At 44.1% G+C, this 288358-nt stretch overlaps 4 protein-coding genes across 4 annotated transcripts; 1 reads left to right on the forward strand and 3 right to left on the reverse strand.

Annotated features, from left to right (window-relative positions):
* Positions 1-8449: 8449 nt before the first annotated feature.
* Positions 8450-12925, reverse strand: BAK1 (BCL2 antagonist/killer 1). The gene is made up of 5 exons (XM_056844819.1): positions 12832-12925; positions 11716-11851; positions 11462-11605; positions 8969-9149; positions 8450-8574 (listed from the first exon to the last, which is right to left on the reverse strand). The coding sequence occupies exons 1-5, from the start codon at positions 12923-12925 to the stop codon at positions 8470-8472; spliced, it is 660 nt and encodes a 219-aa protein (XP_056700797.1). The 3' UTR covers positions 8450-8469.
* Positions 12926-88340: 75415 nt separating this feature from the next.
* On the forward strand, positions 88341-214395 carry ITPR3 (inositol 1,4,5-trisphosphate receptor type 3). The gene is made up of 58 exons (XM_056845363.1): positions 88341-88434; positions 122014-122084; positions 133773-133894; positions 148753-148839; positions 149916-150074; positions 150957-151055; positions 151183-151266; positions 152510-152656; positions 154900-154995; positions 159719-159763; positions 160578-160720; positions 161514-161613; positions 162529-162689; positions 163711-163852; positions 165959-166120; positions 166362-166534; positions 167783-167902; positions 170621-170803; positions 171908-172159; positions 172428-172572; positions 173984-174131; positions 176449-176645; positions 176804-176933; positions 177248-177305; positions 177570-177735; positions 179339-179503; positions 179938-180006; positions 180407-180532; positions 180806-180928; positions 181558-181758; positions 183274-183525; positions 184982-185107; positions 186144-186269; positions 186893-187013; positions 187421-187605; positions 188920-189068; positions 189512-189620; positions 189907-189997; positions 191322-191491; positions 193510-193684; positions 194390-194574; positions 194778-194978; positions 195191-195301; positions 196390-196485; positions 197364-197465; positions 198729-198815; positions 200126-200236; positions 202052-202244; positions 202860-202985; positions 205187-205359; positions 205689-205853; positions 206342-206534; positions 208110-208214; positions 208707-208831; positions 209858-210023; positions 211597-211757; positions 213060-213221; positions 214314-214395. Exons 1-58 carry the CDS (start codon positions 88346-88348, stop codon positions 214380-214382), a joined length of 7998 nt encoding a protein of 2665 aa, XP_056701341.1. The 5' UTR covers positions 88341-88345; the 3' UTR covers positions 214383-214395.
* Positions 214396-231045: 16650 nt separating this feature from the next.
* Positions 231046-236491, reverse strand: LOC130473698 (ubiquinol-cytochrome-c reductase complex assembly factor 2). The gene is made up of 4 exons (XM_056845267.1): positions 236315-236491; positions 233466-233540; positions 233017-233086; positions 231046-231168 (listed from the first exon to the last, which is right to left on the reverse strand). The coding sequence occupies exons 1-4, from the start codon at positions 236450-236452 to the stop codon at positions 231074-231076; spliced, it is 378 nt and encodes a 125-aa protein (XP_056701245.1). The 5' UTR covers positions 236453-236491; the 3' UTR covers positions 231046-231073.
* A 2691-nt stretch (positions 236492-239182) lies between these two features.
* Positions 239183-257523, reverse strand: IP6K3 (inositol hexakisphosphate kinase 3). Its single transcript, XM_056844453.1, has 5 exons — positions 257202-257523; positions 246122-246332; positions 243190-243368; positions 241319-241494; positions 239183-239706 (listed from the first exon to the last, which is right to left on the reverse strand). Exons 1-5 carry the CDS (start codon positions 257398-257400, stop codon positions 239245-239247), a joined length of 1227 nt encoding a protein of 408 aa, XP_056700431.1. The 5' UTR covers positions 257401-257523; the 3' UTR covers positions 239183-239244.
* Between the last annotated feature and the right edge of the window lie 30835 nt (positions 257524-288358).

Here is a 288358-nt window from a genome sequence, read left to right on the forward strand (position 1 = left end):
TGTGGGTCTTTTATTGGTGCCTGCTAAACCTGCTATGAGACAAAGAGATTAAGAATAGACCGTGATCTCACTCAGCACCTTTGTGCAGAGCTCATTTGCCTGCTTGGCATGTGTACAACATTGTCATTATTAAGAGATGGGTTTGGTGGTTACCAGTGGGCTCATTTGCTGTGCTGTGACCCACTGCTTCCTGCATGGAACTCACCTATCAGTCTTGGCAGAAGAATGTAGTAAAGGTGTGTGTGTGTGTGTCTCTGCTGTTGTCTCAGAGACGTCTGTGGCCTTTGCAGAAATAATTCAAGAGTTTTCCTAAACCATTAATCAACGCTGCTCCTCCAGCATTACTTGGCTGCGCTGACATTCCATTAGTGCAAGGGGCATTTTAAGGGAAGGTGGTCAAAGTGATGGTTTAGACCAGGGGTGGGGAACCTTTTTTCGGCCAAGGGCCATTTGGATATTTATAACATCATCCGCGGGCCATACAAAATTATCAACTTAAAAATGAGCCGACCAAGCCCCAAGCAGGATGCCCTAGATGACCCCCTCCCCTGCACTGGCAAGCAGTGAGGACACACTGGCTAAGAACTGCCCCCCCGCGCATTCTGGCCCTGCCCCCTTTAACCCCTCCCTTGTTGCCACTTCTGCCCCTAGCCCTCTTGTAGTACAGAGGGAATATGTTTCTCCATGGCCCAGGTGGGAAAGAGTTAACACAATTTCTTGGACGGTCTTAGCAGCTCCATAGCTAACGACTCTTCTGCAAGGGGGAGAAAAGTTCCTTTTCTCAGCAAAACAAACTCACATCTGCCTTGAATAGAGGCTATTCCTGTCTGCGGGTGGGGGAGGATTGACAGTCTTAGATCCTTCTGAGCTAGAGATCTGCCAGGACACACAAAGGGCCAGACCAAATGATTTCGCGGGCCTTAAACGGCCCCCGGGGCTGACGTTCCCCACCCCTGGTTTAGACATTTGAAGTTCATGTCTGTGTGCCTCCCAAGTTTCCCCAGATTATTCTCTGATGTTTCCCAAATCTGCTTTGCTGTGAAGTTTTGGGAATGAGCACAACAAAGCCTGGATGGCTGCTGTGGGGGGTGGGAAAGTTTAGATTTGCACTGCGCTGGCAGCAACACCAGCAATGGGGAACCACACAAGCCTGCCCCCCATGCGGAAAGCATCTCAGTATGCAGGAGATGAAAATCAGGTAGTGCAGAACGTGTGTGCAACGATAACTTCGGTCACACACATACCCATCAGGGTTCAATTCCCCCCCCCCCCGCAGAAAAATGGGATAGTTGTAGCCTGAACACACTAAGCAGAACTCCCATTTCTGACTATGGATTACACACACACACACACACACAATTAACTGGAAGAGACAGACTTACAACAGCAATTGCCCTACCAGGCCTTGAATAGATCCAGAGTGTAATAAAGGCACACACTGGTTTGAAACTGATCAGGCCTGCAGTTTTTGTCACACATGGAGTGACTTTATCAGAATGACATTGACATTGTCTAGTAAAAATCTCCACAATTATTTCTGTTCACCTGGGAGTTCTCGTCAGCAGCCAGCACCATTTTATGGCTGTGCAAGTTAACTGCCCTCATTGATTACTTTTCATTTCCAGTTTCCTTTGATGGCCTCTGCATACCAGCAGTGTGAGATCCTGATTCTTAGAAGAGAAAGGCAGGAATGACATCTGTACTCCTGCAGTTCTTTCAACCGACCTTACACACGTAAGAATACACTCCTCCCAAATCTTTCCCATTTAGAAAAGCTTTGCCCCTACACACTTCATGCAATCCTGCATTTCGACACTATGCCTGTCTGGGTTTTTACAATATTTTCAGCCCTTTTGCAACATTTTAGAAGCGAAGACAAGGAAACAAATGGTGCATAAGGTAATGAATTCTTTAATAATTTTTGCTGCCCCTAAGTATTTTGCGTTCAAGCTTCGTCAGGGGGAATCTAATAAAATGGGGGGAAAACACATAATAATAATATAAACATATGTGATACATGATTAAAACATTTTTAAAAATATTTAGAAAAATTATACATAGGACAATTCACAGAGCATGGACAAAGTGCAATGTCTAATTACATTTTCATATTGTGAAAAATAAATAACAATGTATACTGTATTGTGAATTCGTTTCCCTCTGCACCATTTGTTTCCTTGCCTTCGCTTTGCCTTGGTGGCCCCCCCTTTCTTCCATGTTTTAGGACAACAGTTGAATTTGGTTCAGTGAAGGCTATCTAGCCAGATCACGACTACAACAGAGGCCACACACCTGATGTGCTAAGTTACATTGTACAATGTAGCATAAACATTACCTGCTTTTCATCTCTCACATACTAAGTCTGGATGCCAGAGTGCGCTAGTCACTCCCACAGGTGCTACTTGGCTCTGAGAGCATCTAGACACCTACCACGTTGGCTACAAATCAGAAGATCACACTGCCCTCCATAAAGCTTGGTGCGCACGAAGGAAGAAGAGGTCTTCCAAAAGAACAGCTCCGCTTTCCCAGTAATGGATCAACCTTTTTCATTACAAAACATAACTTCCTCTCTCAGCTTTTTAGAGCAAAAGAAAACCTTTGAAAAATCTGCTCAGCCAGAACCAGCTTTGTTTGCATATATTTTATTTGGAAATATATATTACAACTGCTACTATTCAACATTTCTTTATTGCCAAGTGTGCTAGGCACCGTACAGTTTAAGTACATAAAAGATGTCACTCTCCAGAAAGACAACCCAGTGCATTCCCCATGGGTATATTGTGCAATGAATGCTTAAGACTGGTCCTTTGTCTATATATAAAAAAGGCTAATCTCACATCCCCAAGGGCAGTAGCACCACGATGCCCCCCAGTGGAGGGGTCATTTCCTTTCTTCTCTGATGGAGGTAGAACAGCAAGCGATTGTGTTTTCCTCTGATGCATAAATAAGGCTTGTTCTTGTACATCAAATTATTTATCCGAGTCTACTTGAAGGGCTCCCTCCTCACTTGGTGTTTTGAGAACAGAAGGGGAGAAAAATAACTGCTAGAAGTGCATATTCTGTTAAATATTGCAGACAAGTAAAATTTAAAATCTTAAACCAGTATTCAACACTTCTCCCCAGCAAAGTCAAGAACCAATTGTCCAGAATTCTAGCCATTTGTTAGCTGTTATCCCTGTGACTGGGGCTGTGGCTCAGTGGCAGAACATATTCTTTCCATCCAGAAGTTCTTAGGTTCAGTCCCTGGCATCTCCAGTTAAAAAGGTAAATTGATAGATGATGTGAAAGACCTCTGCCTTGGAATGCCATTGCCAGTCAGAGGATACAACCTTGATATACCAAGGGCCGGGCTCAGTATAAGGCAGTTTCATTCACAGTTGCTCCTGTGACATTTAGCCAATAATTAATTTATTATTAATTAAAATATTTATACCCCAACCAAAGGAAGCAATTCAAAGACTGCAGCCCTGAAGTGCCTCCAGGAGATGTTTACTGCCTCCAGAGAATCACATGATTGACAGCTGTTTTGGAGTTAGGCTAAGATACCACAAAGACCCTGCCTGGTTTGGAGCTATACAGGGGATAGCTAGGTTAGGAGTGTGGTGTGCATTCAAGTGTTTCTGCATTGAAATTATACCCAAAACCTGTTCCTTTGTTTTAGCTCTGGGATATCTGAAAAACAAAAAGCATCCCTAAAATTCTGCATAATGATTGGATTGGGGTGGTGGTATTTCAACCTGGGTAGAACTGGCACCTGGACTCCAAAGAGCCCTGCCACAGTTTTCAATGAGCATTTCAGGAGCATTGATATGTTTTTAGAATCTGTTTTAGATGATGTGGAGGGGGGTCAGGAATATCAGGTATCAGTAGACCAGTCCTCCAGCCACAGTTTGTGGCTAGAGGACTGGTCTACTGATACCTGATATTCCTGACCCCCCTCCACATCATCTAAAACAGATTCTAAAAACATATCAATGCTCCTGAAATTCCACCCTTCCTGAAATGCCAGAATGAAATTAACACAGTTTTAAGCGTACACCCCTAATCCAGTCCACTGGAAAAGTAAAGGTGGCAGTCCCTTTGAATTCCTAGAGGCAAAGTTAAGCTGGTTACACTATGTGGAAATAAGCAGTCTATATAAATAAGATACAAAGCAAGGGAAACTGACTGATAACTACATTATGGTTTCAAGTACATAGGTAAAAACCAAACAGAGGCTTCCTCCCGAAAGACTTCCCATGTACCTCAGGTAGATCTGGCTGCTGGGCCCTCCCACTGGCTCCTTCATCTGGATTCAGAGCTGCCCCCAAAGTGTCAACAACAGCTCTAGTGGCTCGAAGGGTAGGGGACTCAAGAACCTCTCACAGAAGTGGCTGGATCTGGGTTATCCCAACTAGTGTGCTAATCAATGCCTGTAAAGTAGAAGGTGGAGGAATTCAATTCGTAGCTAGCTAGGGACAATTCAAATGGCCAGTCCTCAGCATTTGTTTCCTTCCTTTGGGGATGTTCACATGCTCAAGAGGATAAGTGGAATTCCTCAAACCAACATATTACGGCCCAACATGGAGGCCTGAGCCCCCCCTTAACTTGGGTGTACTCCAAGCATTTAAAACATTGTTATGCACTTGCCTAATCCAAAATCTATACCTTTCCCAGAAGTTGAATGCTGGAACATGTATATTTCATGCAAATTAAGCAGATCTGCACAACTTATTTTGCGTAATTTATTCATAAGGAAGGGCTCAGAACTATACAAGGTATTCACCACCCTCCAATCTCCAGAGGTCTTATTTAGCCCCTTTTGTGGCACCTGAGGTTCCAAACAGCCATTGTGCACCAAGAGCTTTGCGTCATAAAGGCTAGATTCTTGCTATTTTTTAAAACGAAAGCTGGGATTCTCAGGAAGCTGCCTTCTGTATCCAGTAGCAGTTAAGTTGTTTAACAGCTCACCCAGCCCACCTGTACTTACTGCAGTGTTGGAGATACTTCTGGAGACAGTAAATGCTGTTGTGGTCCCAAGTAACCAGAGACATAAAACAGGACAATACTTAAAATATATCTATCTATCTTATTTTAAATACTTCTTAACCCTCCTCTTCCTCCTACAACAGGACCCAAAGCAGTAACTCTGGAAGGAATATGCAAGCTTGTGAGCTGCAAATAATTCTTTGTTGGGTCAAAACAAAAAGGTCTAAGGGTATACGAAGATTTATCAGAGCAATTTCAATTTCTTCTACCATGATTACTATTAGCGGTTTCCCCTGAAGAAGAGCCATTTGCTGAAAATGCACTGCTTCAGTCAATCTTTGCATGCACATAGGAATTTCGTTATTACTTGTTCTAGGGCAGAACTGTCCTCTTGTTAGAAACAGACTTTCTGCATCTTTCTACTTAGTGGCATCCACAGTGGCTGCCAGGCTTGGCAAACTGAGTGGGACAGCTGGTGCTGTACCAGGTCTGCCTGCCAGACTCGCTTCTCCTATTAAGCTATTGGGGAACAGCAAAAAATCTTCTCAGCCAAGCACAGAAGTACCAGCTTCCTTCCTTAGTCACCCCTGAAAGCCTGCTGCAAGCTCCTCCCAGGTAACAAACACAGTATCCCTCATGTGTTCTGCAGCAATTCCATCTCTCTTCCAGACAGTACCACAGTAGCTAGTAGAATCCCAATAGCAGAGGTTTTCAAACTGTGTTTATGGAACCCTGACCGAACAAGCTTGCTTGTTCACACCAGAGTGCCGCAGAAAATCTTCAAATGGTACAAAGATTTAAACAGAATTTAGAACATTATATGCGGGTAATGGCCAATGGCACTCCTGCAATTTCCCCGTTTTGTACTCTCCTCTACATATGAGGAAGGGAAGCTTTTTTTATGTCCACTTGCTTCTTCCCCAAAGCAAAGTCAATCCTGGCTTTCCTCCACTTCACTGAAGTAGAAGGGATTTCAGAAGATCCCAGGAGGCAACATCTTTGTGACAGCGGGGAGCACCAATGCAGACACCATCTGTCTTCATCGCAGAATAATGCTTGGCTTGGAACCTCCTAACATAGCGTGGAACCTCCCTAGCAGTTGGACTCAGTCCCCACGGCAGCCATTTTATGGTTCTCTACCTGTTCTCAAAATTCCAAAAGCGGCTCACGGTTTCAACTAGGTTGGGGATCCCTGGGGTACCCTCTCATTGAGGGATATGAACTAAGTGAGCCACACAGTCCGTTTTAATGCATGGAACTTTAGACAGCATTCCTTTGAAAGGTTTTCTTGAAATAGCTTTGCTCTCACCTTTTAAAAATACAAGAAACTCTGACATTTTAAGGTGCTGCAATCATACTCAATGGGAACTCCACTGGGCTTGTGTGTGTGTAAAGTGCCGTCAAGTCGCAGCCGACTTATGGCGACCCCTTTCTTGGGGGATTTTCATGGCAAGAGACTAACAGAGGTGGTTTGCCAGTGCCTTCCTCTGCACAGAAACCCTGGTCTTCCTTGGTGGTCTCCCATCCAAATACTAACCAGGGCTCACCCTGCTTAGCTTCTGAGATCTGACGAGATCAGGCTAGCCTGGGCCATCCGGGTTAGGGCCCACTGGGCTTACCTCTTGAGTAAATTTCCACAGGAGTGGGTTGATATCCTGGGAATGAAAAGACATGCCTGTAATATAGACTCTATAACTTCAAATATTAATAGCCAAATTACAAATTTAAACAAAACAAAAATATTGCTGGAGGCATTTGAAAGAAAACCCAGGCAGAGCAACTTTTAAAATGTAAACTTCCAGGATGGACAGATGAAACCTGGGTGCTTCCAAGTCTCCCACTTAAGAGCTTATGGTAAAAGAAAGGGAGCCGTGAAAGAGCTGCTAAGACGCTCTAAATACTAACATCCTTATGGCTTTGTAAAGCAAGGAAAAAGAATCAATTGCAAGTATGCGTGCCCCTGGCTTGCAAGCGAACACACAGATGTGCATTTGAAATCTCGGCTCCACTGAAGTCATCTGATGTTTTATCCAAGATTTCAACACAGAAATATCTAGCAACAGGAAAAGCAGGTTTAGAAAAGATGTGGAATACAGCTAGTTTTTAAAAACCAAGATAACTTCAAACACAAAACTGTTGGGGGCTAGACTCTTTACATGATTGTATCTCATACGTCTCAGGATGCTGCATTTCCACAAAAATGGTTGATGCAAGAAGAGCTCCAATTAAGTGTGATGCAGCCCCTGAGCAATTCCAAATCCCTCTGATTTCAGTGGCAGACGTAAGCACATGCTTAACACTCCTATTGAAAATAATGGGACAGGGCAGCCCACTCTTAGGCTTGTCTACTCAGAAGCAGCTCTTACTGATAGACTCACTATGTTTGCATAGGAATGCAGCCTTAAAAGTGTGTGTTGGCTGAATCATGTACATGTTGTCTGGGGGGAAAGTGACATCCTAAATCAGGGATTAACAGGAAAGAGTTTTCCCCCCAATCATCTGTATAAGGCAAATCTAAATGCCAGCTAGTGATTGTCAAAAGGGCAAACAACTACAACCGTATATTTGAAAAAAGCAACAGTCACCCCTCCGTTCTTTGCCATGTTGCTGTTCATCTTGAAAAGGCACAGATAATGTTGCTGATGCACAGGAAACAGAGTGGCATCCTCAAGATTAAAATTGGAACAGGCTCTATACAAATCCTTTCAAAGCAGCTGGCTCTATCCACTAGCTGAAAGACAAGGACCAATGCAGAGTAATAAAGAGGAAGACAATACAGAAAGCCACTGGTAAGGACCAAGTGCCATGCCCAGGTGAGGAAGTACTCTGTACTAATAATGAGAACCCTGAAGCCCACATCCATTGCTGTATCACCGATAGGATCTCCCCGCCCCCACAGAATATATGAGGTCTGAATGTCCACTCAATGAATGTTGCTATACTCCTCATAACTGTTGACCTGCTAATAAATCAAGGGACAGGTAGGAGGATTCTCCCAATCAGCTGAATGCCACACGATTACAACAGCACCAGAAAAGTTCACAGAGATGGGAAGAAGTGATCCAAGCACACATATGCAGAACACGTAACGATGCCACACACGGCCCATCATGCTTCTGCTTTCCATGGGGATGGGATTGCAAGAGGTTATATTAGAACTGGCCCTGAGATTGTTCTGGAAAAGGATTTGTCGTTCATAGAGACTTCCTGGAGGAGATGCTCCCCTCCCCCTTCTCGCACACAACATTGTGAATCTGCCTTGAGCAACTGTTGGCCCCTGCGGCCTCCAGAAATAATAAATCCTCTTCCATGCTTCTTTTTAATACTACACTGTGGATTCCCTGCTGTAAATACACTGGTGCCACGCTGGAATTGATGCCGCCAGTTGCAATGGAGTTTTCCTTTGGTTATTTCTTGAGTCCATCTTTCATTGAAAGCATCACCACAGAGCAGCACATCAGTAGCTGGCGTGCGTGTGGCCACCAGCATGATTCCCCTCAGTCATGGCTTGAAGAAGCGACGTACCACAAACTGGCCCAGGAGGATCAACGCTGCCAAAGCGATCATGTACTTCAAATAAACATTGCTTAAGTCCATTGCTGCCACCTAGTGGGAGAGAAAGGTGATGTCACTTAAAGATTTCATGCATCTGTCCTCAGAGATAGACCATGTGTATTAAAGGAAAAATATTATTCCATAACCAGCTTGTTTCTACACCAACTGTACGTGTTCTGGGAATCCACAGCCAATTTCAAGTTCCAAGCACAAAGATGTGTGCATCACTGTGGCATGTTTTCTTCACTTCTTAGGAAGAAAAGGGTTAATGTGACTAAAAGATCACAGGAAAGAGGCTGAAGATGCCAGGGGGCCTAGCAGAGGAGCCACACAGCTTTTCTATCAACAGCTAAGGGAGGAGATCCAGTGGTGGTCAGATCAGATTTAAGACACTTTCACATTAAGATGAATAATTATGTTTTAAAAAAATGTGTCTGGGACTTACCCATCCTCCTTGCTGGGCAATCCACCGGGCGATGCGGTTGTGAAGCACGAAGTCTGCTATGAAGCGGGTGATTCTTATCAGGAAGCCAGTCATCCCATGCTGGTATACATGGATGGCCATCCTGTAGCCAAAGCCCAGCAGTGCTATTACACGACCCCAGTTTATACCGCTGTCAAACAAACTGTGGGAAAGAGGAGACAGAGTTTGGGCAGCCTTTCATGGCTGGCTATTTGCTGTCTTCTACGGGGACTTTGCTCGTTCATCTTCTGCTGGCAGCAATGAAGCATCGTTTGGACACACCACTGTGCAATAGTGTGCTGGTGTGTTTATCTGCACACTTAAGCAGCACCAATAAACCAGACCATTTCCGGTTCGGGTGAGAGTTGGAGCAACACCTTCAAACTGAACCTCCTCCGTGAGAACTGTACTTCTAATATAATTTCATTCAACCTGGATACTTAGAATCTCAGCAGATTACTTTGAAGTTGCTTTAAAGAAGTTAACTTTGAATTACTGCTATCTGAAGAGGAGTACTCTGGAACTTAAGCAGCACCAATAAACCAGACCGCCCCTTTGCCTTTATGCTGTCAGGGAAGACAAACCATCTACACGAGCATACCCTTGAAAGACATTGTCTTGTTCAAGATATTCCTTCTCTGATGGAGCAGCAAATACACCTGCTAGTGGAATTCAGATACTTCCCTGTGTGTGTTAAGTGCCCTCAAGATGCTTGCGACTTACGGTGATTCTATTAATGACCTCCAAAACATCCTATCATTATCAGCCTTGCTCAGGTCTGGCAAACTAAGGGCCGTGGCTTCCTTTATAGAGTCAATCTATTTCATGTTGGGTCTTCCTGTTTCCCTGCTGCCTTCAACCTTTCCCAGCATTATTATCTTTTTCAGTGAGACTTGTCTTCTCATAATGTGACCAAATTACAATGGCCTCAGTTTAGTCAATTTAGCTTCTAGGTACTCCCCTACCACTTGTCTAAAGGTAAACATGCATTTCTTAGAAAGCAAGCTAGATGTGCTTTTCTCAAGGGCTGATCTTGCTCTGGAACTTGCAAACTCACGTTCAAATAGGGCTATGGCTCAGTCACGATACAATTTCATCTAAATGGAAAACCACACCTGCCATACAGTCACAAGACCAAATCATGTTCTCATGTACTGTGAACAGTCAGCGCTTGTGTATCAAGCATTATTACCAGTAGTGGATGCTTGCAGAGTCTGCAATCCAGGACCTACAAAGCCACTGACAGAGGAACCCCCAATTTATATTAGAATGATCCAGTAAGCAACCTGACTCTGTCCTTTGCCCTACATGCAGGTGAAGTGGCAAGGGGAAAGGAGGGGAAGGCAGAATGCTATTCAGCTCACTCTCTACTTATCAGCTTGCTGGAATATTTCCAAGATTTTTCATTTAAAAAAGCTGGTTGAAAGCATAGACTTTGTACGCGCGCACACACACACACACACACACAACTTTCCCAGTATAACACACAGGCTCTATGTGTTTTCAAATGTGACTCTACTTTTGATATATCCTTTGGGGGTAACTAGCAGGGCCTTTTCTGTGGTGGGGCCCCATGTCTACGGAGGTTTACGTTCAGAGGCTTGTACAGACAGCTCACCCAAATTTATTAAGGAAGGTATTTTGTTGACTGGCCAATGCTGCCACTGTGATTCGTTCTTATCTGTGATTCTAGTTTTTTCTTTAACACATTTTAAAATGTATTTTATTAACTGGTTGTTAGTTGCTTGGAGATCTTATTTGGCTGACTGATGGGACAAGCATTTTAGAATAATCACATAAAAAAACAAAATAGGATAGCAGTATTATAACACAGATACAAAATTCACTGCCTTACATGAACTTGGAAATCCACACACAGTAACTGGGAGATTTAGAAGGCCTAGCATGGAATGTAGAGAGTTAAAAACAGAGGAAAAGAAAGCACCATAGGTTAATTTACCTGGTTGCAGAACATTGACCACAATGCTGCTTGGCTTCCCAAGGAGGGGAGAGCAGGAAGAGAGGACAGAAGAGACAGTTAAACAATATTCACAGTGGACTGTCCCCAGGTAAACTTCAAACAATCCGGGCCAAAAACAATCTCAAGCGTAATGCAGACTGGAGCAGTAAAGCACGATTAAAACAGGGGACAGACTGTGGAACCCAGGTGTGTGTATGTAGAGGGGTGTCAGCAAGTCTAGGGAACATCTAAGAAGAACTGCGGGAGTGTAATGGCTTACGGCTACGGGGAAGCAAGGAACTGGGATTCAATTAAGTGTTTCAAAACAACGGATGGTATAGTAGGAGCTTCAGTAGAAGCTTTGGCCTTCACTTCAGTCTTTAGCCTTCACTTGCCCTCTGATAAGGGGACCCAAACAGGGCTACACCTGGCAACTCTGGATGGTGGAAACTGAACCCAACTTAACTATGACACTGAGGACGGTAAGAATCTGGGTGGCTACCTGCCAGACTTACCTGGAGGCTATTCTGGTGAAGTACTCATAGGCATTGTCCCTTGTCAGCTGCAGGGATCCCAGCATCTCACAGAACTCTTTATCATACCGCGCATTGATGTCATCGCCAATGGTGGCCAGGCGCCTCCCCACAAGGTTGCTGGTACTGCCAGGAGACAACCAAAATGTGTTAGCCAGGAACGTGGATGGAGGCAAGGCATCGACCTTGCCTTGGATTCAGGGAGGGAACCGGGGTTAAATTCTGCAGCACTCTACCTGCCTGGCTCCTGCTGGATTGCCGCGATTTCCGGATCTATTGGCACATCTGCCTCATTCTGCTCCAGCTCCTGCTGGTATCGGTGGTAAGCATAGCTCCGGAACACTTCCTCTGTCTGCTGGGCCACCTGGTCTTCTGCAGAAGAAACAGAAATAGGAAGAGGGTCAAAGGCAAGCAGGCAGCTCTAGTTAGAGAATATATTCAGTTCTTGTATAATGAATGAATAACATCTTGGGGGAGATAAAGGTCTTTTATGCATGAGCTGGATCTCCCTGCTTGGACATGGGTTCATTGCACATTAAAGTAACCCGGGTTGGGGGAAACTGTATGCATTGGCTTGAATGATCAGGGACGAAACTGTGTGCTAATCGAACCATGAATACAGAAAAACAGTCTCCCAAGCTCAAATCAAGTCCCACCCCTTTAAATGCTGCTCTGTAATTGGCTTACTGTGAGAGAAGATATCCTTCCCCCCAAACCCAACTGCAGCATAAAAAAGCATTTTAAGAACAAAAAACAAAAAAAGGAGCAATCTGAAAGGGGGGGGGGAGAAATCAAAGCCTTGTTTTAAAAAAGCCTTTCCTTTGCTCAGAAAGAGCTCCAGGTAGCAGGAAGCACTGGAATCCCTGCCTCTTTACACACTGCTTCGTGATTGGCTGTGAGAGAAGCCAATCTTCTGTGTTTCCCCCTAACGCAGTATGCACGCTCTGTGACTCCGGAATGAGCCAGGATGAACGGTTTAATTCGGGCCAGAAGAGGAATGGGAAAAGCTGGGTTTGTTTTGCATCGAAACAGCGTTGAGCTTCCAAGGAATGAGATAGCATGCATACAGAAAAATTTGATCCTGGTTGAAACAGGGAATAAAGGAGGTTAACGCGACCATGCACAAATGATCATAGGTACAGCTTCAATTTAGCATTCTCTAAGCCACTTGACAAATGTGAGTGAACCTGATCCACAGCTAGATGGCAACCCCCTTTTTGACTGAAGCACAATATCAACCACTTTCATAGTGACCGTGGCGCTGACCTACAGGAGGTTAAGAAATCTGAGGATTCTAGATGCAGCTTGCTTAACTCAGAACTAAGACTGGGTCAGTTTGCCAGTCATGGTACCTGGGCCACAGCACTCTCTCCCTACTATTTCTCTTACTGGGGAAGTGGCAGAGTTGGCTGACATGTTCAACAGCACAGACATATCAGAAGCCATGATAACTAATAATGTAAACTGTATTTTCAAAGACAGGATGGGATTTAACCCCACCATCACCACCCCAGGTTGCTGGGGATTAGCGGTGAGGGATGAATATTCCCAGTTCTCATTCTATTGCCTTGAAGTGCATATTGGTTGGGAAAAAAATGTGGTTTGACCATTCCTGCAGATGAGCACCTTATTTCAAGGTCCAATTGAAGGAGCAAGCAATTACTTTTAGAGTCTTAGAGGAGCTTATAGTGGCTGATTTAATTGGTTGATGGTTTGAAGGTTGCCCATTGTTAGCTATGGCTAACTATGATTAATTATTTTAATGTGCTTATTCTTAAATTGTTGGTTTCAAACTCCTTTTGTATGCATGCTTGGATCCCGCTGGAAGAAAAGCAGGGTAGAAGATTTTAAAATAAATATAGATGGCTTGGGGCCAGGGAATCCGAAGGAGGCTGCCCATCAATTAAGATCATCAGGAGAGACCCCGCATTCTGTGGTCCCCAGTGCTGGAGGGACAGAACCTTGCAGTCATGGAAGCTTGGTCACTGAATTTCCATCCCAAAGCAACTCACCTGGTGCCCAGCTTATCTAGTTTTAAATACCAGGTGAAGATTTTGTTTAGCCAGATCTTTAGTTAGAATTTGTGTATATTTGTGTATGTGAGTGTGCCTTTGAATATCTTAGATAGCTGGCTGAATGAACACATGAAGCTGCCTTATACTGAATCAGGTCCATCGAAGTCAGTATTGTCTACTCAGACCGGCAGAGGCTCTCCAGGGTCTCAGGCAGAGGTCTTTCACATCATCTACTCGCCTAGTCCCTTTAACTAAAGATGCCGGGGATTGAACCTGGGACCTCCTGCATGCCAAGCAGTCACTCTACCACTGAGCCACAGCCCCTCCCCGTTATGTTATAATTTGCTCCTTGCTCTAATCTTACATTTTAATGGTAGTTTAAGGCTGTATTGTTAGACTGTTTATGTTTTGCAAAGTATATTTTATGTATTACTGCTGCACACCACCTTGGGAGCAGTTTGATCAGGAGGACAACTTATAAATCTTGTCAGTAAATTTCACAAAACTTACTCCTGTATGGGGAGAAAAAAGCTTTTGATCATGACCACAAGAGGGCAGCACAAAACAAAACCAAGTAGACTAGGAGGAACATTTGAATGGGGAACATTCAAAAGATATTAATGCAGAGGCTTGTACCTGTTAATCCACTACCACCTACTAAGTATGCAACATCATAATCAAATGGCCCCAAGCCATTTATGTCCTAAAAATTAGGACATAAAAACAGCACTCCAGGCAAGGCAGCTATTTTTAGAGGCATATTTATAGTCTATGCCTATTATGCACACACATTTAATGCGACCCTTGTGACTGATGGCTAGGGTTGCCAGGTCTGTAGTGGGAGACCTCCCAGCAACCTGTTTAGTTGCCCCTTGGTGCCTAAAATGCTGGCAGAAGGAAATGGGGGAAGGGGTCCACCAGTGCACTGTCACGGCCAGTGAAAACCATAGAGTTGCTGCAAATCCTAGAGCGCCCCCGATGGCATTCCTAGTTTTCACTGGAATTGATGTTAGCGTTCCTGTCCCTACTCCCAAAATGCTCAGGGTTTGCCAGCTGCAGCCTGGCAACAGTACAAGTGATGGCCATCAGACAGCTGCTTAACGTTAGGCTTGATTGTTGCGTGTCACTGTTATAAGTACCTGGGGAAAAAATCGAGGATCTAGGATTTTATCCTCTGGGCAAGATGAACAGTAGGAAACAACTCTCCTCCACTGGCTCTCAGAAGCCACTGGAAGAAGGATAGGGCTTCTCATGGCTACTAGTAAAAATGGATACTAGTGCATACCTATTATCTCCAGGATCAGAGGAGCATGCCTATTATATTAGGTGCTTTGAAACACAGGCAGGATAATGTTGCTGTAGTCGTCTTGTTTGTGGGCTTCCTAGAGGCACCAGGTTGGCCACTGCTGTGAACAGACTGCTGGACTTGATGGCCCTTGGTCTGATCCAGCATGGCTTTTATTATGTTCTTATGGGGGGAGAAAGGCTGCCTAAAATCTTAATATTGGGTTGGATCCAGGAAGCTATGCAAGGGGGTGGGTGGGAGGTGGCTGTCTGTCCCATCTACTGCTGTGGTGTTGCACCACTGCTGACCTGGTGGTATTTACTTCTGCTTGGGCCGATCAAAGAGCACAGTAATGAAACAGAACTCCAGGAAGCAGCACTAGGTAAAGTATTTCTGCACATGAACTTGCAAGGAGGAACAAGTCCCTACTCAGTCCAAGTCTGATAGTGTCAAATTTGCATGTGAATTCCAACTCAGCAGTTTCTCCCTGCCTTAGACATTTTTTTCTACTGAAGCACTGCCAGCACTAAGTCATTATATCTGAAGGCCCATAGAGCCTGAAATGCTCCCCCCACTGGTTTCTTTCCATTTTTAATGTCTGATTCGTACCCATTTAGTCTCTTGCATATACAGTGAGGGTAAAAAGTATTTGATCCCCTGCTAAATTTGCCCATTTGCCCTCTGACGAAGAAATGACCAGTCCATAATTTTAATGATTGGTTTATTGTAGCTGTGAGAGACAGAATAACAACAGGAAAAACCCCAGAAACCCAGAAGACAAAAGTCAGAGATTGATGTGCATTAAAGGTAAAGGTCCCCTGTGCAAGCACTGGGTCATTCCTGACCCATGGGGTGACGTCACATCCCGACGTTTTCTAGGCAGACTTTGTTTACAGGGTGGTTTGCCAGTGCCTTCCCCAGTCATCTTCCCTTTACCCCCAGCAAGCTGGGTACTCATTTTACCGACCTCAGAAGGATGGAAGGCTGAGTCGACCTTGAGCCGGCTACCTGAAACCGACTTCCGTCGGGATCGAACTCAGGTCGTGAGCAGAGCTTTTGACTGCAGTACTGCAGCTTAGCACTCTGTGCCACGGGGCTCTTCGATGTGCATTATAATGAGTGAAATAAGTATTTGATCCCCTATCAACCAGCCGGGTTAGGGTTAGGGTTCTGCTGTCGACAGAAGCAATCAATCCATCAGATTCCAAACAAGACCAAAGAGCTGTCCAAGGATGTCAGGGACAAGATTGTAGACCTGCACAAGGCTGGACTGGGCTACAAGACTATTGCCAAGCAGCTTGATGAGAAAAGCAGCCGAAAATGAACAGTAAACCTGAAGCACCCGGCAATGAAAAAAGTGGAGGCACAGAAACTAAAGAAACCCATCTGCCAAAAGTTTGGGGCAACTGTGTCTGGCACCTACAGAACAGCAAAGATGGCACCAGATCCTAATTTCCAAAGGCACTCACTCTGTGTAGCCTCTGGGAAAGACCTCACCTTATCGTGAGGTTCCTCAGGAAGAAGGGGGTTCTTCAGACATCCAGTGGGTCAGACTGTTTAGGAGTGGGGAAGGGGAAGATAGAATTTGGAAGGCAGAAGCATTGGGTGGGGGTTTAACTCTTCTCTCAGCCACTGCCAGTCCCCTCTGCTTCCCCCCCAGCAGCTGGCAAACACATGACTTGGAATCCTGGCTGGGGAAGGGGAGTGGGAGGCAGAAGCAACAGAGAGGGGAAGGCTTTACAACCCCTTCCCCCAATCCACTGTTTCTCTCTTCCAGACTGAGCTTTCCTCCCATTGCACTGTAGATATTCAGTACAGACCAGCCTTCCCAGACCCTTCCCACCCTTTTCCCCAAGGAGCTTAGGGCAGCATATGTCACCCCCCATTTTATCTTCAAACCCTCACAAAGCAAAGAACGGTAGGCTGAGAAAGAATGACTAGCCCAACATCACATAGTAACCTACAGGACAGAGTAGATAATTCAGTCTGGATTTTCCCATCCAAAGCCAACACTCTAACCACCGTACAACGCTCTCATGTAACATTGCAGAGAGTTGGCTGTGACTCAGTGGTAGAACATCTGCTTGGCATGCAGAAGGTCCCAGGTTCAATTCCCTGGCATCACCAGTTAAAAGGATCAGGTACCAGGTGATGTGAAAGAACATAAGAACATAAGAAAGGCCCTACTGGATCAGACCAAGACCCGGAAGCCACAAACAAGATGACTGCAGCAGCACCATCTTGCCTGCGTTCCACAGCACCTAATATAATAGGCATGCTCCTCTGATACTAGAGAGAATAGGTATGCAGCATGACTAGTATCCATTTTAACTAATAGCCATGAATACCCCTTTCCTCCATGAATATGTCCACTCCCCTCTTAAAGCCCTCCAAGTTGGCAGCCAACACCACATCCTGGGGCAGGGAGTTCCACAATTTAACTATGCATTGTGTGAAAAAATACGTCCTTTTATCTGTTTTGAATCTGTCACCCTCCAGCTTCAGCAGATGACCCCGCGTTCTAGTATTATGGGAGAGGGAGAAAAACTTCTCCCTGTCCACTCTCTCCAAACCATGCATAATTTTATAGACCTCTATCATGTCTCCCCTCAGCCGCCTTTTTTCCAAGCTAAACAGCCCTAAGCGTCCTAACCGCTCCCCATAGGATAGCTGCTCTAGACCAATACCTGAGACACTGGAGAGCTGCTGCCAGTGCGTGCAGACAGTATAACCGTGATAGACCAATAGTCTGATTCAGCGCAAGGCAGCTACTTAGGCATCATTAATTCTGGCCTAAAGAGCACGTCAAGGTCTTCACACAAGTGCAGTCAAGCATACAGACTGTCAAATGAGAATTCCTTGTTGTCTTTTCAGTTTCTCTCTCCCATTTGGGGTGTGGACTGACAGACGCGCATAGCTCTATTTATTTTAAACTCAACACTTTCACTTCAGGTAGGAGGTTAAGTGGGGAAATGAACGGCATCCACCCAGTCCCACAACAGAGGAACAAGAGATTTCCCCACACTGCACCAGAATGAGTATAAATTCTGCAAGCGAACTGGAAGATGGCTCTGTTACCCCCAAGCCAGCTAGTTAGTAAGCAAATGTTTATCAGTGTAGTGTAGTGGTCAGAGTGTCAGACTAGGATCTGGGAGACTCAGGATCAAATCCCCCCTCTGCCATGGGAGCTTGCTGGGTGACCTTGGGCCAGTCACCCGCTTTCGGCTTAACCTATTTCACGGGGTTGTTGTCAGGATAAAATGGAGGAGAGGAGAATGACTTTACCTCCTCATTGAGGAGAAGATGTGGTACAAATGAAGTAAATAAATCACATATTTAATTGTAAACTGAGCTGTAGAAAGTGAATTAAAAGATCAGGAAAATAAAGCTAGGGACAGACAGAGGAATTTCTCTACACACCCGAAGGAAGTCCCAAGTTTGTTGAAAAATCAGACATCTTAAAAAAGGGGGATTAAAACACCCCAAATTAATAGAAAAACACTTGCAGCTTTAAGAATGCCCCCTGAGCTCTCAGTAGCCCTTTTGGAGGTTGTAGGCAACAACCATAATATTGTTGAGCTTTCCAAGCCTTCATTTCTGTAAAGCAAAACCATGGAGAGGGGAGTAGGGGGTCCTGGAGGACAAACAGCCCTCAAAAGGATCCTGACTCCCTCTCGTCAGGTCCCTCGCTGCACATAGGGTTGCCAACCTCCAGGTAGTAGCAGATCTCTTGCTATTACAACTGATCTCCAGCCGATAGAGATCAGTTCGTGTTCTCTCTTTCTCTCTCAACTGAAAGAGCCCATTAAGTCCCTCCCCAATGCCTGTGTGTGTTCAGGTTCTTCACACTTCCATATGGCAGGCTGCAGTTATTCAACCAATTAGCCTATTCAATTCAAATGAACACTTGTTTCACTGATCAGTATGAGCCAGTATATTCTAATCTATGCTCCTCTATGCACCAAGTCACAGCTTTCACCGAGATAACCTGAGCGCACAAATAGTTCATGGTTGGCAAACCTTAATAGTCCCCTGACAAATTTCATGTTAAGAAAATAATAAGACTGTATTTCAAAATAAGCAATTCTCAAGCATTTCCGAGAAATCAAATGCCAAAAATTGCCTTCCACTAACGAGGGGGGGGGGGGGAACAGAAAATGAAACAAACTGACTCATAGTTTCAGTGTGCACAGAAAAGCAAGCAAAAATGAATGTGGCAGGAAAGGGTTGCAAAAATTCTAACCACCCAATGTTGTAAACAGCCAGGAAAAAAAATCAACGCCCATATCATTAATTTTTTAGAGCAGCCAATGCTATTTAGAGCAGCCATCACCTTCTGGATGGAGGAGCTCCAAGGGCATTTTGAGAAAGATGCTCCGGAGATTTATCAAGTCTGAGCAAGTCAAAACTCAACGAGACCAAGATCTCCTAAACATCACAGAATGCTATCAAAGACTGGCTGTTTTCAAAAGTGTCAATTCAAGCCATGACCCTTTTTCTCCTATTAAGCAAAGGAACGACCACAATAGGACCTTTAAGGAAGGTGATCTTGGGGAAAACTGATCATGTGTGGGTCTCCTTCCAGAACAATTGTGCAACCAAGCTGCTTCAAGACACTGCCTTATCCCATCTAGTTCGCAAAGCAATGCTAAAGCTTGCCAGTGCAAGGATCCCTTTTTAAAAAACATGGACACAATCATGGTATCTTAAGATATGGAAGTTGTTTGTTCAAAGATAAACAGCCACCAAATAGAGAGAAGGCTGTGGCTCAGTGGTAGAGCATCTGCTTGGCATGCAGAAGGTCCCAGGTTCAATTCCCGGCATCTCCAGTTAATGGAACTAGGCAAGCAGGTGATGTGAAAGACCTCTGCCTGAGACCCTGGAGAGTCACTGCCGGTCTGAGTAGACAATACTGACTTTGATGGACCAAAGGTCTGATTCAATATAAGGCAGCTTCATGACCTACACTCAGTGTCTGTAAGGCTATGCAACTATGATGACAGATACACTTAAAACAAACAATAACAAAGGTTAATAAAGCACCTACAAAATGTTCAAGGACTCCCTGCTCAAGAAACAACTATGCTGACATTTCCTATTTTATTCCAGGGCTTGATTACACGCAGAGGCTGTACTGAGACATCATGAACAGCAGACGTTTGTCTGCAACAGGCACGAGCACAGTTTGTTGTCGTGCTAATGTGGCGCCCTTGCACACGGAGCACAACCAAAAGCTTCTCGCTTTGAGAAGCCTTGAACCAAACTCCAGTTTTGCCATGATGTCCAAATAGCAGGCACCTGGATGAATCAGGGAGTGTCCCCTCCCCTCCACACACCAGGATTCTAAACTTTAATTTAATCCCAGTTTAGGATCCAGGTTTAGGACTGGTGGTGGTGGAGAAAAGGGGACAACGTCCTGTTCATCCAGGCACCAGCCTTCAGATGTCACAGTAAACTGGCGATTCAACGGCGCTCTGTGCGGAAGGGGAGGAGCAAGAGGATGACGCAAGCACGACAGGTGGAATTTGAGCCTGTCCCATACGCTATCAGACATGATGCCTGCGTGCAGCAGGAGTATTTCTTTATTTGAATGCCTACTTCCGCTTATTTTCAGGCACGTTACAATTTAAAACCACATAAAAATGGTCAGCTATAACAAGCCACTCTGGAGGGACCACAAAACTGAACATGCACTAGAGCTACACAGGTGAATGGGGAGGGCTATACAGGTAGGAACAGGGTTAGTTTTTAATGCCCTCGGATAAAGTGAAAAAGCTGCAGTCAGCAAGAATGGGGAGCGGGTGGGGGGCGCAGTTCAGTGATGGAGCACAGGCTTGCATACATGATGCCCCACTCAGTCCTCTAAAGGGAGGACACAAGACTGGTTTATAAAATTACAAGGAGGGGGGTTGTAATGTTCTGGTTCTAAGAAACTGCCACAGGCTGTTTCTCAGGGCCAAACTACATGTATGTATTTTAAAAAGTTGGGTCCGGGTTCCCTGGAGCCACACAGCAGTGGGAAATGGCTGTTAAACAATAAAAGCAAGCAGGCTGGGGCTAAGAACACCACTGCTGGAGAAAGAAGGGCTTCAGCCCCCCCCCCCCCAAGCCATTTTCCCATGCCAAACCATCACTGTGGTGGAATTATTTCAGTTTTTTCTGTCCTACATGCACAGAATACTCCACGTAAAGCAGCAAAATCGGGGAAATAACCCCCCCCCCATCTTGAGCTTTCTTGGGTCAGGAAAATGGCTTGGGAGGGAATGCAGGAGCCCTTCTTCCCCCACCACGGTGGTCCAAGTAGGGGTGCCAGCCTCCAGGTGGGACCTGAGTATCCCCCAGAATTACACCTCATCTCCAGGTTACAGAGATCGGTTCCCCTGGAGAAAAGGGCTGCTTTGGAGGGTGGACTGTATGGCATTGTACCCCACTGAGGTCCCTGTCCTCCCCAGGCTCCATCCCCAAACCTCCAGGACTTTCCCAACCTGGGTCTGGCAACCCCACTCCCCCATTGGTGGCCAGGGGGGACCTGGCAACCCTAGATCCAAGCCAGGTTGTCCTTTATTTTTTAAAAGCCATTCCCTGCAGCTGCTGTGTGTCTGGGAAACGTGGATCCAGCTTGTTAAACACAGTAGTCCTCAGTAGCCTTTATCCATACAAAGAACACCAGAACAACTTCTTTAAAGGTGCAACTATATGCATGGCAGAGGAAGAATGTACCTTGAGGCACAAAGGGAGGGGGGAAACAGATGAAGTACAATGAAGCACACTTCCCCCCACATCTTTTTTTGGGGGGGAGGGGGAACAAACCATACAAAGACATTCCTCAGCTTTCTTACTTGAACTCCAGCTTCTTCCTCAGTTTCATGTATTCCACTGCAGCACTTTTATTTTGATCTACCGGTATATCTCTGACTCAGCCAACGCTGGGCCATTTCCCCTCAAGATGACCTAGCTGGATGATAATTGTTTATTCATTGGTGTCTGTCAGTGAGCCAACACAGCATGACAAGATTTATACGTGCTGGAGCCCAACGTATTTGAAAAATACTGGGAAAGAGAGGGTTTGAAGGGGGAGATGACAGCCTTAAAGTAACTAGGCAACAAAAGTACTTTGGGCTTAGTTGAGTAGAGCAAAAAAGGCAGAACCAACTCACTGGCCTTTAAACCAAATTAGCTAACACCAAATGTACCTTAAAAAAATGGAAAAAATATTTCCACCTTACACAAACCTTTCCAATTTCATTTCTCAATTTTAACACTGCTTAAAAACGCTAGACTCAATCCACCTGAAACTTTTCTTGTACAAGCACCACAGACATTAATGGGAACAATGTAAGAGCAGAGCTGTAATACACAGCAACGAACCACTCCACAATTCGGTCAGAAGGATGCCTTGGTCCTTACCGTGAAGGCTCTTTCTCTTCCGAGGCGAAGGGCATCTCAGGATTGGGTGTTTTCCCGCTGCTTCCAGGAGGCAGGACTAAAGGAAACTTCCTGTCTCCTTGGCGGGAAGACCGCCCACTATCCTCAGTTACTTGCTTGCCTAGCTCCTAGAGAATTGCTAAACAAGGCTGAGAACAGTACACATGTAAGGAAGGAAACAGGAGTGTTAAAAACATTGAACAGTGAACCTAAATGACCCCGGAGGGTTAATTGGAAACTGGGCCGCCAAAACGGGCGGAAAAAACTTGAGAACTTCAAGTCCAAACGCACTGCTTGAGCGTGAACAATCAGGTGTTGGCCGAGAGAGCGCCGTGCATTTCTTGATCCAATAGACAGTGGAGTCAGGAGCAACCTGGTCTGCAAATGAGTAGATATTCCATCCGGGTGGGCCAGATGCCCTTCGCCTCGGAAGAGAAAGAGCCTTCACGGTAAGGACCAAGGCATCCTTCTCCTCCGAGGCAAGGGCATCTCAGGATTGGGACCTTCTAGAGCTCCCAGAGAGGGTGGGTCAGTTCTGTTCCAGCACGTGTTGGAGGACCCTGCGTCCGAAGGCCGCCTGAGCAGAAGACCAGGTGTTAATTCTGTAGTGCTTGATGAATGTGTTAATAGAAGACCAGGTGGCCGCACGGCAAATTTCGTCAACTGGGGCCTGTCGGTTGAACGCCGCTGAGGTCGCCGAACTGCGAAGGGAGTGAGCAGTGATCCCTTCTGGAGGAGTGACCTTAGCAGCTTTGTAGGCTTCTATGATGCACCTACGCAGAGTGTAGCTTATGGAGGCGGACGACATTCTTAACCCCTTGTTGGGGTTGGAGATATTGATGAACATCGAGTCAGACTTTCGGAACTCTTCTGTTCTATCGATGTAGATGCGGATAGCCCTGCGAAGGTCCAGGGTGTGCCATGATTTCTCGGCCTGACAAGAAGGTTTCGGGCAGAATGATGGAAGAGAGATGTCCTGGGCTCTGTGGAAGAAGGAGTTTACTTTTGGAAGGAAGGCTGGATCCAACCGTAGGACGACCTTATCCTTATGGAAGGTGCACAGGCCCTTGTGGATTGAGAGGGCTCTGAGTTCAGAAACTCTGCGGGCTGAGGTGATAGCCGTTAAAAATAGTACCTTCATCCGAAGGAACTGAAGGGGTATCTTCCTCAGCGGCTCGAATGGGGCTGAGGTGAGAGCCTTTAAGACTAGGTTCAGCTTCCAAGTGGGGAAGCGGTGGATGGTCGGTGGGCGCATGTGTGTGACACCTTTTAGGAAGGCAGAGATGTCCCTGTGTTGAGAGGTGGCAACGCCCTCTATAGAAGGAACGACTGTGGAGATGGCTGCGATCTGACGTTTGAGAGTTGAGGCTGATAATTTAAGCCTCACGCCCTCCTGTAGAAATTCCAATATCTTGCTAACTCCTGGATTTAAGGGGTTCACTTTCTTTCTCTGTCCCCATCTAACGAAGGCCTTCCAGGATGCAGTATATATTCGTCGCGTTGATGGCTTGCGAGCTTCTAGGATGGTAGCCACCACCTCTTGTGAGTATCCGCAAGCTAGGAGTCTTGAGCGCTCAAGAGCCAAGCGGTCAAGCAGAACCACTGGGGCTTTGGATGAGTCAGAGGGCCCTGCTGAAGCATGGTTGGAGAGGTTGGGATCCTCCAGGGCTCCTGGATGGAGAGGTTGCGGAGTGTCGCAAACCAGGGTCTGCGTGGCCAAAAGGGGGCCACTAGAAGGACCGTGGCCCTCTCCTGTCGAATCTTGCGCAGGACCTTGGGAAGAATTGGAATCGGTGGGAAAGCGAATAGCAGTCCCTGGGGCCAGGGGAGGAGGAGAGCATCTGTTCCCTCTGCCCTTGGGTGGAAGTACCTGGAAAAGAACCGAGGGGTCTTGTGGTTGGAGGCAGACGCGAAGAGATCTATTACGGGATGACCGAACTTGGCTGTGATGGTCTGGTAGGTCATCTGGTCTAAGGACCACTCTCCCTCTTGCACTGTCTGTCGACTTAGCCAGTCCGCTTGCGTGTTCAGGACTCCGCTGATGTGCTCTGCCTTCAATGATTGCACGTTGGCCTGTGCCCACTTGAAAATCAGGGACGTCTCCTGGTGAAGGGCCGAGGACCTGGTCCCTCCCTGCTTGTTGATATACGCCTTCGTGGTCATGTTGTCCGAGCGCACGAGGACGTGATGGTGTTGAATGTCCTTTGCGAACGCCCGCAAGGCCAGCCGGACCGCCCGAAGCTCCAGAAGGTTGATATGGAGCCCCTTTTCCTGTGGTGACCAACGACCTTGTGCTACCTTGGAATTGAGGGTTGCTCCCCAGCCTTCTAAACTGGCGTCCGTGAAGACTTGCAGCGGATCGTCGTGGAGGTACTTCAGAGCCTTGCCCAGATTGGATGGGTTGGTCCACCATTGGAGGCTGTGCTTCACAGAGACTGGCACTTGGATTAGTTTGTGTGTCTTGCGGGTGATGTGTCTTTGAAAAGGTCGGAGCAACCACTGGAGTGGGCGAAGGTGGAATCTTGCCCATGGAACGATGTTTATGCACGAGACCATGTGACCCATGAGTTTTGCTAGCGCCTTTAGACTGGATCTTCTGTTCAGTATAGTGGCTCTGGCTAGGGTGATTATCTTGTGGATTCTTTTCCGTGGTAGGGAAAGGCTGTTGGTAGTTGAGTTTATGTGGACTCCGAGGTGGATGATGTTCTGGGAGGGTTCCAGGGAGCTCTTCTCCAAGTTGAGGACGTATCCGTGATCCTGTAGGATCTGTGCCACTCTCGCGGTATGCGCCAGGGACTGGTGTCGAGATTGTGCGCAGATCAGGATGTCGTCCAAGTAAGGGTGTACTTGGATAGATTCCTGTCTGAGGGATGCCATGATGGTGATGAGGATCTTGGAGAAGACTCGGGGCGCTGAGGAAAGACCAAAAGGGAGTGCCCGGAACTGGTAGTGTTCCCGGGCATAGGTAAAGCGGAGGAAACGTCTGTGGATGGGGTGGATAGGAATATGAAGGTAGGCTTCTTTTAGATCCAGCGCCGTCATGTAGGTTCCTGGTAAGAGGGATTCCACAATGGAGCGCATTGTTTCCATCCGAAAATGCTTCTTCAGGATCCTGCGGTTGACAAACTTCAAATCCAAAATTGCCCTCCAGTCCCCATTTGCTTTGGGGACTGTAAAAAAGATGGAATACACTCCCTGAAACCATTCTTGGTTTGGGACCATCTCTATGGCTGCCAGTTTTTGAAGATGGAAAATGGCCTGAAGAGTTCTTTGATGTTTCTTCTTGTTTGCTGGAAGTGGGGAAGGAATGAAGCGATCCGGAGGTGGGGTAGAAAATTCCAGGAGGTAGCCCCTGGAAACAATCGGCATGGTCCAGTTGTCGGGGTTCGATTGTTGCCACCTTGTTGCGAACGCTTGCAGTCTTCCGCCGATGGGGAGGGAGCTGGAGTCATTGGGGGTTAGGTTTAGCAAACTTGTCGGATTTATCTGACCGGGTTTGCTGGCCTTGCCTAAGGAATCTGCCGCCCTTACGAAAGGTTCGGGAGTTGGAACTATTGCTGCTCCAAGACCCTTTCCTGGACTCTGATCTGTATCTGAAGGGAGCTCTGGGGGCACGAAAGGACTGGTATCCGGATGGGCGATTGTCCTTTCTCAATTGCTTAGGCATCACGTGTCTCTTGTCCCTAGTTTCCACTAGGATTTTATCCAACTTCTCTCCAAATAACCTCCCCTCTTGGATAGGATAGGCCATCAATGTAGACTTGGCCTTGAAGTCAGCAGGCCAAGCTCTGAGCCACAGTGCTCTTCTGACTGAGGTGACCGAAGCCATGGATTTGGCTGAGAAGGAGATAGCATCCAGAGAAGCATCAGCCATTAAGGAAGTTGCCTTAAGTACCCTATCCAGTCCAGCAACCACACGTTGGTTCTCCTGAGGAACCAGCTGGATAAGTTTCTTTATCCAGAGGTAGGAAGCTCTGGCAAAGATGGAAGTAGTTGCGTTTGCTTGGATCGCCATGGCAGCAGCCTCATGAGCCTTCCTGGTCAGTGATTCAGCTTTCCTGTCTAGTTGGTCTTTGATGGAACCAGCGCCATCCTCAGGAACTAGGCCGGGGTTTTGAAGGTCAATAACTGGAGCCTCCACCAGGGGGACCTTGAGGAGGCTCATTGCATGAGGTGCTAGGTTGTAATTCTTTTTAACCCCACTAGGAATTGATTTCCCTGAGGTGGGGTTGTCCCATTCGTCTGTAACCGCTTGCAGAAAAAATTCTGGAAATGGTACCGTGTTAGTCTGGGGCCTTTTCCTAGGAAAGCACTCCTGCACTCCCCGCTTGCGTTTTGGGGAAGGATCTTCTAAGGCTTCCTGATCCTCCATGAGGTCCAGTGCCAGAAGGGCCTTAGCTAATAGACTCTGAAAATCCTCCCCAGAAAACAGCCTTGGCTGTTGCTCATCTGGAGGGGGAATGTCTTCGTCTGAGTCGTATTCACCTTCCTCGCGCTCCCCTAGATCCGAGGACTGATCCTCCTCTGAGGAAGGGTCCTCATCTTGAAGCCCTGTGGACTGAACTGTGGCCTTCTTGGCCGCCTTAGTGGGCCACTTAGCGGAGGTAGAGGGGCCAGGACCTGGATCCTCTCTATCAGTGCTAGCAGGGTAGGAGGAAGAAGAGTGTGGGGAAGCTTGTTGCACTACCCAGGGGAAGGAGGGGGGAAGCCTCATCTGAAAGGCTTGGAAGGCTTGCCATTGCCTCTGTAAGGCCAGGTTGACCAGGTCACTAGCCTCCTCACTGGAATAGGTCCGCCCCTCACTCCCAGCACTCAAGGGGGGGGGGTTGCCACCTCCCGCCTGGAGCCCTCCTACCGGTAATCCGACGAGGTTCAAAGGCTGCACCGAGGTATCAGGCTGAACTGGGGTCGTCTTTTGGGCGGACGATGGAGCAAGCTTGGAAGAGCCGACCTTCAGCTTGCTGGAGCGCCTCTTTCTTCTCTGTGCGCCCGGGAGCGGCGCCACCTTCGGCGCGGCTTTTCGCGCCTTTTTCTTTGAAGGCGCGGGCTCCCCTTCCTCGCCCGATAGCGTTGCCGCGGCTGCCTCCCTGTCCGATGATCCGCCGATGCGGTCATTGGAAGGGGCCTGGGCGGAGTGGACCAGCCCGCCAGCCTGAAAATCCTCGACGGAGAGGAGGTCGTCCTCCCTCTCCGTTGTTGCGTCGGCCATCTTGGATGAGTGGCCGGCTTCTTCTAGTCCCTCGCTAACCCGCCCTAGCGGGAAGGGGGGGACGAAAAAACGAGGGGGGGGAGACTAGAAATACGAGGAGACAAGGGAGGACGAACAGGCACAAAGGGAATTTTTTTTTTTTTTTTTTTTTTTAAACGAACTAAGCTAGAGCTAGAGGAGGTCGCTGCTCTCCGGAGCAAGGCAGGACAAAGACTGAGGATAGTGGGCGGTCTTCCCGCCAAGGAGACAGGAAGTTTCCTTTAGTCCTGCCTCCTGGAAGCAGCGGGAAAACACCCAATCCTGAGATGCCCTTGCCTCGGAGGAGAAGTGCTGTTTTCGGAAGTTAGAAAAATTAGTGATGACTTTAGGAACATTTAAATTCATTAGAAAATTGCATTTTAATAATACCTAAAAATGATGCAGGTTTTACTCCTTTGTCTCGTTCCTAAAAAGGAGCACATGGGAAGAGGACACCACAATTTCTGTCCAGGGAAAAGAGAAGTATTTCCTCCCTGCTGATGTGGATGAACGTCCACCAATCTAGGATGGATTCCACCAGGATACCCTGAAATTACAGCAAATACAGGAAGTATTTCTGCATTTGTTTGGTGGATGTGGTCAAACACAGCTGTGGGAAAGACAAAGTTCCAGTATTAGATCAGGTACAAACTGCCAGCTCATATGTCCACACTCAGGCTGTATTAACCATATTATCTAATCATCTTGTAACTTCTTTGAATGTGTGTTATATTTTCAGCATGCTCTTTCATCAAAACAAAGCAAACATTCATTTTATATAACAATTTATAATGTTCACTGTTGATCCATAACCTGGCTCCAAATTTGTAATGATGAGGCACTCATGACTATATGGAGTGTCCTAGATGGTGATTATCATGCAGTAGGTGAACTAATACTTTCCACAGTGTGGTCTGTTCTTTTCTCCTTACGTCTACACCTCATACTGACCACATCCAGATATTTCTTCAGCCAAATGTGTCCTCTGCATTGCACTACTGCTTGGTAGAGTTCAGTTCTTCCCAGACTGCCAAGTCCAAGCTCTTTTAAGGACCATTGGACTCCAAGTGTTCAGACAACAAAAGGAATGCCAAAGGTGTATTTACTTGCTAAGGAGCAACAGTATGTCACCAATGCAAAGCCTCCAAGCTTCATCCACCCATGAGATACTATCACTGATGATACACACAAACTGGCCATGAGAAAGGTCTTCAAGCACTCTCAGTGATGGGAGAGGAACCCAGTTGCCCCTTAGCACAATAAGCTCTAGAGAGTTTGGCATGGATCAGTTGTCAAAGATCAGATACTTCTGTAACAAGCTGCCTGACAAGGGAAGAGGGATACTGCCACGCCTTTAGGGGTCAAGGAAACCCAGCCCCATCTAAAGGTATACTTGCTTTAATTCCCCTCCTTATTACAGCCCCTGTCCTATGTGGCTTTTTCCATCTAGGCCCCGTGATCCCTACCCAAAGGGGACCCTTCCTTTCTCACCAGCAGAAAAGCTGGCTGGATATGACCCACTGCTGCTTCCACATGGCTGGAAGGAGCATTAAAGGTCCACATTAGTTAACATCATCACAAGAATTATGATAGTCAGCATGCAAATCCTCTGGTAGTGATCTGGCACATCCTGTGGATGTTCCTATGGAAAATCCATGATAAGACTAGCAAGCATGCTGCCCAAAGTCTGTTGATTTATCATCATACCCAAGCAGAAGGACTGTAAGCCACACACAATGAGAAACAGGGCAAGCTTCAACCAACTTATGTTGAGTATTCCTTTAATAAATTTCTGCAACTTTAGACCAGTGTCTTTCATGATTCTAAACTCACAGATTTGATGAAGCAAGTTTCCCATTTTGTAATTTAATTATTTTCTATTAGTACGAATTGGCTGTTGTAACAATAATTAAATAAAGCCATTCTAATTATGCATATAGCCTTAAACATCTGCTCATACAAGCCTCATGCCCTTTGCACTATATCAGCTGAATCAGTTTGGAGGAAAATGCGAGCAACAGTGAGATTAATCAGTTTGTTTGGCTCACTATACACAAAACAAGATCACCTATTTGAAGACCACACAACACAGGGCAGTTATGTGAACAAGCCTCATTCTCCTAAACTTCCCCACTGCACGATGCAATCCAGTTCATTACTTCATCTTTTCTACAATTCTAGCTTGCCATTGAGGCGCTCAGACGATTTCACATGCATCATCTCAGTAAATCCTTCCAATAACTCTGTGAAACAAAAATTATCACCCTATATTGCAGACGTTGGGCTGGGAGAGAGTGATCTATCTAAAGATCAGTAGCAACCAGTGAATTCATGTGTGAAGCAATATTTCAACTGAGTATTTCCCATTGTATTTCACTCCATACACATTTAGCATGAGGCAAAGTCCAGCTTCCTCATATGCCATTAAGTACAATGATCTTGCTTTGCAACATGCAGTGGTCTGTACACAGGATGCAGGTATCTACATGGAAGCAGCATCCAGCATACATGAGCTTTCTTCAGGATTCAGTAAGGACAAGTGGGGGACCTGTGAATAGCTCAGGGGGGTTGCAAAATCCCACCCTTGTGGGCACCAGTCCTGCCCCTCTTTCAACCCTGCCAACAGCTCTGTCTTCTCTCCTTTTCCACCACCTCTTTCTCCCTCCTCAGTTTTCCCACTGCCATCTCTTCCTCCTCCTTTCTCCCCCCCACCAATGACCTCTTCCTCCCCAGCTGCTGCTACCACCTCCTTCCTCTCCTTTTCTCAGTGAAACCACCATTGCCACTTTCCCCTCTCAATAGTGGCTTCCTTTTCAGTTGCTGCCACCACCCAGTTTCTCTCTCTCCCCTCCCCCTTTCTCACTTGCTCCGGCCTCTTCCTCGCCAGCAATGGCTGCTGCTACCACACAATCCAGCACTGTTTATTTGGGTTGCTATGCAAAGTCCCAAATGGCAGCTGAGATCTCGCAATGTAGCTTTGCGAGATCTTACTTTGGGAATTTTAACATCCCTGCTACTGTTCTTTTTTTACTTTTCAGATTTTTCTGCAAACCTGTGGGTATTTTTTGTAGAAGACCTCAATTATTGATTTTTTAAAAACACCCGAAAGCACCCCCCCGGTGGTTTGTGTGCAGCAGTGGTGGCCGAGTCAAGCAAACGACATGGAAAACTACCATATAGCTGTTCCCGTGGTCACTCTGAAGTGGGTCGTGCCTTTAAAGTGTCTAGGCTCATAAAAAGGACCACTTCATGAGAAGTGATATGTTATATTATTCAGCCAGTCACCTACTAAGCAGGACTCAACGACTTTACCTACTTTAAAAAAGCAAGTCTTTTTATTGATGTACTTCTAGTAAAAATGTATAAATATGTGTATATGCAAGTATTACAAAGTCTTACATTCAGTTACAATGTATTCAGTTACAATGTATACAGTAAAAGCAAGCAAGTTCTACATACTATTCAGTTTTAAAATCCAACTCTTAAAATATAACAGTCAAATAAGTCTGATTTAGTTCAAAGTATCTAATTCACATTATCTAGAATATTATATTTGTAAAGCCATACATACTAATAGCCTTCTTCGAGATCCTCTGAAAGAGGTTAGAAATCTAGCCTTTCTGTGCCTGTATTTATACTGTTTCAAGCACATTTAATAATGTTGATCTTGAGAGAATTAAATTCTCCTTCTTACTGCTCACGCTCAGCAGCCTTCCTTCCTATTACCAAATATGGGCTTTCTTTCCATCAGTCTATTTTGTTAAAACTATAAACAATCAGTTTTGAGCTTTGTGATCACTCTACATAATCATTTTTAACATCATTCTCATCTCCAGCAAAATACGCTTTGATTAAACCCATTCATGAATCAATAGCATCATGTTTACATGTTTAAATCATAAAATACAATTATTGCTTACATTGCATTATTACATCTTGGTTAGTATATCATACCATCTGGATAGCTGTTTGTTTTTCAGTAAAAATAATCTCTCATGAGAATTAGTTTGCCATGAGAATTAAAATGTCATGAGAATTAAATTGCCATGATATTGTACAACACAATATCATAGTTCATATGGTGTAATATGTCAGAGCCTGTGACAACTCCAAATGCCTCTGCAGTTGTTGTGACCATGAGAGTTTCAGAGAGTATAGAAGCAACTATTGTCTTCTATGGGGGATCAACATTTTCTTCAGCATTATCAGGGATCTGATTGTGGAGTGTAGGATGCAAAGTTGTGCTTGGGATTCCTATACACCGCTGCAAACTCTGATAATGATTTCTTAATTGTCGTTGTCTGCATCCTTATCAAATGGGAAAAATCAGCAAGTCATTGAAGATGTATGTGATGCACTGGCAACAGAAATGAAAATACTTATGAAGTGTGTTTGTGGGGGGAAGAGTGTCAGTTCTCCCGCTAAGACATAAAATAAGGCACCTTTGAATTGTGCAGTCCTGGCACCAACAGCTCCATATTTGCAACTGTTTATGCAGTTAATTTTACTGTCTCTTTTCAGAGAACCTAATGATAGTGGTTGTATGAGAATCAATATATTTCAGAGCTATTTTCCTCCTGTTGATCAATTTTTTTTGCTGAGTGGCTATATCTGCTTTTACAAACAGCCAGAATGATTCTGCAGTAACAGATGTTAATATGACAAGAGGTATTAACAACCAGCAGTAACGAAACCATGTTGATTATGCATTTGGTGTGATTCTCCTAACTTCCTTGGTACATGACCATTGATGATCATGGACATGCTAGTCTATGGACATAATCCAGTTATCATCTGTTGTATCATCTTGGGCTTATTCACCAATAGGATATATGCCATCGTGCATCAATAGTGCCCTTCTGCTGTCTACATAGGACAACCAAGTCCCTTCCTATGTAGGAAAATAACAGGTCATTTCACATAAAAGGGCAATAGTTAAAAAAATAAAAATTGGGGGAGAATTTGTCTCCCTGGACACACTGTTGCTGAACTCAGAGTCACCATTCTTCTTCCACAACATCAAACTGCACAAAGGGAGTTCCAGTGTAGAACTGCCAAAGTAGCATTTATCAAGAAGCCTAAAAGCATCTTCCAAAGAGCAGGAATTTCTTAGCCATTATAAGTGCCCATTAGCTCAGAACTACAGAAATTGTATTATTACAAATTACTTCTACCACGAGTAGCGTTTGTACTTTGCTTGATCACACCTGAATTTTACATAACTTTATCTCACCATATATGTTCTGCATTTTTAAGGCTTTTGACTCTGCTCTTTACAACCTTTCCCCTTCAAAATAGGACTCATAATAATAGGTTTAAATTATGGGTGGAAGGGCGGCTGGATATTAGGAAACAGTGGAATCGGCTTCCTATGGAGGTGGTGGGATGCCCCTCTCTGGCAGTCGTCAAGCAGCGGCTGAACCAATATTTGTCATGGATGCTCTAGTCTAGGCTGATCCTGCATTGAGCAGGAGGTTGGACTAGATGGCCTGTATGGCCCCTTCCAACTCTATGATTCTATAATCTGGAGGTTGTGTGTGACTGCTAAGTGAGGATATCCCTCATATATTTGGCAATGTAGACTGCTGACCATAAAAGCTTACGCTGGAATAAAAATCTTGTTGATCTTTAAGGTGCCACAAGCTAGTGGTTTATTTTAGCTGCAACAGACTACCACTTTGGGAACTGTTACTGTGGAGTTTGTGTAAACACTTCCAATGTCATTGGTGATCTACTAACTCTTCTACAACTACTTTAAAAATGTTATTTATGCAAGATCAGGATAAATTAATGGTGACCAGGCAAAGGCCTGAAATCTAAGATTTTGCTTTAGTGGGTTAAATACAGCCTTAGAAGATCTGCTAACATATTGTTATCTTAGAATTACCAGGGTTACCAATGTTTCATTCACACCAGCAGAAACAGGCATTAGCTCAACCTTCACAGACTGTATGCATTATATTTTAAGATTTCCTATTGAGAGTTTATATAGATCATTACAGTTCACATAAACTCCACATTTTTGTATCACACACAGACACGCATAAAATGCATTCTTAATCAAAATTAGATTTCAGGGATAGATTCTGCAATCATTATTCAGCCATTATCATAGTCAGCCTAGGGAAGGAGTAATCTAGGGATTTCTATGCATCTTCAGTTGCAGAGATAATTTATATTGTTCTTTAACTTTTCTACTGCGATGCAGAGACACAGGAACCATTCCATCTTTTCTCATACATTACCTTCAATACTTTGCAAGACAATGACTCAGCTCAAACCCAACCTCTTTTGACTATATATTGCTCTTCCTACACACTTGACACTGAGAGACACTGTCCTTCAGTGTTACTCCTCTGAAGATGCCTGAAACAGCTGTGGGCGAAACGTCAGGAAAGAAAATACCAAGACCACTGTCTCACAACCTGGATAACCTACAAGAACCAATAATTTATATTGATGCAACACCCAGTACCCTCACAGTTATAACTCCATTTTACCTGCCAGGTACTACTGTGGCACAGATACATAAAATAACCCTGACTAATGGCAAGGCAAATTTGTGGCAAACCCTGACTAAATGGCAAAGTATTATTAACAGAGTTGCAATGACGTCCAAACATTCTCATTCACAGGTCCAACAATAAAACAGCTTATAAAGGCATTTGTGCAAAAAAGTTTTATAGCACAGTTTTATTGCGCTGAGGTATGAAACATGAAGAGCATTGTCTTTTCCCTTGCAGCTCTGGGAGGATCCTATGCAAAGTTCCAAAGGCTAAGCTTCTGAACAGTGTTTTGCACCCACAGGGCTATTTGTGCCAAAGTGAAATTTAGGAACTCACTGCGAGTTGACTGTGCTAGATAACAGATACTGTCAGACAAGCCCAAATTGTAAACACAACGGTATTATACAGTTCCGCAGCTTAAGAGACTGAGCTACAAATCAGAAAGTCCCCTATTCACACTTCTGCCACAAACTCACCCAGGGGTCTTACTACTCTCTCTCAGCCTCCACCTGCAGGGGTCTTACTAATCTCTCTTAGCCTCCACCGGCAATATGTGATAACAGCGGCCCATGAAACAGGTTTGTTGTAAGGGACGCAGCAATGTCATGCATGTGAAGCACCTCACAGTGCAACCTTAAAAACGCTTTCCTGAGAATAAGCCCCGCTGCAAAGAATGGGAGTTACTTCTGAGTCGACCTGTTTAGGATTGGTCCCTTGATTGATCAAAGGCACTAGATAAACAGAAAGTACTAACTGTTGCAAGTGTTTTGTTTGTTCAAGAGAAGAGATGACCATGGCACCACCCCATAATTCTAATTAGAACTCCTTTTGACACTCTTACCACCTTACGACCTTCATGCTACTAAGCCCGCAAAGGAACTTCAGGCCTTTCCTGTAGCCTTTCCACTGTGCTAACCTTGACTCAAGAGAGATCACATGACATCGCTCAGGAAATATTAAGAACCAGACATACAATTTCTGTATGAGAAGGTAAGGTTTGTCTGGCAATCTACATTGGGACGGTTGTTTTCTTTAAAGATGTAGTATCGACATCCTAAATTTGGGAGAGAAAAAAATGCCACAACTTTTAAATCCCACAACTTTACCCTCTCTTTAGATTTTATGTAGAAGACATATATGTGTGTGCTTTAATGAGTACTGTCAATAGACTACAACCTGGAGCCTAACCTCCTTTTCTGTCCATGGATGGATTATGTGCAATTATTGGCTCTTCCTCCTTCCCGCTGCTGATGTCCACTTCACCTCCCCACCCCCACCATTTCAGGATTCCACTCCCCCCCCCCAATGATTTCAGAGGACACAGCAGGCTGCAGGGGAAGGAAGGAGGCAGGAATTTTACCTTTCGTCTAGTGCAGACATGCTTGCACTAGACATGATCCACACCTATGTATTGAGATTCCGAATAGCTGCTGAGGAGAACTTTAGTGGAAATACTTCCATCATTTTTAGTGAAATTCTATTTTGGTAGTTTTAATTAAGTTAATGACTACTGTGGATTTTCTTTTTCAAGAGCTCTTAGAACAGCTGCAACAGCCACAGTATACGTCAATGTCACTGAATTTACTGTGATATGCAGTAATAATATCTTACTGCATTGAAGATGATTTAAGAATTAAAGTAATTGTTAAAGATCAAGTCAGCGTGGTGCAGTGGTTAAGAGCAGTAGACTCTAATCTGGAGAACCGGGTTTGTTTCCCCAATCCTCCCCATGACCTTGGGCCAGTCACAGTTCTCTCAGAACTCTCTCAGCCCCACCTACCTCACAAAGTGTCTGTTGTGGGGAGGGGAAGGGAAAGCAATTGTAAGCCACTTTGAGACTCCTTAACAGAGGGGTGGGGAACGTCAGGCCCAGTGGCCATATAAGGCCCTTGAAATCATTTGGTCTGGCCCTTCATGGGTCCTGGTAGATCTCTAGCTCAGAAGGATGCTGCCCTGCCTGAATCTCTTGGGCCCAGCTGGGGACAGCAGAGCTCAAAAGCGAGTCGCTCTATGTGGTAGACACTCGGAGCCGTCTCTGGTCATGCCTCTTGGCTAAATGTTTGACCAAATATAGCAGGCTAATTTTTAAGTTGATAATTTTGTATGGCCCCTGAATAATGTTATAAATATCCAAATGGCCCTTGGCAGAAAAAAGGTTCCCCACCCCTGCTAAAGGTAGAGAAAAAGTGGAGTATAAAAACCAACTCTTCTTTTTCCTTTTTTCAGTACATTGCTAAAACTAAGCAAACCTATGCTTGGAGTATTTAAATGGGAGGCTTGCCCAACCAAGAGCCGCCGCCCCACTACTTCAAGGTTACCAATGGAAAATAAGGATAGCTACAAATAAACAGCATTGCTGCTAACATACACAGCTCATGGCTGCCTTGGCTAAGCAGAAAATGAAACAACCTCATCCTGAATAGGTAAGAGGGAAAGCGGTACAGCAGATGGAATGCACATGAGCATCATGATATTTGGATGGGACCAGCCTAAACAGTACAGGGTAACGGTTCAGATCTTGAATGAGAAGTACAAATCTTTGGTTAACTATGAACTCACCGGCAGGCAGCCAGTGACTTCATGGTCAGCCTGAGATCTGAAGCGGGGCCTTCTCACTCAAGTCACAGCCCTTCATCTGTAACACAGAAAAGATAACAGCGCTAGCCTATCTTTCAGTATTGCTGCATGGAGCACGGACTCCCTTGAGGACTTAGGTAAAATATTATACATATGACAAGCGACTGTTATTGAACTCAAATACCTCTGCTAACATTCAGCTTGCGAGTGGACCTGTAGCATGAAAACATTAATAACAGCCGTGGCTGGAATGAATGAATGATTGCAAAGCAGACTGCGCGCTAAACAATCCAATAAAAATAATTAGTAATGATTTCTAATCTAATCCACCCCTCTGCACAACAGGAATTGCAATGAATGATCTATTGTTGTCAAAAAAAATTAAGCCAGACAGATGCACCTCAGTCTAGAGTCCTAAAGACAGCATGAATAGGCTTCCTTATTAATTTCTCTTAAGGGTGAAAGAGGGAGAGGGCTGTGAAGATGGAGATCAAAGAGCTGGACTTACTTAGCTCATGCAAAAGTATAAAGGTATGCATGCTGCATACCTCCATTGTCACAAGAGGATTTTATTAAATCACAGGAATTATCCAGCAAGAAAACATGTAGTTCTGACCTAACAATGTTATTAGCAAATCTAACCGTGCTAACAAACGACGAAAAGGAACAGATTTGCAAGTTAAGCTTGCCATGTGGCTAAACTTTGGCAGTCAGACAAATTCCACTCCTCCTCTTCTAAAAAACAAACAAATACAACCCAAAATCAAGCAAGCAAAGACAGGAACAAGATACAAATCCCATCAAATGAATGTAAAGGACCTAGAGGGTTTTTACCTGATTCAAACTGCTGTGATGATCGTCTCTCTAACCTGTCTGGTGGATCACTGCCATTCCCTGAGGCCATAGTGGAGTGGAGCTTCAAGAGATTAGCGTTTGTCTGCAAGAGATGAGGAAACAGACGAAGGGACCAGTGAGGTTTTGGAGTTTGAATCTGGATGCTAGAAAGGATCTCCGATTACAAGGCACTTCCCCCTCTGAGTGATATGAACAGCTTCCTCTTCCCTTAGTGGTGGCTCCACCTCTCAGTAATCTGACTCTGCTTTTCTCCCCCTCACCCCACACACACACACCCCGCAGCCTTAAACTGCCTGAAAAATTTCCCACAGAAAACAATCAGGTCTCGCCTTCCTTCCCCATCACTCTCCAAAACAAGTTAGCTGAAAAAATTTCCAGCAAAGACCGGATTTCAGTGTGTTGCCAGAAATGAAATACAATGAGATTCTGCTAAAGTATTTCTAAAGACATTTCTCTCTCTCTCTCATATATCCACAATCCAGATAGGTTTGCATACGCAGCAAAAAATATCTTTATTTGGCTCCAGAGTTGCTAACTACCTTTCTAGCCTGCATAATTTTCAAAACTGTTAGATAAACCAAATCCTCAAAGCCCTCAATCTTAAAGAAGCACCTAGAACTTTTAAAAAGCTGATCAGCAACCAGGGTTTTAATATTCATATTGATTTGCTTTTTAAAAATTAGGTTCATCCCAGCCTTTTCCTAAGGAGCCCAGGACAGCGTCTCAGCACACAAGGAATTGTGGGAACATGTCTGGCAGCTGCTTCAGATCGAGGCTGAGCTTTTGTTTCCCTCTGTCCTCTTGCAGTTCTTCATCCTTAGGGTTGCAGCCTCCAGGTACTAGCTGGAGATCTCGTGCTATTACAACTCATCTCCAGTCGATAGAGATCAGTTCACCTGGAGAAAATGACCACTTGGGCAATTGGACTCTATGGCACTGAAGTCCCCCCCCAACCCCACCCTCCTCAGACTCCACCCCAAAAACCTCCAGGTATTTCCCAACCCAGTGCTGGCAACCCTATTCATCCTTGGGTGTGGCCTCATAGCCCAGTGGCCTTGAGTTACTGGCCCAGTGGCTCTGCTGCCAGCCTAGGTTGTTTTTAGTGTACTTTAAAAAAAAATTCAGTTTGATCCACCAGACCATTTCTGTAGATTGAAGGATTCCAACTGTGGAGGATGACTTTCTTACCTCCCCCCCTTCCTCTGCAGCCTAAACTGCCCCCCCAATGGTGTTGCTGGGGGACAGGGGACCCCAAGGATTAGCATTTGAGGGACATTTGTGGCTGCAGCAGGAGGGGGAGGTGAGAGACGCACTCTTCTGTCTGCAGAAATGCTCTGAAAGATCTCGCCCATGCTATGAAAGCTGCTTTGGGTCCCCATAGCGGAGAAAAGCAAAATAAGAAATGCACTAACTACATTATCCTCATAACAGATTTGGAGCTAGATAAGATGAAAGCTACCAACTGAAGTACCAGTCTGAAGTAGGGCTGCCAGCTCCAGGTTGGGAAATACTTGGAGATTTTTGGGGCGGAGCCTGAGGAGGATGGGGTCTGGAGAAGGGAGCGACTTCAATGCCATTGAGTCCAATTGCCAAAGCGGCCATTTTCTCCAGGTGAACTGACCTCTATGGGCTGGAGATCAGTTGTAATAGCAGGAGATCGCCAGCTAGTACCTGGAGGTTGGCAACCCTAGTCTGAAGCAGCCTAGTCTTGAATCTAGATTCAAGTCCTTAGAGATGAACAAGATTTTTGGGGTATAAGTTTTGAAGAGTCAAAGCCTATACCCCAAAAATCTTGTTGGTCTCTAAGGTGCTACTGACTCGAATCTAGCTCTTCTACTGCCAACCAACATGGCTAGCTACCCTCTGAAACAAGCTCAGTCTGGGAAGCTCAGTGGCAGAAAGGAGATCAGACCTCAACCCAGCTCTCCCCTGTCAAAATATGAATACGCTAACCACTACAATGGTAATCACAAAACACTGGAGAATAAATAAGAGTAATAAGAAAAGGAGCCTTTTCCTAATCCAATTTGCCCCTATGTATAGTTGAGAATGCCCTGACCTAGATGGCCCAGGCTAGCCTGATCTCGTCAGATCTCAGAAGCTAAGCAGGATCAGCCCTGGTTAGTATTTGGATGGGAGACCACCAAGGAATGCCAGGGTTGCTGTGCAGAGGAAGGCACTGGCAAACCACCTCTGTTAGTCTCTTGCCTTGAAAACCCCAAAAAAGGGGTCGCCTTAAGTCGGCTGCGACTTGAAGGCACTTTACAGACACACACACACACACACAGTTGAGAATAGGCCATATTGAAAATTCTAAACAGTTCTGCATAAATCAAAACCAAGAGGGAAGGCAGAATATATAAGTTTTAATAAATGAATAAATAAAAGTTTGTGCATTTCTATACCAATAAAATGACGGACCAAAAAGAACACTTATGCTGTAGCTCTTTTGTGATGCACTTAAGAGGACTGCAAGAGACTGCACATTTATGGGTGAACTTGAAAGCAAAGCAAAGATTCAAAATAAGTTAAGCAGGAAACAGCAAGGAATTCTCACAGTCCTTTTTGCAGTATGACAGAAGGCCCACCTGATGTGATTCAATTAAGGTATATTCCTATCCCAACAGAAAACAGACCAAACAACAACAACCCACTATCACCTTCGGTCCATTTTGGACCAGTCCCACAGTAAAGCTAAAATATATATTTATCTTGCTTATTCATAATATTGCTTTAAGTGGGGTAACTAGTCCATTAGTTTGCACCACTTCTGATGCTGGATTCTTCTCAAAGCATTGTTTAACTTGCACATGCTTTTCAGCATAGACCTGTATCTTTATTATGGCCAGTGACCTAAATTCAGCACCCAAAATGGTACACTTGTGTGCAATCATCTTTAAATGCAACATACAAGGATAAAGAAGTCTTTATCACATCCCAATAACAACCAACATAACCCCTAAAGTTCTCACTGGAATGTATTGGTATGACAACAAGACTATGATCTGTATATATACATAACTTTGGCACAGAAAATAAATGCCCTGTTTTCTCCGTTCTTCATTGAAGGGGTCACATGCAAATGATGGGCTTTTTTGGTAAATATCTGTTACCGCCCCGCCCCACTTTGAATCAGCAAAACAACTGCTTTTGTATGGTCAGCAAGGACAAGTAAGTGGGGAAGCTCCTGCTTGTCTCAAAGTCCACAGAAGAAGAACCTGGGAAAGTGGAGAGTAAACACTGCAGGCACCATTATCATCCACGAGTACCTCATGCATATGGTAAAAGTCAAAATCTTAAACCACAAATATTCACAGCTGGAAAAACAGGCAGTGCTACGTATCATAGTCATAAAAGAATGTAGTGCCTCATTTTTGTTTTACCAACCTCACAGATGGGTGTTGCCTGCAAATCTCTCAGGACAGGTGAGAACGGCAGTTAAAAACTGCACCTGTTGAATATCTGCCTGTTAATCTTTTGACAAGCTTTTGGGAACAAAATAGTGGTTTAGCCTTAGTATCTGATCAGAGTAGATGGGTTTGGCCTGGGGGTGGGGCTGGAGCCAAGGCCTATAATAAAAAGTTAACAGTCCTTAAGACTGTTGAGGATTCCCCTATGACAGGTAGTGATAAAGAGATATTTCCCCAATCATCTGTTCAAGTATCATCAGAGGTTGACATGAGACAGAGACATATGAGAGCGAGAGAGCATGAAGAAGTAGTAGCCTTCATAGATCCCAGGAACATGTCAACATCCATCATGGAAATTGGATCAAAGTGGTCCATAAACAGAACAGGCAGTGCATTAGTCAGTTCTTCCAGTGGACCTATGTTACAATCAACAACTAAATCAGAGTGCAAACTTGATATTTTATCAGCAACAACCTTTGCGAAAGAATCACAACTAATTGTCTCGTCCTGATACAATAAAGGCTCAATTCTGGGGGTCAGCAGATGCTGTATATCCTTAAACAATTGGGATGGTTGTGAACTAGCTGATACAACAGTAGTAGAGAGGTAACATTTCTTAGCTGCCATCACCATCGCTTCATAGGTTCTACAGTGAGCTCTATTACACGATTATCAGATTCAGTATGAGTTCTCCACCAGTGCTGTTCTAGACATCTCCCAGCCCTTTTCAGATTACCCAGTTCTGTGGTAAACCTGGGGGCTGGGTTTCATCCCAAGGGTAGGGGAAGTCATCAAGGGGCCAATTTGACAATAGCTTCAAGGAGCTTCACATTCCATGCTTCCACTGCAACCTCACTAGAGCAATCCAGTAGGATTCATGAGCCTCTGTGGGCGGGCAATTCTAACCAGGCCCCCACTACTGTGGGGTGTCAGAGTCACATTGACCTTGGCTTTGAGTAGGCTGTGGTCAGATCATGGTTCAGGGTGAATCTCCAGTCCTGAAACCAAACCTTCCCTCATAGATTCAGTGCAAAATATTAGGTCCAAGGTGTGACTGACCTCTTTCACGTGTTGGGCCAGTCATGATTTGGCAAAGACCCAAGGCAGACAAAGAAGCTATAAAATCCTGGGCCAGCCCTGGTGAGGTATCCTTGGCATGAATGGTGACGTCCCCCAGAACAACGCGTCTGGATCTCTCTAGCACTACATCTGAAACCACCTCTGCCAATTCAGACAAGGTGCTCACTGGAGAATTAGACAGCTAATCTATCCTTAGACAGCTATTCTCGCCTTAGTCTCTAACATGAGGAGCATTCACATTTATTCAGCAATATGTGTTAAGAACAATATTAAAACAATTTTAAAATGACATATTAATATGTTACACTATGTGAGTCTATTACAGGGAGTAGCTATCCCCCACCCCCAGGAACTTTTAAGGATGACAGGCAGAAATTCAAGAGGGCTACCTTTTCCAAAGCATAGAGATTAAATGATTGGAATGGCATGACCTATTGAACGTTTGCCCAACTGTAAAGTACAGGATCTCCCTGTGAAGAAAAAGGTAGCACCTGAGTCTTGGTAAAAAGGGGTATTCTTCAAAGAGCAGAAAATATGATCTAGCCTGAAGCATGCTTGTTTGTTTATTTTACACAATTTATAGCCTGCTTTTCTGCCCTCATAAGGGCCACCAAGGCAGCTAACAAACATACATAGTAAAATCTACTTAAATACCATCAAAACCAAGAAGACATCATTATAATAGTTAAAACCAAAGCTCAAATACACATACAAAAAATCAAAACAACAATCTTAGTCAAATAAAAACAAGAAAAAGTTGCATGTCACAAGAAGGAAAAGAGCGAATGAAGAAGAACCAAGCGATTTAGATTAATTTCAGGGTTTCAGTCAACCAAAGGAAAGGTTATCACCATTTTTTTCCTGACAAGAACTCTACTTAAAATATATTTTAAAGTGGCAAAAGGGAGAACTGGAAATATATAGACCTGTTAGCTTGACTGTATGGGATGCTGTAACGCAAACAGCTATACAATCAATTTGTAGAGAAAATGGGGAGATCATTACTAATTAGCATGGATTTGGCTGGTGAGATTAAATCATGCCAAAGTGCCTCTTGCTTTAATCGCATGTAATTGTATTAGCAAGAGACTTGGAATAGATATAATGGACTTTAGTTTCTGTAAGATTCAGCTCATTGCCATGTACCATCGTGAGCCAATTCACACAACCACCAGAAGTGGCAAGTTATTAAGTGGTAAGTTTGTGGTTTTCTAACGGTGAACACAATGGCCATTTTATACCATCATGATGTTGTACAAAAGTGAATGCCATCCGGTGATGAAATTAGTTGTTTTTGATCTCTTTCAATCAAGATAAATAGGAGTTAGAGAGTTAGAATGGGAACAAAGTAGGCATAAGCTCAAAATTAAATTACTATGAATCACACTCTGTACAAATGGTTTCTCAAGGGCCATTCTTGTTCGATAGTACTATTCCTTTGACTAAATTATATCTAAAATATTTGTAAATAACATGTATCTGGAAAAGAGAGTGTAAGATTAAAATCTTAAAAGGCAGGAGAAACAGAGGAAAAAGTGGAGGTCAGCATCCTCTGCAGGGAGTTTAGTACTACAAATTGTCTTCAAATTGAGACCTTCTTCTGATAATCAAAAATATCTGTGCTTAAAATACATCTATTAGTATTTTAGTTATGAATCAGTGAAGATCAGGATCTGTTGTTAGAAAGTTTTCTATAAACCAACTCCTTAGGTTTGTGTAAATAAGACCCTAATTTGCTTAATACTTATGGCCATAACTTCACATAGTTGGACCTGGGGTCCCGAAGGTGGTGCCCTGCCAGTGGGTTTCCTGGTGCCCATCTGCTCCTTTCCCCCAAACAAACAGCCAATCCTAGTTTTCCTCCAGCTCTTCAGAGCAAGAAGCAAATTACTTCATTGTAGGAAGATGCTTGGCTTGGAATGTCCCAACATTTTGTGATGTGCCCCGGTACCCCATGACAGCCATTTTCTGACTGGTCCCAGCCCTCTATAGCAGCCATTATATGGTGGTATCCATTCCCAACTCTCACAATTCCAAAAGTGCCCACAGGCATAACAACGTTGGGATCCCTGGATTAGACAAAATTGCAAGGAGCCATTTTGGTTCAAAACAAAACCCAAAAACAAAAGCCATGCAATCTTTCTATTAGAACTAGCCAAAAGAACATGAACTTTTCTGTTAGAGTTCTGGAGAAGTTTAAAATTTACATGTTTTGTGTTGCTTTGGTTCGTTTCTAACAAAACATGGTTTTGTTTTTTGGATTTCACGTGAATTAATTACCCATTCTGTCACACATACGAGGATGTCTCCAAATCAATAAAAGACTTTCCTGCACTCCAGTCAATGCATGTTTCTGGACAAAGAGATTTAGCGTTTCTGAATTCAGTAGCATGGGAAGGTACACATTTACAGAGTAATTGCACATGTTCCACAAGAATATGACTATATACAAGATGTGGCACCCAGTGAATGAAAAAGACAGAAGACTGAGCCTTTTCAAATCTTTGGTTAATCTCAACTATCTAGGAAAAGGTTAATCCACTAGACACCATGATGGGCAGTAGTGAAAGAGTAAATCCCCAAGGACCAGGCAATGGCACAGGGATGAAGCAGTGGTGCCACAGAGACTGCGTACCTGCTTATCTTTATAGAGGGTGCGTGTCTGCCTACTCAGTTTCACTTGTAAAATCGACCTTTGCCTCCACTGTGTTTTCAGCTCCCACAGTATGCAATATAGGTATCCAAGAACATGCTTCTAGAGCTACCCTCACTTCCTTCCTGCATCTTTTGGCAACATCCTCTTTGTCAAAATCCAGCCTGAGACTCTCTTATGAACATGGTCCATAGGAAAATTAGGACCAAATCTAGGGCTGCCTGTCCCCCAGTGGGGACGGGGGATAACCAGGAGTACAATAAGTGATCCTGGGTATTTGGTTAAAGCACGGGTCCCCACGTTGGTGACCCTTCAGATACTTTGGGAATTTTCAGAAAGGATAGTGGAGCACCACCACAAAATGGCTGTTTTGGAGAGGCAGGGCCAGTCACAGAAAGTTGGGAGGTTCCAAGCCAAGCATCTTCCTACCATGGAGGCAACTGCCTCTCAATGGATGCTCCCTAGAGAAAAAAGGTGGGTTTTTCTGCAGCATATTCTACATCAAGGGAACAATCTATTTTTGAGGAAGAGATACTGTTTGGTTTCAGTTTCTAATGAAAGGAAAGGGTTTGCTCCCTGGGTGCCCAGAGTCCTAAGAAAACTCATCTGTACCCAAGCCAGTACACACAGCTGTTACACATCTGCTTAGGGTGAGTTCCACAGTCAGTTAGTTATTAGGAAGTGATTGGAAGCGCCTTGATTTTTTTCCTGTTCCATTCAGGATTCTTTTGGATTTTATCTCCAAGTCTCAAGCAAGTAAGCAGATGCTGGAAAACACACCAGTGGGCACCATGATTTCCATGGGTACCACACTGGGGATTGCCACCCAGTGTTAAACCATAGGGAAGGAAGTTCCAAGACCCATACATGTGAAGCTGCTAAGCAGTTCTTAGGCTAAGAGCCTGCACGCAGTTCCAGCATTCTGGATCGATTTCATTCCCGGAAACCAAAGGGACATGTCTGTGATTCTGCTCGGATAACTACCAGATTATTGTATTGATAACAAAGATTCCAGAGGGGTAGCTGTTCCAGCGCAACTCGCAGCAAGTCCTGTAGCACCTTAGAGATGAACAAGGTTTAAACTTCCATGGACTAGACATCATCAGATGCATTTAGGTAGTCCTCACTGGGCAGGCGTTCATTATGGGGTTATGGGAAAAAAATAAACAGCAGAGTCAAAGGGCCACGAAATACAGAAAGTACAGAGTTGAATATCATTATGTAAAACTGAAATGTAATCAAGAAAAATTAAGCAAGCTTTCACAATGGCATTAACCAGCCATTTCTCATGTTTTGCCCAGCTAGTTAATACCTGTAATGGCTGAAGAGTACCTGCTTTCACTTTCCTAGAGTATTGCTGGGACGCTTCAGGGATAACTCACATTAGCTACCTTCAAAGCCCTCGGGCAAGTGACAGCACCAGATCTATTTATAGCTCTCCTTGTTTGTTGGGAGTGACACTTCCCCTGTGAGGCACTGGTGCACAACCCATTTCTAGAAATGTATATACTTCCTTATAGGAACCAGTGGATGATGCTATCACATTTTTATCTGCACCTCACCAAATGGGCTTTAGTCGACAAAAGTTTATGCCAGAACAAAAAACGTGTTAGACTTTAAGGTGCTACAGGACTCCTGTTTAGATTTCCTTTGAGGAAACAACCCGTCAAGTCTGCCTCACGTAGCAGAATTCAGAGTAATAACTTTCTGTATTACTCTGCTACCCCCCCATCCCTGATCCCATTATATTGGGGTTCCAGTAATCATTTACCACATATATCCTAGGAGTGGTTTGTCACAAAAGGCAAAAAAGGAATGCAGGTAACATAAGCAAAGTCAGATGCCAAATTTTCAAAACAATTCAAGAACCTAACTTGACTTAAAAAAAGATTTCTACTTCTTTCAGACTCTCAGAAACGCTATGAAGAGCCTGGGGGGAAAAGTAGAAGTCATTTTGGAAATCCAGACAATCACAAAAGAATGTATATTCTTTACGTCTCCATTCTTTGATTCATAGAGAACGGAAGTGAACTTGTTCTCCTAAACCTAAAACTATCCCTTTTAACAATGGAGACCCCATTTCTGTGAATGAGCAACAGAACAAAATATAACCAAACATTTCTTCCTTCCACGAGGCCACTGAATACAAACCTTTGGTGTGTGGTGGCAGCTTTAAAAGTGAACGAGCAGGAGACCCCACATTTGCAGCGAGTAGCTAGTGAGAAATGATTGCCTCGTACAGAATGGGGCTATCTGCATACCCTGGGTTTGGTGGCATGCCAAACAGACTGATTTTGTGCATGGCAGCCCCTTTGCAAGATAATATGTCACAAGCTGGGAAATGGTACAATCAGCTATAAAGGCACCATCACCCACAGGCATAGGATGAGTCTCTCTCAGCACTGTATTTCTTGCGGTGAGTTGGTTTACAGAAGAAATGCATTCCGGGGCGCTTTCCACCACCCCATCCCGCTGAACTAGCTTCAGCACAACACAGCATTAACATCCCAAGACAGTCCTTTGTTTATAGTCACTGCATGCACAGGAGCTATTGAGCAGCTACTGCTCTTGAATTTACTTCACTTATACCCATTTTTTCTTCCCAAGGGGGACCCAAAATGGCTTACCACTTTCTCCCCTCCTCCATTTTGTGGTGGTGGAAAGTACCATCAAGTCACAGGTGACTTATGGCAACCCTGTAGGGTTTTCAAGGCAAGACACGTTGGGAGGTGGTTTGCCATTGCCTGCCTCTGTGTGTGCTGAGAGAGTTCTGAGAGAACTGTGACTGGCCCAAGGTCACCCCAGCAGGCTTCATGTGGAGGTGTGGGGAATTGAACCTAGCTCTCCAGATTAGAATCAGCCACTCTTAACCACTACACCACGTTGGTTCTCTCTTCCACTTTATCCTCACTTCTGGTTCATGCAGCTTGCTTTAAGAAGTAACCACATATACACTGTTACCAGGATATGGCTGGCGGGCTCATGATACAGCAAGCCTGCTCTGAACAGGTCTGGGACTGGTCAGTGCCTTCTGAGAACCCCATCTATTCCACCATGAGTTTCTTCCATGACAGATCCATGGCAGGATAAAAACATAAGAAATAAATAAACCAAATAAGCACCACCACAAATGACTAGGACGTAGGAACAAGGCTGGAAACCCAATTCAATAGCTGGACTTCCATACCATCTCCCTCCCAAAGGATGCTGGGAGCTAAAATGTTTTCCCCCATCCTTGATTCCAAAATGCATTTGATTGACATTTGTATCTAATAAAATGAAAACAAAGCATTAAAGATAATGCCTCTAAAGAACATTAACCAGTAAAGAAAACCAAAGGCAAGCATCTGCTGTCAAAAGATCACAAATGTATTTTTTGTCGAAGGCTTTCACGGTCAGAGTTCATTGGTTCTTGTAGGTTATCCGAACTGTGTGACCGTGGTCTTGGTATTTTCTTTCCTGACGTTTCGCCAGCAGCTGTGGCAGGCATCTTCAGAGGAGAGAGTGTTACTCCTCTGAAGATGCCTGCCACAGCTGCTGGCGAAACGTCAGGAAAGAAAATACCAAGACCACGGTCACACAGCCCGGATAACCTACAAGAACCAATGTATTTTTTCTTGCCAAAAGGACTCCTGCTAGCAGATACATCTTGTTTGATTCTGGGTGCCCACACACAAAATACCCCTTGGCTCCATACCCACAAGCAGCAATTCCTAATTCCTAAGCTAAAAGGCTTTTGCAAAAGAACCAAAGAACTAGCATTTTTACATCAATTATAGAACTAACTGACTGTTATGACATCAATTGCCGTAAATGAAAATTCTTTAAGAAATACATATATGATATAATGGTAGTTAGCTGTATATGCAGTCGCAAAGGATCTCTTGCAAATGAGAGCTTTAATCCTCAGCCGTTTCTACTGCAATTATTTTAAACACAAATCTTTCCCCCTTAACTTCCCAGGAACCAAAACTGGCACTAACCCAGACATTCCCTACACCTCTGCAATTTAATTAGATTGTGCGGATCTAATTAAAATGATAACATTATACATCAGATTAAAATAATAAAGCAATGCTTCTAGTTCAGACTGTCAAATCTCTGCTTTACTGATGAAGGAACTGAAGCACAAGGAATCAAACGTAGCTTGCGGAGTGACTTTTGGCGAATTGAGCTCCACCCACCACTCCCCAGATTAGTGCATTAATTTCTAGAGAACACTCCACCTACCCACTTAGGGAGATTTAGCCATCAGAAGGCAAGTTCCCACAGAGGGAATGAATTATTTTTCTTCTGGTTTTTCCAACAAGCCCAATCCCATACTTCAGTTACAGAATGGTGGATGTGGGGGAAGCAGCTCCCTATCTTTATTTGATAGTGCCCCATTTCAGGAGGCTGTGGTGGCGGTACAGACGTATGATTTGGTCATTCACTAGCCCCCTACCTTTTTGAGTACTGATTCAGCATTACAGCCCAATGCAAATAGACAATAAATATTTTTATTCTTGATGGCATGAGCTTCACAAACTGTGGTCAATCTGATTTAGATTCCACCGGAAAACCCAGTAGTAGCAGTAATGCATGACCCAAAGAAACCAGTATTAATGTTGCAATCCTATGCACACGTACTCGGAAACAATACTGCCATTCTGAGCATGAAATATGGTAGGGGAGAAAGTGAATGAATAGGAAGCCCTCACAGCATCAGTCCAAAACAAACTGAGCTATGTACAGGCGATACCCGAGGATGGACTAATACAGACTGAAGCTGCAGTTGATTTATGACTTGCTGAGAGCCTTTGGACAAGTCACTCTCAGCTGCAACTCTCCAATTCATTGAGATAAACAGTCATTCACTTGATACATTCAAAGAATTTATATATCGTTCTTACCAATAGAGTATGATAGGGTCATTATTTAAGCAAAGATGGCTAAGCATTGACTCTCCTGCCTTACACCACATCACATCTGGCAATCAATTAATTTAGAACAACTTCCACCCTGCAGTTCCCAATGACAAGCTGATAACCCACCAAGGGCTACTGAAAAAGAGGAAGAAGAATTGGTTTTTATATGCTGATTTTCTCTACATTTTAAGGAGAATCAAACCGGCTTAGAATCACCTTCCCTTCCTCTCCTCCACAACAGACACCTTGCGGGGACTGAGAGAGCTCTAAGAGAGCTGTGACTAGCCCAAGGTCACCCAGCGGGCTTCATGCAGAGGAGTGGGGAAACCAAACTGGTTCACCAGATTAGAGTCCACCACTCTTAACCACTACACCACGCTGACTTGACTTTCGCTTTCACTCTCCCTGAATGGGAACACAAGAGAGTGCTTAGTGGGTGTCAAGGTATAACCCGAGGGCTCTTCGTGATCTTAAGAGGGCATGTTCAAACAAGCCTGACGGGCAACCTACCCAGCTCATCCAGCCAAGTGACCGCTGCTCCTCGGGGCATTAGCTGTCCAGTTCCTCGGACTGGCATACCACTTTAGTGGATCGAGCAGTAGAGCCTAACCTGGGGTCACCCAACCCTTTGGGGGCTGTATAAAGTCCTATTCCTCCCACAGGCAGCTGTGCGTGGCATAAGGAGCTGGGAACCAGGAACCAGCCGTCAATTAGGTCCACGTGGCAGCTTGCAGAACAGCATCTCCACGGGCCATCCGAAAACCCGCGTGCAGACAGGCCGAAGTTCCCCGGGCGCGCGGTTCTTTTCTCGCCACTCCCTATCGAGCAGCCTGGAGAATTGAGGCATCACCATTCCCTTCCCCCCCCCAAAAAAAAGATTTTTTTTTTAATTCTTCAAATTTCCCTCCCCGACGTGGGAAGAAGGAGCCGGATCGGGACCGGAAAATGCCTCGCCCTCCCAGAAGATGTTCCCAAAAGATCCTCGGGAGACTGTCCCCCCTGCATCCTCCGGGCTGCGTTGGCGGGGACGGGCAGCCGTTGTTAAGGACTCACCCGGCTTCTGGTCCTTGGTCGCGCCCCTCGCAGCTGGCAAACCTTCTGCTCGAGTTAGAAACGAACGGGTGCGATTGAGCGCAGCCGTCCTTCCGAGCGACCTCCGCGGCGTCTCTCCCCCCCCGCGCCTTCCTGCTTGGTTTTCTGCTTCCTTCTGAACTAGGAGGGAGTCAGGCAAGGCTGGAATGTGAAAGGAAGGGGTGAAGCCCGCCGGCCATAGATGCAAACCAGGGGAAAGTGATGCTTATGCTCCCTCTAGAGGTTTTTCTCCTTGGAACAGCTGAGCGGAAACGAATGACCATCCTAGCGTCCTCCAAGTTTTTCACAATGTGTGTTGTGTGTAAAGTGCCTTCAAGTCGCAGCCGACTTATGGCGACCCCTTTCTTGGGGGGTTTTCCTGGCAAGAGACTACCAGAGGTGGTTTTGCCAGTGCCTTCCTCTGCACAGCAACCCTGGACTTCCTTGGTGGTCTCCCATCCGAATACTAACCAGGGCTGACCCTGCTTAGCTTCTGAGATCTGACGAGATCAGGCTCGCCTGGGCCATCCAGGTCAGGGCGACCTATTTTCACAATAGTTGGCTTCAAATATTCACCATCTATTCACCAAACATTTCATTAGTTTATTTATTTGTATTGCATTGGTCTCCCGCCTTTCTTACATGGGGCTCAGAACAGAGGCAGACACCATTCTCTCCCTCTTCCATTTTACCCTCCCAATGTAGTGACTTATTAACTTAGTTTTATAGGGAAAACATATATTCTGTCACATATATATGCATATTCACATAACATAAGACACACATACATATATATATTCTTATACACAAGTCTAGAATCACTATGCATTATGGGTAACATGTATTCTTTGGTCAACAGACATTTCCTACTGTAAGGAAATGGGTCAGCTTGACCTGCAACTGTTTGCAGTCAGCGGAAAGTGAAATCATTGTTTCTCTGTGTCTTGGATGGTACAGGCAGCCTCACTAACAGGCTAGTGATTGATGAGACCATTAATGTCATCCTAGAATGTGAAGGGATGCAGATCTTTATTACCAGCTAAGGTGATGCCTTAACAGGATTCTTATAGGATATGTAAATATCTGTTCATACGTTCTATGTGATCAGTGGCTCAAGTCCTCTACGCAATCATCATTAGTGTTGACTGTTTAATGACCTATAAAACATGTTGTAATCCTTTGTTCTAGGTGGAGAGCTCTGACTTTTGAAAAGAGTCTCTTCCACGTGCGCTCTGCTCTTTTATTGATCAATAAAAGACCTGCTTAATTGTTAACCTCTGTCTTGAATTACTTGATTGAATGCTAAAGTAATTAAGACATTACACCAGTAGGAGGTACCTCCAGGTACTGAAGTGCCCTGGTTGTCTTATAGAGCCCAATGAAGACAACTAGGAGGAGGTTAAAAAGAGCAACAGTTCTTTATTTAGCTAAACAGAGACCCTGGGGGTGAAATAACCCACAAATAAGATGCAGAGTTACTCACCTGAGAAACAAAGGTAAGTCAGTATCATTTATGCATTCGCATGGGGCAGGCCCATGGCTGCTGACAAGCAGATTGATACACAAAAGCACCAATGCACATTACTTTACTCTAATTAGCATAACCTATAGATATTGGCCAAAGGCATCACGTAGTGAGTGCCTGATCTTGCGAGCTCTGTAACCAGAAACCACATTCCTGAAGATGAACGTAATTCAGAGCTCTCTACTGGTGAGAGGCCGTACCAGGCACAGAGAGCATGATTTGTTGGTTCATGGCTCCCGGATGCCAACTTCCCAAAGCTTCCATGTGTGTGCGTATGAATACATAGTGTTCTAAACCAGCCCTTATATCTGGGCATTACAGTACTAGCTGGAAATCTCCTATTACAACTAATCTCCAGCCGATAGACATCAGTTCACCTGGAGAAAATGGCTGCTTTGGCAATTGGACTCTATGACATTGAAGTCCCTCCCCTCCCCCAAACCCTACCCTCCTCAGGCTCCGCCCCCAAAACCTCCCGCCGGTGGTGAAGAGGGACCTGGCAACCCTACCTTCCAGTCACAAAGGGTTGCCAAATCCAGGGTTGGAAATTTCTGGACATTTGGGGGTGGAACCTGGGAAGGACAGGCTTTGGGGAGAGGAGGAACCTCAGCGGGGTATAATGCCACAGAGCCCGACCTCCGAAACAGCCATTTTCTGCAGGAAGTTTCAGAGGGTAGCAGTGTTGGTTTGCAGTAGACAGGCCAGATTAGAGTCCATTTCTCCCTCTACCACTGGGGGACTTTTTACTACTATGTTTTCATTTTCTATAGTAAATATTGTAATGCATGCGGTACCGAACAAGGTCTCTCTTTGAGCTTGCTATTTCCCCCCCCAGGCTCCTCCGCCTTCGCTTCCATTGGACCATGGACTCTAACCGCCCAATCACAGACTTGGGGGGCGTGGCTCCGGGTGGTTGGGAATGACATATAAGCAGGATGTTGTGCGTTGACAGTTCAGTTCTAGGTTGTTAATAAAGCGGTTGTTGTTGGAACTCCGTCTCCGCTCTCATGTATCACCCACACATACATAATAAATATAGCCTAGCAAACGGAGAAAAACCCATGTGGGTATCCTGTTGCTATTCCAGATACCTTTTTCACAGCAGCAATGAGAGCAGAATGGGGAATCATCTCCATGCAGAAGCAACATCATTGAGGCTGCAAGAGAAAACTGCTAGACCATAGTCATCCAGTGAGTTTCATCATGGCCCAGTGGGGGCTTGAAGATGGGTTTCCCAGCAGTATCAGACTTGCACCCTAATCACTACAAGTATTATATACGTGTCAATATTTTACATCCACGGATTCTTTATTTCAGTATTTTGTATTTTAATTTTGATTGCTGGTGTTGGGTAGTATGCAAGTAGCACCGTATTTTATGACGTCTGACCACTGTCATGTTTAGCACATGAACATATAAAGTACCTTACACAAAGTCATTCAGCCTAGCTCAGTATTTTTGTCTGCTCTGGCAGCAGCTTTCCAGGGTCCCAGGCAGAGAACAGCATTTCCCAACAGCTGCTACCATAGATTCTTTAAGTGGAGATGCCAGGGACTGAACTTGGGACCTTCTGCATGCAAAGCATGTGCACTATTGTTAAACTCAATCCCTACTCATAGACAGCCAACTTGTAGGAAAAACATTTTCATGGTTGACATGCAGAAGCCTGGAAAATGTTCTTTTAAGTTTATTAAGTAAGTGAGCCATAGCAATATCAGATAATGCACAATAGGAAATGCAAACTAAAACATTCATACCAAAACCAGATCATATTCCAAAAAAATATAAATCATCTTAAAAACCTCATATTATAATTGTAGTACATTTGACTTGCAGTATACAAGAGGCTAAAACATTAGTCATTTCTGGTAGTATATTATTATTTAAAAGAAATAGGTGAATATTACATAGTATCCCAAACCAAGAGTTTAGATTTAGTGTGGGACATAATGGTCAGGATGAAACGATATAAACAGCGTGCTCTGCTCACGACCTGAGTTCGATCCTGACAGAAGTCGGTTTCAGGTAGCGGGCTCAAGGTTGACTCAGCCTTCCATCCTTCCAAGGTCGGTAAAATGAGTACCCAGCTTGCTGGGGGTAAAGGGAAGATGACTGGGGAAGGCAATGGCAAACCACCCCGTAAACATAGTCTGCCTAGTAAACGTCGGATGTGACGTCACCCCATAGATCAGGAATGACCCGGTGCTTGCACAGGGGACCTTTACCTACCTATATCCTTTATATTGGAAATATACATAAAACCATGGGGCAAATTCCAGCCAGTATGCTGAGGATTAGTGGAGAAGGAAGAGTTAAAAAGCTCCATATGAACACGAGGGGATGGATCATGCTCTGAGGCTGCAAGCACAGTTATAGCTTGCTCAAATCCATGTCAAACATTAATTTTATCTTGCATACTTTAGAATGATTGCACAGAATGGAATATTCCACAAAAAGTTAAGAAGCGGTAGCATTCTTCATGACAGAATTAGCTGACATGCTGTCAACTTTTGACAGCTGAAGTGCAGGTATAGTCAGCATTTGACAGCTAAACACAAAAAAGAAGGAAATGTAGGTAGCCTTAGGCCAATAGTATGACATCATAAAGGGATAAAAAGTGGTGATCAACACACAATCTGCAAGACACATTATAATACATATACACACAATCTCCAGTTAAAGGATCAGGTAATAGGTAATGTGAAATATCTCTTTCTAAGAATTCGGAGAGCTTCTATCCGTCAGATCAGACAATACTGGCCTTGATAGACCAATAGTCTGACTCAGTATAAGGCAGCCTTATGTGTTCGTGTGAAGAAAAGCGTTAGAATGAAACTGCTTGGCAGAGTCAAGCAGGAGACTATGATGCACATGTACTGAACTTTAACTGATCTACAGGGAGAAGTAATAGGGAGACTGCTGCAGTTAATCACAGATGGCTCTGGATTTTTGGCATATAGTTCCCTTGTAGCTTTCTCTGAAAAACTCACGAATAAGATGTCACACCAGAATAAGTCTATAGACTGGCATTCTGTATATGAGAATACAGGAGATATATGACATGTCATCAGACAGCAACATGTGTTCCTTGGATATTAGTGCTATTGTGTGAGCATTTAAAGGTGTTTATGATAAAGAACCCTTTAGTACTTTAAACACTAACAAATAGTTTGTGGCATGAGCTTTTCTAGACAAGAACAAACTTTGTGAGATGAATGACAACTTCATGTATCTAAAAATGTGGGTCCTAGCCTACGAAAGCACAAGTTACAACATATTTGTCAGTCTTTTGAGTGCAACAGGCATTCTTGCTCATAAATACTATGTATTTACTACCTCTTCAAGGAGCCACAAGACTCTTGGTTATTTCAGTCACAACAGACTAGTGGTTTTCAGCTTTTCCAGACCCAGGACCCACCTTTAACTCCCAGGAGCAGGCATGGAACCACCGAGCTGCAATCACGTGACAGGAAGTCATATGACACCAGAGCAGAATTGCCAACCTCCAGGTACTAGCTGGAGATCTCCTGCTATTACAACTGATCTCCAGCCAATAGAGATCAGTTCACCTGGAAAAAATGGCTGCTTTGGCAATTGGACTCTATGGCATTGGAGTCCCTCCCCTCCCCAAACGCTCCCCTCCTCAGGCTCCGCCCCAAAAACATCCCGCCAGTGGTAAAGAGGGACCTGGCAACCCTACATCAGAGTTCCATGGCAGGAAAGAGGACTGGCCAAAATAATTACTTAACCAATGAGGTGGTGACTGCATGCTACAAGTACACATGGAGCAACGGAGCCCCAAATGGCAAGGGAATGGGCCATGGGGGCATAGCTAGGCTGTGGAAAGAGAGACAAAGAGAGATTTTGGATGTAAATGGGGCATTGGAGGTTGGGATTAAGATTAGGGCTGGTGGAAAGTGGCTGGAGCAGGCCAGGTTAACCACAGGGAAGAGAGAAAACCCGAGAGAGCATTTGCAGGGAGGAGGAATCTCTGAACCTGCCTGTGCTAAAAAGGAATGCTCTCTACTCCTGAGTGACTTTAACTTGCCACCCTTGGGGCTCCTCTTGGCATTTGTGCACAATGAGGGAGTATGTGTGGCAACCTTGCTGACTGTGTGTGCACACTTGCAGCAGGTCCTTCAAAAAGTGGCAAAGAAATTGCATTGCTATAGGGGCCTGTGATCCAACAGGTCTAGCTTGCCAGGTGCAGTTTTAAACACATGAAGCTGCCTTACACGAAGACCATCATCTATCAACATCTGTATTGTCTTCTTTGGCTGACAGCAACTTGCCAGGATCTTGGGTCAAGATCTTTCACATCACCTGCCTTCTGACCTATTTAACTGGCAATACCTTGGGATTGAATCCTGGGCTCCTCGGCCTGCAGAGCAGATGCTTTACCACTGAGCCACAGCCCCTCATAGGAGACTGAATTATAGCATTTCCTGACATGGTTAAAAATACCATACAATAGTGTCATATTTTGAGGAGGTAAAGCATTTAGTAGCAAGCGCAGGATGGTCTTAGCTACAGAATTAAACAGTGTATTAATTTTGTTCGAATACCGTGAAAATACAACACTGTATACTGGTTTTTGGTGGATAACACATTCAAATATAATTTAATCTGTGTCTGTGCTCAGATTGAAGAGTGGTAGAAGGGTGAAGTCTATGTACAGTGGAAATTCATACCTTCATTAGCAGTTAGGACAAAACCAGGGGAAAAAATCATATTGCTTCGCTGAGCTTGATTTTCACTAGCACTGCATCTTTTACCATCACTTATACTATTGCAAGATGCCACTCTATCAGAAAGTTGACGTTTCATGCTAATTTTGCAATGTGAATACAAGCTACAAAACCAGTGGAAATTAAGGCTCGATGCACATGCTTATTTATGGGCACTGTGGGTCATCATAAACATTTTTTTCATTGGCCCACAAGAAACAGCGATGCTGACATGGGAACTTCTGGATGGTCTGCCTATCCTATGTCATATCTTTGTTCATATGTAACTGGAGTGGCATGGGATATAGCTGTGGGGAAGCTGATGCCACATCTCACCAGTAGTCTCACTCTGTCCCCCCCTCTAAGAACTCTAGAATTCTCAGAAGATTCTGATCAGTTAGGGGTTTCAGTTTGAAACCCTGATCCCAGTCTGTTGAGAAGCACATCCAGGCAGCTGCCTGACCTGACCAAACCAGATCCATAAGGCTGTCCTCAAAGTGCGAAATCTATGGATACTCTTACGGAGTCCTCTGTTTCCAGCAGGCCTTGGGTGCTCCAGTTCTTTAGAAACCTCTTTGGGAGCAGCAGGCATGTGAGACAAGAGGGACAAGGGTCCAAGGCAGACACAAAAGACAAAGAAAGTGTCAAAAGTGAGCTCCTGGATTCTCCTCTGCCTGGTACTGAAGCAAGGTTGTCTTTCAAAAACACAGAACCAGACAACACTTCTTTCAGTCAGGGGGTGATGGATAGCTATACTGAAAAGCTACCAGGACACCTGAACGAAATCAGTCTTGGAGACACCATCTCTACAGCTGAGAAGACCTTAACCACTTTGTTAGAGTCAACTGGGTTGGAAATGGGAGACTCTGATGGCTTTGCTGACTCCACAATAAGTAAATTGGCCCATGGCCTAACTGAAAAGGTTCCTGCCTCAGGCGAGAAGAAAAGTCATGGAGGAACACTGGGAAAGTGAGCGTTTTGTTAGCAATGTTGGGGCCAAATTCTGGGATCACTGAAATGTTTAAAGTCCCAGTGTTTCTTAAGATCAGTATCCAGGGAGCTGTGGAGAATGTGAGATTGTGTTATCCAGGCGCCTCAAACCTCCTGGGTTATCATGGGCAAACTGCACAATCTCTCTTTCTAACAGTGAAATAGGCACTAGCCTAGCCTAGCCCCGACTGCACTTAGAGGAGAGCAGTAAAGACAAATCTTTAAGTATTATGAAACCATGTGTTAAAATAGCTTTTGGCTATGTGGTAAGAAGACTAGTTATAGAATTATTTGTGTGAATACTCTGGTTATTACTGGATAAGAATGGCTGAAGGTATTACAGTGTGTCAATTTTTGCCCATGCTGAGATGTTACTCTGGAAAATCTGTGTGGGAAAAGGGAGTTGCCTGGATTAGCTACCAACCAAAATTTAGTAGCATAATTTTGGTGGACTGCCAGAATTACAGGATGCTGGTAATTTGTGTTGCTTTTGATATTATTTTAAATTATCTTTGTAAACTGCTTCAAGAGCCATTTGGTGATGCAAGATGCTGCTGCTATCATTAGTACACTGGGTAACGGACTTGATAATTTTAGGACTTGCTGAAACCTTTTCTGTGGCTCATCTATATTGCTGAATTCAAAACTGTGTGAACTTTAGTAGAACTTCACATTAATAAGCTTTCCATATGCACCAGTATCCATAGTCTGTTTTACTGGGAGCAGAAAAGCATGGAAACTGACTCTTTGGCCTAGTAATTTTTTTGGATACAGTCAACCAGAAGGCAGGTTTTTAGAACTTTGTAGAATAGTTATTTCTACTGCTTGTAATAAATGGAGCAACAATGTGTGTGTGTGTGTGGGGGGGCTTTATTGTGCGCTAAGTAATTGTGTTTTGGGTTTAGGGATGAAATCTCCCAGGCCCTGTGTACAGGTGATGAAGAAGTTTCCATGGCTACACGATCCTTGGCAGTTGCTGAGGACGGCAGTGCTGAAGAGGAGAGAGAGCATCTGTTGAAAGGTAAATACTGGGTTTGGATGGAACAAGATGCCAACTGTTCCATTTGACCATCACTGTATAACAACATTTCCCAAATCACATCCCATTTGGTACCTGAAGTCCAAGGTGTCATAACTTTATTTAAGACAAATAGGAGACAAGCATTATAATTAGGAATACCCTGAACTGGGTTAGATGGCCATTCAAGATGGGTAAGAAGTATTTTATTTATTTACTTTATTTATATCCTGGCTTCCCCGCCCCCCAAAAAATGGAACCCTAAGCAGCTTACGTTGTTCTTCTCTCCTCCACTTCATCTTCACTCCTCCACTTTATCTTCACAACAACCCTGTAGGGTAGGCTAGGTTGAGAGTGTGTGATTGGCCCAAGGTCACCCAGCAAGCTTCCATAGCAGAGTGGGGATTCAAACCTGGGTTTATCCAGATCCTTATCCAACACTTTAACCACTACAGCACACTGTAGTCCTAAACACACTTTCTTGGAAGTAGGGTTGCCAGCTTTGGGTTGGGAAATTCCTGGAGATTTGGGGGTGGAGCCTGGGGTGGTTAAGGTTTAGGGAGAAGAGGGACCTTTGTGGGGTATAGTACCATGGAGTCTACCCCCAATGCAGCCATTTTCTCCAGAGGAACTGATCTCTGTATTTCTAGGAGATTTCTAGGCCCCAGCTGGAGGTTGGCAACTGTACTTAGAAGTAAAATTCCTTTGCAAGACTCACTCGGATCCCACAGTTTTGCTACTGTAGGCAACAATTAATTCTGCTCCCCCCCCCCCCATCTTCTTTGCATGCTGCGGGGATTTTGTTATCTCATTTTCCCAATTGTTCCTTTTCCCCATAAGTGAATGGAGTAAAGGGAGGGGGCTGCAGTGGGGATAAAACTGTGGGACACATCTGCTCTGTCCTATGACCCTGTTCTTCCACATGTTCAGAGTAGGGAAGGAATTCTTTTATCTTATACAAATGAATGGAGCAAAATTATCCTTTTACTTTCATGGAGTGAGAGAAGGGACTTAAACTGGGGAAACTGTGTATGGAAGTTGGGACACATCTAGAATTGCCAGCCAGTGGCAACTGGTGGGAATCGGGGCGGAGACATGGGCGGGGGGGGGGTCACTGTTGAGTGATGTCACATCTCTCTAGGAACCACCAGAAACTCTATGGTTAAACCTAGAACAAAATGATTCCTAGAACAGAATGGTGTTTTTACATTACTTTTCTCCCACTGGCTGCAGGAAATGCAGTGGGAAACAGGAGCAAGCCTGGACACACGACCTGCCCCTCCTCAGACACTGCTGTTTCAAGGGCCAGGCTGGAGTAGAGAATTAATCCTTCTAGATTTCCCCCCCCCCCTTAAATTCTGGCTGCTTGAAGCAGTTGCTTATGGTCTCTAGGCCGATAGAACTATATCATTAAAGTAAAGGCTGCTCGAAGCAGCTGCCTAATGAATTAGGCCAGACTTGGATTTACTTCCAAGTAAATAGGGCGATGCTCTCTTGCATTCTTTGCATTTAACTTAGGAGCTCTTTTGAGGAATGCCCTAAGCAAGGTGGCCTAGTCATAAATTCACACAGTGTCCGTTGCAGCCGGTTTTCATTTTTTTGTAGGTGAATTTAGTGTGTTCTGTTGAGTACAATAGAGGATACATCTTCATTTCGAATCAAGTGTCCCCCAAATGGTGATAATTCCTTATGTTTTAATACTTTCACGAACTCCAAAGTTAGCTAAGAGACCCACGGAGACTTCAAGACTCAGTGATGTGGCTTTTCTCTTAAACAGAGGATGTAAGAGTTGAGCCTCCAAAAGCAGAGCTCTCTCGCTGGAACAGACTCATCAACATGTACAAGCAGCGCCGGAGGCTTCCTGCTTCTAAAGTGGTAATTATATGACAGGGAAAAGCTGTCAGAAAGTTATTTTCCCTTCTCTGCTGAGGCACTTTCATATGGCAAACAGGGATAAAGATGTGGCCCTACTTAAGCGAATGAAGGTAACAAAGCATTTGTGGTCACAAGTTGCCAGGTCCCTTTTTGCCTCTGGTGGGAGGATTTTGGGGCGGAGCCTGAGGGCGGGGTTTGGGGAGGGGAGGGACTTCAATGCCATAGAGTCCAATTGCCAAGGCGGCCATTTTCTCCAGGTGAACTGATCTCTATTGGTTGGAGGCAGAGGCGGATCTACTGTGAAACTAATGAAGCTTAAGCTTCAGGGCCCCTAATCCCGGAGGGGCCCCCTGAAGCAAATTTTTTTTAATGAGTGAATCAATGGAGTTTTTTAGTGATAGAATCATAAGCCAATGGGTTGGAGTAGTTAATATTGACCTTAGAATATGCTCTAATACTCAATTCATATGGCCTCGAAATAGGGTTGCCAACCACCAGGTACTAGCTGGAGATCTCCTGCTATTACAACTGATTTCCAGCCAATAGATATCAGTTCAACTGGAGAAAATGACCGCTTTGGCAATTGGACTCTATGGCATTGAAGTCCCTCCCCTCCCAAACCCCGCCCTCCTCAGGCTCTCTCCTCTTCAGCACTGCAGCCGTCCTCAGCAACTGCCAAGGATCTTGTAGCCATGGAAACCTCTCCCTGTAGATCATTTATTCAAGTAGATTCAGTTCACATTCAGGTTGCAGTCAAAAGGAGAAAGAGAGTCCTAATCTAAAGAGTACGTTCCCTATCACAAATGGCCAGCTAAATCCAGCATCATGTGTATGGAAATATGAGGGCATTGTTTCTACAGGAAAGACCTATAGAGACTTGTGACTCCATGAACAGCCATGTGAAGAATGGGGTAGAACAAAGTGCACAGAGAGAGAGGAGGGGTCAGAGGACAGCTCCCAGTTTAAGACAAAGCGAGAGACATCCCATTCAAGGAAATAACACTTACATACACTTAGAGTGATACAGCGCCCCCCAATGTCCAGGCATACTGAGTCACTCACTTGATCAGTTATTTCCATATTACTTTCTGTTTATCCAATTTTGATGTAACTGGCATGCACAACTTGTATGTTACAAGTATAGGTATAGTATCTGTACTAAGGTTATAATGTACACAACCAATCATGGTTGGTTCCACCTACCATATTGTGCCACTATATCCACCCTACTTGGATTTACAAGCTGGCAACTGAGTATGTTACTCTAGGATTTCTGTCTCTACACTCATTCCCACATTCTGCATCTAAATCTCACCTGGATCTCAAAGCTGTCTCTCATTAGTGAAAGCCGGGTGAGTAGGGATGGAAACTGGCACCTTCTCCTAAGGAATGACATGTCTAGTGTTTGATTTTGAGTCATGGTGCAACAAAAAGCTTTACAGTGCACCATGAATTTAAAAAGTCACCCAACATGCATCATTACAACATATATGAACATATGAAGCTGCCTCATACTGAGCCAGGCCATTGATCCATCTAATTTAACATTGTCTACTCAGACTGGCAGTTGCTGAGGTAAGAAAGGTTTTGTCCATTGCCTTTAGGGTTGCCAGCCTCCAGGTCGCAGCAGATCATTTGCTATTTCAACTGATCTCCAGCCAATAGAGATCAGTTCACCTGGAGAAAAAGGCCACTTTGGCAATTGGACTCTATGACATTGAAGTCCCACTCCTCCCCAAACCCCGCCCTCTCAGGCCTCCTGCCTGTGGTGAAGAGGGACCTGGCAACCCTAAGTGCCTTGCTGAGATGCCAGGGTATGAAATTTGAACTTGCTGTCTATAAAATATGGTCTCTTTCACTGAGCTACAGCCCCTTTCATTTTCTCCTTATGAGAAAGCAAGGGCCAATTGCTTCCTGTTTGCCGCTTGCTGGTGTTTTAAAAGGAAATACGATAATTTCTACATGTGTGTTCTTCATATCTGACATGTTATGTTACACATGTATTTCATAATTACGTATTTGTTTGTACCCAAGTCCAACACTTATCGTAAGCTGTAAATCACAGCCCTTGTGAGTGATGCAGATGATAGCCTTGCTGATTCAGTTCTTTATACCTAAAAGACTCTCCATCTTTTATCCTTCTTATTTGCTGGCACAGTGGTGCACAGAATGAGCTGTTAGATTATATACACACACCCAATAGAGGCTGTTACCAGGCATCTCTTCTGCTGGTGCCTCAGTATATGTTAAATAATAATAGTAGAACTCGTACAGGCAATCGAGAAATAACTTGAAATATAGTATTGACAAATGGCAAAATTAGTTCAAGGTTTCCTGTCCCCACCTAGGCCACTGAAATGCTTGAGCTTTCGTTCTTCCCACCACTTGTAAAGAGAAGCTCTAACCTAGATGTCATGAATCTTAATGAGCAAAGCCCTTTGAATAAGAGAAGCAAGGGTGATGGAAGTGTCCAGAAGCCTTGTTCTGGGAAAACCAAAGGGGTCTGCAGGCAATGGAATCTATACAAAACTGAGACAAAAATCCAACTCTTGGGAGAATATAAATAGAACATGACAAATGCAGTGATAAATAACCTTGGTTTCCTGAGTTTCATATACTTGTGGGTGCTAGTAAACTAACAGCTAGGACTAATGTCCCTGTAAATACATATCTGGTATCATTTGACATCTTAGAGCTGCAAAAGCTTATGTAAGGAAGGCTTTGTAAAATCATACAAGTAATCATCTGAACTGTGAGACCCCTTTTATGCACCAGATACAGCAGAGAAAATAAATACGTCTGAATATTCTGTACTTTGTTGAATATTGTAACTCTCAATTCTATTTTGAGCAAAACTTGGCATCTTGTTCTTGCGTTTAGCTATGGTGAGTACAACAAGTGCATGTTGATGTCTTCATTATTAATGCCATCCCTTTCCCATAGAGGTAAAGCCATGTGCCCTGTGTGCTGCAATCCCATCCTACGTCCTGGGTAGCATCCTTTGCATGACTAGAACCTATGCAAAATTTATTCTCTATGTTTTGCTGAAGGTGTAATATCACATCATTCCTGTTTTAATAGATTTTAAAGGAAATGTTGTTTGGAGCCCTACTTTTGGTCTCAGTGAGAGGAAAAGTTATAGAAACAGGCTATGTTTTACTACCAAATTAAAATGTTTTACATTGATAAGATTTGCTTCTTTTGGTACTTTCATTTTTGCAACACCAGCCTGTGGCTGACAGTAATAAAACTGAATGGACTATTTGCAATTCCATACAGAAACGGATTCCAGAGGTTAATAACTTTTTAAGTGAACACTGCAACCATGGACCATTTGTGAATTAGTCAAATACAGGTTCAAAAATACCGTTCTAATGTTTCAGTCAATACCCGCAAATGGGCAAAATCAACCATTGCCTGTACACATGCTTTCTCCATTGTGGCCCCCACTGTGTGGAACGGCCTGCCTGTGGTGGTCAGGAAGGCTCCCGCTCTCCTGGCTTTCTGCAAACTATGCAGAACAGAATTATTCAAGAGGACTTTCCCACAAAGGTAGTAAAGTTGTACTGTGCGAGAAGGGTTAGAAAGCTAATTGGGTAAAGGTTTAGGTCTGAAGTACTGTGTATAGCTTGTCCTGCTTGTTGTTGTAAGTAGAATCTGTTGGGGGCAGTGGAGACAACACCATCCTGCCTCCTTCTCAGCCCCCTCCCACAGGGGCCAGCCTGGCATCCACCAGGCCCAGTAAGGTGATTGATGCACCTTACATAGAGCCGCATACTGGCCAGTTGGTCAATGGTGGCTGGCCCCTTAAGTCTTAGGCACCTGGCTCTTTGACAGCCAGCTTTTTGACAATCATCTGTTGGGAAACTGTACCCTGGGGATGGGAAAGGAGAGTAATGAGGCAGAAATTGCTTAGGAGGTGCTATTGGTACCTCATTGGCTAAGCCACACCCCTTTAAGGCTTCTGGATAGAGGGTGGCCACTGGGCATGCACCACACCTGGCTAGGGCCTTCAAAAGGCTTGAGGGAGGAGGCTGAGGAGCACAGACCAGGTTTGGCTCCCAGCTCAGAAGGGAGCAGAGCTAAGGGAGAGGAGGTAGATTAGAGTAGTATCCAATCCTCACCTTTCTCTGTCTGAGGCCAAGGAAAGCCCCGCCAGCCGAATTAAGCCCTGGTGCATGATGACTGGGGCTGGGATTTCAACAGAATCCTACTATGTTATTTTTGCATTGTTTAATGCATCATGTTAATATTTAAGCTTTCATTCTGTTTTCAGATTTCTGGTTGGTTCCAGATTTCTACAATTCAAATTCTATTGCATTGGATGTCCCAACCTGCTGAATATATTGACTTTGCATAATCTACCTTGAGTCCCAATGAAAAAGGTGAACTATAAATAACAAAAATAAAATAGCTAGGTAAAGCTTGACATGGTTTCCTCTTCTCCCCGCTCCCTGTTGTAGTCTCATCTCCAGCCTATTCCTGCACAGCCACAAATTGAAGATGTGGCCACGGTGGATCTGATGATCTATGGACTGGCCACACCCAGGTCCCATGTCAATTTATCAGATTCTCCTGGGACTGCCTGTGTCTGTGGGTGAGTTTTGTGGTGCTCTGCACTCCTTCTGTCTCTCAGACTCTGCAGCATTTAGTAGTTGTCCCCAAATATGAAAGAATATAAAATGTTAACATGTTGAAATGTCAGAGTCAATGATGTGTAGCATAGGAGTGTGTGGGCCCAGACAAACATAGGTTCACCTTGGGCCAGTCACTCTTCTTAACCTACAAACAGGGTTATTGTTAAGATAAAAGGGAGAAAGGGATGACTGTGCATGCCACCTTGTGCTCTTAGAAGGGCAAGATTTAGGGGGGGAAAGCAATAGGATGAACTGAATACTCTGTGAAAATGCTTCCAACAAATGGATACTTGCACTGTCTATGTTTAATATTAAGAAATAGACAAGTGCTGCCTTGAGGAAATAAATCTGGATCCTGTGCAACAGAGGAGTAACAGCTGTTAATTTATTGCACAAACAATTTTATTTACGTTATTTCTAGTCTGCCTTTCTCACACAATACTATAATACTATATAGGACCAGTAGGTGGCAGTGTCTAGTTTAAAATAAAATTCTTGAAATGTAGTAGGGTCCTACTTAGGGTGGCAGGTGGTATATGGGCTGTACACAGTAGTATAGATCTAAACCTATACCCAAGTAGCTTTCTCAACCAAAATGTGGATGGAATAGTGGTGCTTGGCAAGCAGGAGAGGACTGGGAAGTAAAAATTGTCTTGAAACAAGTGGGCCTTGTGCCACTATAAAAGCCAAGGCTGCAGCAGGAGCCACTCAGCCCAGCAGTTCCGGCAATGGGCATTAGCTTATCCATTGCTGCTTCTTTGAAAGTGATAACAGTACAGGAGACAATGTGTCAGCTGACACCAGGTACCATTGCCAGTGATCTGACCCAAGTGGCCCCTCAGGTGCAGGCAGAATTACTGGGGTTTGGCTATGCTTACCCTTGGCCACCAGTGGCCCTCCAGGGCTGTGGCCCCACTGGAAAATTTCCCTATATATGGCCAGTCCATTCCTGTTGGCAAAGGAGCCATGGGTAAGTCCAAAATATTAGAAATGCCACTCTTGAGGGTACACAGTGCAATTCCAGATGAGTTTTGGTGTGATTTTTTTACTTCTTGTCTACTAACCAGGGGAGAAGGCAGCAGTGCAGTGCAGGAGAGGTAGACAACACAGGCCTTAGAGTATGGGTGTCTTAGCCAGACTCATGGGCACTCCCCCCCCCAATGGCTTTTCATGGCATGGAGCTAAATATTGTACGCATTAGTAATCATTGTTTGCAGTTATCCTGAAGGACAAGTCCATTAGGTTCATCTAAGTTCAGTATGAAATAATACAATATAGACAGGAGCCTTAGACAAGTGACTAGATTTTGTTTTAGTATATTTTGACTGAGCTATTTGATATACAGCTGCAAGATTTTAGAGAAGGAATTGAGATATGATTTTAGTAAAATCTTACTACTGTAAACATATTCTGTAAAATGAGAAAAGGCAAACATTTGCACAGCTTCAGCAGCATTAAAGATTCTTGTAAAATGCATTTTTCTCTTCTTTTTTAATCAAGGTTTCCTGAAAACGAGTCTGGGGATTTGGGTGGTCATTGTGAGATAGCAGAAGGAGGGTCAGGATCCAATGATGAAGGAAGCACCCTAGAGCAACCTAAGGTATTGTGGAGACTAATATAGCTCAGTAGTAATTTGGGAGGAAACTGATAGTGCTTCCCCACATACCTGATGGGTCACTGCAGCAAAAGCCAAGTACACCTTTCCCAGGAACGATCCACCCTCAGCCTCAGAAGCTATCAATGTGGGCTGTTCAGTATATGATGATCACATAATTTCCTACCAGTTGTATGGGCTATCAAGGAGCTTCTGTGGATGAAAGCATCTAGTATGGCTGGACTGCAGAGGTTAAATGTGCTGATTTAGTATCCCATAACCTTGAATTAAGGCTGATGATGTTTCCTATGGATATTTCTCATCATTCCCTGTTTGATATACTATAATGAGAGTTCAGGAATTGCAGGTACTTGAAGGCAGCCAGAAGCCCCACCCCCACCCCCTGCAGGTTTCCAATGACAATACTTTCCTCTCTAGATTTCCTCTGCATTCACATCTGATGAGCACAGGCTGAGCTTGTACCCTCTGTAATATTCTTTTGCATCAGGTAGGCCAGCAAGCCCTCAGTGTGGATACATATGACAAGTGTCTCACCATATCAGGAATCTTTCCAAGAGGTTTTCCCACAGTTTGGGTGCCTAATTGCTGTGGGTTTTCCTCCAAGCTTCCTTGTCTTCCATTTGTCACCTTTCTGTGGTTTCCTTGTCATTTCTTCATGATTTTGAAACTATCTTTGATCTGAGTTGAGAAAGCATGGAGAAATCTGGTCTGACCACATATTACTAGTCTGGTAAGAAGAAGAAGAAGAGTTGGTTTTTATATGCCAGCTTACAATCACCTTCCCTTCCCCTCCCCACAACAGACACCCTGTGAGGTAGGTGGGGCTGAGAGAGCTCTAAGAGAGCTGTGACTAGCCCAAGGTCACCCAGCTGGCTTCATGTGGAGGAGTGGGGAATCAAACCCGTTTCTCCAGATTAGAGTCCACTGCTCCAAACCACCGCTCTTAACCACTACACCACGCTGGTAAACAGCCAGCCATGGTATAGCAACTAGCATGAAGGCCACTTGGCTTTGGTGAAGGAAACCCAGGTTTAAATCCCCGTTGAGCTGTAAAGCTGTCCAGGTGGCCCTGAGCAGGTCATATCTGTAAGCTTCAACTATTCCACAGGACAACTGTGAGGCTAACCGCTCAGACTCGTGACAAGCTTGCCAAGCGCCAGTCTGAACTCTAAAGAGGAAGCATGGGACACAAATAGAGCAGAGACATGATAATGAAACTGCCTTGTGATGGCTGGAGTGCCTTTGTAAACCTTTTTCTTTCCACCCTTTTTAGAGCATGTTCTGAGAAGGCTTGGCTGGAGTTGCTTTGAGTCTGCCAACACTGACCTCCTCTGCTTTGCTCACTGGAAGATGGTCTCCTGAGAATTCTTCGGTCGCACCCACCAGGACTGTTGCAGACTCACTACTTTTGTTCTGAGGCTTGCTCCTTTCTTTAATAAGTGTGTATGGCTGTTGCTCTCTTTCCCCTGTTGCTCTGTGAAGTTACCTTGTGTTAATACTGCAGACTTGGTTTTGAGTGTGCATTTCCAGTTGATGGATTGCTCTGTTCCCCCAAAATGTGATGGACTCTTTCCCACCCACCCCTCATTAAATGGGAGTTCTATAGTCAATTTCTGTTCTCTGCGCCTTGATTAAAAAAAAAAACTTCCTGTATTAAAAGGCAAGTCATAGTTTGAGCCTCTCTAGACAAACACATGGCAGAGACACATCTTTTGGTGGAGAGGGGTGTGTGTGATGTAATTCTCCCTCCTGGCAACCCAAGACTGATGTATTGTGCCTTCTCATTGCACCAGAAGATCCTCCAAATGGAGTGGCCTTTCCATGCCCTTGAACAGATGTTCTCTTCAACCCATCCCCTTTGCACTAAGGACACTGGGATATCTATTCTAGGTCAAAGAGAGCCCTAGATTACAAATCGTTCAACGTGTCTTACTTCGAGAGCTGAAATTATTTTTTTATTTTATTAGATTTTTATCCCACACTTTCCCTGCTGGAGCAGGGCTCAGGGCGGCTCACATTCAGTATCAACATACAATTGATCATAAAATCAGTAGCGTACAATATAACAATAATTAAAACTATAATATAAAAAGCCATTAACGTCAAAATTTTAAAATGTGGATTCTGTCCTCCACATTGGATAATGTTTGAGTTTGTTTCTGCTTTACTGCTCAGCAATTCCATCCTTCCCACTGTTTTAACATGTTTGAATCAGTCTCTTGTATTTTTTATTGAGCTCCACTCTAAGAACTAATGTAGGTGAAACAGCCTTACAATGAGTCAGATTATTGGTCTACCTGGCTCAGTATTGCCTACTGTACTCCACCTAGCAATGGCTCACCAGTCTCACCCAGCCCTATTGAGATGCTTTAATTCTGTTTCAAGTAGCATTGTGGCTTTGGACCAGGGGTCTCAATGGACTGTGTGCTTCTCCCTGGATTTTGAGCCGCTGCTAAGCAGGAACTCAAACTCAGCCCCTTTGGACCACAAGCTGTGTGAATTGAGCTGGGACCGTTCTGGCAGCCCAGAGCCCCTGCTAATCTGGGAATTCTATGAGAGGAAGCCCACACCCAGCCAAATGCCAGCAGACAAAGTGGTGAACATACATGCTGACTCCCAGGGGGTTCTTATATAGAGTAATTACTATTTGTATACAGATTCTGCTGATCCTTTTCCAGGGTCTGAAGCTGCTTTGCTCATAATTTAGCAACATAAGAGCACCTGGAATCCAGGATTTGGCTAATGTACCTAACAGGACGTGACAGGATCCTTATCATGAGTTCCTATCAAAATCCTCACAGATGCCACTTCTTGTCTGCTAGGCATATGCAAAAGCCTCTTAAGTACAACTAAGACTGTTTTGATAGTTGCCACAGAAGAAGAACCTTATAGATATTATATACAAAGCAAACATACAGCCTGAAACCAGGCTTAACACAAGCTTAAAGAGGGGTGAACTGCTAGTGGAGGGGCTGTGGCTCAGGAGCAGAGCATGCAAATGGTCCCAGGTTCAATCCCTAGCACCTCCAGTTAAGGGATCAGGTCATAGATTATATGAAAGACCTCTGCCTAAGAACCGGGAGAGCCACTGCCAGTATTGACTTTGATGGACTAATGCTGTGATTCAGTATGGCAGCTTCATTTGTGTTCATGTGTATTCCTCTCAACACTTACATATTTACAGTGGACCAACCAATGGCAACTCAGATCACAGTGACAACATATACAGTTTTGGATAAGAACTAAGCTATCTGGAATGGAGATATGGCAGGTAGAGAAGTGTTTAAATGTCTCCTCCCTCCTCTTTGCACTCCAAACATACTTCTAAAGTAGTTTTTCATTTAAAAAAATGGCGTGGGTATTTAGTTCCATGATTTGGAATATATAGGGGTTAATCTCTTGGAAGTGAATTCAAAACTCATGAAGAGTTGATTTTTATACCTCACTTTTATCTACCATAAGGAGTCTCGAAGTGGCTTACAATTGCCTCCCCCCCCACACACAACAGACACCTTGTGAGGTAGGTGGGGCTGAGAGAGTTCTGAGAGAATGGTGACTAGCCCAAGGTCACCCAGCAGGCTTCATGTGGAGGAGCAGGTTCTCCAGATTACAGTCCGCCGCTCTTAACCACTACACCATGCTGAAGCCCCACAGAATTCTAGTCAGTTTCTGCATTTCTCAGTCTTACATCTGCTGTTTATAAGCAAGTAATTTGTTTTCCTACCTCTCAAACCATTATATACTTTAAGGAATGTCCTCAGCTTTACCATGTTTGGTGAAAATTCTGACCTCCAAACCATAACGTTTTTCTGAGCCCTTCCCTCTGCTATGGCTCAACAAAAAATAATGAAACCCCACTCAAACTGAGAAGCATTCTATGCATTACTACAATATTCTGCTTATGAATGAGAGATAATTTTACTTTAGCGAATTAAACCTCTGACATTTCTTTCCCACGTTGCACACAATACCTGCACTTTAGTCAAGAAGTATTAGCATTACTGTATGGAAAACAACAAGTATTGTTCCTCATCACTTCCACAGATGTCATAGTTTTGTTTATTTTATTCTACCAACGGATCTTACAAGATTTTAGTATTTAGAAAGTGAGAGGTGGCAACACCATATCCATCAATTCACTGACCTTTTCTGGCATGGAATTATGTTTGAAGAGTTCACAGTAATAACTAGGTCTGTGCTAAAATCTTGTTTTATTCACATCAAGGATGGATCACCACGCTAAATCCCAAGTTCATCACCATGCTAATTCACTATGACCTCATCATCTCTTCACAAACCTTCCTAAAGCAAACTGAGCAAAGGAACGTGGCAACATGAAGCATGTGATCCTGCTTAAGCAAACATATAAATGCTTCACCATGAATACAGAAATCATTATGAGCACAGCACTCTCAGCCATAACATGTCCGAACAGTTCTACGATGGCTCACACTGAGCCAACCAAATATGTGCTATTGGTATATAAGTGAGCGTCAATATTTAGGTAGACTTTAGCTTTGTCCTGCTCAAAGCTGAGGTGTGGGCATCAAGGCACTGGATCCAACGGCACTGCATCACAAGTGTTCTTCCAGCAAAGGCAGAGGGTGAACTGAGTCCTTAAATACTACTGCAAGGAGGTGGGGATACTGGCAGCAGATTTGTACTAAGCTGGTTGGCTTGCAGTAGAAGTGGCGCACAGCCTAGCTGTAGTGCTAAAAGACTCTGCATCATTTGACACCACCCTTCCTTTGAGTAACTCTACATAGAATTGCACAGTAAATAGAGCTAATACAGGAGTGATATTGTAGTACATGGTAATGTAAGTAGTCAAACAAATGTGGTTAGTTACCCTTGGGTATATCCTCAGCAGAACTTCCTGCCCCCTTCCTTTACTGCTGCAGCTTCTGAACACAAGCACGCATGGCAAACAGATTACTTGTGCTAGTTTAGCACACAGCCGTGTGCAATTTTTTTCTGCACCTGTGCCAGACAACTGTGATGTGTGAAGCAGCCTTCCATGTACAGTGTGGTTGGGAGGAAATGGTTAATGTTTCCTTATCTGCTGGACAGCTGTACTGCCTAGCCTGCCGGCTCTTTTTATTGGGTTCTGGTGCACCGTGCAATAGGAGCAAAAAGGAGTCTGACCGCGGAAGAGGAAATATTTAAGCACTTGGCAGATGCTTTTCCAGATAATTTTAAAAAACCCTTTTGATTGGCTAATTTTTGATTGGTTGGTTGGGAATTAAAATGAACTCCCCCTCTTTGAACTACTGCACATGTTGATTACCAAAGTTGAAAATAAGCATGGGCTGTAGTTTGAGATCAACGACACTGCCTCATCTCTCTTTCTCTTGCATTTTTACTCACTATTTTACTTTCTGTGCATTCAAACAATAAAAAGCTTGTATTCATTCTCCATGAAACAAAGGAAGAGCTTAATATATCGATGATAACAGTTGCATTCCTGAGTATGGAAGTCACTGGTCTTTGTCTTGTATGTGTGTTTAGGGTCAAGATATAAAAGTGCATGGGACAATGAAATTTATGTTTTCAAATCTGAACATTTTTCTTGCAGAGAAAGTGTGTTGAATTTTTAAAAAGTAATCATTAGAATAAACACCAAAGCACAGCTCTTTTGAAAGCACCCAGACATGAAGCCAAAATGGCAGGCATGTTGGATATTACCTGTTATGCAAACCATTCCCTCCCTTACATGCCCTTGATAGGCAGAGTTCTCCTACTATGAAGGTTGCTGATGGGAGATTGGGCAGCATGTGGGGACTGGAATAGAGAGAAAGTATGTGGCCGGGGAACGGATGGTCCACAATATTTGTAGCATTTATAAACAACATAAAACCACTCAGTACGGTGTAGGATACACACAAACACACAACCTTATACAAGGAAATAAAAATGAACTTTTTTTGGGCTGTCAAGTTACAGCTGACTTATGGCGACCCTGTAGGGTTTTCAAGGCAAGAGACATTGGAGGTGGTTTGCTGTTGCCTACCTCCACGTTATGACCCTGGTATTTCTTGGAAGTCTCCCATCCAAATACTAGGGGGTTACCACATTATATATTCCCAGCGATGTATTAAGAGTTTGAAAATGTTATAAAAACATCGCTTTAAAAGAGTTTTTGGATACCACGGCTAAAATCTGGTTCTCCAGATTAGAGTCCACCACTCTTAACCACTATACCATGCTGGCTTTCATGGCATTTGAAGCAAAATCCCACTTGTTAATCTTAGAAGTTGCAGAGATCATAGAGGAATGGGTGTTCCCATAGATATCCACAGCCCCAGGCTGTTTTAGGGCTTTGATGGTAACAACCTGCACTCTTTGAAACCGGGCTTTGAAGCTAACTGAGAGACAAAAGAGGAGCAATATGTTCTCTGTGCCTGATTCACGATATAAGCCTTCTTGGCAGGAACTTCACTTTGGCGTAACTCCTGTATTCCACCCTATCCCAAGGTTAGGGAGAGACCCCATTTTAGAAAAGGTAACTTCATAGTTGGCTCACTAGGGAAATTTTTGTCATTTCTATTGGAGAAGCAGACTAGCAAGATCCTCCGTGACATGGAAAAGAATTTTTTTTTTTGTAAATGTACATTTGTGTTACTACAGTTTGTGGATTGTCTCTTCCCCAGATAATTTATCAATATTAGTTGGTTTAGGAGAGGTATACATAATAAATCCCAGGTGAAAGATACTTGAAACAGCATCCACATGACAAGTGGACAGAGACACTAAACACTACACCAGACATTAGAACTAGCAAAAGCAGCCTGTAACTAACTAGCAAGAGCAGAGACTGTTAGTTGTTCCAACAAGTGAGCAAATCTAAATAATAAATCTGTGTAGGACTCAGGGAGTATCATATGGCCCACTCTAACCTAATAGTCAGATTTCCTTGGCTGGTATAACGTGGCAGAAGATAAGTATTGTAGCGCACTGGTTGATTGTGAGATCAAAATGGGTAACCTCAAAGTGGTGACAAATGCTTTAGGACATTAAATATAACCTCAGTTGAAGAAGTCTTTGTGCTGTGAGGCAAAACCAGAGTGATTAAAAATGCTGAATAAATAAAAACGGACAGGTTTTGGAAGTGGAGACTTGGACATGAGAGCAGAAAGGACCCAAGGTTTCCTTCCTCCTCCTCCTGCCTTCTTGTAGGAGCAACTGCACCACGACTGTCTTGTTGCTTTAGCTTCATTAAGCTGACTGATCTTGACAAGAGTTAGAACAACAGCAGAAGCTCTATAACTTTGTTGGATGGGGAACAGCACTGTACACTCAACGAGATCTTTTGTTATACCACTTCTGGTGTTAACTGCTGCAAGAGAGCCTCTGATATCACCGTTGACAATCTTGAAATAGGGTATTGGATGAAGTTATAACTTCTTGGAGACATAGATATGTAAGGAATAAAGAAGAAAGATCACTACTGAGTGTTGGTGGGAATTTGTCTCATAGTCAGCTTTTATTCATCTTCCATGTAAGCTCTGACTGTATGTCTGCTTTTGACATAACTGAGGCAAAAACAATTGCACGTTAAGCAGGATTCTGGGCAAGCTGCCAATGCAGTTCCTGGTAATTCTGAATGTAGGGTGTCCCCAGTCCAATTGTCTCATCTAATCTATATGGGGCTGAAATCTCCATGCCAAATGAAGCCGGCGATTACTTCCGAAAGCTCTTGGCTAATGCTTAGGGTTGCCAAGTCCTTTTTTGCCACCGATGGGAGGTTCTTGGGGTGGAGCATGAGGAGGGCGGGGTTTGGGGAAGAGAGGGACTTCAATGCCATAGAGTCCGATTGCCAAAGTGACCATTTTCTCCAGGTGAACCAATCTCTGTCAGCTGGGGATCAGTTGTAATAGCAGATCTCCAGCTAGTACCTGGAGGTTGACAACCCCACTAATGCCCGTCTGCTTTCCCCAGCCTTTGTGCTTTTCCATCCAGTTGCAACCTCTGCTGGCCCAGTGCTGCTAACAACAGCATTAATTGATTTTCTGTTCTGTGCTATATTTAATTCCTCACTAATTTTCACCCTTCTTAATCATATTTTAAAAAAACCTGAATTTCCCAAGGGAAGGTTATGGCCTCAACGATGGAAACTTACCTGCAAATCATACACAGCTATGCCAAGAAGAACTGAATATATCTTTAACCCAGAACTCAAAGTGACTTTATTTTTGAGATCATTTAACTCCTTATGACATGGGAAATGAGAATTTGGGTGCCTTTTGTTTCCTTCCTGATCTTAGTCTATAAATGGAATCAAAGTCACAAAGTGATAGCAATTGGTTAATTAGCTGCGATGTATTTGCAAACTTTTTTTGTGGCTAAAGTCTCAAAGCTCCGACAGGACCTCTCCGCTAGTTTTAATGCAAATAGAGTGATAAGAGGCTCCAAGGGCTTCGTCTGGTCTGTTTTTGGACCACTTCCACCTGCTCTCTTTGTTGAATGTTGACAGGGTTCTGGGTGTTGTAAACAGAATTGCCAACCTCCAGGTACTAGCTGGAGATCTCCTACTATTACAAATGATCTCCAGCCGATAGAGGTCAGTTCACCTGGAGAAAATGGCTGCTTTGGCAATTGGACTCTAGGACATTGAAGTCCCTCCCCTCCCCAAACCCCACCCTCCTCAGGCTCCACCCCAAAAACCTCCTGCCGGTGACGAAGAGGGACCTAACAACCATAGATGTAAAGCCATCAACCTGCTCCTTGGATCCCTGCCTCTCCTGGCTGATTAAATCCTGTCAGGATGTGGTAGGAGGCCCCCTAATGTTCATATGTCTCTCTTTCAGGGCTGCTTCCCTAGTTCCTTGAAGGAGGCTGTAGTTACAGCTCTATTGAAAAAGATCTCTTTAGATAAAAAGGACCTAACCAATTACTGCCCTGTTTCAAATTTTCCATTATTGAGAAAGGTAATTGAGTGAGCAAAGGTTGAGCAACTCCAGGCTTTACTGGATGAGACCGCCGCACCTGACCCTTTCCAATTCGGCTTCAGGACTGGTTTCAGGACTGGCACAGCGCTTACTGCTCTGGTGGATCGAGGCTGTTATGGACTGTTGATTTTATTAGATCTATCAGCAGAAGTTGACACAGTTGACCATTTGGTCCTGGTCAACAATCTGGCCTTGCTAGGGGCCCAGGGGACTGCCTTGAGGTGGTATTTCTCACTCCTTCAAGGATACTCTCAGAAGGTTGCCATCGGGGACTAAAGGTCTTCCATACAAGCTCTAGATTATGGTATTCTGCAGGGTTCAACGTTGTCCCCAGTAATTTTATTTATACACACACTCACATATATGTTGGCCCTGGTTAGTATTTGGATGGCAGACCATCAAGGAATACCAGTGTTGCTATGCAGAGGAAGGCACTGGCAAACCACCTCTTTTAATCTCTTGCCTTGAAAACCCCATAAGTGGTAGCCATGAGTTGGCTGTGACTTGACAGCACTTTGTGTGCTCTCTCTCTCTCTCTCTCTCTCTCTCTCTCTCTCTCTCACACACACACACACACACACACACACACACACACATCCAGTCGGGGAGCTCGTCAGGAGGTTTGGGGTTGGGTCCCATCAATAAACTGATGCGAGCCAACTCTTCCTCCTGCTGGATAAACCAGAGACAGCTTTCTTGGCCTTGAGCCAGTGCCTGGATGCTGTGGTCAGATGGCTGAGAACTGGTTGAAGCTGAATCCATCAAAGAGTCATATGGCTGGGGAGGGCTGGGACTGGGTTGATGTGGGGGTTACAGCTTCCAGCTATTGACGAGGGTCCAACTGTCACCCGTGGGCTCCATGAAAAGATTGAGTGTATGACTTGATGCTTTCACTGGACAAACAGGTGTCCACAGTAGCAAGGTCTGCATTCTTCTATCTTTGCCAGGCCCCCTATCTGTCTCAGTCAGATCTGGCCACCGTGATTCATGTTATGGCCACCTCTAGATTGGACTACTTCTATTTGCTCTACCCAGGGCTGCCCTTGAAGACGCTCCAGAAAATTCAGGTTATTTGGAATGCAGATGCTAGGGTTTTGACTGATGCATCTTGGTCTACACACATACAGCCAATACTGAGGCAACTTCACTGGTTGCCAAATGGTTTCTGGATCAAATTTAAGGTGCTATTTTTAACCATGGTCTGGGACCATCATACCTGCAGGTTTACCTGTCCTGCTACAATCCCTCACATTGCCTGGATTCTTCATCACACAATCTTTTGGTGGTGACCTGCCCTTTAGTGGCTCACCTCTCCTCTACCTGGAGGAGGGCCTTCTCTGTGGTAGCCCTGTCCTGGTGGAATGCTTTATCAGAAGACACGCATGCCCTGCATGACCTTGTTCCCTTCTGCGGGCCTTGCAAGACAAAGCTCAAGTTCCAACAGGCTTTTAATTAGTTGCTGAATATGCCTTGTGATTCTTGCACTGTTTCCACTCAGTCATTTTACTGTTGGGTTGTTAGCTGCAGCGATGTTCAACAGGCAATTTATATAGCTGGTTTTAAATGGTCTTATATATTATTATTATTGCTTTTAACACTGTTTATTGAATTGTATCATATTTTGATGTAAGCCACCCCGAGCCTTGCTTGTCAACAGATGGTGAGAATGTGATAGATAGAAGCCACACTTTCAACCCATAATTATTTTTCTCAGTGTGACTTTGCTACACCCTCCTCTAGTCCCCTTCCATAAATGTATGCACTGTGTTTGTGATAGTCAGTGGCAAATGAGTACCTGTACTATATTTGTAAAAAAAAAAAAAAAGCATACATTGTTTGTCATAGGATGTATAGCTATACCGTAACTAATAGGTGCCTAGGCCTATGTCAGTCCAATCGTAGCAAAACTAGGTCACTCAGAAACGAGACAGAGGTCTCCATAGTCTCAGGGAGATCCCCAGGTATGCAGGAAAAAAAATGACATTCTAAATTAAATGAAAGAGTCTGTATATCCAGTCCCCCTCCGATGATGAGAATACACTCCAGATGGCACAAAATGTTGTGAGCAGTTAAGAGAGTTGAAGGGGGGGGGGGAAGAGGGAGAGAAAATTAATTTGCTCAAGTCCCTGAGAAATTATAGAGTCCTGGAGGGGGAGATTATGAGAAGTAGGATGAAATGGGATTTCCAAATCCCACCTGCAGCAATTCCTTGCAGGCCCCTGGCTTGCTGCCACCAGATAGAATCAAGCTGGCAAGTTCTATATAGGTTTGCAGTGTGCTAAATGTTGTTAGATATTGGACAAGAATGAGCACAGACAAAAATGCAGACCAGCAAGTGTTGAGGACTGGGACAGGAAAACCTCTTTGGAATGGGAAGTTCCTCCTTCATAATATCCTTTTGTTTAGCAACCGGGTGACTGGCCTGTTTCCCAAAGATTAGCAAGTGGCAGCACTGAAAACTCAATTCAGATGTTGGCCTTGCCGAAGACAAACAGCTTCAGCATAAATACTAACAAACTTCAGTGAATACAGGGTCTCTGACTCTGTATAACATATGCCAGGTGTTAACTTTGACTTTTGGCTATTCCTATAGGTGAAAGTTAATTTCAGCCAGTAATTCAAGTTAGGTGCTAATAAAGGGCGTTCAGAAATATTTTGCTTTGGACCATGCAACCTTTTAGAAATCCCAGGATTCTTTGGAACACAACTTCAAAACCTTTAATGTCATAACAAGCTTCATTGCACATGGAAGTACCTGGAAGCATTTTTTTAAGGAAAAAATGCTTTTGGGGAGGGATGGGTAACTAATTAAGAGAGAATAACATGGAAGAGGAGGGATATGTAACCTTTTTTCTGTTTCCCTCCTCCAAATCACCCTTTGCTGGTGGATTTCTCTCTGTAGGGTTTCAAATGCATTTTATCTTTGCAAATATATTTTGAACCTCTTGCAAAGAAAAGACACTGAGGATTTTTCAGATTGGGGAAATGGTAGACAGGCAAAGTTCTTGCTGCTTTCTAGTCACTTCTCTGCTCTTCAGCTATCCCCAAGAAAATTTGCTTTTGAAGAGACCGATGTTGGGAAACCATTATACATACTGGCATGTAAGATAGTTATCCTCTTATGTTCAAAATAACCTTACCCATCAAAAGCAGTGCAGCCCTGCATCAGGATACTAACAAAATTGATTTTGTTCACCCAGCATGTGTGACCAATATGCTGCCTCCTTTCTGGGACTATTCTTCATCCATACCCTGCCCTCACCAAGTGCTTGAACAACCCAAACAAAAGATCACATTTTAGAGATGCTAATAATGTAACAGTGTGTGGTCTGAGATGCACACCCCAGGATTCCTTGCATGTCACAGGGGTCTCTGGAACATATTTATGGGACTGCATACAGCTGCTCATGTCTGAAAGTTGCACCCAGACTCTCGGTCATTGCAAGGGATACAGACATGTATCATTTCATTCTACTGCAGCTTCTGGAATGTGTGTGTGTGGTGTTTTAGACCTAACTTATTGTGTCAAACGTGTCCCATTTTTCCTTAAGTTTTCCTTACTGTTTTCTATTTGCTGCAGTCATTCCAAACTTTACTTGGAAAAATGTGGAAGAACTCTGGATCAGAATGTGTCTGGTTGGCTTCTCTTCTCCCTTACTGCTTGCGTCTCATCACCCAGGGCAGGCTCAAGGGGAGAGTGAACAGAGCATGAAAGATGCTATAGAGAATCCAGCCTTCTTTGCCTGCATTGTGCTTCTGGGTTGGGAGCTGAGGTCAGTGGGGTGGGAGAAGATTTGTCCCGCAGCCTAATAATCCCTTGTTTTATATTTTCTGTCCCTCAAGAATTCCTCCTCTCGCTGACTTGGCTACGAAAACAAAGGACTCAGTGTCTTGTCCACTCCTTTTAACACAAAAGCAGTTGGAGTCATTTTCGCTTTCACATTGTGGACAACTTCATCCTCAAAGTTTGGCAGTGGCTGGCTTAATGATGGCCGGATAACTTTCTTTGCAAAAATATTTAGCAACATATTACCAACCGTGGAGCTGATCCTGTGTTTGGGTGTGTAAGTGTGCAAGTATGCTTAACATCAAGTCGAGTAACAGCACAGTCCTAAACAGCCAATTGACTTCCATGGATTTAGATGGGCGTAACTCTGTTCAGGATTGCACCATAATTCAGTGTGGGGGTACTTGAAAGACTATTGCTGCAGGTCACTGGGAAGCAGGAAGAGTTGTGGAACCATTTTTTTTTTACTTGTTATATTAAAAAAACCAATAATTCGTCATAAAGGCCATTCAAGTCTGACATTTGGTGTAGCACACACAGAGAGGTGTACAGTTCATTACTATGAAATGCCCATGTTAATCTTTCTTGTTCTAAGGTTCCCAATTTAGTTCTGTTTCACTCATCCTTCAGTTATCAGCCTTTAGATGGTCTACAGAGCAGCCTCTGGTTCATCAGGATCTTCACAAATATACCAGGATAGAGTATGCAGAGGTACTGGTATACTTTTCTTCAACAAGATGGTTTCCCCTATTTAGGCAACCCCTTCCAAGAATTTGCAAGTTCTTGTCTTTTCCTGCTCTCTCCTATGCCTTTCTCAAGCATGTTCTGCAATGTTGTCGAGATGCTGGTTTATGGGGGGAAAAAAACTGGGGTAATTTTAGGGTTGCCAGGCCCCTCTTTGCCACCGGCAGGAGGTTTCTGGGTAGGGTTGCCAGGTCCCTCTTCGCCACCGGTGGGAGGTTTTTGGGGCGGAGCCTGAGGAGGGTGGGGTTTGGGGAGGGACTTCAATGCCATAGAGTCCAATTGACAAATTGGCCATTTCCTCCAGGAGAAGTGATCTCTACCGGCTGGAGATCAGTTGTAATAGCAGGAGATCTCCGGTTAGAACCTGGAGGCTGGCAACCCTAGGTAATTTTAATCCACTCACATGATTAGAACGAGGGAATGCTCTATTTATTTCACCTATAGTAAACTCCCCCCCCCCCCGCTCCCTTTCCTCCCTGCCTCTGGTTTTGGCCTCTCATCTTTCTACATTAATTATTATTTGGAACCCAACCCAGTTTTCAGTGGTGCTCTGCGCTGAAAGGATCTTTGCTTTGCACAGGGGCCAGCATGGCAGCCAAGGCTGGGTATCATTCTTTCCTATGTGACATTACAGCAGAGGGAAGGTACCTGTGCCTTCTGAGCCTGCTGGAGGGGGTCTGTGTTTCCAATGGTGTGAAAAACATGACAAGACCAAAGCTGATCCAAGGAAGGGTGGTGCGCTGAGAGCGGGCGGAGCTGATCTGCTGCCAGAGGAAACTCCAGTGTGCTGAAGCAGTAGAGGGAATCTGCGGCTTGAAAAGATTCCCACTGAGGGATTGCAGCATGGAAAAAGAATGTAGTGCAGCCAAGAACAGAAAATGAGCCTCGCAGAGAGATGACTCTGCTGCTGCTACAACCACACTCTTGCAGCTGTTTCCTTTCCAAAAAGACTCCCGCTTCAGTTTATCCTCCTGCACGTATGCATTGAGGAAGGAAACACGCTTATATCTCCCCTGTCTCCCTTGGACAATGGAACTGGAGGCAGAGATAGCAGAGCAGTGAGCACACAAAGTGAGTGCATAGGAACAGAAAGGCAGTGCCCATGGTATCATCTCACAGCGACACACCCTGTTTATTTTGCTACTGGCTTGATGACTCAGTCCCCCCACCCCACCCCAGTTCCCATTGACTCCAGCCCAGTCGGAGTCTTTGGCCTTTCTGCTCATTTGGTTCACACTGCATTAGAATCCAGGGTAAGGCATAGTTAATTTAGCTATGTATACTTTGCTGTTCTCCCCAATGGGGACTCAAAAAGGGTTGCAACGATTTCCCCACCTCCATTGCACCCTCATAACAACAACCCTATGAGGTAGGCTATGCTGAGAGCAAAAGTGTCCAAGGTCACCAAGCCAGTTTCCGTGGCAGAGTGGAAATTGAATCTGGGTCTCCCAGACTCTAGACCAGCACTTTAACTACTATGCCATGTTGTGGCCATGTCACGGATTTTCCTCAAAGTAACATAATAATCTTCTACAATTCTTCCTCTCTTCTGTCAGAACTCTCTCAGCCCGACCTACCTCACAAGGTGCCTGTTGTGAGGGAGAAAGGAAGGTGACTGTAAACTGCTTTGAGTCTCCTTATGGTAAAGTGGGGTATAAAAACCAACTCTTCCTCTTTTTATTCTCCTCAGAGTGACCTCCTCTGCCATCAGCCCTTTCGGTGGAACTGATTCCTTTCTTCTTTTTTAAAGTTCTCACAAGCAACCTCTTTGTCTCCACACATAACTAGAGTCCCTCACCCATAATACTAAAAAAACTGTTCCTGTTAAACAAATGAGTCACTTGAAACTAAGTTCTCCTTATCCTTCTGATCTCTGATTAGTTTAAAGATTTAAGGAGCTAGTGTGAGATGATGTGCACTTAAAGCAAAAGAAAGAGATCTGTGTGCAAAACTCAAATGTAGACCTGATAAGAACAGTGACTGTTTACAACAATTAGTGATAACACAAGTCTTCCTAGCCTTGCTGTGCTAGTGTACCACTTGCCGCAGGAGAGAATCCCTGATATCCTTGATATCAGGGAAGACTTTGACAGGCAATTTTCTCCATCAAAACCAGCTCTTTCTCAGATCTATGAGACTCCCACTCAGTCTGAATTCTCCAATTCCATATTCAGTGTGATAAGGAACCGTTCTGGGATGTACATCTAATAGAAAGCATATGTTTATGTGCATGGCTAGCTAACGGAATACAGCTAAGATAATGAAAAAGTAATAAGATTGCACTAGAGCAGCAGTATTTGGCAGTACAAAAGGAGTATTCCCATTATGGGTGTAGATACAGATAGGTTTGCTAAAGCAGGAGTTGGGGGGAGGGATAGCTGTATTGTGAGTGCTGTCTCTGGAAGAAAAGAGTTTGAACGAAATAGTCCTGTTTGCTCATTCACTCAAGAACGCGAAATAGCTTTTAAATTGGGAATGAGTGGCACTGAATCTCCATGTGGTACTCCAATGCTTTTTAGGGTTTTGAAAGAAAACCAACATCAGAACAGATAACTTGGTCAGAGAAACCTGAGGTCAGCCTGGAAGATCACTTGGGTGACCAGTCACTCTCTCTCTCAACCCAATTTATCTTGTAGGTTCTGAGGAAAAATGTGTGTGTGTGTGTGTGTGTGTGTGTGGAGGGGGAAAACAGGTTCCTGAGGTCTTTGGAGGAAGCATGGGATATAAACTTGAAAGATGTGAAATAGTAGGAGGAAGATAAGGCTCCTTGCAGTTCTTAAAACGAATCCCAGTTTTCTAAGCAGCGCTGTGAGTTTATTCTTCTTCACCTGGGATAAAAGTTTTACATTTGCCTTGCACTTCTTGACAGACTTGAATTTGCCATTCCTTTGCAGAAACAGCTGTGCTTGATTCCCCTACTCTGTCATATGTTGTGAAAGAACAAACTCTGAAGTATCTTAAAGTTTAAAACTCGTGTTCTAGAAACGAATGCAAACAATTATCTTGCTATTTTAAGTACATGATATCACAGCACAGGCAATAGGTACATTTCAAAGGCAATATATGGGGTGGAGATGTGGCCTGGTGGTACAGCATCTGCTTTGCTCGCAAAAGGACGCAGGTTCAATCCCCTAGCGCCTCTAGTTAACAAGGATCAGTAGACCCTGGAGAATCACTGCATGTCAGAGTAGGCAGTAATGTCCTTGATTGATCAATTGTTTGATTCAGTATAAGGCAGTTTCTTGCGTTCATGTGAAGTACAGAGAAAATTAGGTATATGCCTGCCTTCCCAATGATGCTGATAAGACTGAAATCTCCTTTAATCAAAAAGCATGCTACATTTCCCTTTGAAAGCTCCCCTAGTGGACTACAGAACATGACAGCTCCTATGTGACAATTGTAGTGTTCCTGTGGGTTGTATGATCTTTATGAATCCAGACTTTTATTAACTGTTCTATGCAGCTGTTTAGGCACAGATTCAGGTTATCTCTAAGCCTCCAAATGCCCAAAGGGCCCGTTATCTCCTAATTGCCTACATTAGTCTAAGCCTCTAAGGGTTAATGTGCTTGCTGGTCCGAAGGCACATGATAGAGGCAAAGTTGCTGAATTTAAACACGTTTGAATGTTGCCAGTGCCAGGGAAGCCTAAGGGTGCCGTGTGGAGAAAAGGTGGGGTAGAAATGAAAACAAATTCATCTGCACAGCTCAACATTAGTGTAGCAGAGAGTCAAGCTACAAAGAGGGATTTCAAATTCTCACTCTGCCATGAAGTTTGCTGGCTGACTTTAGGCCAGTCCCTCTGTCTCAGACTGACCTCATTTACAGTGTTGTTTTGAGGATAAAATAGAGGTGAGGACTGGAGTACCTTGTAGCCCCCTTCAGCACCTTGGGGGAAAGGTGGGATAAAAAAAATGTGCTAAATAAAATCTACCGAAATAAGAAGCATTGATCAGTGTGCTTACCATGGCTCAAATTACCAGGGATTATGAGATACAGTAAATGCTGCTTGTTTCTGATTAATCAATATTGGCCTAGATCATTTCAGTTGAAACTGTGGAGAGCTGAGTGGGAATCAGGAAGGAGAAGGGTATGCAAGAAAGGTGGGATAAAAAATGTACTAAATAAATGTACTAAATAAAATCTACCGAAATAAGAAACATTTATCAACTTGCTTACCATGGCTCAATTTACCAGGGGTTATGAGATACAGTAAATGCTGCTTGTTTCTGATTAATCTAAATTCGCCTAGATTGTTTCAGCTGAAACTGTGGAGAGCTGAGTGGGAATCAGGAAGGAGAAGGGTATGCAAGAGAGGGAAGCCGACTGGAAATTAGGGCACTTCATTCTGTGATGCATTTCTAATCAACAAGAAGGAGAGGAGAATATGGTTGCCGTATTTTGTGTGTTAGGGAGGGTTCCTGTGTGTTCAGTAGTTTAATGTTAGAAATTCAACTGCCATCTCCCCTCATTTTCACTGACAGCCAGTATGCTCTAGGATGTTAGAGGAAAGGATGCAGCTCAGTGGTAAAGCAGAAGCTTAGCACATAGAAAGCTGAATCCCTGGCATCTCCAGAGAAAGGATTTCAAAAAGCAGGCGCCAGGCAAGACCTTTTCTTCCTGGTGACCCTGGAGAGCTTCTGCCAGTCAGTTTAAATAATGATGAATTAGATAAACCAATGGGCTGAAGGCAGCTTCCTATATATTCATTAGGGTTGCCAGGACCCTCTTCACCACCAGCGGGAGGTTTTTGGGGCGGAGCCTGAGGAGGGTGGGGTTTGGGGAGGGACTTCAATGCCATAGAGTCCAATTGCCAAAGCGGACATTTTCTCCAGGGGAACTGATCTCTATTGGCTGGAGATCAGTTGTAATAGCAGGAGAGCTCCTGCTAATACCTGGAGGTTGGCAACCCTAATATTAATCACATCCTTTGCCTAGGTAATGGAAGTTGCATCGGCCGAGTTGCCATCTGTTAATGACCCGGGAGTTTTGTGAGAAAAAAATTGGTGGGAAGGCAGAACTCTAGAACTGTTTTTGTCACACGAGGTTTTGGTTCAGCTCAAAAGAAAACTGTTGATCTAGTAGAAAAGGGCAAGAGTCCAGTAGCACCTTAAAGACTAACAAAAATATTTTCTGGTAGGGTATGAGCTTTCGTGAGCCTACCCTCCCAGAAAATATTCTTGTTAGTCTTTAAGGTGCTACTGGACTCTTGCCCTTTTCTACTACTGCAGACAGACTAACACGGCTACCCGCTGTTGATCTAAACCACTGGTTCCCAACCAGGGGTCCGTGGACCCGCAGGGGTCTGCGAGAACTAAATTAAGGTCCGTGAAACAAACTTATAAACCCATAATAAATTAATATTTTCAATTAAAAGTTCTCTATTATAAAAATATATATTCAAATATTATTCTAAGTTTAATGTTTAACTAACAGTTATGATTAAAGTTTAATTTCAAATTCTCTGAATTTTTATTTTGAACCTTGGGGTCCCTGCACCGAACAAAAAAGTCCTAGTGGTCCCTGGTCAAAAAAAGGTTGGGAACCACTGATCTAAACAGATCCCGTCGGGCTTTTTTCTTCACCAATAATGGTTTTAAATTAATTTCCCTCCCTTCTTAAATCGCTTCTTGCCCCTGGCCCCCAAAGAGCATGAGAATAAAGGGCCACGGCCCCTTTAAAAAAAAACCCCCAAACATTGCTGGCGACAATTCGCCAGCGAAACAAAAGGGAGAGTCAGCCGCAGCGCGTATTGCTTTTCCGCCTTCGCCGTCTAGCAGCTGAATCGCAGCGCCGGCCGCCTCGGCAGGAAGCCCCGAGCTGAACGGCCCTGGGCAGCCCTCCCCCCTGCCCCCTCCGGCTCCACGTGAACGGGCGGCGAGGAAAACAAAGGCACCCCCCTCCCCTCTTTCCCGATCTATTGCAGCTCGCCGAAGCACAGACCGGGGAGAGGGCAACGTGCATAATGCACACACACACACGTGCATATGAGCGCGCAAGATGAGTGAATTAAAGAATTCTGCCCCCCGGTCGCGTAAAGAACACGCTCTAGCTAGGACTGACATTTAAGTTGTAGAGTAAAAAAAAAAAGGGGGGGGGTGTTCAGCCACTTCCAGTGTAGTATAGCAGTCAGAGGGCAAAAACGCATGGGAGGGTTTGCCTTGGATTGGCCTCTCTCTAGATGCACGTTTCCCCCAGCCGAATTCTGAAAACTCAAAAATAAGCCCCCATGCAGAGTTTTGAGAATTTGGATGGGGAAAATAGAATCATCGAGTTGGAAGGGACCCCCAGGGTCATCCTGTCCAGCCCCCTGCACAATGCAGGGAATTCACAACTACCTCCCCCACCCACCTAGTGACCAGAAGATGGCCAAGATGCCCCCGCTCTCATCATCTGCCTAAATGTGCATCGAGAGAGCGGCAAATCCAAGCAAAACCTCCCTCCCATGCATAAATGGCCGACTACTGAGATGCCACTGCATTTTTATTTATGAATCTTCTTGCTGCTATGTAGTCCAAGGCAAAACCTCCCATGCGTCTTCGCCCGAGCATGCTTGGCTGTGTGTGTGTGTTAAGTGCCGTCAAGTCGCTTCCGACTCATGGCGACCCTATGAATGAAAGTCCTCCAAAATGTCCTATCTTTGGGCGAAAACGCACGGTCGCTTTAGCTTCCTGGCTGGAACAGGGAAGAAAGGAGGCTAAAGCGACCGTGCGTTTTCGCCCTTTGACAGCCTTGCTCAGATCTTGCAAATTGAAGGCTGTGGCTTCCTTTATTGAGTCAACCCATCTCTTGTTGGGTCTTCCTCTTTTCCTGCTGCCCTCAACTTTTCCTAGCACGACTGTCTTTTCCAGCGACTCTTGCCGTCTCATGATGCTTGGCTAGCACCTGAGAAACCCCGGTTCAAAACCCTAGTCTGCCATGACACTCCTTCGGTCCACTTACGTCAGGCACGCTCAGCCCGACCGACCTCATAGGGTTGTTGTGGGTATAAAAGGGGAGAAAGCACGCGCGCCATCCTGAGCTCCTTCGGAGGAAGAGCGGATGAAAAATATCAGGGCAAAAACGCACGGTCGCTTTATCCTCCTTTAATCCCTGTTTCAGCCAGGATTCAGCCTGGATCGAACGCATGAGTTTCGCCTGATGTGCGTTCGATCCTGGCTAAAACAGGGATTAAAGGAGGATAAAGCGACCGTGCGTTTTCGCCCTTTGGAAGTCTGATGCCTAATTTTGCTCAACCAAAGAGAGGAGTGGAGCTAGGTGGATTTTTCTTCCTTTGGAAGTCTGATGCCTAACTTTGCTCAACCAAAGAGAGGAGTGGAGCTAGGTGGATTTTTCACGGGCTTGGAATGATCCTCATGCCATGGTCTTCCTACCACCGCAGAACTACTATCGTGTGCAGTCCCGGCAAGAACGAGCCGAATAAGATCCCTCCCTTGAAACTCTCACCAACTGCGCACATTTCCGACACGCCTTTGCTTGGGAAGAGGCTCCCCCCTGCTCGGTCTCTGCTCGCTCGTAAAAGCAGCCTCTGCGCCGGAGAAGTTTCTCCCGGGGGTGGGGGGGTGGGGGGGGCGTGCTCAGCAGGGGCGTGGCTTCGCCGTCGGCCCCCCTCGCAGGCACGATTTGCATCGGACGTTCCATCGGGACTTCCTGATCGCTTGCTATTGGCTGCAGGTAGAGGGCTGTAGCAAAGGCAGAGCGCGTCCGCGGGAACTCATGCAAATCTCTGATCGAGCCTCGCTCGCCTGCCCCCCCCCCCGCACACACCACTTCTGGATCCAGCCCTGCCTTCTCGGGTACGTCCCGGATCAGCGCAAGCACGTGGGGACGGGGATCTCGCGCCCGGTCTCTTCCGCGGTTGTCCGGCGCGCCGTGGGGAAGAGCCTGTCGCGCCGTCGCCGCGGGACATCCCGCCAGCCACATGGTGGGACTCTCAGCGGGGCGGTAAGAGCCCAGAAGGAGAGGCGTCGGGGACCTGCCGTCCGTGGGCATCATGAATGAGATGTCCAGCTTCTTGCACATTGGGGACATCGTCTCCTTGTACGCGGAAGGGTCGGTCAATGGCTTCATCAGCACTTTGGGGTGAGTGGAGCAGCGCCCTCTCGCAGCCGGGGACTGGGGGGTGGAGGGGGGGGGAAAAGCCCTGCCTCGGAAATGCGTTTCGCTGCTGGTCTCAAAAGGAAATGGAGCTGTTTCTAAGGCGAGGCTGCATCTAAGCCGGTGAAAAAGCAGCGGCGCGCCTTTGCCGGCTGGAGTGGGATTGGGAGCAGTTCTGAAGCATTGGAGAGACCTGGACTGCTAACTTTGGGTCCGCGGTGGAAGCCGATCCGAAGTTCTTGAGGGTGCCGAAGTTCTGCTCGGTCACTCTGCAGCCTTAGAATTGCTTCTGCGTGCGCCCGAGCGAATGGCATGTGGGAACGCGTCGTTCTGCGAGTTTGACAGGGGCAGGCTGAAGGTGGACGCAGCGCTTGGCCACCGGGAAATGCAGAGGAGCTACCTAAAGAGTGTGGTCAAAGCTGGATCCGAGTTACGTGTAGCTGAGATATCTTCCTGTTACGGGTAGCAATCTGTTCCCTGACCAGCAGGGGGCCAGGCTGGACGATTGAGACAGCCAGGTCGCTTTGATGGGAACCTGGGGTTTGGGAACATGGTAGGCAGGTAGTTGGCTGTAACAGTACTACATGGCGGCAAGAAGATTCACAAGTAAAAATGCAGTGGCATCTCATTAATGGCCGTTTATGCATGGGAGGTTTTGCCTTGGGTTTGCTGCTCTCTAGATGCACATTTCCCCCATCCAAATTCTCAAAAGTCTGCACGGGGGCTTATTTTTTAGTTTTGAGAATTTGGATGGGAAAAATGTGCAGCTAGAGAGCGGCAAAGCCTCCCATGCATAAAGGGCCTTACGACTCAGAACTAGTTCACACAATGTGTTTGTAATCAATTCATGGTGACCCAAACTTCTTAAGTGTTTGTTCACATGGACACGTATAATGTGTATTGAGTGATCATTGGTATAATTAACAGAAATTTCTATTCGTGTGACAATGGAGGAAACAAAAAGCATCCTGATAGTTGTGGGAACTGATGCCAACCATTTATGGGATTGCCTAACTAACACGTTTTGTGTACTTCGGAGAACATGTACCTGAGAAAAGTCAGGACTGTTTGTATGGACACAAAATGAGTTCAACGGACCAGACCTAACTAGGGTATTATTAATGGCATATGCATTAATAGGCAACAGCCTGTTTTTTTGGTGGCACATAGTGATATTTTACCTGTCTCCCCCTCCACTGATTTCTCCCTCTTCTGTGTTATTAAAAATTCATGTTGCTTTGGATCTCACCCTGCCATACATGGCCCAGGAACATGAATGTAATAAATACAACTAGTATTGTAGCAATTAATGTTAATCTCCAATGAATAGAAACTGTGCTTTTGCTTTGCTTTTAGAAAAGCGCTCTGAATCATGAACTGTAGATGCCTTTCCTGAATTACCATGAGCTCGCCAATTTTATGCTGTGTGTTCTCATTTATCCCTCCCTTGTGTCTCTTTTCTCAAAATCGATTGGTTAAAAAGTGAAGGGATCTTCTGCTTGGACTGTAACCCTGCTGGGCAGGGTTAGGGCCCCTTCTGTGTTCTGTGCAACTTTAGTGCATGGCTGGTGCTGACTAAATGCTAATTGACAGCCCTGAATTAGTGCCTCCAAATTGTGGTATAACCTGCCAAGTAGCTTGTCGGCATACAGTATTCGGTGGCTGCTAAAGGCTGCCATCCCGCTGTGGTAATTTCTTCCTAGCTCTGGTGGTCCCTTTACATCCTCAGCAGACTCTTAAGTGTTCCCTGAGAGAAGAAAAGGAACAACATAATGCTACTGACTGGATGTGGGTAGATCGTGGGCTTTTCTCTGCCTGACCTTACTTAGAGCTGTGCTGCTTGTTGAACCCAAACTAGTTAGGATGCCTGTAAATCCTGAGTGGGAGTCAACTGAAGGCTGCCTCCCACAACCTACAGCGTCAAGCCATTCTTTTTTGCCAGCCCGCTTTTAGTTAGATGGCAGAGTCCTTTGTGGGTTACTGTAGCAGCCCATTTACATGGATGCTTGCTATGCTCCTACTGTGCCTTTATGTGGCCGATTGATGAGAACGGGGGGGGGGGGGGAGCCAGCATGGTGTAGTGGTTAAGAGCGGTAGTTTGGAGCAGCAGACTCTAATCTGGACAACCAGGTTTGATTCCCCACTCCTCCACATGAGCAGCGGACTCTGATCTGGTGAACCAGGTTGGTTTCCCCACTCCTACACATGAAGCTGCTGGGTGACCTTGGGCCAGTCACAATTCTCGCCAAACTCTCAACCCCACCTGCCTCACAAGGTGTCTGTGTGGGGAGAGGAAGGGAAGGCGATTGTAAGCCACTTTGAGATTCCTCAAAGGTAGAGGAAAAGTGGGATATAAAAACCTTCTTCTTCCTCTCCTCCTCCTCCTTCCAGCAGAAATGAAGTGGTGGGGATGAATAGTGTGTTGACATTGCTGCTACTCCCATGCAGATTGCAAAACAAACAAACAAAACAAGAAAAACCCTATATGTTTGTGCCAGTCTATGATGCCGACAGGAAGAAGTCCAGCACAAAGCATAGGGAAGACTGTGCATACCAGATGCTCACCAGAGACAATTAAATGAAGACTAGATGAGTTGATGTAGGTGGACCCTAAGTAGCAAAAGGCACTGTTCTCTGAAAAGCGGGTCTTCTGTGCTTGCTCTTCACTTAGCCTACACAAATTGCTATAAGGACTTGTATCAGCCCAATCCTCGAAGGTAGAACTAATGGTGTTGGGGTATTATGCTACCTATATAAAATCACGATAACATTATTTTTGCCCCACACAGAACAGTGTAACATGTGCTAATGATCCTGGCTAGGTATGTGCTTTCCTCAGTATGGCTTCCAACAGTCACTTGCTAATTGTAGCCAGCTATCCACATGCATAAACACAACACCAGATATGCTCACGGGTAATCATAGAAACATGTGCTGAGCTACACGCAGAAAGTTGTCTATGTCCAAAGTTTGGTGGGGTCCAGAGTGTGTTGCGCAATTTGGCAGATACTGCTGAGTTTCTGTAGAAAAAAAATTGGTTACAAAATGCTACCTGCTTGCATCCAACATATGTTGCCTACTAGGAGGTTCAGCCTGAGGTGGAGACGTGCACCAACCAAAGTAGATGTTCGGGCAGCCTGTGGCTCACTCTCAGCCATCCATTCCCATTGCTACAGCGTTGCTGGCAACACCTGTGGAGTTTGCAAGGACCTGATCAACAACAGCATAAACACAGTCTGTGCCTGTCATTCAGATCTGTGTTGCTGTTGCAGTGGTAGAAAAACAGTTTGGGTCATTTGGGACACTAAATTCCTTGAGCTGGTCCTACTTTGAGCACTCTAAAGGAGCCACCTTGAACCACAAGGAAAGTTGGGATATAAGTGTTTTCATCATCATCATTTTTATTTGCCTGTGATGTTCCCATCTCAGTGGTCCAGGGTCCCATTTGTAGATAGGCTGCTAAATGTGGGCTTGGGTGAAATGTGAACAAATGACATACATTAAGGGGGGGAATCCTAAACAGGTCTATTTGAAAGTAAGTGCCATTTTGTTCAGTGAGGCTTGCTACCAGGAAAGTATTCTTAGCACTGTGAGGCTGCGATCCTATCTCAAACAAAGTTGCTCCCTTCTAAATACGTTGAAGTCAGTGGGCTTGGAAAGTTTTATTTTTGCTTAAGATTGCACTGTTAGTGTCCTAATAATTATATCAGACCATAATTTTTTCTGCAGAACACATTCTGCTGCCATCTCTTAAATGTTGATGCTATACAGTTTGGGATTTTGATGTAGAAACAGGCTCCTGAATGCTTGGAACAGGGTCACTGGGTTGAGGCCATGGTTGAAAACAAACAAGCTTATGTGCTAAAGACATGTTTTTGTTTGGAAAGTCCTATTTGCTTTGTACATCATGATTCATTTGATAGTCAAATACTCTACCAAGTTCAGAAAAGCTTCCAAGCTTTTCTGAGCCAACTGGACATACATGCAGCATTAAGAAGAAGAGTTGGTTTTTATACCCTGCTTTTTTCTACTTTAAGGAGTCTCAAAGTGGCTTAGAATCACCTTCCCTTCCTCTCCCCCACAACAGACACCTTGTGTGGTAGGTGGGGTGAGAGAGCTGTAAAGAGATCTGTAACTGGTCCAGAGTCACCCAACTGGCTTCATGTGGAGGAGTGGGGAACCAAACCTGGTTCACTGGATTAGAGTCTGCTGCTCCTAACCACTACACCACACTGGCCATTTATGCATGGGAGGTTTTGCCTTGGATTTGCCTCTCTCTAGATGTGCATTTTCCCCATCCAAACTCTCAAAACTCAAAAATAAGCCCCCATGCAGAGTTTTGAAGATTCAGATGGGGGAAATGTGCATCTAGAGAGCGGCAAATCCAAGGCAAAACCTCCCATGCATAAATGGCCGCTGTCTCTCATTCCATGTATGTTTGCTTGGCTTAGAAAAGGTTGGAAGCTCTCCATTTGTATATGAACTTTGTGAGGAGAGAGGGGTGTGACTTGCAGTTTTGGAAGGAGAACTGCCACAAGCGCTTATGCTAGTATTTAACCAAACATCTCCCCACACACAACAAGAAAAACCTCTTTTTAGTCTTCAAGGTGCCACAAGACTCCTGTTTATTTTTCCTACAACAGACAAACACATCTGCTTCTCCGGAATTATTGCTGACAGAGAATCTGAATCATCCTGAGTGATGGAAACCGCTCTCAGGTGCCAAAAGAATGTAGCTGACATGTCTGGCAGAGGATTGCATCAGGGTTCTGGCTGCACAGTGGGCCCGATCATTTTCTTGCTTACTTCAAGAGTTACTCAATTGACCTAGCTGGAGTTATCTTGAAAGACATAAACATGATTGATGTCATAATTAGATGTTGTGGCTTCTGCGGGTTAAGCAATTAATTAATTTAAAAAGATGCTGTTTCTTACTAGGCTTTTAACATTACCTTCATATATACCTGGAATCTCCCAACTTCTGATACTCATGGTTCCCGTGTTATCTGCATAGAGGTATTGTGTGTATTTTGCATGCATGCACAACTGTAAGTCCCACGAAGTGACTACTGGATTTAGGGTTCTAGTTTGTGTTTACTGAGGCTGTATGCCTCGATCAGGTTCTGAAGAGGTGGATACAAATTCTAGAAATAAACAATGGGCTGCCCCTGTTCAGACAATGGAGACTGTCTGTATCAAGGGCATTGTAGTAGCTCATGCTCCTGATATGTGTGGAGGGAAGCTTACAGTACGTGTGGATTTAACATCTAAAAATGGGGCTAGGGTAACAATACAAGGGAAAAGTGGGCTTTGAAATGTCATTTCCTCCTGTTTGCAGGCATGTAATCTGATCACTGAAACTGCCTGGAGTGTTGTTGCTATTATCAACAGAATGTTTTTTGATGAACCATTTGTAGAATCTCCACACAATTTGCATCTAGGTTGGTTGCCTTGGACTACATACAGTTCCTTCAGGGCTTTGATTGTTATGTGGTTTACCTGCTGAATGAATCTGCTTCCCAGGGGCATTTTGTTAGTAATTCCTATATAAATTTGTGACTTGTAGTGCTATATCTAATCCCTTGCTCCAGAACACATCATATAGAAGCAAATTTCATTGATCGCACTGGCACACATAATGACTATTAGGTTCAGAATGCTAAACTTGTTAGAAGTAGACATAACCTTTAGCAGTTATAACAATATAATTCAAATATCTACAGTAATGATAATGGTATAGCTGTTAGTAGGGGCAAAGGAGGATTGAGGTTCTAAAGGTAAAAACCAATGGAAACACCATTTCTTAACTTGGCTGTAAAGAATGCTCTGTAAGGAACTTGTTTGGAGGTGGCTGCATCCATGGATATAACAGCAACAAGGAGGAGTTACTGCAGTGCCCAAAATTAATCTCAGGCTTTTGTGACCCATAGTGTTTATTGATTGGTTGAGTTAGTTTATCTTTATCTCCCCTTCCTCCAAGAGGCTCAGCATGGTATTCACCCTTCTCCCTTTTATTTTCACACCAACTCAAGAACATAAGAAAGGCCCTGCTGGATCAGACCAAGGCCCATCAAGTCCAGCAGTCTGTTTACACAGTGGCCAACCAGGTGCCTCTAGGAAGCCACAAACAAGACGAGTGAAGCAGCACCATCTTGCCTGTGTTCCACCGCACCCAAAATAATAGGCATGCTCCTCTGATACTAGAGAGAATAGGTATGCAGCATGACTAACTCTATGAGGTAGGTTGGGCTGAGAGAAAGAATGACTGGCCCAAGGTCTTCTAGCAAGCTTCAGTGCAAAAGGGGGCTTTGGAACAATCCCCTCCCCCCATAAAAAAGAAGGAAGAAGTCCTTCAGAAAACAAAACAAAAAAATAGGGCAGAGCTAGGACCATCCATTCATCAACAGAGGCATAACATCCAAATCGCAGGATGTCTTATTTCCTCTGTACACTGCATTGAACAGGCTGCACCAGGAGTATTGTGTGCAGTTCTGGAGGCCTCTCTTGAAAAAGGATGAGGACAGAATGGATCGGGTGCAGAGGAGAGCGACAAGGATGATCAGGGGCCTGGAGACCAAGCCCTATGAGGAGAGGCTGAGAGAGTTGGGAATGTTTAGTCTGGAGAAAAGGAGGTTGAGGGGGACATGATTGCTCTCTTTATGTATTTGAAGGGCTGTCACTTAGAGGAGGGCAGGAAGCTGTTCCTGTTGGCAGCAGAGGATAGGACTCGCAATAATGGGTTTAAATTGTGGGTGGAGAGGTACTGGCTGGATATTAGGGACATTTTTTTTTTTACAGTGAGAGTGGTTCAACAGTGAAATCAGCTATCTAGGGAGGTGTTGAGCTCCCCCTCACTGGCAGAAGCTGGACAAGCACTTGTCAGGGATGCTCTAGGCTGATCCTGCATTAAGCATGGTTTTGGACTAGATGGCCTGTATGGCACCTTCTATGGTTCTATGACCCAGAACAATCAAAACATCCTGTATATTTCATTGTATATGTCTGAATAAGCAGGAGATCTCCAGCTAGTACCTGGAGGTTGGCATCCCTACTTGTTGCCAGTTCCATGGGCAGAGAGCTTTGCTCTTTGTCCTTTTAGTTGGGCTTAATGTGTGGAAATGGGCAGTTGAAGCTTTTTTGTGGCATGGAGGTGAATTAACATCCCATTAAGCTTCTATTGGAGGAAGTGACAACCCCAGGCAGGACTCTTCCCTTGGTCCACCTAATAACCTCATTCCAGGGGATTCCTTAGATTCTACTTGCTCGGTATGCCCAGTGGGGTCCCCTGCTAAAGGCATGAAGGGGCACACTTGATGTTGCTGTGCTGAACATAAACCAGAGATAAGGATTCTGTTTGTTTTCATATATTTATATGTCACTTATCTAAATGCAGAGATTCCATTTGAACCAGAAGGTCTGAGAATTCCAATCTCTGTATATGAGCCCTTGAAATGGAAGATATAAAAACTGATTTTTCACTGCTGTTATATTTGCTTTCTGCATAGGAATATTTAGTATCCTGATTTCCTTTACAATTTTTTTCCATTGTCTCCTCTGTGCACAGATGGCAAAGACCCTGTGTGCTGCAAACACTTTTATCCCACCTTTCCTCCAAAGTGCCTGGGGCAGCATACATGGTTCTTGTTTCCTTTGTTTTCTAATTTCTCTAAAGCAAATGGGCAGAGCCTGATAACTTTGCCTCTAATGTGGTTGCCAAACAATTTTAAAACTATTTAACCATTCAGTTTTTTCCTCATTGAACTCAGTTGTTAACCTTGCTGGATTATACCTTTTGTGCATAAATTTCTGTTCGAGCTTATTTCTTGGCTAAGATCAGCGTTGAAAACTGGCCAAAAATTCTGAAATTACAAGGTTGGAATGAATGCGGGAGACAATTACAGACTCCCTGCAGAAATGAAAGGGTGCTTGCTGTTCTGTAACAGGAAAAAAACCCCAACAAAAAACCAAAAATGTGCTGGTGACCAAACATGTCAAGAGAATTGCCCCAAGACTAAATAAAGCTGCCAGTTACACCCTTTAGCCACATATTTAGTAATGAAGGCTTTGCATGAATCTCATGGAGGAAGAGGCAGGTATGAAAAACAATGCTACTAATTAAAGCTGCAACCACTAAAGTGATTTTTGACAGTATGAACAAATTCCTATCCTAAAAGGGGAGCTTGCTTGTACTGGTAGGCTCAAGTCCTGATTTCATGCTTTCCTTTAAACCCAGTTAGGAGTTAGCTGTGTCTTGCCATAACTAATGGCAGTTTGCAGCCATGGGAGGCCACAGCTGTACATGCCATACATTTTGCTGCGAAAAAGACTTTTAAAAGTGTAGATTTTGGTTGGCCCATCTCACACTGGATCTATACATGCATATTAGCAAAAAAAAGTTATTGCGATGGGATGGCGTGTGAAAGGAGTGGATGGCAGATGATTGCTGTATGTGGATGTTAAGTGCTTTTAAGTCGTTATGGCAACCCTACGAATTAATGACCTCCCAAACGTCCTATTGTTAAAGCCTTGCTGAGATCTTGAAACTGAGGGCCATGGCTTCCTTGATTGAGTCAATCAATCTCATGCTGGCTCTTCCTCTTTTCTTGCTGTCTTCACATTTTCCTGGCATTATTGTCTTTTCCAGTGACTCTTGATGCTAGTGCTCATTAAAATTCACTACTAAACCTATGATCCTCTTTTCTAATAGGTGGCTGCTTCATGCAGTCCAAGTTAGGTGGTGGCAGTAGCAAGGATTGGAAAATTTTGCCTTCCCAGAACCACTTTGAGACAAGTGTTTCTGCTCCCCAGGAACAGCACGGTCTGCTGAATAGAGGCTTGGTGTAGTAAGCTGATAAATATAGCAACACCTTGGTGCACATTTATTTGAAGCTGTACAAAATGTTTAGAAATGAATGGATAATTCTAAGAAGACTGTGGGTGAGAATCAAGTAATAGATATGAGATGAGGGTGAACTGCAGCTTCATTGGGTCCCAACTAGGGTTGCCAGGTCGTTCTTCGCCACCTGCAAAAGATTTTTGGGGTGGAGCCTGAGGAGGGTGGGGTTTGGGGAGGGGAGAGTCCAATTGCCAAAGCGGCCATTTTCTCCAGGTGAACTGATCTCTGTCAGCTGGAGATCAGTTGTAATAGCAGGAGATCTCCAGCTAGTATCTGGCTGTTGTCAATATCAAAAAACACCAATTGTGTTTGTCTTACTGTCAAATGTATTGAAAATAGACCACCAAAACAAATGAAAAGTGTGTCAAAAAACACACACACAAAGGCCTCGCAGGGCTATCCTCGAGGCTATTGTGTGTGTGTTTTTTGACACGCTTTTCATTTGTTTTGGTGGTCTATTTTCAATACATTTGACAGTAAGACAAACACAATTGGTGTTTTTTGATATTGATGTTCATTATTTTGAGCCACGTGCTGTCTATTTGTACAGTTACCACTATTTTCAGCATAGGTTCCCTCTTTCTCCAGTATCTGGCGGTTGGCAACCCTAGTCCCAATGAGTAGACCTGGCCCTTGGAGATCTCTCACTATTACAATTGGTCTTCAGACAACCAAGATCAGTTCCCCTGGAGAAAATGGCTGCTTTGGAGGGTGGACTCTTTGGCATTATACCCTGCTGAGGTCCCTCCTCTCCCTAGGCTGCAACACAAAATCTTCAGATATTTCCTCACCCAGAGCTGGCAGCCCTTCCAATGAGCAGGATTTGGCAAGAGGAAAAGGGGTGAGCAGGGGACTGATCCTGGGTTTCCCTGTGTTAATTAAAGGATAGTATAATCCAAAATGTCCTTTTAAGATTTGGGATAAACCACATGGCGAATATAACTGATGGTTTTTGTGTTCCAGAATTTTGCTGTGGAAGTGGCAGACGAAAAGTGCCATCTTAAGCAGAGTAACACCCTTCTAAGACCATTGAAGTCAATAGGCTTAGAAGGGTTAATTCTGCTTAGAGTTGCATTGTAATACTTATTAAGCATTTCTGTTACAGAATGTATACTGGGAAACACATCCATGATTTAGACAAATATTGTAGGCACACATATAAGGATCTGAATGCATAACTCTTTAGATTGACAAGCTGCAGACTAGAACTACTCATGTTGTTTGTGAAGAAAGGTGCATGCAACCAACATGTCAGATAGGGAGTACGATTATGGGCTGTTTGCATGCACAGTCTGACCCTGTCGAAGGGGAAGGGCTTTGAGTCAACACTACTGAATAAGTGACTGTTATTTAGTTTTCAATCACACCTTTAGATAACCATTATTGTGGTTGCAGGTAGATTTGAAGGGTGGGGCTCTATGGGGCAGTACAGATTGCTCTGGAAAGGGTGCCAGTGTGTAATTTCCTTCTATATAACAATTAAAGTGCAAAGTACTTTTGTTCCTGCAGGCATGGTTTCATGTGCTACTTCCCTAATATTAAGGAAGAATGAGTCCCATTCCAGATGGCTAGTGGAGAGGCAAATGTAAGGCTTGGAGGAGCAAGCAATGGACCTGAGACTCTTGTTATAAACCTTTCTCTGTTGACAATGACCAGTATTTAGTGTTCTGTAATGACTGCTTCTTGACGTAAATGAAATGGATTTGGTAGTATTTAGCTGTCAGCCTTGGCCAAGAAGAGAATTGAGTATGCTGTTGTGGAGGGAAGTGCCCTTTTACCTCCTTGTGAAGCTGGAATACATTGATAGGACTAGAAAAAGTTCTTGCTCTTCTAAAGATTCATGGCTAATGTACTAAAGAAATATGATAGTGGAACTGGAGGGCAGAAGAGGTTTGAAGCTCCTTCTAGCACAGCTCCCTGCATTGAACCAGGTTTTGTAAAATCCTGAACTCTCCGCATCACCCACTGTCCTAATTTACACACAGCCAGCAACTATATGAGGTAGAGGGATCGGTACTACTCATGGTTTCTTACTTGCTAAATCACATTCATTAATCATTGTATTCTTTTCTGTTCTGTGCGTTTTAATGGACCCATATCCTTTTGCTTTCATTCTTATCTTTCTAAGGATTCTTTTTCTATATCAATTAATGGATGTCCTCTGACATTCAACTGGAATTCCTCAAATGTCTTGAGAGCGCTTATCTTTGCCCTATTTTTGTTCTTTTAATGTTCAGTATCACTTCTGTGCAGATGACCTGAAACTTCGCTTTCCCCCCTCCTGATCTGTCTTTACCTTGTCTTTCCAATATTTCCTCTTGTCTAATTTTTTTTTTTGGACTGGTTGACTTCTTATAATCTGGTGTATATTTTCTTTTAAACTGAGTTATGGGTCTGTACTTTTGTGTGCGTGTATTTTTCTCCTCTCACTCTGGCTAGTGTTTCTGTGCTTTCTTCTCCTCAGGTATAGAGCCTTGAACTTTTATTTGATTATTCTCTCCCTCATTTTCTTTTTTATTTAAGCTGTGGAGAAATGCATTCCACTTTAGGATAGGTCACGCTATTGAGAGTTTTGGGGCTACAAACCCCCCCACATTCATTCCAATAAGTTTTTCTGTCAGTATGAGGACAGGAAACATGAACTCCATTCTGTTGATGGCTCTCTCAAGTACCCTTAAGTTCTGGTTGTACAAATGCTTCTAGCCAGCAGAGAACAGTTATAGGGTATCTCCCACCCTGGCAGGAATGTGACACCTAAGAGAGGACAGAGTCTTGGGGAAGTCAAATGCTAGATTGCATCTCTGCATAGAAAGGACAGGAAGAGAAGGATTGGCCCACAGGGGGTGGTAGACAGGAGTTAAATTCCTTGGACATGAGGGGTGTGGAGTCCATTTTAAGAAGTCTGTTCTGAGGAATAACTTGGAGGAAGGAGCTCTCCTACCTGGGCTCCATCTTGATGGCTGCCATCACCACACAGAGTTAACAAACAGCAGGCAGCCGGAACAAAGACTTAAGGTTATGGATGACTGATCAAAAGCTGTAACCTTAAGAGGAAAACGCCTACCCTAGAATAACAGACAGGGTATCTAGAGAAGGGACAGAGGAATGCATGTACGTACCTTTACTTTGTAACTATTGCTGTGCAGAATATGTGTGTGGACATTTTATTTTAAATAAATCTCTTATTTGTTTCAATGCTGGAAGTTTGTTCTCTGTAACCATGATAAGCCTCACTCGAACATGTTACTAGACCCGCTAAGTATCTCAACCTCTCCATGGACCTAAAGCAGAACTGTGTTTGCAAGTTCACAGGGCATTCTGCCATATATGCTAATACAAAAACCTGCTATTTCTAACTTTTGTGTGTGTTAAGTGCCGTCAAGTCGCTTCCGACTCATGGCGACCCTATGAATGAAAGTCCTGCAAAAAGTCCTATCCTTGACAGCCCTGCTCAGATCTTGCAAATTGAAGGCTGTGGCTTCCTTTATTGAGTCAATCCATCTCTTGTTGGGTCTTCCTCTTTTCCTGCTGCCCTCAACTTTTCCTAGCATGACTGTCTTTTCCAGTGACTCTTGTCGTCTCATGACATGACCAAAATACGATAGCCTCAGTTTAGTCATTTTAGCTTCTAGGGTCAGTTCAGGCTTGATTTGATCTATAACCCACTGATTTGTTTTTTTAGCAGCCCACAGAATCCGCAACACTCTCCTCCAACACCACATTTCAGAGGAATCTATTTTCTTCCTATCAGCTTTCTTCACTGTCCAGCTTTCACACCCATACATAGTAATAGGGAATACAATGCATGAATTAATCTAGTCTTGGTGGCCAGTGACACATCCTTACACTTCAAAATCTTTTCTAGCTCCTTCATGGCTGCCCTTCTCAGTCTCAATCTCCTTCTGATTTTTTGACTGCAGTCTCCCTTTTGGTTAATGGTGGATCCAAGGAATAGAAAGTCTTGAACAATTTCAATTTCCTCATTGTCAACCTTAAAGTTGTGTAATTCTCCTGTAGTCATTACTTTTGTTTTCTTGATGTTCAGCTGTAGTCCTGCTTTGGCACTTTCTCTTTTTACTTTCAGCAGTAGTTGTTTCAAATCGTCACTATTTTCTGCCAATAATGTAGTGTCATCAGCATATCTCAAATTATTAATGTTCCTCCCTCCAATTTTCACTCTGCCTTCATCTAAATCTAATCCAGCTTTCCTAATTATATGTTCTGCATATAGATTGAAGAGATAGGGAGATAAAATACATCCTTGTCTGACACCTTTGCCAATTGGAAACCATTCCGTTTCTCCATATTCTGTTCTAACTGTGGCCTCTTGTCCAGAGTACAGGTTGCGCATCAAAACGATCAGATGTAGTGGCACGCCCATTTCCTTTAAAACCAGCCACAGCTATTCATGATCCACACAGTCAAAAGCTTTGCTGTAATCTATGAAACACAAGCTGATTTTCTTCTGAATTTCTCTCGTATGCTCCAGTAACCAGCGTATATTTGCAATATGATCTCTAGTGCCTCTTCCTTTTCTGAAACCAGCTTGAACATCAGGCATTTCTCGTTCCATATATGGTAACAGCCTTTGCTGTTTCTAACTTTTAGATATTGTTAAACTATGGGGGTTGTCTCCTATGTCAAAGGCACAGGTTTATTCATTTATTCCATCATGGTTTGTTTACTGTCATTCCTTTTTCTCCTTTCATGTTTCTCAGTTTCACTCTCTTGACTCCATTCCTAACGCTTTTGCCCTTTAGGTCCTCACCCACATATTGTTAGTGGATGTTTCTCCTTTGTTATATTGTCTCCATTGGCTTCCATTTCATTATCTGAGCCAGTTTAAATCAATTTTAAAGATATTCACTTTGTCTGCCCCTTATCAACATTCTGTCTCTTAATGTACCTCCCCATTATCTTTCCTCTGCTGATCCTTTCCTTTTGGCTAAACTATGGGTTCCTACTATTTCACACCCCCACCCTTTCTGTCTTGTTACCTCTTTCCTCTAGAGCTCGCTGACATTTGACATCTGCAGCCCTACTTCCTTGCATCCGGTTAAACGGTATTTGAAAGTCTACTCCTAAACCTTTAATCTTTCCTCTCTGTCTCTCCTCCCCCTTTCCTTTTGTAGCTTCATTCTGTCCTTACATTCTTGCATTCTTAGCTTGAAATCTTAAAGGAAGACCATTTTCTATATACAAATGATTACCTTGGGCACCAATGACTACGCCCTCTGTTTGGGTAAGGTCAGATTTTTGGTATAGATATTTTGTGCTGGCATTATGAAAGTATAATAACAAAACATACAAGTAAATTCACACTCCTTTCCTGTGCAGACATAAAACAACGTCTATTACTTTTATCCACATTTCATAAGAAAACAGAAGCAGCCTTACTAGTTTGGAACTGTGGGTCCATCTAGCCTGCAGCCTTTTCTCTGAGAGTTTGAGAGGGCGAAATACCACAGAGCGCGTAATGGAATATTGCGGTCCTTGACAATCAGCAATTGGAACTGAATCCACACACCTATTTGCAGCTGTTGCTTGCTAATTTGAATGTGTAAGATGATAGTTGCATTAGGAGCAGCGATAGTTCATTTCTTCTTATTACTTAGGAAAATATTTCAGAATAGGAGTTATACTTTGAAATGATGAATATGTGGCTTGGCTTTTGCTTCACAGTTTGGTAACACTGAACTGTCATTTTCATCTAAAAGACAATTTGCACGTGCATGTAGATCACTGAATATTAGGGTTGCCAGGTCTCCCGCTATGGTGGGAGATGCCTCACCAGCAACCTTTAACTTCAGCAGCGCTCGGTAGGTTGTATGTTTGTGTAAAGTACCGTCAAGGCACAGCCAAATGATGGCAACCCCATAGGGTTTTCAATGTAAGTGATTAGGCAGAGGCCTTCCTCTGTAAAGTCTTCCTTGGTAGTCTCCCATCCAAGTACTGACCTTGCCTAGCTTCCGAGATCTGAGGAGACTGGGCTATACTATACCATTCCACATCCCTTGCTTGATAGGTTGGTGCGAGATGTTGGTGCAGTGTTTGCCCCTGACAAACATTGCAATCCTGTGCATGGTTTCTCAAGTCTACGCCCATTGAAATGAATGGGCATTGGCTGGAGTAATTGCGCTGAAAATCTCGTTTCCCCCTTATATACAGACATTTGTGAGGGTTTTTAAAAAGAAAAGAAAACATACACATTCGTCACACGAAGGAGGTGAGTGTCCGGTAAGGGAGGGGCTGTGGCTCAGTGGTAGAGCATCTGCTTGGCATGCAGAAGGTCCCAGGTTCAATCCCCAGCATCTCCAGTTAAAGGGACTAGCCAAGTAGGTGATGCGAAAGACCTCAGCCTGAGACCCTGGAGAGCTGCTGCTGGTCTGAGTAGACAATACTGACTTTGATGAACCAAGGGTCTGATTCAGTATAAGGCAGCTTCATGTGTGTTCTTGTGAGAAAGTGAAGGGGTGGGGGGAAAGCCATCAGTGCAATGGTGTTATGTCTGGGAAACCAGGAAATGATATCACACTGCTCTAGGAATCAACAGAAACTTTCCCCCAATTCTTGGTGTTGTGTGATGTCACTTCCGGGTTCTCCCGGACACAAGGTGAACATAATAATACTCAGTATTTATATTAAACTTTCAGTGTGCTAAGTGCTTTACATAATTTCAGTTAGATCTTACAACTCCTTTCCACTCTGTGAGAACTATTGCTCAACTTGATCTGTCGAAGGAGGTCATCTTTGATTGGAGCAAGGATCTTTATTGGAAGGGAGTGTTAGGATCCAAGTTATTGTCTGTCAGGGCGAAGCTATATGATACAACCAGCATGTGTGGGGTCATGGGTGTATGACCGGACTCACAGTCAAATGTACCCCAGGGGAACTTAAAAAGCACTCATTCCCTTGGCACTGCCAGAGAGTATTGCGAGGGGGAAGAAGGAGCTTCTGTTTCTCTCCCATCCCATGTTTGCCAATGAGCAGGGCAGCTGGGGGAATTTTCACTCCTGTTCTCTGGCTCTATGTGCCATAGGAAGGACACGAGGGGCAAAAGAAAAGGGACAAAAAGCACCCACTGCCCTTTCTGTTGGCAGAAGTGGAGTGGTAGAGAAATGGAAGCTCCTTCTTCCCCCTCGCAGAACCGAGTGTTGTTATTATACCAACTATTCTGTTCTTCCCTGCAGGTATCTCTGTGAGAAATCAAAAATACAAAAGTACTATTGTGGCCTTTATTAGGACCAACCCAAATATCACAAAGTGTTTAGCAAGATTTCGCATTCTCCAGAACTCGTCATTGGGGTTAAATGTTCTGTACAGAAAGAAAACAAATAGAAGAAAGGGGGGGGGGAGAAAGAAAAATATCTTTCAGAACTAGGGTTGCCAACCTCCAGGTGGGCCCAGCATGGTGTAGTGGTTAAGAGTGGTGGACTCTAATCTGGAGAACCGGCATTGATTCCCCACTCCCCACATGAGTGGCGGACTGTAATCTGGTGAACCAGGTTTGACTCCCCACTCCTCCACATGAAGCCTGCTGGGTGACCTTAGGCTAGTCACAGTTCTCTCCAAACTCTCTCAGCTCAACTTACCTCACAAGGTGTCCGTTGTGGGAGGGGAAGGGAAGGCGATTGTAAGCCGCTTTGAGACTCCTTAAAAGCAGAGAAAAAGCAGGGTATAAGAACCAGCTCTTCTTTTTCTGGAATTACAACTGAACTCCAGATTACAGAGAGCCCCTGAAGAAAATGGCCACTTTGGAGAGTGGGTTCTATGGCATTAAACCCTGCTGAGGTCCCTCCCCTCCTCAAGCCCTGCCCTGCCCAGGCTCCACCTCCAAAATCTCCAGGAATTTCCCAACCTGGTATTGGTTCCCCTATTAAGGACATGACTTGCAACATGTCAGTTTTAAGACTGCAAGAAGTGGACTTCCATCATTTCATCATGCTCTGAAAATCTTTCCTCTACTTTTTGTTTTTGTACTGAACCCGATCTCATCAGATCTCAGAAGCTAAGCAGGGTCAGCCCCAATTAGCACTTCCACCAAGGAAGTCCATGGTTGCTACACAGAGGCCGGCAATGGCAAACCACCTCTGAATGTCTCTTGCCTTGAAAACCCTACAGGATTGCCGCAGGTCAGCTGTGACTTGATGGCACTTTCCGCCATCATCATTTATTCAGCCTGTTAGATTTCTGGAGAACTCAGTACTTTCATCCTGATTAAAGTTATGACACGGCTTTTGATATTCATTGCAAGGTGCCCACATTTTCTTCTTCATTCTGTACATGGAGAGTGACCAGATGGAAAGGAGGAAAGAAGAGGGAGTACAGGCAGGTGAAGCTTGTTGTTCAGGGTCAGATAAGTTGCACTTGATGACCTTTCCTCTTTTGTACATCTTGGTTTTAAAAATATATATTTTAAAATATGTCTCTTCACTTTGGGTGGTTTCTCAAGTAAGGGGCTGAGCAGGTACACACCAGTTTAGTTTCAGCAACATGCAGCATCAAATGCTTGCAGGCCATTCGCTGCGAATGGTACAGGAGCCCTTCTTCCTTTGCATCTGATCACACTATTCGTGTGTATGTACCGAAAGCCCTAAGATGTCTCCTTACCATTCGGCTTGTCCCATATTAGCATCCTATGGATTCACCCCGCCCTTCCTTTGTGCCCCACAATGCTAGATTTCTATTTCTGTGTGTTCTCTACTGGCCCAATGCAGCACCAAATGAAGCACAGGAGAAGCCCAGTCAGGACCTGTGCTAATTAACACTGACTGAACTTCCTTAGATTACCTTGTGCTAATTGCCTGATCCTAGCATCTAGATAAAGAATTATCTTTGACCTAATTACTGACAAATTATCATTATTTGACTGTATCTTTATAGTCTTAAATCTACTTCTATCAAATATCATGTTAACTGTTTCACATCTGTGTCATTCATGCATGTGTGACTCAAGAATAAAAGATAAACTATATCTGATATATGAAGGATGTTTCTCCAGGTTCGAGGGAAACCAGAAAATGCAATCTGTTATCTGACTCTGTTGCCATATCATTTCTGGATGCCTTAAGACAGCTGCAAATTGACTGCAGTATTCTCTTCACTTAATTAATTGTAATGACAGCTGCCCATGACAACAATTCGACACCTATAAAACACAAATCAGGAACCAACAAATACATAAAGTCATCTCTGACACAACTTCCCTTGTCACTTTTACACCTACAGTACTTACAACTGGTTATATTCTTGACACCCAATAGACAAATTAGGGGCCAGCTTCATTTATATAACTTCTTGTTCAGAAATGCATAGATGTCATAACTTCTTAAATGTACAATCTAGGGTTTGCAACTCCATCTTGGGAAACTCCTAGAGATTTTGGAGGGTGGTACCTGGGGCAGCAGAATTTGCAGAGGAGGGGGCTCTTAGCAGAATATGATGTCATCCTCCTTCAGGAGAACTCATCTTGTGGTCTGAAGATCAGTTGTAATTCTCTGAGAACTCCCAGCCCCACTTGGATGTTAGTAACTCTAGTTTACATTGAGTCTTAGTTAACTGCTGGATTACTAACAGGTATGATGCAGAGAACAACTATCTTTAGTAGCTAACGTGTGTGTGTTACGTGCTGTCAAGTCGCTTCCAACTTGTGTGTGTTATGTGTGTTAAGTGCTGTCAAGTCGCTTCCGACTCATGGCAACCCTATGAATCAACATGCTCCAAAATGTCCTATTTTTGACAGCCTTGCTCAGCTCTTGCAAATATTGTAAAACAGGTATCCGACTCATAGCGACCCTAAGATACGCCCTTCAGCACTTTTTAGGAGTCTCTTACAGCCCATTCCTGAAAATACGGCGTGCGGAGTCGGCGGAGAAGTAACGCAGCGGCGCCTCTTCCTAAGCCGAATTGCGCACGCTGTTAAACAACAACAAAAAAAGCCGTTTCGCGGCTTTTTAGCTTTTTGCCCCATTGAAAACAGCAAGGCTGCGCCTGCAAAATAGCAGGCGCAGCAACGCCTTTCCAACAGCTGGCTCAAGTGGCCGAAAGGGGGGTGGGAAGCTGTCTAACTGGCGGCTCCTCCCCCCAGCCCAGCCCCGAAACGCCCCCCTGCGCCGGCACAGCCTTTCTACGCCATTGCCGGTGCCACGGAGAGGCCGCACCGACTGAGGGGAGAGGTGCAGCTCCACGGTGCTTGGGCGCCAGCGGAGCCACCCTCCCCGCCGGCATAAGTGTGTGTAATCTCGTGATTACACGCACTTACGACGCCGGCGGGGTTAGGCCACCTCCTAAGAGGTTCCCCCCCCCTCAGGAATGGGCTGTTAAAAACCTTTAAAGCAAGTTAAATGACATGCTTATTTAAATAAAAACTTAACATGATTCTTGATGTTGAGTAGTTTGTTCACTCCTGAGTTGCAGTGGTAATATTATATACTATTAAAGATACAGTGCAGTAAATGGGACTGGGGCTTCATAAATCTGAGGTGCGTGTTTTCTTCATGGGACCATTCCATACATCTAAAATGTTCCTTGTGATTGTAGATCCAGGGTTCATTTGGAGCTGTGCACCATTCATTTTTAGCAACTGTCTTAATCTACGGGCTGAGATTTTGCAAGTCACCCCTTTATTTTTGCTCTTTGTGGATAACAAGAATTACACTGCAAACTGAAATAGAAAACTTGCTAGAAATATTGTAAAACAGGTATCCACACTTAAGTGAATGTGATCTCTAAACACCTACTGTAATGAAAAAAGAGGCTGCCCCCCCATGGCTTTTTCAAATATGCCCAGGTTTTGGCTTCAGAGGATCTCTGTGGGTAAGGAGTTCCAACTCTCGGGAGTCCAGGTCCATGTCCGCACTGCGAGTTTGCAGCTCTGAATTCTGCTGGTTTTCCTTGCATGTTCCCACTTCAACTTACCCGAAGGATTCCGAGGATGTCTCCAGAGCGCAATTTCGCCCGTTAAGCACATCCGTTAAGCACATCCGTTAAGCACATCCGTTAAGCACATCGAATTTCGCCCATTAAACACACCCGGTGCCTGAAAGTGGGAACATGCAATGCGTGTTTGATCCGCTTCCTGCTGCCAGCCCACTTCCTGCTGCCAGCCCACCCCTGCACTCCCCCCGCCTCCCTTACTAACGCTGGACCAATCACAGTCCTTGCTTGGAGCGCCGACTGGGCATGCGTGGGAGCGTGCCGGTCTGGGCTTTTCAAATGCAGCGGAGAAAGGCAGGGCGGTGGGAACAGAAATTTAAAGTCGTATTGGATTCTTTTGTACTGGATGCGTGTAAATTGCGAGGTAAGTTTCTAGTACGTTCACTGGGCTGGTGTGTTTTTGCTATTCGTGCTTGAAAATTCGTGGAGAGCAATATTACAAAGCAACCTGATAGGACTGTGGAACTGGGGGAGGAGGTGGTCCCTGATCTAAGTGCCAAGCACACCTTAGTCATCACCATTTTTGTCTTTGCAAAATGAGCATTGATGACTCATATTAGTGGAATCTGTTTCATACGCTTTTATGGTAGATTATTCCATTGCGTCAATATCATAAAAGAAGAAAATAAAACTAACAGTGTTTGATGTCTTCAAAGCTCATATCCTGCCAGAAATTTTGTTAGTTTTTAAGGTGCTACTGGATTCTTAGTCTTTTCTATTGCTGTCTTCAGAACATTGGTAATGTTAGAGTGAAGCTATCTGGCACTACCTTTTGAGTCTTAAGTCAGTGGGCCTACTCCAGTGAAGTGGGTGGGATGGGTGGATACACTTTTGTTAAATAACCGTTCCAGCTTGGTGAATGATCATCCTCAGAAATTTGGAGGATGGGGGTGATGCATGTGACATGAATTAAATAACAGTGCTGTGTGTGTATATATGGTACTTCAGAATCTTCCAAGCACCTTGTATGCATTATTTCAGTAATTTTTGCCAGAATGTTTTAAATTAGAGCAATATTATTATTCCTGTTTTGCAGTTGAAGGGGTAAAACAAAGAAGGAGGGAGGAAAAAAATAAATAAGGGTAGTTCTCACTAATGTGGTAAACCTAGTTCTTGGCTGTACCACTGGAGACTGTGGATGGATCCGTATGGTTGAATTCTCTTCCATATAATTTTTTCCTCCACATACAATAGCAGCATATCCAGTAGGACATTTTTCTTGGGGCTACCCTTAAAGAGTGTTCAGAAGCTGCAGCTAGTGCAGAATGCTGCAGCTAGACTGCTGGTCGGGGCCAGCTATTGGGAGCATATGTCTCCTATACTACAGCAATTACAATGGCTATCGATCAGCTCCCCAGCCCAAGTCAAGGTATGGGTTTTGTCCATTAAAGCCCTACATGGCATGGGACTGGGTTATCTGAAGGACCATCTTCTCCCATATGTTCCTGCTCGGGAATTAAGATCATGAGGAGATGCCCTCCTGACTGTCCCACCAATTAAAAATGGTTGTCTGGTGGGTACACAGGAGAGGGCCTTTTCCGTGGTAGCTAGGGTTGCCAACCTCCGGGTGGTGGCTGGAGATCTCCTGCTATTACAGCAGATCTCCAGCCAATAGAGATCAGTTCACCTGGAGAAAATGGCCGCTTTGGTAATTGGACTCTATGGCATTGAAGTCCCTCCCCTCCCCAAACCCTGCCCTCCTCAGGTTCCCCCCACCACATTTCCAGGTATTTCCCAACCCAGAGCTGGCAGCCCTACTGGTGGCCCCACAATTATGGAACAACATCCCCAGGGAGATGCACCTGGCTCACTCATTGTCGATCTTCAGGATGCAATTGAAAACATTTTTATTTAGGACTGCATTTTTATTGATTTAGCTTTTATTCTTGGCAGTCCTATTTGGATTTTTAAAATTGTGACTTTTATAGGTTTTATATTTTTTTTGTTGTGTTTTTATAATGTTTTATTTATACTGTAAGCTGCCTTGAGTTCCGCAAGGGAGAAAGGCGGCTAATCAATGTTTTTTAAAAATAAATAGCCTAGTCCCCCCATGAAATCAGCAGGATATATGCTTCAATATGATGAACCGCATAATGGTTTCAAGATGAGCGGGGCTTTGAATTTGCATGGAGGCCAAGGCGGAAGCAGAGTTTATTATATAGCTTTATTCCAATTCCCCTATATCTTGCTCTGCCTTTCTCTTTCTGTTCCAGATGGGCAATAGGCAGAACGAAGGTAATTGAAGGACTAGGTGTAAGTGTATATACACAAGGAACCTGGGATATAATTGATACAGATGGGAGGGAGCATCCTTATGCAGTCCCATTACTCCCAGTTATCTGAAGCAAATATTGATGTTATTGTAGCTTCAAACTGAACTTATGCTATTGCTTGTTTAATTTACAAAAATGACTCTAAAGAATGTGTCATAAATGGTATCTGGACATTACAGATCTTGTTAGTTTGGTCAAAACGAGTCACAAGGCAAACTTAACACAAGTGTGTGACATGGGATATTGTGTACCTCAGAAAGATCAATCTCTGGTTCTTGATATTTAATATTGTCAGCTCTGCCAGGAACATCCAGTTTCATATATACTTACAGAAACTGTTCAAAGTGTATGTACTCCATTATAAAACTTGTAGTGGGCTAGATAGCTCTGGGATATTGAGTAAGAAAAAAGAATAGAACTATCACTTTGGATCCTCTTTAATAGCGCCACTGTATTCGTTCACATCGACTTTATGGGATGTGTAAAAGAGAATAGGATTTCTTTCCAAAATGGCATTGCTATTGGAACCTTTCCTTCCCAGGTACATTTTCTGTGTTATTAATTTCAGCATATAGCCAAATTTGTGTGAGGATCTGTATGTGGCCTATATATATTATACATATATAATTTCCATTTTACATCTGAATAAAAAAACCTCTTCATCTTCTATAAAAAGTTGAACATATAATAGAAGGATATTCTATTCCCACACCATTATTTCCCTCCCAGTTACAAACAGCACAAAGAGAAGCATCCCATTTGCTATAATTTTGGCACCTGACATAATAGTATGTGTTTCCCCCCCATAACTCTAACCTTTCACCCACTAACTTTATACCTGCCTTTCACAGGTGACACCTGGCAGTAAAGCTAATAAATCCTGGAATGAACATTGATTGTAACATCTGTCCTTTAAACAACAATGTCATAGATGCCTAGCCTTTTGTATTTGGACCAACATTTTGTTTTTCTAACTGCTGTGAGTGAGCATTGGAATCATGAGTTGTACCTCTTAGGAAAGTATAACAGTTTGAACACATCTCCTCTCACTCGCTCACTCACTCTCTCTCACACATTTTTAAACTGTTGTAACCCAGCTGTTTTTAATATGATTTCTCTGAAGTTTGGCCAGTTTTTACGACTGCTCCAGAAGATCCTCCACACCAATGTGCTACTCGCAGGACAAATAATTTCAATTTTATAAGGAATAGAAGTTTTATGGTTTTAAAACATGATGTGACATGCTTTAACTACAGGTCCAAGGTGGCGGCTCTATAGAAACTGGAAGAACTTATGCACGGACGCACTGATAACTCAACCATGCTGATCTTTCCCTCCTTTCATGTAACGGTGACAGGTTTTTTTATAAAAATGTTCCTGAAAGTATTGACTTCAAGAATAAAACCTTTTTTGTAGACATGGAGTTTCCTTACAGTACGTGAGATGTTTGGTTTATTAGGGTTAGTGTTGTCTATTATGACTGACAGAAGCTCTTTGGGGTTTGAGACAGAGTTTTAATAGGAACATATTGTTCGGAGGTTTATAATCTCATTGTAAACAAGTGTTCTAAATAATATTGATGATTTTGAAAATGTTGCCTTTAATAAGAAGGTAGTGTCTACCTTAAAATCTCTATTATAATACTCTAAAATAGATTTTTTAAAGGTCAAAGATGACATTTACATCAGTGTAAGTGTAAGTGGAAAGTGATGATACTGCCCATCAAACAATCTTTGCTTGAAATTGTGTTCAAACTGATCCATCATAAATATATCGGAGACCTTATAGGCATGTAAGCAACATCTGGAGATGTGGTTCCAACATAAGCATATTAATCCATATTACGTGGGCCTGTAATACGATATTTATGCTCAACCTATGGGTAAGGTTGCCAGGTTTTTGGGACAGAGTCTGAGGAGGGCGGGGTTTGAGGAGGGGAGGGACTTCAGTGCCATAGAGTCCAATTGCCAAAGCGGCCATTTTCTCCAGGTGAACTGATCTCTATTGGCTGGAGGTCAGTTGTAATAGCAGGAGATCTCCAGCTAGTACCTGGAGGTTGGCAACCCTACCTGTGGGGCTAGCTGAGCAATTGCCAGGGCTCTGATGTGGGTGGGAGGCAAAGGGCATTCAGCATGATAGAAAATGGTGGTGGGAAACAGTGGTGATGATGCATTTTGGAAGGGACATGCATTGTGAAAATTGGACGCTTTATGAGTGGGTTGGATTGGGTGGAAATAAAGGGTGTAGGTTTGTGGGTCCCATTCTTGACTTTTGCCCAGGGCCCTAGAATCATACTGTCCCTGCTTATGCTCAGTAGTACAATAATTATGGACAGAATTGTGAAGGAATTTAAATATGGTTCTGCAAACTTCGGTATCTGTGGTACCAATACAGGGATTTGCACCCAAGTTGTGGGATTTAAATTCTGGAGATGTTGCTTTGTCAAGGTATGCTTTGTTTTCTTGCTAAAAACAGAAATACAGTCTTCTCCTAAGCTTGATTGCTGAATAGAAACACTAGCATGTATGCACTAGCATGTATAACCATATGATAAAGCTGGATAAACCTTTCCATTCGGACGAAACACAAAAAGACATTTCCTTGAGAACCTTATCTCATGAGACACTTGAGATTTGAGATTAAACAAATGTTAATAAAACAGAACAAACTAATGAAACTTCACATAACCTCCCTGGACTCAACATAAATTGCTATTGGTCTTCTCCCACTTTCTTCCCTTCCCTCCCTCTTCCTCCTTTTTGCTTCTTTGGCTGCTCACATGGGCCTCTTTCACATCTCATTTGTTCTTCCCCTGTCTTAGCTGTGATGTTTGTCTTTTGAGCTTTTCACTTGCTCAATAAATTTTTTTTAAATGTCCAAAGCAAATAAACAGAATATTGCTTCCTCACTGTCTCACAGAAGAGGAATTGGGGCAATGAAAAGATCAAGGACATATAAACGAAGTACTCTGTAATAACTTTGGGTCCCATTCTGGTTCCAGTGACATCTCCTCCACTTTGCTTCCTCTGCTCTGATGTTTGCTTCCTTGCACCTCTTATAACAGGGGCATTGTAGCATTCTCTTCACATTGGGGTCTCAGGGTCCAAGTAGTGAGTGAGATGGCACAAGTCCAAATTCCTACTGATGGAGCAACAGAAAGGAACACTTTCCTTAGCTGGATTCTCTGAGCGTGAGGGAGCAGCCCTGGCGAAGGGAGAAAAGGTTTCTGTGTAATCTTCCCCATTTGTAGCAGCTAAGGTTGCCAACCTCCAGGTACTAGCTGGAGAGCTCCTGCTGTTACAACTGATCTCCAGCCGACAGAGATCAGTTCACCTGGAGAAAACGGCTGCTTTGGCAATTGGACTCTGTGGCATTGAAGCTAAGGTTGCCAACCTCCAGGTGGTGGCAGGATATCTCCTGCTGTTACAGTTGGGCTCTATGGCATTGAAGCCCCTCCCCAAACCCCGCCCTCCTCAGGCTGTGCCCCCAAAACCTCCCGCTGGTGGCGAAGAGGGACCTGGCAACCCTAATTGAAGCCCCTCCGCTCCTCAAACCCCTGCCCTCCTCAGGCTCTGCCCGCAAAACCTCCCACTGGTGGTGAAGAGGGACCTGGCAACCCTAGTAGCAGCTCCACAGTGTTGAAGTAAGAAACTTTAGTCAGTCTGTTTTCCTTGATTAAGAGTAAAAGCAAACAATGTGTTTTTCTTTGGGTTTGTTCCAAAGTACTCAGAAGCTATTCTGGTAAGTGCTTGCATTTATTTCCCTCCTCTTAAGTCATTTCAAAGCAGTAACAGTTCAGCTCACGAGAAAACACTGTTTGGCCCTTTGTATGTCAGAGAGGTGGGAATATTTTCTATTAGTCAACTAATTATATTTATATAAAATCTATCTTTTAGGGTGCTCAAGGCGGCGTGCTTTTGTGCTTTGCTTTCCATGTTGAGAGCTCAAGGTCATAATGCGACAGAAAACTAATGATGCATGGACTGATGGGATGGGCTAATATAGGACTCCTAACTCTTTGCAATGAAAAGTTCCTCCATAAAATCATTGTGCTATTTATTTGGAGCACAGTATCTAACCTGGATGTGCACACCCATATCCATTAGGGTGTGTTCCCATGTGATCTTTAAATTAGTTTTTGCATTTTTCATGCCTCCAATTTGAATGCAAAACCTGTCTTGACTAGAATGTACTTTCGGTCTGAAAATGGATGCCTGCCCTTTTATGTACTGCATAATAACAGGGGGCACACCCCACACTGAAAGGCATTCTCAGCATCCCTTGTAAAATTACCCTAAAATATCATGTAATCCTGCGGAAATATCCAGTGAACAAAAGCAATTACCTTCTGTGATGGATAGGGTTGCCAATATTGGGTTGGGAAATACCTGGGGATTTTGGAGGGAGTGGGGCCTTGGGAGGGCAGGGTTTGGAGAGGTACAGGAACTTGTTGGAGTATAATGCCAGAACTCACCTTCCAAAGTGGCCATTTTCTCCAAAGGAACTGATCTCTTTCATCTGGAGATCAGGTGTAATACCAGGAGATCTCCAGGCCCTACCTGGAGGTTGGCAGCCCTATGGAAAAAGTCTTTTATTTTGATTTGTGTCCATTAGAAGAAGAGTTAAGAACATATAAAAGCCATGCTGAATCAGACCAAGGCCCATCAAGTCCAGCAGTCTGTTCACACAGTGGCCAACCAGGTGCCTCTAGACTAGGAAACCCACAAACAAGCAGTAGCATCCTGTCTGTGTTCCACAGCATCTAATATAATATGCGTGCTCCTCTGGTACAGGAGAGAATAGGTATGCATCATGACTAGTATTCCTTTTGACTAGTAGCCATGGATAGCCCTATCCTCCATGAACATGTCCACTCCCCTCTTAAAGCCTTCCAAGTTGGCAGCTATCACCACATCCTGGGACAGGGAGTTCCACAATTTAACTATGCATTGTGCAAAGAAATACTTCCTTTTATCTGTTTTGAATCTTTCACCCTCCAGCTTCAGCAGATGACCCAGAGTTCTAGTATTATAAGAGGAGGAGAAAAGCTTCTCCCTGTCAACTCTCTCCATACCATGCATAATTTTATAGACCTCTATCATGCCCCCTTAACCACCTTCTTTCCAAGCTAAACAGCCCTAAGCGCTTTAACCGCTTTTCATAGGGCAGTTGCTCTAGCCCCTGATCATTTTGGTTGCTCTTTTCTGCACCTTCTCAAGCTCTGCAATATCCATTTTTGGTGTGGTGATCAGAACTGTATACAGTATTCCAAGTGTGGTCTCACCATAGATTTGTACAAGGGCAGCATGATAGCAGCAGTTTTATTCTCTATTCCTTGTCTAATTATGGCCAGCATGGAATCTGCCTTTTTCACAGCAGCCGCACACTGGGTTGACATCTTCATCAAGCTATCCACTATCACCCCAAGATCCTTTTCTTGGTCTGTTGCTGCCCGCACATATCCCATCAGTATATATGTGAAGTTGGGATTTTTTGCCCCAATATACATCACTTTACACTTGCTCACATTGAATCTCATTTGCCATTTTAATGCCCATTCCTCCAGTTTGAAGAGATCCATTTGGAGCTCTTCACAGTCCGATTTTGTTTTTAACCACCCTAAATAATTTGGTGTCATCTGCAAACTTGGCCACCTTGCTGTTCACCTCCCAACTCCAGGTTATTGATGAACAGGTTGAAAAGCACCAGTCCCCACACAGATCCCCGAGGGACCCCACTGTTCACATCCCTCCATTGTGAGAACTGACCATTGATTCCTACTCTGCTTCCTATTTTTCAGCCAGCTTTCAATCCATAAGAGGACTTGTCCCATGACTATGAAGTTTGCTTAGCAGTCTTTGGTAGGGGACTTTATCAAAAGCCTTTTGGAAATCGAAATACACAATGTCCACAGGCTCATTCCTGTCCACATGCTTATTGACACTTTCAAAAAACTCTAAAAGGTTAGTGAGACAGGACCTACCTTTACAGAAGCCATGTTGGGTTTTGCTCAGCAGGGCTTGCCCTTCTATATGCTTGACAATTCTATCTTTAATAATGCTTTCCATCGATTTACTTGGAACAGACATTAAGCTAACTGGCCTGTAACTTCCTGGGTCCCCCATGGAACCTTTTTAAATATATATATAAATGAATGATACATTGACCATTCTCTAGCCCTTTGGTATAGAGGCTGATCTAAGGGACATGTTACATATCATTGTAAGCATTTCAGCAACTTCCCATTTGAGATCTTGAAGAACTCTAGGATGAATACCGTCTGGGACCTGTGACTTGTTAGTTTGCAGTTTGTTGAGACGTTCTAGGACTTCCTGCCTTGTTACCACTATTTGCCCCAGTTCCTCATTTTCCCCTTTTGGTTTTTATATGCTGACTTTCTCTACCTTTTAAGGAAAATCAAAGCAGTTTACAATCTCCTTCCCTTCTTCTCCCTACAATGGACACCTTGTGAGGTAGGTGGGGCTGAGAGAGTTCAGAGAGAACTGGGACTAACTCAAGGTCATTCAGCTGGCTTCATGTGTAGGAGTGGGGAAACCAACCCGGCTCACCAGATTAGAGTCCACCGCTCTTAACCACTATACCACGCTGGCATTAATGTTTCAAGGAAAACTAATGCCACCATGAATCTGGTTATCTGAGCTAAATTTTAAAACCATTGACAAAGCAGTGTGTGTGTGTAAAGTGCCGTCAAGTCGCAGCCAACTAATGGCGACCCCTTTTTGGGGGTTTTCATGGCAAGAGACTAACAGAGGTGGTTTGCCAGTGCCTTCCTCTGCACAGCAACCCTGATAATCCTTGGTGGTCTCCCATCCAAATACTAACCAGGGCTGACCCTGCTTAGCTTCTGAGATCTGTCGAGATCAGGCTAGCCTGGGCCATCCAGGTCAGGGCAACAAAGCAGTAGCAGGTACTCTAAATGAAATGAGCTGATAACACCACCAGTAGCCTCACGAACTACCCAAAGGACTATCATGACTTTGTGGGGAAGAGCCTGTGCTTATTGTCTTGGAATCATTGGTTAAGGTAAAGTATGTTTGCTGTGGGTCTTTCTGATCTTCCTATTGGGCATATTGTTCATTGAATACTGACTCTAGTGAGCTTTGCTGTGCATTTGAAGTTTTGGCTCCTTGATTCACTTCCCTAATTGGCAGGAGCAGGGTAGCTCTTTGTTTCCTGACCTTAGGAGGAATTGGAATGGAGACAGCTATAATGAAGTGGTCTAGCAGGTAGAGCCTGATTCACTGGAGAAGTGTGGTCCCCTAAGGTAAAAGCTGCTTCTTGTTCAACATCCCCATGGATGCTGGGGTGTTTTCGGAGGGGCATGTTGATGGAATTGATACACCCCACATTGTTGCATTGTTGATCTTTCCCAGGCCACCACGCATAACTATGAGCTAGCCCATTCATATGTACAATGTCAAGGAGGCTGAAGTTGCTTCCCAGTTCCTTATTCTCATTTCCTATTTTTCTGAATGATATTGAAGACAATTTAAAAGCTCTGCAGTCCAAAATAAGGAATTTTGAGAGACCGAGACTGACACTGAGAGACACTGTCCTTCAGTGTTACTCCTCTGAAGATGCCTGCCACAGCTGCTGGCGAAACGTCAGGAAAGAAAATACCAAGACCATGGTCACACAGCCCGGATAACCTACAAGAACTGAAAATAAGGAATGCCAGGATGTACTTCTAGCACTGCAGGTCAACTCTGAGATAGCCTAACTACTCGAGACCCTAATAACAGATATCCCTGCTGGATACTTAAAGAAGCATTAGGTTGATAAAATGGTTGTACCTCTCCTCTCATTCCATTCATTTGTAACCATCCTTCTCCCTCTGGACAACAGTGGATCCTGCTCAATTGCTTTTTAAAATATGTGCTGAATCTGTTCAAGAGGTTCTGTTCAATCAGAAGAATGGTTTCAGCAGGCTGTGGTAGTGACTGTGGACTATCTGGTAGAGGCAGTCTGTGAAGGGCATAGGAATTGTATGTAGCATGTTCTGGTTTGTACTCAGATTTGTAGTCGTAAGCAGACAGCATCAGGGCCCATCTCTGGATTCTAGCAGATGCATAGGCGGTACTGGTTTGTTCAGTCCCAATAAGCCCTGCAGAGTTTTATGATCTAAACGAATGGTAAAATGTCTGCCGTAGAGAAAATGTCTTTGCTCTGAAAACCAGTTCTAGCCCTTCATATTTATGAATAGTTTCCCCCTCCCCTGCTGGGGCCAGAGATCTTGATGAATAACTAGGGCTGCCAAATCTGGGTTGGGAAATACCTGGAGATTTTTGGGAGTGGAGCCTGGGTTTGAGGAGGGGCAGGACCTCTGTGGGGTATAATGCCAGAGAGGTTACCCTCCAAAAGTGCCATTTTCTCCAGGGGAACTGATTTCTGTTGCCTGAACATCAGTTATAATTATGGGAGATCTCCAGACCCCACCTGGAGGTTGGCAACCCTGTGCATAATTGATGGGTGCTCTGATCCATCAGGTGTTGCTTGTGCTTGCATTGCTCCTACTCCATATGGGGAGGCATTACAAAACAAAACAAGTTTTTATGACTATCTGTTGGTACTATTGTTTTAAGGAAAACTCCCAGAGGCCCTCTAGAAAGAAGAGGCTTAGGTCTTGCGACCATAACTGGAGGAGGAGTTAGTTACTGAGACCTAGTTGTGGCCTGTTCTGTTAGTTGGATGTTGTGTTCCAATAAACACAATTCTTATGACCCCTACTGCCTCCAGCGCTGAGCCTTCCTTTCCTAAAGACATAACAGCCCCCATAGTATCCCCCTTTCTCCCGTTTCCTTCTCTCCTTCCCACCCAACAGCAAACCTACCTTTATCTGCCCCTCTTTCTTCTGCTTTCCCTCCCCCACCTGGCAACCTCTGCCTAGGAATATTTTGGTCCAGCTGTATGGCATAAACTACTGGGCCAGGCTCACTTGCATAGCAGGGTACCCTCAAGGACTTGTGGGGGGAATGCTGTGGTTGCCTAGTAATGGTCACTGAGGAAATCCATTTCTTAATGCTACCGGCACTTCTTTTATCATTCTGGGGTTTTTAAAACCCCAATATATATATTTTAATTTCACAATTTTTTCAAACCTGGAGAGTTTTTCAGGTTTGTAGAAAGATCTGTCTTGCCCATTCATAGCTCCAGTCACCAGATTTTAGTATCCTCAGATTTGGCTGACTTCACTATTAGAATATAAGATAATTTACCATAATAGTTCAATAAATTCAGAAAGGAATTCAGTTCTGTTATTGATTTTGGTGGTTGTGCCTCTGTAATGGCACATACCTTCTCCTCTGCAGGATGCAAACATGCTGCAGCAATTTTGTGTCCCAGGTATACAACTTCAGAGGCCTGGAAGGCACATTCTTAAGGCACATGCTTGCAGATTACAATTTTGACAGTACTTTCACTGGATTTTGCAAGTGTTCTGCCATATTTTCTCCTGTAATCAGGATGTAATCAGGGTAGCGACAGATATGTAGTATCTCTTGGAATAGATTGTCCATAGCTCTTTGAAAAATCCCAGGAGCCTCACAAACCTCAAAAGGGAGCTGGTTGTAATGAAACAGTCCTCTAGAAGTATTTATTGTCATAGAGGGTTTTGATCTATCCTCAAGGGCAATTTGCAGGTAGTACTATTTAAGTCAAGTTTTGTGAATGTCATTCCTCCAGCTAGGGTAGCATATAGCCTCTTGATCCCAGGAACCAGATATGTATCTAGTTTGGCTACGTGGTTCACTGTGACTTTATAGTCTCCTTACACAACCATCTGACCAACACTATTGGAACAGCCCAGCCCACTCAGAGAACTGGACAGGTAATCTATCCAGTTCTTGATCGACTTTGTGATGTATAGCATTAGGTACTCACCTGACCTCAAAAAATGAGTTTGACATCTGGCTGTATGCAAATCCTGGCAGCTGTCTCAAGAAGGGTGCCAGGGCCCTCTCTCAATAACTTTGGATGTTTTTCAACAACTACTTCTGCCCCAGGTGGTTTTAAGTAATTGATATTTGTCCAGTCTAGGTTTAGTCTCAGCCTATAAGACTAGGGCCCTTTCCTTTAGCTGCTACTAAAGGAAAACATAATTTCTGGTTTGTGTATGTCACTTCTACATTGATAGTACCTCTCAGTGGGACTTGTTGCCCTGTATATGCAAAGCAACCAATTGTAATTCTTAGGAAGGTTTGGAAATGAGTATAGCTTAATGGAGGTGTCAGTTGATGCTGACGTGTTTTCTGTCAAAACTGTGTGTTGCCAGAAAGATGTTGGACCAAATGTTGGTATCTTCAATGACTCAAAGCCTGGTATGGCTAACCCTGGATCATCAAAATCATCAATCTGTTCCCTCAAGGCCAAAAGATTAGTCTAAAAATGACTCTGAGATTTCAGCACATGATACTTTTTAAGAGTTTGACATTAGTTGTCTATTTTAGAACCTCTTCTCAGATGGCAAGTCATGTGTTCAAATTTAGTTCTACTGTTGCAAGATACAGATGGCTTTTATTTTATTCTGAAAGGATATTAGATCCATGAGCTGTAAATTTCCTACCATTTGACCTGGGTAAATCCATAATGGAAAAGTGCAGAAAATACAACCACCCAAAGGTTCATTACAGGTTCTGTTGGAATAGCAACAGTAATTCCTACTTATCACTGTGATTAACATTTCTATACAAGGCTAATACCAAGAGGCCTTGTTACATGGGCATTAAGAAATTTCATGTTAACACCTAGTTATTTGAAAATTTTCAGTTGTGTGCAGGATCAGTGTCCAGTGACTTTATCTTGTCTCTAAAAAAATTGGAGCCTAGTACTAGAAATTTGAATTATTTCTCTATCCTTGAAAGTAAGATTGCCAACCTGCAGGTGGCACCTGGGATCTCCTGCTATTACAGTTGATCTCCAGAAGATCAAGATCAGTTTCCCTGGAGAAAATGGCTGCTTTGGAGGGGGGACTCTATGGCATTATACCATGATGAGGCCATTTGCTCCCCAAACCCCACCCTCAGGCTTAGGGTTGCCAACCTCCATGTATTAGCTGGAGATCTCCCGCTATTACAACTGATCTCCAGCTGACAGAGATCAGTTCCCCTGGAGAAAATGGCCGCTTTGGCAATTGGACTCTATGGCATGGAAGTCCCTTCTCTCCCCAAACCCCACCATCCTCAGCCTCCGCCCCCAAAATATCCCACCAGTGGCGAAGAGGGACCTGGCAACCCTACTCAGGCTCCACTCCCCAAATCAGAGCTGGCAACCCTACTTGAAAGATACAAAACAGGAAGGCAGTTGTATGTCTTCTGGTCTATAATGCTTGTTGAAATCGAACAGGAGGCAATAAATAAAAAGGATTTTCAAATGAGGTCATTAAAATAACTGTAGGCCAAAGTAAAATATTACAATTGAATGTACGCTTGTTTATTTTTTCAGGCTGGTGGATGATCGTTGTGTGGTGGAACCTGCTGCTGGTGATCTAGATAATCCACCCAAGAAATTTCGAGGTAAGAGATCAAGCAATAACATCAACTTCTTTGGTGGACAAGTTACTGTTCTAAGGTTCTTGTAGGTTATCCGGGCTGTGTAACCGTGGTCTTGGAATTTTCTTTCCTGACGTTTCGCCAGCAACTGTGGCAGGCATCTTCAGAGTAGTAACACTGAAGGACAGTGTCTCTCAGTGTCAAGGGTGTAGGAAGAGTAATATATAGTCAGAAAGGGGTTGGGTTTGAGCTGAGGATTGTCCTGCAAAAGTATTGTCCTGTAAGTATCAAGATAATGTGCTAATGAGGGTATGGTATGTTAATATGGAACCATTGTATCCTGAAGTGATCTGTTAATGTGTGTAATCCAAAACTAATCTGTATGGCTATTGTTGAATGTTGTCTTTGTCTGGAGGTTTTTCAGGGCAGGAAGCCAAGCCTTATTCATTCTTAAACTCTCCTCTTTTCTGTTAAAGTTGTGCTGATGTTTATGAATTTCAATGGCTTCTCTGTGCAATCTGACAAAATTGAAATTCATAAACATCAGCACAACTTTAACAGAAAAGAGGAGAGTTTAAGAATGAATAAGGCTTGGCTTCCTGCCCTGAAAAACCTCCAGACAAAGACAACATTCAACAATAGCCATACAGATTAGCTTTGGATTACACACATTAACAGATCACTTCAGGATACAATGGTTCCACATTAACATACCATACCCTCATTAGCACATTATCTTGATACTTACAGGACAATACTTTTGCAGGACAATACTCAGCTCAAACCCAACCCCTTTCTGACTATATATTACTCTTCCTACACCCTTGACACTGAGAGACACTGTCCTTCAGTGTTACTACTCTGAAGATGCCTGCCACAGTTGCTGGCGAAACGTCAGGAAAGAAAATTCCAAGACCACGGTTACACAGCCCGGATAACCTACAAGAACCAATGAACTCTGACCGTGAAAGCCTTCGACAATATTTTTACTGTTCTAAGTTCCATATTGCATAGTGCATCTTTGTCTAGGCAGCAGCTTGCAGTTTATTTTAGCAGTGACATAGTCACCATGGTTGCAAGTCCACTACCAATTATTGTAGTTTGAGTGTGCTGTTGGGAGCTTCAGAAAAAGGTTGTGTGTTGAGTGATCCAAACAACGTCATTCCAGCAACCTCAGGGTATGCCAGGCCGAAGATGAAATTTTGTTGACACTCTTTTTACTTCTGTGTCAAATGGAAAGTGGAGGAGTGAATAAAATTTGTGGCTGCAGTCTTGCTCCCTTGCTCAAATTGAGCAATGTTCAGAGCAACATCTCAAAAACTAGTATAGCTTCACCTTCCCCAGAAAGATGCTTCTGCTTGAGGGTATTGGTGTTGTGCTGAATGTGTTGCACCTTAGAAGGCCCTTTTCTGTAAATAGGGTCTCCTGCACTGCTCACTGTACAGCACTGTACAGCACATTACTTCTCTCCAGGTTGCAACCAAAGTGGAATTGTAGGCTAGGGCTGGGCAAGAGTAAGTTATAAGGTAAGACAGGGAGGAGCCTCTGGTTAGAAGTCCTACAGGTGTCAGCACAATTAGCGTGATAGCAGCGTAAGAGATGCAGAGGTACCCTGCTAGGCGAGGGGAATCCACCAGCTTATTAAGAAAGGCTGCTCTGCACCCTTCTTTGCCCATATATGACACAGCAGAGAAATCTACTCAATAAATTAATTAGGAAATTGTATTGTTCATTTGATTCCTATTATATGGCAAGGTCTCTGAGAATGTTATCAGTGTAATCCTAACCAGAGTTACATCCACGGAAAGTCAGAAGAATGTAACTCTGTTTAGGATTGCACTGCAAATCAGTGGGTTTTTCCCCACTAACTAGATTATTTGACATCTCTAGTTTATACACTGATATAATTAAATAATTATTTGAAAGCAAATCAAGTGAAGAACATTTTTAAAGGAAACTTCAAAATTGCTTGTTCTACGTATTTAGATTAAGAATGTTGTGATCCTTAGTCCTTGGACTTGTTTTTAAAGGACTATCCCTTGAACCCCAAAACAAACCATGTCCTTGTTAAAATTAGCTGACATATCCCTTGATAACATAGAGTTGGTAGAACAGTAAAAGAGCAGAGCTAGTATAGATGGGACACTCAAGGTATATAGCTGTCCTAGCTAAGCTTCATACGTTACAGAACTGGATTTTAGACTTTGCCATGGAAGCTCTGTTACCTTAATAGCAACAGTGAGAAAGATGGGCTATAAATAAAAGAAACAAGAGTAAGCGCTTACTTTGTATGCAATCAACCACTACATCAGGAACTTGGTGGGAAAGTATGGACAAATTGTAGCGCGTGTAACTGGACAGTTGAAACTATATTTCAGTTCAAGGAACATCCCACCCTCCAACCATTGGTAGAGTGTCTTTTTCATGTAGTGGATGTTTCCACTTTAACATAAGTGGAAACAAAGACACAGGTAGCTTAAAAAAACATGGTGGAGAGTCGATTTATTCTAAGCCTACTCTGGGGGCAGTTTCACACATGCTGAATAATGCACTTTCAATCCACTTTCAATACATTTTAATGATTGTTTGCAAGTGGATTTTGCTGTTTCACACTGTAAAATCCAGCTTCAAAGTGGATTGAAAGTGGATTGAAAGTGCATTATTCGGCATGTGTGAAAGCACCCTGTGATTAAAGTTTGGGTCCTTGTGTCCCACCTGACTTTTCCTCCATCTTGATTCTCTTGACAGCTATTGTTGATGTTTTTTGTGTGCAAATATTTAGGATTGGAGTGTCCATTGTCTTGCCAAGCTTAATTAGGGCAGGACTGGAAGCTGCATCACCACCCTCTGGACATGTGCAGTGATGGTGTTACAGTGCAGGGAAGATCAGACTAGCAACTCCCTTAGTTTTTCTGTGGAAATAGCAGTGTTTGTTTTTCTGTGGAAATGGGCAAAGGGAAGAAAAGGGTGGAGATTAAATAACCCTTTGATGATGCAGACAGGATTTAGGGAAGTGCATTAAATATGAGTCACTCCTGTCTGGCACGCTTTCAGCCACCTTTTCTATGATTCAGTTTTGGTAACTATTTCCCTTTTGTGGTGAGAGTTGCCCATTCTTAAATTTTGTCTCTGAGCGCAGCTGCCTAATGTCCTGATCCAAAGGGAAAAGGTGATGAGTCAATGAAAGGGCAGGGCAACTCTTAGCCTGGGAAATAGGATGCAGCAGCCAAAGCAACATCACAAACAAATATGGCTTTCTTTTTCTAAATGCATCCCATTTCTCACTGCTTCCTTGTCCAACCCTGACAACTAGGGCTGTTGAAAAAAAAATCGGTAAAATTCAGATTCGGCAAAATTCGGCCCGTTTTGATTCAGGAAATGCCAAAGTCCGAACTCCCCTGATTCGGATCCGTGGAATTCGGCACCAAGTTCGGGGAAAAATTCGGCCGAATAAAGCCATTAAAAACACAATCATGCCTTTCCGCGGCTCTGGGGGGGACTTTTTGGAGGTAGAGGTCCCACAATTTCAGTGTAGCTTGAGGGGACCCTTCTTGCAAGAACCCCCAAGTTTTGTAAAGATTTGGTCAGTGGGTCCCGAGATATGGGGCCCGGGAGGGGTCCCCCCCAAAATCACCCACAGGAATAAAGGCATTAAAAACACTTTCACACCTTTCCGCAGCTCTGGGGGGGGCATTTTTAGAGGTAGAGGCCCCAAACCTTCACCGTAGCTTGAGGTGACCCTTCTTGCAAGAACCCCCAAGTTTTGTGACGATTGGGTCAGGGCCCCCCGAGTTATGGGGCCCGGAAAGGGTCCCCCCATCTGCCCATTGGAATAAAGCCATTAAAAGGGATGTACTAAAACGAATGACAAGTCAGCCCATTGGAAGCAATGGGAGAGGCTGCCCAGCCCATTGAAGATAATGGGAGAGGGGAATGTCAGCTGACTTGCATTGACTCCACTGAAATACATTACAGGGGATATACTAAAAAGAATGACAGGCTAGCCCATTCAAAATAACAGGAGTGGCTGCACAGCCCATTGGAATCAATAGGAACCAGCCAGAGAGAGACTCACTGACCCACAGTTAACTCCACGCAAAGTTGGCAACTGGTGAAAACAGTAGAAAGCACAGTCCCACACAGAAGCAATCAAGCCCACCCCCCAGCAGAACAGGTAAACCCACTCCCCTTTGGCTTCCCCCCTCACATGCACACACACACACACACACACACACACACACAGAATCCTCCCCCCCCCCACACAGGAAAAAATTATGGAAAATTATAGAGGAAAGCCCCCAAATGGGTCTTACTGTGGATGTCTTCTTCTCTTCTATCAGGAGCAGGGACTGGGAGGACTCAGGAGTAATCCAATACGATTCTAGCAGACTCACACACACATACTCTCTGGCACAGGAGGTTTTGCCTTGGATTTGCCGCTCTCTAGATGCACATTAAGGATTGCCTGCTCCCATTCATTCCAATGGGTGGATGGGCGGGGGAACCCATAACTCGGGTTTAATTGCCTTTTAGTCAGACCCCTGGGCCGGGGTAATGGTACAGCCCAACTGCTGAGGCAACCAGACCCCCAGGCCGGGGTAATGGTATGGCCCAACTGCCAAGGCAACCACCAGACCAGACCCCCGGGTCGGGGTAATGGTACGGCCCAACTCGAATGTGTATTTAAAGGCTGTAATGGGCAGATGGGTGGGGGGACCCCTTCCGGGCCCCATAACTTGGGACCCGCTGCCCCAATCATCACCAAACTTGGGGGTTCTTGCAAGAAGGGTCCCCTCAAGCTACGCTGAAAGTTTGCGGCCTCTACCTCCAAAAATGCCCCCCTGGAGCCGCAGAAAGGTGCGAATGTGTTTTTAATGCCTTTATTCCTGTGGGCGATTTTGGGGGGGACCCTTCCCGGGCCCCATATCTCGGGACCCACTGACCAAATCTTTACAAACTTGGGGGTTCTTGCAAGAAGGGTCACCTCAAGCTACGCTGAAAGTTTGGGACCTCTACCTCCAAACATGCCCTCCCCGGAGCCGCGGAAAGGCGCGAATGTGTTTTTAATGCCTTTATGGTTATGCTGCTGATTCGAAGTCCCCGAATTTGCCGAATTTATTCGCCTCAAACTCACCGAATTTGGCTTGTTGTTTCCCCGTTTTTTTTAAATTCGGTTCGATCCGAACTAGAAACTGCCGAATCAGGGAAAATTCGGCTGTTTTTCGGTTCGGGACGAACCAAATCGACAGCCCTACTGACAACTCTATGGTCTCTCAGTATTGATGCTGCTCTCTCCCATTGGTTCTTTGGCCTTTCCTGTCACAGGGCTCCTTTGGTATGAGTGACCTCCTAAACAATTTGAGATGGAATTCTCCTGTGTCACAGTGTAAGGAGAAGCAACTGTGCAAGAGTGTGGAGAATACCTTTATAACATGCCACTTCCTTCCCAAATCTTGCTCCTTTGACAGAGATCACAGGTAAAAAATTCAGTCAGAAGCACCGCTGCTGTTTCTCTTCTGTGGAGTTCCATACCTGTTGGTATATGCAAAGCTAAAGAAGAAAAAGAATGGGTCCCACCCTTATTGTCTGGAGCTGACAATGCAACACTAGTGTTTCCACTATATACATTTTTGTAAGGACTCTTCTCATGACTCTGCAGCTTGTTAACACTTTACAGCCCTTGTTTTTCCATCTCCATGTTAAAGAGAGTGCTAAACTCCAGAAGGAAGGAAACCCAAAAAAGGGGGGAAAACAAGAAAAGCACAAGCATAACCTGAATTCTTTTGAAACACAAACTTTTGACCTATTGCACACTCCAAGCAATTACGCATTTTGCAATGTTGTGTAATGCTCATGGGATGGAAGTATCTTCCAGTGATTCTTAGGTTGAAACAATGACTGGCAGATTGTGTCCATGTCCTCTCAGCTATTCTGCTGTTTGTTGCTCTTTAATTTGACTTGCTCTTTTGAACCTGACCCTCTTGCTTTCAAAAATATCCTACATGTGGGAGTTCTGTAGATATAACTAAACACAGCATTGAAAATATTTTTTACTTCTTTCATTTAAGTTATAGAGAGGTACAGGGGTGATATCTGCAGAACGAGCTGCCATTTTGTGTGTGTATGTTTGTGCATATACACATTGATTTGTGTTGAGACAGATTCTAGAAAAAGGAACGCATGCTCTTGTCTTGCCCTAGTTTTGTTTCTTGTGTTGCAGCTTGGAATGGAACAGCATAAGAAAATAACAAGAGAAATACACTATTTTGAGGTTTTGCCAAACTTGCTTTATATACACTTTAAATTTCTTTTAATGAGACTTTCAGCATCTTGTGACATCAGCCATACAGTGAGCTTTTGAAGTGGAATGAATCTTGCATTTATATATGCAAATTTTGTCATTGAGGGATGTAGCATATTTGGCCCTGAAATGTAAAGCCATCAGGAACTGCACTGCTTTAGCAATTCTTCTCTTGATGTCATAGGATTTCATTAACAACAACAGTTTCTGATTACTACTGTGGTTGGTCTTAGCACTCAGGAAAATCTCACTTCAAGGAAAGATGCCCAAACTGAAATCTTGTGCGTGCAGCTTTTGAGGAAGGTTGCCCAAAAGAAACATAGGTGAATTGTAACAAGCTGTGCTCTGTTATCAACAGCCCAAAGAGATGGTCAAACATGTTGATGTTCTGTTATATTAATTTATATTACAGGATTAAAAATAGCATTGACTGCTTTGGCATGGTCCGCCAGATCTCTAGACTACTCAGGGGTTCTTCTGCTCAAGGGCTGTTTAAGAAGGTCATTTCTTTAAAAAAAGGGGGAGGGTGGAAATAAAAACTCAATTTTGGGTTCTTCGTTAGAAGACAAAAACATACTTTGATTGAAAAGGAACAGATGGTCTGTTCTCCAAGTGCCACAAGCTGTGGTTGACCCCTAGTAGTTCTTCTAAATTCTTTGAAGAGGAGCCACTGGGAAGGGGCACTTAGGAGGCAAGTGTTAAAAGGGAACGTAGTGTGGTTGGGGTTTGAATCTAGCACAAGAGTTAAATATTCTTATCTCTGTAAAAAACCAAGCTGACCACACAGGTAGGCTATGGGCACTGTCTTCAAATCATAAAACACTTCATATGGTTTCTTTCTTTGCTGTTCCCACTCTAGTTGGCCAGCGATTCCTATAAATACTTTGAGGATCATACTGATCTTTGCCTGGTTGTATTTCACGCTGTCCTGCATCACACAACTCCCATTCCAAGGTCCAGTCTTGTTTCTCCATTTTATTTTTCTCCATTGGCTGCTGTCTGTTTCTAGCCTCAAAACCCATTTCTCCCTCTTTTCATTGATTTCATAGTCTTACCTAGCTTTTGAAACAAGATATGAATCTAATTATATAAATTTTAAAAAGATAATTATGAAATATGGACTTCTATTTCTCGGTGGATATCCTGAGTTGGACCTGGATGTTGTTTTGCCTGTTTTCTGATCCTCTTACAATCCCCTTTTAAACCTGACCTCCAAAATTCACAAGGGTGTAGATCCCCAATGTAGTAAAACTGAGGATGTGTTGGGCATTAGTTTTTAAATACATGCGTAAGTCCTCAGTAAATACTACTTAAGAAGGATTGTGTATAATGTGCAAAAATGCACATATGACTGGAATCTGGAGATTTGCTGAAGTCACAGCTGACATGGCGATAGGGTTGCCAGCTCTGGGTGGGAAATATCTGGAAATTGTGGAGGTGGGGCCTGGGGAAGGCAGAGTTTGGGGAGGGGAGGGACCTCAGTGTCTCCAGGTGAACTGATCTCTGTTGCTTGGAGATTAGTTGTAATAGTAGGAGATCTTCAGCCACCATCTGGAGGTTGGCAACCCTATATGGCGACCCTGTAGGGATTTTAAGACAAGAGACTTTCAGAGGTGGTTTATCATTACCTGCCTCTGCGAGGGCTGAGAAAGCTCTGAGAGAACTATAACTGGCCCAAGGTCACCCAGCAGGTTTCATGTGGAGGAGTGGGGAATCGAACCTGGTTCTTCAGATTAGAGTCTGCCACTCTTAGCCACATACATACATCTTAGGACATGGGTTTTAAGATCCACATGGTAATCTGACAGTGGCCCTTAGAAGCAGGCTACAAACAAATGGTTGAGCTATGAAGTGTCTGGACTTGGCCAGGCCAAGAGAAGCTTATAATCAGAATTTGGCAGTTCCTGCTTCTTCTCTTTCTGTGGTTTCCCCTGAGGCTCTTTCAATAACTGGGAGCCCCATGTTCAGACATGTTAGGAAAAAAGCAGAGGTGCTCAAATCCTGTACTTTGTCAAGAAGATGACAATAAATGGTTTAGATTTTTTAATTGGCGTTTGTGTGGGTAGAGGGCAGCATAATTGCAGAGTGGTTTTTCTGTATGCACACGCATGTGTACACACTAGACTCATGGTTGGTGCTGTTTGTAGTCTCCAACCAGATGAAATTCAGCAATTAGCAGGATCAGCTCAAGACAGAAGCCATTTTAGTAAAGTGTTAATCCCTTCATTGTAGCTCTGGTTTTCAGTATTCTAGAGAGCTCTAAGAGCCCCGTGGCGCAGAGTGCTAAAGCTGTAGTACTGCAGTCGGAGCTCTGCTCACGACCTGAGTTCGATCCCAACGGAAGTTGGTTTCAGGTAGCCAGCTCAAGGTTGGCTCAGCCTTCCATCCTTCCAAGATCGGTAAAATGAGTACCCAGCTTGCTGAGGGTAAAGGGAAGGCGACTGGGGAAGGCACTGGCAAACCACCCGGTAAACAAAGTCTGCCTAGGAAACGTCGGGATGTGACGTCACCCCATGGGTCAGGAATGACCCGGTGCTTGCACAGGGGACCTTTACCTTTAGAGAGCTTTAGCTAACTCCTTGAATCTCCTTACATGACACACATTCCTTTAATCATTATGGTGGAGGAATGAGGCAGGAGTGGAACTGACAGTGAACTATGGGGCAGGTGGTAGAAGTCTGTGATTAGACTCCCCCTCCAGATGTGTAACTAAATTGCTTTAAGCCCTTGTAGAGGAAAGAAACACCGGCACAATACCAGCATCAAAATCAAACAGGAGCCCAATGGCATCTTAAAGACTAACAAAATTTATCGTGGTGCACATGCCTAATGGATGAATACTTTATTCATTTGATGAAGTGGGTTCTGACTCCTGAGGGTTTATGCTGGAATAAATTTTGTTAGGCTTTAAAGTGTCACTGGACGCCATCTTTGTTTTACTGCTGCAGACTAACTCTGCTACTCATGTGGAAAATGGGTACTTGCCTTCCCCCCAAAAAAACCCCCAGGACTAAGAACAGCCTGGGATTGGTGAATTTCCAAACACAAAATGTTGTGAGGGAAATAAGCATTTAATTTGACAAGCACTGTGACCCAATTTATATTTCCCCCTTCCCCATTTCTGCTTTCTAGTAGAAAGGTAGAAAGCCAATGTGACTCTAGTAATGCTCTTTGTCTCCTAAAGAAGTTTGTTCACTTTGAAAACATTTGGTATCAAGTTTTATTTTCTTTTGACAGCTAACCCTACTAGTGATAAACCTGTTAGGGGAAAGACAGGAGGCATTAATGCAAGATTAGTTCCAGACTTGAGCCATTGGGACCCAAGTGTCAGCAGTTTGCTTCAGAGGGATGCTTAGAGTTAACATGTAGGGCTGGTTCTCACATACGGTGGATGAGGTAGTAACCATGCCTCTTCTTTAAGCAGGTGAGGCTTCCTATAATGGATGCTGTACCAAGGATATGTGTGTGTGAGTGTAAATATTTCTGTGTAGATATCATGCCCTTGGTTCCTTTTTGTATATTGAGAGATTTTTTTTTTGATAGAGACAAATCCGGTCACCTGCTGGCTGAAGTGGTATGGTCCATTTGACCAGCTCTCTGGGCCTAGTTCCATATGGACGAGATAATGGGGCCTCCTGCAAGGGTTCCTTTGGGCCCTGCCAGTAGCAAAACCTGCCCTGTAAAATGAGACCTGAAAACTGGCTTTGCTCCTGGACCTGAGAGAACTGTGTTTTGTGCCCTGCTTATTCATCGCTCTTGGAGAAATAACTTGACTGCGTGTTTGTCAGCAGCTTGGGATGGAATCCAAGAATGGAAGTGATTTCTCTGAAGTTTCTGTGGTTCTATTTCAAGAGCAATTAGAGAGATCAAGGGCTTTGATCACACCCACCCGGGACCTTTCCTCCTACAGTATAAACAATCTCCGAAGCCCATCAAAATAGCAGCCATCAAAGGTGCAAATGGCCTTGAATTCTGATTGAGGAGGCAGGGGAGCCTCGCCTTAATTTATGAACGAGGGCATCTTTATTACTCAGCCGTCCATTAAGATCAGGTGCGTGCGCAAGAGAGTTGCGATGCTCCTGCCTTTCTACTTGCTGTGGTGTGCTGGCAATTCTGGTGCTCTGAGTAATGGAAAGGAAGTGAGTGAGTTCTACTTCTAAGCTGAATGCAGCGCAGTAACTGGTGGGGGGAGGATTCTCTGCATTCCTCTGATATTATTATTGACTCTAGGTCTGTGGTTCTCAAAATTTTTGGAGTGGGACATACTTTTTGGGACTCACCACGTAGGCTTGCCAACCTCCAGGTGGTGGCTGGAGATCTGCTGATCTCCAGCCGATAGGTATGTATATTGGGCCTAATAAACAGACTGCTTTAAACTCTCGACCTCCTACTGTATTATTGTCATTGGAAATTAATACAATTGTGCAGACCATTTCAAGTTCCCCTGGAGAAAATGGCCGCTTTGGCAATTGGACTCTGTGGCGTTGAAGTCCCTCTCCTCTCCAAACCCTGCCCTCCTCCGGCTCCACCCCCAAAATTTCCCTAACCACTTACCAAGTAACTCCATGTGACGTGCACCCTCCCCATAACACTTGTGTGCCTCCCATCAGTTAGGACTAAACACATTTTTATTTTTCATGGCTGTACTTTTAAATATATAACATTACTGATCAACAGGCTATATGTTCATACAATGCAAAGCAGCAAACCCAACTTTGGCATGGAGCCTCCCTATTCCAGCCAACTCTAGCTGTAGTCCACTTTTGGCTCCTGGCCCACAATGTGAGAACCTGTGTTCTAGGCATTTGGGTGGTATTTATTTGCAATCCTCAGAACAGTGGAACATGGGGAGCTACCACATCTGTGCATGTGAAGAATGCCTTCCCCTCAGTATTGGTTAACTGCAGTTTACCTACATGTTCCTTTGGTAATTTTGACTCTTCCTATTTTCTTTGTGGCTTGATATGTGCTTTGTATTGGAAAAGATGGGGGGGGGGTTCCCATTTCATGCTAGAACTTTTCTGTTCTCTGTCTAAAAGCTATATATTCCATTCAATTAATGCGGTTTGTTATTACTTTTATAAAAGATATATGAGAAACTCTTTTCCTGGCTTCTGAAAGATGCAAGAGAGTTGACACTTAAGAAAATCTGCCCTTTTCCTAGCATTCAGAAGCTGCATGAGAATTTGCATCCTCACCCTTTTTTTTAGCACGAAGAAAGTATGAAAACTGAAGTGGTTTTTAAATACTACAAAGGAAGATGGACTTCCATGCACTCTTTTCTTTTCCGGGATCATGTAACAGCCAAGTTAGAGAGCAGCTACCCTTCATAATAAGTAGGAAGTATTCTGAGAATGAGTTATGACATAAATGTGAGCCAAATCGGACTCTTTGGTCTCTTCTTCTTGCAGATTGTCTCTTCAGAGTATGTCCTATGAACCGCTACTCTGCCCAGAAGCAATACTGGAAAGCCAAGCAAACTAAGCAGGACAAGGACAAGATAGCTGATGTGGTGCTTTTGCAGAAACTTCAGGTACAGCAAGCTCCAACTGTATATTAACCAAGGTATTCCCCTCCCCCCAGTCAAATAAATGGCAAAGCCCAAGGAAGCTTCTGTTTCTTTTGCTGTAGCCCCTATCTATCTTCATGTCATTTGAAAGGACAGTGACTCCAAAACAGCCTGCTGAATTTTATGCATTTTTATTCTTGGTACCATTGCAGATTCTGCCACAACAAATGTCAGTTCTGCATCTCGAACGTAAAGCAAATCATGTGTCTGAACATTTAACATTTGCATAATAAATGTATGTAATAACTGAAGAAATTGAATTGCCATGTGTAATGGTGAATTTTTTGATCAATAGAAACGCTGATGATCAAGATGGTGGCAGTATTTTGGTGAGATTGGGTTGAGGTAGGGTTGCCAACCTCCAGGTGGGGCCTGGAGATCTCCCAGAAGTGCAACTAACTGTTAGTTCCCCTGGGGGAAATGGCTGCTTTGGATGGTGGATTTTATGGCATTATGCCTGATGAGGGCCCTCCTCTCTCAAAACTCAACCCTCCCCAGGCTCCACCCTCAAATCTCCAGGTATTTCCTAATCCAGAGCTAGCAACCCTGTTCTGCAAGATAGGCTACAATTAAAGGCAGAGCAACAAGGTCAGTACAAAAGGGTGGAAACCATAACTATGGTTGTTTATGCATGGGTACTTTCACTCACATTTGCCCCCGTGTCCGGGTCTTCCCATTCCTCTGTTAACTTGACTCTTTCATCTTCCCTGAACAAAGCCCAGGTGAAATCCCCATGCATAAGGCAAAGTCCGGGACACGCAAACATGGTTTCTCTCACAGCCAATTACAAAGCAGCATGTCCAGAGGTGGGGATTGAAATACTTCCTGCTTTCTCTGAGCTCATTCTGAGCAGAAGAAAATATTTTTAAAACCGAGGCTTGGATTTCTCTCCCCCCGCCCTTTCAGATTACTCCGTTTCTTATGTTGTTCTTAAAATGCTTTTTTATGTGGCAGTTGGGTTTGGGAGGGATTTTCTCTCACAGTAAGCACTACAAGTAAGCCAATTACAAAGCAGCATTTAAAGGGTTGGGACTTGATTTGAGCTTGGATATTGCTGGTGCATAGATTCCCAACAGGAAAGTGTGGGTCCAGCGAGCAACAAACCTCAGCTAAAACTCCCATGCATAAATGACCTATGTCTACCTCAGCTTCTGCTTTCATGAGCATTGCCTATTCATTTCCAAGTCTAACACTGCATTTATGAGAGACAGAAAAGACTCTCCTTTGGTTAAATGAAAGCCAGTATTCTCAAGATGCTGAATTCTGTATCCGGTAGTAATTTCAGTAGGTGTGTGATGTGATTGTGGAATGCACGCAGCCCTGGCTATCAAATGGGCTTGGACTTGCATTTCCTATAAATTTTTCCATTATTGACAATGTGGCCCAGCTGTTTCTCTGATTTGCTGGATCCCAGCCAGGGCCTTCCCTCCCTCTTATAATTAGATTAAACCAGTAATTTATACCCGCCACAATTGTGGATAACCTGCATGGAGAGAAATTAGTAAATTAGTGTTTGAACTACAACAGAAAGGGATTTTCTAAGTTAGCAAAAGTACGCCATCATTGCCTCCTCCCTCTTCCATAATTCATTTTCTCTTTCAAAAGTGCTCATACGTTTAAAGAGGCAGAAGCCATAACAGAGCCTTCTGCAGATAATTTAAGAAATAATAGATTCATTGTTTAATCTCAAGACGCATCCCCCACCAGGTTAGGCTGATAATTGTATTTCAAAGACAGGAAATAATTTCCTAAAATAGTAGCAGCCCAGGAATAAAGAGCGGAAATCCAGTCCCAAAGCAACAGTTTGAAGGACTTTCAGGTTATTTTTGAAAGTTTTTGAACACCACAGTAGTGCTGCCTGATCTGGTTTGAATTCATTTTATTGACTGGCAACCCATTTTTACCAGTCCTGCCCGGGCCTATCTACCTTCATTGTGATTAGATTATCAGAAGCATCATGTTTCCCTCATGCCTTCAGATCTTTAGGTGAGGCCTTGATTTCTGGTTCCCTCTTATCTGATGTTCTGGCAGAGACCAAATCTGGGGCCTGTTCTTCATTCTAATCTTTATTCTAATTTTTGCTATGGAAATGCCAACCTGGCTAACTCACTTTTAAAATATTAGGGGAAAAATGATTTAGAAAGGCCTTTGGATAAGAAGGTTTGCTGACTCTGGTTTGGAAAATTCCTGAAGATTTGGGAGCGGGACCAGGGAGGTAGGGTTGCCAGGTCCCTCCCTCCAGCCATTGGGGGATGGGGGTTAGGGTGGGAAACTCCTGGAGATTTGGGGATGGAGTCTGGGGAGGAAAGGGACCTTAGTGTGGTACATTGCCATAGAGTCCACCCTCCAAAGCATCCATTTTCTCCAAGGGAACTGATTTCTATAGTCTAGATATAAGCTGTAATTCGGGGGAACCCCAGGCCCCACCCTCCGAAGCTGCCATTTTCTCCAGGGAAACTGATCCCTGTAGTCTGGAGATGAGTTGTAATTCCAGGAGAACTCCTCCCATCTGAAGGTTGGAGACTCTCGGGGGGTTGAGAGGATTGAAGCTATTGTTATTGAATTCTTGGTCGTGTCTGCATTTCTTGTTTTCTGTGCAAATTGATACTGTAATTTTATATTGTGGTGTGTTTTTGAAATAAATGCTGATTCTATGAACTTGGGCAGTTCATGAGAGGGGGGCATCTTGGCCATCTTCTGGGCACTGGGTGTGTGTGGGGGGGAGGTAGTTGTGAGTTTCCTGCATTGTGCAGGGAGTTGGACTAGATGACCCTGGTGGTCCCTTCCAACTCTATGATTCTATGAATATTCATGCTCCCCTCTCCTTGACGCGCCACTGGGGAAGGCCAGGCCCTAGATGGAGTGATGCTGCCGCTCTCCCACACACTGTGCTCATTGTCTGAGCTGCATTCCTGGCCCACCCTGCTGAAACTTGCCTGTTAATTTGCCTTTCCTTGCCACCGTGAAGCAACGAGGTTCTTTCTCCAGTTGCTGCTGAGCTGAGCTACTTGTTGGTTCAACAAAAGAGTAGCTCCAGGCAGCTGCTGAAAGGCCTGTTGGGCCCCGGTTCTGAAGTGAGGGGAGGGCTGAGTGTGCCCTAAAACAAAAACCCTAATAACATGTCAAGGTAGCCAAAGTTCTGCATGAAAAAAATTGAATTCTGCGACTTACAAACACTGTGAGAGTATCTGCAGCAGCAGTGGTGGTAGGAATCCCTGGAGGATTAAGGAGAGGCCTCTGAAGTACAACCGCTGCCACTTTATGCTTAATATTTGCCGATATTGCTGCTGAGGGGGAGCAGAGCCAGGACTCATGATAGCTGAACATCCCCTGGGGGAGGAAGCCTTGGCCCCTCTGAGGCAGGAAACATTCAGCTGCAAGGCATAATCTGGCAGTCTACTAGGCAGGGAAGCTATTTCCCCCATAGCCACTATTGGAGGCCCAGTGAGGCAACACCATCAAAATAGGGTTGAGCAGGGAGGATAGTCATTGGGCGAAAACGCAGGGTCGCTTTATCCTCCTTTAATCCCTGTTTCAGCCAGGATTCAGCCTGGATCAAACGCATGCGTTTCGCCTAATGTGCGTTCGATCCTGGCTAAAACAGGGATTAAAGGAGGATAAAGCGACCGTGCGTTTTCGCCCATTGATGTCATCTGCTTAAAGGAGCTGCAGCAGCCGTGGTGACAGAATACCTTGAGGGGAGGACACAGAAGAACACCTGCCCCCAACTTGGGTCACGTTGCTGTTACTACTGTTGAGTTGGGTTGCCAACCTCCAGGGGGTAGCTGGAGATCTCCCGCTATTACAACTGATCTCCAGGTGACAGAGATCAGTTCCCCTTTGGAAGGTGGACTCTATGGCATTGAAGTCCCTTCCCTCTCCAAAGCCTGCCCTCCTCAAGCTCCGCCCCTGAAATCTCCAAGGGTTTCCCGACCCAGAGCTGACAACCCTGCTGTTGAGGGGGAGCAGAGCCAGGAGCTGCTTCACTTAGACAACAGCCTGGGTCCATTTGTTGTCTTTGACAGGACTTGGCGTCTCAGAGACAGGTTGTTTAAAGAGGACGCTCCTCTCTTTTTGCCTTAGATGTTCTCTCAGACTAGCAAGATAAAAATGTTCACAAAGTATCTTCTCCAGTGCTTAAACACACTGCAAAGGTTTCTGTACATTATCAGAGCAGTGCTATCTACCTGTCTGTTGATTTTATTATAGCTTTGAGAACTGTTAGGATTGAAAAGGGGTACACACATTAAAAAAATGCAATGTTGCTACATAAATTTTGCATGCAATTTTTTGTGCATTTGCTTGTCATAATGTGGGGCAAGGAGCCAAAAATCCGAAAAGGAAAGGCAAGGCTTCAAACTGGTGCTTATAACAATGGAAATGTATTATAATATGTAATGTGCCCAATGTATTTTTACATTAATGTGTTCCCGTATAGTGATAGATCTTTTTTTTTTTGCCTCTGAGGAAAACGAAATGTTGTATGTTGTACTGACCATACCATATAAAAAGATTAACAATAAAATTCATAATTGGCTCTGTGGTACGGCACCTCATTTCTTTCTTTGGGGGCAGATAGCTGCAGAACACTGAACCCTAGTGGGCATCGTGTTCTGTGATATTTTGAGGCTACTTAAAGCATTTTGATGCCCACGTGTCTACAACATTTTCATAGCTTTGAAGGCTAAACATAGGGTTGTCTCCAGGTAATAGCTTGAGATCTCCTGCTATCTCCGGCCGATAGAGATCAGTTCCCCTGGAGAAAACGGCCGCTTTGGCAATTGGACTTTATGGCATTGAAGTCCCTCCCCAAACCCTGCCCTTCTCAGGCTCCGCCCCAGAAACCTCCCCCTGGTGGCGAAGAGGGACCTGGCAACCCTAGCTATACATCTGCTTTTGTGGGAGGTTTTTTGTTTTGTTTTTGAGATTCGAAGGCTGAATTCTGTATTTGCGTGAAATTGGGGACTATACACAGTTGGAGAATGTATCCTCATATCCTGTGGGGTACAGGAAGCAAAGGCTCTATGGAACCACAGAGAGATGATAATTTAACCTTGATTTGCTGCTGTTACTGATGCAAAAAGGAATCCACATATTTGGAAATAGGTTCAAGAAGACTTCCGATTGCCGCAATAATAGGCCTGCCGGGAGGATTTTGCAAGGTTTTGTGAATCTTTGGGAGGGAAAGATATATCACACTTCCAGACCATCACACTATGGGGATGGTGAGTTTAACAGCTGCCCCTCGCCTTCACTGCTCTTTGGAAAACATGACTGAATTAGGTGTGGTATGGGTATAGTAGGGTTGCCAACCTCCAGGTAATAGCAGAAGATCTCCTGCTATTACAACTGATCTCCAGCCAATAGAGATCAGTTCACCTGGAGAAAATGGCCGCTTTGGCAATTGGACTCTATGGCATCAAAGTCCCTCCCCTTCCCAAACCCCGCCCTCCTCAGGTTCCACCCCAAAAACCTCCCGCCCATGGCAAAGAGGGACCTGACAACCCTATTCAGAGGTTATTTTCTGCCTGTTTTCTTTGCCTCCCATACGTCTGAACTCCAGGCCTGTCGCAAACCATGAGTGCTCTACTTTCATCTTCTTTGCTGCCAGACTGGAAGCTAAATCCAATGCTAATCCATTGTTTTGGGGATTAGATTTAATTAAATAAAAGTGGCAGTAGCATATTGAAGGGCTTTGAATTGCCAGTGAAGCATCCTGAAAGCAGTAGCCTCTGCCAGGGTGGATTTGTGGTTGCGGCACCACCTACTTGGAAGACTGTTTCATGCCATTGTGTTGTAGTGGCTGACTCACAGCAGTAGAGGTTCCCCCTCCACCACAAAGACATCCTGCATACCAGCCCTTTTATTTCAACCAGAGCTGGGACAGAAATCCTCCTTCAGTACTCCTTCGGTTAGTAGATACTGATGTGCCCAGCCAATTTCATTAGAGTCAAATCCTTGTTGTGCATGAACGACTTTAGAAGAAGGAAAGCTCTAAATGATCTGGTGAGGAGATAGCCTGATAACTTTCTCTATGCCGATTCTGTTTTGGTTATTCCGTTAAACGAAAATGAAAACCACTCCAATACACAGTCTATCAAGACTGAAGTCTGGATGGACAGTTTGTCCATTTATTTATTTATACTATAGTTTTATTTATTTATAGTAGTTCTGTAACCCCTCTCCAGAGCCCTGCTCCAGGAAGTTTACAAGTAAAAACAATACCATAAATTCATTAAAAACCAAAAGGTAACCATATAAAAACCCAAACAAACTATTAAAAACAACCCAGATGCATAAGAACAGCATCAAACAACAACTGAACACTCTAAAATATCCATAAAGCAGACCATAAAACTGCAAAAAAGATAAAACCCTCTTAGTTAAAAGGCTGGATTACAAATAAATGATTTGCCTTGGATCAATAAAACAACTTTTCCCAAGGCCATGTGAGTTTTGCACACTGTACTTTGGGGCAGTGTGCAAAAATGTACCTCATTGACGAGTGTAGTGCAGTAAGGTGTCTAGGCAATAACAACTGGAGAAGCCATTAGTTAGTGACTGTTATATCTGTTTTAGCCGGCAAATGCATTAAGAGCCCTTGATGTAGATCAGGGGCTGCAGGCCTTTTAATTAATGCGAGCTACTTCTGAGTAATGAAACATATTTATTTATCTAATTCATTTAGACCCCAGCTTTCTCCCCAACGGGGACCCAGAGTGGCTGACATTATTCTCCTCTCTTTCATTTCATCCTCACAACTACTCTGTGAGGTAGGTTAGGCGGAGAGAGTGTGACTGGCCCAAGGTCACCCAGGAAGCTTCCATGGGATGCGAGGGGATTTGATCCACTGCAACCAGTACACCACAGTGGCTCCTAAACTACTGCCTCCTACCTAGGGTTGCCAACCTCCAGGTACTTGAGCAATCAAAATATACACCACCACACTATTACACACAGCCAGGAAATTAGTATGGAGTCGGCTAGTTAATTTCAAGTCAATCACAAACACAAAATACTCCAGAACTTATCACATAGGTGCAAAAGTGCAGTGAAAGACTTACAACTTACAACATACAATTCTATATACAATCCTATGTTCTCAATCCTATAAGGTAACAATCTCCACAATTTTCTCTTGAGTAATCTTCACAAAGGTAACTGGAGAGCAAAATTCAAAAAGTCCCTTGAGGGTAAGGTTTCAATAGTATTTCTAGAAGAATGAAGTGGGGGACGATCGTTCCAGTTCTTCTTCAGCCCCTTTTCCTGTAAAATCCCATTTAATTATATAAATTGTATCTTACATAGGTCCAAATCTCTCATTTCATTATATCATTTTACTTACAGTTTAATTCAATTGTATATGTTCACAACTTATCTCCATTTTTCCATTCAGGATAAAGCTGCAGCTACGTACTGTACATATTTTTTCAAAGTTCCCACACAGGGTATATCATTTCACATACGTGGTTGCTCAGATGCTCTGCCCCAAAAATCTCCAGTTATTTCCCAATCCAGATCTGGCAACCCTACTCCTACCACCCCAGCGTGGTACCACATTCTGTTATGTCCTAGAAACAGAACATGAACTAGGAAAGCAGCAGAAATGAAGCTATCGCCTGAGCAACTCAGAGAAATCCTATGAAATGTCTTTTTAACAAAGAAAAGCCTAGAGCAGGTTTGTTTGTTTTTTGCAATCTTTTCTAGGGTGTTCTAGGGGCTGCATGAGCTCTGCTGCAGAAACTGGCAAGCTACCAGTAGCTGCTTGTTGGATGGTCTTGCCATAGATTGGGGTCCCCAACCCTTTTCAGCCTATGGATACCTTCAGAATTCTGGCACAGGGTAGTGGGTACAACCACAAAATGGTTGCTGCCGGAGGTGGAGCTACCCACAAAATGTCAGGTATTGAGGCCACACATGGTTCTAATAGTCTTTCTTCAACATTTCAGGTGGAAGCTCTGTTCAACAAGATGCCTTTTAAAATGAACATATTATTTTACAAATATTTTCTTCCATACACATAGCTTACCTTCCGTGAAGGTCTTTGTGCAGTGGTGGCAGCTGCTGCCGAGGCAACTTAAAAAAAAATCTGCACAGCTAATCAAATCTACAATGGCTGATCAAAAGCCCACATGGGTAAAATCCTGTTTTACTTTCTAAAAACACGTGGGCACCAGGAAACGAGTCAATGGGGACCCTTGCCGTAGATCATGAATGTTAAGTCTCTGGTCAGTTACCTGACAGGACTCAAAGGCTCAAATGAACATTTCCTTGAATCCCCACAAAATGGCTTGTATAGAATTTTCTCCCCAGGAAGATTTGTCTAACCCCCTCAGTCATTGTCTTTCATTGACTTGATATATTTATGGTTTTAAAAAGTTGATTTTAAGATCTTTTTAATTGTTCTCTGCTTGGAGGGCCCTAATTGAGAGGAAAGGTAGCATATATATGTTTTAAATAATTTGCTATGAAGTTTTAGGAAGATTACAGCAAAGCCTAGATGGCTGCTGCATGTGTGTGGAAGTTCAAATCTTCCCAATCACACACACATGGAAGTCATATTCCATGCCCCTGTCCCCATGGAAGCTGTTTTCCTTGCCGCTGAGGGTTTTTTAAAAATTGGCTATTCAATATCAATATAACAATCTGTGTATCAGGTTGTCTGAATTCCAAGCTTGCTTTTTTTTTTTTAAAGTACGTCTCTAACGCTTTTCATTGCAGAGTTATGCCTTTTTCCTTATATCTCTGAAATGAACTGGAATAGAGACTTAGGGGGTTACCGCACTTGTATTCCCAGCGATGTATTAAGAGTTTGAAAATGTTATAAAAAATACTGTTCGCACTTTGTTTGGTCCCTTTAGCTGTGAAGACGTCTTCCAACCATTTATAAGCCGTGGTATCCAAAAACCCTTTTAAAGCGATGTTTTTTATAACATTTTCAAACTCTTAATTCATCGCTGGGAATACAAAGTGCAGTAACCCCCATACTCTTCTTTTTCCATAAAAGTTGGGAATTCAGTGAACCTGATGCACAGATAGTTATAAGTGTGGAGATGTCTTTCACCCTAGAGATCAGGTCTATATTAGAATAATTGTGTCTGCATGGTCCAGGAGTCTTGCTGTCCATTAGCAACTGGCAAGAAGAAAAGTACAGACATCCATTAGCAACTGGCAAGAAGAAAAGTACAGACATCCATCCCCAACAACTGAGCACTTCACTTCTTAGAGGTGCAAATGGGCTCTGGCCAGAGTAAGACAAAATGTTTACCAGCTAACAACTCAACCAGATTAACTAGCACAAGATTTTCGAGATATAAGCTTTTGAGAGTCAAAGCTCTTTTGTCAAACACTTGAAAGCTTATACCATGAAAATCTTATTGACCTCTAAGGTGCTACTGGACTCTAATCTAGTTGTTCTACTGCAGACCAACATGGCTACCTACTGAAACTAACTGAACTAGAGTGCCCCACCTAAGGGACAGAGACTGGGTCAGGAAGACTGGTAATGGCCCCAGAGGGGCATGGACACCCAATGGAGATATTTTTAATTCTTTGGGTATGAGGGAGAAGGGTCTCTTTGGTCCTTCCTCTCTTGGCTTTTGTTCTTCTGTGGTCAAGCCATGAATGACCAAGGCATTACAACTGGACTCCATCTTGATCAAATGTCAAGGCACAATGGGGGAGAAGCTCCAAATTCTGAGAACTAAGCTAATAAAGAATTTTAAATGTTGCAATGTTAAGAGCTATTAGCCTATCCTAATTCAGCATTGTTCAGGGTATGTATAGAGGACTGCGTGTTTACACTGTTTCTTTTTAACCTTGTTTAGCCTAGTAGATGCATAGACCATGCATATGCTTTTTATTTGTTTATTAAATTTCTGATAATTTGAATGTCCAAAGCTTGATCTCTGTACCCTAGGGTTGCCAACTCCGAGTTTGGAAATACCTGGAAATTTGGGGGGTGGAGCCTGAGGAGGGTGGGGTTTGTTGAGGGGAGGGACTTCAGTGGGATATAATGCCGTAAAGTTCACCTTCCAAAGTGGCCATTTTCTCAATTTGAACTGATCTCTATCAGCTCAGTTGTAATAGCAGGAGATCGCCAGCCACCACCTGGAGGTTGGCAACCCTACTGTACCCATACCACACCTAATTCAGTAATGTTTTCCAAAGAGCAGTGAAGGCAAGGGGCAGCTGTTAAACGCACCATCCCCAAAGTGTGATGGTCTGGAAGTGTGATATATCTTTCCCACGCTAGCTAGTACCAGTGAAGAAGCAGATGGGGCAAATAAGTGGAACCTTTAGATTGCAACATGGTAAAGAGTGCTAGAAGTACTAATCCTTTTAGCAGAAGATACTCTTCCAGATTTGTTAGTGGCAGTCAACAATACCCAGAGAGAAGTTGGTAAACAAGGAGAAAGGGAAAGGGGTGCCTCTCTGGGCAGAGACCCGGGAAGGCAGCAGAACTTTGCACCCAGAGAAACAGGAAGAGGGCTTGCAAGGCTATTTCCTAACAATAGCATTATATTCAATTGCCAATTAAAAAAACAACCTGAAAAAGCCAGTGGGGGTGAGGAGTAGCTGCTGCTGGAGTAGAATTGCCAACCTCCAGGTGAAGTGCCTATAAACTTCATACTAGCTGGAGATCTCCTGCTATTACAACTGATCTCCAGCTGACAGAGATCAGTTCACCTGGAGAAAATGTCCACTTTCGCAATTGGACTGTATGGCATTGAAGTCCCTCCCCTCCCCAAACCCCGCCCTCCTCAGGCTCTGCCCCAAAAACCTCCTGCTGGTGACGAAGAGGGACCTGGCAACCCTATGCTGGAGGCGTAGGGCAGGGAAATCTGCCCTGTGGAAGCCCTGTGGCTGACACAGGAGTTATAGGGAAACCCACAAGGCTCTCCCCATGGGAAAACACCTAGGATTTGTGGTTGCCTAAACTGGAAAAAATGCTTATGAGATGAAAAGAGGCTTACTGCCTCTCCCAAATTGCAATGGGCTGTACCTTGAAAATAATGAAAATAAAAAAAAACACAGCTTGAAGGCACTTATGTGTGTGCACCTACTCACGCACAAGTCTGTTTGTTTTGCCATTGACCATAACAAAAGCCTTTTCAATATGAATTAAGCTGTTTACATATTTGAAAATAGACACACTTCAGCACTAACAATGATCTAATAATATACAATCCAATACATGTGACTTAAGAAACATTTCACAACCATTTACTAAGGTGTGTGGCAAATCAGCCACTTTCCTTGTGATCTCCACATTACTATTAGCAGGTAAAAAGGCTTTTTTTAAAAAAGTTAGAGCCTTGTTGCATACAACTGTGGATGTTAATTATATGTGCCACAGCAGTAATTCCTGGAGATCTCCAGGCCCCACCTGAAGGTTGGCAGCTAGGGATGCCAAGTGCCAGGTGGTGGCAGGCAAACCCCCACCAATCCACCTGGCTGCCCTCCGACCAGCTGAGGGTCGGTGGGCAACGCGGGCATGTGCGCCTGCCCGCCACGCCACGTCACTTCCGGTTATAAACCGCAAGTGCTGCATCGCAAAGGGGCCTTTACCACTCAAACTGAGAGTTTGAGTGGTAAATGGCCCCATTGCTAGGCAAGAAAGTTAGTGGCAATAAAAGCAAAATTCCATAGGAGCAGACATGTTTCATTTAACAATATGTTATCTAAAGTCTTTTGCAAGCCTGTCCGCAAGCCATAGTTCTTTGCCAATCACTCAGTATATCTACAGCAAACTCTCAGTTTGAGTGGTAAAGGCCCCTTTGTGATGCAGCATTTTTGGTTGTAAACCAGAAGTGATGCAGTTGTGCCCACGCGATCTTTCCCTACCTCTGCCCCAAAAACCTCTACCTCTGCCCCAAAAACCTCCCACCGGAGGAGAGGGAGGATCTGGCAACCCTATTGGCAGCCCAACAAAAGAAAGGCTTTAAAAATATTTCCATTTTAATTTTTTTGCTGCGGCACCAGAGGCTATTGAACCACAGCTGCAGACAGAGTGACCCGACTTGTACTGCGCCCAAGTATAGATGAATAATCAAGGATGACATGGTCGTACACCAAAAGAAATTTACATCCAGATTTTTTACCACAAAATCAGAAATTCTCTGCACACAATAATCTGTCCTGTTGCATAGATTTATGTAGTTGGTATAATTTGAACATATGCAGCTTTTTGAGGATGTAAAATTCAGAATATTATGAAAAAAGACTTGGATGGTAAAGAGCTGCTAAGGAAGAGAGATGGAGCTAGCAGAAAGTAAGGGCAAGGATTATATAAGGCACTGAATATTGAACCACCAGCATAATACCTGCCTTCTGCTGTCTTCTGAGGCTTGGGCATTTACTGCCCATGGAATTTCTCTGTAACCACGAGAACTAGAAAATAGGGTTTGTTTTGATAACATGACTCTTAGGAAGTTTTGCACTAGAATCCAAATTCTTTGTAGCGTGCATGGAGAGACTGGAGTAGAAAGAACAACCTAGAGTAGAAAGAATCTGAAGCGGGTCAAAGCTTTTCAGTGCCTAAACTCTTAGAATGGACCCCTTCCTGAGAAGAAGTGTGTTATCTTATTCAGTTAGACACCTACTAGACAGGACTCAGTGCTTCTTACCGAAGTAAGTTTTCTCTTGAATTGCTACAATAAATTATGAAAAGAATGTATAGTTATTTACTATTTATTTCACATAAAATATATGCACGTAAATGGTTACAAAGTTCTAAGACATATTATGAAGTACAGACATTATGAGTCTCAAACATGTTCATGTATGCAAGCAATCTTTAAACAATCTCTATTTCTTTATATTTCTCTATATAAGAGTTCAGACCTTACACCTGTAATATTATTTCATTCAGGAATATGTCAGTTACAGAAAGCGTATAAAATATGGTTAGTGCAATGCACATTCATTCAGAATATAAAGCAGTTACAGAAATCTTGTAAAATATGGTTAGTGTAATGGAAAAAGATTTGATATGGTTAAGAGCATCTTAACTCAAATAACATAAAACATCATAGTAATATAGAAGACATACTATACCCCGTTATGTCATTTGCAAACCTTCTCAACCTTATATCAGGCTTTAGAGAGATCTGAAAAGTTCCTGATTCATGTTTAGGATATGTGAACCTTTTTGGTCTTTTATATGGTATTTTGGTATTGCAATGTCTTTGCAATGAATGTCTTTGCTGTGTCTTAGCAAAGGTTAGAGAAATCTCAGGTTCCATGAGTTTATGTAGAAATTGTATTTTAAAGCATACTTTCAGTCCATGCCAGGACTAAGTCCATGAAATCATACAGAAATCTCTTGGTATCCTTAGCCTATGAAAAGGCCTCTGATCCATGTTAGGAACAGGGATATTTATGGTATGTTCATGCTATCCATAGTTGTGTCAAAATCAGACAGCAATACAAAGCTTATGAGAAAGCCATGTAATGTGTTATGTGTAAGCTTAAAGCTGTTATGAAGTCTCTCTGATGGTGCTAATATCAGAGAGATCTGTGTGTGAGCCTAATAGCTTCATGAATATTACTCCATGTAATCTGTGTAAGCACTGTGTACTATGTAAGTATTGTGCATTATCACAGAGTACAGAGGCACTCCTGTCAATTAGGAAGACCTCTGGCTTCTGCTCAGAGAATGTTCAAAATCCTCTCTGTCAGCTAGAGAAGACTTCTGACACAAACTCAGAGAATTAGCTTTTAGTCCTGTGTACAGGAGACTATAGGTTTTCACAATCTTCATGTTTGCAAGGACTGGGAAGCCAAGCAAGACTTATATAGATCTTTGTGAGATTCCATCAATCCTTGTTAGAATAAATGGGCTCTCAGTGTTCCAAATATGGAATGATCCAAACTCCTAGACCCCACTCTAAGGTTGGTAGGAATTCTAAGAGCCTCCATCCCGTAGGATGGAGAAGTCTGCAAGCATTCATTTCAGACATCCAGCCTTAGTAAGTACTGGCTATTCTGAAAAGAATCTCCCTCAAAGGAGTCTTCCCCTCCATCCTCACAGGAAAGTTTGTAAAATGTTAGAGGTATCTGTAATTATCCAGAACATACAAGAACTAAACATTTAAAGAAACCTCTTTTGCCTTGAGAGCTTCAGTCCACGCAAGAATCAGAGCTTCAAGTTTTTACATCTCACGCAAGAGATGGAGAGAATCATGTCAGGTCTGCGGGTGTCAGCCTTTCAATAACTCTCTGCCTTCTGGCTCACTAATGCTTCCTTATATATGTTTTGGATCAGTGTGTATCTAATCTCAGATGGTGCAGCTTACCCTGGCCATTTGTGTCAAACAACCATCCCAAGGCTCTGTTAATTTTTGCTGACACAGAACATTTTCTAGCATTGTTTCCTTGTTAAGACTATAGTTAAGGTTGCTGGTTTACCTCCCTAAGAGAGGTGTTTGGTAACCTCATTTTGGAGCTTCCCAAAGACAGTGCACCAGGGCTTTCTTAAAAAGTTAAAATCCTACCAGCCAACTGTTTGTTTGGGTAGAGGATGGAAGGGAGAACTGAATCCAGCTCCCCACTCTCCCGAATTAACAGGCTTCTAACTTTTTTGGACAGAGTACATGCAAGCAGTAGCTGCTGGATGGGGGTGGGGACGACGATGACTATGGACACAAGACCTATTTGCCTGTTTGGCCCTTCCTCCAGCTAGGGAGTATATATGGAAGTTTGTTTTCACACATATTTATTCCCTAGGTAGATCAGTGCCCAACTTCAGTCTTACATTTTCTGCAGTTTCTCATTGCATGACTCGGAATCATTCTGATATGGTTACTGTTTCTTAACAGCATGCTGCTCAGATGGAACAGAAGCAGAATGAAACGGAGAATAAGAAGGTGCATGGGGATGTGGTGAAGTATGGAAGTGTCCTACAGGTATAGAATTTGATGTTTCTCCTCTCATGGCCCCAGTCTCACCTTTATGAACTTAGTTTTTTGCTAGGAAATGTGAATAAGATTTTTGTTTTAGGGAAGATGTTTATAGAGAAATAAGGGCATAAAGCTATCAGCTATGCAGCTACCTCCCATTATCTTTTGCCTCCATCAAATAGCCCAGATACCAACAGAGACACTAATTTTAACCACTAAGTAAGAGCAGGCCTTAGGTAGGAAATTACATTTTCACTGTTAGGCCAAATGTACAGCCTGAAGTAGCCTCCTCATTCTTCCAATGGTAGGACTGGCTGCAAAATTGATGGAAGCAGCATTTATGGGTGTTTGAAACAGCCCTCATGGATCAGACCATCACATACAAATCTATCACATTATCTCACACAAAATACTTTTCAGTTCATATGCTCTGCTGAAAGTCAGTGAGTGCTGCTTACCTGTAAGATATTGACTGTGTGACTCAAGTCATCCTCTGCATTTGGAAAACGCATTAGGCAGTAAAGGTAGAGACACCTTTTCTCCTAGGACTGGCCATTGATTGTTCAGCAGAAGTCCTCACTTAATCCTTCCCTTACCTATGTTTAGCTGAAAATTTATCTCCTGGGAAATTCTAATTGGAAAGTGTGGCCTTCTCTTATGGAAGGCATTGAGGGAGACGTGATATGTTGACGGTCAGACTTTGATATATGTGGGAACGGCTGCAGGTTAGTTGTCAAATTGAAGGTCAGGGAGGGAGTTTGCTTTCTAACAGATGTTTTTGTAACTTCTTGAAATCAACTTCACGCTGTGTAAAGGATCCATGTTTGCCTGGTGATTTTAATTTGGTTTAGGATGAAATGAGGCAATAAATGGAGATAAACTGGCTAACAGATGAGGCCAAGGCTAACATGCAGAGTGTTCCCTGTAATTATGAAATGCAGTTTAAGATCACAGACAGTTCTCTTCGCTGAGGTTGCTGATCATGGGCAGACCCAATTTTCTCTCATATTAACCATTGCCATTAATGACCACCAGGTAATGTTCAAGTTAGGAACTAGTCTGCTCTAAATTTGGTTTTCCAGCTTCTCCATATGAAGAGTAATAAATACCTAACGGTGAACAAGCGCCTCCCTGCCCTGTTGGAGAAGAATGCCATGAGGGTGACACTTGATGCTACAGGCAACGAAGGCTCCTGGCTCTTCATCCAGCCTTTCTGGAAGCTGAGGAGCAATGGAGATAATGTGAGTGTAACTTCTTTCCTCTGAGGAGCTTTGAAATGCATACCTGCTTCTTTCTCCCTGATGTTTTCTCTCAGCAACTTTATGTGGTAGGTTAGGCCAAGGGAGAGTGACTGGCCCCAGGTCATCCAGTGAATTTCATGGGCAAGTGAGGATTTGAACCTGGGTTTCCCTAGTCCTAGTCTAACACCACTGTACCACCCTGGTTCTCCAGCTGATCAGCTATTGGGTAATACAAATGCATATGTGTAATGGCTTATGCTCTGAGTCTGGAAAGTGCAGGAATAATTTTATTGATATCTATTTACTTGGTTGCCCTGACCTTGATGGCCCAGGCTAGCCTGATCTTGTCAGATCTCATAAGCTAAGCAGGGTCAGCCCTGGTTAGTATTTGGATGGGAGACCACCAAGGAATACCAGGGTTGCTGTGCAGAGGAAGGCACTGGCAAACCACCTTTGTTAGTCTCTTGCCATGAAAACCCCCAAAAGGAGTCGCCATAAGTCGGCTGCTACTTGAAGGCACACACACATTTACTTGGTTAAGAAAAAATGTGTGCCACATCTCCAGACACCTGCTAGAGGTAGCTCACAACGTAAAAACAAAATACAGTACAATCATAAAGGCAACTATACATTTATAAAGATGAAAACAAGCCATTAAACAGCCTAATATTTTATCCATAAAACGGTCATCAGGCTAAAATCTGTCCATAAAAATATCTGTAAAGGACAAAATAATTTAAACTGGTGAGGAAAGATTTGTCAGGGAATGTAGGCTCCCTAGTTCATTAGATCTTGGACCATTACTTGTTCATTGGGAAAAGCATATGGCAGCCTTCTGTACCACAGGCCAACATTCCTAACCCCTGTACCATCTTTTCTCAGGTAGTTGTTGGAGACAAAGTAATTCTGAATCCTGTGAATGCTGGGCAGCCATTGCATGCTAGCAACTATGAACTTGCTGACAACCCTGGATGCAAAGAGGTATTGAGAGTGATGGGGGAGGGAAGGGTTCTGAAGATGGGGAGTCGATTATAATGATTAGAGTTAACCTGTTTTGGATTTTTGTGGGATTTACTTTCTAATGCATAGCATGTCCTTCTTTACTTAGGTAAACTCAGTCAATTGCAACACCAGCTGGAAGATCAACTTGTTTATGCAGTTCCGGGACCACATGGAAGAAGTGCTTAAGGGGGTAATGAACATGTGTCTTTTGTTTTTTGAGCAGATGTAGAAGGCAGATGTGTACATGCTTCATGCTACACTGTTCCTTTTGTGTATCTTAACAGGGCATTTATATAAACAGCTTTTAGTCGCTGTGTGGCATATCTGAGAGGCAGAAAGCAGAGGAAAATAATTTTAAGTATAAAATAAATTCTCTGACAATCAGTGTCTCATGGCCTGTCTAGTTAAAGGGTCTCAGATTGGAAGGCTGGGAGAAACCTCTGACTAATACCTTGGAGAATTGCTGTTGGTTGGAGTAGACAGTTCTGAGCTGGAGGGACTGATGGTGTGACTCAGTAAAAGGCTGCTTCTAATATCACAAGGATTTATTGATAGTTTTTGTATTCTCCAATGTGTGAAGGAAATTCTCTTCCCTTCTTTTGGAAGATTCCAAGGTTGACTATCTGGAGAATTCTCAACAAAACATGTAGTATTATGTTAACTATACTATTGCCTGGCCTTCAAACAAGTTTAATGTATAGTATATGTAAACATAGAAGCCAAAATGACTAAACTGAGACCCTAGAAGCTAAAATGACTAAACTGAGGCTATCATATTTTGGTCACATTATGAGAAGGCAAGAGTCACTAGAAAAGACGATCATGCTAGGAAAAGTTGAGGGCAGCAGGAAAAGAGGAAGACCCAACAAGGGATGGATTGACTCAATAAAGGAAGCCACAGCCCTCAATTTGCAAGACTGTCAAAGATAGGACATTTTGGAGGACGTTGATTCATAGGGTCGCCATGGGTCAGAAGCAACTTGATGGCACTTAACACACACACACATATGTAAACATGCCCTGACCTGGATAGCCCCAGGCTAGCCTATCTCTCAGATCTCAGAAGTAGGGTCAGCCCTGGTTAATATTTGGATGGGCAACCTCTAAAGAATACCAGGGTCGTGATGTGGAGGCAGACAGTGGCAAACCACCGCCAAAGGTCTCTTACCTTGAAAACCCTATGGGGTCGCCATAAATCAGCTTTGACTTGATGGCACAAAACATTTTTTAAACATTGTATAACAAAACTCAGCACAACTATTTGCAATCAACTTTTACATGTGATATATGATTCACATGTTTGAGATTGTTCCTATTGTAGTTTTGGTTCAAAGATACCAGTGTCAGACTAGACTTATTTTCTGCTTTCACTGTCTCAATCAATCATAAGTTATTTAAGGCAGCAACTAATAGTCTCTGTATTTCACTGACAGGGGGATGTGGTCAGGCTTTTCCACGCTGAACAGGAGAAATTTCTCACCTGTGATGAATACAAAGCCAAGCTGCATGTTTTTCTTCGAACCACGTTGCGACAGTCAGCCACATCTGCCACGAGCTCCAATGCACTCTGGGAAGTTGAGGTGAGTGCCAGAACTGTTTCTGGGTTCAACATGCTTGCCACCAGTTTTATCCCACTCTGGATTAGATCTAATCTGAATGCATTGGATCTAAGCTAAAATTTTAGTTTACATGGTAGATATTTATCTGTATGGAGGGAGGTGACCAGTGGGGAGTCCTGCTGTACACTGCATTGGTCAGGCTGCTTCTGGAATATTGTGTGCAGTTCTGGAGGCCTCAGTTCAAAAAGGATGTGGACAAAATGGAGCAGGTGCAGAGGAGAGCGATAAGGATGATCAGGGGCCTGGAGACCAAGCCCTATGAGGAAAGGCTGAGGAATTTGGGAATGCTTAGTCTGGAGAAGAGGAGGTAGAGGGGGTCATGATTGCTTTCTGAGGGGGGACATGATTGGAGGGGGGACATGATTGAGGTGGAACATGATTGAAGGGCTGTCACTTAGAGGCTATTCCTGTTGGCAGCAGAGGATAGGACTTGCAATAATGGGTTTATATTACAGGCAGAAAGGTACTGGCTGGATATTAGGGAAAACCTTTTACAGTGAAAGTTGTTCAGCAGTGGAATCAGCTACCTAGGGAGGTTGTGAGCTCCGCCTCACTGGCAGACTTTAAGCAGCGGCTGGGCAAACACTTGGCAGGGATGTTCTAGACTGATCCTGCGTTGAGCAGGGGGTTGGACTAGATGGCCTGTATGGCCTATATGACTCTCTATTTCAGTGGTTCCCAACCTTTTTTTGACCAGGGACCACTAGGACTTTTTTGTTCGGTGCAGGGACCCCAAGGTTCAAAATAAAAATTCTGAGAATTTGAACATAAAGTTTAATCATAACTGTTAGTTAAACATTAAACTTAGAATAATCTTTGAATATATATTTTTATAATAGAGAACTTTTAATTGAAAATATTAAATTAATTATGGGTTTATAACTTTGTTTTGCGGACCTTAATTTAGTTCTCACGGACCCCTGGGGGTCCACGGACCCCTGGTTGGGAACCAGTGCTCTATTTGTTCTGATATCCCTGCTGTAACTCCCACTAATGAACAATAATGTAAAAGGAAATCTCATTGAAAGAAAGACAAAAAGTAGCATTTCTTTCTGGGTTGGCTTAAATGAAGGATCATAAAGGATTTAAATTGCATCATGGTTCACCCCAACATGCCAAAGATCAACCCTGGAACAGATGACCCCAGACTATATGAAAGTGCCTCTGAGCATGTTAAAGAGTACATTTCATTCACTACTGAATACGTAGAGGGAGTCCTCATATATCAGGGATTAGGGAGCAATGTTTCGAGACCAAAAGGTAATGTTTCTAAAATTAGGCAGTTCACAACTTTGACATTGTATGCATTACATAGGGGCCACGTCTTTCTCATCACGAGGCAGTGGTTAGCTCCCATTGAGGATGTTGAAAGGAGGGGTGGGGAGACCAGTTCTAGAAATTATGGTTCCTTGGAGGTTGTAAGTGGTTTCCGTGCAGGTGGCAAGATCAGGCTTTTGTCAAGTAAATCTTGTTTCTGAACTCTTCACTTTGCTGAAATGGAAAGAAAGAGTCATAGTTTAAACCCTGGGACTTATCCTTCAAAACTCAGGGTTTAACAATGAAAAGGGAAGGCCTGCTCTAATTTAGCAACAATAACAAACCATTTCCCCTTATCTCAGCATCTGTATAAAGTAAAGGATGTATAAGTTTATTTTATGGACTCGGATGAACACAAAAGAAGGGTGCCTATAGTTATTAACCATTGTAACTGCACTTCTGCTTAACTGCAGTGTGGAAAGCATGGTGCTCCTTAATTTCTGGGGTGAAATTTAGTTCTTTTCCTTCCAACCATGGGTTCATGTCTGATGCTATGGGGGAGAAACAGAAGGCACAAATGGATTCTGGGTAAAGGGATAAGAGTACTGTCATCAGGCACACTTGATTATTATGTCAGAATAATTTACCAAAAATTAATAAGTCGTTCCAGGAAGTGAAATGGTCCTGTTCAGAGTCTCATCAAGACAGAATCTGAGGTCTAATTTAGCAAGGAAGATTCTCAATACCCCTCACTGAACTCTACCAATCCTTTGTAGTCTGACTGACTAAAAACAAATAATTGCAGTGCTGACTGACGCTTTGATGGGATGTTCAGCCAGGTAGTCAAATGGCCTGGGCAAATTTCCATACTTTTGCTAGAACTTACACAAAAGGAAGTACAAATACAGCAAATACATCTGACTTACAGCTCCCATTGCTCTTTTCAGGTGGTCCATCATGATCCCTGCCGAGGTGGAGCGGGACACTGGAACGGCTTGTACCGCTTCAAACACCTTGCCACTGGGAACTACCTAGCAGCAGAGGTGAGAGGAACGGTTGCATCTCTGTGTAGGTGTACGTTTGGGTTTGTCTGAAAGCTGTGGGCAAAATCTCGCTGGATTCAGGAACACAAGGTCTTAACATTCTGCTGGTTTCAACAGCTTGTCTTTTGTTACTTCCTTGTATTGCAAAGCAAACTCTGGAAAAGCACAAGCAGGATACATTACAGAGTGACTTTAACTGAATGGCGATTTTAGCATAAAAAGTGCCAGTTATTTTTCCTTAGATTTTGACTATAAAATTATAAAATTTGACAATAAAATTATTCATTGAATTATTTCATTTCTAGCATCACTTATCTCCCTGTTTTCTGAAACAAATAAACGAAAAACATATATAAGTCTTATTTTGACTCTAGAATAAAAGAAGAATTCCTATTGCTATAATTTGCTTTCCCGAGTTCAGAGCCATTTACAATTTTCAGATGTTCATGGTTCCTCACATCTCTTATCAAACTTACTAAAATAAATCATCTCAGTGTTTTCTGGATTAGAAGCTATAGCTGAAGGTACTTTGCTGTAGGATGAGAACATTCTGAGAGAGGGAGCTGAGGGGATGTTTGTGTGAAATGTAAAGGGCTGCTAGCCAATGGCTGGTACCCAGTGGGAGTTGGGGAAGGACATGGGGGTGTGGTGCTGTTGGCATGTTACTCCAGGAATTGTTGCAAAATCTATGGTAAAATTGTAAAGCTGCTGGCGATTCCTAGAGTGATATGACATCACATCCGGGTTGTCCCCGGAAGTGATACCATGCTGCTGTATCAGCAGCAATTTTAAACATAATTTTTCAGGGGGAGGGGTCCATAGTGGGAGACTTGGCAATCGTACAAAATGCATTATTTGTCTAATCCTTCCAGGCCAGCTCTACCTCCATTAATTGGTCCTGAGTTCAAGGATCCAGTGTGCCACTGTTTCTAGTTTCATTGTGATGGAATAATAATTACTTCATCAAGAAGATGCACATTTAAGCCTCATCTAGGAGTACATCACATTTCCAAGACCACAAATGATAATTCACTTCCACAGGATTTAGTGATGACTGCTAGTTTAGATGCAGGTTGTGGCCTATTTTTTTACATTGGAATGGAGAAGAACAACTGGTTATTTTTGTTACCAAATTATTTCGAATAGCTGGTTCCACGTACTGTGGGGAGAGGGACGGTTATTTTTGTTGCTCAATTGTGATTCCACTTCCAAAAAATTGATGCATTTGCCACTGACCTCAATTTTTGTTTCTAAGGTGTGTCTACAGTAGTTAATTCACGGCATAATGGCATTATTACTCTACGGTAGAGGTATTTTTTCTTATTGTTTATTACTTTGAAACATGGAAAGGGGAAAAAAGTTATCAATCCTGTGTGTTGTGTGTCATGTGCCATCAAATTGCTTCCAACTAAGGGCAACTGTATGAATGAATGACCTCTAAAACATCCTATCATTAACAGCCTTGCTCAGGTCTTGCCAATGGGAGGCTGTTGCTTCCTTTATTAAGTCAGTCCATCTCATGCTGGGTCCTGCTGCCTTCACCTTTTCACAGTATTATTTTCTTCTCCAGTGAGTCTTTCCTTCTCATAATGTGACCAAAGTATGATAGCCCCAGTTTGGTCATTTTAGCACCTAGGAAGAGTTCAGGCTTGATTTGATCTAGAACCCACTGATTTGTCTTTTGGTGGTCCGTGGTATCCATAAAACTCTCCTCCAACGGCAAATTTCAAATGAATCAACTTTCTATCTGTTAGCTTTCTTCATTGTCCAACTTTCACATCCATACATAGTAATGGGGAATACTATAGTTATCTGGATCTTGGTTGCCAGTGACACATCCTTACACTTAAGAATCTTTTATAGCTCCTTCATGGGTTTCTTTCCCAGTCAATCTCTTTTCTTTATTTTGTCCTGTTCAGTTAATGTGTTTCCATGTTGATCTTTGAGCACGTCTAACCGTGCTTTAAATTTCCCCTTGATTTCTTGGATCTTGTGGAATAGATCTCTTTTTTTTTCTTCCTTTTGTGTTGGTTTCCCCTCCTGTTTCCTTACACTAGTTATTATAATAGTTCTCTTTGTCTCTATGTGGCAATTACTGGGACACTGCATTTAGACTTTTGAGAAGTGCTCAGTGGCAGTTTATCTCTGTAAACTGTCTTCTGGGGGCAACAACAGGGGAGGCTTTGGTCTCTTTGCCCTACATGTAGGCCTGCCAGAAGCATCTCATTGATCACCTCGGGGAATAAAATATGTTAGATTAGATGCACTATTGGTCTAATCCAGTAAAAATTTTCACATTTGTATATACCAACTTCACACATTTTAGACCTTGCTCACATTTGAGCATATGGAAATAGTACTCCCATAGGGATTCTTCATAGGGTTGCCAATTCTGGGTTGGGAAATTTCTGGAGATTTGGAGTGGAGACTGGGGGAGGTGGGTTTGGGGAAGGGGAGGGACCTCAGTGGTATAACACCATAGGGTCCACCCTCTGAAGCTGCCATTTCCCCAGAGGAATAGATCTCTGTAGCCTGGAGATTAATTGTAATTCTGGAAGATCTCTTGGCTTCACTTGGAGGTTGACAACCCTGATTCTTTAGCAGGCCATGCCTTTAAAAAAATACATTTTCCTTTCCTCCCCTTTTATCAATAAGGAGGATAATGTTCAATGAAATCCTGTGAAGATACTCCAGGATTTTTTTCCTGCTCTGCTCTGTGGCAGAAAGACACACATTAGAAAGTGGTGAAATTAAGATTGCCTACTTCTAGGTGGGGCCTGGAGATCTCTCAGGATTACAACTGATCCCCCAATGACAGAGATCAGTTCCTCTTGAGAAAATGGCTGCTTTGGATGGTGGACTGTATGGCATTATATGCTGCTGAGATGCTCTTCTCCCCACCCTGACTTCCCCAGGCTTCATCCCAGACTGGGCCACGATCCCACCAGTCCGCTTTGTGTGTACAAGGTCCCAGGTTCAAACCATGCCATCTCCAGTTAAAAAAAGAAAAATATCTGGTGGCAGGTGATGTAAAAAATCTTTTCCTAAGATCCTGGAGAGCCGATGCCAGTCTGAGTAGACAATACTTACCTTGATGGACAAAGGTCTGATTCAGTATAAGGCAACTACATACGTATATATATACAGCCACAAATCTTCAGCAGTTTCCCAACTTGGAGCTGTCATCCCTACAATAAATGAGCCTCACTTTGGTAATGTTCACATGAACAAGCCATTCAGTGTAGGTCCTCTTATAGAAGTCCATAATCTTCCTTACTTCTTGTTTTAACTCCTCATAATGAGAACACAGAAGTTAGTATGTATTATGGGTTGGTTAAGCCAAAATTCATTAGAAAATGCTCTTGGGGGAGCCTTTTTCCTAGGAGCTAACTTTGCCTGCACTGGTAGAAATTGTTTTTGGATAGAATTCTAGGCTCCCTCATGGCTCTTCCTTGTTTACGGAGGTAGAAATGGAAAGCCCTGGAACCAAGGCCATAAACAACATTGCTGCTTGTTTGTTCCCAAAATCCTACTCTTTCCTTCAATGGCAGACTCGGTTACAAGTTCTTTCATCAAACTCTCTCTTTAAAGTTCTCTTCCTTCCTTGACTTTGGACTTGGTTAGTGGGAAGAGAGACCTTTTTTTATTTGCTCACTTTGAGCCAAAATCTACTCTCACCCCTAGTGGATTATGGCCAGTGTTTAGGTAGCTTTAAAAATGTAGCTTGGCAGGTTCACATCAAAGTTCTCTTGCTCAAATCCAGTTTCCTTGTGTACTTGGATAGCTCAGTGATCTAGGAAAAACAATAGAAACAATTCTGAGTTTCTGGATGAGAGCCAAACTAGATGTGACAATTGTTACAGGGACAGCCCATGGCCGCCAACTCCATTTTAAAGGAGAATTTAACCATTTTAAAATGGCTATGAGTGCCCGATCCAGTTCCTGCCCATGGCATGGTGCCAACAGGTAATATTATTTCATCCCTCACACCTTTTACAGGGCTGAAACAGCTGTTTTGGCACTTTAAAAGGTGCAGGGGGAGGGAACAAGATGGCCTGTTGGCGCCATGCCACGGGCCTGATCAGGGCTCGTGGCAATTTGTAAATGGTTAAATTCTCCTTTGAAATGCCACGTCTGATTTGGCTCTGAGGGAGGAGCTTTAACCTACCTCTGTAAGGGTAGCTCCATTGATTTTAGAATGCCTACTTTGACTACTTAGAAATATGGGCTGGAGAGCTTCGGTCATACTCCAGGATCCCAAGAATCATGCAACTGGTTCTGTAGGCCCCCCAAATTTAAAGCAGAGATAACTGAGTCAGAATGAAGACTAAGGGAACAATCAGTTTTGCACGCAGTCAACAGCTTAGATATCCAGTTGACAGCATGAAAGCTATGAGCAGTTATATCTGAGGCAGGAAAATTCGTCAACAATAATGTTGCGCACAGTCATGCTTCCATCACCCTTCTATATTGATTCCCAAATATTTCAGCATATTTTTAAAAAACACTCAGACTGGCACTCTGATACACTGAGCAGCTGGTTCAGGAAAATTTTGGGGACTCTAGTGATCTAATGGGACCATCTTTCCCTCTAGGTTTCCACTGGCAGACCAAAGACTGAATAATAGTATGAGCAAAGTTGTCTCCTTGTTTGGAATCTCAAAAGGTCAAGATCAGTTGGCTTGTGCTTAAATTTTTTTTCTATTTCTTTAATTTTTTAAAGGAAAACCCCAGTTACAAAGGTGACACCGGAGAGCCCAAGAGTTCGGTAAGCTTTCAGCTGCAACTGAATTGCTTGGGGATGGTTTGGCCTGCTGATGTCTGGGTACTTTTTAACCACCCAATCCAATGCCGAGTCGGGCATGCTTAAGCCTGCTCAAATACATGCCTCACAGTGCTATCCTGAACAGAGTTACACCCTTCTAAGCCCATTGTGTTCAATGGACTTAGAATGGTGTAACTCTGCTAAAGATTGTACTGTTCATTTATTTATTTAAAACATTTTAATGCCACCTTTCCATCTGATCAGGGTCCCCAAGGTGGTGCATATAAAAACATTAAATGAGGCTAGCTCTGACTAGGATTGGGCAGTGTAGCTAAAAAAGCCCTCTAGCAGTGTGTAGAGCTTCAAGGAATTGCAATGAGACAGGGCAAGAGAATGGCATGTCTGAAACCTGCACAATGGCAGAAGGCAGCATAGATATTGTTATAGCCAACAAAATTGCCAAATGTGAAGAATCATGTTTTGATGCATGCTTTATCAGGGTAATGGCCACTGTGCATTTTCACGAAGTACAATGTAGAAACGTCAAGAGTCTTTGCCAAATATTCCTGCCATCATAATACATTGGTGAAGTGTTGGATTGCTGTTGTTGTTGCCTACTCCTTGTTCAACCACTAGGTGCTTAGCTGGTGCTTGCTGAACAGGAAGCTGGAAGCCATGCTTTGGAAATTCCTGAGGTTGCCAGAACATATGGTGTATGAAATTTGGTATATATGGTGTATGAAACTTGGTATATATGGTGTATGAAACTTGGTGACCCTTCTAACACAAGACTGAAATGCTGCTTCCCTTATGACAGGGTGGAACCTGTCGTTCCAGTCGGAGGAACACCGGGGAGAAGATCAAGTACCGGCTGGTGGCTGTGCCCCATGGAAATGACATAGCTTCTCTCTTTGAACTGGATCCTACTACGCTGCAGAAGACTGACTCCTTTGTCCCCCGGTAAGTACATCTATCCATCACACTCACATCTGTGGCAGTATCCTACCCTGCTGAGCTTGAATGGAGCCTCTGGGTAGGAAAAAGCTATTTCCACATACAGCAGAGGTGGAGCAGGAAGAAAATACGTGCTTCTGAGTAAACACCATAAGACCTTGACAAGACGCTAGGGCTCAGAATGACAGGACTACTGGTCTGCTGCCTCTTCTTTTGTTCATATTCATATCTTTCTCATGTATTGAACTGCTCAGCTTCTATGGCAAGAAACACTAGGTTAAATTGGAATTAGGAAAGAGGCAAACTTTGGCTGTTGCAACTAATGCAAGAAGCACTTCAGAATTCTCCCAATCCTGATATGTATTTGCATGCAGAGACACACACTTAATAAAAAGACTATCTTCAATGGATAATTGGCAAAATTCAGAGAATATGTGTAATCCCATTGAAATCAATGGAATTTATGCCCTGACCTGCTTGAGTTGCATTCATGTCAGTGAGACTTACAAGGCCTTAATGCCGTCTTTTGGTCCCACAAGTCTTGCTATATAGGCTGGGTGATGGTGTGTCTCTGAACTGAATGTTTCTCATTGGAGGAGGGGATGCAGGTCACAAGCTTACAATCCAGAAACCACTCTCAGATATCTATAGCCAGGCAATTGTAAGCCAGTTTGATTCTTCCTTAAGTGGTAGAGAAAGACGGCATATAAAAACCAACTCCTCCTCCTTCTTCTGCTGCTGTTGTTGCTGCTGCTGAAGGCATCATAGAAAAGTATAAACCATTCTGTGTTGATTTCAGGAATTCCTATGTCCGACTGCGTCACCTTTGCACCAACACCTGGATCCAAAGCACCATTGTGCCCATTGATGTTGATGAAGAGCGGCCAATTCGCCTCATGGTATGTTCCTCCTTTGTGGTTCTGCTAGAAAGAGGGATTATCCCCTGGCGGAAGGATGCCAGTAAGTGACAGGATGTCTTTCATAGAATCTAGAAAGGAGAAGTTTGGCACATGTACCTTCTACCACTGCAGCACCATGTCAGGAGAAGCTGTCTTTCTTTAGACAACATATTCCATGGTGATCCAGTATCTCTTCTATAACTTTTGTACTTTTATAATCGGTGCCATAAGGTGGTCCGAGATGCTCCTTCATTCTTAAACTATTTGTATACTGCTGTGTACCAGAAACTGTTAGTGAACAAGTTCAACAGTGTTGTATGTTTTGGACACTTCTACTGAAACATCCAGTATTGGTTGCAGCTTGCAGAGAACCCCAATGGTGCACTCATGTGCACTGTAGCTCCAACAGTGTGTTTCCTAGTGCCTAGTTGCTTCTTGAGTCTTGGGAATGAAATCCAAAGGATCTTGAATTGAACAGGAAAAAGGGGTCTTTTCCTACCAGCAAAGCACTGAACGAATCTCAGGCAGGCATGTCACTGCTTAGCTTGTTCACCAACACAGACTTTCTTACCTCTAAGCATGGCAACCTCTCCCTGACTGGTAGCAGACTCTCCCTGTTCTTTGGAATTTGAACCAAGCAGAAGCTGTTCCCCAAAGTAAGCACCTGGATCCCCAAAGGCAGCCGTTTTGTGATAGGTCCTGCCCCCTTATGGCAACCATTATATAATGATGTCTTCTACCCTTTCTCAACACTCTGGAAGTGCCCACCAACTCAACACGGTTGGGATCCCCTAGGCTAGACAGATTATTGGCAATTTAGTAGTGGCAACATAAATGCACAATTTATGCTTTACCCCAGTAAGGAGAAAGCAAATCACGGCAGATGATGACTGGATTCTTCCCCCCCACACACAGCTTGGCACATGCCCCACCAAGGAGGACAAAGAGGCTTTTGCTATTGTGTCTGTGCCTGTGTCAGAAATCCGAGACCTGGACTTTGCCAATGATGCCAGCTACATGCTAGCCAGTGTGGTGGAGAAGATGAATGAAGGTTTCCTCAGCCAGAATGACCGAAGGTAAAAGGACCAAGTGCTTTTGATACAGAGGAGGCTTAGTGGAATGCTGTAAGGAGGGTGATAGTGGAATAGGATCCATTGACAGATCTAATCACTAACTGTGGCAGCCAGACTATCTCCTTGAAAGCTGAATTAATGAGAAACAAGGACAAATTCCTTTTTGCAAAAAAGCATCCTCTTTTCCTGTGAGTGGGAATCTTTCATGTCCATGAGGTGGCCTGAATATATCGTATAAGGTAAAAGTAAAGGTAATCCACTGTGCAAGCACCAGGTCATAACTGACTCATGGGGTGATGTCACATCCTGACATTTACTTGGCAGACTATGTTTACAAAGTGGTTTGCCATTGCCTTCCCCAGTCATCTACGCTTTACTCCCAGCAAGCTAGGTATTCATTTTACCAACCTCGGAAAGATGGAACCTTGAGCCTGAAAATGACTTCCATCAGGATCAAACTCAGGTCATGAGCAGAACGTTTGACGGCAGTACTGCAGCTTACCACTCTGCACCACGGGGCTCTTTCTATATAATATAAAAAAGGTAAAGGTCCCCTGTGCAAGCACCGGGTCATTCCTGACCCATGGGGTGACGTCACATCCCGACGTTTACGAGGCAGACTTTGTTTGCGGGGTGGTTTGCCAGTGCCTTCTCCAGTCATTTTCCCTTTACCCCCAGCAAGCTGGGTACTCATTTTACTGACCTCGGAAGGACGGAAGGCTGAGTCAGCCTTGAGCCGGCTGCCTGAAACCAACTTCCATTGGGATCGAACTCAGGTCGTGAGCAGAGCTTGGTCTCTCTCATATAGATTTATGTAATTTATCTTGGACATGCATTTTGAAGTTCTTGCTGGAAAGCTTTGGTTCAGAATTGCTTTGTTATAAGGAACCAGGGAATGAATTAAGGCTACTTATTGCCTTTATTTTAGTTTCTCATGAACTACATGTGTACGACTCAAATGTCTATTGTATTTAAGGGGATGGGGCTCATTTGTGGATAATGCTAACCCTTGCATGTCTGGCAGGTTTGTGATCCAACTGCTGGAGGACTTGGTGTTCTTTGTCAGTGATGTACCCAACAACGGACAGAATGTTTTGGATATTGTTGTTACCAAGCCGAACCGGGAAAGACAGAAACTCATGAGGGAGCAGAACATCCTGAAACAGGTGACTGGGAAAAGAGGCTGAAGAGAAAGTTTGGAGATGAGCATTGTAGTGTTAAGCCTGAGAGTTTTGTGGGGGGGTATTTTTGAAGCTGCTGAGCTTTTCTAAAGAATAGCTCTCACGCCAATGCTTGCTGGAGTGAGCAGTGCTGAAGATTCCAGAAGTGAATTATGTACTACAAGATCTAGGTTCCGTTCATATAGGCTTTGGCTTCTAAAGGCAAACAGATTTTTTGGGGGTTGTGGTGATGGATATCACACATCTAAAGGATAAAGTGCAACAACAAAAAAGGATCAAAACAAGTTTTGGAAAAGCTGGATCAAGATTTCATTAACTGCAGGAGGTCAGCATTTATCCTTAAGGTGTGTGATATGCACATGCCTTCAGAAGCCAAAGTGGGTTATAGAGCCCATATGAAAGGAACCTTAGGATGGCTGAGAAGGAGGGTACAGAGAGTGATATGCAGGCAGGCAGTTTAATGCTGCATTTCACATAGATATAGAAATAAATAGACAACAGCATTTTCAGGTCACACACTTTATTGCTGCTACCATCAATAATAATAGCATTTGTATAGCACTTTTCCTGAGTTATCAAAATACTTGGCTTATATTGTCTGAGCGATCCATAGAAGAAATGCATAACATATGTCAGTGTTATTGCAGATGGAGGGCGGGGTTAAGTTGCTCATGCAAGTTGAAGGCTGAACTGATGTTTGGACTCCTTAGTGCATGAGTCACAAAGTTCCCTTCTTCCCTGTACTAGCCACAGCGGGCCTAGAGTTTTTACACAAGATCTTGGTCGTTGTGTCATGACTTCACTAAAGGGTGGAATTCTAACTCGAGGGCCTTTTCTGCATTCTCATTTTCCTTGCTTGTAAGTTCCTGTTTCTTCCGGGGGGGGGGGGGGCAGTTCTGCATGCGTTTTGCTCCCTCTAGTTGTCTATTCAGTATTGCACAGGTTTATGTCCAGCACATCTCCCTGAAGATTCAAACTGAAGGTTTTTATACTGGACATAAACCTGTGTGATATTGAATCGACTAGAGAGAGCAAAACTCGTGCAGAATTGTACCCCAAGAAGCAGGAACTTACAAGCAAAGAAAATGAGAATGCGGAAAACCCCAAGGAGAAGATGAGCTCACACAGATGATGTGAGACCACTTTTCCCAATTTACTATAATCCAGACTAGTACAGTCTGTGGACAGTGAAGAAAGCTGATAGGAAGAAAATAGATTCCTTTGAAATGTGGTGTTGGAGGAGAGTGTTACGGATTCCGTGGACTGCCAAAAAAACAAATCAGTGGGTTCTAGATCAAATCAAGCCTGAACTGACCCTAGAAGCTAAAATGACTAAACTGAGGCTATCGTATTTTGGTCGCGTCATGAGACGACAAGAGTCACTGGAAAAGACTGTCATGATAGGAAAAGGTGAGGACAGCAGGAAAAGAGGAAGACCCAACAAGAGATGGATTGACTCAATAAAGGAAGCCACAGCCTTCAATTTGCAAGATCTGAGCAAGGCTGTCAAAGATGGGACATTTTGGAGGACTTTCATTCGTAGGGTCGCCATGAGTCAGAAGCGACTTGACGGCACTTAACACACACACACACAAGTACAGTCTGCTATAAATACAAAACCAGAACTAGAAATATGCACAGAACCAACAACTATAGTCTAATAGTCTCTATGTGTGACATTTTGATTAAAATAAAATAAACTGAAGAGCAGCCATTGGGATATTGAGGGAAACCGTACTGTGAAATGAGACCTCTTCCGAGAGCTGAGATGTACACAAGTGCAAACTGTCACCAGGGTTTTCTGCCAACATCACTGAGATTGTTCTCGAGTTGTTTACATTATTGAACCTGGTGCATCTCTACCAGTAGATCTGACCTCCTAAAGTTTGCTTTTCCCACTCACCCAGCCAGCCAGCCATCCACTCAGTCATTTATTTCATACAGTCAACTGATGAACCTGGATGCATTTATTCATAAATGCATCCAGAGAGCTCATGAAACATTTTAAAATCACAGCTCTGATCATGGAAAAGAAATCTATGGAAGGCAGCTTTCAGTTAGATGGGTAATTTTTCCTTCTGTGCTGTGTAGATCTTTGGAATTCTGAAGGCTCCTTTCAAGGACAAAGGTGGGGAAGGCCCATTGGTACGACTGGAGGAACTGTCGGATCAGAAGAATGCTCCCTACCAATACATGTTCCGGCTCTGCTACAGGGTACTGAGACACTCCCAGGAAGACTATCGGAAGAATCAGGTGGGCTTTTACTTCAGGGTAGATCGGTTTGGTGGGCAGTAAGTCATAAGCTGGTGTGAGATATTAGATTTGAGGCTGTTTGTCTGGGGTCAGAAGGCATAAAGAGAAGATGCTCCTTTTTGTAAGGCCCTTATTTTGTGTCTAAATTGGGGGCTCTTAAAATCCAGTTGGTGTTGATTTAGGCAAGTTGTCTCAAATAGGGCTGGTGTGTTCATCTGCATTGTGACCTCTCCTCTTGCAGGAACACATTGCCAAGCAGTTTGGTATGATGCAGTCCCAGATTGGCTATGACATCTTGGCTGAGGATACCATCACTGCCCTTTTGCACAACAACCGCAAGTTGCTGGAGAAGCACATCACCAAGACTGAGGTGGAGACCTTTGTGAGCCTGGTGCGCAAGAACCGAGAGCCCAGGTGGGTGCAAGGCAGCTCACCGAGGGCCAAACTACTTGTTACGATTTTTAATGGGTTTTGTCTCAGTTCTCCTGACCTGACTTTGATTCAGACAGTCACAGGTCAGGTGTGAGGGAACTTGTGGGTCCCTGGATTGATTCCATGCCATGGAAGGAGAAAGGGCTGCCAGCGTGGTATAGTGGTTAAGAGCGGTGGACTCTGATCTGGAGAACCGGGTTTAATTCCCCACTCCTCCAAATGAGTGGCAGATGTTAATCTGATGAACTGGATGTGTTTCCCCCTCCTACATATGAAGCCAGCTGGGTGACCTTGGGTTAGTTGCAACTCTCTTAGAGCTCTCAGCTCCAGCTACTTCACAGGGTGTCTGTTGTGGGGAGGGGAAGGGAAGGAGATTGGAAGTCAGTTTGATACTTCCTTAAGTGGTAGAGAAAGTCAGCATGTAAAAACCAACTCTTCTTCTTCTACTTCTTCTTCTACTACTACTACTACTACTTCTTCTACTTCTTCTTCTTCTTCTTCTTCTACTTCTACTTCTACTACACTCCCCCACCACTTTTCCAACCTGAAACAGCCCTGGGAGAATGCTGTTTGCCCCACTGGGGGGCTGTATGTGTGCTTCCATTTTGCATATTGAATGCATGTTGTGAAAGCTGACTAGCCAGTCACTGTGTTAGATGAAGGTACCTAAGACTTCTTTGGAAATAATAGGCCTGGGCTGGCTGGAGATTGCTGAAAAATAAATGTGGTATTTGCATAGATGAAGGTGCTGATCATGTCCAGTAAGAGGCAGCAGCTGCACAGGGCATTAGTAAGAAGAATCAATGATATGTTGATTATTCAGTGTTTGGGAGGGGGATTGGCAGACTGGGCCGCATTAGGCCTAGTAGGGAAATGCCCCATGTAGAGAGCATATCGAGCTGAAATGACTTTCACATTCATTCCTTAGACAAAAAGCTACCAGTAACATAAAGGAATGACTAAAACCTTTCAACATGATTTTTTGCTCCATAGTAATTTTTCTCCATAGAAATTTTTTGTTTGGGGTGGATTTTTTCCAAAATAATTCTTTGGAGAGGTTTTGATAGGGAATTATAATGCTTGATTGCTATGTGAAATGTGACGAGAAGGAGAATTATTGATTTCATTAGTTAAGGGCAGCTCAGGGACCTGCAGTCAACTGGGCAGAAGGGCCCTCTCCTCACTGCATTGGCTGGAGTATAATATCATAACCTCTCATATATGCCACAGGTTTCTAGACTATTTATCGGACTTGTGTGTGTCAAATCACGTCGCCATTCCCGTCACTCAGGAGCTGATCTGCAAATGTGTACTAGACCCCAAGAACACGGACATCCTGATCCAAACGGAGTGAGTATCCAGAGAGCCCCTTGTTTTTTGAATGCCGAATCCACCTTCCCCTTCAGTTAAGATATTATCATCCTCCTTGTTAAGATGTAATTGCCAGGAGATAGTGATTGGGGAAGAGGTGGAGAGGAGACGGGTAGATTTTTTAACACTGATTGCCTCAGATGAGTGAGGACATCGTGAAATAGGTTCACTAAAATATGTTCATTCCTTTGAAATAGGTTATTTCCTTTGAAATGTGGTGTTGGAGGAGAGTGTTATGGATTCCGTAACTGCCAAAAAAACAAATCAGTGGGTTCTAGATCAAATCAAGCCTGAACTGACCCTAGAAGCTAAAATGACTAAACTGAGGCTATTGTATTTTGGTCATGTCATGAGACGACAAGAGTCACTGGAAATGACAGTCATGCTAGGTAAAGTTGAGGGCAGCAGGAAAAGAGGAAGACCCAACAAGAGATGGATTGACTCAATAAAGGAAGCCACAGCCTTCAATTTGCAAGATCTGAGCAAGGCTGTCAAAGATAGGACATTTTGGAGAACTTTCATTCATAGGGTCGCCACGAGTCGGAAGTGACTTGACGGCACTTAACACACACACAAAATGTGCTCTGAGGGAAGCACTGCTCACTTGCCTATTCACCTGACATGGGCGCGTTCCAGCCACAAGTTAGGATTCAAGGCAAAAACAAATCTGAGATGGCTGTCTTCTAAACATCATTCTTGTTAATAAAACAGAACTGTAGTCCAGTGGCTCCTTCAAGACCAACAAAATTTATTTCTAGAATAAACTTTATTTAAGTAAAATTTATTTCTAGAAAAAATTTCTAGAATAAACCAGTGGTTCCTTCAAGACCAACAAAATTTATTTGTAGAATAAACTTCAGTGAGTCAGAGTTCACTTAATCAGATGCACAAACATCAGTAAAGTGAGTATATGTGTGTGGAGGGGTACGGTTACAAAGAAAAGCTAGTTTAGAAAGAGATCCAGCCAAAAGAGTTGAGCTGCCTCTCTCTGTAACATCCCTACTGCCTTTTGGTTGTTTGCAGCTTTTAGTATAAATGGATCTTCTTAATGGATGTACGCTTCATGCATCGAATGAAGTGAGCCCTGATATTCTAGAGCTCATGCGGGAATAAATTTTGTTTAAGGTGCTACTGGACTCCTTTATTATTTTGCTACTACAGACTGACATGGCCTGCCCACCTGGAATCATTCTCAGAAATGTAAAGGAAACTTCCATGTAGATTCATTTCTTTCAGATTTGTTTTTACGCCCTTTAAGACATCGCAATAATAATTACCGGAAAAACACACACATACAACATCAGTTTTAAAAGGATCGCTGTATTCTAAAAGGGTTATTCAATCAGCAGTGCAATCCTGAGAAAAGCTCCAGCCTTCCAAATCCATTGAAGTCAATGGGTTTAGAAGAAAGTAGCTTTGTTAAGATTGCACTGTAAATTTACTAGTCAACTATTAAGGTGTTACAAGACTCCTACTTATTGTTGCTGCAACAGACAAACACAGCTACCCTCCTCAGTAATTAAAAAGGTAAAGGTCCCCTGTGCATAGGGCTGTTGAACAAAAAAAATTCGGTATAGTTCAGCTTCGGCAAAATTCGGCCCGTTTTTATTCGGGCCGTGCCGAAGTCCGAACTCCCTCGCTTCGGATCCCCGAAAATTTGGGGGGATCCGGAGTTCGGGGGAAAATTCCAGCTGGGAGGCACAGATCTGTTTAAAGGGCCCACCGCTCGCCTCCAGGGAAGCTCCCTGGAGGCGCGCGGGGGTGGGGGGACAGATCTGCGCCTTCCAGCTGGAAGGCGCAGATCAGTTTAAAGGGGCCGAATTCGCCAAATTTATTCGGGAACACCCCGAACTCAGAGAATTCGGCTCCCCGGTTTCCCCCCTTTTTGAGTTTGGTTTGTCTGAACCGAAAACCCGCCGAATTGCGGTAAATTCGGCTGTTTTTCAGTTCGGGCCGAACCGAATCAACAGCCCTACCTGTGCAAGCACCGAGTCATTCCTGACCCATGGGGTGATGTCACATCCCGACTTTTCTAGGCAGACTTTTGTTTTGCGGGGTGGTTTGCCAGTGCCTTCCCCAGTCATCTTCCCTTTACCCCTCAAGCTGGGTACTCATTTTACCGACCACGGAAAGATGGAAGGCTGAGTCAACTTTGAGCCGGCTACCTGAAAGCGACTTCCGTCAGGATCGAACTCAGGTTGTGAGCAGAGCTTTTGACTGCAGTACTACAGCTTACCACTCTGCGCCACAGGGCTCCTTCCTCAGTATTTGTGTGTATGTAAAGTGCCGTCAAGTCGCAGCTGACTTATGGCGACCCCTTTTGGGGTTTTCATGGCAAGAGACTAACAGAGGTGGTTTGCCAGTGCCTTCCTCTGCACAGCAACCCTGGACTTCCTCTGTGGTCTCCCATCCAAATACTAACCAGGGCTGACCCTGCTTAGCTTCTGAGATCTGACGAGATCAGGCTAGCCTGGGCCATCCAGGCCAGTAATTAGGTATCTGCATATTAGGGGGCCCGTTCTGTGCCTGAAAGGCAAATCAGAATATCATAAAAGTGAGAGGGAGTTGTTTACTAGCTTGGCACTGGCTAGGTTTACATGACATCCCTCCCCCCTTTCTGTTGTTGCTTCTGCTCTGTCTGAATAGTAGAGCACAGCATTCTGTTTGGTTCACGCCCCCCCCCCCTTCAATTTTCAGGTTGAGACCTGTGAAGGAGATGTCTCAAACTCATGAATACTTGAGTATTGAGTTTTCTGAGGAGGAGGTCTGGCTGACTTGGAGTGACAGAAATAATGAACACCATGAGAAGAGCATCCGGCAGCTGTCCCAGGAAGCCCGGGCAGGCAACGCCCACGATGAGAATGTTCTGAGTTACTACAGGTAATGAGGAGGCATGATGCTTCTGACTCTTCACCTTTGGGGAGAATGAAGACAAAAGGGGGTGTTGAACTCCATAGTAGATCCAGTCCTTTACTGGCATTCTTAACTAGTCATTCTCATCTAGTTTGGACCTTAACTGGTAACAGACTCTGATTGTATTTATTTACATCTTATTTATTTTTCAATTTCTATCCTGCTCTTTCCTGACCAAAGTCAGGCTCAAGGTGGCTGTCACTCGGAGCGGTATCACAGTCAAGTGTGACCTGCAAGAAACTAAGTTACCAAATGTGCCAAGGCCCAATTTGGATCAGGGCTGTGGCATGGGATGAGAAGGGGGTGCCATTTTCCCAACCTAAAATTGCCTTGGGGGGTTCTGTGTGCTCTGTTATGGGGCTGCATGACCTTGGAGTATTGCATTTGACACTGTGAAACATGTTCGGTACCAGCTGTCTGACTGGGTAGCTGGGTTGAGGAAATGCTAGCCATGGACCTGATCAGAAGAAGGGACAAAACTGTTGTATGAGTCCCTGTTCTTCCTACATAGACACAACAGTCTTCTCAAGCAAGGTCAATATGCAGGAGGAGTCAACACATTGACTTAATAGAGCCTCTTTCTCCACTTCTCCCTTATGCACTTGGCAGTCCTGAAAATGATATCAGTACTGCTTATTATAGAAACGTTACACTATGGAACCCAGGGAAAGATGCCTTGAAAGATCTTGATTTTGTATTTCTTGCCATTGGATCACAACAGTTCTTGTTTTGCTTCCTGTTGTCCAGCTGAGTTGATGGTGCCTGGTCTTTGACCAACTGGTATTCCATTTAGCAGGCCATCAGTGCCTACCAAAGAAGAGTTATACCCTTCTGAGTCCATTGAAATAAATGGGCTTAGGAGGGTATAACTCTTCTTAGGACGGCACTGCTTGTGTGCTACTGAAGTTGCAAGGAACTACTTTGGAGAAATCTTTGTGACCAAACCTTGTCCTTTTAGTAATGAATTTCCCCTGCTCCTTTTCCTTCTGCTTCTGTTTATGTTCTCTTTATCCTTCTCTTTTCATTTGTTGACTCTTCTGCAATGCTTCCATCTCCTTTTGCTCTTCACAGATACCAGCTGAAGCTGTTCGCTCGTATGTGCATGGACCGGCAATATTTGGCCATTAAAGAAATCTCCAAGCAACTGGGAGTGGAATTGATCTTCCTTTGCATGGCAGATGAAATGCTGCCCTTTGACCTCAGGGCCTCCTTCTGCCATCTCATGCTGCACGTACATGTGGACAGAGATCCTCAGGAGAAAGTTATGCCTGTGAAGTTTGCACGTCTGTGGACTGAGATTCCTACAGCTATCACGATCAAAGAGTAAGGCATATAAAGAGTATCAGGAATAGAAGGGAATGACAGGAGAATATGGCATCTCAGAGAGTCTTCTAGTTCTATATCCAGCCTTTTTCACTGGTAACAGACAATAGGATGGGTGGTCAAGTGTAAAAACCTTATTGATAGTTGTGTGTGTGTGTGTGTGTGTGTGTGTGGCATAATTCAATGTATTCATGGAGACGTAGAGATGGCATGTGCTGGAGATAAAGTACTCCCTTTGATTCATTCAATCTTTGTTTCTCCTTTGCAGCTATGATTCCAATCTGAATAGTTCACGGGATGACAAGAAGAACAAATTTGCCAGCACCATGGAATTTGTAGAGGACTATCTCAACAATGTGGTCAGTGAAGCAGTGCCCTTTGCCAATGAGGAGAAGAACAAGCTCACTTTTGAGGTGAGGAACCGACCTTTGGTACAAAGTGGGAGACTTCACCCACCTCTGAGACAAGAGCAGAATCGCTTGGTGTTGCGTTGTGGCTGAGAGAGTGAGCGAAACTCACTAGGTAGCCTCAGGCAAGCCTCACTCACTCGGTGTGTGCTTTGCGTGAAGAAGGCCTGCCTGTTGAGAGTCGACAATTCAGACTAGACAGTTATGAGCGAGATAGACCAGTGGGCTGGCTTGATACTTCATGTGTTCATATCTGCTGCTGTTCATGTATCACGTGCTCTTCCCAATGCACCACATGTCCACGTTAAATAATTGTGGTATTTCCTGTTGCATAGCGAAGTGTTTTTCTCTCTCATTCTTTTAAGTCAATCTCCATTACTGTTTAATTTCTCACAAAAATGTGTTCCATGCTGAAAGAATCAATGGTAGACGAACTGTTAAAACAAACAAGAGACTCCCCTCTTCCCCCTCTTGTTGTTTTATGAACCCACCCAGTTCTATTATACTTTGCAGTTATGATGTCTGAGTGGTGGAATTTGATATGTATTTTTGTGTAGCAAACTGAAGTATAGAAATCTGCCCCTCCTCAGAGTAATAGAGTTTTTTTATGTAGTCCTATCATTCAAACAACATTTTCCAGATTTTTCTTCCATTACAGATATATATTGAATGTACATCCAGTTACCACATGCTTTCAATAAAATGCTTGCAGAGGCCACTATCTGATTTTGCTTTTAGCAAGTCAGAGAACAAACTCCTTGGAGGATACTAAAGCAGAGATGAACACATGAAGCTGCCTTATACTGAATCAGAGCCTTGGTCCATCAAAGTCAGTATTGTCTACTCAGACCAGCAGTGGCTCTCCAGGGTCTCAGGTAGAGGTCTTTCACATTGCCTAGTCCCTTTAACTGGAGATGCCAGGGATTGAACCTGGGACCTTCTGCATGCCAAGCAGGTGCTCTACCACTGAGCCACAGTCCTCCCCCAGGTGAAGATGTAAGCGAGCCTGTGCCAGAGATTGACTGCAAGCTGAGTCTTCTTGGCACTGATACCAGAAGACAAGCCTGACCTAAGCATTATCACATGACCACTCTGGCTCACTGATGTGCTGGACAGTTCTTAGCTGGTCTGATTGCCTATCAGGCAGTTTCCTTATTTGGGCAGAACTTGGTTGTTGTGCACAGACTGGATCCCTGACTGATATCCCTAAAGCAAAAGGTTCAAGGCTTGTGCCCTAACATTAAGACCAAAGAAGATCTTTTCCTGCTGCTGCCATTATCTGGCCATATCACTGTCAACTGCAGCTCTGTAGCTTTTAATAGAACCTGTTTTTATTTATGCTATTGATAGATTGACAGCATTTTTAATCTATGGGGTGCTTTCAGCTTCACCTGCCCAATGTTGCCTCTCTTCCCAGGTTGTCAGTCTTGCCCACAACCTCATCTACTTTGGCTTCTATAGCTTTAGTGAGCTGCTGCGCCTGACGCGGACTCTTCTTGGCATCATTGACTGTGTCCAGAACCCTCAACTGTTGATGCAGACCATGTACAACGATGATATGCCTGGTAAGTTCAGGGAATCTTAATGGAAGATAGGTCTTACTGAGCCGAATGCTAGGCTCATCACTTGAATGAACCAACTGAATATCTTTTCCAATAAGATATCTTTCCCAATAAGATATGCCCATGTCTAATTTAGATTTCTTGTCCATAAAGTCAGATGACTCTCTATGGCCCTAGGTTCTCTAAGCTTTAAAGGCTGCTGAGCTAGAGGATAAACTTAGTTAAATTAACATTAATTGATCAGGGCAGTGACTTATACAGTCTTCTAAATGTTGTTTTTGGTTCATTACATTTATGTAGATCGTAAACATTAGAGTCACAGAGTTGATAGGATCATTAAAGGTCATCTAGTCTGATCCCTGCCTGGTACAGGAGATCCCTAATAACAGCATCCCTGACATGGCTGCCCAGCCTCTGTTTAAAGAATGGCAAAAATGAGCCCACCACATTTCAGAACAATTACCACTAGTGATTTCATCCCAATAGCTGAACAAAATTTGCTTTCCAGTTATTGGAACTCATTATTCCTAGTCTTACCCTCCGGACTAACAGGAAATAAGTCTCTACCAGCCATTCAGCTATCCAAAGACTGCCACCATATTTCCCTTAATTGTCTCTTATTCAAATTAAGCATGCCACTTTCCCCAACCCTTCCTTACAGTACTTAGTTTAATTGTGGAGCTCCCTGCCCCAAGATGTGGTGATGGCTGCCAACTTGGAAGACTTTAAAAGGGAAGTGGACATGCTCATGGAGGATAGGGCTATCCATGGCTACTAGTCAAAATGAATACTAGTCATGATGCATACCCATTCTCTCCAGGATCAGAGGAGCATGCCCATTATATTAGGTGCTGTGAAACACAGGCAGGATGTTGCTGCAGTCGTCTTGTTTGTGGGCTTCCTAGAGGCACCTGGTTGGCCACTGTGTGAACAGACTACTGGACCTGATGGACCTTGGTCTGATCCAGCATGGCTTTTCTTATGTTCTTCTGTACTTGATTTCCAGACCCTTAATCTTCCTCCTTGGAAATTGTTCCAGTTTATCAGTGTCCTTTTAAAAATGTAGCACCCAGAACAGAACATAGGTCTCTGGATGAGGTCTGACCATTGCACAATAAAGGACTATTACTTCTAGCAATGCCTTTTTTTTGGTAAAAAGAAAAAAAAAGGTGCCAGTACTCATATATAAGATTGCACTGATTTCCACCAATTCCCCCCTCAAAACTCAGAAGAGCCCCCACACAAATGGTGCTGGTACTCAGTAACTCCAAATACCACCGAAAACAGCCCTGACTTTGGTAATGCATCCCCAAATCCACAACTACATCATGCTGCTGACTTATATTCAGTTTGTGACCCACTGTAATCCCTAGATCTCCTTCACTTGTACTGCTTTCCAGCCAGGCATCTCTCATACTGTATTGTGTGCATAGACCTCACTACTGTTAAATTTCATTTTATTAACTTCAGCTTAATGTTCCATACTTTATATATACCCTGCTGTTCTAATGTCTTAAATATTTTAATGTTGAAATGTTTTAATGTTTCGATGTTTGTTGCCTTGGGCCCATAATGGGGTGGAAAGGTGGCATATAAATGTTTCAAATAAATAGAAAAAAATATTACAGCCACAGAGTTCCCCAGGTTTAATAAACACTAAACCCATGACTTACTCTTGACAAATTCATGCTGGCATCTAGTAATCAGGAGCCCCTTGGCGCAGAGTGGTAAACTGCAGTACTGCAGTCCAAACTCTGCTCACGACCTGAGTTCGATCCCGACGGAAGTCGGTTTCAGGTAGCCAGCTCAAGGTTGACTCAGCCTTCCATCCTTCCGAGGTTGGTAAAATGAGGGCCCAGCTTGCTGGGGGTAAAAGGGAAAATGACTGGGGAAGGCACTGGCAAACCACCCCGTAAAACAAAGTCTGCCTAGGAAACGTCGGGATGTGATGTCACCCCATGGGTCAGGAATGACCCGGTGCTTGCACAGGGGACCTTTACCTTTATCTAGTAATCACTGCACTAACATGTGCTTTGTCTTCTATATCCAGTGCATAATTTGGCATGAAATAATCTCATAAAAATGCAGAGGAACAATGTAATGAAAGGGGGAAAAACTGGAAACCACTGTAAGAACAAAGCCATTTTTTTGCCCTGTATGGAGCAAATATTTTCAATTTCAAACTAAAATCTGATCTGGCTTGAAAGGAGAGGCTTTTTATCCTAATTCCCAGTGTGTTTTTAGAAGTCCACCAAATACCCTGTGCATTAGTATAAGTAGGACCTGCTTCTGCTTTGACTGAATTTGCTCGCTCTTCCAGGAAAGAATGTCCGGAGATCTATCCATGGTGTTGGTCAGATGATGTCTACTATGGTGCTGAGCAGGAAGCAATCGATCTTTGGTCCCTCAACTATGAATACTGTAGTGGCTCAAGAGCCAGTCGATAGAGGAAGGAGCATAGAAAATGAAAATATTGTGGTGATGGAAACTAAGCTGAAAATACTGGAGATTTTACAGGTGAGGGAAAGTCCATAATTGTAGACACCCACAGTGGGACTGTTGTGATCCTGTGATATAATGGCTGCTTCTGATAGTCCTTTTATCTACACGGGCTTGGGGAAATGCAGTACAATACTAGAAAGCACAATAATTCCATCCTCTTTGCTCTTCCCCAGTTCATCCTGAATGTACGGCTGGATTATAGAATTTCCTATTTGCTCTCTGTCTTCAAGAAAGAGTTTGTAGAAGTCTACCCAATGCAAGACAGCGGGGCTGATGGAACAGCTCCAGCCTTTGACTCCACAAGTAAATTTCTGCTTTTTGTTTCTAGTATAGAGTAGTTTTTATGCTTCCATTATGTATTTGTACAGTTTTGTCTGGAAAATGTATGGATTGGTTCACGGTCAGGTTGATGGTGGGTTGGAACAGATGAATGGTGAAGTGAGATAATTCTGTGATGGAGAGGATTTATTTTTTAGCAAAGGACTCTTTCTGCCACATGACTGTGGTGTCACATTATATCCTGCCACATGCTTGCAATTGTGTGAGTCCTAGAACTTCTTTAAGTTTGACATCTTAGATGGTTTGTTTCACTTCTCATGTTTTTCCTTCTCCTTCAGCTGCAACAATGAACCTGGACCGGATTGGTGAGCAGGCTGAAGCCATGTTTGGGATTGGGTAAGTGTTTGTCTGTTGTTAACTCTTCCATTAGACACCTTAGTCCTCTTTTCTGCAGAGTATATGTTTGGCTGGAGTCAAAGATGTAGATATTATGGGCAACCAGGAGATAATATTTTTTAAAAGTTATCAAGGATATCACTTGCTGTTTTCTAAAGCATGCAGATCAAGGGAATCCAATCTTGTTAAATCAGTTCAATCTCATTATTTTGAAGACCTCAGTGTTAGGAGTTGGTTCTGATTTTATTTTCAATTCGACCAAAGGAAAACAAGCAGCATGTTAGAAGTGGATGATGAAGGAGGGCGGATGTTTCTTCGTGTGCTGATCCACTTGACAATGCATGACTACCCCCCTCTTGTGTCAGGCTCCCTGCAACTCCTCTTCAAACATTTCAGCCAAAGGCAGGAGGTCCTTCACACCTTTAAGCAGGTAACTCTCAGTGCTGTGTGAGCTAAAGATCAGTAAGTCCACCCCATCATCTGTGTCTGGATCATTTTAAACATTCCTTCTTCAGTGCAACTAGTCAGGCAGCTGACTTGTGGTGGCTACCTTTCTGTCACATTAAACATACAGGTAGAGTATCCCTTATGTGGACATGCCATATCCAGACTGATTCAAAAACTGGACCCTTTGAGCCAGCATGCAGGCAGATCCAAGCTGCCTGCTTTCAATGATTCCTCTTACCTGAAAAAATAAAATACAGTGTACACTGCATCGTAGGTGGAGGCTGAAAGGCTGCCGTTGTTTGTTCGTTTGTTGTTGTTCTTGTTTAACAGCTGGTACTGGTATTCTGGTGAGATAGTTACACCTGTGCTTTCTGATGGTTCAATGTACACGAAATTATTAAACATATTATTTAAAATTACATTCAGCCTATGTGTATAATGTGTATATAAAACATACATGAATTTGAGTCCCATCCCCAAGATATCTCATTATGTATGTACAGAAATTCCAAATATTCCAATATACAGAAAGATCCGAAATACGGACCGCTTCTGGTCCCATGCAGTCCGGATAAGGGATGCTCAACCTGTCTTCTCTGTCTTTGTGGATATTCCTATGATTTGACAGAGAGAAAAAATGTTTGTTTTTTATTTGTGGCCCCATTGCGAGCCAGTGTGGTATAGTGGTTAAGAGTGGTGGTTTGGAGCGGTGGACTCTGATCTGGAGAACCAGGTTTGATTCCCCACTCCTCCACATGAAGCCAGCTGGGTGACCTTGGGCTAGTCACACTCTCTCAGCCCCACCTACCTCATAGGGTGTCTGTTGTGGGGAGGGGAAGGGAAGGTGATTGTAAGCCGGTTTGATTCTTCCTTAAGTGGCAGAGAAAGTCGGCATATAAAAGTCAATTCTCCTTCTCCTTCTCCTCCTCTTCTGGGGTTCTAATATATAATGTAATAAACATAAAAATGATGTGAGGTGGCTGCTCAGCACCCTATAGTGCTTCAGGTGTGGGTAATGGGGTCAATCTTTTATAATTGTTATGTAGTTCAGATGATGCGATAACAGAGACAACACAAAACCATCAGTCATTTTTACAAGAAATGTCAGAAGGGCCAAATTGGAAAGCAGCAGTCAAAGTTAAAAGGGCTAGTTACAGGCCTGTCATTGGGATGTTTTTGTAGCTGTTGCATACCATTGCCAATATACTAGCATCATCTCAGTCCAGCAGTAGGCCTTACATGCACTGAGCAACTGTTCCATGTGTTCTGGATCTGCACTGAGAAAAGACTTGGGTCGTCATGTGCGCACAGGTACATTGTCATTAATGTCTCTAAGCAACTTCAGCATCCCTACCACAAGATATTTTCTGTTCTGCATGCAGCACCGTCTTGCACACACGCACCTCTGGATTTTGGCCTTCATGGCTTTTATGATAACAATATGAGGAACGCTTGAATAATTTGAGGAAGACAACGGTCTTGTACTCCATTTTAATACAGCTTGGCTTTCCCAGATTACTTTTTTCTTTTACCAGCCAGCACCACGAACAGATTATGCTGATGTACTTTATTGTATCTCAATCCAGGTCCAGCTACTTATCTCTGCTCAGGATGTGGAGAACTATAAAGTGATCAAGTCAGAGCTTGACAAACTGCGTATGATGGTGGAGAAGTCAGAGCTCTGGGTGGAAAAGAAGGGTAGCTCCAAAGGAGAGGATGGACAGGAAGGGGAGAAGAAGGAGAAAAAAGAGGTAAGGGCCGAACAGCTGCAAGGCATAGAGGCATCTAACATAATTCCACATGTGCAGGAATTACATATTGGCTGGATCCAAAGCTTGTTTTCTGCTGGGAGAAGGGTACTTTCACAGCACATTTCTATATTATACTCTTCCTGGTGACACCTCATTTCTTCAGGGCAGCGGGGGGAGGTGAGGGGGAGGCAGGCTCCTACAAAGAGATGGTTTACTGCACTTGTGTAAACCCCACTCTGATCAGGTTATACTTTATTTATTTACTCCATGCCATGATATATCTCTAATACATTAGAGTGAGTAAAATGTAGGCTTCCTTAGTTGTTGACTTCTGTATAGTGACAGGAGGGCTAATGGATATTGAACCAGAATGGATATTCTGGTTTAGCTCTTTAGCCATCTGAATGACCTTTCTCCTTCTGCCCCATCCTCAGCGTACCACAGATGAGGAGCCAGGGACCCCTGGAGAGAAAAGCAGTGAGAACTATCAACTGGTTAAAGGGGTAAGCAGTTACATCTGTCATTCTCCTTAGGGAATCTGTCAGACAAGACTGGAGAATCTTTAGAGCAGATCATGTATAAAGAGAATTGTGCTACACAGCCAGGTACAACCCAGTCTCTTAATGACTGAGAATATCATCCAATTTCTAGTGAGCTGGACTAAGACAGAGAGTAATGTCAGATGATGTCCTGTGAGATGGAAGAACACCTTAGCACAGCCTGAGCTGGGTTCCTCCAGCCCCAAGGCACCTTGAGCTGAGCCACATCCCTCAGTTCTGGAGTGGCATTGGCATGGGATGGTACCTCCCTTTGCTTCTCTAGAAGTTGGGTTAAGGTTGCTGAATCTGTCCTGCCATTAATTCATCTTCAGCGTGGTGGAACTTCTTCTTTGTTTCTCTCCAGATTTTGGAACGGCTAAATAAAATGTGCGGGGTGGGTGAGCAGATGCGAAAGAAGCAGCAGCGCTTGCTGAAGAACATGGATGCCCACAAAGTGATGCTAGACCTGTTGCAGATTCCATATGAAAAGGTGGGAAGATTGGCAGTCGAGTAAGGGTAGCAACTGTTGTTACTGAGTTCTGATAGAACCATTAAATTGCAGCATTTTAAAGGGGGTAACGGGTCCAGCCTTCTTGCTCCAAATAGGGTATGCTGTGTCCAAAGCCTTTCTTACCAGGTGTTGTCTGTCTTTCCTGTATCTGTTCTGGGATGTGTAATTATTTTTTTGGATCTTTTCTTAGACACTAGGTCAGGCTCCTTTATCCCAGAAAGTATTTTTTTTTACCTTTGCCAATGTATGCAGGGTGACACCAAGATGCTGGAGATTCTGAAACTAACCCACCAGTTCCTGCAGAAATTCTGTGCAGGCAACCAAGAAAACCAGACCCTTCTGCACAAACATCTCAGCTTGTTCCTCACTCCTGGGGTAAGAGAAAAGGGCAAAGCGAAGGAGGGTAAAAAATATACTGAGTTGTGTGAAGCTGGGAAAAAAGAGACTTATTCTGACAGACCAGCTAATGCTGCCCAAACATTGCCAGGACAGGCTTTGTAATCCTATGATTGCTTCATTGCTCCATTTGGGGTGTGAGGATTAACTGCTATTGAATGAGAGAACCTGGGGCTAGACACTGTCATTCAGCCTAATTTACCCTACACGATAGTTGGGATAAGGCTGTTGCATGTTGTTTTATGCTCTTTTTATGCCCTGGTTTGTTCTTATGCCTTGTTAATTATTGATAATCGTATGCTGTCATTTTGATATTTTTTATTACGACAGTATATTTGGTGAGTTGACTCAAACAGGCCTCTGGAGAGGTGGCATAGACGTTTTCTAAATAAACAAACAGAGCAGCCTCACATTGGCCACTCTGAGCTCCATAGGAATATTATGATTAAAATTACTGGATGATGTTGGAATAAGCAAACGATGAAAATTCAGTGGAGAAAGACTGGGTCTCCTTAGCATGAGGAAAGTCTAGGGAGGCACGGGCTGTGCTCGCTGCTGTGCCCCCCTGTAGCCCCACCTCCGTTCTTATAGCTTCTTGTTCTCACCAGCTGATGGAGGCCGAGACAATGCAGCACATCTTCCTGAACAACTACCAGCTGTGCTCAGAGATCAGTGAGACGGTGCTGCAGCACTTCATCCACTGCCTGGCCACACACGGGCGCCACGTGCAGTATCTCGACTTCCTGCACACTATCATCAAGGCTGAGGGCAAATACATCAAGAAGTGCCAGGACATGATCATGACTGAGGTGAGGCTCCACCTCCATGTCAGGGGAATGGTGGGAAAAACCCGGGGATGGAGGGTGGAGGGAAGGGACAGATCAAGATGCAAGGCTGTTTGGGAACTGAGGGAAAGACCTTATCCAGCCTCAAGGGAGAAAAGGCTTCAGACCTATAGGGGAAATTGGTCCCTGATAAAACAAGGGGCAGGGAATAGCTGGATAATCTGACTGCAGCTCTTCTTGTCATGTCAAGTAATAGGGGCAAGCTGGGAAATGCTGAGGGGAAAATCCAGTTGTCTCTCAAGCCTGTTGATCCCTGTAAAGAAGAAGAAGAAGAGTTGGTTTTTATATGCCGATTTTCTCTGCCACTTAAGGCAGAATCACTCCGGCTTACAATCACCTTCCCTTCCCCTCCCAACAACAGACACCCTGTGAGATAGGTGGGGCTGAGAGAGCTCTAAGAGAGCTGTGTCTAGCCCAGGGTCACCCAGTTGGCTTCATGTGTAGGAGTGGGGACACCAACCCGGTTCACCAGATTAGCCTCTGCCGCTCATGTGTAGGAGTGGGGAATCAAACCTGCTTCTCCAGATTAGAGTCCACCGCTTCTAACCACCTCTCTTAACCACTACACCACACTGGCCTGAGGTGGTGGCCTTGCAGGCGGGGCTTCCTTACTCAAGCAGCTCAGCATTATTCTATTGTCAAGGTATATATGGTTGCCAAAGAATAGGAGAAAAACAGAGGCCAGAGTCATCTACAAGTGAGTAGGGAATGGGAGGAGGTACAATCCTGCTCAGAGGTGTCAAATCCCAAGTGTGAGATCTGCATCACCCTTTAGCTATTGCCCATCTGTTAAAGTAAGAACATAAGAAAAGCCATGCAGGATCAGACCAAGATACATCAAGTCCAGCAGTCTGTTTACGCAGCGGCCTACCAGGTCTTCAATTCTTTCATGCGCTAGCTTAGCATAAGGAGAGGGATGCTGCAAAGAGTGAAGTTGTGGCCTAACTCTATGGGTACTTTGCCATCTCCATGCCCTGTCTGGCCCTGATATATCTCAGTATGGATGTAGTATTGAAAAGAATGGCTTATTGAAAAGAAAATGCTCTTCCTTTGCCATTCTGGAGATTTACCATGACACTAAAGAGGCCATCCTCTCACCGGATCACAGGCCCTCACTGTTAAACATGTTAGTTTAGAGAGAACTGTATGCCAGAATGATCTGCCAGTGCTGCATCTGAAACCAGGCTAGCTGCCATCTCAGCAGTGGCATGGGCAGCAGCCTCGCATCACAAGGTCAGATACCGTTTGGAAAATTAAAATAGATCCTGCCATTAGAGTATAGATATAAGCTAAAAGGAGGTTTTCATACTCTCAGAGATCTGCACATTGTGCAGAACCAGTGTACTCTTTAGCTCTGCCCCAGCCTGTATATGGCAGGCGAGGTAGAAGAGGTTGGATTATGATTATTCCTGGGCAAAAATTTGCCACCCATGTCCCTGTGGAATCATATTGCTTAGACTTTTTGTCCCTTTTCAATAGCTGACCAATGCCGGAGATGATGTGGTGGTGTTCTATAATGATAAGACCTCCCTAGCCAATATGTTAGAGATGATGACAACCGCCCGGGATGGAGTAGAGGAGAACAGCCCCCTCATGTATCACATTTCCCTGGTGGATCTACTGGCAGCCTGTGCTGAGGACAAAAACGTATACACGGAGATCAAGTGCACGTCCCTGCTTCCGTTGGAGGATGTGGTGCGAGTGGTCAACCATGAAGACTGCATCACGGAGGTAACGGCAGGATGTAGGTGGCTGTCATGGATTCAGGCAGGCAAAGGCTGTGGCTTTATGGAAGAATGTTGTGAGATCCTGAGCTGATACCTCTTGGGTATTTAAGCCCTTGTGCCACATGAAAGAAAATGTATCTTGCAAAAATACATTTGCCAGCCCAGGTTTGCGCTAAACAACTGGTGGTGTATTGGACCGAGTGTCAAACTCAGCCACTCAGTAACCTTGGGCCTATTAACCTAACTATACTAACAAGATGAGTTCTGATTTTTGTTAACCCTGAGGACCATACTAGATATGATACTGAGAGATGTTGTGAATAGATCTCTCTGGCACTTTAAATGAAAATAGGCATGCAAAGTCTAGATTTAGATTAGGGCTGTTTGTGTAGTGGTGGTGGTTTGACCAATTGAAATTAATTTCCCATGCTGTTTAATAGCTGTTAGGCATTTTCTCTTTCCCTGTATTCTTTTCCCTATCTGGGTCCCTTCCAGGCTTTAGGAGTAGTTCAGTTTGTATTGGTGAGACAATGCATAGAGGAAGGGTTAAGCTCCTTCTTCCCCACCTCCTTCCATGGCCTCTATCAAACTCAGGGCACTGTGTGGCTGCTCTTCAGTCTGGAGAAGAGGAGGTTGATGGGGGACATGATTGCTCTCTTTAAGTATTTTAAGGGCTGCCACTTAGAGGAGAGAAGGGGCAGCAGAGGACAGGACTTGCAATAATGGGTTTAAATTATAGGCAGAAAGGAACCATCTAGATATTAGGATATTTTTTTTTGACTGTGAGAGGAGTTCAACAGAGGAATCGGCTGCCTAGAGAGGTGGTGAGCTCCCCCTCACTGACAGTCTTCAAGCAGTGGCTGGACAAACACTTGTCAGGGATGCTTTAGGCTGATCCTGCATTGAGTATAGAGGGCCTGTATGGCCCCTTCCAACTCTATGATTCTGTGATTCTTCCCCTTTTGAAACAGCTGGGGAGAACAGACCTCTCAGAATTCTGTCTATCTTGGCCCTGAGCTTTTTGGAGGAAAGGCAGAATGGGATGATGAAGCTGTTGCCAAATTTTATTAATTTTATTATTATTTATATCATGTATGATTTTTTTTAGACTCAGTGCAGCTAACAAAAAGAACTATAAGTTGTGAACCCATAAAGACAGTATAACAGTCCATCAACAAGATAAAAACAACACCCAAGATAAAAACACAGCCCTATCTGCCAACACAGTTAACCCTCCATTGAATGCCCTCCGAAATAAAAAACAACAACCTGTTTTCTGGGTCTTCTTGAATGCCAAAAGTGCAGGTGCTCAAGTCACCTTGTGAGGTTATGAGTGGAGTTCTGGAGGGCTTCACAGTCCTAACAAAAAAGGAGAGTCTGATGAGTATGGAGGTCATTTTCTTTCCTACTTCTCACACCATGTGCAGGGAACCCTAGATTCTCTTGCTGTCTTCTTTCAGGTGAAGATTGCTTATGTCAACTTTGTCAACCACTGCTATGTGGACACCGAGGTGGAGATGAAGGAGATCTACACCAGCAATCACATCTGGACGTTGTTTGAGAACTTCACCCTTGACATGGCCAGGGTGGGTGCTTGAGTGGGTGCTAAAAATGTTCTTGAGATAATAGGGAAAAAGGACTTCAGGAACATGGAAGCGATTTAGTTTCTAGTGTAGGTTTGCGGACAGTGGCTCTTGAAGTAGCTAGTTGGAGAAATGGGTGGAAAAGTGATTTCCTGTACAACAGCACCTCCATTTATGATATTCATTGCTAAAGGTACTTTGGCCATTAGCAAAAATGGTTTGTTTGTTGTTTAAAAGGGATTTAATGACCACATGAAGGATAGATGTATTGCAAGCTATTAGCTGTGATATTTGGCGCAATGTCCATGTTTTGAGACACTAACACTCTATCAAACGCTAGAGGCTGTCAGCAGGGAATAGATATCACCATCATATCCTGCTTATGGACCTCCGTTTAGTATCTGGCCAGCAAATGTTGGAAGATGGAGTGCCTAGCTAGATATATTCGGCTTTCTTACATTCACGCTGTAGCTCTGTGTGCTGTTCTCTAAGCTAGGTGATGTTTTATTGTCATTATATTCTGTGTGACAAGGAATTACTTCCTCAGATTATATTGTGCCATTATGACTGCACACAATAATCATTTATCCTGCTTGGGAAATGGTTTCAGCATTGGGGACTGTGTGCCAGGACTGGTTATTAGAGAATATAGAGGGCTCTGTTGTTGGTCTAGGTAGCCTGGCTGGGGGGTTAGAAGGAGAGGTCATTCTTCTGCTTCTCAGATACGTTTCAGCCTGGAGATATTAGATTCATACTATTTTCCCTTCAGCCTGGCGTGAGTTGACACAGATTCTACAGAGCAGGTATTGCACAGGAGCCAAAAGCCTGAGCTGGAAAGTCGCAGTTCAAATCTCACTTTGGCTGTGAACTCACAAGGTAGCCAGACGTGGGCCACTTAACCCCCAACCTCAGCGTTCCCTGCATCATGGAGCTCATAATATTCACCTGCAAGATGGTTGTAAGGGTTTCTGCGATAATGCATGGCAGATACTTCAGAACGTACTATAAAAATGCTGTTCTTGCTTCCCCACCCCCACAGGTGTGCAAGAAACGTGAGAAGCGCCTGTCAGATCCCGCCTTGGAGAAGTATGTTCTCACCGTGGTGCTGGACACAATCAATGCCTTCTTCAGCTCTCCTTTTTCTGAGAACAGCACCTCTCTACAGGTACAAATGGGCTGGATCTTGAATCCCTTCCCTTCCAAGGCCCCAGGGTTCCTTGGAACCAAACAGCAGAGGATTTCACAGAGCCAGCTGAGGAGCAAAATCTTACCTCATAGTCCGGTGGCTACACAGGGCTGATGCACCAAGCTTTTCTCTGTCCTGAGGGATGGATGGATGGGTCATCTGGACTGGGCTTCTGAAATCTAAAGCCAAGGCAGCATCCTAGCTGGAAGCTGCCCTCTTCTGAGGCTTACTTGGCATTACAAGTAAAAGAAGAAGGAGTTGGCTTTTATACCCCGCTTTTCTCTACCTTTAAGGACTCTCAAAGCAGCTTACAATTGCCTTCCCTTCCTCTCCCCACAACAGACACCCTGTGAGGTAGGTGGGGCTGAGAGAGCTTCAAGAGAAAGGTGACTAGCCCAAGGTCACCCAGCTGGCTTCATGTGTAGGAGTGGGGAATCCAACCCGGCTCACCAGATTAGAGTCTGCCGCTCATGTGGAGGAGCGGGGAATCAAGCCCGGTTCTCCAGACAGGAGTCTGCCGTTTTGAACCTTTATGCCATGCTGGCATATGGCCCTGACAGATGCTTCCCACCTCACGAGACTTTGCCTCCTTGCTTTTGCAGACCCATCAGACAATTGTGGTGCAGCTCCTTCAATCTACCATGAGGCTCCTGGAGTGCCCTTGGCTGCAGCAGCAGCACAAAAGCTCAGTGGAAGCCTGCATTCGCACGCTGGCTATGGTTGGTAAGGAGCCGTTCCCAGGCATAACAGAAACTGCCTTGGGAAAAGAGGGAGGGGTGGAGGGCCTAGGATTTAACCTGGAGGAACGCAAGGAAGGTATGGCAGCCACCTGAACTCTAAATCCCACTTTACAATAATCTGGTTTGGGATTGGCAATCATTTGGGCTGCTTTTTTGGTTGCGCTTTATATGGCTGTACACTGCGTTGTGCAAGAATTTGCATGATGGCAGTCACGGTGCAGGTTGTAACTATGCCCTTTATCAAGAAATCTGTTAGCTCTTGGGAGTGGTGTACAGTATGAGAGCAGTGTTGTACTTAGCTCTGCTCTTGGGTATAATTATGGGTGTTCAACTAGGACTGCGGTACTACCCTGGAGTTCCTTCCTTTGCATAAGCCCTTTCTCTTTTCAGCTAAAAGCCGCTCCATTTTAATACCAATGGACCTTGATGCCCATGTCAGCTCCCTGCTGAACAGCTGTGCCATCAGCAATGCCCAGAGGAATGCTTCCAACTACAAGACGGCCTCACGCACTTTCCCTCGTGTCTCAGCCACAGCCAATCAGTGGGACTACAAGAACATAATTGAGAAGCTGCAGGTGTGGGGCGACAGTGGATCTCTTGGTTAGGGGGAACCTTCAGGCTCTTTGCAGAGGTGTTGGAGCCCAGTGCTGGACATGGGAATCCTCTTTTTGTGGCATAACAAGGGCTCAAATATTACAGCTGATCCCTAAGGGACTCTGCAAGAGAGGTCAAAAATCTAACAAAAACAATTTATTTGGTATAGTAGAGATGGGGTTGGCAACCTGGTGTGTGTGTGTGTGTGTGTGTGTGTGTGTGTGTGTGTGAAGTGCCGTCAAGTTGGTTCTGACCTATGGCAACCCTATGAATTAATGACCTGCAAAATGCCCTATCGTTAGCTGGTCCTAGATGGTTTAGTTGTTCTGTGACTAAGGCTGGTGACTGTCCAGATTGTCTAGAGGAGACCAGATGTTCACCAACTGCTAATTCAGTGCTATAGACTTGCAGTGCCCTTGTCATCTAGCTCCACAAGGATGATATATTGCTTTTCCTTCTGTGGGAAAAGCTGAACCTGTCATAGGTGGGTGAGTAGGTGGAGACAGTAGACAGAAGCCCTGAAGGGCAGCCTAAGGAAAGTGAAGCTGGGCCTTGAATCCCATCACAAACTGCCCTAATAGGACCTTGCAGCAAAATTTGGGGAAGATGAGGATCCCTGTCCAGGAGGAGAACAACTTTCAGCTTTTGGAAAAGCAAGGATTAGGAGGAAGGGATGATCCAGTTAGGTAGGAAGAAGCAAGAAAAAAGAGCACTTCTGTGAAGAACCTGGGGGCCATTATGTATAATAAGTACCTGAAAATAAACTCCAACAAACATACCTTGATCATTTGTTGGCTCCTGCTTCTGGCCAAGTGGTGGGGAACGTAGGCTGCTTGTTCTAGTCTCATGTTACCCTTTCTGAGCCTCTAAAATAGAGCGTTCTCTATAGGAACGTTCGTGCTCTTTTTCTAAAAGGAGACCATATTTTCCCTCATCTAACATATATTATGAATATTGATGAAGTGGCTTTGCTTATTTTCTTGTGGTGCGTGGCTGATTTGTTTCTTTCACATTCTTTATTTTGCTTCTGTCACTCTTGGGGAGGACCAAACATTTATGCCTGCATAAAAGATCTGATGTGCATAGATATTGGGAATTCTGTCCTCTGGCTTTGCTCATACACGTCAAGATACATGCTGGCTTTGTAAGCTTAAAGAGTAGAGACTTGCTTTTTTAAAAAGTACACAAAAGATAAAGGTGTTAAGATGCTGAATTCCACATTCAAAGCCGAATTCCACACTTGTAGAGCATAATCTTGGAATCACAAAATGACTGAGACCACTGTGCTTTTACAGGACATCATCAATTCTTTAGAGGAACGTCTGCAACCTCTGGTGGAAGCTGAACTTTCAGTCTTGGTCGATGTTCTGCACTGTCCAGAATTGCTTTTCATGGAAGGGACTGAGGCCTACCAGCGTTGTGAAAGTGGTGGTTTCCTCTCCAAGTAAGTGGGTCCTGAAAGATGGTGTCATGACATCCTTTGGGGGGTAATCCCAAATCCAAGGTCACTGTTGCTCAGTAAAAATGTTGGGTGGATCAGCCCCGTTCCTTGACCTGCTGTTTTTGGAGCATCAACCATCTTGTGTGTTCCTGCTGTTTCAGCTACCATGTCAGCTTTCATGCCGTGACCATTTTGTTCATAAGAACACATGACAGCTGGTAGTGGGGAACACTGGAGGTCTCTAGGAGAAGAAGGGGAAAATGCAATGGCCGTGGGGGGAATGGAAGAGCTAAAGACTGGCTGGTAAAACTTGGCAAGGCTGAGGTGACTCACAAACTATATACTCAGGAACAGTGTTCTAGATGTTTTTGACTGCTAGCTCTGTACATGGTGTATACATGTGTAGTAGAAATGAGGGGCGTTAATTGCTTTCCATCAATGGCTAGGTTGATCCAGCACACCAAAGACCTGATGGAAGCTGAGGAGAAGCTGTGCATCAAGGTGCTAAGGACACTGCAGCAGATGTTGGTGAAGAGGAACAAATACGGAGATAGGGTGAGTAATTGGGAAGCTTTTGCTCTCTACCATAAACAAGCTAGCCTTGAGTTTCTTATTTCACCATTTGGCTTTCTGAGCCTTGTTCTTCTTCTCCTCGGTAGAGACTCCTTCATGATAACAAGGCCCTGCAACTCTTAAGTACCCCAAACTCCTCCACCACTGTTCTTTCACAGAATTTAGCTATCCCAACTCACTCACAGGGAGCCTGAATGACAACTGTAGTGATGGTTGTAAAAAGTTTAGTTGAAAACTCATGGCTCCTCTAATTTATTTCTCACACTAGGGCAATACATTGAGGAAAATGCTTCTGACCAATTACTTGCAGTCCAAAAGGGCTGGCTCCAAAGGGGAGATGGTTGACTCTTCTGGAAGTGGTAAGTAGCCTGCAGCCCTGCTTTTGTACCCGTCTGCTTCTTGCATCCTTTCCTCCCCTCTCCTTCTTTTGGCTTCTTATGTTCCTTCTGGCAGCTTCTGCAATGATGTTGTTTACAAGACAGATACAGGAATAGGTTTACAAATGTTTGTGAGCAATTCCGGAAAGGGTAGCCGTGTTAGTCTTTGGCAGGAAAAATAAACAGGAGTCTGGCTGCACCTTAAAGACCCTTGTAAATGCTTGTGTCCTACTTTAGTGGGTGAAGAGACAGAAGCTAGCTTTCAGGAACTAAAAATTGTGATCCATTGGGCCAGACACAGGCCACGCCAGCCACTCATTATGGCCTTTCAGGTGCTTGAAAAGCCCTGGTTGTTGTTTTTTCTTCCGCCTCTGCTAGGCACTAAATACAAGATGTTTATTAAGCCTGTTGTTATCACCTATCTCCAAGAGCTCCAGGAGAACCTGAGAGAGCTGAGATTAACTGCTGCAGACAACATGCCCACAGTGCCCAACGGAAGCATCTTCCTATAAAGAATGGATTGTAAGACTTAAGATAAGAAGTCTTACAATCCATTCTTTATAGGAATAGGGTCTCAACAACTTAATATTCATGTCTCTGGTCTTGGCCTTGTACTAGGTCTTCTTCTTCCGTTGGGCATGTGCATGTTGTCTGCAGCAGCTGATCTCAGCTCTCTCAGGTTCTCCTGGAGCTCTTGGAGATAGATGATAACATCTTGGCTCTCGATGCTGTCTCGTCCCATCCACGCCTCTACCCGGTACAATGCCAAAGACCAGATACATGAATATTAAAGTTGTTGAGACCATATTCTCATAAATAGAATATTTTTTCTCTATGAAAAATGGTGGCTGCCGTACTGGGCTGGTGGGTGGCCATTCAGTTTGATGCGCTGCAGGTTGTCAAGGCTTGAATGAAGACTTTTAGTCCCTTCCTCTCTCTCAAACAGTTCCTGTGATGCAGACGGGTGCTGTTTTTCCGAGCCGTACAGTGAGGGAAATGACGCCCAGAGCGGCTAAAGTTGCAAATGCTATTTATTAATACAAATTATTCATCATCGCCTACTTATGCTAATATAGGTCCCTCCAAGAGTTTAATCACGCTGGTGGTTTTTGCATATTTTTTTTTGCCAGTCACATAAACTGCCCGAAGGAAGGAATTAAATTGAACTCTGTATTTTCCATGTACAAAGGTGATAAATTAACCACTGAGTCAACCTTCCTCTCCTTATATTAGTTTAACTATAAATGTTAAGCTGTTCAGCAAGGTCATTCTGCTCTTGCCATAATATTCTCTCCCCCCGACTCAGGCCCAGATCAGGATTGGTCGGTCATTGCAGCCGTTCAGTGCCGGCTGGACAGAGAAGGAGCCACCAAGCTGGTTTCGGATCTTATCATGAATACCAAGAATGAGAAGATTTTTCAGGAGAGCATCCGCTTGGCCATCCGGTTACTCGACGGGGGCAACACAGAGATACAAGTATTGCATTTGTGGTAGCTTCTGCTCATAATGGAACATCTGCCAAAGTCTTGAAACACTGGTGGGAGCAGATCGATGAATGGATCGTCCCAACATATTTTTAAAGCTGAATTACAGTCATGCAGGGCTGGGACTTTGTGGGAGAGGGAGTTTAACCCTTCCATCCTCACATGTTTTTATTAATCAAAACAAGCCCCCTCTCCAGTGCTGTTACTACAGTGTTTTTTAAAGAAAAAAAGAATTCATGCTCTTTTCTTGAAAGAGCTATCACAGCATGTCTTTGGGGGAGGGGCTGTTGCTCAGTGGTAGAGCATCTGCTTGGTGTGCAGAAGGTCCCAGGTTCATTCCCGGGCATCTCCAGTTAAAGGGACTAGACAAGTAGGTGATGTGAAAGACCCCTGCCTGAGACCCTGGAGAGCCGCTGCCGGTCTGAGTAGACAATACTGACCTTGATGGACCAAGGGTCTGATTCAGTATAAGGCAACTTCGTGTGTTCGTGTGTGTGGTTTTGATTAGCAAAACTGCAGGGTTAGACCTCCTCTTCTCATATGGCCCTGATCTGAATCGAGGCCCCACGTGGCTGTAACTTATCTTTGAAAGACCCCAGAAGAGTCATAATTTCTCTGTCACGGTTACCTTGACCATTTGGGTTTGCATCACACATTGTAAACACAGCTCAGTCTATGATGCTGGACTGTGATTGTGAGAAACAGGCATCTATCTCAGGGACAGAGGTAACAAATGTGACTCCATGCATAATTTATCATGATACCATTTTTTAAAAAATTAGGTATAATTTTATGGCATGCCCCAGAATAGCAGATATAAAAATATGTCTTGGGGGGAAAAGGCCCCTTTGTGTGATCTTGCCTCAAAATATTACATAGGAAGTTGCAGACTTTCAATAAGACTTTTAGCCAGTTTTTTTATTCCTCTCTAGAGAGGCTTAACTGCAGTAATCAATTTTCTTAAGTAACTCTCACTCCCTCTGCTGGGCCTTTTTAAAAATAGCATGCTGTGACAAACTGCAGAGGCTATACGACTTTGCCTTTTAAAAATTATTTCAAAAATATGATCCCTCTCGGAAATGTGAGTTTCTGGACTTGTTCTAATTTAAGCTGTTACAGTTTCATTGAGGTGGAGGCGTGTAGAATAGATGTATTTCCTTAAGAAATCAATGGGCTGTAGTTTTCCTCCATTATAATGAATTACCTTCTAACTGAGCTACTTCAAAGGGAAATTGGTGATTTAAAAATGTGATTATATCATAAGACTAACAAGGGTGGGCCAAACAACTTCTATTAAATGTATTTCCTCTCTCGGTTGCCATTATTTATTGTTATGGGAAATATGAACCAGTGCAGTGTAGGTTTTTTCCCTTTATTTATACCCTGCCTTTCTCTCCAGTGGGGACTCAAAATGATTTATATTGTTCATTTTATCCTCATAACAACCTTGTAGTGTAGCTTAGGCTTGAGGGTCTGTCCAAGTTCACCCGGCAAGCTTCCATGGCAGAGTGGGGATTTGAACATGGGTCACCCTGATCCTAGTTTGATACTCTAACCGCTACGCCAGACTGGATTTCATATTGAGCCTACAATCGGAGGTTTGATTTGGACCAGGGATCCCTGATTACAAATCCCAACTCAGCCATGAAGCTCACCAGGTGACTTTAAGCCAGCCATTTGCTTAACTGAGCTTAATCTACCTCAAAGGGTCATTGTAAAGATAAAATGGAAAACCAGGTTTGCCACTTTGTGCTCTTGAAAGGAGGAGTAGGATAAACATCTAATAAAAATTTAGCTCAGTATGAGACTTGCCTATTGGCCTTTCCCAGGCAGTGATTCCTTGGTGTGCTCCAGGTTCTGGAATTTAAGAACTGTAGTGCTAAACCTGAGCTGCACACCACAAGACCTCCTTGTATGCTAAACATGTGGAAGAGGCATGAAAGAAATGGGGGATGCTAACAGGGATATGTCTCACTGTTGCTCCTTTTTATCCCTTGCTCCTCTCCGTAGAAATCTTTTTATAATTTGATGACCGGTGACAAAAAGTCAGAAAAGTTCTTTAAAGTTCTGCACGATCGAATGAAGAAGGCACAGCAGGAAGTCAAGTCCACTGTGACCGTGAACATGAGTGACATTGGCAACAAGCCCCGCGAGGACAAAGAATCCCCAGATCATGGAAGCAAAGGTATGTGGAAAATGTGGATTTCATTCTGAACGGAGCATTCATTCTGAGCAATAGGTAGGGAAGAAGTATTTGCCCTACTAGCTCTTCAGAAATCTCTGAAAGTGGTTCAGGTCCATCTCTCTTGACCTTTGGACCGAGGAGCGGTGATTCCTTCTTGAAGAATGTGGAAGAGAAGCACTTTAGCCTTGTTCTCCTCCTCCCTTTCTCTGCTTTCCTTGGTGCTACCTTCTGTATTCAGCAAAATAGGGTTAAACCAGTCATTAATAAGCAAAAACTCCGGCAGATGACACTTACAGTCGGAAAGCCAAATTGCTACCTGTGTGGCCTATGGGGATCAGTAATCATGTTAAGAAAATACATAATGTGAGGTGGAAGGAGGGGCTTCCCTTGGTGTGGTTACTATCAGTCTGATTCCCATAGATAGCCCTCTGTGGTTCAGCCATTTCCCCAGAATTACAAATAATCCAACCGTATGATTCTCACATTGCTAGGGTTTAAATGAGCTAGTCTTCTGGAATGCCATGGAATTGTCTCTCTTGGCAATCTGAATGATGTGTACAGAAAGGGAACGACTGAGAATAGCAAAGAAGGAAGGATACAGGCAATCCTTTGAAGGGACAAGCAGGCTGGGTTCCTACAACCTGACTTTAGTCGTTCCAGATAAATCAAGTGCTGTCAAGTGATCAAACATGGATTTCTTTGCAGGACGGGTAACAACTTTCATGCTACCCAGTGCTCCATCCCGTTACCCGGTGGGCGTAGGTTTCTGGACTGGCCATGAGTCCCGAGAGAGAAGCCAGAGCAATGAAATGGGGATGGCAGTCTTGATCATGGAGCCCATTCTTCGCTTCCTGCAGCTGCTGTGTGAGAATCACAACCGGGACCTCCAGGCGAGTTACCCTGCAGTGAAATGGGTACCTTATGTTGTTGGTATTTAAGGTGCCACTAGACTTCCATTTTATTTTGCTGCAATAGACTCATACAGCTGCATCTCAGGAATTACCCTCTGCAAACCTGCCACGGGTGTGAATCCCATACTGTGGGAAAACACTCTACTTGCTAGATGCAATTTAAATGCTCTTGTGCTTTGCAGAATTTTCTCCGCTGCCAGAACAATAAGACCAACTATAACCTGGTGTGTGAGACGCTGCAGTTTTTGGATATCATGTGTGGCAGCACCACGGGACGGCTGGGATTGTTGGGCCTCTACATCAATGAATACAATGTGGCCCTCATCACTCAGACACTGGAGACACTGACAGAATATTGCCAGGGGCCATGCCATGAGAATCAGGTAACCCCCGCCTACCTGTGGGTTTAATCCCATAGTTTCACTTGGTGAAGCCGCTGGTTGGGCGGAAGAGGCTAAGTTAGGGTCACTTGCTCAGAACGGGGGATTGCTGAACACACCGCCAGCGTTCCCAGGTGCTCCTGATCATCTGAGTTGAAGCAAGGGTTTGGAGGAAGCTTGGAGCCCGCTGGATAACTCCGTGATTTCATCCGCAGAGCTGCATCGTGACACATGAATCAAATGGCATTGACATCATCACAGCCCTGATCCTCAACGACATCAGTCCCCTCTGCAAATACAGAATGGACCTGGTTCTTCAGCTGAAGGTAGATAGGATAGCTCGAAAGGTGATGGTGGGATGGGGAAGGAGGGGAGCTACACTGGGGGTTGCGGTGCTGAAGAGGAGAACGGTGCCCCTGGGTGTGAAGCTTTTATGATCACAGAGTCACCGGAGTGGAAAGGATTTGAAAATCGTTGTCTAGCTTCTTGTAGCAGGGCAGGGGATACAAAATACTTCCACCTCCCCTCCCCTAAACACACAGCAGGCTACCCTCTTTATTACAACATGCAAAGAGCAGACAATGGTATCACATACTGGGGCTGTCAGCATGATTTAAGAAAGATTAAGCAATGGACTCAAGCATGCAAGTCAAATCATGTACTACAAGAGAAGGGAAGAAGCCCTTTATGGGGGCTGACAAATCTAATGTGTGGGAGGATTTCTTCCAGACTTCAAATATGCTCATCAGCTAGATCTTGCAAATGAAGCAGAAACATGCACCAAGATGCTCCTTCTGAGCAAGCCATCTCCACTCAAGGCCATCTTTAATATCTAAGAATAAGGATGATGTACTGGCAGCCCTGGGGGCATGCAAGCCTGTTTACTAGATCATTTGTCCATCTAGTTCTGTATTGTGAACTCTGTCTGGAAGCAGCTCTCCAAAGCTCTGCAGTCTGAGATCTTTTAAACTAAGGATGCCATGAACATATCCTCCAGCACAAAGCTATGGCCTCCAAACCCTGGCAGTTTTATCTTTTTACTTGGGGAGGAATTAGTCAGTCAGGAACCCTTGCATGAGGAAATCCGTGACGGCATCAACTCCACCCACTGGTTTGGCCTAACTTATTGCGTTCTGCTAACCTCCCTCCTCTCTCCTTCCCCCTACCCTTTTTGATTTCTGACGTGAAGTAGATTTGTGCTGCATGTTCTCTGTTGTAGTCTTGATGGAGGAGGATTGATTCTCTGCAGAGTGAATTTCAGTGCAGTCCTATGCAGTTACTCCAGTCTAAGCTCATTAAAATAAATGGGCTTAGATGGGAGTAAATCTGTATAGGATTGAAGTGTTGCAGACCCTTCTTCCTATGGAGAGGGGTTTCTATACCATTTCCCACTGGTGTGGTGTCTTTTCACCAGGACAATGCTTCCAAACTTCTGCTGGCCCTGATGGAGAGTCGGCACGACAGTGAGAATGCTGAGCGGATTCTCATCAGCCTCCGTCCCCAAGAACTGGTAAGAAGATTAAGAAAGCTGGGAGGGAGGCTCTGTACATTCTGTTTGTGGCCTGGCTCCTTTTGGGAGATGTGCTGTACTCAATAGGATGGAAAGGAAGAAAGGGAGGAAAGAACCTAGAATTACATGCAGTCCCTTCAGCAAATGGAGATCCACTGGAATATGGAACATCTGTTCCCTAACCAGCCCCCCTTCTCTTACATTTATCCCAGCTTTCAACAGATTTCCTCTTGCTAGAGTTGTGAAAAGAGTACATACAGATGGCTCTACGTCATGCATGTGGAAGATAGTTGCTCCCAAACAGCTTATCTGAGTCTGTGACATAATAGACGGGTACTGGAAACTCCTCAGCAGAAGGGCCAAGAGACAAATGGGTAACTGTACCATTTCACTTGGGACAGAAGTTGGTACACTCTAGCTGAACAAAAGAAGAGAATTTGTAATTTCCTATCCATCCATTTATGGTTTCCAAAGGCTTTGGAGAAGTTTGGCAAGGAACAGGGGGACAAAATAAGAGGTTGGTATGGAGACTGGGGATTTCTAGACTCTAGAGTAAGGGATAAAGTTGCCATATGGGAGGCATAAGGATCTGTCCAGAGCATTAGTAACCACTGAAAATTCTAGGCCCTAATTTCTGAAGTCTCAGATTTTCAGTAATTTCTGTACAAGAGCCAGAAATAGAAGGGATAGAAAGTTGCTTGTAACAAATGAGACCTGGGATTCTCAGGATACCAAATTCTTTACTGAGGGCTAGATGCTAAATAGCACAGAATGTAGGCCACAGGCATGCAGAATATGTAATGTTTATATCAGACTTGTAGACTTTGCCTACACCAGGTTCCTGCTTCTGTGACTAATCCCGTGACTAATTCTCACAGGTTGATGTCATTAAGAAAGCCTATCTTCAGGAAGAGGAGTGTGAGAACTCTGAAGTTTCTCCCCGGGAAGTTGGGCACAACATCTACATTTTAGCCCTACAGGTAGCCATTGTTTGAATGTTCCCCTGCTGTGTTACAGAAATTCCACTTTAGTATGTAGTTGTGCCCTCACATCGCAGAACAATTAAACCATTTTCTCAAACCCAGCAACCTGCTTTCTGAAGCCTGCCATAGTTGAAATGCTGATAGAACTAGTAGGATATAAATCACTTCCTCTGAAAAGAAACAGGAATTTTGAGTCCTCCCTGAAATCCCAACTTTGCTTCACCCTTAAGTTTTTAGTTCTCCCTTCTCCACAAATGCCCAGACCAAGGCAGCAAACTGTTCCATTTTTCTATATAATTATATGATGCCATATTGGACACCAGTGAAGTTATGCCCACAGCTCCATGTAATCTTTCAAAAATGGTCATGGTACTGTTGATTTAGGAGCCCTGTAGCGCAGTACTGCAGTCCAAGCTCTGCTCACGACCTGAGTTTGATCCCGATGGAAGTCGGTTTCTGGTAGCCGGCTCAAGGTTGACTCAGCCTTCCATCCTTCCGAGGTCGGTAAAATGAGTACCCAGCTTGCTGGGGGTAAAGGGAAGATGACTGGGGAAGGCACTGGCAAATGACCCCTTAAACAAAAGTCTGCCTTGTAAACGTCAGGATGTGATGTCACCCCATGGGTCAGGAATGATCCGGTGCTTGCACAGGGGACCCTTACCTTTTTTACTGTTGATTTAGGGCAGCTTTGGAGGTTACAGAGAAGTGGGAGAAACAGGAAGAGCAAGTGATTTGCTTTCAGTTTCTGTAACTTCCAGTGGGGGAATCCTTTGTCTGATCCCCGTGATAATTGCATATTGTACTTGTATGTGGGGGATCTCACTGCACAGTGAGATATGAGCTACCACTTGGGACACCGAAGCATAGAAAGAGGAACAGAGTGTCACTTGCACTTTCTCCCTTTCTCTGTGTGTATGAAGTGCCGTCAAGTTGCTTCTGACTCATGGCGAGTGGCGACCCTATGAATCTAGTTCTCTGTAATGTCTGAACACCCCCCCCCCCGATTGTAATGTAAGGCTAACAGCAATTTCTCCAGTTCATGGTTAATGACGGTATATCGCACTAATCCATGCTACGCTTTTAGTCCATGGCAGCCACTGTTTTTAATTGGCCTTTCTTATTTCACTGGATTGTGCATTGATGTAAGGGCGGGGAAAAGGCTTGCTAGAAATTTAGGCTTTAGTGTAAGGAAGTTTTGATCCATCCATCAGTGAGCTATTAGGCTATTACACTACAACTTATCCTTGTTTTTTCTTCCAGCTCTCTCGGCACAACAAGCAACTCCAGCATCTCCTGAAACCTGTGAAACGGATCCAGGAGGAGGAGGAGGAAGGGATTTCTTCTATGGTACGTACGTACCCTGAGTGCCTTCACTGGAAAAAAGAAGCAGCAGCATCCCACATAATGTGCTAACCAGTTTTGCCTAGGCAGAGTTTTGTGCTTTCCATGGTTTTAATTTTTCATCTCTTTGTATATTCTCATGAGGTGTAATGTGAAGACAGTGATACTTCACCAGAGGTCATGGTCACTATTTGGGTTTATAAGGGATATTTTAAAGCTATATTGTAATGTACTGAAGAGTGTTGCTCAGGCAGAAGTTGGATGAAATATTTCTGTATCATGGAATGCTCATAAAAATTTTAACTTCTGAAGGAATGAAACTGTCAGGAACAGAATTTTTGCCAGCAGTCTAGTTTTTGGGAAAGAAGTGAAGGATCAATTTGTTGAGGGAGTTCAGAGGCAGGTGAAACCCGAAATGGCTTAGGACCAGGGTATCTAAGGACTGTTTGCTCCCACATGAACCTGCCTGATACCATCTTTGGAGGCCCTGCTCTGAATAACCCTGGATTCACAGGTTACATTCCATATATAGACTGTAGTAGAACACCTAGGTCTAGGGCCTTTTCTGTGGTAACGCATGGCATTCCTTCACCAGAGATATTTGAAAGACACCTATTTTACTAGTTTATATGTGCCAAGTTAAAACATTTTTATTTTCTAGAGCATTGTGAGGTCCCTTTCACTAGGAATTCATCTGTTACTGCTGCTGCCAAAGAATCTTGAATATTGTAGTCAAGCCATAATTATTATAGGGGCGAGAGAAACTGGAGGGGGGAGAGGCTATGTGGTACTTTTCTCAAGATTAGCAAAGGAACCAGAAACACCAACATTAGTATCTCCTGGATCCTTGTGCCCCTTCATAGGGACATACAGGCCTCTGGGTGCGAACTCCCTCACTCCCCTGGGCATCTGTAGGTGAGATCTGGCTGTGCGGCAACCAACTTGCTGTTTGTCATTTAAGATAGCAAAATCAACTGCTTTGCTGACTGTGTGCTTGCTTGCCTAACTTAGCCTGAGAACATGATCACTATTCAGCAGTAATTTAATTTCTATGGGGATTTATGGGCACTGATTTATAATTTGTGGATTAGTGGTCTTTGGCTGTAATTAGTGTGATGAATTGAATAACTGTCTCCCTGGAGGAACCACCGGCTCTGTTTACGCAACCTTTATTTGTTCCTTTTCCCCCTAAAACTTGTCAGGCCTGGTAAATATAAGGAAATGTGGTGTTAATATGTAGTTGAAGGAGATTCCCTCAGGCTTTTTCAGGCAAAAGCCATCTGAGAATATCTAGTTTTCCTTCTTCTTCCACCCAGCTTATTCTGCATAACAAGCAACTGACTCAGATGCTGAAATCAACAACTCCTGTCCAAGAGGAAGAGGAGGATCCATTAGCATATTATGAAAAACACACATCCCAGATAGAGGTAGAATTCATTTTTCCATAGCAATCTCTATAGATTTATGGTCCATGCTTTCAAACTTGCTTTTCATGTCTGATATCCTTGTTTTCATTTAGAAATATCTAATTTATGTAAAGCATTTGTTTTCTGTCTGACAGTAAGTGGCTGACCTGCTCTGAATTCACAGGTACAATGCGAATGTATCTGAAAGACTGTCTTCTCCCATAAGTTTCTCCCCGGGAATTAACATCACACAGAGAGGTCCTCCTGATTGTGCCACCAATCAAAGAAGCTACTTTGGTGGGCACATGAGAGAGGGCCTTCTTGGTGGCAGCCCCATTATTATGGAACAACCTCCCCAGAGAGGTGTGCCTAGCCCCCTCACTTTCAGTCTTCAGGAGGCAGTCGAAGGTTTAATTAGGATTGCATTTGACTAATTTTGTTTTTATTTATTGGCAGTCCTGAGTTTTTAAATTGTGGTCTTTTATGTATTTTTGTCACTGTTGTTTTATTACCATTGTAAGCCGCTTTGAGTTCCACAAGCAGCTAATAAATGTTTAAATAAATAAATGCCATACCCCCCACTGACTTAGTTGCTCTGATGTCACAGAGCAACAGGGCAGCATAGGACTAAACAAAGGAGCTCTCTGACTTGGGAGAACTTATAATTGAAATTCCGTAGTAAATTAAATTGTATATATACAGTTTTGGATTTTTTTCTGTGACAAAAAGTCCATTGGCTATAGACAGATAACACTTGCTTCCTACAGCATGATCATCTGGCATAGCATGCTTGTCTTTCTTTTGACCTCCTCTTCCTGTTCAGGTATAGTCAGTCTGGTTTAATCGTTACTTGGATTTCTGCATTTGGGCATTTTTTTGTGTACTGGCAAGTGTTATTTTCTTTCCTTTTGGTGCCACTTCTCCTAATAAGTGCCATAGGCTTGACCCTGGGCCCAGCAGTCTCATGGCTGAGCGACTGTCGGGAGTCTTGAGTTCCCCAACAATTAGCTGCTAGTTGGCAATGCTCACTGTCTACCACTCCCAGGCAGGAGGTGGAACCACGTGCTGCTCCAGCAAGTGTGCTGCTGCCCAGCAGCGTTAGATGCCAGCTGCCCGATCAGTCATTAGGAGCTTGTATGAAGCAAAGGTCACCACATTCCACTTTCTAAAATGCCCCAAAGCCACTACTGTGGGGAGCCACAGGAATAATTTGGCTGGTCTGGTTGCAGACTCTCCACTGCAAGAGGAAAATGCCTCACTTCTTCTAATGACTTGTGCAACCCGGTTGAAAGGATTGCAGAAGAAGAGTTGGTTTTTATATGCTGGCTTACTCTACCATTTAAGGAAAAATCAAACCGGTTTACTGTCACTTTCCCTTCCCCTCCCCACAGCAGACATCCTGTGAGGTAGGTGGGGCTGAGAGAGTGTGACTAGCTCAAGGTCACCCAGCAGGCTTCACGTGTAGGAGTGGGGAAACAAATCCGGAGTGGGGAATCAGACCAGATTCTCCAGATCAGAGTCCACCTCTCTAAACCACCGCTCTTAACCACTACATCACGCTGGCTCCCTGTGGGAGGAAACCCTCCTCTCATGTCTAGTGGCACTAGGTGCAATACTAACATTTCAGCCTGTCATAAATGCTTGTTTAATGCTGTGATGTGCATTGGATAAATGGATGTAATGATTTTTTAAAACGATATTTTATGCATACTGCTGTTTTAATACGCTGTTACCTGTTGTGAACTTTTGGGATGTGGTAGGCTAAAAAAAATCCCTTCCAGGCCTGTCCGTATAAGAATTGCAGGTAGAAATAAACCAATTATTGGTTTCCCCCAGATTGTGCGTCTGGACCGGAGCATGGAGCAGATCATCTTTCCAGTGCCCAGCATCTGCGAGTTCCTGACCAAAGAAACAAAATATCGACTGTTTACCACTACAGAGCAAGATGAGCAGGGCAGCAAAGTCAGCGACTTCTTTGAACAGTCGTCCTTCCTCCACAATGAGATGGAGTGGCAGAAGAAACTGCGCAGTAAGCTGAGGGCACAGACAAGGGCTTCCTTAGAACTGCTGCTCATACCAAATATGATCTGGAATAGCTAATTGCATGAGAGCTCAGGTCCTTGATGTTAGGGGTACTAGGGACAGCGTGAGGTCCCAGCTGGAAAAATGCCCGATATTTGCCATTGACCAGTTATCTAATAATTTTAACCCAGGCACATGCTCTTGTAAATGTTTGGCCACTACTTACAATACTTTACTTTCTCACATGAGAGGTTGTGATTTTGTACAACCATTGGTGGTTATAGGACCCTCTAAGCACTTACATATTATTGCAGACAATTGTCATAGGTCTTTACTACAAATGACAGCTCCATTACAGATGCAGAAAGAAGGAAGGGACATCATTCTGGAGAATCAGATGTTTGCCGTGCAGACTAAATTTTTGAAGAACCTAAAATAAGTGAGATTGTATCGAACATGTCCCAGTTTCTGGCAAATGGTGGTGTTCGCTGCTGAGCTGAGGACAGGGGAACATCAATCCCTGTGACTAACTGCACTGAAGCTTTTGGGTCTTTGTGGAGGTCAGTGCTGCCTCTTGAAAAGGATGAGATTTACTCAGCTTTGCTTTGCTCTCTTCCTGCAGGCAATCCACTGATGTATTGGTTCTCCCGCCGAATGACACTCTGGGGAAGTATCTCCTTCAATTTGGCGGTCTTCATCAACATCATCATTGCTTTTTTCTATCCTTATGTCGAGGCCACTTCAATGGGTGGGTACTCAGTCATGATCACTTTCAGGGTCAGAGTAGTCCTCTTACGCAAACACCACTGACATTCACTGACCCCTTTGCAGACATATTCTTTCCATTAATCTCATCTGCAAAATATACCATCTGGGGTGCTGAGAAGCTTCAGCAAGCTTTTTTATAACTAGGGCTTTGCTATCAACCGGTTGGCATTTTTCTAGCTCTAATAAAACGACTAGCCATTGTTTTTCTTTTGTGGTCAGTAACCCCCCCCCCCAAAAAAAAATCCCCTCCAGAACTAGTATTTCTGAACAGTCAGTCAGAATGTCCTTAATAAACCAGATCATAGCAAGAAGAGCCATTCCATGGATATGTTATCATGAGACAGTTTCTGGGTTGGTCTGAAACCATTCTGAAAAGTGTCTAAGGCAGATGAATTATCCAAAAAGACCTAGAGTTGGTTTGCTACTGCCCTCTCAATCACTTTGCCTAGAAAGGGCAGATTAGAGACAGAGCGATAATTGGCGGCATCATTTTTCTGTAGGGATGTTGTTGTTGTTTTTAGTAGCAGATGGATAACCGCTTCTGTGAGTGGTTAAGGCAGTGGTCGGCAAACCGCGGCTCGTGAGCCGCATGTGGCTCTTCGGCGCCTTGAATGCGGCTCTGCCCCCTCACTCACCGGCATCTCATCCAGGGCGGCACCAACGGGTCTGTCTTTCTCCCCAGCGGCCCTTGGAGCCGGAAGGAAAGTCCAACCGCTGATCTAGAGAGGCAAATCCAAGGCAAAACCTCCCATGCACAAATGCTCTCCTGTCCTATCCCAGATGACGGGGAAAAACCCAACCGGTGTAGCTTTGCCTGTCCTTACGTCTTTGCGATAGGAAAACTTCACGAGGCGAACGTCTCCTTCCTACCATAGAAGGGGAACCCTGCCCGGGACCGATTTCCCCAGCAGCCCCGCTGGGGGGAGGAACCCGGACAGGCCCGTCCCCCTTCACGCCTCCCGCCGCCAGACTGTTCCATTCCGAGCGCAGGAAGCGGGGAGGTCTCCAGCGCTGGGCCGGCGACCTCCTCGCCGCCGACTTCTCCCGCTCCTTCGACCCAAGCGCAGTCCGGCGGAGGAAGGGCCAGCAGCGGCCTCAAGAGAGACTCTCAGTCCAGCGGGCGGCAGGGAAGGCGACAGAGCGCCCGAGCCTCCTGGCTCTCCCACACACCCCTCGCCCCCTGCTCATCCAGCAGCCCTGCATCCTGGGCTGGGATGCCTGGCGGCGGCGCCTGATTCGAGCTCCGGCTTGGGAAGGGGCTCGGGAGCGAGCGACCCGAGGAACGCGCACCGCGGCTGGTCCCCAGGCGCGTGCGGCCAGAGTGGCCCCCCGGACCCCCCCTCCCGAGGACTAAGGTGAGGCAGAACAGTGCCGCCGCCCGCCCGCACTTTTGGGGCGCCTCTTCTCCTCCCCAGGGCGTCCCCCCCCCGCTGGCAGTTCCTGCTCACACGGCTTTTCTTTGCACAAAACCAACTGTGGAGACGCAGCCTGGCCCTGGCTTTTGCCGGGAACCGTTTTTGCGGCGACTGTTTGCCGCTACTTTGGTTTTTTTAAATCTCCCTCCTCTTCCATTGCGGAAAAGGGCACATGGGTTTGTTTTGAAGCGGCGGCGTGGCCCTGACCCCTCGCTTCCAGTGCTAGGCTCGGCAGTCTTTGGGTGCCTGAAACACCCCCCCCCTTAAGTTTAAGAAATTTGGCTCTCAAAAGAAATCTGTCGTTGTACTGTTGATATTTGGCTCTGTTGACTAATGAGTGTGCCGACCACTGGGTTAAGGGAAGGTGCCCTGAGTTAGGTACCCTACGTGGGTACAGGGTGGTGAGGCTATCAACCATATTTGGCTCTACTGGCCAGACACCAACACTGCATATGTTGTGCAGGTTGGCCCCTGCTTTGGCTGTCTCCAGTAGATGCCTGCCAGTAACAGCATAGGGCTTCTCTCATGGCCACTGCTCTGCACAGGAGGCTGTTTATTATTTCCCACCATATCTCACTGCTAATATTCTGATGAGAATATGCTTTTTCTCCGTGATATTAATTTAAAACAGTCATTAACTCTTCCTCTGTTTTCACAAGGTGTTCTCTCATTCTCTGAATCTATTGCTGTATAAGGCAGCTATAATAAACAACTTAAGTTAATAAATGTGACTGTTTAATTAACTAATATGTATGTCATTTCTCAGGATTATTGGATTCCCCACTAATTCCAGTGCTCTCCTGGTCCTTAATCTGCTTCTCTGTTATGGCTCTGTTTACCCGGCGCTATGGTATCAGACCACTCCTTGTGGCATTGATCCTGCGGTCCATCTACCATCTGGGCATTGGTCTCACTTTGAACATATTGGGAGCTCTCAATGTAAGTAGTTTGGCTAACACAAGGTCAGAAGTGAACCTTTCAGTATCTTAGATGGGGCTTTCTGGACAGTCCACCAAAAGAACTAGCTGCCTTTAAAGCAATTGGGCTGCAGGAAGTGGGATTATTCCTGTTTCTGAGCCTTGATTGTTGCCTGTACAAATCTAGTGGCAATGGATTTACCTCAGTATTAACTGAATGTAGAACCTGAAACCTATTGATTTTCATGGAACATAAAGGCAAAGTAGCATAAGAAATGACACCACAAACACACTTTACAAAGTAATTTGTTGATTTCCCCCCTACTCTTTCTGTTTTCTGATTGTTTACAGCTGACAAATAAAATTGTATTTGTGGTGAGCTTTGTGGGCAACCGCGGGACATTCATCCGAGGCTATAAGGCCATGATCATGGATGTGGAGTTTCTCTATCACGTCGCCTACATCCTGACGAGTGTCTTGGGGCTTTTTGTACATGAGCTCTTCTACAGCATCTTGGTACGGTAATCACGTCTATATAGCGGTGGTTTATTAATGGATGTAGTAAGAAGGAGGGTTTTTTTCTTACCTGTTTTGGATTACCTGTTTTGCACACACTATTTTATCTATGTCTGTTGTTTTCTGAAGATAGATGAGACTGCAAATATTCATTTTTCTAAGCTGTCTAGAGGGAAATACATTCTTATGGTTAGATTGGCAAGTATGGTCGAGCGAAACAAAAACCAATTCCTATTTAGGGAAATTGTGCAGCCAAGGAAGAGACTGGGAACCTGGATGCCAGACTCCAAAGGTGTCCTCATTCCTTTGTGGGAAAGGAGTTCATGTTGACTCACCATATTTATCAGCAAAGTGAAATTCTAATGTCTAGTGGAATGATTTAATGAACAGCAGCCCATCACCCTGAGGCTAAGAAGAATGAAGGATTTCAGAATTCTTTCCTCCCCCCTTCCTCTTTGGCATGTTATTATTATTATTTTCTATTTCAGCTGTTTGACTTAATCTACCGGGAGGAGACCTTATTCAATGTCATCAAAAGTGTGACACGCAATGGACGCTCCATCCTGCTGACAGCCCTCCTGGCCCTCATCCTCGTCTACCTCTTCTCCATTGTAGGCTTTCTCTTTCTAAAAGATGACTTCATCATGGAGGTGGATCCGCTGCCCAACATCAAATCTAAAGGTCTTTTACCCCCATCCACTACTCAAGACAAGCCCCCCCCTTCATTCTGAAATACCCATGAATGAGAGAGGTTTGACAACTATCTGCAATATCTGCATTATTCAAGGCATTGGTCCTGCTAAGTTCATTAATGATTTCACAGCTCAAGTCAGAAAGTTAAGAACTTTTGATTTGTAGCTCACCCTATCCATGTTTACTCAGAAGTAAGTCCCACTTTAGAGGAAGGCACTGGCAAACCACCTCGGTTAGTCTCTTGCCATGAAAATCCCAAAAAGGGGTCGCCATAAGTCGGCTGCGACTTGATGGCACTTTACACACACACGCAAGTCCCAATTTATTCATTAAGACGTACTCTCAAGTAAAGGTTGAATCCAGACTAAATTGTCAGTTTCTGCCAATTCCCTTTCCTTCTGCAAACACCCCCACTGCCCCCGCTGTTCCTGGGGGCTCCTTTTTCCTATGAACAGCAGTTTTTGGAGACAAGTGGGCAGCAGAGGGAAGAAGGAGGCAGGAAAGTTCCATTCCACTAATGGAAAATTTAGTCTGGATCCAACCCTAAGTGAGCACAGGATTGCATCCTTAGAGCAGTTTGTTCTCACTGAACTAAGTTAAGCTAAATCTGATTAAATCCTGCCACTTCAACTTTAACTGGGCTGTGGGTTGGACTTGGGTTCAACATGAGTTGGTTGTGTCTTGAAATGGGAGAAGGATGAAAAAGAATACAAGTTTAAATAAAAAGGACTTAAGATGCAACAATTCCTGAAGCAACCCCAGTTGGCACTGTGGGTCATACTGGTACCTCCACTGCTATTTGTTTTCACCTTGGCACAGAGTGGTAAGCTGCAGTACTGTAGTCAAAAGCTCTGCTCACGACCTGAGTTCGATCCTGACAGAAGTCAGTTTCAGGTAGCCGGCTCAAGGTTGACTCAGCCTTCCATCCTTCTGAGGTCGGTAAAATGAGTACCCAGCTTGCTGGGGGTAAAGGGAAGACGACTGGGAAAGGCACTGGCAAACCACCCCTTAAACAAAAGTCTGCCTCGTAATCATCGGGGTGTGACGTCACCCCATGGGTCAGGAATGACCCGGTGCTTGCACAGGGGACCTTTACCATTACCTTTTGGCTTTTCCACTGGGCCTTTTAACAAAGGATAAATAACTGCAAAGGCTCAGTCTTCACTAGCTTGTTGATACTCTGAAAGGCAGTAACTTGGGAGTACATGACATGCACATTAAGGAGATGCAACATGAGATTCCTGCTTGTCAGTATTCTGTAATATCCTTTTATTAGGGGAACAAGCATATGTCAGTTGTTGGGCAAAAACATTTCTGGTCACGTGTAATGGAATGTGGTCTCAGTGGGCTGGCAAGGGCCACATACATCACATTCTGGTTTGCCACTGGAGGAATGCTATTGATGGTGGTCAGTGGAACTGGTTAGAAGGCAAAATGGAATACCAAATTTAAGCAAAACACGTAATTTGAGATGATTTTTGACATAACTTTAGTTATAGGAAACGTCTATTATGCTCAAAAGGTTATGTTTTGACAATGCTGTGGTCTCTTTTATGTTTACAGCTATGCCTTTTGAAATGCAAAGAAATGTCGCAGCTTTTACAGAGTCGTGCAGCAGTGACAAAATTACCTGTACATCTGGTACTGTTATGCCTGAGGTGCCGGAAGGTAAATGGGATTTGTTTAGCAGCTTACCCTAGTAGAGATGCTTGAGGATGTGAAGATGAATATTTCATCTTTTTTCCTTGCACCGTGATAGTGTACTCTGACATTACCAAAAGGAGAAATTATTGCTTCTTGTGCTGAGACCCAAAATGGAAGCTGATTTCCTGGTTGCAATTCAAGGTGCTTTGCTGGCACATCCTTAGCACCTTAATAGGAAAGAAAGGCGGGTTCTTCTGGACTAGGGACAGCAAGTAGCAGAGCTCAGAAAGGATTTCCCAAAACTCAGTTGTACAAGCAGAACTGTTTCACCTGGGTCTTGAAAGCTACCCCAATATTTTCTTTCATGTCTTTTAACAAAGAGTGATTAGGGAAAGCAGCCAAACGTTCTGTAGACATCAGTAATGCAGCTAAGAGATAGAAAAGAGAGCATTCTGAAGGCTGGCCACAGGTTACAGCCCTGCTCTTCTGCTGACTTTGCTTTTGTTTCTGTTCCAGAAGAGGACGAAGATAATACAGAACGTGCCTGTGACACGCTGCTCATGTGCATTGTCACAGTCCTGAATCATGGCCTCCGAAATGGAGGCGGTGTGGGGGACATCCTCAGGAAGCCATCCAAGAACGTGAGTTCATTTGGAGCAATCTGTATATAAGGAAAAGCTACATATGGATGTAGTCCATTTCACTGTAAAGTATGATTATATTCCACTGAAATGCTTAATGGAGTGCCAGACTGAATGCGGTGCTTTAGAAACAGAATTGGAAGGTATCTCCAGGGTCATCTAGTCCAACCCCCTGCACAATTCAGGAAATTCACAACTACCTCCCGCCACACCCAGTGACCCCTGCTCTATGCCAGAGGAAGGCAAAAAACAACAACCAACCCCTCCAGGATCCCTGGCCAGTCTAGCCTGGAGGAAAATTCCTTCCTGGCCCCAAAGTGGTGAGCGACATTACCCTGGGCCATGCGAGCCAAGCACTGACACATCCCTTCCTGCCCTCCCTCTCCTGATCTGCCTAAATTCACAGAACAAGTCTCGTTGTCAGATGGCCATCTAGCCTTAAAAACCTCCGAAGGAGAGTGCACCACCTCCCAAGGAAGCCTGTTCCACTAAGGAACCACTTTGTCAGGAAGTTTTTCCTAATGTTTAGCTGAAAACTCTTTTGATTTAATTTCAACCCACTAGTTCCGGTCTGACCTTCTGGGGAAACAGAAAACATCTCCACACGATCCTCTATGAGACAGCCCTTCAAATACTCGAAGATGGCATAGAAGTTTCCTTACATGGTTCTCCTCTGATACGGACAAGAGTACCAGATACACCACATTTCCATGTGTTGCCGGAGGAACATGCTTTGCCTTTTCTAGTCTTTTGTGAGATCTTTCCATGCCTACATTACACACCTTGTATAATCACTCTTTCCAGCTACCTGTTTCAATTTTTATATTACCAAATCTACACACACTGCTCTCATTGACATTCTGACAACCCATCATATTCTTTACTTCCTATCTAGCCATATTTGAGAAGGCAACTAGATTGCCCTCAATTTCTTGAGGGCAGAGCAGTTTGATATCAGAGCACAACACTGGGAAAGAGAACGCTATGCCTACTTTTAACGACTGCCCATGCTTTTCTATCCTAAAGGAGTCTCTGTTTCCTGCTCGAGTGATATACGACCTCCTCTTCTTCTTCATTGTCATCATCATAGTCCTCAACCTCATCTTTGGTGTCATTATAGACACTTTTGCAGATCTAAGGAGTGAGAAGCAGAAAAAAGAAGAGATCCTGAAGACAACATGTTTTGTATGTGGTAGGTACTCAACAAAATACCTTTCACAGATTCTTCTGTGTACTCAACTAGCATCACCCAAGATCCTTCAATCCACCCTTCAAACAAGAGGGGGGCAGCCTCTTTCCCTGATATGAAACAATACAGAGGGGATGAATTGTGGCTGCATGCCATAAGAAGGGGTAAACCAGAGGTAGAGGTCCCATTGAAACTCTCAGATCACAACTAGGGATATGCAAAAAAAAATTCAGGAAAATTAGGATTTGAGTATATTGGACTCGAACTTTTTTGGGATTCCTGAATATTCCTGAATCCTCATACTAATGCGGTTTTTTTGGGGGGGGGATTAAAAAAATTCAGCTCCAATACAGCATATGGGGAATCATTCCGGGACTTTTTTGGGGGGGGGTTGTTTTTTAAAGTAGAGGCACCAAATTTTCAACATAGCTTTTGGTGACTCTTAGAAGAACCCCCAGGTTTGTTACAGATTGGGTCAGGGGGTCCAATTTTATGGGCCCCCAAAGAGGAGGGCTCTCCATCATCCATTGTTTCTAATAGAGGAAAAATGGGGGTTCATAAAATTGGATAATAATTACCAAACTTGGGGGTTTTGTAAGAGAGCTACTAGCAGCTATGCTGAAAATTAGGTGCCTCTACCTTAAAAAACAGCCCCCCCCCCAACAGCTCTGGAAAGATTCCCATCGACTATAACTGAAAAGAAGGGGGATTTAAACTTTAAAGTGTTGTGGAGTTCGGTGCAAATGTGCCAACACAATTTTGTCTTTTAAAAGGGGGTTTTATCACTATAGCCAGCGATCCCGAAATAATCCTGGGGGAAAAGCCATTTTTTCAGGCCCAAAAAGAAAGCTGGAAAGTACTGGCAAGGTATTTTCTGACTTTTTTTTGGTTCGGCTTTACTGAATGCACACCGCTAATCACTTTTTTGCTTCCGATGGCTTGTGGACAGGTTTCCTCTCATATCCTGAGCATGAGATTTTCCCTTTCCTACATTATGCTCCTTACAATGACATTTAAATCTTAAAGTGGACATATCCTGCTTCATCCTTTTATTGTTTTGAAGTCACGCTTTTCATTTTGAGAATTTGTCTGCAAAACTGAGTAAACTATGCATCACTGCATGAAAGCTAATGCTGCACGGCAAACATTAACACAATCAAAGGGAACTTGCCCACCCAACCACATTGTCTGCAAAGCATCTCTCCTCCAAAGCATATTGCCAGTTCTCCACCTCGCGGGAGCAGGTGATGCTTCAGAAGAACTCAGGAAGCATCACCTTTGTGCCTGCAAGGAGCACCCATTCAGTCACAACTGTCTCTATCCGGCAACCTCCCAACATTGTGTGATTGGCTCCAGTCCTCCATGGCAGCCACAGTGCCCATTTCCCAAATTCCAAAAGTGACCACAGGCTCTCCAAGACTGGCGATGCCAGGCCTATGCTGTTCAGATCACCACATGTTGCAACAGGTGCCCTGCAGAAATACACTTGCCGAACAAATTGCTTTGAATTGAAGTTAGGGAGAGACCCAGTGGTACGTAAATAACACAGCAGCCCTCTTCTTCGTTGCCTCTTTAGGGCTTGAAAGAGACAAGTTTGACAACAAGACAGTGTCTTTTGAAGAGCACATTAAATGTGAACACAACATGTGGAATTACCTATACTTCATAGTGCTGGTGCGAGTGAAGAACAAGACGGACTACACAGGACCTGAGAGCTATGTAGCACAAATGATAAAGGTGTGTGCTGTGCATTGCAGGACACATGTTCATCTGCTGCCAAAATGTTCACTTTGAGAGAAGGCATTTTTCGCAAGCTGTTTAAGAAGCGAGAGAAGGGAGGGCAGAAGGTAGATCGTGGTTCACTCTTAGACCATGCAGTGCCTTGCTGTTGCTGTTTTTCTTGATCGGATCCAGCAAGGCGCTTCTTATGATGTTAAGACAGTATATTCAGGAATACCTGACACAGATCAACCACACCTTCCTTAACTGTTGAATTGGTACACCTCAGGGATCCTAGTTGATTATTTCTAGTTCAGATACTGCCGGTGAACCATTATCTATTAGTTAAGACTGCAATATGGCATCGAAATAATGTGTGTATGAGGACTGTGTCCTTTAGTTTGGACAACTTTAATGTAGGGGTACAATGCAGTGGGCGTCCTCCTGGATAGCTCCCACTGAAATGAAGCAGCGCAAGAAACTGACCTTGTGCAAAAGAACTCCCAGTAGATTGTATCAATAAGATTCAAACTGCACAGCATCTCTCTTGAAATTAGATATTAATCTGTCTGCCAAATCAAAGCTAAAGCAGGTTCTACACTTGAGAGCAAAAAGGCAGCATGGGTGTGCAAGAGCCAGCATGGTATAGTGGTTAAGAGCGGTGGACTCTTAATCTGGAGAACCGGGTTTGATTCCCCACTCCTACACATGAAGCCTGCTGGGTGACCTTGGGCTACTCACATTTCTCTTTGAGCTCTCTCAGCCTCACCTACCTCACAAGGTGTCTGTTGTGGGGAGAGGAAGGGAAGGTGAGTGTAAGCTGGTATGATTCTCCTTAAAAGGTAGAGAAAATTGGGATATAAAAACTAACTCTTCTAAGTGTGTGTGCGGGTTATGAACCCTCCACCCACCTGCAGCTTAATTCCATATAGCCTCACTTCCTAGGCATTTTTTTCCAACTGGACTTATTCCAGAACTGAAGCCCAAATGAGGGAGAATTGACAGAGGGTAGGACTGAATGGAAATAAGCCATGGGTGAGCGAAGGCATACCACTTCCCTCCTGCCCACACAGAGAAAGACAGAATTTGAAAAATCTGTTGAGTATTTTCATACAAACATTTGTGAATTACTGGGAACTTGATTCAGAGTATCTAGAAATTACAAATGGAACATTCAAGACTTGAGATTAGTTTAACACTCACACACCAGGGGAAGGCATGATGTGCTACACTACCTCAAAAATCTGGATCTGGTAGATAATTCTGCATAGGTGAGCCTTTCCCTCCTTTAAAGTGTTGTTGCCTCATTAACCATTTCAGAACAAGAACCTGGACTGGTTCCCTCGAATGCGAGCCATGTCATTAGTCAGCAACGAAGGAGAAGGTGAACAGAATGAGATCCGGTGTTTACAAGATAAACTAAATTCCACTATGAAGCTGGTATCCCACCTCACATCGCAGCTGAATGAGCTGAAGGAGCAGGTAACAGAAGCTTCAAGAAGATGAATGCTTGTTGGCGTGTATTTTTGGTTGTTGCCGAGACCAACAGCCTCACAACGCCCAGACAACAAGCAGCCTCACAATGGGCCAAAAAAAAGCAATATCTTTAGGCATTCTGTCACAAAATTGGCCCCCGTTTGTGAGCCCTTCAACAAAATGTAATTATTTTGGACCACATTCACTTGCTTTTAGATAAACAACAGGGCAACCCTGACACACGCTGGAGTAACTGACAACTAAGCAGCTGATTTGTGCATATGATAGACCAAGTGTTCTTGGACCTCACTTCCAGAAAAGGGTCGGGTAATAGGGGCCACTTTTGTAATGTCTCGATTACACTGTGTGTAGTGACTCCAGCCATAATCAGGCTGTGATAGTGTCAAGGCTCAAGATTAGGTTTAGTAGAAAACTGTTCACTCCAGATCTGCTGCCTTAAGGATGTGGAGAGGCACAAGATAAATGTGCCAAGTAAATATATCAATTTCTGAGCAAGGCTGGTCATTCATAAGAGTTATGAATGAGTATATTCATTTTGCAACCAGAATTCCAGTTCACTACCCTGGTATCTCCCATCATTCTTAAGATAAAAGTTGACTTTCCCTTCTTCCCAAGTCAAGTACATGATCCAGCCAACAGGCTATTTGCATCATCTTAACAATGGCTTTCAAACGTTGTTCTGCAGAAAACCCATAGTTTGGCGGAAGTTAACCAGAGGTTTCCCTTAAAGGGAAAAACAACAGCAGACAAGCAGCTAAAGACAGCTTCCATTTCCTTTAAAGAGTAGATGACCTACATCTTCCTCTGAAATAAATGGTGGCAGAGGAGTACGGATATTTTCTAGGGTTTACACAAAGGTGAAGCATTGCATTAGCACACTGTATAGAGCCACAGTGCACATACAATACCTCTGCAGCAGTTTCCGTGGCACATGGGTCAGCGTAAAGAACATGGTTAGAAATCCTGTACACCATTTTAGGAGCTCCTGACAGTTGTATATTTGATAAAGTCTTGGAATGGGGCAAATGGAAGAGGGCCAGAACCAAACTTCTCTCTTAAATTTGCTTTTAATTCCAGATGACAGAGCAAAGGAAGCGAAGGCAGCGGATGGGCTTTGTGGATGTCCAGAACACTCTGAACCACTGAAGCAGCAGAGTCAACATCACCATCTCAAAACTCTGTGTATCTTACCTGCACATGTCCAGAGGAGGACATTTGGTACTAGCATCACTGCACAGATCTTGCACCATCAAGGAAAGCTGATCCATGCTGTGATGATTCATACAGCGGAGCTTCAGCACCAGCTTCTGTTCATCTCTATTAGGGTTGATTATAGAAATTATATTCAATGAGAGGAGAAGCTAATGACTAGTAGGATTCTTTGCTTCATATGGATATGTAGTTTACCATGCAGCTGGGAACTTCTGCCTGCTACAACTCCATTCCAGGAATAGGAAAATGCACTACATTTTGATGGCTGTCTAGCCAGGGGCAAACAGAATACTGTTACTAAGCAATTAGTCTTTACATTTTAACTTATTCCAGGAGTGCTCATGGAACATACACATACATGGACCTCTAAAAGTTTATCATCTCAGCTCCTCTGGAAGTTACTGGCATTTTCCTTTATGTGAAAAATTGTATGTAACTCAACAAGCAGCTACAAGAAAACTGTACTATTAGTTTAACTCTTCAAATGAAGATGGGCAGCAGATTCCATTATTTGGAAGTAAAAAGGACTTTTGCCCTCCATAGAGATCTTGTAGACATTAGTGGGAGATTGCACTGTGTTTGACCAATCCCACCCCCCACCCCCGCTTCCAGTCAACAAGAGCTTGCAGAATTTAAATATTTCAGGCACAGTACTGATATGTCCTTGCTAACTCTAATACCCGGTAAGAATTGATGCTAAAGCACCACTGCGTAGTATTAGGACACAAGTAAGGAAGAGGTGACATTGTGGGGGAAACATCTTTTAACAGAAAAGGATTCTAAGGGTGCTACTGTAAAAGCTCTAGGGCATGCATTCAGTTTCCTTGTGTTGCTATTAGGTACCAACTTTCCCCATTGACTGGACCATTGTGCAGCTGAAGAGTATAGGGCAGTGATGGCGAACCTTTTAGAGACCGAGTGCCCAGACTGCAACCCAAAACCCACTTAGTTATCGCAAAGCGCCAACACGGCAATTTAACCTGAATACATCTGCAGTTTGGAGATGAGCTGTAATTCTGGGGGGCAGGGGTCACCAGGTCCAACCTGGAGGCTGGCATCCCTACTCTCGAGTGCTCAGACTCTGAAAGCATTGCAGGTCTGGAAGGGGACCCTGGGCTTAGATCTGCCTATCCAACTGCAGGTCAGCGCGACTTCCGGGAGGCTGGCATCCCTTGGTGCCACCCCGCGCAGCCGCCGTCCCTGTGCCCTTGCCTGAGGTGAGGGGGGCATCAGGGGGCTCCCCCTCGCCCCTCCATCTAATCCTCATTAAAGCACCATTACACGCCGGAGCTGGGTGGCTGCGGTGGGGCTAATCCCATAAGGCGGCCTGAGAATGCCAACGGCTCCTCTCCAGTTGCGGCGGGCCCATTGTCCGCCCCTCATCCCTCACATGGCCAGGGAGGCTGCACGTGAGGGAGCACAAAGACGCCATTCAGGGCTGGCCACTGGGGCGCCTCCGGGGGCCGCTAAGCCACCTGGCACTGCCCAACCCGTTGGGTTGCGCACAAAGGCCTTTGTTGGGGCCGGAGCCTGCCTCCCTCCCTCCCTGGCGCACCCCTTCCGCAGGCCAGAGGTCAGCTCAAGGCCGGGCTGCAGCAGCCGAGCCAGCACGCTCCACTCGCATGCCGTAACAAACTCAGGTGAACTCTGTGCTGGGGCGATGGTGTGTGTGCCCACAGAGAGGGCTCTGAGTGCCCCCTCTGGCACGCGTGCCATAGGTTTGCCACCACTGGTATAGGAAAACCCCAGCAGTGGTAACTGGTTTTCTTGCTGGACTGCAATCAGACCAACCTGTAAGCAAAGTAAAGCTTTATTTGGTATACTTTAGGTTGGATCTCCAAACAACTTTGGCTACTTGTTCCAGGGGGGCCTTCTGCTTGGTGAGACTACAGAGGGTCAGGGATGCATAGTTTCTTACTCCAGCCAGGAGTCTCAAGTGTACAGACTATCACACAGATTTAAAGGGAGAGAATAGCGCTAGTTAAGGATCCAGCTTCGCCATTACTTTTACAAAATACTGAAATGTTGTACAAACACTGTTTAAAATAACAATGTGCAAAAGTTCCTTAAATTAACAAGTACAGTAAAATTCAATGGAGGTCAATGAACCTCCCCTTGATGCACAATAAAAGCACAAGCTGGACTGACAGTGGCATGTTAAGTTTATGAAAGACCTGGTTTGATTATAGTCACATGGACAGGTACAGAAATCTGTTCTTAGTCTAATTAAGAAACACTTTTTCTGCACATTTTCACCAAGTGCTTTATAGGAATATAATCCATTCTCCCATTTATCTGTTTCCCAGTTATAAATGTGCAGAAACATGTTTTGTAGTACACTCTCAGCTTGCAGAGTGCTGACAAGGCCTATTGGGCTTCACAGTGGAACAAAAAAAGCTACCTTATACAGGAGGCTGAAGTTGGTTCCTTATTCCCAGTTCGTTCCCTATTCCCAGTTCCTTATTCACATTTCCTAGTTCCTGAATGATTTTGCGGACATTACAAAAGCTCTACACCCCAAGATATGGATTGGACCACCACATATGATACACCCCCACATTCAGGGGACCGTGCCCTTCGAGATGGCGCATGCTGGGTCCTGGTCCAAAGTTCGGTTCTTGTGCCAGCGGCTCCCAAGTGGGGTGCCCCCAGGACAGATGCCCATACAGGCACTGCACCCCAAAATAATCTTTGGACCACCCCAAATGACACATCCCCACACTCCAGAGACTGTCCCCTCCAAGAAGACATACAGCGGTGCCCGGTCCAAACACTGGTTCTGGTGCCATTGGCTTGTTTTTGGGTCCCCCCCCCCAGAAACCTGTATTGCAAAGAGGTTTTGAATAAGGAATGCCATTGGCTTGTTTTTGGGTCCCCCCCCCAGAAACCTGTATTGCAAAGAGGTTTTGAATAAGGAACTGGAGCTCTGCACCCCAAAATATGGATTGGACCACCACATATCATACACCCCCACATTCAGGGGACCGTGCCCTTCGAGATGGCGCATGCTGGGTCCTGGTCCAAAGTTCGGTTCTTGTGCCAGCGGCTCCCAAGTGGGGTGCCCCCAGGACAGATGCCCATACAGGCACTGCACCCCAAAATAATCTTTGGACCACCCCAAATGACACATCCCCACACTCCAGAGACTGTCCCCTCCAAGAAGACATACAGAGGTGCCCGGTCCAAACACTGGTTCTGGTGCCATTGGCTTGTTTTTGGGTCCCCCCCCCAGAAACCTGTATTGCAAAGAGGTTTTGAATAAGGAACTGGAGCTCTGCACCCCAAAATATGGATTGGACCACCACATATCATACACCCCCACATTCAGGGGACCGTGCCCTTCGAGATGGCGCATGCTGGGTCCTGGTCCAAAGTTCGGTTCTTGTGCCAGCGGCTCCCAAGTGGGGTGCCCCCAGGACAGATGCCCATACAGGCACTGCACCCCAAAATAATCTTTGGACCACCCCAAATGACACATCCCCACACTCCAGAGACTGTCCCCTCCAAGAAGACATACAGAGGTGCCCGGTCCAAACACTGGTTCTGGTGCCATTGGCTTGTTTTTGGGTCCCCCCCCCCAGAAACCTGTATTGCAAAGAGGTTTTGAATAAGGAACTGGAGCTCTGCACCCCAAAATATGGATTGGACCACCACATACCATACACCCCCACATTCAGGGGACCGTGCCCTTCGAGATGGCGCATGCTGGGTCCTGGTCCAAAGTTCGGTTCTTGTGCCAGCGGCTCCCAAGTGGGGTGCCCCCAGGACAGATGCCCATACAGGCACTGCACCCCAAAATAATCTTTGGACCACCCCAAATGACACATCCCCACACTCCAGAGACTGTCCCCTCCAAGAAGACATACAGAGGTGCCCGGTCCAAACACTGGTTCTGGTGCCATTGGCTTGTTTTTGGGCCCCCCCCCCAGAAACCTGTATTGCAAAGAGGTTTTGAATAAGGAACTGGAGCTCTGCACCCCAAAATATGGATTGGACCACCACATATCATACACCCCCACATTCAGGGGACCGTGCCCTTCCAGATGGCGCATGCTGGGTCCTGGTCCAAAGTTCGGTTCTTGTGCCAGCGGCTCCCAAGTGGGGTGCCCCCAGGACAGATGCCCATACAGGCACTGCACCCCAAAATAATGTTTGGACCACCCCAAATGACACATCCCCACACTCCAGAGACTGTCCCCTCCAAGAAGACATACAGAGGTGCCCGGTCCAAACACTGGTTCTGGTGCCATTGGCTTGTTTTTGGGTCCCCCCCCCAGAAACCTGTATTGCAAAGAGGTTTTGAATAAGGAACTGGAGCTCTGCACCCCAAAATATGGATTGGACCACCACATATCATACACCCCCACATTCAGGGGACCGTGCCCTTCGAGATGGCGCATGCTGGGTCCTGGTCCAAAGTTCGGTTCTTGTGCCAGCGGCTCCCAAGTGGGGTGCCCCCAGGACAGATGCCCATACAGGCACTGCACCCCAAAATAATCTTTGGACCACCCCAAATGACACATCCCCACACTCCAGAGACTGTCCCCTCCAAGAAGACATACAGAGGTGCCCGGTCCAAACACTGGTTCTGGTGCCATTGGCTTGTTTTTGGGTCCCCCCCCCAGAAACCTGTATTGCAAAGAGGTTTTGAATAAGGAACTGGAGCTCTGCACCCCAAAATATGGATTGGACCACCCCATATCATACACCCCCACATTCACGGGACGGTGCCCTTCGAAATGACATATGCTGGGTCCTGGTCCAAAGTTCGGTTCTTGTGCCAGCGGCTCCCAAGTGAGGTGCCCCCAGGACCAAGGCACATGCAGACCCTGCACCCCAAAATAATCTTTGGACCACCCCAAATGACACATCCCCACACTCCAGAGACTGTCCCCTCCAAGAAGACATGCAGCGGTGCCCGGTCCAAACACTGGTTCTGGTGCCATTGGCTTCTTTTTGGGTTCCCCCCCCAGAAACCTGTATTGCAAAGAGGTTTTGAATAAGGAACTGGAGCTCTGCACCCCAGAATATGGATTGGACCACCCCATATCATACACCCCCACATTCAGGGGACTGTGCCCTTCGAAATGACATATGCTGGGTCCTGGTCCAAAGTCCGGTTCTTGTGCCAGCGGCTCCCAAGTGAGGTGCCCCCAGGACCAAGGCACATGCAGACCCTGCACCCCAAAATAATCTTTGGACCACCCCAAATGACACATCCCTACACTCCAGAGACTGTCCCCTCCAAGAAGACATACAGCGGTGCCCGGTCCAAACACTGGTTCTGGTGCCATTGGCTTGTTTTTGGGCCCCCCCCCAGAAACCTGTATTGCAAAGAGGTTTTGAATAAGGAACTGGAGCTCTGCACCCCAAAATATGGATTGGACCACCACATATCATACACCCCCACATTCAGGGGACCGTGCCCTTCGAGATGGCGCATGCTGGGTCCTGGTCCAAAGTTCGGTTCTTGTGCCAGCGGCTCCCAAGTGGGGTGCCCCCAGGACAGATGCCCATACAGGCACTGCACCCCAAAATAATCTTTGGACCACCCCAAATGACACATCCCCACACTCCAGAGACTGTCCCCTCCAAGAAGACATACAGCGGTGCCCGGTCCAAACACTGGTTCTGGTGCCATTGGCTTGTTTTTGGGCCCCCCCCCAGAAACCTGTATTGCAAAGAGGTTTTGAATAAGGAACTGGAGCTCTGCACCCCAAAATATGGATTGGACCACCACATATCATACACCCCCACATTCAGGGGACCGTGCCCTTCGAGATGGCGCATGCTGGGTCCTGGTCCAAAGTTCGGTTCTTGTGCCAGCGGCTCCCAAGTGGGGTGCCCCCAGGACAGATGCCCATACAGGCACTGCACCCCAAAATAATCTTTGGACCACCCCAAATGACACATCCCCACACTCCAGAGACTGTCCCCTCCAAGAAGACATACAGCGGTGCCCGGTCCAAACACTGGTTCTGGTGCCATTGGCTTGTTTTTGGGTCCCCCCCCCCAGAAACCTGTATTGCAAAGAGGTTTTGAATAAGGAACTGGAGCTCTGCACCCCAAAATATGGATTGGACCACCACATATCATACACCCCCACATTCAGGGGACCGTGCCCTTCGAGATGGCGCATGCTGGGTCCTGGTCCAAAGTTCGGTTCTTGTGCCAGCGGCTCCCAAGTGGGGTGCCCCCAGGACAGATGCCCATACAGGCACTGCACCCCAAAATAATCTTTGGACCACCCCAAATGACACATCCCCACACTCCAGAGACTGTCCCCTCCAAGAAGACATGCAGCGGTGCCCGGTCCAAACACTGGTTCTGGTGCCATTGGCTTCTTTTTGGGTTCCCCCCCCAGAAACCTGTATTGCAAAGAGGTTTTGAATAAGGAACTGGAGCTCTGCACCCCAAAATATGAATTGGACCACCACATATCATACACCCCCACATTCAGGGGACTGTGCCCTTCGAGATGACATATGCTGGGTTCTGGTCCAAAGTCCGGGTCTTGTGCCAGCGGCTCCCAAGTGAGGTGCCCCCAGGGCCAAGGCACATGCAGACCCTGCACCCCAAAATAATCTCTGGACCACCCCAAATGACACATCCCCACACTCCAGAGACTGTCCCCTCCAAGAAGACATACAGCGGTGCCCGGTCCAAACACTGGTTCTGGTGCCATTAGCTTGTTTTTGGGTCCCCCCCCCCAGAAACCTGTATTGCAAAGAGGTTTTGAATAAGGAACTGGAGCTCTGCACCCCAAAATATGGATTGGACCACCACATATCATACACCCCCACATTCAGGGGACTGTGCCCTTCGAGATGGCGCATACTGGGTCCTGGTCCAAAGTTCAGTTCTTGTGCCAGCGGCTCCCAAGTGGGGTGCCCCCAGGACAGATGCCCATACAGGCACTGCACCCCAAAATAATCTTTGGACCACCCCAAATGATACATCACCACACTCCAGAGACTGTCCCCTCCAAGAAGACATACAGCGGTGCCTGGTCCAAACACCGGTTCTGGTGCTATTGACTTCTTTTTGGGTGCCCCCCCCCCCCGAATCCTGTGTTGCAAAGAAGTTTTGTACAGGGAACTACTGTCCCCTGCAAAAGGACATACAGTGTTGCTTGGTCCACACACTGGTTCTGGTATCACCTGTTTCTATTTGTGGTGGCCCCTGAAAATCCTGTATTGTGAAGAAATGTTTGTGACATTTGTGAGCCTTCTGCACCCCAAAATTAAGTTTTGAGCACCACATATCATACACCACACATCATACATTCAGGGTACTGTGCTCTTCAAGGGGGTTTGTGCTGGGTCCTGGTTCAAAGGCCATTTGTTCTGCCATCTGCTCCTAAGTGTGGTGGCTCCAGGACAAATGAGTAGTTATCAGCTCCCTTAGCATTTGTGTTAAAGGCCCACTTGCAGGTCACTTTATAACTGACAGCCGTTACCTAAGTAATTAAAATTCTATTCAGGGATCTTGGAATCATTCCTTCTTCCTGGGAAAACTCTCCCCAAAACCATTTCACTCATCTGGAAATGTATAGCGAATACTTAACAGTACTTTTTCCGAATAATCTGGGTATTGTGCCTCTCTATTTCACCTTTCCTTTCTAACTAAATGTTCAAAGGTAATATAAAAGCAATCAGTTCATTGTCCCAAGGTTGTGTTAGAACATTTACAAACAGGTGTATGTATGTGTGTGTGTGTGTGTGTGTATATATATATTGCTGATTCCCCCAAATTAAGAGGAGACCCATCTAACTGGTGTAACACTGTCATTGTCTGCGGTTTGTTAAAATGCCTTGGAAATCCAGACACAATGATCCTGCCTTTGAGGACAAAATCATAAATGCATTCTTGGAAGAGTATCCTTTGCTACAGAGACAAGGCTATCGAAAGAACACTTCCATCTGGGGAAGGATAGCAAGTAAGTTACATTCAAATACTATACAATTCAGGAAATGGCTGTATAATTTTTGGCATGAAGACAGAAGGGGACTAAGAACTAAAACCATTCTAAAGATTCAAGAGGCGGAAACATCTCGTTTTTTAAAGAAGCCTGAAGTTTCACACTCTTCTGTGCAGTGTGATAAATGCAAAGACTGGTTTCCTACAATTAACAGAAGCCATGAATCTATAGTTAATGTTGCACAGCAAAAACCATGGCTTTGTCCCATCTGTGAGGACACCAAAAACAGTATACTTAGCAATGATAACCTATCTGAAGATAATACTGTTGACCTTCATGATGATCAGCTATCTATTTCTGGAGACAATGAGATGAGTCTCAGCAATGGAGAGGTGGTGGTTAGAAATTCTACCTTGCAGCAGATGCTTTCTACAGAGCTACCTGTTTCCACTTCTGGGGAATTTAGAGCTTCATGCTTACCAACCTTTACAATCACTTTGTGTATAAGTGAATGGAGGAAGATATACTTCAACACATCACAATCTGGATTACAGGCTGGTTGGGCAACTGTGTTGGGGAGGAAAATTCAGGAGTACAATAAATTTTGTGTGTTCACTTTCACATACAACCGCATTAAAAGCAAGAATTCTAGGAAAATAAATGCTCCATTTTGGTATGGCAAAGCAAAATGTAAATTTAACGGGTGCATTATGCTATACATGAGTATTAAGAATAGGCCTCAAAAGGAAGCAAATTCTGTTAGAATCAATATCAATGTGAAAGGAGAAATCTGTCACAAAATTGGCCACGAATACAAAAGACACACACGGCTTCCAGAAAGAATTAAACTAAGAAAAGAACTTAAAGGAGATACTCCAAGTCAGCTGAGGATTAGGCTCATCAATCGTTGTGATCCTAATGCATTAATTGCAGGCAACCACAATGAAATAAGGACTTCTTCAGTACTCCAAAAAATTTCTAGTGAAGGTAATCTTGATGGGCGGACAGACTGCAACATTTTCCAAGACTGCATTAACATACAAGGGAAACAGGATGCTGCTGAACATTTTGTTTATAAAACGGGTCATTCATATGTTCAGTACATTGCTGTATCACCTTTTGCATTACACATGTATATGGAAGTGCAACTTCACCTGCTGTCAGATCTTCAGAGAGTAGGTTTATGTGAGCTATACCTTGATGCCACAGGATCTGTTGTAAAGAGGCAACCTGCAATTAAACACCAAATTTTATACTATGCCTTGTGCACCAGAGTACCCTCAGACTCATCATGTATACTTCCAGTAGCGGAGATGCTTACCTCAGACCAGAGCACTCCTACTATTTCTCACTGGCTGGCATTACTTTCACGTGATGCATTTCGAATCACGGGACGCCATCTGAAGCCTCAGAAAATAGAATGTGACCATAGCTGGGCTTTAAGACATGCTGTCACAGAGGTTTTCAATCATGTGACACCACTTCAGTACCTCTTCATGTGTTATGAAGTCTGTGTTAATGATAGAACAATCAATTTCACAGTAGTACATATCTGTGCAGCGCATATGATAAAACTTATAGTTGGACATGTTAGTAAGTTAAAGCTTTCAAGAGATGTGAGGAATGTTTTCCTATACTCATTTGCACTGCTTCAAAATGGAACAACCATACAAGAATGTGGTGAACTTATTAAATGCCTCGCCATTATTTTTGGTACTAAATACATTACAGAGGCTTGTAGGGTGGCAGTCAGCACTGTAAAAGAGGCTTTGAAAAACCAAACAATATCAGTAAGTGATCAAGACTCCCATTTGAAAGATGATATCATGGAGACACCGTTGGACTCTATATATCAGGCATCACCATTTGCCAAATTAATTCCACAAGATAACTTTGAAGATGAGGTGCTGAACAGTGCTTTACAGCCCAACGTCTACTACAATACTGAACTTAAGAAACTGCTCTCTAAATACACTCGGACACTGCCATTATGGAGTGGAATTATGCTGCAGGCTAAACAGTGCCCCCAAACCAGAGACAGTAATTCTACTGCTGAAAATTGGTTCAGAATTGTTAAGAATCAAGTTCTGAATGCCAAGCTTCATCAAAGACCAGCAGAATTTGTTGAGATCATGAAAGATACTATCCAGGGAAAACTATGTGTGGCTGCAATAGGCATCTTCAAGGAAAGCAATCAAAAGAAGCAATTTAAAAAAGGAAGGCCCTCAAAGAACACAGAAAAAATCAAAGATATTCCACATCCATTGACTCTGGAAGAAACTTGGAGCAAACGCCCACAATCAACAGCCAAGAAAGTTCCAAAATACTACAGAGCTCCACCGGTGTCCCTGCACAAAGAAAAAAATGGAGATTCTGACTGTCCTCCTTGGAATGGAACAGCTCGATTACAGAGGAGAAAGATAGTCCTCACAAACACTTGCACCATTGACAATCTTCTGTACATCATTCATATGAGCATGGAACAATACCCACAACTGAAAAAAGAGATCCAGGCATTGCAGAACACTGTGGAAACAGCCAACATTCTTCTCAGAGTAAATGATGCCTTTCAGGAAAAGAAATGGAGTACAGGGAAAATTGAATGGCTGTTGCAATTCGAGAGGTTCAAGGGAAAGAGTTTATGGGACTGCTATGGAACTGAAGAAGAGATGGTGATCTCACAGCTTTCCTACTTCTTGCTTACCATTCAGTACTCCACCTGTGACAACAAAGATTGCTCAAAAAAGGAACATCATGTTACGTCTGCAGAGATGGTTGTGTGGTGAGTATGCATTGCTCGAACGTCAACCAATCTATGAAGTTACGTATGTGATGTCTTGTATCATCATTATTGGTCAGTAAAGTTCTTTTATTGGTTTTATTATTGTGAACATAGTTTGAATGATGCCAAGGAAGTCCAGGAGGCACTAAATTTATCTGATGAACCATCTTCTTTGCCATGTCCCATGCACTTTGTTGTGAAAAAAATGACCATCAATGAACAGAATGCTTGGCTCACATGTCCCCAAGGTAGCAGGTAAGTGTTATATTGTCTATGATGTATTTGTGATTTGACTAATTCAGTCCGATCTTACAGCACATGTGGAAGTCACACAAATATAGATGACAGCACATTGTTCAATCTTTCATCCCTATGGAGGGCAGGTTTTGCAATTTAAATTGGGTTGCAAACCAAACAGAAAAAATGGATTTTCTAGATGTTGGTATGTAACCAGGCCAATTATTTCATTTGTCTATGTAATGTTTTTTCTTGAGATGGGGGAGGGGGGGCTACGTGACAAGGCCAAGTAATCCCCATTTCCCAAACTTGAAATTAGGGTGTGTGTGTGTGCAGCAGTAGGTCTGATCAAGAGTTAAAATGTAGAAAGTGACTTTAAAAATGAAGGATTTATTTTGTCAACTTTATGTTATGAAACTGTGATAAGGACATCATCTGATGACTGAAATCATTCTGATATACTCAAAGCACCCTTTCAATGTCCATTTCAGAATCACTATAAAAAGCTGCGGAGGCACACGCCAATTGGGCTCTCGTTTATTTGCCAATGGACCACCATGTATGCTGCTTATTACTGTTGCAGTCAAAACTCCATACAGAAATACAGACCAATTTGACCCACGGAACTTCCCAGCTGAGATCTCAGTGCTTAGCATTATGTATGTCGCAAGCTCAATTTTCAACTTTAAACACATTATTATGCTTCATTGTAATTGAATATCTATGAAGTAAAAAACCTGATGTCTTCTTTAAATTGTAAGGTAGTCCCCTGTGCAAGCACCGGGTCATTACTAACCCATGGGGTGATGTCACATCCCAGCATTTACTAGGCAGACTTTGTAAATGGGGTGGTATGCCATAGCCTTCACCAGTCATGTACACTTCACCACCAGCAAACTGGGTACTCATTTTGCCCACCTCAGAAGGTTGTACTGCTGAGTCAAACTTGGGTCGGCTACCTGGACCCGACTTCTGTCAGGATCAAACTCAGGTAGTGAGCAGAGCTAGGACTGCAGTACTGCAGCTTACCACTCTGCACCACAGGGCTCCTGATGTGCTTTCTACTTGCTCATAAAGTCAACAGGAAAAAAATTAGACTGCATTCCTCCCATCTCCCCACCCCAACAGTGCAACACATTAACAACTGTATATAATAAACAATTATGTTTTCTCTTGTCCAGATACAAAGTTGTTGGCATAACTTATAACACAGGACAACATTTTGTTTGCTTCCATAAATTTGGAATGAAGGGCCACTGGCATCTATATGATGGACTGAAGGAACTACAGAGCTCAGGACATGGCAACATAGAGGCTACAGAAGCTGTCTTCAGCAATTTTCTCAAACGACATCCATTTCCCAACCACATTGTTGCTGTACGTCAGTCGTGCACCTAATGTTCCTTGCCTCACCTGGAGAATAGACTCACATTTCCAGGGACAGTCAATAAAAAGCATCTGAAACAAGTATGCAGTTCCATTTTTGTATGATTTATAATTTCATGGTCCATATACACTAGGATCACAGTTAGCTGTATTGTCAACTTCCTTGGCATCAGGGCCATCAGTGGCCAAGGGCATGTAAATATATTTTCTTGTTCCTTAAACATAAGGGTGTAGCCTCCTTGGTGCATTCAAAGTTAGCTCCCAAGAAAAGTCCCTTACAGTTTCTTATTCAGATTTTCCATGGCTTTGGACAAGGACAAAGCATATGCCCTCTCGGATGCCAGAAGCGGTGTTTGGACCGGGCACCGCTGTATGTCTTCTTGGAGGGGACAGTCTCTGGAGTGTGGGGATGTGTCATTTGGGGTGGTCCAGAGATTATTTTGGGGTGCAGGGTCTGCATGTGCCTTGGCCCTGGGGGCACCTCACTTGGGAGCCGCTGGCACAAGACCCGGACTTTGGACCAGAACCCAGCATATGTCATCTCGAAGGGCACAGTCCCCTGAATGTGGGGGTGTATGATATGTGGTGGTCCAATTCATATTTTGGGGTGCAGAGCTCCAGTTCCTTATTCAAAACCTCTTTGCAATACAGGTTTCTGGGGGGGGAACCCAAAAAGAAGCCAATGGCACCAGAACCAGTGTTTGGACCGGGCACCGCTGCATGTCTTCTTGGAGGGGACAGTCTCTGGAGTGTGGGGATGTGTCATTTGGGGTGGTCCAAAGATTATTTTGGGGTGCAGTGCCTGTATGGGCATCTGTCCTGGGGGCACCCCACTTGGGAGCCGCTGGCACAAGAACCGAACTTTGGACCAGGACCCAGCATGCGCCATCTCGAAGGGCACGGTCCCCTGAATGTGGGGGTGTATGATATGTGGTGGTCCAATCCATATTTTGGGGTGCAGAGCTCCAGTTCCTTATTCAAAACCTCTTTGCAATACAGGTTTCTGGGGGGGGGGGACCCAAAAACAAGCCAATGGCACCAGAACCAGTGTTTGGACCGGGCACCGCTGTATGTCTTCTTGGAGGGGACAGTCTCTGGAGTGTGGGGATGTGTCATTTGGGGTGGTCCAAAGATTATTTTGGGGTGCAGTGCCTGTATGGGCATCTGTCCTGGGGGCACCCCACTTGGGAGCCGCTGGCACAAGAACCGAACTTTGGACCAGGACCCAGCATGCGCCATCTCGAAGGGCACGGTCCCCTGAATGTGGGGGTGTATGATATGTGGTGGTCCAATCCATATTTTGGGGTGCAGAGCTCCAGTTCCTTATTCAAAACCTCTTTGCAATACAGGTTTCTGGGGGGGGGACCCAAAAACAAGCCAATGGCACCAGAACCAGTGTTTGGACCGGGCACCGCTGTATGTCTTCTTGGAGGGGACAGTCTCTGGAGTGTGGGGATGTGTCATTTGGGGTGGTCCAAAGATTATTTTGGGGTGCAGTGCCTGTATGGGCATCTGTCCTGGGGGCACCCCACTTGGGAGCCGCTGGCACAAGAACCGAACTTTGGACCAGGACCCAGCATGCGCCATCTCGAAGGGCACGGTCCCCTGAATGTGGGGGTGTATGATATGTGGTGGTCCAATCCATATTTTGGGGTGCAGAGCTCCAGTTCCTTATTCAAAACCTCTTTGCAATACAGGTTTCTGGGGGGGGACCCAAAAACAAGCCAATGGCACCAGAACCAGTGTTTGGACCGGGCACCTCTGTATGTCTTCTTGGAGGGGACAGTCTCTGGAGTGTGGGGATGTGTCATTTGGGGTGGTCCAAAGATTATTTTGGGGTGCAGTGCCTGTATGGGCATCTGTCCTGGGGGCACCCCACTTGGGAGCCGCTGGCACAAGAACCGAACTTTGGACCAGGACCCAGCATGCGCCATCTCGAAGGGCACGGTCCCCTGAATGTGGGGGTGTATGATATGTGGTGGTCCAATCCATATTTTGGGGTGCAGAGCTCCAGTTCCTTATTCAAAACCTCTTTGCAATACAGGTTTCTGGGGGGGGGGGACCCAAAAACAAGCCAATGGCACCAGAACCAGTGTTTGGACCGGGCACCGCTGTATGTCTTCTTGGAGGGGACAGTCTCTGGAGTGTGGGGATGTGTCATTTGGGGTGGTCCAAAGATTATTTTGGGGTGCAGTGCCTGTATGGGCATCTGTCCTGGGGGCACCCCACTTGGGAGCCGCTGGCACAAGAACCGAACTTTGGACCAGGACCCAGCATGCGCCATCTCGAAGGGCACGGTCCCCTGAATGTGGGGGTGTATGATATGTGGTGGTCCAATCCATATTTTGGGGTGCAGAGCTCCAGTTCCTTATTCAAAACCTCTTTGCAATACAGGTTTCTGGGGGGGGGGGCCCAAAAACAAGCCAATGGCACCAGAACCAGTGTTTGGACCGGGCACCTCTGTATGTCTTCTTGGAGCGGACAGTCTCTGGAGTGTGGGGATGTGTCATTTGGGGTGGTCCAAAGATTATTTTGGGGTGCAGTGCCTGTATGGGCATCTGTCCTGGGGGCACCCCACTTGGGAGCCGCTGGCACAAGAACCGAACTTTGGACCAGGACCCAGCATGCGCCATCTCGAAGGGCACGGTCCCCTGAATGTGGGGGTGTATGATATGTGGTGGTCCAATCCATATTTTGGGGTGCAGAGCTCCAGTTCCTTATTCAAAACCTCTGCAATACAGGTTTCTGGGGGGGCCCCCAAAAACAAGCCAATGGCACCAGAACCAGTGTTTGGACCGGGCACCGCTGTATGTCTTCTTGGAGGGGACAGTCTCTGGAGTGTGGGGATGTGTCATTTGGGGTGGTCCAGAGATTATTTTGGGGTGCAGGGTCTGCATGTGCCTTGGCCCTGGGGGCACCTCACTTGGGAGCCGCTGGCACAAGACCCGGACTTTGGACCAGAACCCAGCATATGTCATCTCGAAGGGCACAGTCCCCTGAATGTGGGGGTGTATGATATGTGGTGGTCCAATTCATATTTTGGGGTGCAGAGCTCCAGTTCCTTATTCAAAACCTCTTTGCAATACAGGTTCCTGGGGGGGGAACCCAAAAACAAGCCAATGGCACCAGAACCAGTGTTTGGACCGGGCACCACTGCATGTCTTCTTGGAGGGGACAGTCTCTGGAGTGTGGGGATGTGTCATTTGGGGTGGTCCAAAGATTATTTTGGGGTGCAGTGCCTGTATGGGCATCTGTCCTGGGGGCACCCCACTTGGGAGCCGCTGGCACAAGAACCGAACTTTGGACCAGGACCCAGCATGCGCCATCTCGAAGGGCACGGTCCCCTGAATGTGGGGGTGTATCATATGTGGTGGTCCAATCCATATCTTGGGGTGTAGAGCTTTTGTAATGTCCGCAAAATCATTCAGGAACTAGGAAATGTGAATAAGGAACTGGGAATAGGGAACGAACTGGGAATAAGGAACCAACTTCAGCCTCCTACCTTATACCAAGTCAGATCATTGGTCCAGTAAGGTCAATATTGTCTACTGTGGCTGGCAGCATCTCTCTAGTGTCTCATAAAGAGATATTTTCACACCACCTACTATCTGATCCTTTTAACTGGAGCAACCAGGGTCTGACCCTGGCATCTTCTACATTCAAAGCAGATGCTCTGCCATTAAGCTCTCCCATCCATGTTCCACATGAACTGAGAATACCCCTTATCTGTACAGCAAGGAAAAGCAGGTAACCATGGGCAACCTGTCTGCCATTGCTGATTTTCTTAATGCAAAACTACAAGAATCTACAGAACAGTTTGAAAACCCATGATCTATGGCCACTTTGGATTTTTCACAGCAGCACTATCCGTAGAATTAATTCGTCTTGAAAGAACCACCAGCATTCCCACACTCATGTGTTTCATAGAAAGGTTCTTTGATTTTTTAATCCAGTTATCAGGAACTGAATACATCATCTCAGCTGCAAGAGACTGACATCCCACAGTGCAGACAATCAACAGAATGTACAAACATCTAATTGTATTGTCAACCATGTCACTTGTGTGTACTGTAAATATAACAAATAACAGTCTCCTTAAATCAATGTAACCACAATTACATTGCTGTTTCAGAATAACTTTTCATTACGTTTTACCACCATTCTAGCATTACTGTCCCTGAGATTCCAGGACTAGTTCTCTGATTAAGGAAGTTGACAACATGTGTAAGTGAACAACACACTGTTTCAATGCAATTTATCAATTCACACAAGTATAGTGATTTGTAAACACTGAAATTATCACTTGGAATCTTCCTCAGGAGCCTTGGCAGAGAACTTCTCACGCAGTTTGGACCATTTTCCTTTCTTTGCTTCTTCCATCTGTTTCAAACTATCTGTGGCCAGCAGCAGGAGGCAGATAAAGGGCAGACAGACAAAAGGAATGTCATTTTCATTGTACAAACAGTTCTGTATTTCCTGCCTGCTTCTTCCAAAGGCTGTTTCACCCAATACATGGAGGCAAATGCATGTTTGCCACTATTTATACATGGAATACGGGACCACAACTAATCCTGGCTCCTTGGCATACATGCCTGTGCAATTCACACTCGTGCCCATAAAATATTTTACAGGTACACCTAAAAAAACATAAAATGTGAAGCAGTCATTAATTTTTACCCCAGTGAGCTTGTCACCAGGGGCAAAGTTTCTCTTTGGTCAGAGCAGCCACACACCAAGTCAGCAATAACTGGAATTATTCACATGCTGCAGCTGAAGGCAGGAACTAGGACCATGTGGAGCAGTATCTCTTACCCCATTCAGCTATCTTCCACTCCAAGTGTACTTAAAAGGAGGGCAGAAGCATATTCCTTAGGATGCTTTTCAAGACAAAGTATCTAAAGCAACTCAGAATAAGCTAAGAGAAAACAAATAGACTAATACAAGATAACACTCCTGAATTTTAAGATTTTCAAGCCTTTTGTAACAAATAAAGGATGCATCTTCCTTATAGTAAGATGTATGCATTTAGACTATTCTTCCCAGTACTTTTGTCCCAAGCACAAGTTACATACACAGTAAGACAGGAAGCCAACATAAATATGTTGAATGTGGGATGCTACATAGGGGAAGGAAATGGCAAACCACCTCTGCTTCCTCTCTTGCCTTGAACGCCCCATGGTTGGGATTGCCAGGAGTCAACCGCAACTTGATGGACATACCCTGTATGTCCCAGCCTCTGGGTCAAAATAGATGAAAAATCTGTGACTGTACTTCCAGCACATTTTTATTGCTAAATAGCAGCCCCAACGAAAGTGTACAAATTTAGCTCACTTCAGCACCATTGCTGCAATCTCACAGTCCTCTAAAGCTGCTCCTGTCCTATTAGGGGAAATACATATGCAAATAGTGACTCTATGGATCAATTGAGGTTGGGAATGCTCCCCCCCCCCACTGTTTAGCAACAGAATGTAATAAAGAATTTGTATGAGGTTCATTTAATTCTGGGTGCATGCTCTCTTTTCTTCTGATGCACCTGCCAGAATCAACAGAAGTCACATGTTATTTATGATAAGAGTTCCTAAGTTGTTGGGAACTCAACATTCATTTAGAGAATCTTGGCTTGTCACCTATATTAAGCCAATACAGGCTGAGTATCCCTTATCCGGAATGCTTGGGACCAGAAGTGTTCCGTATTTTGGAATATTTGCATATACATAATGAGATATCTTGGGGATGGGACAAAATTAATTTATGTTTCATATACATGTTATACACATTGCCTGAATGTAATTTTAAACCATATTTTTAATAATTTTGTGTACACTGAACCATCAGTGGCGCTGCTGAGGGCCTGAGAGTAATGCCTGCATGTCGGCACAAAACCTCCGGTTTTTGGATGTTCAGTTAAGGAATACTCAACCTGTATATATATTATTAGTCACAAACTGATCTAGTTGGTTATTTATAAACACCTTTTTAAAAAATCTAAGTTGTTCCATGAGTGCAGCTGTCCATTTGTAGGAGAATTACCCATGGTGATCCACGGTCAGTAGAAGAAGTACCAGTGTACCAAGCTGCACTTTAAGGGTGGGAAGAAAATACAAAGGTAGCAATAATGTGCTTTCTGTGTTTCTACCCTATCACATTGGATTTGGGGGCACTTTGTGCAGAGGACAAAATCCTGGTTCAGAGTAAGTGCATCTAAATCAACAAACTGATCAAGCAATAACTGGTCTAAATACCGGTTGCAAGGACCATCTTGCATTCTTCCACCGACACTCCAGTGAAGCTGGTATCTTTCAAACGTGGATACTTGTAAAACAAACAGGAAAAAAAATTAAGAATATGGCACTGCCCTCTTCTCCTGGTGATGTTATTCCTCCCTTCTCTTACCACTTCTGCTCTGGCATGCTGAAATAAATAAAATCTGTTAGGTAACACATCATTCTCTGAAGAGTCTCCAAGTATAGCAATGGAGCCCAAATGGGATTCAGCATACACACAGAAAGGATCGCTACTGAAACAGCACACACAATAGAAAGCATCAGGGGCATTTTATCTTGTGTTGATATTGCTGAAGAAGAGTCAGTACAGCCTGCTTAAAACTGCAGTTATGAAATAGTAATTAGAAACAGCACAATCAGATTCTAACATACGGCAACATGATTCCTGCTCCAATTTCAGAACTTACCTTGTTTTTATAATGGTTGGTATGGATTCTAGCTAGACTCTCAAACATTTCATCACAGGTCACTGGATCAGCAATCTGCAAGAAAATAAATTCTTCCTGGAATGTCCGTAACAAAATGTATACTGAACAGAGATTGTTACTGATGCTTTAAACAAAGAAATTAACATTATGTGTGCCAGCTCTGACCTACATACCTATTTACAGAAGAACAAAGGCTGTTAACGCACTAGGTATTCCCAGCGATGTATCAAGAGTTTGGAAATGTTATAAAAAACATCGCTTTAAAAGGGTTTTTAGATACTACGGCTAAAAAATGGTTGGAAGACGTCTTCACAGCTAAAGGGGCCAAACAAAGTGTGAACAGTATTTTTATAATGTTTTCAGACTCTTAATACATCGCTGGGAATACCTAGTGCGGTAACAGCCAAAGTTAAAAAACAACAACAACAACCAGAAAGTCAAACACATTACTCAAAGGAAGATTATCAGTTGATCAGCTTCCCATGGATCAGTTTACACAATCCAGTGTACCACATGTTATAAATGAGAGCAGATGTACTGCCAGGAAGTGTTTGCACAGTAACTAGTTCCGGATTACATAATTTTAGCTATGCATAACCTGAGAGGATAATAAAAAAACTCCGTCATTAGCCACACTCTATAAATACAGCAAGTCAATAATAAGCAAACCCCATCTTTTTAATGGTCATAACTCCATGCAACCCATCAATGTCTCTAGCTGTGGCATAGATGCATCAGATAAGTGGATAAGCAGACCCCCAGTATCATATGCAGGCACTGGAGTAGAATTCATGTGAAAGGAAGAAGTTATACATCTAACTTACATATTAGTTTACGATTTAATATTATTGTTTTGGCTTTCTGGTGACACAAAATAAATGCTTAAAATAGAGGCTTTTGTGAATAAGATGAATTTCTGGACAGAACATAAGATGTAATTACCAGAATGAGCACTGGCTATGCAGTAATTCATTCCGAAAACAATGGCATCTTGGAATGCAACCCTCTAGTGAGAAAATTATGCAAGGACTCGTCTTTCACAGCATCAGATATCGGTCAATGCTCAATTCAGGAAAATGGAGCAGACTGCTTGCTCAATCTCTTTTACATATTTCTGTATTCATACTGAAAAACCCTTGTAGCGCTACAGTGATTAAACGTGAAGCAGAAATGGTATGTCAAAACAAAAACAAACAAAAAAGAAGAAAATTACATGAATAAAATTGATGTTATACTTTTTATAGCTCTGGATCTGTTCCATACGTATTCCTTCTACAATCTGGTGGTAAATCTTTCTTTACTGTACCAAGTATTTTATACATACAAATTGATACCAGTGCTTCAAGTATCAGTTTATATATTTTTTAAATTACGTGGCAGCTTTGGGAAATTAGTGCGGAAGTGAGTTTTTCTGAGCATGATGGAAAAGAGCCTTCTAAAATGCATGGAGAAGACTGTTCCGGTGACATAAGTAACGGAACAGTTTCTCGTGGTACTCTCAGGACAGTCAAAAGATGTTGGATCTTCTAGAACTCCTGCCTGTGATAAATTTGTGTCATTAACAATTGTATAACATATGCTCTCCCATAAAGGGTCCATCATATGCTGATGCACTATTACAACGGATATTTAGATGTAGACCCAGGACTGGAAAAAAATACTCCTACACTCAATGAGGTAAGTAACCAAAAGAACGTCTATCCATCAAGCTTTCCTTGCTCCAAGCTACCTCCCATAGCACTCAAACAAAATGTATCCCTCTTCACACTAGCTTTGCAGAGAAGGAAACGGGCTTTTCACTAGATGCAGCCTCAAGAGGGAAGTGTGGCTTTTCTCAACACCACATGACAAGATATTCCTGTCCAAATTCCCTCTTGCCAACAATTAAAGAGACCGTGCCATTGTCCTAGGCAACTGAGCGTCTGCCAGCATGAACCAACAGACAACATACTGTGAGCTGTAGCTGGGCTCAAATGCCTCTTTTGCTCAAGAATCCAGAAGCTACACAAATAGCAATGCAAAATATTGTCGAAGGCTTTCACGGCCAGAGTTCATTGGTTCTTGTAGGTTATCCGGGCTGTGTGACCGTGGTCTTGGTATTTTCTTTCCTGACGTTTCGCCCGCAGCTGTGGCAGGCATCTTCAGAGGAGTAACACAATAGCCATGCAGATTAGCTTTGGATTTCACACATTAACAGATCCCTTCAGGATACAATGGTTCCATATTAACACACCACACCCTCATTAGCACATTATCTTGATACTTACAGGACAATGATTAGCACATTACCTTTGATACTTTTTGCAGGACAATGATTCAGCTCAAACCCAACCCCTCTCTGACTATATATGATTCTTCCTACACACTTGACACTGAGAGACACTGTCCTTCAGTGTGACTCCTCTGAAGATGCCTGCCACAGCTGCTGGCGAAACGTCAGGAAAGAAAATACCAAGACCACGGTCTCAGCCTGGATAACCTACAAGAACCAAATAGCAATGCACTTGTGACAGCTGGTGTGCGTCAATCGCTCATGTTATGCTTGCCTGGAAGGCCTCCCCAACTGCTCTAGATGCTTTGCCCCCATAGTTGCATTGGTCTTCACTAGGCGCCTGCGATGGGGGGGGGGGGCGATTCCTATTTTACAGGCAAGGAAATACAAGACCTTCAGACCCTCGACCCTCCCCTAATATCAAGCTGATTCTGCACCTTGAGGGGACGAACAGGGATATGAACGGAGCAGCATCAAGTCGTCTGAGCCCTTACTTGGCAGCAACCCCCCCTGAAGAAAGTTCAACCCCCCCACCCAAACCTCCTGCTGCCCCCACCTGCGTGTTCTCTCCCTCCCGGAAGGCCTGCGCCACCCGCTGCCGCAAAAAGGTGCCCAAGTCCCGCCCACGCTTGGTTTCCTCCACGGGCCACTCCTCGCAGAGCTTCAAGAAGCGCCGGTACCGCGTCACCGCCATCTTGGGCGGCGCGTCCCGGCCGCCACGGGCAGGAAGCCCACGTGGTCCCCGCCGGGCGATGGAGCAGCTCGCCTTTCCTATCCACGGCGGGGCGGACCATAGAGAAGAGGACCCCTCCACGTGGCTTGCTGCGTCGGCGCAGTTGGGATTCCAGCTGCCGGAGTCGCGAGGCTGGGGCACACTTGCGCACGCGCGTTTGGAAACGACGTCGCGGGTTGCCGGTGCGAGCTTGCGTCACAGCCCTATCAAGCATGCGTGACAGGGAGACAGGCCCGGCAGGCAGCGCATGCGTAGAATGCCTCTGAGACGCCGCCACCTTTTCTAACGGAGGCGTGCAAAGTGCCCACAAAAGGGCAGACTAGTGCGGTTGAGCATCTAATGTCGACCGGAGCTGCACGGTCTGGGCTATTTTAGTAGAAAAGGGCCAGAGTCCAGTAGCACCTTAAAGACTAACAAAAATATTTTCTGGTAGGGTAGGAGCTATTTTAGTAGAAAAGGGCCAGAGTCCAGTAGCACCCTAAAGACGGCTCACGAAAGCTCCTATCCTACCAGAAAATATTTTTGTTAGTCTTTAAGGTGCTACTGGACTCTTGCCCTTTTCTACTACTGCAGACAGACTAACACGGCGACCCGCTGTGAACTATTTTAGAAACTCTGCTAGGATTTATTATCGATTATTTGGGCCCTTTTCACGTTGAGAATTTGTTGGGGTTGTTTCCTTAAGCCATTTGGTCGCTAGGCATTCCCACGGCCAGAAACCGAATCTTTAAAAACTCATACAAGAAAGCTGTAGATCTCGACATGTCTCGCGCTGTCAATATTTAGAAGTAACACCACCGCAAAAAGAACACAATCCCGCTGAGACTGGGAAGTTCGTTTCTAAAACGTATATTGGATTTCATAACGCTTTGTAAATACCTCTGGTTGCCAAAGGGTAGCCCTGACCTGGGTGGCCCAGGCTAGCCTGATCCCATCAGATCTCAGAAGCTAAGCAGGGTCAGCCCTGGTTAGTATTTGGATGGGAGACCACCTAGGAAGACCAGGGTTGCTGTGCCGAGGAAGGCACTGGCAAACCACCTCTGTTAGTCTCTTGCCATGAAAACCCCAAAAAGGGGTCGCCATAAGTCGGCTGCGACTTGACAGCACTTTACACACCCACACACGCCAAAGGGTAGCGGTAGGCTTGTGTCTGAAGCGGGAGAGATATCGATGGCTCATGCTTTCAGCCTATCGTTTTTGCCTGGAATCTGCATTTAATATGTAAAACGACTCCAGGAAGGTTAATTCTTGTTCAGAGAAATTCATAGGCAGGTTGATGGTGGGGTGGAAGTTGTTGAAAGCCTGGTGAAATGTTGAGGGCTTCTTTGCCATGAGCCCAGACAAAGAAAAAAAAAAGCATCAAGTAATCTCAAGTAAAGGAGAGGTGCCAGCGGGTTCAGAAAATGCTGTTCTAGATCTGCTATGAAAATATTGGCATACTGTGGAGCCGTGCAGGTCCCCTCGCCATGGCTGTGCGACTGATTTGAAGGTATAACTCCTCACCAAACCTTATACAGTGCCTTGTTCCAGAGCATGAATTCCACTGCTGAAACTGCATGGTCCCACTTCGCCTAATATTTAATCTTCCTGTCACAATTTGTGGTTATTCACAGGCCACAAGCAATAAATAGCTTAAACAAGAATTTCCCTGGGGGCCTGATATTTAAACATGGGGAACCAATGGTTTTATAGCAATTATGCAAATACCAGCAGCTCTTCAGGAAAAAGAGTAAAGCATACACAGACACAACCAGTATGTTACAGGAACTATACAATTTACTTACAGCTTGACATTCCCATTCTGTTATTGGACATTTTATCTCTGTATTTAAAAACATTCTAACATTTTCCATAGGATATAGGAAGGAATTTGTCATTTGGTTGTTCCATATTTACAAATGTTCATAAATTCTGTAAACAGTTTTTGTAATTTAGTCCACACACACAAATCCACATGCATAGAAGCTGAACACAAAACTTCTAGATGACATTTGGGCTGCTACCCCAATACATGTGAACAGGTACATCTTCAAAATCAAAGCTTGTCTGATTCCTCATCCATATATATTCCCTTCAAAAAACATGCTATGGTATGAATCCCTCCTCTCTAGCTCTTCTAGCAAAGACCTGCCTTACTCTAGGAGGGGTTATCCGGCACTGGCTTGTTTTTGCTTTTTATTATATCCATTAACTCCTTTTGGCTCTCACACATTCCTTGGAGCATAGAGTACCACACACTGGTTCAGAATACAAAGGAAAAAGGAATGGATAGGCTTGTAGTTTTTAGGTGCTAGTTGCTGGAGCACGTAGAAGGCTGTGGTGACATCTGATTGTGTAAATTAAAGTCCTTGGCCCGTCAAACTAAGTTTGAATTTTCAAAGGGCCTGCCAACCTGTCTTGAAGTCCTTTTCATGAACATGATATCTGGCTGGCCCCTTTTTGCCTTGTACATCTGCTTGATAAACAAGTCCTTCGTTACTGCAATTCCTTTCTCATAACATTTTCTTCTGGTTCACAAATGAATGAAGTACAATAGGAAAATGAGAAAGGAAAATAATGTTCTGGCAGATCACAACTAGGATGGATTCCATCCAATCCAAAGTGGTATGCAGCATGACCGGAGCTTTTCTATCCATTCTATTGTTTTCCATCTGAAAACCGTGCCTGTGATACAATTTGCCAGGAGGTCTTCCTGCCATTGGCCTGACATGCAGGCTGTGCCTATTACCACTGTAAAGTCACTTCAGGCATTGTCATTCACCCACTGAGATGTTTTGAATAATTTTTATTAGGTTTTCAAGCCCAAAAATATAGCCATGGTCTGGTCCATCATAGGCTGTCTGATTATACCTTGAGCCTTTGTAAGTTGTGTGAGCAAAGTCTATCATGCGAACATCAACTTTGGGGTGGCTGTTCCCATGTGGAACAGTGCCGCTAGTGTTCTGAGAATGCCCCTGAGGGTGGCTGTCGATTGTTTTCTCCAGTCCATCATAAATTATGAGAAGTGAGCTGGAGTAGAACCGGTAAGAGCTCTGCTTTTTGATGATGGATAGCAGAGTCTTCAGCTGGCACACAATGGCTTCTGCAAGGTCTGTTCTGAGATGTATTCCATTGTGCAGGAACTGACAGAGGGCCTGCTTGAAACCATCTGGCGAGAGTTTCCGCCCATAATACTTGTCATTGCAGAGATATTGGACAGTGTCTGCTTGGTAAACCTGGAACAGAAAAGAACCATCAGCTACATTGGCCATCTCTCTTGCAGAATATAATCTAATACATTGTATAGGTTGCTCTGAAAACCTGAACAGTACAATGTTTGAGCCCATTTTTGTAAAATTAATATTGCCAGCTTATTGTCTAGTTTGTAACCTTTCTATGCTACCCTTCTTCCAAAGACGTTCGGGCAGTATTCGTGGCATACCTTTTATTCTCACAACAATCCTGTGAGGTAGGTCATATTGAGAGAAAGTTCCACACCCAAGGTTACTTACTGAGCTTCGTGGCTAAGTGGGGATTTGAATCTAGCTCTTCCTGGTCTGAGTCCAATATTGTCAGTGCAATCCTAAGTAAAATTACATCTTTCTAAGCCTGTTGACTTCAGTGAACTTAGAATGGTGTGACTCTTCAGGACTACATTTTGCATCCATTATGCCATATTGGCTCTATCTGACCATTCAGCATGTCTCAAAAGTTTCCTATGAGTTTCTGACAGACCAAAGACATGCAACTCTAATCTTCTGTAATGTTTCTCTCTTTTTTTGGTCAGTTATAATCAGCAAGAATGTGTGTAAAGTTGAGCCTGCCTTGGCAATTACAAAAAGTAATTACTATCTTGGTCCAACTGTTCAAAGCCTTAGGATAGCTGTAATCATTTTGCTTGAAGAATGTTTGTAATTTTATATATTCCCAGTGGATCAAGCACAGAATAACGAGTCAATTCACAGGTTACATATTTGCTTGGGATTTGCACTGGGGCAATTATTCCAGGGTCTGTAGTAGATGGAAAACCTCTCATCATGTACAAGATAGACCAACCAAATCCATGATGTAATACTGGATTGGGGGGTGTCCATGAATAACTTTTTTATTATAGATATATTAAGGTTTTCAACCTATTTAAAGAATGTTTAGTTGCTTAATCAGTGAGCTGATGATTACATTTGATCCCTATCAGTTATAGTTGTTAGTCAAAGTAGTTGATTTAACATTAAAACTGTCAACCCTAACAATGTATGTTTTATAAAAATTACCATTTCCCCTAACTGCAATGGCAATATGTTGTAGCCTTTCTCCGTCGTATGAAATGGTGTGGTCCAGATCTACCGAGATCACTGGGCGTGTTGACTCTAGCAAACTGGGCTCCAGCCTGTAAAAGTTGATGCCATTAAAAATGTGTTAGTCTTTAAGGGGCCATAGGACTCTTCTGCTTCTGCTGAAACACACAGCTGCAGTGTGTTTTTTTAATTGATTTGCAAGAGAATAAGGATTGTACTCTGTTTTTGGCTCAAAAGAGAGAGGTTTTTTTTTTTTAAAAAAAGCTGTAATATTTAGCACCAAAGAGGTTTATTTAGCTTTTGACATTAGCCAAGTGCCATGAATGAACAAACATTTCAAGTTTATGATCTCTCTTTTTAAAAGTACAGACCATGGCTAAAGCAGAGCAGCTTGGATGTAAAATCAATAATGTTGTCTGTTTTTACTAGGCTGGACTCTCAGTTGGCGTGTTTTATAGTTTCACTCCAAGCTTTCTTTCTTTATACCATCCAAAAACGTGCTCCCAGATGACAGTGGGGGGGTGGGTGGCCTGGAAAAGAGAGTTATTCTTACCTGCATGCCACAAATACGGACTCCAAGGGATGCTGATGTGCTCTGTTCACACTTCTTTATCTGCCGTGCTTTCTTCTCTTCTGATGCATCATCACCATGCTGCCTGGTTCCCATCTTCAGGTCCAGAATACATGGATATTTATACTTGGATACCACATTTTCAAGCAACAGAAATTCTGGACTCCCGAGTTAAGGATATCAGGGTTTTTTTCTTAGGTTTTTTCCTTAGGTACTTTCCTTGGACTTTCAGCTGTCATAGAACTTTGCAAGGCATCTTCACTAGTCCCCTTGACTATCCTCTTGTTTCTGTCTCAGCCCATTTATCCTGATGAAGTTCTACTGCTGCCCCACACCTGTCAATCCTTTTCAAACCCTGCCAAATGGCCTTTTCCTGCTACTGAGATTACTGTGTGTGTGTGTGTGTGTGTGTGTGTAAAGTGCCATCAAGTCACAGTGGACTTATGGCGACCCCTTTTTGGGGTTTTCATGGCAAGAGACTAACAGAGGTGGTTTGCCAGTGCCTTCCTCTGCACAGCAACCCTGGACTTCCTTGGTGGTCTCCCATCCAAATATTAACCAGGGCTGACCCTGCTTAGCTTCTGAGATCTGATGAGATCAGGCTAGCCTGGGCCATCCAGGTCAGGTCACTGAGATTACTACTAGTGCATAAAGTGCAATGAGATTTTGAGATGTGTATCACAAGCTGGGTCTGTTGGTAGATTTTTTTTAGTGTAGCACTTTAGAGCTGAAAGAAAAAGCTGCACAGACTTACATGTGATTAGTACCTCCCTTTGGAATGTTAAAATTTGTATGGTGGTACATGATCTGAGCTATTATACAATTTCAGTTACAAGCATAAAACCAAGGTTTGTTTTCTGAAACACAAGTTCCTCCACAGGAAACTTAACAGTGAAGCCTAAAATTAGAGAGACACAAATTTTGTTTTCCTTAGATTTATTATAAATTAGTATCTTCTGACATTTGTCTTTGCAATTATAGATAGGATTAGTAAGGCTTAAGAAGTCACACTAAACCATGACTGATAAACTATGATTTCATTAAGCTCCAGTTTAGAGTAATGTCTGAATGCTAATGGGACGCAAGAGACTTAACTAAACAGGGCAGTGTAAGATCCATGCTTTAGGACTTGGGTAAAGCTGTGGCTCAGTGGTAGAGCACCTGCTTGGTATGCAGAAGGTCCCAGGTTCAGTCCTTGGCACCTTCAGCTAAAAGGAGGAGGTACCAGGTGATGTGCAATACCTCTACCTGAGACCCCAAAGGATCTGTGCAAGTCAGAATAGACAATACTGCCCATGACAGAACAAGGGTCTGATTCAATATAAGGCAGTTTCATGTGTTCATGTGAAGAACTGAACACAGGTCACCATCCAAGAGATACTTCAAGACAATATTATATAAAGAAGCTGCTAATGTGGGGGTGTGAATCACTCACTCACATGTGCACACACAAAGCATTCCTCGCTGCTTTTCTCTCGGCCAGGCTCCACAACTAGAAGTTTGCCCCACTAGTGGGGAGATGGTTTCAGAGGGCAAAGCTCAAGGAAGAAAAGGGCTCAGCTCTTCTTTCCTTCCTGCCCCTTCTCTTTAAATTACCTCCACTTCCCCCTTTGTATCTGCATTTTAACACACAGATGGTGCTGCTTTCGTGTCTAGTTAGACCAGGTTTGCTGAACTGTGCTCTATGTGCTTACATTTTCTCCTGTAATGAGTACAAATGATCCATGATATATGATGGCTGTAATTTTCAATTATTATTTAAAAAGTTAGGGAACACTGGGAGTTCTGCATTGCTGCCTCGGGATTATAAGCAATCAGTCAAATGTAACCAGAGCAGCTGAGGAAAAAGATACGATGAAGTTTGTTCTCATTACACTTGGAAGACAAGCGGTTGAGGTGCTGCTGGTGGCAGTGTAGTCCCCAGGGGTTGTAGCTGTTCTTTTCTGCCTGATTCCCACTGGCATCCTCCATAAGTGAAGACACATCTCTGTGGTACTGAAGGTCTGTCTGTAATAGGGATTTCCCTTGGCAGCTAGACACAGTGCAAAAATAAAAAGATTAGAAACTTCAACCTAAACATGTGTATGCAAAAAAGTAATTCCCAGTGAGGCCAAAAAGGACTTAGAAGTAAATATGCTTTGGATTGCAGTTTGTAGGCCATAAAAATATGTGCAGAACCAATATGTCTTTAATAGTTGCCACTTGCTTTAGACAGAGGAAACGATGAAGCCAGGCTGCCCTAGGGAGTAAACAACATTACAAGTGTCTTGCAGGCGACTACCACTTTGTCTCCTGGTGAAATTCTTGGTCTTTTTTTACAGTGTTGGTTGTTGTTTTGCAGCTTTTGCTGAACTGAGACAGGGCTATCCGGCTCAGTCCTCCTGTGCAGGTCAGACGACATCCCCTTTTGAATATAAAATACTCCTTATATGACTATTAAAGATGGATCAACCCTTGCTTTCCCCACAGTTCAGGCACTGGAGTGGCGTTTTTCTCTACCATCCTGATCCTAAACACACTTTCTTTGAAGAAAGTCATGTGCTTACATGTGCCTCTAGGAAGCCCACTTTCTTTGAAGAAAGTCCCATTGGTTCAGTGGAGCTTATTTCAATATATTCAAGTTTGCATTTTTAGGTTGCAATCCAATGCCATATGATCCCACGAAATTGCTATTAACTATGTTGGGAAAAACATACACACACCAGTATGTTGCTAATATGTTTTTTCCTAAGGGCCGTAAACATATGAACACATGAACGCATGAAGCTGCCTTATACTGAATCAGACCCTTGGGTCCATCAAAGTATTGTCTACTCAGACTGGCAGCGGCTCTCCAGGGTCTCAGGCAGGGGTCTTTCACATCACCTACTTGCTTCGTCCCTTTAACTGGAGATGCCAGGGATTGAACCTGGGACCTTCTGCATGCCTAGCAGATGCTCTACCACTGAGCCACAGCCCAAATAGCAGTTCTGTGGTACTGTTTCAGGTCAGAAAATGGTGTGTGTGTGTGTGTAATAATACCCCCCAGTGAGCATTAACTGAATCGGGCCCACATTTGGCTACTAAAAATGCTGAAAAGATCCAGCCACAAATCTTCCAATGCCTAGTCTAATGAGAGCCTCCATCCCAATGTAATCAGGGGGACTTTCAGGAGTAAACATGGATCGGATTGGGTTGCATGGCTAGTGAGCACTCAGTAAATATCAAAGAGTGACAGCTGCAAAATGAAAAGCCTGATTCCCCCACCCCCTTTAAATTTTCAGGCCTTTGATATGTTACATATTATTTGTATAGGTGGGCAAACAGATTAGTTAAAAAAAAATTGAGACCAAGTTGCTTTTATGTAGTTATCTGCAAAGTGGATTTTAATGGTGGTGATGGAAGAAGAGAGAAGGATTTTGAAGCAAGCCCAATGGCTTCTACTCTCCTTTACATGATTTAAACAAGGAATTTACTACTGAAAATAGTATTCCTCCTTAGGGTGCAAACAGAATGAGTTTCAGATTGCTCTCATTTCTTTTGCCTCAGCTGCAGTGTAATTATGCCATATGCAACTTCTGTTTCCATCTGGAATTGTTGCTCCTAGGGCAACCCCATTGAACATGAGTGCAATCCCAGATGTGTTTGCCACCACTCGAAAAGCATCATAAGAACATAAGAAAGGTCATGCTGGATCAGACCAAGGACCATCAAGTCCAGCAGTCTGTTCACACAGTGGCCAACCAGGTGCCTCTAGGAAGCCCACAAATAAGACAACTGCAGCAGCATTATCCTGCCTGTGTTCCAAAGCACCTAATATAATAGGCACGCTCATCTGATCCTGGAGAGAATAGGTATGCATCATGACTAGTATTTTTACTAGTAGCCGTAAATACCCTTTTCCTCCATGAACATGTCCACTCCCCTCTTAAAGCCTGCCAAGTTGGCAGCCATCACCACCTCCTGAGGCAGGGAGTTCCACAATTTAACTATGCGTTCTGTGAAGAAATACTTCCTTTTATCTGTTTTGAATCTCTCACCCTCCAGCTTCAGCAGATGACCCGTGTTCTAGTATTATGAGAGAGGGAGAAAAGCTTCTCCCTGTCCACTCTCTCTATACCATGCATAATTTTATAGACCTCTATCATGTCTCCCCTTAACCACCTTATTTCCAACCTAAACAGCCCTAAGCATTTTAACCACTCCTCATAGGGCAGTCGCTGTAGTCCCCTGATAGTTTCGGTTGCTCTTTTCTACACCTTCTCAAGCTCTGCAATATCTTTTTGTAGATGTGGTGACCAGAACTGTATACAGTATTCTTAGTGTCGTCTCACCATAGATTTTTACAAGGGCAGCAGTTTTATTCTCTATTCCTCGTCTAATTATGGCCAGCATGGAATTTGCCTTTTTCACAGCAGCTGCATACTGGGTTGACATCTTCATTGAGTGATCTACTACTACCCCAAGATCCCTTTCTTGGTCTGTCGCTGCCAGCCCAGATTCCATCAGTATATATGTGAAGTTGGGATTTTTTGCCCCAATATGCATCACTTTACACTTGCTCACATTTAATCTCATTTGCCATTTTAATGTCCATTCTTCCAGTTTGTAGAGATTCTTTTGAAGCTCTTCACAGTCCAGTTTTGTTTTAACCACCCTAAATACTTTGGTGTCATCTGCAAACTTGGCCACCATGCTGTTCACCCCCCAACTCCAGGACACTGATGAACAGGTTGAAAAGCACCGGTCCCAACACAGATCCCTGAGGGTTCTATAGTTGGCTGTTCTTATTTGTGGACCACTTACCTGTCTTTGATGGTGTTTGTGAGGGGGCTGTGATTCCATTTGACAAATGTATGGCCACTGCCTCTGCTGTTTGCCTGGTTGAGCTTCTGCCATATTGTCATCGAAGACTCCTTGGAAGCCTTGTCCAGTGAACTGCGGTTGTCTGTTTGTGGGATGGCTACGAGGCTCAGATTGCCCATGCTGTCCTTCTTGAGGTTTACAGAAATGATACCTTTAAATGAGAGGGGGTAATGTGTGAATATGAGAGAATTAAACTCTAATGCCGTAGGTTGAACTTCATTGGAGATTAAAGAAATAAATAGGTTTGTAATTAATTTCCTTTTACAAATATTAACAATTCCAATTATGTTCCATTGAAAACCTTAGCAAATTACTGAGTTACTTTCCAAATGTTTAGTTTGTGAATTCAGTTTGTGAGAATATTAGTTCACTGTTAATAATTTGTGGTTATCCATGTTTGGATAATGCAAAATTTAAATACATATGATTTCTTAGGATTTTGTCATGCGATATGTAGCATACAGCATGAAGACTAATGGTTCAAAAGCACAAATCAATCACTGTGTCAAAAGTTATATATACTGAACTCACTAATTATGAATTGTTTGAAGTAAATTAATACTTCAGATGACATTTGATGAAAATTAATATATTTTCTGGAGTTGGGGGCTATTCTTTGGCAGGTGCTTCTATGAAAGCATTTGCAGCTGATTAGGAAGCTAGAAGTGGTTTAAACTCTGCTTAGATCTCTGGCTGTGCGACGTTAAACGTGTGTCATGTCATTCTTTGGAAAACAGCCTTTGGCTTCTTTAAAGGCCTTGTTCTTCCACCTTAACAATGTTAACATCTTCCTTGATATATAATGCACTTGCACTTTCATTCTTTCCAAGGTATGCAATAGAATAACCAACTGCAGCCTGAGATTGGATTCTAGCATGTAGACGCTCTGGATTTATGCCAGATTAGGAAGCAAACTAGGCATTAGGATGACATGAATCAATGTGTTATGTGATTCCTTGTCAAATTCCTCTAAAGTGGGGATTGGGATGGGTGATTTAAGCCAAACATGGGCAGAAGAGAGGGGGGACATGCTTAATACCTCCTCTACCTGAGTTCTCCCCCACAACTGCTTTTTCCCAGCTATTTTTCTCTTAGCTGAGGTTACTTACAGTCTCAGAGCTCCTTTTGGAAAAACCAGCTGAGGTGAGGCATTTTAGATCATGGTTGCTTTAAAGCACGCCCCCTTTATAGGAATCCATCAAAAACACAATTCTAACACAAGTCTGATATGAGTTGATGCCTTGGGTTTCACTATTAGGTAGGAAGCAAAGCTTGAGACTGCTTTGGTTTTCTGCAGCGGGCTAACATCACTGAAGGAAGAGTGTGAAAATGACAATCGAATAAAATACATTCCTGGAATCATGAATTGTCTAAAATAATTTTAAAGCTTGCTTTCTCTTGTATGTAAATGAGACTAAAGATATCAAAGAGTTGCTAATTGGCTTTATTGATTATCGCTCCCACACCAAGGATTTCCCATATTTCAGTCAGCCGACTGGTGAGTTCCTTCTCATGTTTGCACATGATATAATCGTCCATTTGTGCACAGACTGTTAACCATTTTTAAAGGTTGTAAAGGCTTTGCATTATTCCTATCCAGTGTTATTCAAGCTTGTGGGTTTTAAAAAACAAACAGAGAGACAGAAGAGAATCACCCACAGCTTGGCCTGCCTTTAAAAGAAGAGGGAGGGGATTGTTGGAGGTGTCTACTAATTTTATTAAAAAGTCCCCCCCAGCATATTGCTTTATTTCTGTGCAGCATTACCCATGTTCCTCATAATTAAATAAAAATTAAAACAGAATGGGCAGAGAATCCTGAGAGTAACAGGAGAACAAAGTGGGAGGGGGTACATCAGGTGTAAAGGTGAAACCACAGCTGAGAGAACACGGATTACCCTGGGCTGTCTGGAATCCCCACTGCAAGGGCGATTTCACACAGAATCGCACCAGCAACCAGACTAAACACAGAAAACCACCCTTGTGTGGAAGCAGCCCTTTAGCCTTTCCCTTAAACATCCAATCTGCTGCTTTGCTTGTTCTTAAATAGAACAGGCCCTTTCCCACATTGCTCAGATTTCACATATGTGGCAATATGTACCAATCTAAAATAAAACAGCCCTGACCTGGATGGCCCAGGCTAGCCTGATCTCATCAGATCTCAGAAGCTAAGCAGGGTCAGCCCTGGTTAGTATTTGGATGGGAGACCACCAAGGAAGTCCAGGGCTGCTGTGCAGAGGAAGGCACTGGCAAACCACCTCTGTAAGTCTCTTGCCATGAAAACCCCAAAAGGGGTCACCATAAGTCGGCTGCGGCTTGACGGCACTTTACACACACAAAATAAAACATCACAGAAAACAGAAGCAGAGGCTGGTTACTTAGGCAGCAGATCTTGTTGGGGGAATGTTTTAGAAGATGATCTGCTCAACAGGAACATCTGTGTCATATACCACAATCAGTACAGCCCACATTATTGTGCATTTGTTTATTTGAATGTTATCTTGCCATTTCATAAGAGCTCGAGTTTCAGAGCAATTCCTTGGCTGGTCTTATGGCCAATCACATGTTACAAAATCCACATGGCAGACACATGGCTGTCATAAGGACTTTGAGATAGGTATGTTCCTGTGCTCGGAACACAGTTTACAGCCACAGGGGTGGGGGGTGGGGGTCACAATCTGGATCAGGACCACAGCACATGAAAAGAAGGGGCTTTAGCCTTGCTCCCTCCCCACCCAGGTGCCTGCTAAATGTCCCCAGGAAGCCACTGTTTGACTTCTGGGGAAACACTACATGTAGCCATCTATACATGTTAGTTTCCCCAGTGGGCAAATACCATCTTTGAGTGCCATTTCAGGTTGGGGAAAGGGGAGGGGAGGCTGAAGTGCCTTCACCTTGCATGTTGCAGTCCCAATCCAAACTGGGCCTGCCTAGGAATTAAGTTCCAGCTGGGCACTCCTAGGAGATGTCTATAAAAAGTCCATGTGGGGGGACTCGTGTCCTCATGTCAGACACAAGGATGCTGTCACATCTAGTTTGGCCGTAAGAAAACAATAGGATCTACTTTTAAAATTAGAGGATGCATAAATTTCCCCCCTCTTTGATGCACACCTTAACACGGTGAGGGGGTTTGTGTGTGTCAGCAAAGCTGAGAGCAATACCATAAGGAGTTAGCCTCTGTAAAAAGGTTAAACTCCCAGTGGAGTCATGCAAGGTGGAATGGTCACAGCTGAGACACCAGACTAAGATGCATCCACCCCCTTTAGGCACCAATGGCCACATCAGCAGAAGAAATTGGACAGTTCCAATGGTGATGGGGGCAGAGGAATCCTTGAAGGGTAGCTACTAGGCAGCAGCAATAGTGGAAGCTGACCGTGGCGGAAATTCTTTTGTAGGCAATGGCAGTGCCACGTCAGCTAACCCTGAGTACTCTGCAGTAGAAGGCAATGGTAAACCACTTCTGATCATCTCTTACCTCAAAAGCCCTACGATGAGTCTAGATCAAATTAAGCCTGAACTCTCCCTAGAAGCTAAAATGACTAAACCGAGGCTATCGTACTTTGGTCACATGATGAGAAGACCAGAGTCACTGGAAAAGACAATAACGCTAGGAAAAATTGAAGGAAGCTGGAAAAGAGGAAGACCCAACAGGAGATGGGTTGACTCAATCAAGGAAGCCATGGCCCTGAGTTTGCAAGATCCGAGCAAGGATGTTAAGGATAGGATGTTTTGGAGGACATTAGTTCATAGTTCATAAGTCAAAAGTGACTTGATGGCATGTAATGCAGCTGTACAAACACACACAGTTTTAAAATTTGTCCTAATGAGAGGTTCCCTTGTGTCGGGGTGCTGTTTGAATCTTTCCAGGTTGTCACTATTCCCCCTTCCAGTTTAATATAGCATCACACACAGACTATTATAAGCAGAAAAAGTTTACAATCTATGGACTAGAAGTGTGCACATGGTGACAGGGAGGGAGGGAAAGAAGGGTGGATAACCAAAACAGCAGATGGAAGCCCATCCTACCTATAAAGAGGTGGCAAGATTTCTTATAGGTGGGGGGGATGGTGACTGAATAGTTTCCTCTTTCATTTAGTTTCAATACTACATTACCATATTTTAATGGAGAAAAATTACAGAGAAAGAGAGATCTGTGTGGGCTTACTCAGCAGTGGCCCTTTAACAAGGCACCATTTAAAACAAAAAATGGTATCCAGCTTCCGGGGTATCTGAAGAGGCAGTGACTCCTGTTGGTATGATTTCAGCATTGCAGCTAAACACGGCCGCAGAGCCAGACACCTATTATGCCTTTTAAAGTGATGATGATGATGATGATGATAATAATAATGTAACATTTTTCCTGCATACAAAGTGCCTTTCAAGCCTATTCCCCACCCCAGTCTTGTGAGAGAGGTTAGGATAAAGTCCTACCAGTAGGGTTCACTGCTAAGCTGGAATCTGACTCTACCGGCTTGTTCCCCGTGGTCACATTCGTTTCAGGTTCTGGCCAGCTGCACAGTCCAGCCCATTAGTGCTTTCAGTCAGAACTCAATGTTCAGACCGTCTTTCCCCTGTACTGTTTTTGTGACTGGCTTCTCCAGTCTCAGAACGTGAAATAATGACGCTGCAAAAATGCTGCAAGTGGAACAGCTATTCGGGGAACAGGAATTATGTCCGGGTCTGATTAGACCCACCTGGGATGGGGTAAGGGAAGAAGAGCGCTGCTCTCAGACCAACCAGTCCAAAGAGCTTTCTGGCTACTTTCCCCATGAAGTGGGTAAACCATGTATTTGTAAGTGGTACAGTACTGCTCATGAGACTGGAAGACTTTGGGGCAGTAAACCTGGGTAAGTCTTGCAGTACTGCTCGGTGACCACCTGGAGATTCATCCTATACCATTAAAATCACCGATGAAATGGAAGACAAGGCAGCTGAACCCAGCTCTCCTGTTTCTGACCAGGTCCTTTTGTCTGCCCTGCTGCCTGCCCGCTACAGCGAGTAGGTCTCTGTTCCATGCCCAGGTAGGCTTGCCAGGTCCCTCTTCACCACCGGCAGGAGCTTTTCAGGGCAGAGCCTGAGGGGGGCAGGGTTTGGGGAGGGGAGGGACTTCAATGCCATAGAGTCCAGTTGCCAAAGTTGCCATTTTCTCCAGGTGAACTGATCTCTATCGGCTGGAGATCAGTCTTAATAGCAAGAGATCTCCAGCTAGTACCTGGAGGTTGGCAACCCTATGCACAGCAAATGCAGAAAGAGGAGGGTAGACAAAGAGCCTGGGAGAGGAATAGCTAGCAGAAACCACAAACTTCTGGTCATTTCCGACTTGAGCTGCATTTTTAAGGGTGGGTTGTGGTAATCCACACACAATCCACTGCCAGTGCCCTTCCCCACCCCCAACTTTAATGGGACACATGGCTCAAGATGCTCATCAACCTTTTACATATTTACCCCACTCCCAATAAAGCCACAGTGATCACAGTTGCAGCCTTGAGAGTCTCAAATGACAGATTGCTTATGGGCACGGCTTGTAGATGAGGCAGCTTTGACCTTCTGATGAAAGGCTGGTAACAGCGCTCCCTTTCTTAAGGACACACAACAGATGTTGCTTGGTGAGCGCCTCCCTTTTCAGTTCCAGCTCTGACTTCCTCCCGGAAAGGCCGGCTGAGAGTCTGCTTCGTAGTGCTGGCCTTGGGGATTAGTGAGGATCTCTCTAGGCCATGTGAGCAGCTCACAGAAGAGTCTGAGCAGTTCAGGTCCTGTGAGGGGAACTCTGGCAAGGTTGCCAGAAAGAAAAGCCTGCTTCTGCGCCTTTAACACAACTCAACACTTTTGACAGCATGAAGATAAACATCATCATCAGGGGCTGATGGGTGTACTCTTAAAGGCACAGGAGCAGAGCCAGTAAAAAAAAAAATCTGGTAAGCATAGGACAAAAAGCAATGTATAGATACTACTTCTCTAATTTATCCTTTCCTCAGATACCAAGAACTGAAAATTTGGTGGCATTTGGCTGTGGTTTTCCTCAGGTTTCTAAAATTAATCTGGGGGAAACAACCATGATCCTCCACTAACACTTTGATGGATGGATGTAGTTTTGTAGCTCATCTACAAAGATATTCTCATTTATGGCAGGAAGAGATGTTGACCATTAACTTTAGAAGCTTCGGTCTGTCCACTTTAAATATAACAGTAAAGTGGCCTATAAGAGCAGCATCCTTTTATAGTCTGCTGATCTAGTTTTGCGTGTCCGTGTGCCCTCACATTCTATTACTAAAATATATTGCCTTGGCTTTTATCAGGGGCCCTGCGCACCTGTTGCTTCCACACTCACAGGTGATTAGCGCTTACAAAACCAGACCCCTGCTCCTTTTCACAGTGGCTTGGAATGAAATGCTAGCGCAAGTATAAAGGCACTGTGTGCAGCTGGCTGCTTCTTGTACTTCAGTGTTGAACTAGAAGTGCAAGGGAAAGTACCTGGAAAAGCAGCTATCAAATGGAATTAAGCTTTGCTGTGATGGTCTCTCATTTTGGCTGTCAGACCTGACCGGGCTAGCTATATGTACTGAGATCAGCACAGGGATCTTTGCAACCTCCTTCTGGCTCGTGGGTATCATGCATGCTGAATCAGCATACTTATCATGCCAGAGCTTCAGCCTCAACAAGAGAAGGAGGAATGCTACATACTTCTTGGAATCATGAATCACACAATCTACGATTTGCTTTGTATTAAACTCAGTGTAAAAGGCCTGCGAATATGTGTGGGAGGGGAAGGACGTAGGAAACAATACTGAATCAGCATCACATATTTTGTCTAAACCAAAGCTGTTTTAAACGTAGCCTAAAAATCAGAAGGGATCTGATAGACTGCACTGTCCAACCTGAGGCTTAGCATCTTATATCTTAGGTATCTGCAATAGATGTGGGCCTGCTTTTTTACTTGAAAGCCCCAGAACAGGATTTGGCATAATGTAGACATTCATTCCATGATGATCAATGAAACAGTAATAACCCACGTGCGATGGGTGAAATGAAGTGTTTCCTATCAAAAGAGGGCTTCTTTAATTTGTCACTGCAGCAGTGTCGGGAAGCACTTTTCTGTGGCTGGGAGGAAGCCCTAGGGATAGGGTTGCCAGGTCCCTCTTTGCCACCGGTGGGAGGTTTTTGGGGCAGAGCCTGAGGAGGGCGGGGTTTGGGGAGGGGAGACACTTCAATGCCATAGAGCCCAAAGTGCCATTTTCTCCAGGTGAACTGATCTCTATCAGCTAGAGATCAGTTGTAAAAGCAGGAGATCTCCAGCTAGTACCTGGAGGTTGGCAACCCTACCTAGGGAAGTGGCCTCTGTGCCTCTGATGCGGTTTTCTCCCATACTGCTGCAGTTACATTTGGAAGCCTGGAACTATGAAGGGAAGGATCACACAAGTCCTTGCCACAGGACTGCCACCTGACCCACAGGGTCAAGAGGGTATATGCACATAGTTGGCAATGCCCTTGTGCCTCTAGATTTCCCGTTGTGTTCATGATTGCATGGGGAAAAGAAATGGGGAACAGTTCTCATGTACTTATACCCCTGAGTAACCACCAATGTTTTCTTTAAAAAACAACACACAAAAACAACAGTGATTTATGCTACCTGAGAATATGGTCTACTCTGCTTGGGTACCAATGAATGAGTATGACATAACTGACCTGATGCAATTACTAACTGGAAAGGCCAGCAAATATTTCGTGCAGAGCTTACCAGAAGATTGGACTGTATGCATAAAACCCGCATAACTCCCCAGTGTGCGCAACATGCCTTCAGCACTCTGGCTTCTGTAATGCTTCTGCTTTGTTATGATTTAGGATTTACAGCTGAAGAGACCATGGTTTGTTACAGCTAAATGCTTCCTTTTGCCTTCATTTTGCTACTGCTGACGACTCTATTGGGTTATGTGCATAGCATGTTAGGCAGACAGAATATTTACAGAAGGTATCAGCATGCCAGAAGCATCTCAGCAATTCTCAGAAGCTGTTTTGCTGTGTAGCTTCCCATCTCCGCTCCTGTGTGTATATTTTTAAATTAGCAGGCACATTTATTTACTGCCAAGTGCAATATGAGTCTGGGCAGAAACTGGGCTGGAAATAAGTCTACAATCTCACAATGAGTTCTAAAGCAGACAGGCAGCCTTGGGAGAGAAGGTGTTCATAAGGAAAGCTTGTCTCGTGGTCATCTAATCTGTCTGGAAATATATAAAAAGGGCTGCCTGCTAGTAAACAGGTTCCCAAAATGCCTCTAATTGGAGTTAGATTTAAATGATGATATGCACGCAAAGTTTTGCAAAACAGCATCATTACATAATGGCCCTTAAGCCTCTGTGAAGTCTTAGGGGTGCATAAAAATAAAGACAAGGTCCAGCCACACTCATGAATCTATGCCAGAGAGCCCACAGATATTCCTTCTGATATTTAATCTACCCTCCCGCCTCATGGAAAAGTGTTGTGCTTCTTTCTGAGGGTGTGTTTACATACACTGTTTTTTCCTGCATTATATCGTAGGACAGTGTAGCACAGATTTGTGTTTTGCACATGTGGACTGCAAATGGTTGCATAGGAATATCCCAAAATAATAAGTAGTAAACTAGAGAGAGAGAGAGAGAGAGAGAGGGTTGAAATTAAGATTAATTCGCATAGGGGTGTGCAATTCAGACAACCAGTGTTGTCTCAGAGACCCAGTGTGTTGGTTAGAGAGCTGGGCTAGGCCTGGGGAAACCAGGTTTCAAATCCGGCATTTGCCCTGAAACTAGGGTCGCCAGCTCTGGAGTTGGGAAATACCTGGAGATTTTGGGGGTGGAGCCTGGGGAGAATGGGTTTTAGGGATGGGAGGGGCATCAACAGTGTATAATGCCATAGAGTCTGCCCTCCAAAGCAGAGCTTTTCTTCAGGGGAACTGATCTTTGTCATCTGGAGATCAACTGTAATAGCGGGAGATCTCCATGTGCCTCCTGGAGGGGGCAACCCTACTTGAAACCCAACAGGTTTCCTTGGCCCAGTCATTCATGGCCTAACATACCTCACAAGGTTGGTGTGAGGATAAGACAGCTCCTGAAGCCTCACTTCAAAGAGGTGCTGGGGCAAGAGCAATATTTGCCACAGCAGGCAGAGGGAAGAGCTGAACAGTATGATGCTGCCTTCTTTGGGGGTGGGGGATGAAGCCTAAAATGTGCTAAATAAATAACTCATTTATGGAAATAAATTTTTAAGGGGTTACGGCTTTATCACCCAAATCATAGAGACATTAATTTCTTTTTTTTCAAAGTAAAGAATACATACAGTGGCTGTTTCTAAAATGGCCATCAAGGGAGCATTAGCTGCCTTAACTGGATTCTGTTTAGGGAACACTGCACATCTCCAAGAATTTTCTTTTGGCAGAGATAGTAATATACATTCTGTTGAGATAGAAAACAACACTTAAAATGCAGGTACTATCTCCGTTTCTCAAATATGTGTCATATTGCCATGGAAATTCGCCCGCTCAGGGACAAAATGCTTTTATTCTACCTCTTACTGAGAAACAGAGGCAGGAAGGACTTTCAGTGGGTCAGACTGTCTTCCATTGCTTTGTAGTCAGGGCAAAATTAATTAGCAACAACCGAAGATGAGTATGAACCAAATTATGATTAATATTTGGACTGAGAGAAAGAGTCACTTTCTGGCAAACACTAGATGGGGAAAATTATGCTTAAGGGTATCTTCTGACATTATACATATTGATATTACACTTTCCTGACACCCCCCCCCCTTGAAAATTATTGCCCCTGTTCTGTTCATTTTGACCACAAGCTCTTAAAGCACTCTCTTGTTGCACAGATGTGGCATTCCCAGAACATTTTATCTTGGTTCTCTATGAACCTGAGCCACAGAGTTACACATATCTGATGAACTGGGCTCTAGTCCATAAAAGCAGACACTAGTATTTAAAAGCTGGTTATTCTTTCGGGATCCATGAACTCCTGTTGCTGATCTGAGAATCCCCGTTTCTAGGTCTGTGAAACCTTCCCTAGTTATTGTGAGATGATGGAGCTGTGCTCCTGTGAGCCTAGTGGTCTCTCTTGTTTATGTATTCATTACATTTGCATCCTATTCTTCCTCAAAGGAATCTAGGACAGTACATATACAGGGTTCTCACAGCCTTCCAACCTGTTGAAGACCTGTAGGCAATGTTTGGGAAGGCTGAGAGATGGTGAAATTCACATTCCCTGTAACTGTGGTATGTGCTGCTTTGGAGATAGAGGCTCACATCATCTCTTAATATATGACCCCCTAGACACAGTGTCAGATTTAGACCAGATATCTGCTGTTACATAACTGGTTGCCTAGCACTTCACCTTACAGTGTGTCCTAGGAGAGAAGGAAATGGGCAAGGATGAACACTAAGGCAATGAAAAGTGTATTAGTACTCTGTCGCTTTGGCGCTTTAATTTCTAAGACCTTGAATTTCAGCTTGCAGGAAACGCAGCCTTCCAGTCAGCTGCCCAAAGGACAGCTGGATCTAGGGTTGCCAGATCCCTCCTGGCCACTAGCAGGGGGGTGAGGGGGGTAGGGTTGCCAGATCCAGGTAGGGAAACTCATGGAGATTTGGGGATGGAGCCTAGGGAGGACAGGGACCTCAGCAAGGTACAATGCCATCCATCCTCCATAGCTTCCATTTTCTCCAGGGGAACTGATCTCGGTAGTCAGGAGATGAGCTGTAATTCCAGGGGATTCCCTGGTCCGACCTGGAGGCTGGCATCCTTAGTGGGACCTCACACTCAGCTTTAGTTCATAATAATATTAGCATTGATGCCGCACTTCTAAAATATTTTACATATCTCCTATGCATTATATAAACAATCCCTACATCAACCCTTTGAGATAGATCAGTATATTATCCCCATATTGAGGCTGAGATATAGTGCCTGGAATCTTGCATCATGATCTTAGGTTTATTCACAATTCAGTGGAAGTCCCTCCCTAATACATACATTTAAGACTGGAGTTTAGGCCCTACCTTTGTACTGAGGTGTGAACTGTTTCATAGTTGTAGGGAGAGTCTCGTAGAACCACTGTTCCTGGGAAACAAGAGGCTTGCAGACGGTGTGCTCGTCATACTTCATCATGCTCATGTGGCCTCCAACTTGGTGGATAAATGGCTCAAGCAAGACCCCTTTCCTACTCTCTCCAATGTCCAGGTTACTCTGCACCACCATGGTGCATCCAGATGTCTGTCTCTGTAGATGCTACACTCCACTTGAAGGAACAACCTTCTTTTCTGTTCTATAGCTGAGGTCAGAGGATATTTTTAGAAGTTGTTTTGTTCATGCCAGAAAGTGAGTTCATTCCTCATGCACGCCTGTCTTCGGGGTGCTCAGACCACCTTCGAGAATTTTCCTGCAAAGGATCAAGTCAGCAGATCAGAAACTAGGAGCAAATTGTTTCATTACCTTTGCCTGCCGTTCACCGCAATTCCTTTAAAAGCCAGACATAATATCTAACACCTGAACACTGCCCCTTACACATTCTTAAATGCACTAAGAGAAACCCGCATGGCCTAGAAGAGAATGTGTATTCTCGTCACATATTTTTAGAGACTGGTTTGTTCCATGCACAGGTACTGTCTGGGACCCAAGGTTTGGAACATGTATCTAAAGTGGACTCAATTTAGATTGCACGAGGGATGGTGGTGGCTGAGGAAGAAAGGAAGGGAAAATAATCTAAACGAGTATCAAGTATCCCCTGACAGCAGCTCGATCAGGGCATTCCTACTGCCAGCTAAGACCAAGTTATTAATAAGATGTTCTTTCCCCCTGCTTCTAAGGAGAGCCCAGGTTAGGAGAGTAACCTCAATTTGCTTGTAAGGGTGTCTGTAATGAGTTTTTCAATTTCCCCTCAGGTCGCCCAAGACCAGAATGTTCCTTACCAGCAATGTTATTAATAATGCTCTGAGGATGCCCCAGACTGGACATTCCCCACTCATTAACACCATAGTGCTAGAAAAAGTGATCTCCTGTTTCCTACAGCAAACCATTCAAACCATGCCCTCCTCCCTGGTCCAGTGGTTCCTACAGAAATCTCAGATCGGGACATTCCTGATCAATCAACACTTAAACATCAGCAAAGGTTTTCGTTTCCCCCTTTCCTAATGAAGACAGGGCTTTTTTTTTTTTACCTTACACAAGGGCAGTAAGAGATGCATCCAAGGTAATAAACCATCTCTACTTTGAGACCCCTCATCTTTCCAACTGTTTCTGCAGTGAGGCACTAAATTCTTAAGTATAATACTGGGAAATCCATGTTCTATTAAATGTCAGAAGGGGTTTTTACCTGCTGATCTCAGGAAACAGACCTTTATCCATAAACTACATTAAGTAGGAAGAGAGAGAGAGAGAGAGAGAGAGAGAGAGAGAGAGAGAGAGAGAGAGAGAGAGAGAGAGAGATGCGCTCAAAGTTGCCTCTTCATTCCATTCTGAATCCTACGTAATTTCACAGCAAACTTACATATTAGAACCCACATATTTATTGCAGAGGTCAGTATTGCAACTGGGTTTAAAGAAGGGTCACATGAATGCATGTTGATGTGGCTCATTATCACGTATACACATGATAACCTGACAGTGCAGCCCCTTCTTCTAGAATATGCCTAATATCAGTAGATTTCTACCATATAGGTGCTGAGATGAAAAAATGATATAGACCATAAATGAACGTTACATTCCTTGAATATACTGCGAGAACAGGTGAGGTGCCAGAAGACTGGATGCAGGCAAACACTGTTCCTATCTTCAAGAAAGGTAAAAAGGAGGATCCAGGTAACTACTGACCTGTCAGTTTGATGTCGATTCCTGGAAAGGTTTTAGACCAAATCATCAGTCAGTCCCCGAGCATTTTGGAAAGATGACTGTGATTACTAAGAGCCAGCATGAGTTCCTTAAGAACAAGTCATGTCAGACTAAACTTACTTATTTTTTTAATTTAGTTACTACCTTGTTGGATCAGGGGAATGCTGTGGACATAGTTTATCTTGATTTTAGTAAGGCTTTTGATAAGGCTCCACATTAGGGTTGCCAGGTCCCTCTTCGCCACCGGCGGGAGATTTTGGGGGCAGAGCCTGAGGAGGGCGGGGTTTGGGGAGGGGCTTCAATGTCATAGAGTTCAATTGCCAAAGTGGCCATTTTTCTCCAGGTGATCTGATCCCTATCAGCTGGAGATCAGTTGAATTAGCAGGAGATCTCCTGCTATAGTTGGCAACCCTGCTCCACATAATAATCTTGTTGGCAGGTTGGTAAAACATGATTTGGGTCCTATTAAAGAGTGCTTGTTAATGGTTCCTCATCCTCTTGAAGAGGAGTGACAAGTGGAGTGCCTCAGGTATCTGTCCTGAGCCCTGTGTTGTTCAACATCTTTATAAAGGACTTGGATGAAGGGATAGAGGGGATGCTCATTAAATCTGCAAATAATACTAAATTGGGGGGGGGTACCAAATACAGTAGAAGACAACATCAAGATACAGGATGATCTTGACAGGTTGGAAAACTGGGCTAAAACTAACAAAATGAATTTTAACAGAGATAAATGTAAAGTTCTGTATTTAGGTATGAAAATTAAATGCATAATTATAGGATGGGGGAGGCTTTTCTTGGCAGTATTATGTGTGAAAAGGACCTAGAAATCTTAGTAGACCATGAACATGAGTGAGCAGTGTGATGTGGTAGTTAAAAAGGTAAATGCAATTTTGGCCAGCATCAACAGAGTTATAGTGTCCAGACCACACAAAGTGATGGTATCGCTGTACTCTGCTCTGGTTAGACCTCACTTGGAATATTGTGTTCAGTTTTGAGCACCACAGTTTAAGAAGGTTGTCGACAAGCTGGAACATGTACAGAGGAAGGCAACAAAGATGGTGAGGGGTCTGGAGACCAAGTCCTATGAAGAAAGGTTGAAGAAGCTGGGTATGTTTAGCCTAAAGAGGAGACAACTGAGAGGTGATATAATAGCCATCTTCAAGTATTTGAAGGGCTGTCATATAGAGGATGGTGTGGAGTTGTTTTCTGTTGCCCGAGAAGGTCGGACCAGAATCAACAGGTTGATATTAAATCAAAAGAGTTTTCAGCTAAACATTAGGAAGAACTTCCTGGCAGTTAGAGCAGTTCTTAAGTGGAACAGGCTTCCTCGGGAGGTGAGGGCTCTCCTTCTTTGGAGTTTTTTAAGCAGAGGCTAGATGGCCATCTGACTGCATGGGTGATTCTGTGAATTTGGGTAGATCATGAGAAGGAGGGCAGGAAGGGATGAGTCAGTACTTGGCTCTCCTGGCCCTTTCTTACATGCCTAGGGTAATGCTGATGGCCATTTTGGGGTCAGGAAGGAATTTTCCTCCAGGGCTGATTGGCCCAGGGATTCTGGAGTTTTTTGCGATCTTCTGGGTATGGTGAGGGGATCACTGGGGGTATGGGGGGAAGGCAACTGTGAATTTCCTGCACTGTGCAGGGGATTGGACTAGATGGCCCTTGAAGTCCCTTCCAACTCTATGTTTCTATGATATAACCCATTCACCAATTTTAATGGTTCCATATGTCCTATCAGTCATAATGGTTCTGGCTTCTATCTGGGAAGCTCAACAATAATAGCGTACTGTAGTTGAGCAACTGGATTTCATTGCTAGCCCTCTGTGTTTTATGTATATACATTTGCAATGTAAAAGTTGCTGGCAATCTTTGGTCCCATATTGAATGATGCTAATACTGTTATCATTCATTCTTTTGTAGATGCTATAAAACAGAGGCCTAAAATTGGGCAACTGCAAGAGGTGGCATGCGTTCTGAGATATGAGTGTCTCTTTTTATTCAAAAATCTTTCTGTCAATCAAAAGAGAGCAGTGAAAGCTTTGGAAAATGCTTTTATATTGATTATTCAGTGCTATTTGGACCAAAGGTTAAGGGAAAAGTCTAAAGTCTCAGGCAGTCCATGGGTCTTAAACTCCAGGAGTAAAATACACACACACACACACACACACACACACACACACACACACACACACACAGAGATAGTTATGGCTGTCCCTGAGGATTTCTGGGAGTAGTTATTCCTTGCAACGGATCAAGGACTAGCACAATTATTACTCCCAGAGTTCTTTGAGGGGAAAACCACGATGGTTAAAAAGATTTAAAACTGATTTATGTTTGTCATGTGTAGGTGTACTTTAAGCTTTACTGCACTCAAGAGCGGGAGTGATAGCAAGGATTAATTTCTTAGGGGAAATCTCCTCCCCCTTTTGCTAACTGCTAATTAAAAGTTTTCTTGAGGTCATTCTTGTGGAATATGGAATTGGCATTTACTGTTAGGCTAGTACTAATGGCCCAAGGTTGAACGCTAAGATTTATGAGAACCTTGAAAACCAGGAAATCAATGAAGCTGTTGTAGGAATTCTCAGCAGCAAATGCAAGCAAAACCCAGCTCAAACACTCCTCTGGCGTAAATGCAGCCATTACAGAAGCATTTAGTGAACTGTACCTGTTGTAAAACATATGCAAGTTGTATTTGCCACAGCCAGCAATTATTTTCTCTTTCAATGGTTGGTTGATTGGCTTTTAACAAAAATGGAGTAAGACATTATTCCAGCTAGAGAATAAATTGGAAGTTTAAATTAATTATTGGTTTATTTGCATTCTTTTTTACATACTGAAAATATCGGTTACTCTAAGCATATAATGCTCAGACCCATCTGATTTTATATTATCCAGTCCTGAAGTTGGTAGTTAAGCATTACCCAAACAATAGAGAAGATCCTAACTTTAGCCAGTAGAAGGGGAGATGCAGCTGGTTCTGTACAATAAACAGTCATATACTATATGCCTGAAATCTCAATATTCTTAACAAAATATCTTAATAAAACACAATGTATTGGTCTGCGATCCACATTCTGCAGTATTATGCACACTTTAGCTGGGAGTATGTCCCTTTGAACTGATTTCTCAGCAAGACAGTATCTAGGGTTGCCAGCTCCAGGTTGGGAAACACCTGGAGATTTTTGGGGTGGAGCCTGAGAAGGGTAGGGAGGAGAAGGACTTCAATGCCATAGAGTCCGATTGCCAAAGCAGCCATTTTTTCTAGGTGAACTGATCTCTATTGGCTGGAGATCAGTTATAATATCAGGAGATCTCCAGCTAGTACCTGGAGGTTGGCAACCCTAACAGGATCACATGCTGCATGGCTGCAGTGGAGTCCTAAATACAGTTATTAAGAAGTGAGGCCTAGTGGGGCATAATCTAAGAAAGCCTGTTCAGGATTGGGCCACAAAAATGTAGTTTTAAACCAGCTAAACTAGTAGTCAGTTCCACCAAAATCAAAATGAGTTATCATTTCCAAACACAAATTTCCAGTTAAACGCTTTAAAAAGCCAACCGTTTAAACCATCTCATGGAGTCAATAGTCATGTTCCTTTGTTTCTTTCCCCACAAAGTTTAACTGGGTATCTAATCAAACATACACACAAAGTACATATTCTCTCACTACCATCGCTCATGCACCTGCAAATGATTGTAAGGACTTAAATATCCCAGTCCACACATAGGATCCCAATCCACACATGGTTTTCGGTTTTCAAGACCTGAGCAAGGCTGTTAACGATAGGGCATTTTGGAGGTCATTAATTCATTGGGTTGCCCTAAGTCGGAAGTGACTTGAAGGCACATAACAAGCAGGCCCACGCACATCGTTCAGTGGGAATAATTTGTTTGCTTATCAATATTTAAGAGAGCTGAGCCTAGTCTAAGACTTCTTGCTTAAAAAAATATTTAGACAAGAAACAGGAGCTGCAGTGGACTCCTTACTCCTTTTGAAGCTAGGCAATTTCTTCAGAGTTTCTGTCTCACTGTCATTCAGTGCTGATGTCAGAGGCTGAATTGGATCAGCAAGAAAAGAGTAACCCTTGTGAGACTATCATTCTCACCCTTCCTTTAGCCCCACCTCTTGTTTTCCATGGACAACAGGCCAAGGAAGCAGCATTAGCCTTTCCCAACCCAGGAGAGCTGCAGCATCTGCTATCTATGTGAGCCCATTGGTGGTGGTTCTTCCTGACTGTAACATCGTTTCTCTGAGGCTACCACACAGTATGGGGAAGCAGTTAATACCAATTTCAAAGCTAGAAAGGTATTTTCTGAATCAAGCAATGAGGACAGCAAGGGGTGCAGTGGCATCTACTGAATACTGTGGGGCCTGTGTGATGTTTGTAAAGTTCAGGGCTGACGGTGCAACAGCTTCCACTTGTGCTAGGAGACCCATCCAACTTGATGTCAGATGTGTAGAAAGACGTTTGATTCTTAAAGGAAACTTTTGCTGGAACCCCCTTCTCCCCTGGTCAGATTTCAAAATGGCCCGGAGCGCTGAGCAAATGGAGACCTTTTAGAAAGTCAAGCCTCCTAAAAATAGTCCACTAATTCCAGTCTGCTTATCCTTTTGTGCAACTGAGTTTCCCATTAGAGCCTGAGATTTACGTATATGCACACTTCTCTGCCACTTCACACGTCTGCTTAGAAGCCCTTTGCAGATATTGCGAAAAATCTGGTTGACTGGTAGACTCTGCGTATTTCCATATGGACACTTTATGTGCAATGACTAGGATGCAGCATTAGTCCTTAGTGTATTTCTAAATCTGTTTTTGCTCTTTCCCTCTCTTCTGAAAGAATAACTGTGCTAGCTGGCAGAGGGCTAAAAATGGAAAACTTCATTCTCTGTGAGAAGCCAAGTTCCAGCGCTGATGCCATAAATCCTTGTGTGCACAAACCCTGAGCCCTTTTAATCTTGTATTTCCTTTCCTGAAAGAATATGATGTTCATAAAGTTTATGGCTAGTCCCAGCATCCCTCATGATCAAGAAGCAAAGATACAGTTTGCTTCACTGAAGGATTTATATGGTTGCTTTGCAAAGCCAGAGGATTGTGAGGAGGAAGGATGGGAGCGGCATTAGCCAGGATTGATAGGCTGCTAAAATGCTGTATCTTTTGCTGGTGATTGCTCGGGCGTTTGGGATAATGGAAGAGCCACTATCACATTGGCTGGTGTTTTCCGTATCTTTCGTAAATATTCTGTAGCTGTCTCACTGTCTATTTATAATAAGAAATATTTAAGTGGCAATACCTTTGGGGTGTGGTTATAAAAGCCTACCTGTTCTGCAACACCCTTAGTAGCTCCATCATTTTAGCTACCTTTGTATCAATAACTCTGGTGTTTATCTTTTTCATTTCAACTAGGCTTCATGCTAATTTGTACTAAATTAGCAGAGGCACTTAGCGTACCCTTGGCTAATTTAGGCAAAGAAGGCCACAATGCAAATAGGTGACCCAGTACAGAGAGCCAGTGTGGTGTGGTGGTTCCAGTGTTGCATTAGGAGGACCTGGGAGACCCAGGCTTTAATCTCTACCATGGGAGCTCGATGGGTGACCTTGGGATAGTAATTCTTCCTCACTCTGACCTACACCACAGGGTTGTTGTGAGGACAGAATAGAGCACTTGTAAGTTGCATTAGGTTTCCATTGGGGAGATAAGCAAAGTATAAATATCTCAATAAATAAATACAAATACTCCTAATCATTAGTAGCTTGAGTATATGGCCCAACTAGAGGTGACACGCAGCTGTGGAACTGATTTCAGAGAAGGTTATCCACAGCCTCCTTTTCCTTAGTTGTCCTTGATAATGTTAGCAGTGTATCCAGTTGCGATCTGAATTTTTCTGAACCTACAAGGACTCATTGACAGCTACTTCTGATTTTATGTTAGATCAGCAGATAGCCATTTGTCCTTGTATTTCTCAAATCATACTTCATCTTGCTGGACTGACTAGAGCAGTGGTTCCCAACCTTTTTTTGACGAGGGACCACTAGGACTTTTTTGTTCGGTGCAGGGACCCCAAGGTTCAAAATAAAAATTCAGAGAATTTGAAAATAAACTTTAATCATAACTTAGTTAAACATTAAACTTAGAATAATATTTGAATATATATTTTTATAATAGAGAACTTTTAATTGAAAATGTTAATTTATTATGGGTTTACAACTTTGTTTCGCGGACCCTAATTTAGTTCTTGCGGACCCCTGGGGGTCCATGGACCCCTGGTTGGGAACCAGTGGACTAGAGAGTACTTTCCACAGCCAAGAACCTTATATTGTTTTTGATGGAATAAACTGATTGCTGACCAGGTAACAGGAAAGACGTCTTGTCTTTTCCTACTACAAAAGTCACACTCCGGGGACCAAAAATCCCAACGTTCAGACTCAGCAGTTTGCTAAAGTTGTTGTGATATTTACATATGTGTTTCAGCAAATCTAATGGCCATGGTTTTAGGACAGCTTCCCCCCTCCCTTAAGTTTAAATAATCACCTTTTGCAGTCGAGGTATATTTATAGAGAAGAACAGCTCTTCAGCATTTCCCCCCTATTTCTGTGAGCTTCATATCAATCTATAGCAGCAAGTCAGCAAATATTTGTCCGCCCTTTCCCCATGCAGCACAGCTTGGAAACAAGGCTGAGACACTCATGCTCGCGAATCACCTTGCCATGGGAATGAAGACAGAAAGTCCCAAACATCTCTTAAACATGGAACAGAATGAGCCAAACTATTGAAGAGCAGTCATCTCTCTTAAAACTCTGTTCCTTTGTTCATGGCATGGCCTCCCTCGGTGCTCCTTTCCAATGCAAATGGAAAGAAGGCAAGTTCAAGTTCAGAGAGCAACTCCAGTTCCCTTTGCTTTTAGAATAAAATCAGCGTAGAGCTAAAAGAACCCCTCCATAGATATACACAGGTTCCTCACCCACCTGTTCCTGCGGGAATATGAAGAGGATATGGTGATTCTGGAGTCTCCCAGATTCCGCAGAGATGTTGATCTTCTTGGTTTCTTTGCTATAATACAGCCTAGCTAGGAAGCCCAGCCTCCGTATGTGAGTTGGGAAGGAACTGGAACACGGGGTGTCACCTGACCTTCCTAGAAATTCTTGGCAGGCTTCAGCTGTGTGCAGCCAACATCTGATGCAATTGGGCTGTGTGGGGTTAAATTCAGACAGCTGAGAAGAGGAAAGAAAAACACCAGTGACACTAATGGAAACAAAACTTGAGGTCTGCTTGAAGTAGGGTTGCCAACCCCCAGGTAGCACCTGGAGCTCTCCCGCTATTACAGCTGGTCTCCAGGTGACCAAGATCAGTCCCCCTAGAGAAAATGACTGCTTGGGAGGATGGACTCTATGTCATTATATCCTGCTGAGGTCTCTCCCTTCCCCAAACCCTACCCATCTAAGGCTCCACCCCCCAAATCTCCAGGTATTTCCCAACCCAGAACTGGCAGCCCAAGCTTGAAGTATGCTGCTTTCCCTTACCTGTCTAGAAAAAAGAATGAAAACTGTAAGTAGATCACTACATGTATGCTACACTACATATACAGTGTTAGCCCGGCACATGCATGTTCCATGGACATGATGGGCATGATGTGAAAGAGACACCTTTTCCTGCATGGCAAAGCTTGCCTTGGGGTAAAGTGAAACATTTTAAACAGCCAGGAGAGGGTTAATGACACAAGCATGAAATAACGGCTCTGTGATGGATAGGTGTGCTTTGTTAAAATAGCAATATCAAACAGACCCGCTGCACAGTTGAGTAGTTAGCTTCACTGAGAACTCTTTTTCCTGGCCTCTTGACTATCATCACTTGAAGAAAATAATTGTTCTGGTTTTGTGTTTTAACCTCTCCCATCTTTGAAAAAGCATTCTGCTCCATACACAGTTCCTTGTGGAATCTGCCTCTTTTGTTGAGATGAGGATCTCTATTGTTTCACCTGAAACTCACTTTGAAATTTAGCAGATGTTTAGTGACAGGCAGTTTCACAGACAGCTGGGTGTGGGACTCTGTTCCGTTATTAAACCATATTCTTTGTCAAGAAAGCCTGGGCATTTGGGTGAAGGCTGTATTTTTGTGCTGGAGTAAGTGTGGATTATAGCCACAATCAGTGCACAAAACCTTCACCTTTGGAGAGCATTTGGCATTTCACCTAAACTTGAACTGGGCATTATACATGTGGGACTAGAAAATGGAATTGCCAAAAATGATCATTTTTGCCATCCTGTCACACCCCAGAGAACCTAGCCCTGGGTAGGGTTGCCAGGTCCCTTTTCACCACCGGCGGGAGGTTTTGGGGGTGGAGCCTGAGGAGGGTGGGGTTTGGGAAGGGGAGGGACTTCACTGCCATAGAGTCCAAATTGCCAAAGTGGCCATTTTCTCCAGGGGAACTGATCTCTATCGGCTGAAGATCAGTTGAAATAGCAGGAGATCTCCAGCTATTACCTGGAGGTTGGCAACCCTAGCCCTGGGGGAGAAAGGGGGAGCAGGGGTGCAGCCTAGGGTTGCTAGGCCCACCCTGGCCACTGGTGGGGGATGGGGATAGGGTTGCCTGATCCAGGTTAGGAAATCGCAGGAGATTCAGGGATGGGGCCTAGGGAGGACAGGGACCTCAGTGGTGCACAATGCCATAGAGCCCACCCTCCAAAGCATTCATTTACTCCAGGGGATCTGATTTCTATACCAGGAAAAGTGTTCGAACAAATCATCAAACAGTCCGTCCTTGAGCATTTAGAAAGGATGGATCTGATCACTAAGAGCCAGCATGGGTTTCTCAAGAATAAGTCATGTCAGACTAATCTTATCTCCTTTTTTGAGAAAGTTACTACCTTGCTGGATCAGGGGAATGCTGTAGACATAGTTTACCTAGATTTCAGTAAGGCTTTTGATAAGGTTCCACATAGTATTCTAGTTGACAAATTGGGAAAATGTGGGTTAGATCCTATTATTGTTAGATGGATCTGCAACTGGTTGACAGATCATACCCAAAGAGTGCTAGTTAATGGTTCCTCCTCCACTTGGAGAGAAGTGACTAGTGGAGATCCTCAGAGATCCGTGCTGGGCCCTGTGTTGTTCAACATCTTTATAAATGATTTGGATGAAGGAATAGAGGGGATGCTTATTAAATTTGCAGATGATACTAAGTTGGGAGGGGTAGCAAATACGGTAGAAGACAGAGCCAAGATTCAGGATGATTTTGACAGGCTGGAGAAATGGGCTAGAACTAATAAAATGCACTTCAACAAAGAGAAATGTAAAGTTATGCATTTAGGTAGGAAAAATCAAATGCATAATTATAGGATGGGGGGAGACTTGTTTGAGCAGTAATGTGTGTGAAACGGATGTTGCGGTCTTAGTAGACCAAACACTGAACATGAGTCAGCAGTATGATGCTGTAACTAAAAAGGCAAATGCAGTCTTGGGCTGCATCAACAGAAGTATAGTGTCCAGATCACGCGAAGTGATGGTATCGCTTTACTCTGCTCTGGTTAGACCTCAACTGTCTGAACTGTGTTCAGTTTTGGGCACCACAATTTAAGAAAGATGTAGACAAGCTGGAACAGGTCCAGAGAAGGGCAACAAAGATGGTGAGGGGTCTGGAGACCAAGTCCTATGAGGAAAGGTTGAAGGAGCTGGGCATGTTTAGCCTGAAGAGGAGAAGACTGAGAGGGGATATGATAACCATGTTCAAGTACTTGAAGGGCTGTCATATAGAGGAGGGTGCCGAGTTGTTTTCTGTTGCTCAAGAAGGTCGGACCAGAACCAACGGGTTGAAATTAAATCAAAAGCGTTTCCGTCTAGACATTAGGAAGAATTTTCTAACAGAGTGGTTCCTCAGTGGAACAGGCTTCCTCGGGAGGTGGTAAGCTCTCCTTCCCTGGAGGTTTTTAAGAAGAGGTTAGATGGCCATCTGTCAGCAATGCTGATTCTGAGACCTTAGGCAGATGATGAGAGGGAGGGCATCTTTGCCATCTTCTGGTCACTAGGGATGTGGAGGGGGGAGGTAGTTGTGAATTTCCTGCATTGTGCAGGGGGTTGGACTTGATGGCCCTGGTGGTCCCTTCCAACTCTGTGATTCTATGATTCTATGATTCTGTAGTCTGGAACTGAGCTGTAATTCCGGGGGATCCCCAGGTCCCACGTGGAGGCTGGCATCCCTAGTGCAGCCCTCAGGGAGGCAGCAGCACAGCAGATGGGCCTGTGGGGGTAGCTAAGGAACAGACAGGGAGACTGACTATTTCCCTGTGGGGTAATGGCCTACTATGGTGTAGAGGTTTCCTTGGGATAAAGTATAAAAACATAACTTAAGAATATCCACGCTGAATCAGACCAAGGGCCATCAAGTCCAGCAGTCTGTTCATACAGTGGCCAACCAGGTGCCTCTAGGAAGCCCCCAAACAAGACGACTGCAGCAGCACCATCCTGCTTGTGTTCCACAGTACCTATGTATGGTTGCCAACCTCCAGGTGGGGCCTGGAGATCTGTAATTACAACTGATCTCCAGACTACAGAGATCAGGTCCCCCGAAAAAATGGCTGCTTTGGAGGGTGGACTCTATGGCATTATACCCTGCTGAGGTCCCTCCCCTTCTCAAACTCTGCCCCCCAGGCTAGGGCTGTTGAAAAAAAATTGGCCCATTTTGATTCAGGAAATGCTGAAGTTCGAACTCTCTCGATTCGGATCTGTGGAATTCGGTGCGAGATTCAGAGTTCGGGGAACAATTCGGCCGTTTAAAGCCAATAAAAACACATACGCGCCTTTCTGCGGTTCTGGGGGGGCATGTTTGGAGGCAGAGGTCCCAAACTTTCAGCGTAGCTTGAGGGGACCCTTCTTGCAAGAACCCCCAGGTTTTGTGACGATTGGGGCAGGGGGTCCCGAGTTATGAGGCCTGGAAGTGGCCCCCATCTGCCCATTGCAATAAAGCCATTACAAACACATTTGTGGCTTTCCGCGGCTCCAGGGGGGGCTTTTTGGAGGTAGAGGTCCCAAACTTTCACTGTAGCTTGAGGGAACCCTTCTTGCAAGAACCCCCAAGTTCGGTGACGATTGGGTCACGGAATCCGAAATTATGGGGCCCAGAAGGGGTCCCCCCATCCTTAATGTGCATCTTTATTCCATCCCCTCATTGGAATAAACCCATAAAGATCCCCCCTCTCAAACCAGTATGGCTCAGCCCCAAACGGGAAAAAAACCAAGAGGAGGAGGCATGGGTGCCGAGCGGCGCCATGGAGAGACTCATGCAAGCCGCACCGTCGCACTCAACCCCAGGCTAGTGGGCAAAAAACAAAAGCAGAGCACAGCACACACTCCCGCAGAGGCGAGCGGGCACACACCCTCTGCAGAACGGGCGAAGCCCCCCCTCAAACCAGTATGGCTCGGCTCAACCCCAAACAGAAAAAAAACCAAGGAGGAGGAGGCGCGGCCCGGGTGCCAAGCGGAGAGAGGCTCACTAGCTGCCGCACACTCAACTTTAAACTTTAAAACTTTAAAAGCAGAACACACACTCCCGCAGAGGTGAGCGGGCACACCCCCCTTGGTAGAATAGGCGAAAGCCCCCTTTGGCTTCCCCCCCACCTACAGAAACTGCTCCCCCCCTCGCCGAATTCGCTTGTCATTTTCCCGCCTTTTTTTGAATTCAGTTCCATCTGAACTGAAAACCGCCGAATCGGGGGAAATTCGGCTGTTTTTCGGTTCGGGATGAACCGAATCGACAGCCCTACCCCAGGCTTCATCCCAAAATCTCCAGGTATTTCCCAATCTGGTATTGGCAAGCCTAGGCTAAAGGGTATCCTCAGGAGAAAGCTAACGTGTCAGGAGAAGGGTAGATAAAAGCCCCCCAAGTGCTTGCCAACCTCCAGGGAGGCATGGAGATTTCCTGGAATTACAATGGAGACTCTATGGCATTATACCTTGTTAAGCTTCCTCCCCTCCCCAAACCTTGCCCTCTCCAGGCTGTACCCCCAAATCTCCAGGAATTTCCCAACCCAGTGTTGGCAAGCCAAAGAGCAGCAGGATGTGGGAAATGAATTCACTGGCTGGCGCAGACAGGATGCAGGAAAGGAGAGCAGAAAGCATGGCTTGGGTGTATCTATGTTGCCAAGAAGGCATTGTGAAAGAAAAAAACTAGGATTCCTGTTTTTATTTTGTTTTGTTCAAATTCCTCATTTTCTACTAGCCTGCTGTGGTACTTCAGGCATCACTCCCCTCCCCTCAGTTCCTTATAAACTAAATATCTTTTTCATAAATGTTTCCTTTTTATTAGCTGTGCCTCATGTTTTGGGCCTCCCAGATGTTATCTTTCTAATGCTTTGTATTATCACAACTAATAATTAGCATTACACACAGTAACTCATGTGGAGAAACACAGCAGAGAACCAGGTTTTGCATTATGAGAGGAGAAAATTCTAAGGAGATAAAGGTCACATATAAACCATACTCTGGAAACACAGAAAGATTTAAAAACCTTTTCAACTGGGATACCTTATTCATTAGCTAGGAAATTTATCAAACCATAACCTTGTCCTTCCCTCTGAATAGCTGGAGGAATTCCCCTCATCCAAATGTCATTTCTGATCTGACTCCTTAGCTCTGATGTCTCTTCTATGAATTGTTATTTATTTATTTTTATTTTTTTAAATTATGTTATATGGTTCTGGAGAATTCTCGTTGAATAACTTTTCCTCAAGATAAAGGCAGTAAAGCAGGGGAGCAAAGTTTTTGCTTGGTTTAAGTGATTCTAAAGATTCCCTGAAGTGAAGAAAGTACAGCAAAGCCGGGAGCTGAATTCTGTTCTTAGTTACACCTGTGTGAAATGTGGAGAAATGTCATTGATTGTCATGGAAAAGCTTCTGGGTTGCTTGCAGCTCTATAAAGCGTTCATTAGCATAGAAAAATGAATTAATTAACCATGGGTCTGAATCCTAGTTGAGACTTTATATTAGGGCTCCAAGAGGTACAATGTGATTTAAAAATACAGTTTATGAGGCTGGGACTTCCAAAGTCTCTGTTGTATCCCTTGCCGTATGGAATGACCTGCTGATGAGGTTAGGGCAGCTCCCACTTTCCTGGCTTTCCCACCCTCAGGATAGCTTATAGCAATATAAGCCAAACTGTATTGGGTAAGAATTAGGGTTGCCAGGTCCCTCCTCGCCATCGGCGGGAGGTTTTTGGGGCAGAGCCTGAGGAGGGCGGGATTTGGGGAGGGGAGGGACTTCAATGCCACAGAGTCCAATTGCCAAAGCTGCCATTTTCTCCAGGTGAACTGATCTCTATCGGCTGGAGATCAGTTGTAATAGCAGGAGATCTCCAGCTACTACCTGGAGGTTTGCAACCCTAGTAAGAATATAGGAAAACAGCTACTGTGTCCTAAAATGTTAATATGTTTATTTCTAAATACTGACCGGGCCAAAGGAAGAAAAGCACACCAGCCTGAATGTAGCTTAAAGCCAGAAGTGAAGAAATACAAAGCTCAGTCTCGAACAAGTTGCTATAATGCAGGCTATTCTAGCTCATGAGTATATATGGAGGGAAATCTGTAGGGTTGCCAACCTCCAAGTAGTTGTTAGAAAATCTGCAACGGAGTCTCCGGTACAAAAGTAGCAAAAAATTCTTATTGGTGCTTACACATGTAACATCAACAATACAAGAGTGAAAGATACATCTAAGAACAATCAAAGTTATATACAGTATGTACAATCTAAGTAAGGTGCAGTCTCAATGCACCAATTGCCATGTTCTTTCAAGTAAATGTTGTATTTTCTTCAAAAAGTCCAATAGCAGGTACTATCCCAAAAGCACACTTTTTGGGAATTCTAGAAACCTGAGGCCTTGGGATAGGGTAATAAAGAAATCTAAATGCAACTTACACTTAGGTGCCCTGAGTACTAACAGTGCTGCCCTAAACAGAGTTATACCCTTCTAAAGCCACCAACTTCAGTGGATTTAGAAGGATGTAACTCTGCTCATGATTACACTAAAAGTCTAGTTGGAGCAATCACAAGCCTTGATTTTTCTTTGCTTCAAAAGCCCAGACAGCCCTGCTTTATCTGTAAACCACCCCCCTTGTTAACTTGAGGAAACCCAGAAGAATATTCACTGATGTTTGTGCAAACATAGTTTGTTCAATACTGTCAAAGTTCCAGTGACTATGTTTCTGCTTTCCTGAATATATATAACACCTAAAGGATTATGTTGCCTAACTATGGAAAATGGGCATCCTTTCCCCAAGAGGCAGTACTTTTCCAAGTGATTACATTGCTTTTAATAGCTCAGTGACCACAATAAAGAATGGAGATTCCAGAGGTGATATTCTCTGTGGCTTTAGACTCGTAAATCATGTAAACTCAGTAGAGGAGTCTCTTACCAAGTTCTAACAAATAGTTCTAACAAAGTTGCCTGACCCCTTTTTTCAGCTAAGGCTGTAAGATTTACTGGGCTGGGCACCAGTTTAGATAGGGTCTATAGCAACACAGCATCTTTACTTCCAGCAGCTCTTGTTGGAGATCCAAACGATTCTGGGCTAGATGGGTGGTCAGAAAGCCCTCCATATACACAGGAAAGGGACCCACACGCACATAGATTCCAAACCATCTTTATAAATGGAGCCACTGGAAGACAAAGTTTTGTTTCCTCAGTTTTCAAGACTTCAGGAACACTTCTACTTTGTATCCTCTACCAATACTTTTTTAAATAGCCTAATCCCACATGAAGGAATCTTTCAATAATAATAAAAAAAAACCACATCTGGCACAATGCAGATAGCTACTTAAAATGGGAACACAGAAATGGGAGAGTCCGTCTGTCTTAGGGTTGCCAACCTCCAGGTACTAGCTGGAGATCTGCTGTTATGACTGATCTCCAGCCGATAGAGATCAGTTCACCTGGAGAAAATGGCCACTTTGGCAATTGGACTCAATGGCATTGAAGTCCTTCCCTGGGCCCAAACCCCACCCTCCTCAGGCTTTGCCCCCAAAACCTCCCGCCGGTGGTGAAGAGGGACCTGGCAACCCTATTCTGTCTCCTTAAACCAGGGGTCCTCAACTTTGTTGAGCTTGTGGGCACTTTTGGAATTTTGGGAATAGGTAGTAGTTGACATGGATCTAAGATTTATTATGGCTTCAGCTTTTATGGATGAGATCCCATTGTTATGTAGCTATCTGGCTGCATTGTTTATAGTTTGACTTCATTTGTCAATTGTCTCCCACTTGGCAACTCACTGCATTCATGTTTAGGTCAACAGCGATCACTTAATATTTGGGCTTTACTAAACATGCAGAGTACACATTGTATTTATACTCTAGCGGTCACACTGTATTTCGCATTCCCATTATTTTTAGTTCTCACTTACCGTAAACTTGGTTTACTAGCATTACAAGGCTGCCATCGTCACAATGAGTATTGCTCACTCCATTTGTATGTATCCCCAGTCTGTCATCTTGCAAGTCAAATGTTGCTGTTAGAAGCTTGCTGAATGTTGCCAACAAGAATAAATAAGTCTCTAAGGCTGGATTGAAATATCATGATAAATGGTGCTTTGAACTATTGTTTGATCAAACCACCGTTATTTGTGTCCAGGGCTTTTTGTTAGTACTAAACTAGGATTTTAAAGGCTTTCAAAAGATTGTTTGTTAACCGCAGGGTGCACTAATTTATGATTTCTTGACATCTGAATTTACAAACCACAATTTATTGAGTAGCACCACCTTTCAGAGTAGCACCACCTGGCCACAATGATGGCCATTTAGGGAGGAAGCACTCTCTACTCAGAGGAGAGAAAGAAAAAAAGCAGATAAACTGGAATTTTTGCACAAATCGGGATTTGTTACATCTCTGATAGGCTAACCATAATTTGCACAAAGTACAGGCTAAACAAATCGTGGTGTCTGCATGCAGCTCAAAAATGAGGATTCATTTTGTCCTATTGGCCACAGACAGACATGGCAACTCTTTGGGAAATTGTCTCCAAGTTCTTTCTTTCTTTCTTTCTTTCTTTCTTTCTTTCTTTCTTTCTTTCTTTCTTTCTTTCTTTCTTTCTTTCTTTCTTTCTTTCTTTCTTTCTTTCTTTCTTTCTTTCTTTCTTTCTTTCTTGTCTCTACTGTCTTTGCTAGAAAAAGGAGCTTTCCCACTGATTCTTCACATGCTGATGATGGAGCTTTCTCTCCATGTGCAGCTCTAAGGCAATATTTACTCATGGATTTCCTTTCTCTATGGTTTTCTGTATTCCCCACCCCCATCCCAATGTCCAGCTCCCATCCAAATCTCTCCACAGCTTCCCCTCCCACCATTTTTGCTGCTGATTCTGTTAGCACACAGTTGTTACTTAACACATTCAAATGCCCTTCAGCATTCTTGCAGTGATATAACTCATATGGCTGGGATACAAGGAGGCAGACATGTTGGCAGCCGATGGCTTATAGAAACAGCAGGGCACAGCATTTTCCACATGCCAGGAGAGAAGAATCTTCAGGGAGACAAAAGTCCCTTTGAAACTTGCAAGCAGGTGTTAGAAAGACTCCCCCCCTCCCCCAGGAATAAAGGTTTGGGCCAGGAGCAGACTCTTTCCCTGTGCTTTATGAAGCTATTAATAACTATGCAAAATAGATCTTAAACATTTCCATTGTGATTTATACTCTCGTTGCGTGGTTGTGATTGATTACGGTGCATTAGACCCACTGTATCAGTATCATCATTCCTTTATTGGCATAAAAACATAATACAAAAAGGGTGCAAAAGGAATGGAGATATTAAAAAGTGCCCTTTATGGCATAGTTAAAAGACAGTTACATCAAATAGCACTGTTTGTTGATACTGCCATCTAATTAACCGTTTGGTGGGCTTTTAAAACAAACTTTAAAAACTGTGCCACCGTCTCTAATATATTGGGCAAACGGTTATTCAATAAATAGGAAACGTTAAAAAAATCTGAGACTTTCTGTCTATTAACCAACAGATGGCTTAAAAGTTCGTTACGAGATTCTGTGTAGAAACTGCAGTAAAATAAGACATGAGCATCCGTTTCAATACAATTGATGCCACAAGGGCAAAACCTGTCAGACAGAGGAATTTTCTGAAATCTGCCTTCAAGTAGTGCAGATGGCAAAACATTAAATCTGGCCAGAGAAATGGCTCTACGTTGAGAGGGATCACACAGGTGAGATAAGTAGGGGGAGGGCTGATAATCATCAAAAGGTACCCCTAAATTTGATGGGGAGCATGTTTTATTAGCAGCGCTGTTTAGGTCTTGAAGTCCTATATCTAAGAGTCTGCATTTTGTCCTTTGAAAAGCTTCTGCCTCAGTAAGCATAAACAAGGTCGAGGTTAAAGCCAATAGATTTTGCTCTCAATATGTTGAAGCCACTTAGAAGCATGTGACTCCATGAGCATATAGTAGATAAGGGAAGAGGAATCTGCCTTAAAATGGAGGCGTAACCAGAATTTTACAGTCATGAGCCGAGCTCTTGTTTCAAGTAGCATTTGGCCAGTTTCCAAACACAATGCAGCATATGGGACACAACAGGGCATACCCATTATTTTTTTGAGGAATTTGGCTTGGGTGCGTTCCAGTGGATAACCTAATGCACTGATCCAGACAGGAATACCATACAGCAATTGCGCGTTGACTTTGGCGTTAAAGACCTTAAGGGCAGCAGGGATATATTGATTTCCTCTATTGAAGAAAACAACGAATAATTGCTAATGAGCTAAATTCTGCTGATTTAGTTGCAAATTGATAATGGGTTTTCCAAGATGCATTATGATGGAAATAAATGCCTAAATATTTAAAATATTTGACCTGCTCAAGTGAGTTGCCACCAATTATCCATGTAAGTGGTTTCCAGGACTTTGAGAATACCAGGACCTTAGATTTTGCATAGTTCCACACCAGACCATTTGCAGCACAATACTCATGGCACTGATTTAGTAATCTCTTTAAGCCAACCCTTGAGCATGACAATAGCACAGCATCGTCGGCATAAAGTAACAGGGGAGTATGTATGGAGCTGAGTTTGGGACAATGGCCGTCAACCTCTCTTAACGCAGTAGCCAGATCATTTAGGAAGAGGCTGAAAAGAGTAGGGGCCAGGATGCAGCCCTGCTTAACTCTATTGATATTGATTTTCGGGGATAGTTTGCCTAGCGGTGTGCACTTGACTTGGCAACTTGTGTTGGTATACAACCTTCTGAATAGGAATACTAATCTCTTGTCGATATTCAAGCTCATTAATTTATCCCATAGAAGGTTTCTTGGGATTGAATCAAATGCTCCCTTAAGGTCCAGGAAGGCTGAGTATAACTTGGTGTTGGTTTTTCTAGCGTACTTGTTAACTAGATGTGCAAGTACAATGCAATGGTCTAAAGTGGATTTCCCCTGGCAGAAGCCCACATGTTCAGGGCCTAGAGATTAGACCCACTGGTTATTACAAACATTTGGAATCTAAAATGTGAACATTAAGTACTGGACTTACAGCTAATTTGTGCTGTGTGCCAAATAAGACCTATTGCACTGGACATTTATTTGCCCTTTTCTGTGGACACAAAAGGTTATTCCAACTAAGCCCTGGTTCTTACATGAAGGGGTGGGGGGAATGATCCATTTAAATGTTTGTATGCAACAGTTAAATAATGTTTGTATGCAACAGACTGAAAAAAGGTGAAGGCTTGGTTCAGACAATACAAGAACCATTCATACTGTCACACAGCCAGGATGTCCTATATCACATGAAACCATAGTTCAAACTGGCTGTGGTCAATAAAGCAACTTCAGACCCTGACTAATTTGACGGACCCTAATTCACCATAGTAGTGCAGTGGCCTGAATTCAGACAATTGCACTAACTATGGTTAGTTTGGGCACAATGTTTGAATTGAATCACTGAAGGTTTTTTTTTTTAACTGCATCTTTAAAAGACACATAAACTACAGTTGCCTCACATTGAATAGACCCATGCATCATTGAGTACTATGTGATATCATTATTCATCTCCTCACTTTTCCTGCACTGACAGGAACATCCAGGAGATGAATGATTATTTTAGCCCAGTATCCACTGATGTGTGGATCTTACCCATTATCATTCTTTCTGCCCCATCGTAGCCTGTTTAAAGCGACCAGCTCCTCCATTTCAGAACAGCACTGCTCCCAAATCTTTGCATTTTCTTGGTTGAGTCATGGACTAACTCTACAAATCCTAGTTCAAGCAGAAGGAGCTGTGTTTGCACTTTCTGCTGAGGACCTATGCAACAATATTTTTTTGTACCACATGTAAGCAATCTTGCCCATCCTGGAGGGGCAGTAGGGTTGCCAGGTCCCTCTTCGCCACCGGCGGGAAGGTTTTTGGGGGGAGCCTGAGGGGGGTGGAGTTTGGGGAGGGGAGGGACTTCAGTGCCATTTTCTCCAGGTGAAGTGATCTTTATCGGCTGGCAATCAGTTGTAATAGCAGGAGAACTCCAGCTAGTACTCCAGAGGTTGGCAACCCTAAGGGGCAGGTGGGCTTTTGAACATACAGGAAACAATTCCTGATGTACTGCTGCAAGTGCTGCAAGAGGAGAAGTATTTATCCCTGGATGACTTATAACATGTTCACGAACAAACATAAATATACAACAAGAAATCCTATCAATTAAAAAACAAAACAAAACCAGCAATAAACAACCTTGCACAAGAACCTACAATATTTTTTTAAAAAAACCCAGAAATAACTAAAAACTTAGTCAAAACACAGAGTGACCATGGGGAAATCAAGAGAGCTGCTGCCCTGGAAGCTGACTCAAGCAGCTAGGGTTGTTAGATACTAGCTGGAGATCTCCTGCTATTACAACTGATCTCCAGCTGATAGAGATCAGTTCACCTGGAGAAAATGGCCACTTTGGCCATTCGACTCTATGGCATTGAAGTCCCTCCCTCCCCAAACCCCGCCCTCCTCAGGCTCCACCCAAAAAACTCCCACTGGTGGCGAAGAGGGACCTGGCAACCCTACAAGCAGCCCTAGCCGTAGTGACAGTCAGGCTTCCTACTAGGCTCTTGCTGTGGTGTGTGATTTCCTGCTGTCCCCTGCCCCAAGATAATGGTGGAGGGAAAATGGGTGGGGAAAGCCCTCTCGTGCCATCAGTGCAGCATCACGTCCGGTGCAAACCCAGAAGTGATGTCACTGCGACTGCAACGCTCTAAGATTCACCCACAATGTTATGGTAAAACCATACAGTTTAACGGGGATCCTAGAGTATTGTGGCAATGCAGTGACATCACTTTTGGGTTTGCACCAGAAGTGATGTCATGCCATCAAGCACAACATCATTCCCACTGTCCCTGCCCCTTTCACCTACCGAATGTTGACATTGGCAATGGCTGGCAATCCTATAATGGCAGTTCCATGGAGGTGACTCAATTCACCTTGCTGCTGGACCATGTGGAAATCCCAATGGCCTTGCTGTTCTAGGCATGTTTGTTTGTTCTAGGAAAATATAACATGCAGCAGCATAAAACTGCACCACTGTCCGCTTCACATATTTCACATGTCACTAAAGGTGCCTGTTCAGGGATGCTTGGGACTGCTCATGTGTAAACAAAAGTAATGTGTGAATATGTGAGGGTTGCCAGCTCTGTGTTGGGAAATACTTGCTGATTTTAGAGGATGGAGCCTGAGGAAGATGGCATTTGGGGAGAGGAAGGAGCGCAGCAAGGTATAATGTTACAGAGTCCCCCTCCAAATCAGCCATTTTCTCCAGCGGAACTGATATCTGTCTCTGGTAATCAGTTGTAATTCCGGGAGATCTCCAGACCCCAGCTGGAGGTTGGCAAGCCTAGAATTGGCGCCGACAGCCTGCCAGTGAATGGGAAAGATATTGTGTACTGAAAAGACTGAACTTGATAAAGATCTTCATCTTCTTAGAATAGGGCATATTTGCCTTATACAGGACCTATCAGGGCAGAGTGATAAATCAAAACCGAAAGGAGGATTTTGTCACCTCAAAGACAAACAGATTTACTATGGTCTAACCTTTTGTGGCCCAGATCCCATTTCTTCAGACAAAGTTGGCTATAGTTCACAAAAAATTATGCCACAATAAATCTCTTTGTTTTTCAGGAGTCTCCAAGATTTGATGTTGTTGTAATATACTAACATTGCTACTTCTCTGGAGCTTAATAAATCAGTCAGCAAAGTGGAATGAGATGATGCTGACTTTAGTATCTAACAATAGCTGCCTCCTATTAGGCATGTGCAGGCCCATTCTATACAAGATGGTTCCATGTTAGCAGTTGTCTTTAAACTATCAGAAGTATTTGGACCTCTGTTTCAACAACATTGTCAATATGATCAGGAAACTGAATGCAAGGGCTGACTATTCTGGTGCAATGACCAGTTCATATTGGGCCTAATTTGATAATATGATGGGAGCTCAAGGTTCAGGTTCTTTCAAATGTTTTTCTTGTAAATAGCAACCATGTGGGAGTCTCAATTTGGCTTGGCATTGTGGCATGGAAAGTGGAGTTTAACCTTTGCTCCCACTGTTGTCCCGACTTGAAACAGCCCTGCAGAGCTGTTATTATTTTCCCATAGGGTTGCCAACTCCAGCTTGGGAAATTCTTGGAGATTTGGGGCTGGTGCCCAAGGAGAGGACAGAGCGCAGTGGGGAATGTGAGTGCAGTGCACCCTCCGAAGCTGCCATTTCCTCGAGGGGAACGGATCTCTATAGTAAGGAGATCAATTGCAATGCTGGGAGGACTCCAGGCTGCCCCTTGTGGTTGAGGTTGGTAACCCCAACATGGGAAAACATGCATGGAACAAATATGTTTCCTCCAGGGCACCAAAAGCACTTCTGCAACATCAGGACAACAATTTCAAAAAGTGTTCAGCTGGCTATTTACAACGAACAAAATGGTTGGGTGCTCTGACTCCAGGGTTGCCAGCTCTGGGTTGGGAAATACCTGGAGATTTGGGGAGAGGAGCCTGAGGAGGACAGGGACTGGGGAAGAGAAGGGTTTGAATGTGTATAATCCCATAGAGTCCACCTTCCAAAGCGGCCATTTTCTCCAGGTGAACTGATCTCAGTCACCTGGAGATAGGGCTGCCAGGTCCCCTCTCTCCTCCAGCGGGAGGCTATGGGGCTGCGGCTGGGATTGGGATCAAACTAAGAGGAAAAGGCCCCTTGCGAGGCGGCACTTCCGGTTGTAAACCGGAAGTGACGCACACGCACGTCGGCACGCTCATGCACATTTGCCCGCTGACCTTCAGGTGGTTGGCGGGCAGAGGGGCGAATTGCTGGGGGTTTGCCCGCCACCACCGGGCACCTGGTAACCCTACCTGGAGATTAGTTGAAATCCCAGGAGATCTCCAGCCACCACATCTGACCATGGAACTCTCAACATCATGTTTAGTTAAGCCCTTTGATGTTTTCCTCAAATGAGAACATGGTGGATGGTGCTTTATTGTAAGACAGGGCCGCCTGATCACAATCTCAGCTGATGTGGAACTGAAAATACTAGTAGCTGGTCTAGCATGACAGAATGGCCATGGTTCTAATACTGCGCCATGTTTCTGGTGTGCCATGAGTGGCATGGATCTGACTGTGGTGTAAGTGAATCTGCATGTGCTGCAAGTGGAGAAATATTTATCCCTGGATGACTTATAAAATCTTCATGAACAAACATAAATATGCAACAAGAAATCCCATCAATTAAAAACAAAAATACAAAACCAGCAATAAATAACCTTGCAAAAGACCCTAAAATAATTTTTAAAACCCCCAGAAATAGCTAAAAACTTAGTCAAAACACAGAGTGACCATGGGGAAATCAAGAGAGCTGGTATTTCAAATTCAAATACCTTTATTGGCATAGTACAATCTGCAGTATATAAAAGGATAAAAGTTAAAGTAAAATAAAATTAATATAAATCATTCCTTAATGTTGTGATTCTGTTTTCGACTAGATTCCCATTGGTTGACTGCTATCGTCAGAAATTTTGCCACTTTTTCAGTTATCTCAGAATCCTTACCAGCTAATAGTTTGTAAAGTATTTTCGTATTATTTGAGGAGAAGTTCAAAACTATAGGTTTTATGAGGTTTCCTCTTGGGGAATCATAAAGATGGCAGTCCAAAAGAATATGAGACAGGGAGTCAGGACATCCTGCGCCACATCTGCAGACTCTTTCAGCGTAAGGTGTTTTCAAGAATCTGCCACGGAGGATCGCTGAAGGCAATTAGTCCTAGTTTGCATAAAGACTTTCCTGAGTTTAGGATTGTCAAGAAGGTCCAGGTAGTTTAAATGGAAATTAGGTGGAAGTCCAAAGTATTGAGGTGAGCAAATTGGCGGCGTTAAAGGAAATTTGCACTGGAACTCATGATGGGCCAGTCTTTGTTTTATTAGACTTAGGAAATAACTTTCGCTGGACAGAAGCAGGGAGTCCAGAGAGCTGGTAGTCAAACACATAGTTACAAATCTGTTCCTTAGTAATCAAAGGGCCTCATCAAGAGAGCCAGTAAATGAGTCCAATGCTGATAAGAAGAGTTGGTTTTTATATGCCGACTTTCTCTACCAATTAAGGAAGAATCAAACCGGCTTACAATCACCTTCCCTTCCTCTCCCCACAACAGACACCCTGTGAGGTAGATGGGTAGGGTTGCCAGGTCCCTCTTCGCCACCGACGGGAGATTTCTGGGGTGGAGCCTGAGGAGGGAGGGGTTTGGGAGGGGAGGGACTTCAATGCCATAGAGTCCAATTGCCAAAGCAGCCATTTTCTCCAGGTGAACTGATCTCTATTGGCTGAAGATCCATTGTAATAGCAGGAGATCTCCAGCTAGTACCTAGAGGTTGAAGGAAAATAACAAGCACTGATGGCTACTGGAAACATCAATAAAACTTTTTATAATTCAGTCATAAAAATCAAACCTTATACAGTGAAACAGAAGCAAACAAAGTCCCGTGGTGAAAATAATTTTCGCCAGGTGAGGTCTCCCGGTTGCCAAGTTCCAGGTGAAGGCTGGAGATCCGTTCACTGGGGCGGCACTAGCGGCATGCCAAGCCGCAAATGAAACAGGTACCGCAGGCAAAGGTAGTTGCAGATCGATATTGGCTGTATGTAGCCGAAGAATTTTGAGCCAAAACTTGATTTTAAAGTAAATTGTAACAAAAATTGGGGCTAAATTGCCCTTTACTTTGAGGAGAATTTCCTTAGAATATTTTAAGCCCGAAATAGGATTCCGGTATTTTCCTATTTCGCTGATGCTTTGTCCATCGGGCTTAAGGTGGCTTGAGCTAGTATATTTGACTCTATATAAGAAAAATAATACAAAAATGCGAGACTTGAATATGCTATACAATCTTAAGAATACTAATATTGCTAATATAATTATACAGAGGAGTCTTAACACATACATACCAAATGCCAGTGAATAATATCACATCTGTCATGAAGAAGGCTTGTAGCATTCTTAACAATGAGTACTCATAGCAATGCTTAAATGTGCTATATTGCCAACAGGTGCAACTAGCATTAAAGAAACAGTACATTTTAGAAACAAGAGAAGGCCTTGTGCCAATTACATGTTCAAAGCTACCAGGTCATTTTACAAAAAACAGGAATAATCATAGGCTGTATTCAATCCATAAGGAGACATTGTGTTAAACATAAAAATAAAGCGATTTTCTTGTTGAGACAGAAGTCTGTCTATATTTTGTTTTGTATGAGGTTTGGGTGCATATTGCCAGATCACAAAGAACTGAATGTCAGTGTCAGCATGTCTCATTTCATTGTAATGTGAAACTAAAGGGGCCTCTACCACGTTATTACGAATACGTGACCTGTGTTCACCCACACGTAATTTAATGGGTCTAGTTGTCTTTCCTACATAAAGTAGACCACATGGACATACCTAGAGGTTGGCAACCCTAAAGATGGGGATGAGAGAGTTCGGAGAGAACTGTGGCTAGCCCAAGGTCACCCAGCTGGCTTCATGTGTAGAAGTGGGGAAACCAACCTGCTTCTCCAGATTACAGTCCACCACTCCTGTCCTGACTACCACTCTTAACCACTACACCGCACTGGAGAGAACCTGGAGAACCATCACTTGGGAGAATGCTTCTACTGAACTGGTCTTTTCCATTTTGAACTCCTATCACACATCTGGTGGCAGAGGCACAATCTGTGTGGTTCAGCTGAGTGCACTCACATCCTGACTACATGACATGGATGTTGGAGCAACACACCGAAGGTAACAGGCAATCGCTGACACAGCAGTGCTGTGCCATCCTTGGAAACTGCCCACACTTATTCACCGGAGTGGCCTGTTTTTTTGGCAGGTGGTCAATTATTTTGCTTAAAGTGTTGTTCCCTTTATCCTTGTTGAGTTAATAGATGGGCACTTTCCCTTACGGCAAACAGGGTCATGGCCACGCCACAGCTTCTTCAGTATCAGTCCCTGGCAGTTTCTGGGAATTCATTCTGGCTTGTCTCACTACTGGGACTCAGCCTGATTGCGCTGAGGTGTTGCTTACGTTGATAATGCAGCTGGGCTTTACCGGGTCAAGAGAGAGCACTTCATAACTAGGCCAAATACTGGTGATAATCCCTGTTTGTCTAAATCAGCCACTGGGCTTTTTTAGCAGTGTCAGATGGAACAGAATGTGGCTAAGTAAGAAGGCAGGTCCTGCAGCAGGCAAGTTCTGTTTCCTGGCTGGCCCTCATGAGCGGAGGAAGCTGAGAGGGAGGTTGCAGCCTCATGTGGCAGGCACCTTGAAAGGACACGACATAGGTCTGTCTAAGCAAGATACAAACAAGGATAAGCCGACCTGAGGATGAAGCCATTTGCTTGGTGATGCCAGAGTTTGGCTTCTCAAGAAAGGGCAGGATTTGGCAGAAAAGCAGCATGGGCGCTCTCATTCAGAAAGCCTCACAATGGCCTTGGCTTTCAGCATCCAGGAAAAAAACATTGTTTAATGTGTGCTTATATTGGCCAAGATTCTCTAAGTAGGAACTCATTTGATTCAGTTATTAATCAGACATGGGGTGTTTCATCATATACCTCAAGCCATGATTGCCAAATGGTTAGGGCAAAAAAAAAAAAAAATCTGCAAGAGGAGGACACAAAAGGCAAAGGTAGATTGTCACACGGGGGGCGAGGTTTTTCCCCCCCCAGCTCACTTGCAGGGTCACTGGCTGTAGTAAGCTGAGCAGAGATCAACCCCTCATGGTTCCCTGGACCACACCCATACCGCCCAGGTCTATTTAAGCAGCTTTATTAGTGCCTCTAGCACTAGGTTTGCCTGATCTGGGTTGGGAAATACCTGGAGATTTTTTTTTTGGGGGGGGGAGCCTGAAAAAGGTCCGGGTTTGTTTATTTAAATGTTTGTTTAAAGCTGTTTATAGTAGCTATTTTAATTCTGCGTAGCCACAAGAGGGCATATAAGATGCATATCACACTCAAAGAGGTTGAGCTGAAAAATGCTAAAATTATAAATATATAAATTTTAATAAGGTGCACATGTAGATTAAAAGCATGAAACTCCCAGTAAAGGCAAAAACTTACACATTCAGTATATACATAAACAACTGCGATGTACACTGCTTGATGTATCCACATCCTTAAGAGCCCGGCATACAACAGAAGGTGAGACAGTGAAGCCAGGTTTTAGCGTATAAGAAATAAAGACATTCACAGGGAGTTTCACTGTCCTAGAAGGGCTTTTAGATATTTCTTACTGCCCATTATGTTATGATTATAATATTAGGATGTGTGATAAGTTATAATTTTATACTGACCACTGAGGAAGGCCTTTCCAGGCCGAAACGCGTCTGGTTCTTTTTGGATCTCATATTGGTCAAAGAAAGATTGTACATCACAGTTATTTATGTTTGTATATACTGAATGTGTAAGTTTTTGCCTTTACTAGGAGTTTTATGCTTTTAATCTACATGTGCACCTTATTAAAATTTATATATTTGTAATTTTAGCATTTTTTGGCTCAACCTCTTTGGTTTGCAATCAGTATTTTGGTTGAGTTCCATCAGGATTTACCCCCCTCTTTTGTTGTTTTTTTACACATCACACTCAGCCATAGATACTTTCCAGGTGAGAATAGGCTTATGTTGTTTCCCCATTGCTGCTGTGGCTGTTGACACAGCACAGTGGCAATGTGCCCTCCACACGTCTATTATATGCTCTCAGTCAGGCTAGCTATTAAGGCTGTTCAGTAATTTTGCCCATGGTTAATGTGTAACTACTGCCAATAGGGTTGCCATCCTCCAGGTACCAGCTGGAGATCTCCTGCTATTACAACTGATCTCCAGCTGATAGAGATCAGTTCACCTGGAGAAAATGGCCGCTTTGGCAATTGGACTCTATGGCATTGAAGTCCCTCCCCTCCCTAAACCCCGCCCTCCTCAGGCTCCGCCCCAAAAATATCCTGCCAGTACTGAAGAGGGACCTGGCAACCTTAACTGCCAAAGGCTACAAAGAGGTGACTGAGATTTCCCCAACCATTTCTGCAGCAAAAAAGTTGGCGATACTAGCAAAAATACACCTACTTTTGTTGACTTTTTTTGATTACATTTTATGGGATGGGGCAAAGATCAGATTTTGTTTGTCAGTTCATTTCTCTTCAGTTGACTAATTTGGTTTAGCCATTGCACCGTTTCGTGTTGCTGGTCCGGCCACCTTGCCAGGAAACATCCCTAACAATCAAAATTATGTTCAAAGATCTGTCAGGATCAAAGATGACCTTTCATTGGGACTAACCCGATGCAAATTGACTGTACTGAACAGGCATGGACTCCATTTTTTGCCTGAATAATTGTTTTCAACTTCAGATGTTGACCTTTCCCTCCAGCCTGGAAAGAAGCCTGTTGCAGTCAGAAGCTGAACAGAAGCCCTAACAAGGTTCATTACGATGACTGTGTGGCGCACAGTGCTGGAATTATTAATGCCAGAGGCTCAGCTTCACCCCACAGAACTGTCGCCTCATCAGAGCCTCCTTCATCCCACCAGGCTTCCGGGATGTAATTATAGATTATCTTGACAGATGAACACTCCCTAACACAGCCCCCTGGGCAAAGCGGTTGCACATCTGGAAGAAAGGTCACGAGATAACTTTCGTTCTCCTGCCACTTCAGAGACTGCTGCTTACTGCGGGGCCGTGGAATAACTGTACTCCCTGCAAGTGATAAATTATGACCATAAAAGTCACGCTTCCTTCTGTCAGTCTCACCATAAACGGGTAAAAGAGATGATTAGGATGAGCTTTGAGCCAGCCAGAGTGTCATTAGCTCTTTGTGACATCAAATAAGTACCCTGGAATGAAGTCTGAAACAGGCTTCTGGCATTGTGATGATTGGGTATAAACTCTCACTTCTTCGTTGAGTATTCTCTTGCTCTTTCCACCCCATGAAAAAACAAATGCCTTGACGTTTCGCTGCTTGAATGGGGACGATTGTTCCCCTGACGTTTCTGCCTGAGATGACGATGATACGTAGTTTGGAAATCTCTCCCAAGAGAAACAGCCACCTTCAAACTAATTGAAGCGACAAAGCAAAAGTAGAGTTCATGCCCATTCAGTCCAGTTGATTTTGGTAGGAAGACTCCAGGTGCTAGGGGTTTTTTTATCTTGAGAGAGAGGCACAAAGAGAATTGACATCAATGTTTATTGACAAGAGGGCTGAACTAGTGATGTGAGCAGCTCAAGGGCCGAACTGAATGAACAAAATGAATAAAAGGGGTACCGAATTAACAAATTCTGATTGTGTCACACTTTCTTTTCGTGGAATGCCACGACAAAAGTTTTGGGGGCAATGAATAAAAAGGGCTTCTCAATGCAATGGAAAACAACTGTATAGCTTCAGTAAGTGTAGTAAAGAACAATGGACCACTAGAAAAAACACATGCACAGAGCAAAAGTAGGGTGCATTTTTTGGAGCTGAGTTGTCGACTTTGTAAAAGTGGCTCTGCCCTTGTACTTTCATCAAAGCCTGGCACAACTGGACAGGATAAGCTCTTCCTATCTTTTATTCCCAGAAATATGTTGCCTGCTGAATTCAGGAAAAACCATTTACTGTTAGAGGCACAGGAGAAGGACCAGGAGAAGAGGTAAAGGTCCTACTTGGGGCAGGACTGTCTTTATGAGTTTCAGCTTCTCTTTTTATGCAACAGCTGTGGTAAGAGAATAAAGTAGAGCCTGGTGTGAACTTTGGAATCTCTTTGGAATTGCAAAGTTCATTCTTGGATCATATGAGGTAGTAATAATAACGAGGAGGAGAAAAGCAAGTCTGGTTTCATGCTTGAGCACAGGCTATATGTCCCGCAC

The sequence above is a fragment of the Euleptes europaea genome, chromosome 2, assembly GCF_029931775.1.
Source record: "Euleptes europaea isolate rEulEur1 chromosome 2, rEulEur1.hap1, whole genome shotgun sequence".
NCBI classification, from domain to species: Eukaryota; Metazoa; Chordata; class Lepidosauria; order Squamata; family Sphaerodactylidae; genus Euleptes; species Euleptes europaea.

Bases quoted from the DNA above. Each gene is read 5' to 3' on its own strand.
- BAK1 (XM_056844819.1), bottom strand. From the start codon at position 12,925: ATGGCTTCTGATATGTCTGTGCTGTTGAACATGTCAGCCAACTCTGCC. The intron at 11,852-12,831 runs GTACCATGACTG...TTTCTTCTGCAG, and splicing joins GAGAGAGTGCTGTGGCCCAG to AAGACCAGGTGGCCCAGCAG. The intron at 9,150-11,461 runs GTAAGTCTGGCA...TCTTTCCCACAG, and splicing joins TTCACCAGAATAGCCTCCAG to TTTGTTTGACAGCGGTATAA.
- ITPR3 (XM_056845363.1), top strand. From the start codon at position 88,346: ATGAATGAGATGTCCAGCTTCTTGCACATTGGGGACATCGTCTCCTTG. The intron at 167,903-170,620 runs GTGAGTATCCAG...TTCAATTTTCAG, and splicing joins GACATCCTGATCCAAACGGA to GTTGAGACCTGTGAAGGAGA. The intron at 185,108-186,143 runs GTGGGTGCTTGA...CCACCCCCACAG, and splicing joins TCACCCTTGACATGGCCAGG to GTGTGCAAGAAACGTGAGAA.
- LOC130473698 (XM_056845267.1), bottom strand. From the start codon at position 236,452: ATGGCGGTGACGCGGTACCGGCGCTTCTTGAAGCTCTGCGAGGAGTGG. The intron at 233,541-236,314 runs GTGGGGGCAGCA...ATTTTCTTGCAG, and splicing joins GGGAGGGAGAGAACACGCAG to ATTGCTGATCCAGTGACCTG. The intron at 233,087-233,465 runs GTAAGTTCTGAA...TTGTTTTACAAG, and splicing joins CCAACCATTATAAAAACAAG to TATCCACGTTTGAAAGATAC.
- IP6K3 (XM_056844453.1), bottom strand. From the start codon at position 257,400: ATGGTGGTGCAGAGTAACCTGGACATTGGAGAGAGTAGGAAAGGGGTC. The intron at 246,333-257,201 runs GTAGGGCCTAAA...TCTCATTTAAAG, and splicing joins GTTCACACCTCAGTACAAAG to GTATCATTTCTGTAAACCTC. The intron at 241,495-243,189 runs GTATCTTTTTCC...TCGGGAGTCCAG, and splicing joins TAATGAGAACAAACTTCATC to AATTTCTGTTGCTTGAAAAT.